Genomic DNA, 288,358 nt, shown 5'->3' with positions numbered 1-288,358 from the left:
AGGAGAAAATTATCAAAGTGATTCAAATAGTCTTGAGTTATTTATCAGAGGTTAATTATATCTTAGATAACCCGTGATAATTATGTTATTCTCAAATCATTAGTTTAACTAATTATCCAAGTAAAATTACATTATTTTTAGGAAAAATGTAAGGGTGAATATAGTAAATGAATCGAAAAACCTTTGATATAAATATTAGAGGTAGAATACACCTTGAGGAACCCATGATAGATACTCCAACCTCAGATAAATAGTTTAGGTATGTATCTTCAATAAAAATAAATGATTTTATATATAAAATAGACAAGGGAAATTAGTAAATGAATTTATCTAATTACAAAATAAATACTTGCGGTCCAAAATCACTATTAAAGGTTGGGAAAATCACCTCAGCATCAATGGTTAGTATAACAAATTACTATCAGAAAAAGTTTACCTAAATTAAACCATAGGTATAGGAGGGAAAGGTTATAAATCAAATTTATGAAATTCCTAAAGATAGAACATATTCAATTACAATTTAGAGTGAGTAATCCATTAGCCGATAGAAATTTATAATTACTAAGGCTAAAATGGAATATAGACCAAGGATAAACCTAGTTAAAGGGATTCCTAAATTCAATGGTAATTATGGAAAATTACTTATAGTATAAAGAAGTTACCGGAGGAATATCTTGTCAAATTAACTATCAAGGAGACCTACTTACTCCAAAAATCCTGTTTTTTGGGTAAAAAAGGAAAAAAAAAAGAAGATTATTCAAATAAACTTCTAATCGATGAAGTCTTTTTATAAGGCTACCGACATGGCTCCAAAGAGAACCAGGGGAGATCCTCTTACCGAGGAAGAAGATGTTAGAAACAAAAGAAATAAATCCACTAATGACCATGAGGCTGGGCCTAGCCATAGGCCGACGGAGAAAAGGCTACGGGCTCCCGCCCAACAGCACATGGACGAGCAGTCCCAGATGGAATTTTCTTTTGTTCACTTAAAATATTTTAAAGTTCATTTTGAAGTTAACATTGCATATGTAAGGTTAGGAAAGGAATAATTGACAAAAAACGGAAGGTAACTTCCAACGTGCATTTGTTTATAATGTAGGAAAGAATTGTTTGGGTTAAAACTTGTTGAATTAGGAAAGATATGTTTGATCATCCTTAAGATAGCTTGTATCAAGACACCTCCCACTCCTTAGTATAAATTGATGATAATGATTGCCTTTCTAGCCACGGATAAGTCGGTTAACCCCATGAACGTTGAGTTTCTACTCCGTTTCATGTCTTGATGTTTCTACATAAGTTAGGATACCGTTTTTATCCTAAGTGAGCCACCTGGTTGTATGGGCAACTGGTTTGGTGTATGAGCACCCGGAACCTTGGGTGGGGGTTTATCCACTCCGGATTATGAATAAGGAATGGGTGCCGTTTTTTTCCACCCTTAGGTGGTCTTGAGACAAGACAAGTATTGGTCATGGTTATTATGGACAATGTTTTGATTGACAGTACCCTGTCTTAAGTTTAAAGATGTCTGTTTGCTAAAAGAATGTTTTCAATACTGTTTTCAAGTGTTGTTTTAATAAAATTCTGTTATGGAGGATAAAAGGGATCATTATTTTAATTGTGACAAGAACGTGGTAGTAATTAAATAATAAAAGAATCATGTGTGAGTGCAGGGTGGTAAGTGGGATTGACTAAGGTTGTCAATCATGGATGGGTGGACCTGATTAGTCAGGTAACTATCCATCCCTGCGTACTATAATGTTTAGAAAAATTCTTCACTTGGAAGAGGAGTCCACCAACGGCTGTGTCCTCACATATGTTAGGGAAAAAAAGTGTTGGTTGAGGATACCTTAGCCCAATTTGTGAAAGATATAGGGCCGAAATATTTTTTTGGACTTTTTATACGTTGTCCCGTTTCGGTTGCGAGACAGGACTAGGTATGCTTCTAAGGCTATAGACCAGAGCCATTGTCAATGGTAAAGGTCTATTCCTTGGATTTTTCTTTTTTAGAGACTCTGATATTTATCAGACCTAGAGACGTGTCAAGGATCCCATCCCGATCTTGGTATTGACGGGTTGGGGATCTTACAAGTACTCCTTAGGAAGGAAAAAATTCGAATCTTAGAAATGAAGTAGTTATCAAGAAAGCAACTCACATTTTTGTGCACACGATAACCTCCCTGGGAATATGACCTAAATATGAAAGTATTAAGGTACGAGACTAATAGGAAGCTGAAAAGAACTCTTGGTATGATACTTCTTAGAACCCTTTTACATATTGTTGGTTAACCAGGTTAGAGTACAGAGTGGGTACCTCTGGTGCAATGGTGGGAGCTTGTGCCGAACGCAGATTGCTCAGAATGGCAAGAACACGCTGAGCGCATTCAGATTGGCAAAGTTGAAATACATGATATTTGTTGAACGCTGATTTCTCTGATTAGTCAGTTAGACCAACCGCGTTCATGTTGATAAGGTGGATATATGGAAACTTTATGGAATTGATTTAACCTGGTTTTTGAGATGATACAAATGGTTTGTAAAGGCTTTTAAGATGGGCTCAACACTAAGAGTTTCTTGAGGAAAAATTGGCTAGCAAGTAACTCCAACCAGAAACTAGAAAGAACTCTTAGAGTAATCAGTAACATTTGGTAAAGTGGAAAGGTTATCCCTTGGAAGATGCCACTTCGGAGGATGAATTTCTCTTCTCAAAGATTTTCCCAATTTCGGTTGAGATGAGAGCATCTCAAATTCTTAAGTTGGGTGATTGTAAGGTTTCCAGCTTCTGAAACCTTAAAGATTGTATAAAGCTTAATTAAACTGATATGATTATTGAAAAAGCAATGTAGAATTGTCTGACCATGGAAAATATTGGTATTTTTGGAATCTTAAGCACAACAAATCCCGGGCTACAAATTTTCAGAATAGAATTCCGATAAAATCTGGAAAAGTTATGGGCCCTGAAAGGTTACACTAGGAATTCAATTAGTTAAGAAAAATTGGATGGTTTCAGTAATTATTATTAACGAAGACTTTCTTATCCTAAGGTTCTAGAAATTACTGATATTTCCAATTTTCATCATAAAAAATAAGTGAAAATAGTAAAAATCGATTCTGGAAGCTGAGGGGGGCTATGTGGGGTAATGATGAACTCTCCCAGACTAGATTTAGCAGTAGGGGGTGTTTTTTGACCTATAGGGCTGCTTGGGATGCAAGTTAGTGCCATTTTCTAGCCTGTGAGTACCCAAAAACTTATAAATATGACCCTTGCTTCACAATTTCGGACAGACTCGGATCCTTGACACACTCTCTCTCATCTAGAGAGAACACTACACAAAAATCACTAGAGATTAAGCTCTAGTTGATTAACCTAAACGGTAATTAGCCTAATACTTCTTAATTAGCAAAGCTAGATTAATCAATTTTCTTAATAAATTAAAGATTAGGCCTATATATTCTCATAAATCCTCTCTTAATTAAATATTCTCTATTGATTATTGTAATTAAGCTTGGAAATATGAAGCTAATTAATTATCTTGTCATATTAGGACTGAAATTATCCAAATTAACAATAAATTAATGAGAAATATATAAATTAAGCTAAGATTACATTGAGAGAATTATGAGCTGCATTAGATAGTCATTAATCTAGGAAAATTATCTTATAGTTTTTTGAGTAATTTTTGTAATTAATTAGGCAGGATTACACTATTTTTTAGAGAAAATTAAAGGAGAAAATAATTAAATTGATTCAAATTGTCTTGAGTTATTTATGAGAGGTTCAGTAAATGTTCAAGAACCCGTGATAGTTATGTCAAGCTCAGATGATTATTTTACCTAATTACTTTAGTAGAAATACTCTGTTTTTAGGACACATTAAATAGGAGAAATTAGTAAATTGATTCGAAATGCTTTGATTTATTTTTCAATGGTTAATTAGATCTTAAGGAATCCATGATAATTATCTCAAGCCTAAAGTATTAATTAACCTAATTACTTTAGCAAAAATACTTTGTTTTTTAGAAAAATTAAATAAGAGAAATTAGCAAATAGATTTAAAATGATTTGGTTTATTTATCAGATGTTAATTAGATGTTAGGGAACCCATGATAATTAGGTCAAGCTTAAATAATTAATTTATCTAATTGCTTTAGGAGAAATACTCTGGTTTTAGGAAAAATTAAATAAGGGAAATTAGAAAATGGATTCAAATTGAATTGATTTATTTATCAGAGGTTAACTACATATTAGGGAACTTGTGATAATTATGTCAAGCTCAGAAAATTAATTTACCTAACTATTTTAGCAGAATTACTCTGTCTTTATGATAAATTGAAAGGGAAAAATTAGTAAATTGATTCAAATTGATATGAGTTATTTATCAGAGGTTAGTTATATGTTAAGAAAACCATGATAATTATTTCAATCTCAGATAATTAATTTGCTTAATTACTTTAGAAAAATTACTCTATTTTTAGGTCAAATTAAAAGGAGAAAATTATCAAAGTGATTCAAATAGTCTTGAGTTATTTATCAGAGGTTAATTATACCTTAGAGAACCCGTGATAATTATGTTACCCTCAGATAATTAGTTTAACTAATTAGCGGAGTAAAATTACATTATGTTTAGGAGAAAATATAAGGGGGAATATAGTAAATGAATTGAAAAACCTTTTATATAAATATTAGAGGTAGAACACACCTTGAGGAATCCATGATAAATACCTCAACCTCAGATAAATAGTTTAGATATGTATCTTCAATAAAAATAACCGATTTTACGTATAAAATAGACAAGGAAAATTAGTAAATGAATTTATCTAATTACAAAATAAATAATTGCGGTCCAAAATCACTATTGAAGGTTGAGAAAATCACCTCAGCATCAATGGTTAGTATAACAAATTACTATCAGAAAAAGTTTACCTAAATTAGACCATAGGTATAGGAGGGAAAGGTTATAAATCAAATTTATGAAATTCCTAAAGATAGAACATATTCAATTACAATTTAGGGTGAGTAATCCATTAGCCGATAGAAATTTATAATTACTAAGGCTAAAATAGAATATAGACCAAGGATAAACCTAGTTAAAGGGCTTCCCAAATTAAATGCTAATTATGGAAAATTACTTATAGTATAAAGAAGTTACAGGAGGAATATCTCGTCAAATTAACTATCAAGGATACCTACTTACTCCAAAAATCCTGATTTTTGGGTAAAAACGGAAAAAAAGAGGATTATTCAATTAAACTTCTAATCTATTAAGTCTTTTTATAAGGATGCCGATATGGCTCCAAAGAGAACAAGGGGAGATCCTCTTATCGAGGAAGAGGATGTTAGCAACAAAAGAAATAAAGCCACTAATGACCATGAGGCTGGGCCTAGCCATAGGCCGACGGAGGAAAATCTACGGACTCCCGCCAAAAACACATGGACGAGCAGTCCCACGTGGATTTTTATTTTGTTCACTTAAAATATTTTAAAGTTCATTTTGAAGTTAACATTGCATATGTAAGGTTAGGAAAGGAATAATTGACCAAAAACGGAAGGTAACTTCCAACGTGCATTTGTTTATAATGTAGAAAAGAATTGTTTGGGTTAAAACTGGTTGAATTAGGAAAGGTATGCTTGATCATCCTTAAGACAGCTTGTCTCAAGACACCTCCGACTCCTTAGTATAAATTGATGTTAATGATTGGCTTTCTAGCCACGGATAAGTCGGTTAATCCCATGAACGTTGAGTTTCTACTCCGTGTCATGTCTTGATGTTTCTACATAAGTTTTTTATCCTAGGAGAGCCGCTCGGTTGTATGGGCAACTGGTTTGGTGTATGGGCACCCGGAACCTTGGGTGGGGGTTTATCAACTCCGGATAATGAATAAGGAATGGGTGCCGTTTTTTTCCACCCTTATGTGGTCTTGAGACAAGACGAGTACTGGTCATGGTTATTATGGACAATGTTTTGATTGACAGTACCCTGTCTTAAGTTTAAAGATGTCTATTTGCTAGAAGAAAGTTTTCAATACTATTTTCAAGGGTTGTTTTAATAAAATTCTGTTATGAAGGATAAAAGGGATGATTATTTTAATTGTGATAAGAACATCGTAGTAATTAAATAATAAAAGAATCATGTGTGAGTGCGGGGTGGTAAGTGAGGATTGACTAAGGTTGTCAATCATGGACGGGTGGACCTAATTAGTCAAGTAACTATCCATCCCTGCGCACTATAACATTTAGAAAAATTCTTCACTTGGAAGATGAGTCCACCAGCGGTTGTGCCCTCACATATGTTAGGGGAGAAAAATCGTTGTTTGAGGATACCTTAGCCCAATTTGTGAAAGATATAGGCCCGAAATAGTTTTTTGGACTTTTGATACATTGTCCCGTTTTCGCTGCGAGACAAGACTAGGTCTGCTTCTAAGGCTATAGACCCAAGCCATTGTCAATGGTAAAGGTCTATTCCTTGGATTTTTCTTGTTTAGAGACTGATATTTATCAGACCTAGAGACCTGTCAAGGATCCCATCCTGATCTTGGTATTGATGGGTTGGGGATCTTACATCTGAGCATTGATCTTAAGACTTGTCTTGTCTACCAATCATTCTCAAAATCCTAATCTATTTTTACAATACTACAATCCTAAAGGCACTCAGCAAGTATGACTACTTCCAAGCTACCTCTACACAGCAAAAGACAACAATCGTAAGCTATGCGTTTCTAAAAGAAGGTTTTGAACTCTAGGCAAACCTAGAGGAAGTTAAAGGATAACTTTCACAAGATGCTCGTGTTTTTCCCTAGTTTAGGTCTCTTCGATCCCCGACAACGGTGTCAAATGTGGGACGCATGCTATCTTATTTGCAGTATTAGCGAGACCCACGATTAATTTGTCAATCCATGGGATGAAGAGGGTGTCAATCTCTCGAATAACAACTAACAACTCGCATCTAACTCAAGCGACCGAAATCACCAAAAGCCAATCGCTCATCAGCAAATAAATCACATCCGTTACAGTATCAAATGACATCCAAACGTAACAAAACTTATAGGACATGTTTATAAGACCTAAAAGCACATGCTTATGGTCTGAAATCCCAATTTAGGTCAAGTTTCAAAATTGAGATTATTAACAGCAGTGGATTTTTGACCAAGTCATTTTCGACCCAGAATGCATCTAAATGCTTAGCAATGATGCCCCAATACCATGCCTATGCTTAGTTTTTTATTTAAAAGTGTAAATTCCTAGTTATGATGAAATTAGGCCCAGGGTTGGCGATGCCAAAAGCTACCAAATTACAGTGAACTGCTTATGTCAATGCGTAGAGCTCTTACCTGCGGTTGTAATGCAACAAACACTATTGTAATGTGACAACCGGGGAGGGAGTAGGAAGCGCGAGAAGGACAAGATTGAGCGTCGTTAGCTCACGCTGTGTATTTCTTATCCAACACTTATAAAAAACTTACAAAAATTGGCTTTTATACCTTAGCCAAGGTTTTTGGGTGGTCAAAACTAACAATCTGGAGTTCTACCAAAGTTGGGTAATGACTGGATGATACAATCTCGAATCTTGTAGCCCCAGTTCATTAATTACAGAGTTTATTCGAGAAAATAGAAGTTACAATATTCTCGATTTATCAAAATAATAAGTGTTTTACAAAGAGAACTCCAAAAAATGGTGTTCGTGTTAGCTTACTGCTAACAAGAGTTTAGGCCATGAGCCCGGACCGCATCGAGAGGCACCTGGCAACTTGTGCTACCTCTGAATGGGTGTTATGAATGAAATCATACTCAAGAAAACTTTAACACTGTGGACGGTGAATATATGTGTACATCGCATTACGGAGAGAGAGAGAGAGAGAGAGAGAGAGAGAGAGAGAGAGAGAGAGAGAGAGAGAGAGAGAGAGAGAGAGAGAGAGAGAGTATAGTGGAGGATCAAATAGAGTGCACAGAGACGTGAGAGAATGACAATAGAGAATCTGTAAATGCCCCATCTAAATGAAATAGGCAGCCATGTATTAATACAATGAAAAAATCTTGGTATACCATGACATCAAAAAGTTCATGACAAAATTTGGGTATACTATAACATCAAAAAGTTTTGTCAAAATAACTAGCAGAGCACTAGACCCTATGTAGGGATCGACCGGTCCACCCATCCACTTTCACTCTACTACGGACAGAGAGAATTTCACTTTGCCAAGAGAGAACCAGAATACCTCCAACCTACCTGAGCCAGATATAAGTTGAGGCTGCTTCACTCCCCTCCATGAACATGAGCTTTGAAAGGATCCCAAGTACCAGTAGTAGGTTCTAGGGTATCAACACCAACCATACAATTTTAGATGCCAACCTCTTTGATGCCCAGCACCGGGTTTTTAGGCAAATCCAAGAAAAATACTAGATGCGTTAGCCGTGTAGGTCATTGAACCCCCGATGCACTAACCTTGTAAATGAGCCTAACAAAAATAAGAAGGCCTAGGGAATAGCCCCGATTGAGCAAAGCCCCAATCAACGACCCTTTTGTCTAAGTCTAAGCAATGTAGGTGATCCTAGTCTTGTAGCGATGCTCCGATTAGAAACATAACACATGAGTCCAATCACAATAGCACTTTCCATATGCACAAATAATCTTTTCCAAGCAGTTAGACTGTATAGGGTCTCTACCCTTACATGCCTACCATAAACCATCCAGATCACTTCATGATCTAATCCCAAAATCATAACCACTTTAGAACATAACATGGCAGCAAAAATTTCAGCAGCATAAACATATCCAGAAAAAAAAAACCAAGAGCCACACTGGCTTCCACCATAAAATCACAACCATAATCCATGAGGGAATCTCGGCTCTTAGCCACAAATCATATTCACAATGAGCCAACTACCAAACTTGAAGTTTGAAATATCCCCTGCAGTCAATCGGAGTCCACACACATATGACCCTTAAGACATGAGTTTTTTCATGCATAGAAGGAGTCCGACGAGCAACTACACATGATATAAAATTCCAATTTTGACAACATCTAACCATGCAAAGTTGATGCATCACATCTATACTTCACCTCTCTAGCACATAGGGCTAGTTTTGACCTAGAAAGGTGGGAAGCAATCATAACAATGCACACGAGGCATCAACATTAATCCATAAGGTTCCTTACATCATATGATAACATTCCATCACCATAAACATGATCCAAAACAGCTCCGACCTTTAGGTCAACCATAAACCATAACTTCACACATATGCAAAAAACAACTTTTTGACATTTTCAGGAGCATGCATAACATGAAAATGAAAGTATTTGACCTCAAACCATCACTCTATCACATCGCTTTCCCCATATGATACTCATAAATCAAACGGTAACCCCAAAAGAAAGCCACTTTAATCATATACGCCTATGTTGTTTGGGTTGTCTAACCATACACCCTCACATAAGTTTATGGACATCTAATGACTGAAATCAACTCACAAAAACAACCATAAATCATACATAATCAGCTTGGTTAACTCACGACGTCAGATGGTACTCCCCCTTGGTAGCACCCCTACACACAAAGGTAAAATCAGTTATGGAATGATTAATAACTCGAATACCCGAGGTGATAATAGAGACCTAATTACATTTATCGTCAAGTTTTATCAAGCTTTTCAATTGGTTAAGTGGATTTGCCCATCCGGTAAATCTATATAGTGGTTCTTTAAGGAGCCTAGCGTCAAAAAATGTGACGTAGTGCAGTGGGCAGCAAGCTGTTTTTTGACCATATCTCTTAGCTCGTGCGTGATTTTCACATGACACCAAAGAGAGAATATGTTCTAAATGATGTGCTTTATCTCTGGTATAAAGGGTTTGGGCTGATTCATAACGGTTTGTGAGTTATGACCAAGAAAGTTTTTCTACCGCCTGTATGACATGAAAAGAAAAACGCTTTTTATGCACGCATGTGATCATAAACACATCGTGGACATAGATCAGCGTGTTAAACATGATGAAATAATTGTGGGAAAACTTCATATGTACTTGATGAATCCATACATGCACTTGTATACAAAAGAAAATTATCGAGAGGGTGACTACTCAAAAAAATGACGTAGAGAGAGAGAGTTGATGATAGCTATGGAGTTTAGAGCTTCTCACCATGCTTTAGAATCAAATAAGGGATGTTGAAAGGCTTCTTTCCGTGAAACGAGAGAGGAGATAGTAAGCAAGTAGAGAGAGAATATCTTCTTCTTCTTCTTCTTCCCGTATACGAGAGAGAAGATCTTATGGAGATGGCGATGAAGAGATTGCACCACTCCGTATAATAGATACGTATAGCCTTGCGGTAGTAGACGCAACAGACGACACTGAAAACTGAGGCTTGAAAGTGATTTTATAGGCTCTGCAAAAAGCAAGAGTGAGCCCCAAGCTAGCTACTAGTGCCCCCTTTTGAGCTAGGAATAGCTCCATGCTTTTTGGAACTTTTCTAAAAATATGCCTTTGCTTTTAGTAGTCAACTCTCCGACTTACCATTCGATTTTTATAGTAAAATTGATCAATTGAACAGTATCCGGCCAACTAATGGAACCTTAGCTAGACTATGCTAGACTATGATGTCTCGACATAATTATGGCTTTTTCGTACTGCCCCGACATATTTATGGTACTGCTTATTATTAAAATAATTCTCGTAAAAATCCCAATTGGTCCCATTTTTTCTCCAGGTGATCATTTTTAAATCTGACGGAGACTAAAATTAATATTTTTATGCTTAGGTCATCATAAAAATCACATTACTTTTAAAAAACACCGAAAAACACAAAAAGCTGAAAATAGTATATAAAGATATTTTTTCTCTTGTCCACTGAAATAAGAAAGCGGATTCGCTTTCCACTACAAAGCACTAAAAATCTTGAAAAGCTAAAAATAGTATGAAAAGCACTCGCAAAGCAGATTTTTACAAAGTTGAACCATAACTTCCTTGGAACACGTAGATTAAGGATCTGACCTTGCTTTTTGAAAAAATCACCTAAAGCATAAAAAGCATGAAAAAGCTAAAAATAGTGATTTTTAAAAAATTGAACCAAACGTCTGTCTAACCTACTAGAACATGGAAACGGCCTTTCTTTTTACTTTAGAACCTTACAATACTGACAATCAAGCATCTTAAATTAAACTTTGACAAAATAGATATTGAAAGCTATTTTTCTTATTTTTAAAAGAGACCCAAAAATTGGGGATCTTACACATGTGCTCATGGTGATTCTTGCCGCATGCGAGGAATCAAATTGCTAGGTTGGAGAAATATGCTAGCTTCTACATGTGATCGCCCATCGATAGGATGCTTTCAGGAGAGAAATGCAACAAAGGTTTCCTTGCTTCCGATCATCTGTGTGGCTGGTGGTGCTTGCCGAATGAGGGACCAAAATGCTATGTTAGAGAAAAATGCTAGCATGCTACTATCCTCCCCATTCATTGGGTGACCCTAGGGCAGCCCCTATCTACACCCAAGGGCCCTGTACAGCAAACTCTCTCCCTCTAGTACCCCTGCCCACTAATAAGTATCCCCAATCCTCTAAGTCGGCCAACCTCATGACTGCAAAATAGGAAAAATAAGTATGAATGGCTTAATATGGCTAGGAAGAAAATCTGGCAAGGCTAGGAAAAGTACTCACAACTTGCAAGAGACTGATAGTCATGGAACAAAGACAAAATATGGAGCTAAGAATGGCTAGACACATTGTAACATGAGAAAACAACCTCAGACTGGCCCTGGCAGAAATAGGGACCTATTGGATGAATCCAAATATCCTAACATGTACAACCACTAAACCCAATTCCCAATTCTCCTTCATGTTCATGATTAGACATGTCAAGACTAGTTGCCCCCACTTTTTGGTGTCTTTATCTTTGACCTTTTTTGATTCTCAACCCTCAGCTTGCTTGCTCTTAAATCAAACATGTTGATGTGAGCTTATTGCCAGCACTAGAGAGCAAATCACTATCTTATTTTCATTGGAGGAAAATTTCCTCAAAGTAGAACAAGAATAGGGTTCCATAAAAGATGACATAAGAGGGCACTCCCATTGACCCTCTAAAGGTGGTTTTAGAAGGCCCTCTAAAAAAATGAATAATCCATAGGCCCTCTAAAAAACTGGAGATTTGTAAAGGCCCTCCAGTAAAATTTCCTCCCAAGAAATGTAGGGGGTGCCTCAACTACCCCCTACATCATACAAACTCCTTTGCAACTTGGTATATGATATCAATAGGTGACAAATAGGGTGTGTAATTTTAACTCAAATGTGGAGGAGAATTGGGGATTGGGTTTAATGGTTGTACATGTTAGGAAATGGAATCTTACTGGATTCATCCAGTAGATCACTATTTCTCTCGGGCTAGTTTGAGGTTGTTTTCTCATGTCATGATGTGTCTAGACATTCTTAGCTCCACGTTTTGGCTTTGTTCCATGAGTATTAGTCTCTTGTAATCTGGGAGTACTTTTCCTAGCCTTGCCAGATTTTATCCCTAGCCATATTGAGCCCTTGGTACTTATTTTCCACTTTTTTTTCCATTTTGTATTTGTGAGGGTTGGTGGATGACTTGGAGTCTTGGGGCTACTTATCAATGCTCAGGGGTACCAAAGGGAGAGAGTTTGTTGTGCAGTGACCTTGGGTGCAGCTAGAGGCTAGGCCTAGTGTCGTCAATGGGTGGGGAGGACAATAACATACTAGAATTTTTCTCGAGCCTAACATTTTGGTCCCACAGTTAGTAGGATAAACCATTGGCAAGTGATGGGCAGCAACGATACCTTCGTTGGATTTTTCTCCTCAAAGCATCCTATCCATGGGTGATCACATGCAAAGGCTATCATTTTTCTCCAGCCTAGCATTTTGGTCCCTCACATGCAGTAAGCATCACCAATAGTAGATGGGCAGTTGATACACCTTGGTTTCATTTTTCTCCTCAAGGCATGGGCGATCAAATGTAGGCCTTAAAGAGTAGAGGGTTCCCTTTTGTCTTGTTTCCTCTGTCTCTAGATACATTCTTGTTTCCTGAAGGAGATGAAATTATGTATTTCCCATGTTGAGGATGGGTTCAATGGTTTCAAATGCAAGAGTAGGTGGAAGTAGAGAGAGAGAGAGAGAGAGAGAGAGAGAGAGAGAGAGAGAGAGAGAGAGAGAGAGAATTAGGGGTGGTGAGGGACATATAAAGATAAAAAGATAGAGACACACACACATGCACACATACATACATACATACATACATATATATATATATATATATATATATATATATATATATATATATATATATATATATATATATATATATATATATATATATATGTGTGTGTGTGTGTGTGTGTATACTTACACACACACACACACATTCACACCTCGGTATCTACACACACATATATACATACTTACATGAATACATAGATACATAGATACATAGAGACATTTGAAAGTGGGATTAGAGAAATGATCGAGACATAATGTGAGTGTTTGCATGTGTGTTCATGAGTGAATTTGAGAGACTATATAGGATTGACCATTCAAAAATATTTTTAATAGAGAGCGAGACATGCCAGGGGAGCTGTTTCTTTGTAAACTGTTGATAATGATTTATTACCTAGTAGAGAGGGAATGAGTCGCCCGCACCGCAAAGGCAATGTCTACAAGAAGTGAAAATTAATCAAGTATGATTAGTTTAATGTGTTTTCTCCTTAGAGGAGGGTTCATGGTTCTATCTAATACACGTGTAAATCAATATTTTTCTTTACATAGCACCCAAGGGATTCACCATGGAAAACTTACCGCACCATGTAAGTGCAGGGGAGGGGTTTTTTTTACAAGTTACGTATAAGTTAGGGGACAGGCCCCTAATAATTTATCTCCCAAGGTTAAAAATAAGGGAAGGGGTTATCATATTTAGGGAGGGGGGTAATGAGAGTAAGTTTTGTGTTTCAAAATCATGGCTTCCCAAAAGATTCTTCCCTCAAACTTGTGAGTTAATAACTACAAATATACATGCAAGAACTAACTAGCACTGCTTTGTATCAATCGCTTATTTTGTGATTATAGTTCATTTGTTGAGGGATGAAAGCTATAAAGAGATTGTATAGATGCAAATTTACATGGAGAACCTAACACAACTTTATAACCATGTTTTTTGAGTAATTTAGATGGGTCCAAATTGGACGAGCAGCTAGAGTGTAGGCTGAACGGGCACATAGTTTGAAATTCAAACTAGGACACATTGAGGGTACATCTAGTTATCAATAGAATTGGTTCCTTTGTACGTTTCCAATCACTATGCTACACGCTCTTTGACTAGTTTTAGACAGTTAGATCATGTGAGACCTATGTTTTATATGTAAAATAGGGGTATGGTAGTTTTCTACATTGATTATCCTATAAGCGTAGAAAGGAGGGTCATATTCTCTAATATGAGTCGTATATAGGGGTTTTATCAAAGTTGTCCTCTTGCACGTGGCGTCCCATTTTGTATATAGAGGGAATCCCCCTGGACATAGCACTACAATCATTTTCCTTTGCATGCCATTCCCCAAGGCGATGTCGTTGTACTAGTAACTCTAGACATAAAATCCCTTTCTTAAAAGTCTGGTCTAGGCCGAACAAAGAATATACTAATTGTTCATTAAAACCTAGTTTCCCCCACTTTTTGATCTCCTTATCTTTGCCATTTTTTGAGTCTCAAACCTTGCATTGCTTGCTCTCAAATCAAACATGTTGATCTCAGCTTCTTGCCAAAACTAGAGAGCAAATCACTATCTTCTTTTCATTGGAGAAAATTTCCTCAAAGCAGAACAAGAATAGGGTTTCATAAAACATGACATAAGAGGGCACTCCCATAGACCCTCTAAAGGTGGTTTTAGGAGGTCCTCTAAAAAAACAAGAATCCATAGGACCTCTAAAAAACTGGAGATTTGTAAAGGCCCTCCAATAAAATTTCCTCTCAAGAAATGTAGGGGGTGCCTCAACTACCCCCTACATCATCCAACCTTCTTTTCAACTTCTTATTGGAAATCAAAAGGTGAAAAATATTCTACTCTTTGTTTGGGGCTAGACCTGACTTGAGAAAAGTGATTGTATGTCTGATGTTACTAGTACAATGGTATCACCTTTAGCAATGGCAGACAAAGGAAGTGCTTGCATTGCTATGTAAAATAAAAAACTACTTAAGACATGGTTTAGATAGAACCATGAACCCTCCTCTATGGAGACAACACATGGACCTGCTCATACTTGACTAGTTTTCACTTCTCATAGACATTGCTTTTGCGATGCGGGTAGCTCATCCCCCATCAGCTAGGTAATGATCATTATCAATAGTTTACATAGCAACAGGTTTTTTGGTGGGTCTTGCTCGCTCTTTCCAATGACTTTGGATGGCCAATCCTATATAGTTTCTCAAACTCGCTCATGAACACACATACAAACACTCACATTATATCTCTCTCATTTCTATATTCTCACTTTTGAATGTCTCTATGTATCTATGTATGCGTGTGTTCATGTATGTACCTACTTAGGTGTTATATATATATATATATATAATATGTGTGTGTGTATGTATATATGTGTTCATGTTTGTGTGTGTGTGTGTGTGTCCATCTTTATACATCTCCCCATGACCCAAACATATTCTCTCTATCTTCTCTTGTTGTCATCCCTCACCACCCCCACCTGTCTTTCTCTCTATCTTGCCCTAATGTTCTCTCTCTCTCTCTCTCTCTCTCTCTCTCTCTCTCTCTCTCTCTCTCTCTCTCTCTCTCTCTCTCTCTCTCTCTCTCTCTCTCTCTCTCCCCTGGCCCCGGGCCCTCTACCATCTACTCTTGCATAGAAAAACATTGAGCCCAACTTTAACATGGGCAATACATAATTTCATTTTTGTTCAATAACAAGATGGATTTGGAGAGAGAGAGGAAACAAGATAGAAGGATGTCGTCATATGGCTGCCCTCTAAAGGAAAGATAATCCTCTACTCTCTAAGGCCTACATAAGAGATGCTTTGCCTCTTCATGTGATCACCCATTTGCAGGATGGATTGAAGAGGAAAATTCAATGAAGGTGCCTTGACTGTCCATTTGCTGGTGGTGACACATGGTGCATGTAAGGGATCAAAATGCTAGGCTAGAGAAAAACACTAGCCTGTGCATGTGATCAACCATTGATAGGATGCTTTGAGGAGAAAAGTGCAACAAAAATTTCCTTGATGCTCATACATCTGTGGGTAGTGGTGCTTGCCAAATGAGGGACCAAAACACTAGGTTGGACAAAAATTCAGCATGCGACTATCCTCCCCGTCCATCAAGTGACCCTAGGGCTAGCCCCTAGCTACACCCAAGGGCACTTTGCACATTCAATCTCCCTTTGATACCCTTACCCACTGATAAGTAGCCCCAATAATCCATGTCAACCACCAACCCTCATGACTACAAACTAGGTAAAAAGTGGAAAATAAGCACTAGGGGCCTAGTATGGGTAGGGACAAAATCTAGCTAGGCTAGGAAAAATACTCCCAGCTTGCAAGAGACCGATAGTCATGGAAGAAAGACAAAAACCTAGAACTAAGAATGGATAGACACATCCTAAAATGAGAAAGAACCTCAGATTGGCCCTGGGAGAAGCTAGTACAATGTATGGTGTTACTAGTACAATGACATCGCCTTCAATGATGGCATGCAAAGGAAAATGCTTGTAGTGCTATGTAAAAGCAAGATATTTCTCTACACATGTATTAGACACAGCCATGAACCCTCCTCAAAGAAAAAAACACATGAACCTACTCATACGTGATTATTTTTCACTTCTCATAGACATTGCCTTTGTGGTGCATGTAGCTCATCCCCTGTCAGCTAAGTAATAATCATTATCAATAGTTCACAAGTAGTAGGTCCTATGGTAGGTCTCGCTTTCTTTTACCAAAGGTTTTGGATGGCCAATCCTATGTAGTTTCTCAAACTCACTTATGAACACACATACAAGCACTCACATTATATCTCTCTCATTTCTCTGTGATAGTGTGTATCGTTGACAAGGGGATAGACTCAAGCATGTAATGGTGAGTATGGTTTCCTCTTTCAAGGAGGAACATGGGTTTATAGTCCGAGTTAATATGGGTGGTGTAATGTATGAAGCATGACCCACCGGATTCCTCCAAAGTCATAATACATTCGCATTGTAGAAAAGCTTCATTCACTTGGGAGTCAATTGAGGAATCATGTAGCAGGTGTTATACATCCCATCTCCCAAACCAATTCTTTATGTCTTGCATCCATCTTGTGCTCAATATTTTCTTTTGTGCATCTTTTGAACTTTTTTGCTTGCTTCCCAGTCAATGTGAGGAGTTTTGACACATCTTTATCACATGTACTCCACAACACTTTTTATGCCCATAACATCAATTGGAAGAGATCCTGACTGAAGAAGTCGGAGCATATATGGTGTTTGTGCCTTAACTTAGACTTTGAGATGCTCTTGTCCTACACTCAACTCCAAAAAGAAGAACCGGTGTCAGCGATGTGTCAAGAAGATACTTCTTGAGAACCCAATACTTGATGTTTATCTCATTACACATGTTCTCAAATGCATAGTATGCTCTCTTTTGAGATTCCAAATGATGCATAATACATTCATGCCACTTGTGATCGGCCGAAACCTCAAGGCCAAGGCACTTGAAGATCTCAACAACTTCAAGTGTCTCATTGTTGTACAGAATGCATGGCTTCTCCTTATGGTTTCTTTTCACAAGCATAACTTTTGTTTTGGATTCATTCATAATTATCCCGCTATGCAAGAAAAATTTCTCAAGGAAAAATATAAGCTTTTGTGCATCCTCTAAAGTGTGTGCTATAAGCACTACATCGTCCATATACAACAAAATCATAATTACCACATTGCTTTAGTACCATTTGTTCCAATTGATCAATGCATAGACCAAAGAGAGTTGGTGACATTGGAAATCCTTGTTCAACCCCAATAGGTCTTACAATTTTTTTTAAAATTTCTCTTCCTATGCGCAATTGACACATCACTTTCTCATAGATTCGAGAAACCAAAATCATAAACTCACTTGACATTTGAAGTTCTTTCATCCTTTTCCAAAAATTGTTATGTGGAATCATGCCAAAGAATTTCTTAAAATACAAAAATAAACAATACAATTGCTTACCTTTCAATTGATTTTCCTCCATGAGAACACAAAGAGTGAAAGATGATCAATGGTGCTATGGTGTCGATAAAAACCCGCTCATTCTTTTTCTCGCTTGTCATTCTCTTCAGCCAAATCACTCAATTTTATCTCCATTATGCAACTCCATTTTATCTCCAAAGGGGGGGCCATCTGCAAAAGAGCCATGTGCAACAATGGGCTAAAAAGACCCTAAGGTTCAGCCCATTAAGAATTCCAAAATGTTAAGGTTCCAAAATTCAAAGGTTGTGTCCAAAGGGTTAAATCTTAGGGTGAATTGGATGCTTTGTGTGCTCTCCAAAGTCAATGCACATCCCTACATGGGAGGGGGCGTGCCCTTCTTCTAGGGGATGAGAGAGAAAGCCACACACACACACACACACAATCCCCTTTACACAAAGGGAATTAGGGACACATGTCAGCTCCCTAGCCCAGATGCCCACAAGGTGTGCCCAATTCCTATTGGATGACCCTTGAAGTGGACCAATGAGAGAGAAATTAAGCTAATGACAACAGTTGAGGACCGGATTTGCATGGAGCCGGTCCCCCCACCAAAAGGCTTTGTATTATGGTTTCTCCCATCAAGAGAGACATTGTACAATACAATTCTTTGTGTTCCTTCAAGACTAGCTAGTGCAATGAAGATGAAAGCTTCATGCACTAAGCAAAACACTTAACAAACACAACTTTAACTATCCCCGTTCTCAGACCCAAGACCTCACACACCTTCGAAGATGGTGAGAGCTAGCAGGGTATGAGAGTAGATTGAGAGGAAGAAGGAGTATCTTACGAGAAAGATGTACATCTCCTCAAATAATCACTCATATTAACATAGCTTAGATTAGTGATTAGCTTGGTAGAGGAGATGAGCATGCATTGAAGCTTGGCTCTTGGTTGGATTTGCATCCACATGCCAAGAGAGTGTTGATGTAGGCTTCTATCTCACAAGCTTGGAGTAGGTGATGAGATCTCCATTAAAGCTTGGGAAGAGATAGTCTTCTTTGCTTCACACATGAGATTGTGTGAATGTGTAAGCATTGACAAGGTTTAGGTTATCCTTTAATTGTATGCCTTGCATCCATCTAGCATCTTCAAAAGGATAATTCTTAAACTTAATAAGATATCGTCGGATAGTCTTACCGCCTCTTAATACCTTGTCTTCATGTCAGAGAATGGACTCGGGCTGCAGCACCTCCTCTTGGTCCTCGATCTCCGGTGGGTCTTCAATAGTTGGTTCTTGAGGTGGCTCTCCTTTGTAAGGCTTTAATAGGCTCACATGGAAAACATTGTGTATGATCCAATGATTGGGCAACTTGAGTTGATAGGCCATCTCGTTGATTGGCCTAAGAATCTGGAAGGGACCATAGTACCTTTTTGCTAGTTTGGCATAGTACTTTTGGTGGCCCGTAGGATTCTTGCATGTCGTGTGCCTTAATCGAGCCTTGGGAAACTTTAACAAGACCCAATCGTTTTATTTAAAGGCTTGGGCTCTTCTGTGCTTGTCAGCAGCAGCCTTTTGCCTTTGGTGTGAGATAGAGATAGCATCCTTAATTTTTTGAAAAGATTCTTGTAGGTCTCGGCTATACTCATCTGCAACGAAGATCTTCCCATGTACCTTAAGTAGCAATGGAATTTTTAATCTTCCCTCAATTACCTCGAAAGGTGCTTTTCCCGTGGAAGTATGTACAGTGTTAGTGAAAGCATACTCCACTAAGGGTAAGTACTTCTCCCATTGGGATCTTTGATCTACTTCCGTTACATAGGCTTTTAGTAGATCGAGAATGGTTAGGTTAGCTATTTCACTTTGGCCATCCGTTTGTGGATGATAGGCCGAAGAGAAGTTTAGCCTTGTCCCTAAATTCTCAAAGAGACCCTTCCAAAAATTACTCGTCATTCTAGGATCTCTATCCGACACTATGGACATTGGCAAGCCATGGTACTTGAAGATTTGTGAAATGAAGAGGGTTGCCATTTGATGGGCTTTGATAGTCTTTTTGACAGGTATAAAATGAGCTTGTTTACTGAGCGTATCTGCTATCGTCCATATTCCCGTATTCCCATGGATAGACTTAGGCAATCCAAAGATAAAGTCCATGGATATGCTCTCCCATGGTGAATTAGGGATTGGCAAGGGTTGAAGCAATCCAAGTTGCTTCCCTCTATCAAATTTTGTCTTTTGGCATACCACACATTTAGAAACATACTCTTGTATGTTCACTTTCATGGTAGGCAAATAGAAATATGTTTCAATTCCCTTTAAGGTAGACTGAATCCCTCTATGCCCCGCGTAAGGTGGAGCATGAGATTCATACATTACTTTCTCACGTAGTGAGTTAGTAACGCATAGTCTATTGCCATAGAGAAGATAACCATCTTGTAAAGTAAATGGTTCTTCTTTCTTCCCTAATGCAAGGGCTGAAATCACATCTTTAAAATAGGTATCAATAGCATACTCATCTATCATTGAAGATAGATCATTGTCAGTTGCTATGGAAACCTCATTCACTCTCGGTTGTCTTGAGAGTGCATCAACTACTTGATTATGCTTGCCAGCAATGTGAGCAATATGAAAATGAAATTGCGAAAGGAAATTTGCCCACCTCATTTGTTTGTCAGAGAGCTTGGTCTGCGTCATGAAGTACTTAAGACTTTGGTGATCCGTTCGAAGAATGAAAGGAGTCCCCAATAAATAGTGCTTCCATGAGTCTAAGGCATGTAGAACTGCAAGGAGTTCCTTTTCGTATATGCCTAGATCTTGCTCAACAGGGTCGAGCCTTCTACTCTCATAGCCTATGGCGTGCCCTTCTTGAAGCAAAACAGCTCCAAGGCAATCACCACAAGCATCACATTGGACCTCAAATGGTTTTGAGAGATCCGGTAGTGTAAGCACAGGTTGAGAGATAAGATTTTCTTTAAGCTTTTCGAAAGCATTGTTCTCCTTAGCAGACCATGTATACCTAACTCTTTTCTTTGTTAGGTCATGTAATGGTCCCGCAATTTGTGAGAACTTTTCTATGAAGCGTCTATAGTATGCACACATACCTATAAAGCTTCTTAGTTCATGAAGATTCCTTGGTTTAGGCCATCCTTTTATTACCTCTAACTTTGATGGATCCATTTGAATGCCATCTTGAGAGATAATATGACCTAAATACTGAATCTCTTGCAAGAAAAATTCACTTTTCTTTCGATTAACATAAAGTTTATTCTCTCTCAAAACTTGAAATATTACCTGGAGGTGTTGCTTGTGTTCCTCCAATGAATTAGAGTAGATGATAATATCATCAAAGAACACTCCAGTGAAGGTTCGATGAGGCCTGAACAGATTCTCCATCAAGCGATTGAATGTGGCTGGTGCATTGGTCAAGCCAAAAGGCATGACAATGTATTCGTAAAGACCAAATGTGGTGCGAAATGCGGTCTTTACAATGTCTTGATCAACTATCCTTATTTGATGATAGCCACTTTTTAGGTCAATCCTACTGAAGTAGGGCGATCCTTGTAGCTTATCAAATAGGTCTTCTACCCGTGGAACGGGAAACCTATTTTTGATAGTGATCCTATTTAGTGCTCTATAGTCGACACACATACGATATGTGCCGTCTTTCTTTTGCACTAGTAGCACAGGTGAGCAAAATGGAGATGAGCTTGTCCTAACCATACCCTTCTCAACTAACTCATGCACTTGCCGCATAATCTCCTCTTGTTGAGCTTGAGAGACTCTATAAGGAGGTTTGTTAGGCGGTGAACTTCCTGGAAGAAGTTGAATTGCATGGTCATCATTGCCTCGTTTAGGAGGTAGTTCACAAGGGATGTCGTCAATAAAAACATCTTGAAATCCCTTCTTTGAGAAAATTGGATAACTCTAATTCCTTGTGATTGTTTATATTTTCTTTTGCTAAAGCATTAGGTTCATTTTGAGAATCTTTAAAAAAAATCATGTACACGGAAATAGGGCTCTTTATTGACTTGTTGAAAGCTGGTGTATGTACAATGGGAATAATGTTACCCATTTCCTTAGCATCTATATACATGTCTTTTTCCCTGAACTTAAAGGAGATTCTCCTTTCAGGAAATTTAACATGAGCAGCAAGGCGGTCAAACCATGGTGCCCCTAGGATTACATCCTCATGCTTGAGAGGAGAGATAAAGAAGTCCTCTTTGTCCACATAGACTTGGACATGAAGCCTCAATTTCTCGATTAAGGGAGTGACTGAAGCTTCTTGCCCCTTGAAGGCAATGTCTGCGGGTAGGATATCTCCCATCTCGTAGGATTGTATGCCTAGCTTGGTGGCCAACTCTATAGATATAAAATTGTGAGTAGAACCAGGGTCAAAGAGAATAAAATCATCATGTTCTCTTACCTTTCCCCAAGCATGGCATAGAGGAGATCCTTTGTGAGTTGTTTGGTGAGTCTCCTCCTCTTGGATTTCAACCAAGGAAGCTCTAGGAGGATCTTGGCGGTTGTTCTTTTGGGGACAAGCGCGGTGCGCATGCCCTTGTTCGCTACACTCGAAACACGGGTTATCCTTGCGATAACGCTCAAGCTCTTCAGGAGAGAGTTTATTCTTACCTTTGTAAACTCCCTTCTCTTTAGCTTTGTTGGAGTTGCCCTTAGGAGACTTTTGGACATTGTCCTTCCCCTTAGGCTCATTGGAACCCTTGTTTTCTGGGGGCTTATTATTTCTTTTAGCCCCCGTTTGGAAATTGATTCAAGAGGCCACCATAGTGTGGTGTATTACCACCGATATGGTACGTGGCCTTTGGGAGTTGACATACTCCGCCATTTCTTCGGTTAAGCCCGAACAAAATTGTTGCTTTTGCTCTCCAAAATACAACTTTTTGAAGAAAGTGGCTTTGAGTTGTAAGTCCCAAAACTTGTCTACATATTTGTGGATGGATTCATTGGGAGAGAGCTTTAAGCTTCGCCATTCGGTGAGCTCTTTGTCTTTGGCATCGGTGGCCAAAAACTGCTTCATAATGGAAGCTCTTAAAGCTTTCCATGTTCAAGGAGCTTCACCCGTTGGCTCTAACAGGAGCAAAGTGAACCCCGAACCCCGACGGCCTCTAAAACACCGGGGACCGAATGGCGCGCCTTGAGCCTGTCATGGTAAAGAAAACAGGGGGCACTACCTAGCTTTAGTGGCTAGGACGCAAACAACACACCACCATAACAAAGTTTTCATCCAAGAGAGATGGATGCTTGGGAGTAGTGATGAAGTGGAAAGGGAATGAGATCAAGTGAGTGAGAGAGAGAGAGAGAGAGAGAGAGTGAGGGAGGGGGTATAGCGGCTTAGTACTTAGGCACCACAAAAGGATGGCGAATCCGCACAACCTTCACACATACACAAGCTCACTCCGAACACAAAACTAGGTGGCGATTCCGCACACCTAACATGGGAAAAACATTGCAAGACAACATACTCACAAAACCTCAAGCTTTATTTAGAGAATAAGGTGATGAAATTGGGAGCATAGGGTAGGGGAATGAGAAGGGAGAGAGTGGTAGAGCACATGGCGGATAGGTGGGAGTTGATGGCGAAGACTCGCACGAGAGTTATGGCCATAATCCTTCATTTAGTTACCCTTCATCTTCCATAGCCCAAGGGTGTAGAGGTCATGCTCAAGACGAGCATGGTGATTGCGGTGATGGTGAGGGTGTGGGTGTGGGTGTGTGCACTAGGCACACACAGTGCATAGTGTGTTCTTTGGTGATGTTGTGTGTGTTTAGTGTGATGGTGACCCCTCTTTATATAGGGGAGGAGAGGGGAGAAATTCTAGAATTTAGAAATGAAGAAATCATTATCTACATAGGCCATGTGACTGTGGGCCCCACTTGTCTGGCTGTGTGTATATGTGCCAGAACAGCAGTCTCATGAGAGAGAGACTAAGAGAGAGAGAGAGATGGGTGAATGGAAAATGAGAGGTGACATGGAGAATAAAGTAATTACAAGAGGGGAGAGAGGGGAGTGTGTTCAGGGGTGAATCTGTGTGCAGATGTGTGTGAACACAAGAAAAATCAGGTAACCACTGGGTGGGGATGGGTCTGTGGGCACCTTTTTCAGTTAAACTGAGTGTGTGTGAGTGTGGGGGAGGTTATTTAGCTACAAGACAAGAGACATGAAGCCCTTTAGAGAGAGGGGGGGGTATTTGGGTCATGGGATATGATAGGAGAGAGAAAGGGGGGGTGGAGTATACTATTTTGGAAGATAGCATAAGTTGCATGTGAGTTAGGGTGCATTATTGGTGAGTTAGAATGCATTATTGGTGAGAGGTGGGGTAGCGTGAGGGGAGAGAGAAAAGAAAAAGGACAAGGGGAAGAGAGAGAGGGTTGACCTTTTGAGTGGAGGAGAGGAAAAGGGACACATGGTGGGGCAACAATGAAGAGAAAGGAGGCAAGGTGGGGATGTGCTGCCCCGCAGGCATGAGGTGGCCTATTTTACCTTTCTCATATATTTACATAATCATAATTTTTTTTTCTTACTTTTTCCAATGCCTTTAATCACTCCCTCCCTAAGAGGGGGTTTTCATGGGGTGGGGACGAGAGAAGAGGGGTATGGGAGCTTGGCTTGTGAAAAGCCCCCATTGTGTAGAGATCCTTCCATTTTGTTGTTGATTCTCTATTGTGTAGAGATCCTTCCATTTTGTTGTTGTGGGTTGGTTGTAGGTTGCGGACATGGTTTCGACCTTCTACTTCTTCTTCTTGGCACTTGGCCTATGTATATCCACTAGGTTTGGAGTGCTGGTTGACTCTCCCTCTTCAAATCGATTACCGTTACGCCTGGCACTCGAGCTTCAATGGAGATGCGGAATTCGTGTAGTTGTGCTTGGAGCTCTTCTTCTTCTGTCATCCAATTAGCAAATCCTGCTAGCCATTCATCCATTCACAATATTTTAGGGGTTTCCATCTTGTAAACTGAAGGGTTTCACGAAAAGATTCCTCCGTGGGGGCACCAAATGATGGGAGCAAAGCGAACCCCGAACCCCGACGGCCTCTAAAACACCGGGGACTGAATGGCGCGCCTTGAGCCTGTCAAGGTAAAGCAAACAGGGGGCACCACCTAGCTTCAACGGCTAGGATGCAAAGAACACACCACCATAACAAAGTTTTCATCCAAGAGAGATGGATGCTTGGGAGTAGTGATGAAGTGGAAAGGGAATGAGATCAAGTGAGAGAGAGAGAGAGAGAGAGAGAGAGAGGGAGGGAGGGGGTATAGCGGCTTAGTACTTAGGCACCACAAAAGGATGGCGAATCCGCACACCCTTCACACATACACAAGCTCACTCCAAACACAAGACTAGGTGGCGATTCCGCACACCTGACATGGGCAAAACATTGCAAGACAACATACTCACAAAACCTCAAGCTTTATTTAGAGAATAAGGTGATGAAATTGGGAGCATAGGGTAGGGGAATGAGAAGGGAGAGAGTGGTAGAGCACATGGTGGATAGGTGGGAGTTGACGGCGAAGACTCGCACGAGGGTTATGGCCATAATCCTTCATTTAGTTGCCCTTCATCTTCCATAGCCCAAGGGTGTAGAGGCCATGCTCAAGACGAGCATAGTGATTGCGCTGATCGTGATGGTGATGGTGTGGGTGTGGGTGTGTGCACTAGGCACACACAGTGCATAGTGTGTTCTTTGGTGATGTTGTGTGTGTTTAGTGTGATGGTGACCCCTCTTTATATAGGGGAGGAGAGGGGAGAAATTCTAGAATTTAGAAATGAAGAAATCATTATCTACATAGGCCATGTGACTGTGGGCCCCACTTGTCTGGCTGTGTGTATATGTGCCAGAACAGCAGTCTCATGAGAGAGAGACTAAGAGAGAGAGAGAGAGAGATGGGTGAATGGAAAATGAGAGGTGACATGGAGAATAAAGTAATTACAAGAGGGGAGAGAGGGGAGTGTGTTCAGGGGTGAATCTGTGTGCAGATGTGTGTGAACACAAGAAAAATCAGGTAACCACTGGGTGGGGATGGGTCTGTGGGCACCTTTTTCAGTTAAACTGAGTGTGTGTGAGTGTGGGGGAGGTTATTTAGCTACAAGACAAGAGACATGAAGCCCTTTAGAGAGAGGGGGGTGTATTTGGGTCATGGGATATGATAGGAGAGAGAAAGGGGGGGTGGAGTATACTATTTTGGAAGATAGCATAAGTTGCATGTGAGTTAGGGTGCATTATTGGTGAGTTAGAATGCATTATTGGTGAGAGGTGGGGTAGCGTGAGGGGAGAGAGAAAGGAAAAAGGACAAGGGGAAGAGAGAGAGGGTTGACCTTTTGAGTGGAGGAGAGGAAAAGGGACACATGGTGGGGCAACAATGAAGAGAAAGGAGGCAGGGTGGGGATGTGCTGCCCCGCAGGCATGAGGTGGCCTATTTTACCTTTCTCATATGTTTACATAATCATAATTTTTTTTTCTTACTTTTTCCAATGCCTTTTATCACTCCCTCCCTAAGAGGGGGTTTTCATGGGGTGGGGACGAGAGAAGAGGGGTATGGGAGCTTGGCTTGTGAAAAGCCCCCATTGTGTAGAGATCCTTTCATTTTGTTGTTGATTCTCTATTGTGTAGAGATCCTTCCATTTTGTTGTTGTGGGTTGGTTGTAGGTTGCGGACATGGTTTCGACCTTCTACTTCTTCTTCTTGGCACTTGGCCTATGTATATCCACTAGGTTTGGAGTGCTGGTTGACTCTCCCTCTTCAAATCGATTACCGTTACGCCTGGCACTCGAGCTTCAATGGAGATGCGGAATTCATGTAGTTGTGCTTGGAGCTCTTCTTCTTCTGTCATCCAATTAGCAAATCCTGCTAGCCATTCATCCATTCACAATATTTTAGGGGTTTCCGTCTTGTAAACTGAAGGGTTTCACGAAAAGATTCCTCCGTGGGGGCACCAAATGATGGGAGCAAAGCGAACCCCGAACCCCGACGGCCTCTAAAACACCGGGGACTGAATGGCACGCCTTGAGCCTGTCAAGGTAAAGCAAACAGGGGGCACCACCTAGCTTCAACGGCTAGGATGCAAACAACACACCACCATAACAAAGTTTTCATCCAAGAGAGATGGATGCTTGGGAGTAGTGATGAAGTGGAAAGGGAATGAGATCAAGTGAGAGAGAGAGAGAGAGAGAGAGAGAGAGAGGGAGGGAGGGGGTATAGCGGCTTAGTACTTAGGCACCACAAAAGGATGGCGAATCCGCACACCCTTCACACATACACAAGCTCACTCCAAACACAAGACTAGGTGGCGATTCCGCACACCTGACATGGGCAAAACATTGCAAGACAACATACTCACAAAACCTCAAGCTTTATTTAGAGAATAAGGTGATGAAATTGGGAGCATAGGGTAGGGGAATGAGAAGGGAGAGAGTGGTAGAGCACATGGTGGATAGGTGGGAGTTGACGGCGAAGACTCGCACGAGGGTTATGGCCATAATCCTTCATTTAGTTGCCCTTCATCTTCCATAGCCCAAGGGTGTAGAGGTCATGCTCAAGACGAGCATAGTGATTGCGTTGATCGTGATGGTGATGGTGTGGGTGTGGGTGTGTGCACTAGGCACACACAGTGCATAGTGTGTTCTTTGGTGATGTTGTGTGTGTTTAGTGTGATGGTGACCCCTCTTTATATAGGGGAGGAGAGGGGAGAAATTATAGAATTTAGAAATGAAGAAATCATTATCTACATAGGCCATGTGACTGTGGGCCCCACTTGTCTGGCTGTGTGTATATGTGCCAGAACAGCAGTCTCATGAGAGAGAGACTAAGAGAGAGAGAGAGAGAGATGGGTGAATGGAAAATGAGAGGTGACATGGAGAATAAAGTAATTACAAGAGGGGAGAGAGGGGAGTGTGTTCAGGGGTGAATCTGTGTGCAGATGTGTGTGAACACAAGAAAAATCAGGTAACCACTGGGTGGGGATGGGTCTGTGGGCACCTTTTTCAGTTAAACTGAGTGTGTGTGAGTGTGGGGGAGGTTATTTAGCTACAAGACAAGAGACATGAAGCCCTTTAGAGAGAGGGGGGGGTATTTGGGTCATGGGATATGATAGGAGAGAGAAAGGGGGGGTGGAGTATACTATTTTGGAAGATAGCATAAGTTGCATGTGAGTTAGGGTGCATTATTGGTGAGTTAGAATGCATTATTGGTGAGAGGTGGGGTAGCGTGAGGGGAGAGAGAAAGGAAAAAGGACAAGGGGAAGAGAGAGAGGGTTGACCTTTTGAGTGGAGGAGAGGAAAAGGGACACATGGTGGGGCAACAATGAAGAAAAAGGAGGCAAGGTGGGGATGGGCTGCCCCGTAGGCATGAGGTGGCCTATTTTACCTTTCTTATATATTTACATAATCATACTTTATTTTTTTCTTACTTTTTCCAATGCCTTTTATCACTCCCTCCCTAAGAGGGGGTTTTCATAGGGTGGGGACGAGAGAAGAGGGGTATGGGAGCTTGGCTTGCAAAAAGCCCCCATCAACTCGTAGGCTAGACCACCATTGTCTGGCGGACTTTTGAAAGTGCATAGCTACATGGCGTAGCGTAGAGGACTCCGTGAAGCCCTCATCTCCAAACGCCGCATCGAATTGTTGGATAAAGGCCAAGACTTTGTCCGTAGCACCAAAGGAACCATCATAGGTAAGGAAACAGATGCTCTTCCCTCCCTCTTTGAATTTCTTCAACTTGGACAACCTCTTCCATGCGGCATAGGATTTCCTTTGGCCTCTTCTTTTTGATGGTTCAAAGGTTGCACCATCACTTTCTTCAGAAGGTGAATAATTTGAAGAAGGTGGAGAAGAGGGTGACCTCTTTCTCGCCTTTTTCTTGTCTTGATCTTTGTCGTCTTCACCATATCTTTCATAAGAGGAAGAGGATGAAGAAGATGGAGAAGAGGGTGTTCTCTTTCTCGCCTTTTTCTTCTCTTGCTTTTTATCATCCCTCTTTGAATTATGGCATGGAGAAGAGTGTGATGTTCTTCTCCGCTTTGGTGGTGATGGAGAGCGTTTAGCCCGCCGTCTTCGTGGAGCCATCTCCGCCGAGGTGGCGGGAAACTCGCTTCTTTCTCATTCCTTTGGTGGAGGCTCTTGAGTTCTCCTTTGGGAAGGAGATGCATCATCAAGAAGTAAATTCTTGAGCCCTTCATATGGATTCTCTTCTTCTTCCCGAATCGGAGAGAGACCTCTTTTGGTAGTCTCACAAGGAGGCTTCCTAGGTGTTCTCTCGTCATGGTGATGAGCTTGGAGAATCCCGTGAGCACGGAGCTGCCGTTGCACTTCACTTTGGAGAGATGGATTTCCCATGGCTTGTTGAAGCCTAGAAACAAGATAGTTAACAAGCATTGAAGCATCATTAGTACCTTGCTCATGAGCAAAATCAAAGTTATCAACATTAATTTCACTCTCTTTACTTGTGTCAGCCATTCTAACAACTTTTAGGTGTACTTTGGCACTTCAAGCCCTAGTTGCTACTCCTCTTTACCCCTTGAGAAAAAGTACTCAAGCTACTAAACCCGCGGCTCGAATACCATTAATTGCAAGGAATAGAAGAGAGGGTCTTTCGACACCAAAACAACACAGGCTCCTGTCAAGCTTCTAATAGCTCAATAGTGGTTAAGCCGTAGTCAAGCCTCGTAGGACTCCACTATTAAGACCATAGCTCTCGACGGTGATGCCCCGTTAACTGTACGAAGGCAGGCGCACTGCAAGGCTGAAAAATCCCTATTCTACTTACTCACAGGCAATTAATAATACCAACCATTTGTAGCTAGCTTGAGGACCTCCCTTCTTGAGTAAGAAAAGAGAAACCTTGAGCTCTGATACCAATGTAACATTTAATGGCCTAATAACTTATGTGTAGCGGAAATTAGCATGAACATAGTGGGCGTTTCATTAGAATAGATTCCTAATGAGAATTACAAGAGTGCTTGGGTGGAGAGATCAACAAAAAGCATAACACCTAGTTAGATAGCATCGACAATACTTTCAAAAGAGAGAGAAATTAAGCTAATGACAACAGTTGAGGATCGGATTTGCATGGAGCCGGTCCCCCCTCCAAAAGGCTTTGTATTATGGTTTCTCCCATCAAGAGAGACATTGTACAATACAATTCTTTGTGTTCCTTCAAGACTAGCTAGTGCAATGAAGATGAAAGCTTCATGCACTAAGCAAACACTTAACAAACACAAATTTAACTATACCCGTTCTCAGACCCAAGACCTCACACACCTTCGAAGATGGTGAGAGCTAGCAGGGTATGAGAGTAGATTGAGAGGAAGAAGGAGTATCTTACGAGAAAGATGTACATCTCCTCACATAATCACTCATATTAGCATAGCTTAGCTTAGTAATTAGCTTGGTAGAGGAGATGAGCATGCATTGAAGCTTGGCTCTTGGTTGGATTTGCATCCACATGCTAAGAGAGTGTTGATGTAGGCTTCTATATCACAAGCTTGGAGTAGGTGATGAGCTCTCCATTAAAGCTTGGGAAGAGATAGTCTTCTCTTTCTTCACACATGAGATTGTGTGTGTGTGTGTGTGTGATAATGCCAAGCAAAAATCAGCCCCCTCTCTCTCTTGAACGAGCCCCCTTGCTATTTGCTCTTCCTGCAGCCTCATTGGCCCTCCCCAAGTCAAGCCAATTACAATTAAGCAGCATAAGTGATAGCCTTCTTACATGTGTCCCCCTTTCCCCTTTTGTGAGAGCTTGAGGTAATTAAATAATTAAACTAAACTCTCATTGGACCCCTTTGCCTCCTGGCCAATAGGAATCAGGCAAGCCATGGGGCTCCTGAATGCTCATTGGACCCTTTGGGAGATTTCCCAATAGTCTTCTAGGAGACTTAATTCTTATTGGTTTATTTTATTAAATGTTTTTAAATTAATTAAACTAGATTTACTCCAGCTTAATTCTCATTGGTCCACTTCAAGGGTCATCCAATAGGAATTGGGCACACCTTGTGGGCATCTGGGCTAGGGAGCTGACATGTGTCCCTAATTCCCTTTGTGTAAAGGGGCTTGTGTGTCTGTGTGTGGATTTCTCTGTCATCCCCTAGAAGAAGGGCTCACCCCCTCCCATGTAGGGATGTGCATTGACTTTGGAGAGCACACAAAGCATCCAATTCCCCCTAAGCTTTAACCCTTTGGACACAACCTTTGAATTTTGGAACCTTAGCATTTTGGAAGTCTTAATGGGCTGAACCTTAGGGTCCTTTTAGCCCATTGTTGCACATGGATCTTTTGCAGATGGCCCCCCCTTTGGATCCCTACTGTGGCCGGTCTGCTAGCTTAACCAATATTCTATCTTTTTCTCCCCTGGCACTTTCCCACATTAAATGATCAGTTTAATATGAGAAAATCATTTAGGAGAATTAGATATTGATTATTATGACATAAACTATGTTGTGAGCGTTAAGGGATAGAGTGGGTTGCAATCTACCAGGGTTAGTGATTGATGCATCATAAAAGTGCGTGTGTAGATTGGTCTCAGCCTGACAAGCTAACGAGATTGCCTACGTGCACCTACGGGTTAGTCGTGTCATCGAATGATAAGTATGTTGTTTGTGTCGTGCTCGTGAGTATGAACAGCGGAGTAGTTTTTCCCTAAAACATTGCCGCCACTACCGGGGACCGAATACCTTAAGTAGGGAGATCTACGTCACTCGTGTGATGGTTAGCTTACTTTAGTTTTTACTAGAGAGAGCTTAAACTTTTAGAACAAGATCCAGGATAGAGTATCCTGAGGTCTAGTGGATAGCCAGGAAGCCTGTGTCTTGACGAGGGTCTGCGACTAGTTAGATTTAGTTAGGTAGGATAATGTGGAGCTATGGTTTTTGGTTTTTAGTGCTTGTTATACTTGTGAAGAAATAGAGTAGAAAAACGCTGTAAAACCACAAAAAACAAACAAAAAGAAGAAACAATAAGGCTGTTTGCTTGCCTTGAAGGCAAAACCCACCCCATATACCCTTGAAAGGGGTGAAAAGAGTTGACATTGAAAACATAAAAACTGCGACCAAAACCAACAAAAGAAAAAAAGAAATAGGTGATTGTCATAAGGAAACACTAAGTGAACCTAAAGGGGCCAAGATGAGATATAACCATTAGCCAAGGGTAAACTGACTATGTCATGGGGTATGACTGATGTGCACAAGTTTAAGATGCAGTGTCATCAAATTTGCATCACTTCAAGTGCAATGGAGTTGTGAATTGTCAGAGAAAAGTGAAATTTGTGAAGTGCTTGAGTTTGAGGTCAAAATAAGTCCAAACTTCATAAAACTTGGGGGATAGACTTATATGGACTCAGGGAACAAGATTATGCAAAAACAAACAAAAAATTAAGTCCCCATTGCTCACTGCCTGGTCTATCGCGATAGACTGGTGAAGGTGGTGTTTGTCTAGCAACAAGAAAAAAACCCTTATACCACAAGCTTAACACATCAATACAAGGGTACTCACAAGAATTGAGTGAAATTGAACACCAATTTTGACCCCAAAACTTCAAAACTGGTATTTGGAGTCTGAATTCAGAGACAAGGGCAGGAAGTCTTTGACCAAATGTCCAAACAATGCCAAAATTGGTCAATGCACTACTCAAGGGGAGGCTAAACCAATTGTGGAGAAAACTTTGGAAACAAGCTGAAAATGGAGAAAGTGCTTAGTCTATCGTGATAGACCAAGGAACTTTCTGCAGGGGAACTTTTCTTTCAAATTTTCCCTAGGGAGAGCTTTATCAAGGTCTATATAGCAGACACACCAAAATTCAAGGCTTTTAGATCACTGAAGGTCAAGATGAGGGTCAGATAGAGAATCAAGCTCCAACTGAAATACTAAAATGGGACCAAAACCCAACCCAAGTGTCCAAACTTCACAAAACTTGGGGGATAGGCTATAGAGGGTAACTGGAACTCAAGGGTAAAGTCAAAATTTTGAATTGACTTGTGCTGAGCAAACTATCAGTCTATCGCGATAGACTAAGGAAGTAGTGAATCAAACACTTTTTGCAATTTGTGACTATACTGCTAGAACATACTCTCTATATAGATCCTAGCCATCATTTCATAATTGAAATTGGACCACCAGAAGACTGACTAAGTGGTTGCTGTATATACTTGAAAGAATTTTTTGGTAATTCAGGGAAAAGCACTTGTGAACAGACTAACCATCCTTGTGTAGATCCCAGAAGGAGGTCATCACAAAGCTATACAGGAAGAAGAAGTCCAGGTAAGCTTTCAGTTTGCAACAAAAATTTCATTCTTATGTATTTAAGGTCAGGAGCCTTTGTTAAGTCGGGAGCTAAAAGTGTCAAAAGTCAAATTAGCACCACATCCACAGAAGAGAGTGTAACTCAGACAAGACTAGACCCATTGGCACCAATCATTGAAGAGGGTAGTGATACTGACACTTCGTCGGAAAAGTCCTTCTTCATGATGGGGAGTCAACAGCCAGGAGGTTTCATCAATGAAGGACCAATGCCAGGAGGGAGCACCTCCCTACATCCTTTAAACAAAACCCAGTTCACTATAATCTTCTTGGAAGGAACTAACTCGAGGGGAGCCCTAGTCTATTCTGACTATCGGGGACGCAAGTGTATTTGTATTGAAGAAAGACCGGCTCAGAGACTAGAGATAATTCAAGTCTACGATGATGGAGACAGATTTAGAGACGAAAAGGGAAACCACTATCTGATAGTGAGTAACCCTGAGGATTACAACAGATATGGGGATAACGTGGCATAAGGGAAAATGATTTCAGAAACCCAAGAACCGCCTCCTAACATTGATCGACCTGGAGCGCTTTTTATGTATGATAGGAAAACAACCAGGGTCCCAACCTGTAATGAGAATGTAGGTATTTACAAGCATAAAAGCGAGGGAATATTCTCTTACTTCTGATGCAAGGAACCCTACCCAAATGAATTAAGCAAAGAAAAGGTTCTTTACTTATTTTCTTATGAAACTGCTATGGGGAAGGATATTGTTTTTGTTGACAGATACGGGCGAGAATACAAATGTATTCTCCCAGAAGAGGTTGAAAAGGCAACAGTTCTGGGAGCATCGACCTATGGCCCCAACGAGGTACCAAGATCCACCTACACCCCTAGCAAGTCGACTAATCCCTTTTCAGAAGAGTATGACGCTACCTCACATTCTACCCGACCACCGACGTCCAACTACCAAGACCAACCAGCTCCTCAGCCATCAGTGCAGGCATGGCTTCGACAGAGTGCTACATTAGAACAAGACCGAACCCGAGAGGGTTATCAAACCGCACGAGGGTTAAGGGATTTACAATAACCACCACTTTATGCACAGTTTCAAGGAGAGAGTAAGCCAAAGACTCAGGGGTCAACTGAGCTTGAAAGAACACCCTGAGAACGAGTTCGGAGAGATGAATCATCTCTCACGAGAACTGTTAGAAATTATGGATTAGGAGCACCATTGGGAGAGGAACCTGGCCACTACAGAAGACCAGAGGAGGTATATCGACTAGGACGAGGAGATCCCATGATGAGATTTGGAGACCATCGTAGAATTAGACCTTCTCAAGTGCAAAAATAGGTAAACAAGAAATATACGGGAAGCAAGGATCCAATAGATCATGTAGCAGCCTTTGTGCGTGTAATTAGAGCTGAAGAGGTGCTAGAATTTCCTACCCAATTTGCAGGATTCGGTTTAACCTTAGAGGATGATGTGGCTACATGGTTTGACTCGGTGGAGCGAAGAGACTTTGAGTCTATGGAGGAAGTGTTTGACTAGTTTATCGAGGAATTCTCACAAAGGGGGATAGCTCATAATACAGTCTCGCAAATCCATAAATTCAAACAAAAATATGGAGAGTCCGTGCGAAAGGCCACCCTCCGATTAAAAAGATATGTTAAGTTCTGTCCCGTGGAAGAAATGCCAACTCAGTCCAAACTTATGCTTATATTTATCCAAGGACTAAAGAATTCAGATCTTCAAAAGGACTTACATATGAAAAGGAGCACTACGTTGAATGATTTAACCAAGGAAGCTCTATACCTTGTGGGAAATTGTGCGGTCTACAAAGAGGGTGAGTTCAAGGATCTTGACGATGATTCTTCCTCACAACAAAGCGGAGGCAAGTCGGCTAAGACAACACAGAAGGGGGAAGTAGTGGTAAGCCAAGAGCAGCTTGTAGAGGAAGTGCTTAAAAAGATTAACTTGTATTCCAAACCACAAGCTAAACAACCAAAATGGTGTGCGATTGAACAAAAATCGACAAACCATGGAACGGAGGAGTGTTATTATAACAAGGGATATGTGAGAGAACGACCATATGCTCCGCAAGCTCAGACGACATCTCCTCAAGTCCCACCGATGCCGAGATATCAAACAGGCAACCTACCAAGACCTGTAGGCGTAGAAAGACCACAACCAGTCTTGGGGCAACAACCACCCCTACCAGGATTACAACCAGTCGGCATACGATACACACCCACAGTAACTGAGTCGGACGAGAAGGCTTTGGTACCTATGCATGCATACTACGACGAGCCCAATGGATATGCGGCAAACTCTGTCTATTATCCATAGGACGAACCCTCTACACCAGAACCATGGAGCATGATAGGAAATATAGGACCACCAACTGCGGCACAGGCAGCGAGAGAAGGACGATATAGCCTGGATGAAAGAACATTGTTGTTCATAGACAATGGAGGCATGAGCGGGCAAAGAATTTCACACCAACAAAGAGGAGCTCCAGGAGCACCTCAATAGCCTAAAGGACCATGCTACAAGTGTGGAGGAGACCATTGGCTGAGGGACTGCCCTCATGACGAAATCATTAGGGTCAACGCATATTGCACGGAGTGTGGAATTACTCACTTGATCCCTGATTGACCTAAAAACCCGAGCAAAGGTGCAAAAACTACCTTGAAAATGCTGGGAGCGCTACCGTCCAGTGGAGGGTCAGAAAACGAAACTCCGATTCTTGTTAAGGTCTTGACGAGAGCCTAAGCAAGGAAAAATGACAATCGGCCCACGAGTAACGATGAAAATCAAGAAGAAATCAAGACTGACAAGTCTAGCGTCAGTCGTGATAATCCTTGGAAAGAATGAAGAGCGAAAATGAAAGCTAGACGTGAGAAAAAACAAAAAGATGTAGAAGCTGAGCTAACGATAGCTCGAGAGCAACTTAAATAGCAAAGAGAGTCCGACTCTCTAAAATCAACGGAAGGACCAAAGAGTGCAAGCTCAGGAGGGTCGGTATTGGTAGATAAGATCAATGATCCCTTAGATGCAATCTTGCAAGCATATGAAGCAAGATTAAAGAACAGACAGACCCTAGAGCAAAGGTGGATGACATATCCATATCTAGAGATAGAAAAATAGAGACTAGAGATGTGCAAACAGCTGATTGAAACTGCAGAAGCTTTACTTGAGCCTCCACCTATGGAAGCAGGAGATAGAGTAATCAAACCAGCACACAATGAAACACCTCACAAAACCGAACAAAGGATACCCGACAAGATAGAAAACATTAAATCCTTACCGGATGTAGAGGATGCAAAAGATGTACCTAATAGCACTGAAAGATTTTCCACCGTATTCCCCTATTGTGGAAGAAAAATGGCCTGAAGAGATATGGGAAACGGTGCGAAAAGCTCAAGAAAAACATGAGACAAAAACAGTCGAGTCAGCGCCTTTCTCGGAGCTGAACCTGAATAAGACTCCATGGGATCTGGACGTTAAATCATTTCAAGGGGATAATGGTTCAGTTGTATCCGAAGATAGCAGACCACAATCTCTCAAAACTTTGCCTTCATATATGGGGGACTATGAGACAAGGTCAAAAATTCGAAGAGTACCTTCTCAGAGAATAGGCGGTTCAAATCAATTGGACACTAAAATCCTGACAGACTTGTTGACCACTCCGGTCAAGTGTACAATCACATTGGCAGAATTGTTAAAAATTAGGCCAAGCATGTGGATGGAGGTGGGCAAATGTCTTGAAAAATTTGGCATATGGATGCCTCTTAAGTTCTTCGAAACCGAGCTTAATGACACAGAACTGAAGAAAGTCAACACTAGACCAGTGCCACTCAACAAGGTAGGAGAGTATTGTGAGGGTGAAGACGGCAACACGACCCTACCAGTTGAGTATAATGGCATAGAGACTAAGGCAATACTTGATAGTGGAGCTGGCATTGCCATTGCAACCAAATTTCTATGGGAAAAATGGGGAAAACCAGTAATACGAACAACTAGAATGAAATTGCAACTGCCGAATGGGCACATAGAAAGGCCTATAGGATTGCTTGAGGCAATTGTGGTATCTTTCTGTGGCATAGAGTATGAACATACCTTTGCCATAGTAGATTTCGACAAGAATAACAACTATGAAATTATCCTTGGTAGGCCGTTTATGAGGCAACTCAAAATGGTACAGGACTGGGGGTATGATTATTTGTATCTAAGACATGCTGAAACTACTACACGCGTAAACATGAAATATCATAGCTACCATGATGTCAGGAGAACCCCTGTGGAAGAATTTGACTCAGCCACCATTAGTGGATCAGAAGTCCCAGCGTGGCTTTGTAAGAAAAAAGAGATATGGATGTGTGGAGCATCTCAATGTATTGAATTTGACCACGATGAAAGGACACTAGAGAGGGTCTTGGAAGACGAAGCCTATATACGAGAACCTTTTCCTGAAGAGAAGCTCGAACCCCTAGAATGGTCTCAAATTTTGGCTACATTGGATGTATGCGTCAATGAAGTCACTCCCACCAAATTTTGTGATGAGAATGGCTATGATATCGTACCATACTACATGTTGAGAAAAATTGTGGAGGAAGATGAGGACGAGGTAGATACTGAGAATACGAGGATCCATAAAACAAAAACGAAACTTGAGATTAAGATAGTGGTCTATGTGGACATCCCCACTAAAGAAATCAAGCAGGAAGGATAAAAATTTTATGATTCTTCTGATCAAAGTGAAAACAGGGATAACGCAGATGAAGAGAAGTCAGAAAATACAAAGGGAGACGACAATCAAGATCAAGACAATGACGTCTTCTACAATTTCCCAAACCAAAGGGAGAGACGCCAAAAAAGATACAAGAGTAAACGACACCACATCAGTACACCAACCAGGTTGAGACCAATGCTGGAGTTTGAGGGTAAGACACATTTCCTTATGAACATTCATGCTGTTGATTGTGCTAAGGATAAGGTGTCAGGAAGATTTCTTAAGGTGGCTGAAGACACAGAATTTAAGTCCAGACTGTTGAAACCTAAAAAAACCAGCAAACCAAAAAAAGGAAAGCTGAATGTCTGTGGTAGTCCAATTATGACGAAAATTGAACGCTAGTGATGGGAGTAAAAAGATAGATGTACCTCCTCACTATTGTAAGTACACCATTCAGGAAAGAAGATTGGTGGTTCAGCAACCAATGAGGGAGCCTAAATCAAACGAGTCCTACGACGGGCCAGAGAACGCCAAGAAAATAGACTTAGCAGAGCCAGGAGAAAATCCTCGACCTGCTTACATTGCCACAGACCTAGGTCAAGAAGAAGAGGAATTACTGATCAAAACACTTAAGGAATTTCGAGATGTATTTGCATGGTTGTACAAAGATTTGAAGGGAGTGGATCCTAACATTTGTGAACATTCAATCCCTTTGAAGTCTGATGCAAAGCCAAGCAAACAACGTCCATACACGTATAATGAGACATTCGCCAAAAAGATAAAAGAGGAGATAGACAAACTTATGGAGGCTGAATTTATTTATGAGATAGAACACACGTACTGGGTGTCCCCGATAGTGGTGGTACCTAAGAAAAATGAGAAATTACGAGTGTGTGTAAATCTCAAGAAGGTAAACGCGGCAACAATAAGAGACAACTACCCTCTTCCTATCACTGAACACGTCATGGAACGAGTGGCGGGCAAGCAAACCTATAGCTTTATGGATGGATTCTCTGGTTATAACCAATTGGGGGTCAAACTAGAAGATCAATACAAAACAGCATTTGCAACAGAATGGGGCATATATGCGTTTAGGGTAATGCCATTTGGCCTGACCAATGCTCCAGCCACATTCCAGAGATTAATGACACACGCTTTTAAAGAATACTTGCGAAAATTCTTGGATATTTACATGGATGACTTGTGTGTCTATTCTCTATTGAGATAAGACCATATAGATCATCTGAGAAAGGTATTCGAAAAATGCAGAACGTATAGGATTTGCCTCAACCCAGAAAAATGTGTATTCATGGTACGACAAGGTAAAATCTTAGGCCACATAGTGTCGGCTAATGGAATTACCACTGATGAAGACAAGGTGAAGGTGATCATAGAATTGCCAAGACCAAACACTATATGAGAGGTACAATCATTTATGGGACATTGTGGATACTACCGACGTTTTATCTACATGTACGCTCTAATAGCAAAACCCTTGTATAGTCTAATCACGCTCTTCATTTGGACAAATGATGTGAGGAGTCATTCCAGAAATTAAAAGATGCATTGGTATTTGCACCAATTCTAAAAGCACCAGATTGGTCAAAGATCTTCCATGTATATGTAGATGCTTCGACATTTGCAACAGGCTGTATATTGGCACAACTAGATGAGGGAAAGACGGATTTTCCAATCAATTATGCTAGTAGACAACTCAACAGTGCTGAAAAGAATTATACTACCACTGAAAGAGAAGGATTGGGTATGATATATGCTGTAAAGAAATTTCGGCATTACTTACTCGCGAACAAATTCACATTCTTTGTGGATCATCAGGCACTCTTGTACTTAGTAAACAAACCTTGCAACACGGGACGAATTGTAAGATGGTTCATTGTGTTGCTGGAGTTTGATTTTACGGTAGTAGTTAAGAAAGGGAAAACTCATCAAAGAGCAGACCACCTTTCTCAATTACTACATGGCAAAACAGCTACCGGAGTAGATGATGATCTCCCATACGCATACCTGTTTAATATAGAGATGGTACCGAAATGGTCAGAGAAAATTATTCTGTTGCTGACATATGGAATGAATCTTGACGACAAACACACGTTGAAAGACATTAGACAAGCACGAAATTACACAATGCTTGCTGGAAGAATGTACCATCATGGAAACGATGGGATTCTAAAATTGTGTATAGGCCGAGAGGAGTACGAAGCGTATCTAGAGGAGGCCCACACACAAATAGGGGGATTCCATAGAAGAAATCAAATGATGTATGCACAATTAAGAAGACTTGGAGTGTATTGGCCAGGAATGGCAGGCGATGTAGCAAATTACATCAAGAAATGCGACTTTTGCACATTCAATACCACTGTGGATTATGCCACATGATACCAAGTGACAGTAGCACCCGCATGGAGTCATGCTATTGTGGAATATTTGACTAATAAGGAGTTTCCAGGAGATTGGTCTAAAGCTAGACAAAAGGCTTTACAAATCGAAGCGAATAGGTATACCCTCATTAGTGACCAATTGTACAAAAGAGGAACTGATGACCAGCTGAGGTTAGTTCCTCGTGAAAATGACTACTTTCCATTATTGGAACAGGCTCATGCAGGCATAGCAGGTGGTCATTTTTCAGCAGAGAGAACTGTAAAAATCATTATGGTTGCAGGTATATGGTGGCCGACCATGATTCAAGATGCAGCAGAATTCGTGAAAAGGTGTGATGAATGTCAACGAACTAAGGTACCAGTTAAAAGAGACAAAATGCCTTTAAGACCAATGATGAGTGCTCGAGCATTCGCTAAATGGGGATTGGACTTCGTTGGTCCTATCACTCCACCAGCGTATTGTTCAGAAGCACAATATATCATAGTGGCCATGGACTACATGACCAAATGGGTAGAAGCAAAAGCCACAACGAAAGCAGACGCTAGAACCACGACACAATTCTTATATGAATATGTGTTTACACGTTATGGCCTTCCAATCGAGCTGGTGAGTGATAGAGGGACACACTTTGTAAATGAAGTTATCCAACATCTCTTAAATGAGTTTATGGTAAGTCATCGCAAATATGCACCCTATCATCCACAAGCCAATGGCCAAGCGGAAGCGACCAACAAAATATTGTGCACAGTTCTTACGAAACTGGTTAGTAAAACAAGAACATATTGGGATCAGATGCTCTATTCGATATTGTGGGCTTATCGAGTTGCATATAAAACAACACTCAATGCTACACCATTTAATATGGTATATGGGTTGAATGCAATATTGCCTATTGACTTTTTGATCCCCACACTAAGAGTAGCCAAACAATTGGACTGGACGGGGCATGAACTTTCAGAACGGTTAGAGGACCTTGAAAAATTAGATGAGTTACGACTCAATGCTGTAGCGGCCATCTATGCAAGAAAAAGACAACAGAAAGAGTTTTTTGACAAACATGTCAAGAACAAGGACTTTAAAACGGGCGACTATGTCTTAGTATACACCCTTAAACAACATGACAAAAAGCTAAAGAAAAGGGGCATGGGGCCTTATTTGATCCAAGAAATATCGTCCAGCGGAGCAGTAAAACTGTCGACACTAGATGGAAAAGAAATGCCGAACTGGATTAGTGGGTGTCGTTTAAAAAAATATCATCTACCTTTAACACCGGAAATGTTGTTTCAACTGCATTATGGAAAAACCTATAGACAGGAACAACAAAGAATTCAAGACCAGGCACAACAAGAAGCAAAGGAACGGATTGCTAAACGAAAGCAGTTTCTTAGGACAACAAACATGGTCACCCCAATGATGACTGATGAATATCCTCTTTCAACATCACAAACAATCGAAGCGGATATACAAAGCGACGAAGTAGAAAAAGACCATGATAGACCTTAGGGCTCAGAACGAAAGCATCATCGACGACTTGGAAGATACATGGTGTAGTCCTTACATAAAATCTTATGCACGCACAAAACAAGTTGAAATCTATGCATTACTTGACACTGGAGCAAGAATGTGTGTCATCAGCTTTGAGATCTTTCAGAAACTTGGACCAGTGAAGATGAACCCAGAGACACACAGGTTGAAAGTAGCATCGGGTGATGAGGTGACCACGTTGTGGTCTATTACAATACCAATCACAGTGCAGGCACACTCGTACACTACAAAATTCCATGTACTGCCACCAAGTAAATCAGCCATGCCGTGTATCTTAGCAGTGTCATGGATGAAAGCTAACAGGGTATTCATTGATTTGGATACGAATGAGGCACTGTTCAGAAAGGAAAAATTTTCAGAACCCTTCTTATCATATAACCAATTCATGTCAAGGAGGAAACAAATCTCACTACAATCGCAAAAATCTGCCCAACAACAAACAAAGTTTACAAGTCCAGCAACGTCTTATCAAGAATCAGCAACCATGCAGGGAACCAGGCAAGTTTGGGTACGACGTACAGAGCTGACCGAGGCACAATTACATCAAAAGCGGAAATACAAAGTGTGGATAAAGCGCGACAGCCTAATTCCTATAAAACAGGAGTCTGAAGAAAAGACAAAACACCGAAAGCCAGCAAAACTTCAAAGAAACATAGTCAATCTGTCAAATACGCAACGGACTATATTGGTATGGAGGCAAAAATTGCCAATTCAAAACGAGCCAACAACACAAGAAGGGCAGACAAAGATGACAATCGTGCCGCTATCTACAATGTCAAGCTCAAGCAACATAATGCAAACAGCACGAGGAAACAAACAGAATCAACAACAAAAACTACCAGGATGTATCAGACACAAGTCATCAAGGTAGAAAGAAAGAATGTTTCACCAGATACGACATTATCGACTTCAAAGAAATCACAAACGCCAATTCAAAACCAGTGGAAAACAATCAAACAACGAGAGGCAGAGTTACAACTACTACTTGCAAAGAAAATCTGCCAGCCAATTCAAGATACCACAAGAAACCTCAACAACAAATGCCAATAAGCGCATCACTTATACCTTCCTCCTACACCGCATAAATTCTTTCTACATGCATTGACCGTACATGCATATAGGGCTATATTACAAGGCCTGCATTAGCACGAGTTCAAACCCATGCACAACACATACCCTTGACGATACCCTGTCGTCCAGGAGGACTCCAATTAGGAGGGGGGGAGGCATTCCGAATGCGGACTCATCATGTCATATATTAGAGGGCAATGTTTGTGAGCAATTCTTCAACCATTTTTGCGTTTTATTGTGTGATTTTGGGAAAGAGAATATGCCCTCGTAATTAATCAGAATTGGGGACCAAATCATCATTCATGAGCCCCTAGGGATGTGTATAGACTATAAAGAGAGTCAAATATGGCCAAAAACTGTCTAAAAACAGCAAAAAATAGGCCAAGGTTGACGATAATGAGCGAGATATACATAGATGAGAGAAAAGTGGGCTACAAAGTGTTTTGATTTTCATTGGTATTTTTCTAGGTTAGAATTGCTATTTTCGAGTTATTTTGGGATTTATTTGCTTTATTTTAGCTATTTTCTAGCAAAAATTATAGAAAAAAATCCGTAATCCAGATGGAAACACAAAAGAAGAGACGACTGATCAAAGCAAGGTAAAGAAGACACAGAAAAAATAAGGACTGCAAAGGCAAAATGACCACCGTCATGATGGGACCTCCAACAGGAGAAATCTACAAAACTGGTAAAACTGGAGCAACCGAAGTTCAAATCAGGAAATTTGCGAGCCTAAACCGCATCTCGCAAAAAGTTATAGCCACAGGTAAAAGATGGGAAAATTTGGTGTCGGAGTCTCGATTACATATAGAGAGGCTAGGCTAGAAATCCCTCATTTGAGTCATTTTCCATAGTGAGAGAGAGAGAGCTCCCTACAGCAGTTGAGACTTCCAGGAGCTCATCCATCGCGCACGGTCGCCAGATCGACATCAGATATGAGAGGTATGCTCGTCAACACTGACTCTAAGTGTTGTTTACTTCAGTTAGTCGCAAAACCTCGCCAGCATCACAATCACAACCTGTGCACACATACGGTAGAATGGTTGTTAGGGAGACCTAGAGGCCACCGAATGGAACCAAAATTGAAAGGCACAATGTCTATAGCTTAGGGATCAAGCCTATGACCTCGGAAAGCGTGAAGGAAGCCGCTAAGAAAACCCTAATTTAGCATGACCTGCAAAAGGGCGACAAAACCAAGGTGATCGGAAATGAGCCAAAATTCATAGACAGCAAGCCAATGACATCGACAAACCGACTGAAGGGTTAGATTATGAAAAAATTTCGTCAAAACGGAGCCTAAAGTCCCTATCTGACGATAACCGCACAAAGCGTCACGATACTCTAACGGGCTGACCAAGTGACAAAATTACACCAAATTCAACAAGGAACATCCAAAGGAGGTCAACTACAGGATGGAATGTGTCCACTTAGGAAAAAAGCTCTTCCACTAGGGCAAATGCCGGAAACAAGCTAGAAAGACGTCCAAATGGTCGTTCTTGGTGTTTCAAACACCAAAACAACAACTGACTGCTTGGATGGAAGGTTAAAAGGAAGTAAAAGACAGCCAGAATCATACAAAGACCAAAAGGAACCGCGACCATCACCTAAGTGATCTACTTCAACTTCAGGACCAGCTAAGTGCTGCAAACAAGAAGTACATTCTGCTAAATTGATTAAAACTTGATGTGTGTGTCTAGGAGGGCCTATTAACACCATGAATGTCAACTAACATCAATAAACTGGTAAAAATGACAAAGTGCCAGTCTATCGCGATAGACTTGAACTTACACTTAGACAAAGGAAACTTTGACTTTGGCTTCATAAGGGGTGCTAACAAGGAAGGTTAACCACCAATATCAAGTCAAAGTGCAAGAAAAATCTATTTTGGCCAAAAAGCTCGGCCTATCGCGATAGACTTGCTACAACAATTGTTGGGGGGAAAGACTTTTCAAATTTTTACAAGTTAGACTTGGGGAAGAAAATGAAGGCAGTACACCAAATTTGGTGCCAAGATGGACTCATATGGCAAGCTGAGAAAGACATGCAAAGAATTCAGAGTCAGAACAAGACATCTCAAGGGCAGATAGGTAAAATTTACATGTGAGGGGTCAAGAAACCTTGCATCAACTAGGAGAAGGCAGACAGATAGTCACAAAGTCAAAAAATGACAAACTGGCACTAAGTCCCAGTCTATCGTGATAGACCAAGCAGAAGGAGACTGGACCATCTTATAAAAAAATTGAATTAGCAGTTGTCTTCAACATGATGCAAGATGACCACCCATTAAGTTTGAGCCCAAAACAACACAAAATGAAGGAGATAGACCAACATCTCTCTGAAGGGAATCTGGAAAATTGGGAGTTGATCCAAAAAGGGGTCACTTGACATTCATTTGAGGTAGAAATGGGGTAAGATCATGTGCAAGGTATGGGAAAACAATTGGTGGAGTCACAACTGCAAAAAAGGACCCAGATCAAAAAAATGCCAGTCTATCGCGATAGACTGAGAAAAAGTAGCAAATGGACAGATTTTGAGCTTTGGCTTATGGAGTGACCTTACATGCCATGAGAGCATACACCACACAAAATTTCAAGGCATTTGGACTTGTTCTCCTTCACCAACAACATCAATTTTAAGCCGCCAAAGTCGCACAATGGAAAAGCTTGTCTATCTGCTAACATTTTACCTTAACTAATCTTGGGATTAAGAAGGCTCATCTAGATGCATGATTAAGTGGTAATCAATTTAGGAGAGTAGTACTATGTTTGTGCATTAACTGATAATTGTGATGACAGAATCTATGGAGGCTTCTCCGGGAAAAAGAAAAGACAAGAACCTGGCAACAGAAGGTGCAGTACCCTATGCACTTCTACCCAATTCTTTAAAGCCAGCGGCCACATGGATACCTGCATATGTGCAACATGTAGCGGCCTTTCAGATATATCAAGATTCATATGTGGATGACAAAAGAAACTTAGTGGATACAGTGATGATTCCCAAGGAGGCAGAGAATTACTTGAAAAGATCACCGCAAAGGTCATGGCTCAAAAAAGCCGGCTTGTGGAACTTCGTATCACTACCACTAGTAGGGATAGATTTCAAGAGGGTACAACATCTAATAGAGACTATCCAAGAAGATGGAACTTGCAGAGTGGCAGGCATGGATAACGAAGTGATGGAGATCTAGATCACGAAAGAGATCATCAAAGAGGCATTGAAATTGTCACATCAAGGAGCAAACATGAGAGAAAGAAGGAAAAACCTCACAGTTTACTTGCAAAAGTCCAACCTACCTTCTTTCGAACTCATAGCAAACCCGGAAGTAAGAGAACTGACACAGATCTACAGGCAGTGTTTGTTGAGCTACAGCAAAAGGCCGCCAAGATACACTACACCGCACGGGAGCATCTCAACCACATTGACATGGGCTATGGGAATGACCCGTGAGTTCTACATAGATCACGCATCATATCTGTTTGAAGAAATGACAAAGCTAAGGCAGGACAGACCCAATTACATAGCAGGAGGAGAAGTCCTAACCAGAGTAATATACCATGCCATAGGCGCGGCAGATCAGTTGCCACCTGCCCCTCATCAGAACGACTGGCTAGTATTAAGGGAAAATAGCAAAGACAGATCACAAATGAAAGTACCGGCATCTATTAATACCATTGGAGGACGCAAGCTGGAAAGAGTGACAAGAAGTACACAAGAAAAGATGGAAGAAGAAAAAAGAACTGAAGAGGAAGAAGAAGGAACAGATAGACACCCAAACACTGGAGCCATATCACAAAGTGACAAAGGCAAGCAAAAGGAGGTGGATCAGACTAAAGATAAAGATTCTTTCTCTCAATAAATTGAGCTGGAAGCTACGATAGATGAAGATCTGCAGTCAATGGCGACAATACTAAACCGAATAGGATTGCATAGTCAATGGTTAGCTGATCAGAACCGGTCCAACAAAATGAAGCTACAAAAAACTGATGAGGAAGTTCTGAGACTGCAAGAGCAAAGGGAGGACACTTTAAAGCTGATCAGCATCAGAGATGCTGAAATATTGGGACTCCAAGGCACAATAAATCTTCTCAAGGACAATTTACAGGAATCGGAAGACTTCAATGCCATATGTGAAGATACAATAAACGTGTTCCTTGAAGATGTCAGTGACAGAGAGGAACACATCCAAAAGTTGGAAAAGGAAAAGCAAGATGCGTTGGAGACCATCAAAAGTTTGCAAGTCATAATCGATGACTTACAATTTGAAGTCAAATATTTTAGAGCAATAACAGATATCCAAGCAGGAGAAATTGAACGCGCTAAGAAGCAAAAGACATCGCTACCAACAACACCAATAGTCCACCCAGAAGAAGAAGTGGCTGCATTGAAGAGGGAGCCGGAGTTGGAAAGAAACATCATTTAATGATTGCTGAAAGTGCGCTTAGAGCAGAAGGTGAACTACAAAGACAAATTTCAGACTTGCAAAGTGAACAACAACAAGGACCAGCTCCTGACAGTGAAATGGAAAGCATTGTTTCCAAATCACTCAGGGAAGGAAATGAAAACTTTCACATGAGGATAAAACAATTAGAGGAGTCGGCCGCTAAAAAAGACATGGAATTTCAAGCTCTACAAATCAATAGCAGAACAATGGCCGCACAAATCGCAAGTCTACAAAGTGCAGGGCAGCACCAAGGACAGGTACGAGTGCACATAGAGCCAGTAACAACAAATTTGGCTGGACTCGCCGAAGTTTATGGGGGTCAAGATGAGTACAAAGAAGATTCAAATGAACAAGAGGCACATACGCAGACTGATCAAACCGGCTCTAAAGACCAAGAGACAAAAGAAGATTCAGTCACAAAATTGGAAGAGCAGAGGCTGGCCGAGCAGATGAAAAAAAAAACAGAAATGATATGGTACAAGGCTATGAAACTCGAAAAGGAGTTGCTACAAGGGCTTTCCAGATCGGGAAAAACAGCAGCAGAGCCACGGCAGGAATGGAATGCACCTATGTTACCCTATGCTCTACTGAAGTATGAGACTCTAACACATCAACGGCAGCTCGAAAAAGAAGAACAAGTGCCAGTATTTGAAGGAGAAGTACAAGATAGGGAACATCAAAACAGAATAGTGGACAGCCAGCCAAAGTGGAGGCGTCAATGGCTATTGGATCATCCTAATAATCTGATCCACTTAGTCAACGCACCGCCTGAGCTGAGGAATGACAGGACGTTTTTCCCAACTCCCCGAACATACACCTACAGCCAACATAAAGCGCTACAGAGCAGAAATCTGACATGGCTGAATTATCCAGTAATGCCAGGGCCAGCAGAGGGAGAGAGAATATCCGGTTCTTACATGGTGAAAACCCTGCAAGGCGCCATAGCAGAATTCAGACGCTCTCCTGACCTCTCCTGCAAGATGACATGTAAGATAGCTCAAACATTTTGGGCCTGTCTCACAGTCTTCTCAGAAAGCTGGACATCAGAGTATATGAATACTGAAAGAAGCATCTCAGATTTGTCCTACGATCTAAGTGGGCCACCGACAGAGCCAGTATTGTATGCCTATTTCAAACGGCTGATGTTTCTGCCAAGCTACCATCTCCAAATCTTTAAAGAAGCATTTTACACGGGCTTCTTCATGCACAAGTCAAAAAAATTTGGCCCATTAATGGCAAGTAAGTCTATGCGCTATGATGCCTTTCTACATCAAATCAACAAAGAAAGACGACAACGACAATGAAGACAAAGACGATCATGTCGTGGTAGACATGAATTAGGAGGGGGGGAGTGTTGGAGCCCATTGGTCCAACTGTTGTAATGAGCCCATCTTGTAAAGCATATCAAATTCCATTTTTTATGTCAAAGACGTCTTATCATTTTGATCCATTCGTCTGGATTATGTAAATATTAGTCAGTTAGTCAAAACTCAGATTTATTCCCACTTTGTAATCAAGAGCAAGAGAACCCCATGTACATTTTAAAGCTAAGGTGACTAAAGTATAAAAGTCACCTTAGAACCATTTTTGAATAACATTTGAATTAATCCTGTGTCGTACGAGTCTGAGAGAGAGAGAGAGTGAGTGAGTGTGTCTTATTCTCTTCGCTACGCGCTTCTCCCTCACCGGATTCACGATGCGACCACACCATCGTGGTAGTATCTCCGAGAGCTACGCACCCATGCCACGCATTCGCCGTTTCGAGTTGATCGCGATCAATTCTTCCTCGAGCTTGTTTTGCTTGTAAGTAGCACAAACGGTGTCTTTTTTCAATAATCAAGTGCTTCATGGAATGAGAAAGAGATTAGCTACACATAGATACTGATAAACTTAAGTCTCACCCACTTTTGGATTATGACTTGTTGGTCTATCGCGACAGCATTCGAGATAGCTAGGGTTCAAATCTGGTGAGATTAGACTTATAGGTAAGTATGTCCTAGTGAGGAGATGTTCCCTAGTAAGTCTCATGCGATTCCGAGTTAATTGGACGTGTAAACTGTGTTGTGAGCATTAAGGGATAGAGTGGGTTGCAATCTACCAGGGTTAGTGATTGATGCATCATAAAAGTGTGTATGTGTAGATTGGTCTCAGCCTGACAAGCTAACAAGATTGCCTACGTGCACCTACGGGTTAGTCGTGTCATCGGATGATAAGTATGTTGTCTGTGTCGTGCTCGTGAGTATGAACAGGGGAGTAGTTTTGCCCTAAAACACAGAGAAAATGGGAGACTAGGATGAGCAAGTACCAAATTATGAAGATTTTTGGAAATAGGTTTGTGCAAAATTAGCAGCAAAGCAAGATGCTTTGGGATATGTTGCACAGATTGAAGAGTCAAAACTTGAAATCAGTTTAGGTTTTTGAGAATTACCTAAAGCTAATGGCTGTGTCATTAGCAACCTAGATGAAGCTAATAATGAAGATGCCAGTTGTTTTGATTTCAACTCACAAAGGGACATTCTACATGTGGATTATACATAGGTATGTGAAAAATCTTTGAATCTAAAAGACAATGCTTGCTATGATGTGGAAACTACACAAGATACCATGGATGTGTCATTTGATACATTTGAGCAAGAGCAAGAGTCTAAATTTATTATGGAGGAAGTGCATACATGTGGTGATGATGTGGATGAAGATGGCATAATTGATGCTTTCCTGTGTGACTTGCATGCATGTGGTTCAGTATGTGGTTATACCCCTTATGAGGGGAATGCCAATTCAGAGGGGGTGTAGGTTTTACAACAAGAGGATGGGCTTACAATAGATACTGATCTTTTTGAAGAAGAGCAAGTAGAAGACTTATGCATAGACAAGACGATGTTGAGAGTGATGCTCCAAAAATTACAGATGTAGAGAATATTAGAGACCTTCCGTGTGATGAAGTGGATGATGAGGGAATGGGGTACCAGTAGGTGCATCAAGATTTTAAAGCTAGAAGAGATGAAGATGGTATACCGGATCATCTACCAAGGTGGTAAGACAACCAAAATTTTCAAAAGATGTTTACTAGGTTTATCAGAGGATATCCACGGTATGGATTTTTTATTTTATTCCCCTTACTAGTCATCATGTCAGGGATCTTATGGTTGCCAATAGAGGGGAGTAGTTGCTCATGTGTGCATGCCAAAGGACAAATTCGGTTCCCAATTACCGACAGGGTTTGGGTGCTTCCACTTGATAATGGACATGTTTCCCTGTTTTGCAAAGAATACAGGTGCTATGTTCTCAACATGAAGTTCAAAACAAGAGAATCCGGCAAATTTTGGAAGCAAATTCAACATGTTTGCATGCTATTGGGACCAAGCTATGGTGTTATGTTATGTGACACCTTCAGAGTATGCATACAATATGGGTTTTTGAATCTACATATTTTGGAAGGATTTTATGAAGCTTTAGTGTTTGGACAATTTCTTCTTATTCCATTTGATACAGGAGGGCTAGCCGATGGCTATGTGTCTTAACACAGGGATTCATGTGCCAACTGAAATAATGCTTGAAGATTCATGCAGTTGGCACATACCGGAGGATGTGTAGGTTCAGAGGGGGTGGATGTCATGTTGCTTTGCGAGCATGGTGAGAAAAATAAATATTGAGATACATTTGGAAGTTTTTACCAAATTATGATTTATGCTAGGGTTTCATTATGTCATCAGATGATTGACATGTATGCTAACTGTGGTTTTCAAAGGACATAAAGGCTCTTGAAGGACCGAAACAAGGTGATGGCTATCAATTCCCAAAGTGCTAATTTTATGAGCGAGATGATGGTTCTTAAGATGCTATCCATGTTGGTCTAGACGGATGACAAATGGAGCTACATAGAGAAAGATATACAAGTGTGAGGTTGGAATGCTTTGCAAATCCTCGACGGATTGGACAGGTACAAGTGATGATCAAAGCTGATGTTTGTGGACAAATTTGAAGTGCTCATGTTGTGGATCCTATCTAGAGAAGAAGAAGAGAGAGGTGGCATGCAGGTGGGTAAGAAAAGGAAAGTGTGTGTGCATGGGGAAAGGAGGTAGGAACGGGTACTTGGAGAGGGAGAACGGGGAGACAAAGACGGGCAAGTGGAAGGGTGGAAAGGAACCGCCATCAAAGGAGTTGGGGGAGGAGGGAATGCATGTGAGGTAGAGAAAGGGGAGGTATCACCACCTCTGGGAGGACAAGCCGAAAAGAAAGGAGGGGGGGCAATGCTACTATGGAAAAAAGGGGTTGCCAAGGGCGGCCTAAGGAGGTCTTCAGCTACAGTGAAAAGGGAAGGCCGAGAGCTACATGTTAAACAAGACCATGGGAAGAGAGAGGGATGCTACCTAGTAGTGCTACAAAGAATAAAATAAGGGTGTGTCAAGGAAGAAGAGGGATGCCATGAGGGGAGTGGGATGCAATGCATGAGAGAAAAGGCAACTGTGGTGAGTGTTGCAAAATAATAGGAGGGAGGAGGAGCCGTGAGCCAAGCATAAGGAGTTTTGACCACAACAGCTGAGGTAGCTTGGGGAGAATCCAGCTGATATACATAGCAAAGAGTGGCAAGAGGAGGTCGTGAATTGCAGAGAAGAAGGTTGGTGCAGTCAAGGTTGAGAGCATAAAGGGAGGAGTGAGATGATTTGAGAGCATAAGGAGGATGGCTAGTAATGTTGGCAAGCCATCGGTTTGCATAGCGTGCGTCTTAGCAAGTGACAGAGCGGGGCGTCCACATTCAAGAGAAGTACGGGGATCAAAAGGGGTTGAGATTTTGCTGTCAACAGGGTGGGGTTCTTCAGCTGGGGGTTTTTTGATCAGGGGTTTCAGGTTGAGGTGCATACCAACATTGGCATATGCGTGCAAATGGTAACAAAGCATTATGTGAAATTTGGACTCACAAAGGGGCCCTTCAAAGAGTTTGACTTTACCTCTCTCTACCATAACGGATGCATGGATAAATTTTTGTAAACAAACTCCAAATTTAGCAGAGGTTTGACAGTTAGAATGTCCTCTTCAAGATCTATCTACTGATATATAGCACGCCATGAGATTCCTCATATTTTAAAAGATTATGTTTTTGATTCACTTAGATTGCGACAGGGTTGTCACATCATAAGTGAATCAAAAAAAGAATCTTCTAAAATATGAGGAGTCTGATGGCGTGCTATATATCAGTAGATAGAGCTTGAAGAGGACATTCTAACTATCAAACCTCTGCCAACTTTGGAGTTTGTTTGCAAAAATTTATCCATGTGCCCATTTTGGTAGAGAGAGGTAAAGTCAAACTCCTTAACACTAGGTTGGTAATGGGACACTTTTATGTCCTAGGACACTTTTATGTCCTGTTAAGTGACCATTTTCCTTGAATTATGTCAAGAGTTTTAAAATGGATTTTGAGGTGTTATCTATCTAGAAATTTGTCTCATGAGTTGAAAACAACTCGACATTTTTTTGGAATATCAGTTCCATCTTTAACATTGTCCTTGCACAACATTTCACAACCTAAACTGTGTGAAAAAACGGGTCCAGTTTTTGGCTTTTTTTAACTTTTTGCAACTATACCACTCTACAATTCATGTTTGTGAGGTCTATAATGCTAGAGAACTATCTTTAGTAGTCCTCAACATGTCCTGATGCTTCTAGGGAGAAATAAATATTAAAGTTGTAAGTTATGACCAAATTACAAAAATTGTCAAATCCTATTTTTTAGCCAATTTTAGCTCTTCTATGATTTTTTTGGTGGATTTCATGATATCCAAATGCATTTTTGATTTTGTATGTCTCATATTGTAACATAAAGCTAACATTCCTTGAGTTTTGGGGCACCTAATACCCTATTTTGCATAGTACACAACGATGGTTGATTTTTTCAATTATAGAAGAAAACGAAACATTCTAGTATATTAAGTATAGCTTTTTAAATATTGTTAGTTTCTTGTGACAACTACATGCATTTTGTAGGTAGTAACCATATCTAGTCATAAGGATCAAATTTGGCTAGATATTGAATAGTTTCTATGGGATTCTACAACTCATAATGTTGAACCCAGTTTTTTCATGTTTGCTGTATTTAACACTTCATCTTTGTCCCCAAGATTCCCCTTGGTAAGAGATGTATTATTCTTTTGACATGCTCCATGGCTCCTTATGAACATAAAGGAAAATAGGGAACTAAGAAAACATGCATATATTATTTGTATTGAGCGTGGCTATAGAAACTTTGATGATATGTTTGCAGAATGGTAAAAATCCAACTTTTTTGTACCTATTTATTTTGGCAAAACAAAAAATAGTGAGTGAGAAGCAATCATATGTTCTGATCACCAACCCATTGAAGCTAACTAGGGAATTTATCTCAAGTCTTACAAAAATCCCTAATCTTATTTTTATGCAACAAAACGTAAGAAATGACTGTTTTGATGAAAATGCACTGGTCCATCAACTTTGGAGGCTTGGTGTGACTAAAAGATGAGAAATTTAACAAGTTGCTTATTTTTTCCATGTGTAGTAGGCCTTGAACTATAACCTCATGAAAGGATTTTACAAAATGAGTGGATCTACTATGGTTTTGGAGGTTTTTTTCAAAACCCTGAAAGGACACTTTTATGTCCTGTTAGGTTACCAACCTAGTGTTAAAGGGCCCGTTGTGAGTCCAAATTTCACATAATGTTGTTAGAGATCATGAATATGAAGAATTTTGTTGTTTGCGACATCAAATTATGTGTCATTTTCTTGCTCTCTCTTCCTATTAACCGTTAATTATATTCTAATCCTCAATTATCTCTCGCATTTAATCTCTAATCATCGATATTAGCCATTGCTATCGCTTAACACACCACTAACAACGCTCCGTTCACTCGGTGGGATCCTACACCGACTTGATCTCTAATAGTCAGAAGCCCTGCGCTTTCCGCATCACCCATGGAGATCTGCACACGCTGACAACGTGTCCTTCCTCTTTTGTCCAATTACAATCAACTGAGTGCTTGCAACTTCTTCAACATTGCTAGTCAACATTGCTAGTCTCTGGGATGGTCTCCTGACTCCAAGCCATCCGTACTTGATAATGAACATCTCGAGAAGTTGCCCAGTAAAGAAACTGCCAGACATACCAAGCCATGCAAACATTTTGGGACTTCAACTTAGCATTCTGCTTGAGCGTATTATGAGATAAGATCTAACATAAGTTGATTTTGGCTGTAGCATCCAATTTCTTTGCAAGAAGCATGGCAAACAAATTTTCTGACACATACGTGGGGCTGTTTTTCAGACTACATTTTCAACCACAAAGCGGTAAGCAGCGGGGACGTCCAATCTTGCTACTGGAACCCCTTTGTGCGCTAGCCTTGCGTTTTTTCTTGGCTGCTTCATCTTCCTTAAGAGTTGCACTTATCTGTTCTGTAGTTTCTATGGTCTTAGGATCATTAAGCATTTTGAGAGCATATGCAATATCATCAGGAGTTGTTGTCACTTTCATACCATTGACTACAGCACTGCCATCCTCGACATTGAAGGAATCCAGAACCTTCTTGATGATAGCCATTTCAAAACCTATTCTTGTGGCTTGGACCACTACATGCTTATCATACAATCAGAGCAACACTTCGGCTTGATTAGTGAACACATACCGTTGTATCTTGCTATGGGGAACGAGTGGTAGAGAAGCTTTAGCAGCGACAATAAGTGTCAAGGTTTCCTCTATGGTTTCTTGCATCTTCTCCAACATTTTCTTCCTACCCATGCACTGTGAGGCCGATGAGCCTGTAGAGGAAGAAGACTTACTTGGATATTCAAAGCCATATCCAGGTGTGTCTGATAAAGATAGGTAGTGTTCGACAGAATTTTCTGATGAGGAAGTTTGTGGTTGTATTAAAGAATCCTCAGAGCCCGACGATGGTGAATGTGTAATAGTAGGGAGACATTGCACAGGAGGTTTATGAGGAAAAAGGCCAACCTGTCTTACTGTTATATGCGTCCGCGCCATAAAAGCTCCACTACATACCGTTCCTAGAATTCTATGCACCACCAGTGATGTGTCAAACATGCATTGGCTAAGTCTACCCCTACTTCGTTTAATGATGACCACATGCATTCCCACTGGCCCTTGTGCCCATAAGAACCGGTACTGGCCTGTACACTTTATTGACGCAGCTACTACTGGCACTGATTTATAACACTAAGAATTTCCTGATGACACTGGTTTTGGTACTGGTCGTACATGGAAAAGTTTCATAAAAGCTGGCTCTAAAAATTCATAGTCCTCAGTAGCCTAAAAAACCATTATCCTTTTCTTTGGAATTCTCTTTTTTGTTAGAATAGTATAGCTTGATTTTGGTCCCATTATAAACACCAGGAAATAGTAATCAAGATAAATCCTTCAACCTTACTATGCCATTAGAAAATACCAAGTCAACTTCATATGGACCAGCCCAAGCTATCTTTAAGTTCGGCTTTTTGGGACCCAATTTGGATTGATAAAGTAGCACTAGATCTCCCTTGTGGAACTCCCTGACTTTGATTCTTCTATCATGCTAGTGAGTTCTTCTTTACTGTGAACAATTTCCTGTTCCAGCATAGCCCTCTGTCTTAGTTCATCCAACTATGTTAAGTCCTCCAGTCTTCGCATAAGATTATGATTAAAATGCAATCCATATTCCACTACCATCGTGAGACTGGGAATTACAAATTCCATGGGCACTAGAGCTTCAGCCCCATACACCATTCTGAAAGGTGTCATTCCCGTAGTGACTTTGTAAGCTATCCTATAGGCCCATAAAGCTGTTTGAGGCTTCAAATCCCACTGATATGGTTCCTTCTGAACTATCTTAGTAGGAATATTCTTGATGGTTTTGTTGCTGCTCTCTACTTGAACATCATTGTGGATAATAAGGAGTTGATCTCATGTGCCTCACTGAGAGCATCTCCATTAGTATCTCCATAGTATTATTAATAAAGTGTGTTCCTTCATCAGACACAATTTCCGCAAGACATCTATAGCGATAGATAATATTTTCAAATAAGAAGATAGCAGTGGACTTTGTGGTGTTATCTGGAAGAGCCTTGGCCTTGACCATTTGGTGACATAACACGTGGCCATAAATATTTATCGGTTCTTCCCAGAAGTAATCTTCTTGAATGGACCCATGAGATCCAAACCCCATTTCATAAACACACCTAGTGGTTGAACTAGAGTAAGTGGAGTCATATCTGTTGATGTTGGTTTTCCCATCCTTTGACATATATCACAAGTTTTACAACAACTTCTAACATCGTTTATCAAAGTTTTCCACCACAATCCAGCCTGCAAAATCTTCTTGTAGGTAATATCAGTGGAGAAATGTCATCCAGAATCCCCTTCGTGTGCTTCAGAAATAACTTGAATCCTCCCTTCCATTGGCACACACCTTCAAAGAACCCCATCTACTCCCAACCTATAGAGCAACCCTCTGATGATGGTGAACTTCAGACTCTTAATAATCAGAGCCTTCTTCTGATTTTGAGTCTAGTTGTTTGGGAATCCTCCTTTGAAAAGGAGCTAATATACATATGACCATTTTAGATCTATGTTTTCCTCAACGATTACTTGGAACAATTATGCGTCCACTGGCTCATCTCTCAAGGATACTTCTAAAAACCCATCAATGCTTCTAGACAAGAAACTAGCTCCATAGTGGGATATACCAGGCTTATGGAATATGCGAAATTAAAATTCCATGAGGAACATCCTCCATCTAATTAATCAGCCTTGAATAATGACTTTGTTGATAAAAAACAACAATGCTTGATGATCCACATAAAAATGAAACAACTTGCCCAACAAATAATGTCAAAATTTAGTGGCACTAAGAATCATCCCTAAAGCTTCTATATCCGTAGTAGTGTATCCTTGTTCATCCTGATTGAATCTCCGAATAGCAAAATATAATGGATAGTCAGTCCTACCTTTTGGTTGAGCTAGGATTGCTCCCATTTCTATTCTTGATGCATCGACATGTTTCCCAATCTGGTAGCCGAAGAACTGGCTTACTGATTATGGCATTCTTCAAATTTTGGAAACTCTCCTCACATTCAGTTGTCCTATTGAACTTGCTGGTGTTCTTTGTAAGCTCAGACAAGGGTAATGCCTTGGAAACAAACATATGAATAAATCTTCTATAAAAACTGATATATCCCAAAAATGAACTTAACTTTGATGTTGTGTGAGGTGCCTTGGCCTGCTGGACACTCTGGATATTATCATTGGCCATCTCAATGCCATTCTTGAACGCTATATGTCCTAGTTGCTATCCCTTCCAGACCACAAAAACAGATTTGAATGGGTTCAAACAAATCCTCTTTTCCTTACATCTTTGAAATACTATTTCCAAAAATAATAAATGCTTCTCTTCTATTGAAAACACAGTGAAATCATCCATAAATATGGCAAGAAATCACTGTAGGAATTCACTGAATATTTCCATCATACACCATTGGAAAGTTGCTAGAGCATTGCAAAGACTGAATGGCATCACCAGATACATGAATGCACCCCATTTAGTGATAAAAGTGGTTTTACTCCGATCTTCAGGAGCAATCTTTAGGTGATTGTAACCACTATAGCCATCCATGAAGCTGTACATCTCATGACCTGCAATCTCATCAAGAAGCATGTTTGTAAAAGGTAATGGAAAACAAACCTTAATTTTTTGAGCATTTCTTTCAATAATCTACACACACCCTATAATTTCTATTCTTCTTGGGCACAATCACAATTAGAAACAACCAGTCATCACTACTGGCTACCTCTGTGATGAATCCAGCCTTCAGAAGGTTGTCGGTTTCTTCAATGACCTTCTTGGTGTAATTTGGATTCATTCTGTACAATCGCAAATGCAGTGGTCTGGCATCTGACTTCAAAGGTATTCTATGTTGACAGACATATGGATCTACACCTTTTAGATCGGTATGTTCCCATGCGAGTACATCTTCGTACTTTTGGAACATGTGTCGAGCTTTTTCTTTCATTTATGGATTCAGATGCTTGTTTACTTTGATCAATCGAGGATTTTCTTCAGAACTCAGATTCCATTCTTCGATTTCTTGAAGGAACTAGCTAGGCCGACCTCCCTTCCTTTTGGTTGACTCCTCAGCATAATTCCAAGATGGTCCTTGTAGTTCTGAACTGTCATTCTGAACTTTAGAAAAAACTCCAGAGTGCATTTTTTCAGGAGTCTCTTGTGTATCTTCTTTGGAGTCAACTGGGTTTTCTGGCCGTCCAGTTGGCTGGATTGGTCTTTCTCTAGGATTCAGTTCAGTGAACTGATCTAGAAATTTCTTCCTTTGAACTAGATGCAATGTGGGTCTCTATGGGTTGACCCTTGGTGGTCGCTAATTCAAGAGCACTCGATTGCTTGCCTCGCATGGATGTTGACATAGGGGATTTCCCTTTTAACTCTCTTCGTTGACCTACCCTATGTAAGCTCTCAATATCCTTTTTCCTATCCACAATGATATACCGCGCAATCTCTTGCACTTTGGCAAGGATTCTACCATGAGGTAATATAACCTCAAAGGGGAATAACTCTAAAGAGTGAGGGGGTGCAGCAAATGGAGTATTCACGTGCACATTCTCCAAGTGCATGGGGTCTACATTGGTTATGAATGGAGAATTTACTTCCCCACCCCCCTTATTTACATCGTTAGCTCCATGTTCGGAGTGAGTGGCTCTACTAAATATTTTCTTCAAGTAGCTAAGCATGCTTAGTCCGGACCATGCGTCCATGGCATGCATGTCTTGGCTTGAGATATTGGGATTAGGCATTGGGTAACCCTACATGATGTCGTAGTCAGAGGAAGAGTCACTAGACATAGTATGTTGGTTTTGAGTGGTATTGTCTTGGGTTTTTGCTGAGGACCTAGAGCCTAAGGTAGAGGAATAATGAGTGCCCGCGTAAATGGAGACACTCTCTATGTGCTCATTGTCTAGCACACGACCAGAGCGTAGGTGCATGTGACCTCAACACTCTAGAGGTGTTGGTGAGTGCCTGTGAAGGCCTCTTACCTAGATTTTAAGGTGTTTAACCTAAATTTTTGTTATTTTTGGTCCCTTTTTTTAACCAAGCCACGGAATATGGCATGTGATAGCACAACACAAGCGTCTTGGTTAGGGAGATGTTCCGTGCTTTACAACCCACAATTCGGTTACATACAACCCTTGAAATCCTAAAAATAGTCTTTTCGTAGGTGGGGAGAGGGCTAGATTTAGTAAGTCCAAAGGGTGAGTGTGAAGGGGATGGTGGAGGACTTGAGAAACTTGTCCCACATGCCCTCCCTTCACTTGAGGTCCTAACCTTTATATTTGAAAGTAGTGTGTATAGTATATCATAAAACTGAGGATTGAGGCCTGGGCTTGGGCTTGGGGAAAGATCCCGATCCTGATCCCTTCCTTTTAAAATATTATTTTTTTATTTTCTTCTTGTTTTGGGTTTTGGTCTCAATTATTTTGAGTGTTTTTTTTTAAAAAAATTCAAAAAATCTTTTTCTGAGGATAATGTGGTTGTGTGGACACCGAGCTCCCACGCGCACACAACAACTCCTAGGAGTTATGTCTAACCTCCTCGCTGCTGATGAACATCTAATTAACACTAAATACCTCTGCTAACACACTATCTAACTTAGTACATTTCACATTCACAGATAGTCCTCTACTGCTCACCGTCTACTCTACTTCTCACTGTCTTCACTCACTAATAGATCTACTAAAACCTGTACATTTCAGATCTTGCAAAACTAATAAAAACAATACAATGCATCACTAGTAGAACTTACAGCCACTTAATAGAAGCTGACTAAAACCTGCTAATCTGCCCTTTATAGTCACTTAATAGTAGCCAACAAAAACTTGCTAAAATGCCCATTGCAACCGCTTAACAGTTCTCACACAACACAAAAAAAAACACAGATGGAAGAAAGGCTCCCAGAGGTAGCAATGAGTGCTCCTCAAGCTTAATGCAAGGCATTCCTCAGCAGTGGTGCCGAAAATGTACGCTTTGTTGTACATGTCGAAGCTGGAAATTTGCATGTGCGCTGTGTGCGAGCCTTGAAAGGCTGCAAACACACAACTAGGATATCCTATCAAGCTCAAAGAGGATCTGTGTAGCTTGATTCTCAAATAGATAATAGATGAGTTTAACTCGTGAGAAACCATTCCTTTAAAACCAACATTTTCTTCCTTGTCGCCCTCTATAGCTCGGCTATGTCGAGCATGCACTATGCCACCCTCTCTGCAATTGGTACGCAACCACCATCCACCACCGGAAACCACGATCAACATTGGATGCAGTATTGTTTTCAACTTATTGTCCTCCACACACTTATGAGAGGTTAACTATCACATGATTATCATTGCTACACAACCTGTGGCACCATCCTAGTGTCGTAAGCGACTGTAGTCAACCTATTGTAACCCCTGTCGGTGAGCCATCTACCTAACCTCACCCCATTAGAATGACGCAACACAACCTTAGGATTTGCACGCAGCTCTCGACCAAACGTTACTACTTTTATCACCCAATTCCATGCACCAAATCTGCAACATTCTGTCGCCCTCTCTCTACTCTTTCCCAGTGGCACCAACTTCTTCTCTTCTGGCACGTGACCAAAACTACCAACGACTCAGCTCGTCTCGCTCTCACCCCCTACTTTCTAACCATCGCCATGCAGAATTCAACCGCTAGCAATCAAGACAGCATGAGGGATCACTTCCCATTTTGCGGCCATAGCGGCATGGCCTGCAATCATCCTCTCTCTACCACCTCTTTGTAGCTGCCAACCACAACAGTTTCAATCTCTCTCTCTAGCCAAATGGCGGCACACCCACACACAGACAGTTCTCTCGACTCTTGCTGCCAACCACCATTAATATATATATATATATATATATATATATATATATATATATATATATATATATATATCACTCTCTTTTTCCCTATCATCTACTGTCGACTGGCAGCAGCTACACAACCACCCGCCACCCTCGATCTCTCTCTATCTCTCCTTTGCAGACGCCAGTCCCACTGTATGTCTCTCTCTTACTCGGGCCACCAACCACTCCGTGTGTTCTCCATGCAAGCTGGTCGAGACCACTTCCAGGTTCACCGGGCTTCACCCACTCCTCGCCATGCTTTCTCTGCACCCGAGTAGTTACCTCTCTCTTTCAATGGCGCCCACCTTGCAGCTATCAACCACCTACAGTTTTCTTTTGTGGCCACCACTCCACCAAAACCCTCTGGCTTCAACTCCTAGCTACACACATGCACGTTCAGTTGCATGTAGTTTCTATCTCTGGTCTACTGGCGGCCACAAACACAGTGCCTGTTTTACTCTCTCTCTCTCTCTCTCTCTCTCTCTCTCTCTCTCTCTCTCTCTCTCTCTCTCTCTCTCTCTCTCTCTCTCTCTCTCTCTCTCTCTCTCTCTCTCTCTCTCTCATGCTCATGCGGACCACACTTTCACTGTCGCTCTCTGATTGTATTCAACCACCCTTCTCATCGAGTGGATGATCAAAAAATCCTCCCATATCTCGCTCTCATCCAACCACTTCACTGCAAGCAATACCAACCATTGGATATCTATCTGTTTCTCTCTCTCTCTATCTTCATCTCATGCATCCTTCACCACCCATTAATTCCCTCGTCCATGCAGACTCAAAGGAGCCGCTTGCAGACTCAACAGCAAACCAATGAAGCACACACACACTGCTCTCCTAATCCGGACAAGCCCTTTCTCTCTCTGTCTTTTGGTGGTGTTGGCTGCTTGAAAGAGCCATGCAGGATAACTATCGCACACCATAAGCGACCACTAGTCTAGCCGCCACTGCAAGCACGTTCGGTCACCACTCCAGGCCTAGCTAAGTACTTTTTTTTTATACAAATCATGTACACCCTAAGCCCACTCTCGTACATCCTTAACCCACTTTTAGTTGATTATCTCTTTCTGCAGATTACCGTAAGCCCACACTAGACAAAATACGTGCACACACTCAGCCCCTCTTGTCTCTGTCAACTCATCCATTGCACACGCAGTAGCAGTAACCCTTGACATAGACTCCATCGTCAATCTTCCCTAGCAATAGCCATCACGTTTGCAACTCCCAGAAGCAGTGGCAATACCGTTTGTAACCGCCTTCATCTGGTCAATCCGCAGCTTGCAGGCAGAGGTTGGTGTCCGCATTGTCCTTCATAAATTCTGACACCGGAACGAGCCTTGTGGCTTAGTACTTCTACAGAAACCCCTCTGAGCAAGAATGGTTGGTCCTTCTCAACTCTGGATCAGAGAACGACCGCAAATACAAAGTCGACCTGTAGAGCGTGTCACGTTAAGTGGCTCACGGAAACTGGAGATGTGGCAGTCATGGAAACGGCGATAGTGATCATTCCGGTGGTGTGGCAGTTGATCAGGAGAAATAAGATGATGCGAGGCGAGCTGCCTCCCAGGGTCATACTTGGCCGTTTTATTTTTATTCATTTTCTGTCCTTGATGATAGGGTTCATTCCCACGCTCATGGCTTCCCACATTATTTTCGCCATAACTAATTGCTTAAGCGGCCCAAAACGCAGTCTTTTGCAAATCGAGTGTTCTCAGAGGTTACGCACTGCGCCAATTTTTGGCAATCGTCAAATTTTTGTATACTATACTAGTGGCAACATGTCCCCACAACAACTCACTGATTGTTTCAACTTCCACTAATCAAATAGCTTTCTTTATTTTATTTTATTTTTATTTTTTTGGTTACCTACAAGCACCATCATCCCCTGCACAAAAGTAAATGCATAGGTGTTCCTCATTAGCGTGTATATTACAATCATCTATTCCAACTGATAATGCGAACTTTTGATCACCCACATTGCCATCTGCAAAGGTCCACCTTGGATGTATTGATGACGATTAACATGATGATGGGAAATAGTAGACATGAATTGGCATTTACACCCGTCTAGTTAGCATTATCATCTTACAATTTTTTTTTATTTTTTATTTTTAAAGCTCTTGATTTGTCTGATAAAGAGGATAACGATGGTGAACATGTGGCGTTATAGAACAATAATTTCACTTTTCATGGGTCGTGTTGTCTCTTAGTTTATTTTGATACTTTCATGCCCTACATTGTCAACACCGTGAATAATCATAACGTGCTAGGGTCAACTTTTCACCCTCAAGATACATCATGTCTTAATATTCTAGCAATGATGAGTCAAATTGATTGTTACCTAGATAATTAAGCAATTATCAAGCATAAACACAAAAATCCCTCTCTCATCATTATTTGCAGGAGCCATTAATTCCATAATGTAAGTTTATCCCCATTAGTATTGATGTCATGTAATTCAATTTTCGCTTTACTTGCTCTTCAAATTGTCTTAAATGTTCCCTCATACGTCAGTCAATTTGTTGTTGCATATTACTCCATATTGTTCCAGTTATTTGATTTTGTACCACATCACTCCCAATGTTTCCAATACTCCTTCTCAGAGGACTACCCTTTACTAACAAATAATTACCTCTATGCCCGATTTGCAGCCAACTACTTTAGGAAACCTACTTTTGACCTATCCTAACATTCATACATTGAGTGTGGCCTCACTTTCTCTGACGACCGATATCCACTAGTCATCCCAATCTTGCACACCACCCTATCAAATTATTTAACATCTCTCTTATCCGCTCATTTGTACTTCAAGTTATCTACTTTCATTCTCTTTTCTTGGCAAACAAATTTGCATCAAGTTTTTCCTTCATGACGTTTCAAATGTTAATGCATTTGATTGCAATTATCAACATCTTATTCAATTTAAGAAGAAAAAAAATTTAGTGCTTTGTTTTTTAGAACAGTTTTGCAGATAAATCTAAATACAATGTTCTCATATAAAAATCCAGGTATGACACTCCTTAATGCATTATGGTAATACCCCTCTTGAAACATCATTACAATTCTCCCTGATAAGTAAAATCTCGCTACGTATCTTTAGACCTAAAAGTAAAATTATCTAATTCTCTACAAGTGCTTATTCCATCTCTTCTCTTATCTTGGCCCCTCCACATTCCCCCACCCTTCACCACATCTCCTTATGAAGGAATCATCTAGTTTAATAGTGGTTTGATAAATTAATATTTATTATATTTGATTTCTTTTAATTGAGTCATTTTGTAGATATTCTCACACCCCTACAGATACCCAGCACCTTTGCAGCATGCAAGAATTTTTCAGATTCTCCCTTACTTGTTTACATTATGTTGCAAAATCCATTGTTTCTAATGTTATGCGTTGGGTTCTACTTTCCTTGAATTGAACTCTTACTGAGATGACTTGTCATACCACTACTTACATGCGCTTCGTTGGTATGCGATGATCGCTAACACATTCCAGTCTATTCAAATTTTATAGCAAATAGGTCATTTATTCTTCACTTTTTATGCCATGTCTAGTCCATTGGTCACAGGCACATCGATTTGCCGATTTAGGCAATGTCTCAATGCTCATCTAGTGCAGATTCACCGATTTAGGGAGCACAACAACAAACTATAGATTCACGCTTTTTGAACTTATATCCAATGCAGATTCGCCGATTTAGGCAGCACGTCTTATTGGTGTAGATTCGTCGATTTAGGCAATACCAATCACAAAATCATGCTGCAATGGCTGGACACCAATGTCACTGTGTGATTTTGTTACCCGGGTATAGAAAATTAAAGATATTTTGGATTTGGAATTGATACATGATGATTTTCTATCGCGACAGTCTCTATGGAAGTGAACTTGAGATTGATGAGAATTGATTAATACAATGATGAGTGTGACCAATGATATCCTGATTCATCAGGGTATGACATATAATGCTTATTCTACTGGTATGGGACACTAGAATAGGTAGTATGTGGATGACGACAGGCATAACCAATGTGTCTAATTTTATGGATTTTTCTTTTATTATTTGATACAGATTTCTAATCATTGTTTTTGACAAGTATTGTTTGCAGATTTTTTTCTTCGCAACTGAGGACAGTTGCTTTTCAACGGAGAGGTATGTTATAGAATTGACATTTTATTATTCAAGTTCTCTTTTATGAGTTTGGCCATTTATGACCGGCCGGCCAGTTTGTACTCACTTTGACCATTCAAGAATCTATAAATTAAATACATGCAAGAGGGAAATGTTCACTCTTGCACGGGGGGAGATTCCACCCAGTGTTTGTGTCTTTCTTCTCCCTTCTCCTCTCCTCTCTCATGCCGTGCCAGCGTAGCACTCCGCTCTAGGAGGTGCGCTTGCACGTTATCCCTCGCTCTATTCTGTTCTCTATCTCTCTATGTTCGTGTTGAGATCGATCATGTGTGTGTGCGACGATTCAGGTATGTTGATTTATCATTTTTATGGTCTGTATTGTGCTATTATGAGTACTTTGTAGGGCAGCCACGCAGCCGTCTGTAGCAGCATTTGGCTTGCATGCCATGTCCTGCTCCACAATAGAAAATCAATACATTATTGATTGCACGAACTTTAATTCATTTCCCTAATCTATGTATAAGTTTAGTACATAATGGACTTCATCATTAAATGTAAAGAAAACTTTGGTACTATGCTGCAGATGCGCATCATGTCACAAGCAAGTAAAAAATAACTCTTCTGTCAAATATTTTCTTGGAGTGAGAGATGGAAATTTTGGGAAGTTCTCTGCCAATGGAAAATTTATTCAAAGTACTTTTACCTCTTATCATGTGTGTGTCGATGGAGAATGAAAGAGTAGGTTAGGTATGTCCTTTGTTCTAGAATTGAGTGATAGTAGATTCAAGAAAATAAAAAAATAATGACAAAAACACTTTTCCCTCACTCTAGCTGGCCCTTATAGAATTTTTGTGAGTACCACTTTTTGGGGTCATCAATCTATTTGGAGCCACTACAAGTTGGTGTAGTGTGCTCCCGCTTCCACTCCTTCATTATTTTATACAAAAGATGTCCATGGGCAAGCGAAGCACGTCACCTTCTAGTTGATAGAGGTGTAGATCTTGCATGGAATATAAAAGTTTTTGTGCCTCTCTCATTTGTCTTGTTTTTGAACTTGAGAGAGATTCAGACGTTGTTTTGATGTACTTCTAGGGTTGTCTATCTTCTCCAGGATTAGTTGTTCCTTGATCAAAAGAGAGAGACTCTTCTTGGGTGAGAGTAAACCCTAGAGTAGGGATTATTTAACTTGAGCTTGCTTGTTGGTGATCAGACTCTATATTTTGTTAAGATATTCATCTTCTTTCACTTGTATTTCCCATTTAATGGCCAATCCTTCTAGTTCTAGGTTTTCCTAGATGACCCTTCACTGCTATGAATCAACCCTCTTCATATTTTGATCACTCCCTTCATATTGTGGATTTCCCTCACTTTGTGTACATTTTTTTGTTGAATTCTTTCCTCCTCAACTTTTTGACTCATTGCATGAAAAATCCTCAAATTGAATTGGTATGTGTCCATGAGAAGGGCCACATTTTTGGCCCATTTGCACATGGCTTCACATGTGAGAGCACAATTATAATAGTTTTCTATTGCATGTGCCAAGATTCTATGGCCACTAGTGAAAACTATCCCCCCTACCCCCCCCACTCGGTGGCATCCAACTACATGGATCCTTGCTAGAGGAGATGCCACGACTACAACTTGCCTTAAGCCACATCTTCTTTCCTTCATATCTGATTGAATAGCTACAAAGCTACAAAGTACATGCATGGGAGTATGAATACATCTTCAAGATCTTTGACCTTGATCATATTTGGCATTGGGAAAACACCTCTTTCATCAAGCACAAAGGCTATAGATCCTTGACAAATAAGTCGTGCACCATCACATGGCATATCTCCATGTCACAAGCTTCGATCGAGTTCTAAAGTGAGGCACGTAGAGTGCATTCAAGGCTATTAAGTTTCTCATTTGAGAGATAAAAGTGTCATTCTTGGCACGTGTTAATTGAATAGAATGTTTATAGCTCCACTCTTTTGTAATTTATTGATTCTTGAGCGAATCCTTAAGTGTTTACGTAATTATGAGAGAAATTGTGTGGGAATAAATGAATGTATGCTTTTATTGAGCACAATATATTCTCCTTTTTCTTCTCAAGCTTGTAACTCGCTTGCAAATGGTATGTTTGGAGCACAGTTTGTTCCATTGCGTTTGCAGGTGAAATCTCTATGCAAAAATGTAAGTTTATTATAAATTTTATATTTTTTGTGACTAACCCCTTCTTAATTTACTTATAGATTAATTTTTACACATCTAAACTGCATTTTATGCATAGGAGGGGTATTTGGACACAATTGCTAAGCTATAGAGTGCATTCGAGCCAAAAGTAGTTCGGTCAAATCTACCCTACAGATAATAAATGTGATTTTGACAAGTGATCAAAAGGGTGATTTGAGGCCATAGAAATGTGTCTCTAGTGATTTACTATCCCTCCTATAAGTTTGGTCATGTTTGGAAGTTGTATGCTTGGTGAATCGATGAGATTTTCTTGTGGATGTTTTTGTTAGTTTTTGTTGCTTGACATGCAGTTGAGTGTAGCTTTGGGTAGATCAACATTGAGTGTGTTTTCTATGAGCCTGAAAACCGCTTGTATATAGCCTCCATGTACTAGTCAAATTGACTCCGTCCCATGGTATGACATTTATGTACATGATTCTCACTATCCATACTATAAGATAGTGAGTCTTGGCAACAAGCCATCTTACATTTTGGCACCATTGTTGGGGACAAGGTGACTTAAACTAAGGGAAACCTGATTACATAGGTCTAATTGTCCAAAAATTCCTCTAGGTTCACTTAGAGTCAAAAACCATCTTTTAGAAACCACACAGTTGAAGTGTGTCTACTTCAATTGTGTAGAGATGTCTTGGGAGTAGTCACACTTGTTGAGGTCTACAAACTGATACTTTAGAGTTTTAGAGTCATAAAATAAGTTTGAGAGACCATTAAATAGCATTTTAACACTAGAATGGTAACATGACACTTTTATGTCCTTGGACACTTTTGTGTCCTGTTAAGTGACCATTTTGCTTGAATTATTTGAAGAGTATGAAAATGAATTTCTAGGTGCTATATATCCACAAAGTTTCCTTATGAGCTGAAAAAAACTTAGTATTTTTTTTGGAGTATCGATCTCACCATTAACCTTACTCTTGCACAACATTTTTGAACCTAAACTGTGTGAAAAAACGGGTCTTGTTTTTGGCTTTTTGTCAATTTTTGGCAACTATACCACTCTAAACTTTATGTTTGTGAGGTTTAGATGGCTAGAGTTTAGGCCTTCATAGTTCTCAACATGTTTGGATGCTTGTAGGGAGAGCTAAGTGTTAAAATTGAAAGTTATGACCAACTTACAAAAATTGCATAATCCTGATTTTTGGCCAAAATTAACACTTTTATGATTTTTTTGGTGGCTTTCTTGATATCCAAATTCAATTTTGATTGTGTAAGTGTAATGTATAACATAAATTTAATCTTCCTTGAGTTTTGGGGGACCTAATATGCTATATAGCATAGTATATGATGATGGTTGAGTTTTTGATTGCTGAAGAATACGATACATTTTAGAGTAGCAAGTATAACTTTCTCAATATTGCTAGTTACTTAGGCCAATTGTGTGTATTTTGTAGGTAGTAACCATATCTAATCATATACTACAAACTTGGCTAGATATTGAGTAGTTTCTATGGGTTTCTAGAGGTCTTAATGCTAAACCCAGTTTTTTCATGTTTGCTGTAGTTAGCACTTTATCATTGCCCCCAAGGTTCGAATTCTAAGAGATCCATTATCCTTTTGACATGCTCCATGGCTCCTTTTGAATCCAAAGGCCCAAAGGGAACCAAGAAAACATGTATATAGTATCTGTATTGAGCGTGACTATAGAAACTTTGATGATAGGTCCGCAGAATGGCAAAAATGCAACTTTTTTGTACCTATTTTTTTGCTGAAAAAAAAATTAGTGAGGTAAAAGCAACCATATGTTTTGGTCACCAACCCATTGAAGTTAACGGGGCATTTTATCTCATGTCCTACAAAAATCCCCACTCTTATTTATATGCAATCAACAGTAAGAAATTGCTGTTTTGGGCAAAATGCACTGGTCCATCAACTTTGGAGGCTTGTAGTGACCAAGTGATGAGAAAAATTACAAGTTTCTCATTTTCTCCATATGTAGTAGTTATTGAACTATAAGCTCATGAAAGAATTTTTCAAAATGAGTGGATCTACTATGGTTTTGGAAATTTTTCCCAAAACGCTGAAAGGACACTTTTATGTCCTGTTAGGTTACCATTCTAGTGTTAAGTAAATTTCATCTTGAAATGCTGTGGAAAGTTACCAATAAGTTAAAACTAGCTTTTGAGAAAAAATTCAAGGTTTGGAAAAACAAGAGATTATTACCTTTTCAATGATTTATGCACGCAATTTTTTTTTTTTTTTGCCAAAAATACTTGTAATATGCTATATAAAACCTAAATGGCATCAGAATTGCTAGAAACTGCATTTTCAAACATGTAGATATTGAGAATTGTTTTCTCATAAACTTCAAATTGAACCTTTTAGCTCAAGTACATCTTGTCTAGGTGAAGTGTAAGCACTTGTGTAAAGGCTCTAAGCGTTTGGAAGCTGTGTGAGTGCAACATTTGAGGAAGTGAAACAACTTCCATCTTTGACCAATAGGTAATTAAAGATAAATAAACTTAGAATTGAACAAACTTTGATGACTCCTCTTGACAGGTCTCAAAATACCTTGTTTAACTGGATGAGTTGAAAAAGTTGAAAAACGTTGCAAATCAAGACACCTAGACAATAAGTGTTATGCAAATCTTTAACATTTGACAACACAATAGGCTAGAACATATCATATTAAGACCCTAATTCAAGTTTGAAGTCATTGAAGTGTTAGCGATAAGGCTTAGATTTTACTGAAGTCCAGTTGTTGCAGACACAAAATTTGGCATAGAAAATTGAAAACTAAACCAAACCTTATAAAACTTGACAAGTCACGTGTTTATAGTGTGAAAATCCTAGTACAAGTCAAAAAAATGGGAAAAAACCTTCATTTTGACCTGAGAGATAATGTACATACCTATTATCTCTTGCCATAAAAATTAAACTCTTTGAAACTTTTTAAAGGGGATTGGATCTAGGGTAGTAAAAGAGTGCTTTTGTGAAGTTTCAAGTGATTTGGAAAAGTTTTGATTTGAATGGCCACTTGAATTGCATTAAAAAATGCCACAAATAGAAATTTTTAAATAAATTGAGCTAAACTTACCCAAAAAATATAAAACCATCGTCGGATATTATTAAATATACACTTGATCAACATGAATCAACAAAGTGAAAAATAATTCTTTTTTGACCTAGTAGATAATAGGAGTGATCATTATTTCTTGCAATATAGAGAGCTCATTTTTGACATTTTTTGGATGTCAAGCTTAGAAGATATATCATACAGGTGGAAAGAAAAACTTTGCATCATTTAGACATTGTCTGCCATTAGAAAGTGGGTTTTTAAGTATTGAATTTTGGTCCTTTGTCTACTTTTACAAAAGTGACACTAAATTTTTTGACCAAGACTCCTTGTATATGCTTGATGAATAATAGAAAAGCGTGTATACAATTGATTGTAAAGAGTGATCGAGATCAAGATTGAGTGATAGTTAGTTTGGAGTTACCACGACTCAAACAAGTTGGTATTGGTTATAAAGGGTAGGTATTTACTTTCATTGAGCATTTAATTTGGGGTCTTTGTGTACCTTAGATCAAGGCCATGTTAAAGAAAATCAAGGCCATTTTAATAGAGAAATCAAGAGCAAGGTATCTATGGAAGAGAGCTAAATCAAGAGGGACTATTAGAGGCCATAATTGAAGTAGTGTCAGACACTTACTCTGACTTTAGTTCAAAAATTTCTTCCTTTTCTACTCACTTGAAAACTATAACCTCACTCAAGTTCAAACATATATTGACCTTCTATAAGAACAACAAGCATGGGGCTTAGACTTATATGGCTCCTAGTGAGGAGTATGTGATAAGTGTCGATGACCACAAATTTGGATTTAAAGAGGAGGCTATATCCAACAAGTAAGAAACCCTCTACATGGATCAAGAAGGAGTTTAGTATCTTAAAATTGTGGATCCTGACACTGTGGAAAAATGGGGTTTAAAAGTTTACATCTTGATTTTGAACATGACCAGTAAAGAGGGACCTCCAATGCTAGAGTTATAAGGGTATGAACAAGTTGATATCAAACCTCTCAAGCACATACCAAATGATAACCCAATACTCCATGTTTATTGTTGGGACAACAATAATGTAACAAATGTTTTGTGGTCAGCTCATGTAGAACCAGGGAAATTCATATCCTTGAAATTCATATACACCTTCAAGATAAGGGATAAAGATGCAACAAACCTTTTTGTACACAAATCTAGAGATTGCTACAACAATAAATTGTAATAATGACCCTGAAAGAGGTTGAACAAACCAGATATCATGGTTACTTGAATAAAGATATAATCATGGGTATTGAGCCTAACATGAAAAAAAAATAGACCTACAAAAAGATCAATGGGGAAATGAAACAGCATGAATCCACTACAAATGCAACCCAAGGAATCCACTTCAATATGAAAATTGGGTGAGAGGTGTGGAAACCACCACAAATAGAGAAAGATCGGGTACACTAGACCTTAAAGAGGTCCAAATGAGTCATCATTAGTGAACAACTACTTTGAAGGCTTATATGGAGGACCACTAGCTAGAAGGGTAGGTGTCAAGCATAATCATAGAGGCAAACCAGCTAATTTTCAAAAATGGGTCAAAAAGTATAGTGGATCTAGGGATCCATACAACCACATAGAAATATTCAAGTAAGTTCTAAGAGTAGAAAGAATATTAGACTTTGATAGTTTGAAGCATTTGAAATGCCATGGAATGTAAGGCTTTGACATGGTTTCAAACCATACCTCCTAGATCTATTACAGATCTACCAACATTGGCTAAAAGATATTTTGTTTCTTGTTTGAAGATGGGAATCAAGCACAATATAGCACTACAAGAGGCTCTTCACATTAGCGACGCTCACACAGCGACGCTCCAAAAAAAAATTCCCGACGTCGCTATGAGCGTCGCTATAAGCGTCGCAAATTTCTTTGTAAATTTGCGACGCTCATAGCGACGCTCATAGCGACGCCAGCTGGGGTAAAAAAAATAACCGAGCGCGCCCAAAAACTCAGATCTCAGATCTGAGTTTTTCGGCGCCCTCAAGCAAAGAGCAGGTAACGCTCTCCCTCACTCTCTCTCTCTCTCTCTCTCTTTTTCTTTTACACACACACACACACACACACACACACACGCACGAGGAGAGGAAGGAGAGACAGGTATGCTCCTTCCCTCTCCTCATTCTCATGTTCCCTTCCTTTCTTTCTCTCTCCCTCGCTCTCTCTCTCACACACACACACATACACACACACATATAGTGTTTTTGAGAGAGAGAGAGAGAGAGAGAGAGAGAGAGAGAGAGAGAGAGTGCAAAAACGCACACACATACATAAACAAAGAATGCACACACACATTGAGAGAGAAAAAGAGAGAGAGAGCATGCATAAACAAAAAACGCACGCATTGAGAGAGGAAAAGAGAGAGAGAACATGCATAAACAAAAAACGCACACATTGAGAGAGGAAAAGAGAAAGAAAACATGCATACGATCCAAAAAAACGCACACACATTGAAAGAGAAAGAAAGAGAAACTAAGGGAGCGTCGTAGGAAACTAATTAAAATTAAAAGACCTAAAGATCTAGCCGACGAGGAGTTGAACTGAAGACCTATTATTCAAGAGAGAAATGGCATAATCAATCTATCATACTTGGCATGGGTGATAGAAAGGTTATACCATTTATCTCTTTTTATTGGCACACACATCCACACACGCGCACACACACAGGAAGAAGAGAGTTATAACGTCGTAGGAAACTATTTTAAAAGACGTTAAAGATTAGGTTATATGTAGACTTACATTAAATTAGATTTAGGTTTATTTTTAACTAGATTTACATTTATTTAAGCTAGATTTAGATTTATGTTATATTAGATTAGATGCGGGTCTCCATAGACTGCGATGCCTGCATGAAGCGGGTGAAGAAAGCCCTCAATGGAATATAGGGTATTGCTGCCTTCTCTCATAGTGGGCTCCGTCGATCCAAAAGTACTGGTGAAATGTCTTCAGAAGATAGGGAAGAAGGTGGATCTTCAGGGCGCCAAGAGTCACTACATCCCCGACACAATGACCATCTAGACAACCTCTAGTCATTAGACTTACGTTAAATTAGATTTAGCTTTATTTTTAGTTAGATTTACGTTTATTTAGATTTACGCTTATTTACGTTAGATCGAGTCCACGCAAGAATTACTTACGGTTTAGGGTTTAGAGTTAGACGAACAGTGAAAAGATCTACTGTGAAAAGATGTTAAGATGAAGTGAAGTGCTACAGCTAGAGAAGAGGCAAAGGGATTTTGTCCACTACATGCAGTATCATGTAGACGTGGGTGTCTAGATTTCTTGTACCCACAAATATAGGTATTGACCAATAAAGACGAGATTATAACCCGGTGGTTCTGATCTCCGTGCACCTCTAGACCGAGGTGTGCGGGGATTGGACATGACTAGAGAATGTGAGGTAAAGAGAGAGAGAGAGAGAGAGAGAGAGAGAGAGAGAGAGAGAGAGAGAGAGAGAGAGAGAGAGAGAGAGAGAGAGATAAGACGAAGAATGCCAATAGAATATTAAATTTGTTGTCTAGGTTATAAGTTTTTTATCCTCATTATGAGTAGCGACGAGGATGTGGGACCGTCCAACCGAAACACCTATCTCTCAACGAGGGTCTTATGTCCTTGTAATCAATGCAAGCATGCTGTGCGACGGACAAGACGTGTTTCTTTGCAGCACGTTCGTGAATTTGGCGAGTTCGATCCATCTATTATAGATCGAGTTGTTGCCAATTATAACTCGTCGGACTCTGACGCTGGCCAACAAGCAGCAATCTTGCAACCCAATAGACGTATTCGCAGGCGCTTTGGTCAAGCAGCATATGTGAGGCCACAAGATGTAGCCTCTGACAGCTCGGGGGATGATCATGCAGAGCACATTCCCAACGAGGCAATGTTTGAGCCCGAGATTGATGAAATGATCGAGACGATCATGGATTCAGAAAGGCTTATCTATGATGATATGAAAAGTGAAGCCGATACATCATTGTATAATGGAGCACGTATGTCTAGATTGAAAGCACTCCTGGTTCTTCTCAACATGCAGGCAAAGTTTGGATGGAGTGACACTAGCGTCACAGCGCTTTTCAGGTGATCTATTACAATTAGTTTACTTTAATAGAACTCATGGTGTATAATGATCTGATAGATTTTTACACGACTGTATCATATTTTTATGTTGTGTAGATTGCTGAAAGAGCACATTCTACCAGCTGACAATGTGATGCCAGATTCCCGAGATGAAGCAAGAAAGATTTTGCGAAACTTGGGGATGGATTACAATTCTATCCACGCTTGTCCTAATGACTGCATTCTTTTCAGAGGGGAATACACAGACATGGAGAAGTGTCCGAAATGTGATTCCGAAAGATATCGAGTAGATCTCCACGGGACAAAAATTCCACAAAAGGTTTTGCGACATTTTCCTTTGCTTCCTCGCATCAAGCATTTCTTCGAATGTAAGTCCATGGCCGCCCTAGCATCATGGCATGAGGAGAATAAATCTTCGGATGGTGTGCTACGAATTCCTGCAGATTGCGCAGCCTGGAAACATATAGATGGAACATGGTCGGATTTTGCCAGGGAAGCTCGAAATTTGCGCTTAGGCCTGGCTATGGATGGCGTAAATCCATTTGGTCAAAGATCAACATCTTACAGTGTATGGCCCGTTGTCATCGTCAACTACAACATTCCCCCGTGGTTGACTACGAAGAAGGGGCACCTATGGCTAAGCTTGATTGTGCCAGGGCGATATAAAGTGGGGAATATGGATGTGTATCTTCGTCCACTATTGGAAGAGCTACAACAATTGTGGATTGGCATAGAGGTGGTGGATATGAGCCGACACACAGGACGACGGAATGCTTTGATCAGAGGTATTCTAATGTGGACCATGCATGACTATCCCGGGCTAACAGAATGCTCAGGTGATCTATTGACACTCCTCTCTCAGACACTGTAAATCTGGTTTTTCCCATAGTTGATCTATTATCATGTGTATACATGCAGGGCTTCAAACAAGCGGATACAGAGCATGTGTCACATGTGGACCTAGACTGAATGCACGTAGGGCACCCTCACTGAAGAAGCAAATCTACGAAGGTCATCAAGCGTATCTTCCGGAGAATCATGTGTTACGCGACGGCTTTTTGGGAAGAGAGCCACCAAGGATGTCTGCACAAGCATGGTTAGAGCAGAAGGAGATGTGCGATGACGGATTGCCTCCAGGGATGAAGAGACTATCTCTATGGTACGAGTTACCATACTGGCCTCGACTCGTGATCAATCACTTGCTCGATCCAATGCACATATTCAAGAATGTGGGTAATCTACTATGGGACCATTTGACCGGCAAGAAAGATACTTTGGGAGCCAGAGTTGACCTTAGAAATGTGGATCGTATGGAGCAATATTGGCCGCAAACAGCGTCTGATGGATCGATAAAACTTCCTAAAGCACCATGGATTTTCACAGGAGCCCAAGAACGCAAAGTAAAAGAGGCCATTCGATCTTTGCGGACCCCCACTGGCGTAATGCACTCGCTCCGAACGTGTTTTACTAAAGAAGGAAAGCTTACCGGTTTGAAGTCACACGATTGGCATAAAATGTGTCAGGTACGTTCATAGTGGACTTTAATATCATTGCATAAAATGTGGACTTTAATATCATTGCTGCACATACTTTACAGTTTATTTTACCGGTTGCCATTGAGGGATGTTTGTCTCTCGACATCCGTAACACAATCTACAAACTTGCAAAGCTGGTGCAATGGATCTCACAAAAGGAGATCGACGTAGACTCCATACCATTCGCCAAACTAAATGCTGCGGAGCTTGTGTGCATGTTTGAGAAACATTTTCCTACTACAATGCTAACCATTCAGGTGCATCTTCTTATTCACATAGTTGATGAGGTGGAAATAGCTGGCACAGTTCATTCCAGATGGATGTTCTTCTTAGAGCGTTTCATGAAAACGCTTAAGGGATATGTGCGTCAAAAGGCACGTCCGGAGGGTAGCATGGCAGAAGGTTGGTTGGTATCAGAGTCCCTAGTGTACATTGGAGAGTGGCTAGACGGATTTGATAAATCCCGGGACACGCTATGGCGAACCATAGATGATGAGCGCATATCTGGGATTGTCATGTGCAATCTCGGTGTTGAGAAGAAGATGACGGAAGATCTAGAGGCTAAAATCAACCGATTTTGCATGCTTCACAATCCAGTGATGCAAAAGTGGATTTCACAATATGAGGATGCAAAGCAAGAGCGACAAAGGGCACGAATCGAGTGGAGACGGGGAAGACGACCACCGATGCACTATCCAGCGGTTCTGGAGAGCCTACCAACCTTCATGAGCTTAAGATGGTTGCACAACCAATTGAAAAGCGCACAACAATGCGGTGACGAAGTGACTGAAGAAGAGTGGGAGTACTCTCGGGGTTGCGCGACCAAGGTAAGTTTGCAATGTACGACTAGCAAGTGACTTTATTTATAAACGTTTGAACGGCCACTCATAATCTTTGTTCGTTGTAGTATAAGTCATACACAGCAGCATGGTGTAAAGGTCGACATTTTAGGGTGGAACGAATCGACAAAAAGCGTTTTACTCAAGATTGTGGAATCATGGCAAAATTTGAACAGTCTAGTCGACGACGTTCCTCTGATGCAGATCCCGTGGTGGCGGAACTCACTTACTTCGGCACGCTGCAAGAGATTTTGAGGATCGATTACAGAGGATTTTTTGTCGACTTGTTCGACGTGCAATGGTTCAAGATAATCATGGAGGGTCGAAACGCTACTGTGCGTAGAGGAGAGTCTGGTTTTCTTGAGGTGGATTCTACTAAGAAATGGACTGACCTAAGAGACACTTTCGTACTACCCGAGCATTGTGAACAAGTAAGTATATATATAAATAGTTAACATCCCCCTTTTACAAGTTATGTGCTTGAAAGCTCTCATGTAAGTTATGTGGCTTGGCAGGTAGTATTTCATCCTACAAAGTCTACATCAAACTGGTGGTACGTCATAGAGTTAGCCCCTCGTAGTGCAAGGACGTATGAAGGCTACCATGTGCCAATCACAACGACATCAATGGAGGAGATCAGAGAAGATGCTCAATCAGAAGCCGCTGCGGTGGTGCCAGACGAGCATCAAGATGCTACTGCTCTATATGGGGTGCATGCAGAGGAGCTACAAAATGAAACAGAGGATATGTGTTTAAACGGAGAGCTCTATATAGATATAGGAAGTTATGCTGAGTTATGCGAGGATGAGAGAGAGATCTCTTAAAGCCACAAATATTGTATTTGAACAATTTTGCTCCGTGCTGTAAAAGCTCTAGCTCTCTAAGTAGCTTCCATGGTGTGTAACGCTCTTTTCTACTCGCGCTCACATCTTTTGATTGAAAATTCTGAGTTTTCGACTTGCCTCTTCTACCACTCGATTCATTGCGTCATTGTATTTATATGCGTCATTACGTCATTGTATTTAATGGTCTTTGCGTCATTGTCTACTCTATTCATTCAATATTAAGTTTAAATATTCGTGTGTTTAATGCAGGTATGGATGATGAGGAGTTTCTTTCTTCTTTGTCACCGCAGCAGAGACAGTGGTACGTGGAGCGTCATCGCTCTGGCGCATCATCGCGCGTTCCTACACCATCCGCATCTCCCTCTCTTTCGGAGCATTCGGCGCGCTCCGAAGCTTCGGCGTCGACGAGACGAGCGTCACACTCTTCTAGACACCGGCGCTCTAGTGGTGGCGGTGGCGGTTGTTGTGGGGATTCCGCCACCGATGCCTCCACACCGCCTCGTGTTCGACGAGGCTCTTTACCCTCCCCTTCTTTGCCCGCCCCCACACCAGCCACAGCATCGCCGTCTACGCCAGGTTTTGCACGGCTGACTGTTCCTAGAAGCTACACACCTCTACCTACTCCGCCAGGAGCCACCCCACTCGACACTCCTCGCTTCGGGGCCCAGACGCTGGTGGAGACACCTGACGTCCGTACCCCCATCGACACACCGCTAGAGACCCCTGCCGGGACACCCAGGTTCACGCGTCACCGGCCAGAGGGCTTGCCTTACTCCGTCGACATCAGCGGCGGCATCATCATGGATGATGACGGCAAGAAGGTGATCTCGCGCATGCGTGGTCTTTGCTCTCAGCTGTTTAGACACTATATACTAAACAAATGGAGTGAAGTACCAAGTGATTTAAAAAACAGAGTCATCAGCATACTTCATGATGAGTTTCCCGTTCCAACACGGGATCAGCGCTTCAATGAAGACCTGATGAAGATTCGAATGCGCGAATACTGCAAACACAAGCGTTCCGAAGTGCAAAAAGCAATCAAGAATGGGTGGAATAGGCCAGATTGGCTGGCCAAAGAAGATTGGAAGAATGCGAAGAAAGCAGCGCGCGAGAATCCCGACAAGTGGAAGCAACAAAAGGATGCAGCCAGAGCGCGAGTAGAGGCAGGGAGCTCGCACCACTTGGGGAGCGGTGGATGGGCATCATTTGAGGCCGATTTTGTAAGTCTTTTCACATTGCTCTTTATGCATGTTCGATAGTTTAGGGTTAATTTATGAGTTTTTTAGTTCTAACATAATGAAATCTTTGTATGTTTTGACAGTGGTCGATGACAGGACGTGATCCCACACCGTACGAGCGCGAGTACGCAGGCAGGAAGGGCTTAAACGCCCTGATGGACATTCTCAGTTCTCGCAGCGGCATGGTTAGTATTAGGGTTTACTCTTTTTTATTTTTTGTATTGTTTTATAAATGTCGTTATATGTTTATACTTACTGAAAACTGTCTTATTGTCTTTTTTTGCAGAATCCGACAGATACGCCGCTTGGACGCGATGAGACGTCTGATTAGACGACGTCAGTTTAGCCGTATCTAGATAGCATTAGTTTAGGGTTTCTCATAGCTTATGTATCATGAGATGGATTTTATACGTCTTTTTGAACCATGTATATTATTACATTTGTCACCGCAATTCCTTTTGCCAATCAATTCTTTATGCCTATGATGTTGTACAATTGTCATTATTACATTTGCCAATCAATTCAGTTTGTCTATGATGTGTACAATTGTCAATTTTGCAAACAATGCGTCTTGTGGGTGACTATTTTGGGTCTATTATTTACCTTTGCACTTTTTTTAAAAAGTGAATCAAGTACAATATGGTTGATGGGTGGCAGGCATTCAATGTCCTGCCACCAAAAAAATATTCTCTCAAGCGTCGCTATATGCGTCGCTATTTATGGCTCTGTAGCGTCGCTATATGCGTCGCTATACTCTTCTGTGAGAGCGTCGCTATAAGCGTCGCTATAGGCGTCGCTATGAGCGTCGCTATATAGCGACGTCTATAGCGACGCCTATAGCGACGCATATAGCGACGCTCTTGTAGCGACGCCGGGGGTTATAAAAACCCAGTGTATTTCCGTCGCTAAGAGCGTCACAAGAGCACATAACCTCTTGTAGTGTAGTACCACAAATCTATAGCTTCAAACAAAAACAAGGAAACTCTATAAGGGACTGCATGAGTGTAATGAGATAGTACTTTGATAGATTCCTATAGTCAAAAATTCCAACCAAAGAGAGACTTGTCTCATTGTTCCTAGAAGGATTATTCACCAAGGGGTTGCATGCTATATTATATAGCAAGAAACACACTACACTAGAAGCATGAATCTTGGATGCTATAAACATGGAAAATAAAGAGTTGAGGTTTAACGGAGCTTTTTGAGTGAGCATCAGAGAGAATGTTTTTTGGAAATTTTCTTCACTTGACAAAAAATGGAAGAAAGATAGCACATTGAAACAATTGGAAGCAATTATCTGAGAATTGCTCTTCATTGATTACAAAACAAGGTAATGCCACCCAAAGGTAGTTAGAAAAATTCAAAGAGTCAAATATGGGTTGGCTCAAGTACAACATGTTCATTCTTCTCAGCAAGCTCCTAGTGAATTGATCACTTGCATCGCTCTTGGATACCTCTCAAGTGTATGGCATGTTTCTCCAAGATCTTATAAAGGTTGTTGGCATATTATTCATTATCTTAAAAAATGGTAACCTATCATCCCATTTTTCTCTCAAGCAATGCCATTGTGCCACAATCTCTATCATGTTCCACCACCACCTCATGCTCTCTTGTGTAATGAGCAAGCACTTGCCATAGTTCCAAGAATCCTTAGAAGAATGTTCCCTTTGTTAGGATAAACAATATATCGACACATAATTGTACTTGCACAAATAATGCCTCAAGTTACCTTGCAGCGCTTGGCTATCCTCTTGTTTTGTCCAGTCTCCCTACTCAAGAAGATCAAACCAAGTGTCCTCCTTTATGGTTGTTAATGAAAAATGTAGCTCCTTCATCACAAAGGTGAGCAATGAACGGAAAAGTATATTGTTCTCTTTGCAAATAGGTGTCTTGCAGATGTTAACTTTTGAGTTTATTCTTATTATTATTATCTGTATTGAGTTATGGGCCGGACTTGTCGATTTCACATGTGTAGTCATTGGGAAATCGCCGATGATAGGTGCACAACAGATTTAGGGGGGAGAGAGAGAGAGATAGAGAGAGAGAGAGATAGAGAGAGAGAGAGAGATAACATGTTGGAATCTCATCGAAGTGTGGGTGCCCATATGTGGATGGGATGACCCACACATAAGTGGTATGTAACCTAATTTTTTCTCATTCTCGAATGCATGGTTTTTGTCTTGATCTCCTCGTCTAGGCCCTTGTTATCTCTTGTTGTGTGAGTGTGTGTGTGTGTGTGTGTGTGTGTGTGTGTGTGTGTGTGTGTGAGAGAGAGAGAGAGAGAGAGAGAGAGAGAGAGAGAGAGAGAGAGAATCTTTGCCACTTGCATCTAGCATAAGTATCAACCTGTAAGATTCAAAATAGTTATGCTTAGAATTAGTAAATAAATATAGTTATTTATTGTACAAACCAATCCCATGAACTTTTCTCTTGCACATGCTTGAACCTAATTTGCAAATGAAGTCAATTTATCTTTCACATACTCATTAAAGAACTTGTAGTCCTTAGAATCAAGGTGGTATTTCTTAGTCTCCAAATCATACGCCAAGTTTGCAAGTGAAATTATAGACTCCAAGGATACACATTGATTGTCCACAAGATTGTATATATAGCTCCATGCACCCTTAGCTTTTTGACACCATGCAAGATGTATCTCTGCATTTCAGGCCAGTCAAGAAGATTAATATGACCCCTGGTCTCTTTCATAGCATCTCTCACTTTTCTTCTCATACACACAACTCTTCCAAGATACCATGTACCTTTATCTTCACCTTCGATAGTGCTACACATCTTTCCTTTCTTCTTGCACCTTGTGTCATCTTTGGAAGACAAATCCTCAAATAAAACATCACAAATTAAGCCTACTACAAGAGAAGTTCTTGTTTGAAACCTGATCTTTTTATACATTCAAGAATAGATCCCACTTTTCACCCTTGTTAGTATGTCCTTAGATAGAGTTGGATATCCACTTATCTGACTCACAAGAGTACTCTTACACATTTTCTTGACATCTATCTCTACAAAAGAACAAACCTGGCTCTGAACTTTCTCCTCTTCATCAACTATCTCATCAAACACATGACGTATTTCACATTCTGCGACTATCACATCATCTTTTTCACATGTGCTCAACTCATTTTCACCTTTGTCTATCTCAAGAGTAACGTCATCAACAACTCCATAATCCAAAATTTGGTCATCTGCATTGGCAACCATTATATCTTCAAGATATCTCTCTTGCCATGTGTCATGGCACCAAGAGATATCGTGAATGCCTAGTATTTTTCACACATCCTTCACTTCACAAAAGACCTCTCTTAAAGCTTGCACTGTGTCCTCATCATGAGATACCGACATGTAGTCACCAATATTCGCAAGTGGAATGCCAAGTGCATGATTCATTACAGTCCATATGCTTTCTTGCTTTGCGTGTGCTGCTGGAAAAACAAGCATGGAGCTTGATTGAATCTTGGCAATCCTGTTTAGTACACCAGCACTGCTTAACAAATCAACCCCATTGTTGGACGGATATGCCACGATGGACGTCAGCACAACGAAAACTCACCTAACATATAATGTCAGCTAAGGACGAAGCTTGACCCGCAGGCGCGTGGAAGCAAGCATAAGGTCTAAGTCACAGCCTTCAAGAGTGCATAAGAGGAAACTTCCTACAACGCTTTCTAGGGGCGAACACCCATCAAACAATCTCAAAACACCATAGAACTTGAAGGAGACCCTCCTAATACCAATAGGTTGCTCTCCCTAAGGTCTTTGAACCAAATCCCCAACCCAAAACACACGGTGCAAAATCATGTAAGATATCTGGCCGAAATTTGCAGGTCTTCGTTTCCAAAATCTAAAGTGCCTCATGGGTAGTTCTACTCAATGTGAACACGTGGATATGCTGCAATGCAAAATCGGACAACGTATCCTTACCCAATCACCAGATGAAGCTAGTAGAAGGAGCTTGTAAAACCGGACCGTATGCGCGCAATGTAGGTATCGGCACGTGGCTCTTGTCGAGGGCAACACGCTGCACTTCGCCACACTCGATTCCGACCACCAGTGCACACGTAGCGTCAAGATGAAGCTCACACACTCTCTCGTACACAGTACGCTCACTCACGGACTTCAAAACTTGTTTTAAAAATGACAAAAGGGTTTTCATTAAGGTCAAAAAGTGGTATATATACCTTACAATTCTTAATCCCTAAAGTTCCAAAATCAACCAACTACTCCATCTATCTATCAAAACTGGGATACAATCTGGAAACTTCTGTAAGTCCTAATATTTACAAGGTGAAAAATCAGGTTTCCTCAATAAATGAATAATTACAAAAAATGATAATCCTCTGAGTAGTTAGTCTCTGTGGGGTGAGTCCAGCTTCTAACACTCCCCCCCTCCTTGCTCATGTCGTCCCCGACATGGCCGCTGATCCGATTCTTCATTGTATGGTTTCACGCATCGTGATCAGTGATTTGTATCTTGCATGCAGGTTCATCATTGTTGGGCCGAAAATATCTGTGTTTATGGTGAAGAAGCCTGTGTAGAACGCTTCTTCAAAGGCCTGGAGTTGATAGGATGGTAGAAACATTATCGTTTGATACAGCGCATGTATCACCTCCTTGGAAGGCTGACGAGACAGATCATAAGCGCATCTGTAAGTATCTTGGAAGAAAAAGATACTCATTGTCACCTGGCCTGGCTTGAAAGTCTCAAATACTGCTAAGAGGGTTTTGCAGATTTTCTTCATCATGATGCACGTAAGGTCAAGTGAGCTAGTGAAAAATTTGATGGCGCCCATTAGGGTTTTCACCATGTATTGGACACTTATTCTCTCACCTGCCTTCCAGCCTGGAAGGTTAGGGTAATGCAGCCAAGTGGGTTGGCTTGTTTGCAAGATCTCCTGGGCTTTCCACCTCCTGATCCTTGGTAGAGGACAAAAGGTGAGGTTGTCTCTGATGTTTTTTGGTGCCTCTACCAAATGGATTAGGTATTGTGGGTACTTTGTGAGCCAAGAGTTCCTTCATTTGGGATGAGAGTCAACTATTAGCTTGACCCCTTCTTGTTGGGAGGTATCTGCGTTGTAAAGTGGTATGGTCGGCTCTTCTCTTATCCTCTTATTGATGGTGGCTGCTTCATATTTCAGCAATGGATATGGGAGAGAGGGTTGAAGCCATTCGCACCTGAGGTTGCTGGTGTCAATCTTCTGAATGGTCATGGACTTGAAAACCCTCTGCTCCCACTCCAAGGCTTCCTTTGTTGTCTCTCTGATCTCCACCTCTATTGCTTTACACAACTTTTCTTCCTCTTCGTGTGTTAGATCCTGTGGCTCTTGAGAGGATCCTTCTAGGATTTCCTCTTGCATAGGAGTGTCCACCGGATCTGCCACATTTTCTAAATCAATGCCTTCATTGCCCACTGGCCCTGTGCCCTCTTGTTCTCTTGCTTGCTGTCCTCTCAGCTCCTCAATCTACTTTAGAAGTTTCTGTTTTTCTGATTCAGCTTCTTCGCCCATATTCACTAGGAGGTCATGTAATTCGGCGTTTATCCGCTCCGCCTCCTCAATATTTCTTTTTATACTTTCTACTTCCTCTTGCAGGGCTTTTTGGTCTTCTTCCAATCTTGTTTGCATGACGATAGACCCTTCTGCCATCGTCAATCTTTGCTTTGTCTCGAAAGTCAGCTCCTTCTAAAGTTCTTGCATCTGTTCTTCATAAAGTTGACTCTCCGTAGTGATGTGAATCGAGCTAGTAGCTCTGACTCTAGCAGGGGATGCCGCAGCCTCTGGATGGTCTGATCTTTCACTTTGAGCTGGTCCTTGAGCTCAAGGACCTCATCCTGGCTGTCTTCTTCATCTATCTCCGCCTTTTCTTTGGCGTTTCTCATGGCTTCAACTTCTTTAGATTCCTCCGCCAGCCGTAGGGTCAGGTTTTCTCTTTCCCTCTCGGCATCTATCAGTGATTTGCTGAGCTGCTGACATTCCTCTTCAAGTCCTTGTATTCTTTGTGCTGCTGCCTGATTTTCTTCCTCCATTGCCTGGCATCTTTGCAATGCCCTTGCTAGGATGGCCTGTAGCTCAGCTTCTCTCTCTTTCTGCCTTTGGCTTTGTACTTGTAGAGAATCTACCTCCATCTTTATCTTTATTTACGTGGCCTTGAGACTTGCCATCTCACTTTCTGAAGCCATGGACTACGCTCTTAACCCGGTTAGCTTCGTCATCACCACATCCCAGTCATTGGAGGGTGGGTGTAGATCCACTGTATCTGTGGTAATTTCTTTTAGTTCCACTAGCCTGATGCCTTGCATTTGTTCTTTAGGCCCTGTGCTTGCCAAGTGAAATGCAACTGTGGCAGCTTCTTCCTTTGTGTATCCTGCAGCTAGCAGGTCCAAAAATGTGTGATATGAATCATCTGACTCTTGTTGCTCACTTCGAGGCTTAGCCTCTTCCTTTGGCTCCTGGCTCCTGGCTCCTGGCTCCGCTCTTGCTTGGCCTCTTCCCGTTCTTCTAGTTTGTCTTCAGCCTCTTTATCTTCTTCTGGAGGGCTGCTAGGAGGTGGTGAGGGCGGTGGGCTGCTTTTATGACTGGCCGATAGAGATGTAGACTTTCCCTTAAAATCTATATCTGCTTTAGTTTTTCTTTCTCTCTCTTGGCTCTCTTGCTCATCTAGCAGATTCTACCGTATTTGCTCCAGTTCCTCCTCTGTGAAAGGTACATGCGGTATATTCTTTGATGCGGCATCAAGAATCTAAAAATTCTTAGTATAATCCTCCAATCTGTCCGTTTGCACTCTTCGGGATGATCCCGACATAGATTCGAGAGAAGGCTTCCAGAGTTCACTTAAATCACCTTTCAGGGCTCTCTGTGCTCTGAAGCTCTCCATCAGCCTCTCTAATCTTGCCACTTTTTGTGACTTTGTTTCTTTCACCTGCACTTGGTCAAACTCTTTCTTTCCTTTCTTTTGCTCTGGCTGCTCCTCTTGAACAGGCTCTAGCCGTCTCTTCAATCTTGTAGAAACCTTTGGTGCTCTTTGTGGCTCGTCTTCCTTGTCTTCTTTTAGCCTCAGCCAGTCATTCTGAGATGGAGGTCAAGCCATCTTCCTTTTGCATGCAGTGCCCCATAAATCACCTTAGTGATTAGTTCTCCTGGCACAATATATGTTGGCTTCTTGTTACCCATGTTTACTAGGTTGTCATGTATATACGCTGCATAATTGATTATCTTTGGGGTGCCTTTCGTCATTGCCCAAGTGAATGTCGTGGCTATTGCACCTGGAGGCATTCTGTACTTTTGTGGCCTCTTCGTACACATGTGGAAGTATTGCTTGTACAACTGACTCATGACTTCCACTCTTGGGTTTGCAATATCTTCAAAGGTGTAGTTTCCTTTCTTCTCATTGTACACCTTGACCTCATCCCTTATTTTAGTTACACTATCCCCCTTGTTAGAGAGTTCTAGTGCATCTGCTACAACCTGCTCAGTGATGATTATTTTTGTTTCTAGCCTGCCTTGTAAATCTGTTACTTTGGCCACTCCATCTTCTTTGATGGTTGTCACAAACTCCCAGACCCTCTTTATGTCCTCCCTTGCCGGTACTGCTTCAAAGTAGTTGTGGAGATCAATCTTCTCCAAGTACCCGGCCATCTTTCTTCTTACGAACTCATTGAGTTCTCGTGGCAGCATTGGTAGCTCGATCACATTCCCTTCAGTGTCATTGAACACTCCCTGGAAGATCTTTAGGTCGTTGGACTCTAACAGATCTTCTTGGATCCATGTGCTGGTGGGCTTTAGTGTTCCTTCTGGTATGACGAAGGGTTCCACTTCTTCTAGGTAATCCTTGATGGTCATTCTTTTCTTCTTTGCCGGTGACTTCGTGGCTGCCATAGATCCTGTTGCACTCAGTAGTCCGAAGTTAGAGTTTTTTTCATATTAGCTGAGAAACTGAGTTTTAACTATTCGAATGACTTGAAAATTGAAAATAAAGCTTAAAAGGAACTTGTGAAGCTGTGCATGTGCTCACAGTGAAATTATGGCCAAAATTCTCCGTTTAGACATCCTACGCGTAGGATGTCTTTTTCATCAGAATTGGTTCATACTTGACATGCTAGTATTGCATGGCTCATGGAACATGGCTATGTGCTTGGATTTGGATTTGGATATCAAAAAGTGGATTTCTTGGGTTGATTCAGGCTTTAGGTCACAAATTGGGTAGAAAGTCCATAACAGGTAGCAATTGATGTCCAAATGGGTTGAAAATTGGTATATGGGCTCTTTGCACCATGGTATTGGCTCCCATGATGTCACTCTTTGCACAGAAGGCCTAAATTATGGTGGAGACAAATGACATGAGATTTGTTATGTGGGTAGTCCTTGGCCTATGGAACATGGTATGCTCTTGGATTTGGATTTGGATTTGGACAAGGTATTGATGCTTGTAAGAGCCTATGTTGTGTTTTTGGGCTCCAAAAGTGTATCTTGAAGGTGTTGGGGGTCAAAAATGATTGGAATGGCTTCAAAACTAATATATGAGCTCTTGATGATGATGGGATTGGATCTGGAATGGACAAACTTGCTCTTCAGGCCTAAAATGTCAAATAGACATCCTACGCATAGGATGTCTACTTCACCATTTTTTGCTTCTGACCACACAGATTGGTTGGTGAGGTGCTTGTGAATGTGTTGTGCAAGTTTCATGTGATTTGGTCAAGATTTCGTAGCTCTATGGCCCATTATTGCCTCTATGCCCTAACTTTGCGTTTTTTCATGCATATGAGGTCAATTTTGGTCCAAATGTGATGAGACTTGGTGGATAGCATGTAAAGGTCATTAAAAAAATGTGTATGATGAAAAATGTTGGGATCTGTGCTCAAAAATGCCCTTGAGACATCCTACGCGTAGGATGTCTCCTGATGATTTTTTCATGGATTGTGCCCCTAGTGCCTGCCCTTGGTCCCCCTGAGTCCCTTTTAAGCATAATTTCAACAAAAAAATCAAATGGATAGAGAATAATTCCCTGTGTGGACTTCAAAGCCTCCGAGCCATTTTTTGACTTTTGGAGTGCTTTAAATTTCTTGATGTTGGTCTCCATAGCTTCTCGATCCCCTGGGGATCCTTACTGTCTGGGTTTTGTCGACTTTGGCTTCACTGGAGCTTCATTTGGCAATTTGTCGCTCTAGAAGCACCCGTGGTTGTGTTTTCATAACTTTGATGATTTGTGGTGGTCTACCACCATAGGACTTGGTTGTTGATGGTCTAGAAAGCCGCTCGTGAAGTTTGGTGGCAATCGGGCATGCGGTTTGGCCGCGAGAGCAATTTGACGCTTTGTGTTTCTGATGCCGTTTCTGAAGTTTAGTGCCGCTTCGGGTCACTTTTTTGGTCATGCGGGTCACATAGACATGTTGAGCATGTCGAGATGCTCCTACCCATGAATTTTGGTAGCATTTGGTCGCCTTTTCGCCGATTTCCCATTTGGTGGCCTCTTGCGGGATTCTAGGAATTAGGGTTTTTTGCGATGGTTTTCTACTGCCTTTGGACATCCAAGATTGGTCTCCTATGCTAGGGTAAGCTGCCAATGAAGTCTTGTTGCTTTTGGGTTAGCCATCAGGTCGCCGTCTCTACTTGTATGTCTCTACCGCCCGCTTTGTGTGTGATCCCTACGCTAGTTTTCGCGACATAATGACAAACATGCGTGAAAAGCTCAAGGTGGTGAGGCTACCTCTCATGTCTGAAGCTCGTGGGGTAGTCTTGCGCGTCATAGAAGCTGTTGGAAGGTCCGTCTGCTCTAGGTGGCAGAAGCTCTCTCCACAAAGTGAATAGTGAAAATGAGCTAAAAATGAGGTGAAAATTTCTTATAATGGAGGTCCCTGAACCACTTTTCATGAAATTTGACATGTGCTCCTATCTTCTTGCAAGATGCGGTTTAGGCTCAAAAATTTCTTGATTTGGACTCCATTTGCTCTGTTTACCAGAAATTTGGCATTTCGGTCAAAACCTGGCCAAAACACGCTTTTCGCTTGAGTCTCATAATTGCAACCCCACTGTACCATAGGTTGTCCTATTTTCACTGATCATGCCGATATTTTTTGTTTTTCATTATGACCGTTTTTCACCTGCTTTTTGTATTTTTGAAGTTTTTCTACTGAAAATTAGCAAAATTAAAAGGAAAATAGCAAATCAAACCCAAAAAATCCCCCAAAAATCATAATAGATCACAAACATCACCGCAAAACATTATATACACTCACATGCAATTTTTTATGGCCGGATTTCTCCGTTTTACCAAGTTTTGCCCGAAAAATGGCTATTTCTACTTATATACACACACCTAGGGGCTTGATTTGGCGTTTGGCCCCATATGCCTATAGATACATGCTGTATAAGGGCATATGTACTTGGGTTAGTCCAAAAAATTTCGCAATCAAACAACAACCCTTAAAATAGTCAAAAAACATGCCCTTTTTTTCTTTTTTTACTATCGGTTCCGCATTTGAGAATGCCTTCCCCCCCTCCTAGGCGGAGTCCTCGCCGACGACAAGGTATCGCCTCGGAGTATGTGCCGTGCATAGGTTGAAAATTTTGTGCTAATGCTTGGCCAATTAATGTGGCCCTATTTTATGCATACTGGGTCAATGCATGGAAAAATTAATGCTGTGCAAGAGAAGGGAATAAGCAAGATGCTTATTGGTATTCGCCGTCGAGGTTTCCTGTTTTCTTAGTAACAGTTGTAACTCTACTGCTCTCTGTTTAATTGTCTTTTTTGCCACCAAAAATTGCTTTCTCGCTACTGTTGATATAGCCGTAGCTGTTTCTATGGAGAGGATTGGCTTGGCCGGAATGGCCGTAGACCGTATTTCCTTTGCTTTCCATTGGTATTTTGTTTTTTCCAGTTTTTGTAGATGTTTTGCTACTTCCTTTGTTGCCACTATTTTGTTGTTGATTGGCATCCACATAAGTCGGCTGTCCTTTTTCAAATGCAGCTGACTGCCTTCTGTTGTTGCTTGTACTGAAGGGAGCTCCTTTTGCTTTTGTTTTGGTTCCAAATGCGAGTGACATTTGGGTTATGGTTGAGCATGTTCTTTGGGATCCATATCTATTTTATGCCCTTGGTTTTTGGTTGAACTATCTGCTTCGGTTGAATTCTTTTGGTGCATTGTTGTTTGTCTGCCATGTCATTTCTATCCTTCCGTATCCATACTTGTTTCTGTTGTTTTGGTAATCGAGGTCTTTGCACAACGGTCTGCGACTTCGTATGTCTGTACTTAGCATGGTTGTATTTTACCTGTGTGTTGGTCTCGGGTATCATGTTGTTCTTTGGTCGCATTCTTGCTTTTAGCTCTTTTTCCGGTGATTGCATGGCTTGCAGTTGATGATTCCGGTATTGTTGAGCAAAGGCTATCACCTATTGTTCATGTGCATCCTAAATTTTGACTGCATTCGCATTCCAATCTATTTGCACATTGTACTCTTTTTGCCAAGGTTGTCCCAACATCATTTGGTGTTGTATGCTTTCATCCTCCACCACAAAGAATTTGTGTGGGTAAATATATTGATGTATTTGAACATGCAATATAGTCCATCGCGCTATTTGCAACGGGTGTGACGTACTACTTTCAAGCACTTGAGGAGTAGGATGAAGTTGACCTGTGGATTTCAGCTATTGGTATAATCCGTAAGAGATCAAATTTGCTTGAGCTCCCGAATCAAGCAATGCTGGTGATTCAACTTGATTGCTACCCACTTTGACTGCAATTATTGGCTCCACTGTGTCGTCATCCAACTTGGTCAGTCGAATGGCATTGACTCGCAATGGTGCTCCACTTTGTTTTTGTTGTCGCAGAAGTCTTCGTTTTTCAATGCGTTCCTTTGCTTCTGCTTGAGCTTCCTCTCGTACTCTCTGTTTTTCCTTCATTCGTTGTTTTCCTTGATGAATTTGTTGGAGCATCTCCTGTGTGAGTGGTAGATGATATTTCTTCAGTCGACATCCACTAATCCAGTTCGGCATTTCTTCGCCTGCTAATGTAGCAATCTTGACAGCTCCGCTTTGTGATAGATCACTAATCACAAAGGGTCCCATCCCTTGCTTTTTAATTTTCTTGGCATATTGCTTAAAAGTATAAACAAGTACATAATCAACTGTTTTGAACTCTTTAGTGGGCACATGCTTGTCAAAAAATTCTTTTTGTCTTCTCTTTTTAGCATAGATTGAAGCTACATCTCTCAAGTGGAGTTCATCTAGCTTTTCAAGATCATCTATTCTTGAAGAGAGCTCGTGCCCTGTCCATTCTAAGTGTTTTGCTACTCATAGAGTTGGAATTAAAAACTCTATGGGTAGTATAGCATTTAGGCCAGACACCATGTTGTACGGTGTTGTTCTTATTGATGTTTTGTAACCTACCCTGTATGCCCATAGTGTTGAGTGTAGCTGCTGATCCCAATCTGTTCTTGACTCTGACACTATTTTAGTGAGAAGCGTGCATAGTGTTTTATTTGTGGCCTCAGCTTGTCTATTGGCCTGTGGATGGTATGGAGCAGACTTCCTATGTTTGTTGGTGTTTTTTGTAGTTGAGTGACCATCTTGGGTGGTACTATTGATGGTTTTATTGGGGGTTTAGCAAGCTTGGACAATTGAACCAGGTTTGCTTCTATTCTTTGGGTGGAATTCTGGTATTGTTGTTATGCTATGATCCTTGCCTTCTGAATGTCTCCATGTTCTACCCTTTGAACTTGAGACTCAATATTGCTGTGTATTTCCATGGGGACTGAAGCTAGTAGTGCAACTTTGGGCTCTAGCACGCTAGTGCATGATTTATCTCATTGATTCTCTTCTTGAGTGCATCATTCTTCTTCCGCTCAACATAGAGTAATCTTTCTTCAAGTGCTTGCTTGAGGTTGACTTACCACTCCTATGTATGAAGCATAATTTCCAAAATATTGTAGGAACCAAGTTTTGAAGAGTTTCTCCACGGGACAATAGATAGTGCTTGGACAAGAAATGAGCCATGGCGAACAATCACTAGACTATGCACTCCTCCACAAAAAGAGCATTTGTTATAGAATTGACATTTTATTATTATTGCAGCTAATAGGTGGAAAAGATTGGACCAAGCTTGGCCTATGCGAATGGATTTGTATATCATGTACATTTCATTATTCAAGTGCTCTTTTATGCGTTTGGCCAAGTGTCCTCCTTGATGGTTGTTAATGAAAAATGTAGCTCCTTCATCACAAAGGTGAGAAATGAACGGAAAAGTCTATTGTTCTCTTTGCAAATAGGTGTCTTGCACATGTTAACTTTTGAGTTTATTCTTATTATTATTATCTGTATTGAGTTATGGGCCGGACTTGTCGATTTCACATGTGAAGTGATTGGGCAATCGCCGATGATAGGTGCACACCAGATTTAGGGGCGAGAGAGAGAGAGAGAGAGAGAGAGAGAGAGAGAGAGAGAGCGAGAGAGAGAGAGAGAGAGAGAGAGAGAGAGAGAGAGAGAGAGAGAGAGAGAGAGAGAGAGAGAGAGAGAGAGATAACATGTTGGAATCTCATCGAAGTGTGGGTGCGCATATGTGGATGGGATGACCCACACATAAGTGGTATGTAACCTAATTTTTTCTCATTCTCGAATGCATGGTTTTTCTCTTGCTCTCCTCGTCTCCCGTGTTATCTCTTGTTGTGTGTGATTGTGTGTGTGTGTGTGTGTGTGTGAGAGAGAGAGAGAGAGAGAGAGAGAGAGAGAGAGAGAGAGAGAGAGAGAGAGAGAGGGAGAGAGAGAGAGAGAGAGAGAGAGAGAGAGAGAATCTTTGCCACTTGCATCTAGCATAAGTATCAACCTGTAAGATTCAAAATAGTTATGCTTGGAATTAGCAAATAAATATAGTTCTTTATTGTACAAACCAATCCCATGAACTTTTCTCTTGCACATGCTTGAACCTAATTTGAAAATGATGTCAATTTACCTTTCACATACTCATTGAAGACCTTGTAGTCCTTAGCATCAAGCTGGTATTTCTTAGTCTCCAAATCATACGTCAAGTTTGCAAGTGAAATTATAGACTCCAAGGATACACATTGACTGTCCACAAGATTGTATATATAGCTCCTTGCACCCTTAGCTTTTTGACACCATGCAAGATTTATCTCTGCATTTCAGGGCAGTCAAGAAGATCAATATGACCCCTGGTCTCTTTCATAGCATCTCCCACTTTTCTTCTCATACACACAACTCTTCCAAGATACCATGTACATTTATCTGCACCTTCGCTAGTGCTACACATCTTTCCTTTCCTCTTGCACCTTGTGTCATCTTTGGAAGACAAATCCTCAAATAAAACATCACAAATTAAGCCTACTACAACAGAAGTTCTTGTTTGAAACCTGATCTTTTTATACATTCAAGAATAGATCCCACTTTTCACCCTTGTTAGTATGTCCTTAGATAGAGTTGGATATCCACTTATCTGACTCACAAGAGTACTCTTACACATTTTCTTGACATCTATCTCTACAAAAGAACAAACCTGGCTCTGAACTTTCTCCTCTTCATCAACTATCTCATCAAACACATGACGTATTTCACATTCTGCGACTATCACATCATCTTTTTCACATGTGCTCAACTCATTTTCACCTTTGTCTATCTCAAGAGGAATGTCAGGAACGTCGTCAATAACTCCATAATCCAAAATTTGGTCATCTGCATTAACAACCATTCTATCTTCAAGATCTCTCTCTTCCCATGTGTCATGGCACCAAGAGATATCGTGAATGCCTAGTATTTTTCACACATCCTTCACTTCACAAAAGACCTCTCTTAAAGCTTGCACTGTGTCCTCATCACGAGATACCGACATGTAGTCACCAATATTCGCAAATGGAATGCCAAGTGCATGATTCATTATAGTCCATATGCTTTCTTGCTTTGCGTGTGCTGCTGGAAAAACAAGCATGGAGCTTGATAGAATCTTGGCAATCCTGTTTAGTACACCAGCACTGCTTAACAAATCAACTCCATTGTTGGACGGATATGCCACGATGGACGTCAGCACAACGAGAACTCACCTAACATATAATGTCAGCTAAGGACGAAGCTTGACCCAAAGGCACGTGGAAGCAAGCATAAGGTGTCAACATAAACTCAACCGACTCTTAACTAATTCCTACAGAGGTCTCTACCAATTGTCTAACTCACAGCCTTCAAGAGTGCATAAGAGGAAACATCCTACAACGCTTTCTAGAGGCGAACACCCATCAAACAATCTCGAAACACCATAGAACTTGAAGGAGACCCTACTAATACCAATAGGTTTCTCTCCCTAAGGTCTTTGAACCAAAACCCCAACCCAAAACACACGGTGCAAAATCACGTAAGATGTCTGGCCGAAATTTGCAGGTCTTCGTTTCCAAAATCTAAAGTGCCTAATGTGTAGTTCTACTCAATGTGAACAAGTGGATATGCTGCAATAAAATCAGACAACGTATGCTCACCGAATCACCAGATGAAGCTAGTAGAAGGAGCTCGCAAAACCGGGCCGTACGCGCGCAATGTACGTATCGGCACGTGGCTCTCGTCAAGGGCAACACGCTGCACTTCTCCACACTCGATTCCGACCACCGATGCACACGTAGCATCAAGATGAAGCTCACACTCTCTCTCGTACACAGTACGCTCACTCACAAACTTCAAAACTTGTTTTAAAACTGACAAAAGGTTTTTCATTAAGGTCAAAAAGTGGTATATATACCTGACAATTCTCAATCCCTAAAGTTCCAAAATCAACCAACTACTCCATCTATCTATCAAAACTGGGATACAATCTGGAAACTTCTGTAAGTCCCAATATTTACAAGGGGAAAAATCAGGTTTCCTCAATAAATGAATAATTACAAAAAATGATAATCCTCCGATTAGTTAGTCTCCGTGGGGTGAGTCGAGCTTCTAACACTCCCCCCCTCCTTGCTCATGTCGTCCCCGAAATGGCCGCTGATCCGCTTCTTCATCGTATAGTTTCACGCATCTTGATCAATGATTTGTATCTTGCATGCAGGTTCATCATTGTTGGGCCAAAAATATCTGTGTTTATGGTGAAGAAGCCTGTGTAGAACGCTTCTTCAAAGGCCTGGAGGTGATAGGATGGTAGAAACATTATCCTTTGATACAGCGCATATATCACCTCTTTGGAAGGTTGAACAGACAGATCATAAGCGCATCTGTAAGTATCTTGGAAGAAAAGATACTGTCTGTCACCTGGCCTGGCTTGAAAGTCTCAAATACTGCTAAGAGGGTTTTGCAGATTTTCTTCATCATGATGCACGTAAGGTCAGGTGAGCTAGTGAATAATTTGATGGCGCCCGTTAGGGTTTTCACCATGTATTGGACACTTATTCTCTCACCTGCCTTCAAGCCCGGAAGCTTAGGGTAATTCAGCCAAGTGGGTTGGCTCCTTTGCAAGATCTCCTGGGCTTTCCACGTCTTGATTCTTGGTAGAGGACAAAAGCTGAGGTTGTCTCTGATGTTTTTTGGTGCCTCTACCAAATGGATTAGGTATTGTGGGTACTTTGTGAGCCAAGCCTTCCTTCATTTAGGCTGAGAGTCAACTATTAGCTTGACCCCTTCTGGTTGGGAGGTATTTGGGTTGTAAAGTGGTACGCTCGGCTCTTCTCTTATCCTCTTATTGTTGGTGGCTGCTTCATATTTCAGCAATGGATATGGGAGAGAGGGTTGAAGCCATTCGCACCTGAGGTTGCTGGCATCAATCTTCTGAATGGTCATGGACTTGAAAACCCTCTACTCCCACTCCAAGGCTTCCTTTATTGTCTCTCTGATCTCCACCTCTATTGCTTTATGCAACTTTTCTTCCTCTTCCTGTGGCTCTTGAGAGGATCCTTCTAGGATTTCCTCTTGCATAGGAGTGTCCACCGGATTTGCCACATTTTCTAAATCAATGCCTTCATTGGCCGCTGGCCCTATGCCCTATTGCTCTTCGGCTTGCTGTCCTCTCAGCTCCTCAATCTGCTTTAGAAGTTTCTGTTTTTCTGATTGAGCTTCTTCGCCCATATTCACGAGGAGGTCATTTGATTCGGCATTTATCCTCTTCGCCTCCTCAAGCTTTCTTTTTATACTTTCTACTTCCTCTTGCAGGGCTTTTTGGTCTTCTTCCATTCTTGTTTGCATGATGATAGACCCTTCTGCCATCATCAATCTTTGCTTTGTCTCTAAAGTCAGTTCCTTCTAAAGTTCTTGCATCTGTTCTTCATAAAGTTGACTCTCTGTAGTGATGTGAATTGAGCTAGTAGCTATGACTCTAGCAAGGGATGCCTGCATCCTCTGGATGGTCTGATCTTTCACTTTGAGCTGGTCCTTGAGCTCAAGGACCTCATCCTGGCTGTCTTCTTCATCTATCTCCACCTTTTCTTTCGTGTTTCTCATGGCTTCAACTTCTTTCCTCCACCAGCTGTAGGGTCAGGTTATCTCTTTCCCTCTCGGAATCTATCAGTGATTTGCTAAGCTACTTATAGTCCTCTTCAAGTCCTTGTAATCTTTGTGCTGCTGCCTGATTTTCTTCCTCCATTGCCTGGCATCTTTGCAATGCCCTGGCTAGGCTGTCCTGTAGCTTAGTTTCTCTCTCTTTCTACCTTTGGCTTTGTCCTTGTAGAGAATCTACCTCCATCTTTATCTTTATTTACGTGACCTTGAGAGCTACCATCTCACTTTCTGAAGCCATGGACTGCGCTCTTAACCCGGTTAGCTTCGTCATCACCACATCCAAGTCATTGGAGGGTGGGTACAGATCCACTGTATCTGTGGCAATTTCTTTTAGTTTCACTAGCCTGATGTCTTGCATTTGTTCTTTAGGCCCTGTGCTTGCCAAGTGAAATGCAACTGTGGCAGCTTCTTCCTTTTTGTATCCTGCAGCTAGCAGGTCCAAAAATGTGTGATATGAATCATCTGACTCTTGTTGCTCACTTCGAGGCTTAGCCTCTTCCTTTGGCTCCGGCTCTTGGCTCTGCTCTTGCTTGGCCTCTTCCCGTTCTTCTAGTTTGTCTTTAGCCTCTTTATCTTCTTGTGGAGGGCTGCTAGGAGGTGGTGAGGGCGGTGGGCTAGGTTTAGGACTGGCCGGTAGAGCTGTAGGCTTTCCCTTTAAATCTCTGTGTGCTTTAGTTTTTCTTTCTCTCTCTTGGCTCTCTTGCTCATCTAGGAAATTCTGCCGTATTTGCTCCAGTTCCTCCTCTGTGAAAGGTACATGTGGCATATTCTCTGATGCGGCATCAAGAATCTGAAAATTCTTGATATAATCCTCGAATCTGTCCCTTTGCACTCTTCTGGATGATCCTGACATAGCTTCTAGAGAAGGCTTCCAGAGTTCACTTAAATCACCTTTGAGGGCTCTCTCTACTCTGAAGCTATCCATCAGCCTCTCTAATCTTGCCTATTTTTGTGACTTTGTTTCTTTCACCAGCACTTGGTCAAACTCTTTCTTTCCTTTCTTTTGCTCTGGCTGCTCCTCTTGAACAGGCTCTATCCGTCTCTGCAATCTTGTAGCAACCTTTGGTGCTCTTTGTGGCTTGTCTTCCTTGTCTTCTTGTAGCCTCAGCCAGTCATTGTGAGACGGTGGGGTCAGGCCATCTTCCTTTTGCGTGCAGTGCCGCATAAATCACCTTAGTGATTAGTTCTCTTGGCACAATATATGTTGGCTTCTTGTTACCCATGTTTACTAGGTTGTCATGTATATACGCTGCATAACTGATTATCTTTGGGATGCCTTCCATCATTGCCCAAGTGAATGTCGCGGCTATTGCACCTGGAGGCATTCTGTACTATTGTGGCCTCTTCATACACATGTGGAAGTATTGCTTGTACAACTAACTCATGACTTCCACTCTTGGGTTTGCAATATCTCCAAAGGTGTAGTTTCCTTTCTTCTCATTGTACACCTTGACCTCATCCCTTATTTTAGTTACACTATCCCCCTTGTTAGAGAGGTCTAGTGCATCTGCTACAACCTGCTCAGTGATGATTATTTTTGTTTTTGGCCTGCCTTGTAGATCTGTTACTTTGGCCACTCCATCTTCTTTGATGGTTGTCACAAACTCCCAGACTCTCTTTATGTTCACGCCTGCTGGTACTGCTTCAAAGTAGTTGTGGAGATCAATCTTCTCCAAGTACCCGGCCATCTTTCTTCTTACGAACTCACTGAGTTCTCGTGGTAGCATTGGTAGCTCGATCACATTCCCTTCAGTGTCTTTGAACACTCCTTGGTAGATCTTTAGGTCGTTGGACTCTAACAGATCTTCTTGGATCCATGTGCTGGTGGGCTTTAGTGTTCCTTCTGGTATGACAAAGGGTTCCACTTCTTCTAGGTAATCCTTGATGGTCATTCTTTTCTTCTTTGCCGGTGACTTCGTGGCTGCCATAGATCCTGTTGCACTCAGTAGTCCAAAGTTAGCGTTTTTTCCATATTAGCTGAGAAACTGAGTTTTAACTATCCAAATGACTTGAAATATGAAAACAAAGCTTAAAAAGAACTTGTGAAGCTGTGCATGTGCTCACAGTGAAATTCTGGCCAAAATTCTCCGTTTAGACATCCTACGCGTAGGATGTCTTTTTCATCAGAATTGATTCATACTTGACATGCTAGTAGTGCATGGCTCATGAAAGTGGATTTTGTGGGCTGATTCAGGCTTTAGGTCACAAATTGGGTACAAAGTCCATAACAGGTAGCAATTGATGTCCAAAAGGGTTGAAAATTGGTATATGGGCTCTTTGCACCATGGTATTGGCTCCCATGATGTCACTCTTTCCACAGAAGGCCTAAATTATGCTGGAGACAAATGACATGAGATTTGTTCTATGGGTAGTCCTTGGCCTATGGAACATGGCTATGCTCTTGGATTTGGATTTGGACAAGGTATTGATGCTTGTAACAGCTTGTGTGGCGTTTTTGGGCTCCAAAAGTGTATCTTGAAGGTGTTGGGGCTCAAAAATGATTGGAATGGCTTCAAAATTAATATATGTGCTCTTGATGATGATGGGATTGGATCTGGAATGGACAAACTTCCTCTGCAGGCCTAAAATGTCAACTAGACATCCTACGCATAGGATGTCTACTTCACCAATTTTTGCTGCTGACCACACAAATTGGTTGGTGAGGTGCTTGTGAATGTGTTGTGCAAGTTTCATGTGATTTGGACAAGATTTGGTAGCTCTATGGCCCATTATTGCCTCTATGCCCTAACTTTGCATTTTTTCATGCATATGAGGTCAATTTTGGTCCAAATGTGATGAGACTTGGTGGATAGCATGTAAAGGTCATTAAAAAAATGTGTATGATGAAAAATATTGGGATCTGTGCTCAAAAATTCCCTTGAGACATCCTACCCGTAGGATGTCTCCTGATGATTTTTTCATGGATTGTGCCCATAGTGCCTGCCCTTGGTCCCACTGAGTCCCTTTTAAGCCTAATTTCAACAAAAAAATCAAATGGATAGAGAATAATTCCCTGTGTGGACTTCAAAGCCTCCGAGCGATTTTCTGACTTTTGGAGTGCTTTAAATTTCTTGATGTTGGTCTCCATAGCTTCCCGATCCCCTGGGGATCCTTGCCGTCTGGGTTTTGTCGACTTTGGCTTCACTGGAGCTTCATTTGGCAATTTTTTGCTCTAGAAGCACCCGTGGTTGTTTTTACATACCTTCAATGATTTGTGGTGGTCTACCACCATAGGACTTGGTTGTTGATGGTCTAGAAAGCCGCTCGTGAAGTTTGGTGGCAAACGGGCATGCGGTTTGGTTGCGAGAGCAATTTTACGCTTTGTGTGTCTGATGCCGTTTCTGAAGTTTAGTGCCGCTTCGGGTCAATTTTTTGGTCATGCGTGTCACATAGACTTGTTGAGCATGTCGAGATGCTCCTACCCATGAATTTTGGTAGCATTTGGTCGCCTTTTAGCCGATTTCCCATTTGGTGGCCTCTTGCGGGATTCTAGGAATTAGGGTTTTTCCCGATGGTTTTCTACTGCCTTTGGACATCCAGGACTAGTCTCCTATGCTAGGGTAAGCTGCCGATGAAGTCTTGTTTCTTTTGGGTTAGCCATCAGGTCGCCGTCTCTACTTGTATGTCTCTACCACCCGCTTTGTGTGTGATCCCTACGCTAGTTTTCGATACATAATGACAAACATGCGTGAAAAGCTCAAGGTGGTGAGGCTACCTCTCATGTTTGAAGCTCGTGGGGTAGTCGTGCGCATCGTAGAAGCTGCTGGAAGGTCCATCCGCTCTAGGTGGCAGAAGCTCTCTCCACAAAGTCAATAGTGAAAATGAGCTAAAAATGAGGTGAAAATTTTGTTATAATGGAGGTCCCTGAACCACTTTTCATGAAATTTGACAGGTGCTCCTATCTTCTTGCGAGATGCGGTTTAGGCTCAACAATTTCTTGATTTGGACTCCATTTGCTCTGTTTACCAGAAATTTGGCATTTCGGTCAAAACTTGGCCAAAACACGCTTTTCGCTCCAGTCTCATAATTGCACCCCCACTGTACAATAGGTTGTCCTATTTTCACTGATCATCCCGATCTTTTTTGTTTTTCATTACGACCGTTTATCACCTCCTTTTTGTATTTTTGAAGTTTTTCTGCTGAAAATTAGCAAAATTAAAAGGAAAATAGCAAATCAAAGCCAAAACATCCCCCAAAAATCATAGAAGATCACAAACATCACCGCAAAACATTATATACACTCACATGCAAATTTTTATGGCCGGATTTCTCTGTTTTACCAATTTTTTCCTGAAAAATGGCTATTTCTACTTATATACACACACCTAGGGTTTTCATTTGGCGTTTGGCCCCATATACCTATAGAGACATGCTGTATAAGGGCATATATACTTGGGTTAGTCCAGAAAATTTCTCAATTAAACAACAACCCTTAAAATAGTCCAAAAACATGCCCTTTTCTTCTTTTTTTTCTATTGGTTCCGCATTTGAGAATGCCTTCCCCCCCTCCTAGCCAGAGTCCTCCCGGACGACAAGGTATCGCCTCGGAGTATGTGCCGTGCAGAGGTTGAAAATTTTGTGCTAATGCTTGGCCCATTAATGTGGCCCTATTTTATGCATACTCGGTCAATGCATGGAAATATTAATGTTGTACAAGAGAAGGGAATAAGCAAGATGCTTATTGGCATTCGCCGTCGAGGTTTCCTGTTTTCTTTGCAAGTAACAGTTGTAACTCTACTGCTCTCTGTTTAATTGTCTTTTTTGCCACCGGCAATTGCTTTGCCGCTACTGTTGATATAGCCATATCTGTTTCTATGGAGAGGATTGGCTTGGCCGGAATGGCCGTGGACCGTATTTCCTTTGCTTTCCATTGGTATTTTGTTTTTGCCGGTTTTTGTAGATGTTTTGCTACTTCCTTTGTTGCCACTTTTTTGTTGCTAATTGGCATCCACATAAGTCGGCTGTCCTTTTTCAAATGGAGTTGTCTGCCTTCTGTTGTTGCTTGTACCGAAGGGAGTTCCTTTTGCTTTTTTTTTGGTATCCAAATGCGAGTGAAATTTGGGTTATGGTTGAGCGTGTTCTTTGGGATCCATATCTGTTTTATGCCCTTGGTTTTTGGTTGAACTATCTGCTTCGGTTGAATTCTTTCGGTGCATTGTTATTTGTCTGCCATGTCATTTCTATCCTTCCGTATCCATACTTGTTTCTGTTGTTTTGGTAATCGAGGTCTTTGCACTGCAGTCTGCAACTTCGTATGTCTGTAATTAGCATAGTTGGCTTTTACCTGTGTGTTGGTCTCGGGTATCATGTTGTTCTTTGGTGGCATTCTTGCTTTTAGCTCTTTTTCCGGTGATTGCATGGCTTGCAGCTGATGATTCCGGTATTGCTGAGCAAAGGCTATCACCTGTTGTTCATGTGCATGCTGAATTTTGACTGCATTCGCATTCCAATCTATTTGCACATTGTACTCTTTTTTCCAAGGTTGTCCCAACATCATTTGGTGTTGTATGCTTTCATCCTCCACCACAAAGAATTTGTGTGGGTAAATATATTGATGTATTTGAACATGCAATATAGTCCATCGCACAATTTGCAACGGGTGTGATGTACTACTTTCCAGCACTTGAGGAGTAGGATGAAGTTGACATGTGGATTTGAGCTATTGGTATATTCCGTAAGAGGTCAAATTTGCTTGATCTCCCGAATCAAGCAATGCTGTTAATTCAACTTGATTGCTACCCACTTTGACTGCAATTACTGGCTCCACTGTGGCGTCATCCAACTTGGTCAATTGAATGGCATTGATTCGCAATGGTGCTCCACTTTGTTGTTGTTGTCGCAAAAGTCTTCGTTTTGCAATGCGTTCCTTTGCTTCTGCTTGAGCTTCCTCTCGTACTCTCTGTTTTTCCTTTATTCGTTGTTTTCCTTGATGAATTTGTTGGAGCATCTCCTGTGTGAGTGGTAGATGATATTTCTTTAGTCGACATCCACTAATCTAGTTCGGCATTTCTTCGCCTGCTAATGTAGCAAGCTTGACAGCTCCGCTTTGTGATAGATCACTAATCACAAAGGGTCCCATCCCTAGCTTTTTAATTTTCTTGGCATGTTGCTTCAAAGTATAAACAAGTACATAATCACCTGTTTTGAACTCTTTAGTGGGCATGTGCTTGTCAAAAAAATATTTTTGTCTTCTCTTTTTAGCATAGATTGAAGCTACAACTCTCAAGCGGAGTTCATCTAGCTTTTCAAGATCATCTATTCTTGAAGAGAGCTCGTGCCCTGTCCATTCTAAGTGTTTTGCTGTTATAGAATTGACATTTTATTATTTATTGCAGCTGACAGGTGGAAAAGACTAGACCCAGCTTGGCCTATGAAAATGTATTTGTATATCATGTACATTTTATTACTCAAGTGATCTTTTATGAGCTTTGGCCATTTATGACCGGCCGGCCAGTTTGTAACCAATTTGACCATTCAAGAAATCTATATAACAAATACGTGCAAGAGGGAAATGGTCACTCTTGCACGGGGGGAGATTGCACCCACTGTATGCGTTCTTCTTCTCACCTCTCCTCTCTTCTCTCTCGCGTGCCGGCGTAGCACTCCATTCTAGGAGGTGCGTCTGCACGCGCCCTATTGCTTCTCTCTCGCACTCTGTTCCCTTCTGTTCGTGTATCTCACGATTATGCGTCTATGTGGTTTCCACGTATGTCAATTAGTCTGTTTTATTGTTTGTAGTATGCTATTTTGGGTTTTTCGCAGGCAGCTACGCTCCCGTTTGTAGCAGTGGTATCAGAGCTGCGGCTACGCTCCGACCAATTCCACAATGGGAAGACTACCTATGCGAAGATAAGTGCAATTTGCTCGTTGATTTGATTGTGATTAGTGTAATTAATTGTTTAATTTTTCATTAATTTAACAAGGTTACGTGCTTAACGAGCACTTGATTGTGATTATAACAACGAGAGTCGTGAACGTTGTGATCGACACGAAGACAAGAGTCCGTGTTGTGCATGACGGGAAGGAGGCGCACGCACATGAAGAACAGACACAGAGACACAACGGGAGATTGCATGTCTTATGCATGCAGCACAAGATGCGGCATGCATCAGGCAAGGGACAAAAACATCATGCAAGCGAGGGAAGACCAGTTACAACACGAGAGTTTGCGAATTCAGCAGATCCAATGGGATTCGAACCCATACCTCCTTGTGCAAGACAAGGGCACTTCCGTTTGTGCTATGGAGCTTTAGTAGACGAGAAAGAAGATACATGCACATGCAAAAAAAAACATGATGCATGACGCAAGTAGCCAACGACGGAGCGGTGACTTGGAAGAGGCATGGCATGGAACGAGAAACATTCAGTGCATGGCATGTGAAGAAAATCAATTACAATTTGTTCTTATCTATCGTGACACCTCTTCACAATTGCTCGCTTGCTATTTGCAAGGGTAACCATCTTTGACAAGATGTAACCATGGAGCGCAAGAAGAAAGGGAGGGAGCACAAACAAGGTGGGCAGTCCAAGAAAGCATATGCAACCGGGATTGGGCATCATGCAGAGGAAGGAAGGAGTCAACCTCTCCGAGTAGCAAGAGCATCTCAAAAATGTGCCCGTATGCATGGGAATTCGCCCTTGAAAGGGGTGAAAATTACGGCTCAAGGGCATCAAAATGTGAAAATAAGAAGAACTTGGGGGCAACGATGGCGTGGACCAGCATGGAGGGGTGAAAGATTCACTCGCGCAGGGCAGTATGGGGCCTCACGCACGGTGCAGTAGTAGAGGAAAATTGACGAGGGGCCTAGGGCGCCTCTGTTCAGTGCCAGCGGATTTGGCGCCGCCCCTGCTCCCTCCTTTCTCGGCCTAGAGGGCCTGCCCATGCCGGGCTTTGTGGCCTAATTTTAGCACTAAGTGCTTTTGCCACCCAAGCGGGTCTTCATGCGGCTTTAAAAGTTCGCGTTTCTTTTTCTTTCCCGCCACTCCTATTATGCAATAGCTAGCTGCTTTTGCCATGATAAAATAAAAAATTAAAAAAAATTGCCCTCTGAGCCCCTTGCCGGTTCAACTTTGTATTCTAAGGCTTTGTGTAGTAAGTGATCTGGCACCGTCCTGGGCTACCAATCGAAATCGACACGAAGCACCACAATTGCATGGAGGGTGGCTAGAACCCATGCTCAGAAGAAGTTATCCCTCTCCCCTCGTCGGTCATATCAACTTTACTATAAGTCTCCTTGTTGCAGCTGTGCTTCCGGGATTGCAAGCACAACGCCACCCAACACAAAAAGTAAGACAATGCTTAACACACGCCATCCACCAATGGAACTTGCTCTCATCTCCTCTTTGCCAAGGAATGTTCTCACCTCTCACTTGTGGACAACAACTCGGAATGCAACAACTCTAGTCTACAATTCTAGCAACGAGCTAACACATGGCGGCAGTCATGGTTTGTCACAAAGTGCTCATTGCTCCTCAATCTATGGACGAACATACAGAGATAAGTTTTCACTCTTCAACTCTCTTTTATTTCCTATGTTATATACTTTCTCATTTGCAAACGGTTTCTCCTCCTTTTATGTTCTATCACGCTATTTCTTGTCAGGATTTGGCCAATAGCATATACGTAGCATCTCCCAAAATACATTAGTTTTTGGCCTCCCAGGGCACTACTCCCAAACTACCCGGGCCCTTGACCCCCCCCCTAGGTAACCGTACAAGAAGAATCAATGCCCTGTATAAGAAGAAAACTAGCTTTAACTTCTTGCATTGAGTAAATTTTAGAATGTAGTTTAGAAATTAAAGCTCACAAGAAACATAGGGATTGCACTTCTATTCTTTGCTCATGACCACAAGACGCACATACACGCACTCACCACATAACACCACTTACGTCAACACATTCTTTTTCACCTCTTGCATGGAAATTAGAGTGTCTGTTATGCAAATTTAAAGACACACCACTTGTTGCATTTGTTGTTGATCACCTATTTTTAATGGAAGATGACGAAGCGATTTTGGTGTCTGAAGGTATGCTTACGACTATTCTCATTGGTAAGTTGCCATTGCAAGTTCCTGATCAATTATTCACCCCATGATAAAACATTTTGGATCTATTGGTATACTTTGGTGGTCTTTATATCCAAATATAGTTTACCCTGCGGGTATGTCTAACATGAATACTCAGAAACTGCTACTAAGGTCATCACTTCTAATTATATTTTTGAGCTGATTTATCATTAAGCTATGCTGCTGCTTATATGAGTTAAGGTGCTCTCGAATAGTGAACAAAAATTTGTAAGTACTCTTCTACTCAACTATACTCCAATGTGGAGTCACACAGGTAGTCAATGTTTTGTTTTTATGTCTTGTCTAGTCCATTGGTCACATGCACACAGATCCGCCGATTTAGGCAGTGTGTAAATGCTCATCTGGGTGTAGATTCGCCGATTTAGGAAACACCAATTATCTGTGCAGATCCGCCGATTTAGGCAGCACATTGACAAACTGCAGATCTATTCACAATGGTAAATACAAATCCGCCGATATATTCAGCATTAGTGCAGATTCGCTGATCTAGGCAGCACGTCTTATCAGTGCAGATTCGCCGATCTAGCCAGCATGTCTTATTGGTGTAGATTCGTCAATTGAGGCAACACCGATCACGAAATCATGCTGCAGTGGCTAGCCACCACTGTAATTGGTATGATTTTGTTACCCGGGTACATAATGAAAGTGATTTGGATTTGGACTTATATTGTGGAATTGGAATTGGATTGGGATTTGGTATTTGATGATTATGTTATCACGGCAGTGTTTATGTGATGAGACTTGACATTATGAGATTAATGATGAGTGTGACCAATGATATCCTGATTCATCAGGGTATGAAATATACTACTTATACTAGTGGTATGGGACACTAGAATAGGTAGTATGTGGATGATGACAGGCATAAGCGATGTTGTCTAGTTTTATGGATTTTTTTACTATTTGATACAAATTTTCTAATCATTTTTTTTGACAAGTAATGTTTGCAGATTTTTATCTTCGCAACTGAGGAAAGTTGCTTTGCAACGGAGAGGTATGTTATAGAATTGACATTCTATTATTTATTGCAGCTGACAGGTCGAAAAGACTAGACCCAGCTTGGCCTATGCAAATGTATTTGTATACCATGTACATTTTATTACTCAAGTGCTCTTTTATGAGCTTTGGCCATTTATGACCGGACGGCCAGTTTGTAACCAATTTGACCATTCAAGAAATCTATATAACAAATACGTGCAAGAGGGAAATGGTCACTCTTGCACGGGGGGAGATTGCACCCATTGTCTGCGTTCTTCTTCTCACCTCTCCTCTCTTCTCTCTCGCGTGCCAGCGTAGCACTCCATTCTAGGAGGTGCGTCTGCACGTGCTCTATTGCTTCTCTCTCTCACTCTGTCCCCTTCTGTTCGTGTATCTCACGATTATGCGTCTATGTGGTTGCCAGGTATGTCAATTAGTCTGTTTTATTGTTTGTAGTATGCTATTTCGGGTTTTTCGCAGGCAGCCACGCTCCTATTTGTAGCATTCGCTACTCGTAGAGTTGGAATTAAAAACTCTATGGATAGTATAGCATTTAGGCTAGACACCATGTTGTACGGTGTTGTTCCTATTGATGTTTTGTAAGCTACCCTGTATGCCCATAGTGTTGAGTGTAGCTACTGATCCCAATATGTTCTTGACTCTGACGCTATTTTAGTGAGAAGCGTGCATAGTGTTTTATTTGTGGCCTTAGCTTGTCCATTGGCCTGTAGATGGTATGGAGCAGACTTCCTATGTATGACCATGAATTCCTCTAGCAGATATTCAATGACTTCATTAAGAAAATGTGTCCCACGATCACTGACAATTTCTATTGGTAACCCGTATCGTACAAGAACATTCTCATACAAAAATTGTGCAGTGGTGCGTGCATCTGCTTTTTGTGTTGCCTTGGCTTCCACCTATTTTGTGAGATAGTCCGGAGCCACAATGATATATTGGGTATGGGTGCAATATGCAGGTGGTGAGATAGGTCCCACAAAATCAATGTCCCATTTTTCAAATGCTCTTGCTCCCATCATTGATTGTAGTGGCATCTCATCTCTCTTTATCAGTACCTTGGTGCGTTGACATATGTCACAACGCCTTACAAACTCTTCAGCATCCATATGCAATGTAGGCCACCATATTCCTGCGGTTAAGACAATTTTTGCCATCTTATCGCCTGAAAAATGGCCTCCACTTATTCCGCTATGTGCATGTTCTAGAATCAGCAGGTATTCGCTTTCACTTGCACAGATTCTAAGTTGATTGTCCTTTCCTCGCTTATAGAGTTGGTTCCCAATTAACTGAAAGTCATGGGCCTCCAGCTCTATAACTTTTTTCCGTGCTCTTGTGATGTTCTCAGGAAGTCCTAGTGGTTAAGAAATCAATGATATATTGACTCCATGCAAGTGTACTGTTTACCTGAAACAATGTCGCATGATCCACTGGTTGTTTGGCACTACATATAGTACAATTGGTAACATAAGATTGTGTGTCCGCATACATAGTTGGCCAATAAACCCCTAACTGTTTCAGTCTCTCGTGTGTTTTCACTGTTGAACAATGAAATGCACAATCCTATACATGTGCTTCTTCAAGGTAGCGCTCGAATTCTTCTGGATTTATACATAATCGTAGGATTTGGTCCGATCCTAGATGATACAGCCGTCCTGCTATCAACTGGAAGTTTTTTGTTTGTCGTATTGTTTGTTGTTTGGATCTGTATTCCATATTCTCAAACCACTTCCAAAGGAAAGAATGCTAACAATTTCTTGGGACATTTGGGTACCATTTCAACATTCAAACGATAAGCATCTGGTATGTCATCATCTACTCCTTCAGGAAATTCCCCGTTATGTATCCTTGAAAGATGATCCGCTCGTAGATGGGTTTTACCCTTTTTCACCACCACTGTGAAGTCAAACTCTTGAAATATAATAAACCAATGTACAATTCTCACTGTATTGCATGGTTTACTTACCAAATACAAAAGAGCTTGATGATCTGTGAATAACACAAATTTGTTTGCGAGCAAATAATGCCCAAATTTCTTTACAGCATAAATCATTCCTAACCCTTCTCGTTTGGTGGTTGTGTAGTTCTTTTCCGCATTGTTTAACTGTCTACTTGCATAACATACTGGAAAATCCATTGTTTCGTCTCCAAGTTGAGCCAGAATACTCCCAATTGCATCTGAAAAAGCATCAATGTGAACATGGAATATCTTTTCCCAATCTAGTGCCTTCAGTACAGGTGTTGATATAAGGTTTTCCTTTAGCTTTTGGAATGAAGTTTCACACTCCTTGGTCCAATCGAAATTGACTAGCAAACGATACAGAGGTTGTGCAATGACTGCATACATGTATATGAATCTTCGATAATATCCGCAGTGTCCCATGAAGGATTGCACTTGTTTCACATTAGTAGGTCTGGTAGGTCCACAATGACTTTGAATTTGTCTAGGTCAGTGGTTATGCCATTTCTTGAGACAATGTGTCCTCAGATACGGCCTTGCTTAACCATGAATATACACTTTTCCGTGTTAAGACAGATTCGATATGTCCTACATTTTTCAAAGACCTTTTGCAAATGGTCAATATGTTCCCCTTGTAGAAGAGAGTGTACACAAAGATCGTCCATGTAAATTTCTAAGAATATTCTTAGGTATTTTTTGAACGCGTGCGCCATTAACCTTTGGAATGTAGCTGGGGCATTAGTTAAGCCAAATGGCACAACTCGATACGCATAAATTCCCCATTCTGTGGCAAATGTTGTTTTGTGTTGATCCTCCCTTGCTATTGCCAGTTGGTTGTATCCTGAAAACCCATCCACAAAGGAATAAGCCCGTTTCCCGGCTACCCGCTCAAGTACATGTTCTGTGATTGGCAAGGGATAATTATCCCTTATGGTGGCTGCATTTACCTTTTTGAGGTTCACACACACTCGCAATTTTCCATTCTTTTTGGGAACTACCACAATGGGTGACACCCAATCTGTATGTTCGATTTCATAGATGAATTCAGCTTCTATCAATTTATCAATCTCTTCTTTGATTCGTTTAGCAAATGTGTCATTATATGTATAAGGACGTTGTTTGCTAGGTTTTGCATCTGATTTTAAAGGAATTGTATGTTGGCATATCGATGGATCAACTCCTTTAAGGCCTTCATAGGACCATGCAAACACATCTTTATACTTCTTGAGAAGTTGGGTTAGTCGTTCTTCTTCTTCAGGCTCTAAATTGTTTGCTATATAGACCGGTTGAGGCTTTTCACCTGGTTCCACAAGGTCTATCCTTTTTGCAGTTTCTGGCCCATCGTAAGATTCTTGGTTGGTTCTTTCCCTGACTAGTGGTGTCGTGTTGATTTTTCTGTCCTGGATGGTAAATTTTTGATAGTGTGATGGTACATTCATGTTTCCCTTTTCGGACTCCCCTTTACCATCACTATCTTCTTCAGTAGTCCATATCTCACGTAAAGACCGTTTCAGTTCTTGGTATTTCTGTTTACGCTCCAATTTGGTCCACTCTTGGTCTTTTGTTGTTTCTTTTTTTTATTTTGAGATTTTTGTGATTTTGTTTTTGTTTCAGCTTTTCGTTCCTGTTTTATTTCCTCTTGAGTTGTTTCCTTGCGATCTTTTGAGAATCTTCCTGATATGTGATCTTTTACACAATCCTCTGCTTTTACAAGCATCAAATAGTGAGTTTTACCTTTTATCCTGGGCATCAGGAACTCTCTCACTTTGTTTCCTGCTCGTTTCCTCCTATAGAGTTCCTGGCGTCTAGGGTGCTGATTAGCAAAATCATAAAACTTGATATTCTCGGGTTCCCTTCCACGCTCACTTGAGGTGTCTGAACACTCATTATCTGCATCATCATTTTCTTTTTGAGATGTTCAGAGGAGTTATAAAACTTTTTTTGTCGTGGTGGTTCTATCGTCTCATCTTCTCCTGGTATAATGTTTACCATGTAGTAGGGTAGCATATCATAGCCATCCTTATCGCAAAATTTTATTGTTGGACTATCTGTAATGGTACAGACATCCAATGTTGCTAGTAAATGTTCCCATTCTAGAGGTTCCAAGGCATCTTCAGGGAAAGGTTCCGAAATATACTCCTTGTCCTCTATCGCTCTTTCTAAGACGCATTCCTCTCTTCTTAAGCTTCCACAATGTGAAGCTCCGCACATCCATAGCTCTTTTTGTTGCCCTAACCATGCTGGGAGTTCCGATCTTGCTATCGTAGCTGAATCAAACTCTTCCACAGGTGTTTGATTCACGTCTTTGTAACTATGGTCTTTCAGGTGTATTTTAGTCGTTGTCTCGCCATGTCTGAGGTATATGTGGTCATTGCCCCAATCTTGGACCATCTTCAATTGTTGCATGAATGGTCGTCCCAATATAATCTCATGATTGTTCTTTTTGTCGAAATCGACTATTGCAAATGTATGCTCATACTCGATCCCGCACGAAGTGACAGTCACTTTTTCTAAGAGTCTTAGAGGCTTCTCCATGAACCCATCTGCCAATTGCAATTTCATTCTAGTAGCCGTTAAAGCTGGTTTTCCCCATTTTTTCCAGATTTCCTTAGTGGCAATGGAAACTCCCGCTCCACTGTCAAGAATAGCTTTAGAAACTACTCCTTGGAATTCTACTGGTAGAGTGATGTTTCCATCTTCTCCCTAACAATACTCTCCAGCCTTCTTTAATGGTACTGGCCTAGTGTTCTCAGTGAGTCTGTTTGGCTATGCCCCAAACTAATTGATCCTTGGTGTCCCCTCTGTGAATGTATTTCAAAGTTCATTTGTGATCTTGCCTCGAATTCTTCAATAGGAGGTAAGGTTACATTCTTTTCTTTTCTCGTGCTATTCATGTGGTTACATATCCCATTAGCATCGTTGGCCTCACGGATTTGCTTCCACAGATCGTCTAGACCGTTACAGTCCTTACCCATTTCTGTCAATATTTTATGTTGGAACCCGTCACCTGCCTCATCTGTGGTATTTGGCACTATGATGGGCTCTCCTGTGGACTCATAGGCATTAGTGAGTCTTTCCTTTGTTTCTACATGTTTCTCTATAGTTGGTTGGATAGGAGTTGGAGCTGGTGCCTCATGCCAATTTGCAGGTTTACCCAGTGGGTCTTCCATCAATGATTGAGCTGTTTCAATCATCCTTTTACACATTTCCAACCTTTGTTTTTCTATTTCTGCATATGGATAAGTCATCCACCTTTGCTCCTGGGTTTGGTTCTTTTTGAGTCTAGCTTCATAAGCTTTTAGAAGCGCATCCAACTGCTCATTTACCTTGTCTACCATTACAGATCCTCCTAATCCTGCACTTTTGGGCTCTGCTATTTTCTTGGGTTCTATGGTTGCCGTGGTGTGTGAGCTTAGGCTAGCTAGATCCTCTAACCTCACTAATCTATCTTTTGTATGTTTCAACTCCTCGGATAGAGCTGTTTGCTCTCGTTCCTTCCTGGCTTTCATACGCGCCTTTCTAGCTTTCCAAGTGCTTCTCTGATTTTTCATTTTTGAACTTTGGACATGGGTTTTGGCTCTTCAACTATGGGTTGGTTCGTCATTCTTTGAGCTTGGGCTCGTGTTACTGCCTGAATAGGTATGATTGTTTCATTTTCCGACCCTCCATTGGAAGGTACTGTTTCTAGCATGTTCAAGGTGGTTTTTGCTCCTTTACTCGGGTTTTTAGGGCAATCGAAATCAAATGAGTAACTCCACACTCAGTGCAATACGCGTTGACTCTAATGATCTCATCATGAGGACATTCTCTCAGCCAATGGTCTCCACCACACTTGTAGCAGGGTCCCTTGGGTTGTTGAGATGCTCCTTGAGCTCCCCTTTGTTGGTATGCATGTCTCTGTCCACCCATGCCTCCGTTGGCTATGAACAACAATGTTCGTTCATCTAAACTATATCTTTCTTCTCCTGCTGCCTGTGCAGTTGTTGGTGGTCCTGTACTTCCTATCATGCTCCATGGTTCTGGTGTTGAGAGGTCTTCCGGTGGATAATAGACAGTGTTTGCCGCATATCCATTGGGATCTTCATAATATGCATGCATAGGCACCAAAGCCTTATCCTCTAATTCGATTAAGGTTGGTGTATATCTTATACCGACTGGTCGTAATCCTGGTAGGGGTGGTTATTGCCCCAATACTGATTGTGGTCTTTCTACACCTATAGGTCCTGGTAGGTTGCCTGCTTGATACCTAGGCATCAGTGGAACTTGAGGAAAAGCTACCGGAGCTTGGGGAGCGTAAGGTCTCTCCCTCACATATCCCTTGTTATAATAACATTCCTCGATCCCATGGTTTGTCCATTTTTGTTCAATAGCACACCACTTGTGCTGTTTAACCTGGGGTTTGGCGTACAAGTTAATCTTTTTTAGCACTTCATCTACAAGCTGCTCTTGGTTTATAGCTACATCTCCTTTTGGTGTTGTCTTAGAAGACTTGCTTCCACTTTGTTGTGAAGATGAATCGTCGTCAAGGTCCTTGAACTCCCCCTCTTTGTAGACCGCACAATTGTCCACAAGGTAAAGAGCCTCCTTGATCAACTCATTCAACGTCGTTCTCCTCTTCATATGTAAGTCTTTCTAGAGATCCGCATTCCTTAGTCCTTGGATGAATATAAGCATAAGTCTGGACTGAGTTGGTAGTTCTTCAACAGGACATAACTTAACATATCTTTTTAGTCTTAGGACTGCCTTTCGTACACATTCTCCATCTTTCTGTTTGAATTTATGGATTTGTGAGATGATATTATGAACTATCCCCCTTTGTGAGAATTCCTTGATAAACTTGTCAAACACTTCCTCCATAGACTCAAAGTCTCTACGCTCTAAAGAGTCAAACCAAGTGGGAGCATCATCCTCTAGGGTCAATCCAAACCCTGCAAATTGGGTAAGAAAGTCTAACACCTCTTTGGCTCTAATTACACGCACAAAGGCTGCTACATGATCTCTTGGGTCTCTGTTTCCTGTGTATTTCTTGTTTACCCATTTTTGCACTTGAGAAGGTCTAATTCTCCGATGGTCTACAAACCTCATCATTGGATCTCCACATCCTCCTCAGGTCTTCTATAATAGGCTGGTTCCTCTCCCACTGGTGCTCCTAGGCCATAATTTCTAACAGTTCTCGCCAGAGATGGTTCATCTCTTCGAACTCGTTCTATGGGTGGCCCTCCAAGATCTGTTGACCCTTGAGTCTTTGGATTAATTTCTCCTTGATACCTTGAATAGAGTGGTGGTTCTTGCAAATCCCTTAGCCCTCGTGCGGCTTGATAACCATCTCGGCTTTGGTCTTGTTCCAATGTTGCACTCTGTCGAATCCATGCCTGCAATGATGTCTAGTTTGCTGGTTGGTTTTGGTTGTTGAATGCTTGCGGTCAGGTGGAATGTGAGGTAGCGTCATACTCATCAGAAAAGGGATTTGTCGACTTACTTGGGGTGTAGGTGGCTCTTGGCACTTCTTCAGGGGCATATGCTAATGCTCTTGGACTTGTTGCCCTTTCTACCTCCTCTGGGAGAATACGTTGGTATTCTTGTCCGTATCTATGCATAGTGCAGTGGATAGAGAGGGCAAGTGGCCAAGCTCACACAAAAATTCAGTGGAGACGGAGATGTTAGGAATCATATTAAGGTATTTGAACACATATTTGATTCCTAAGAAGAGGAAAATGAACTACATAAGTGCAACGCTTTAAGCTTGGCTCTAAGTGCGAAGGCAGGGGATTGGTATATAACCCTAAGGAATGAAAAGCGCACCCACTATTCTACTCTTAAGATATTATTCTTGAAAGAGTACATATAAGAGGGAGCGCTTTGGGGCATAGAATATCAACTCCAAAAAGCCAAACAAGAGGAGGTGAGTTAGTGAAATACTTTATGTTTGAGGGATGCTTTACAGATTTGTCACATCTCACAAAGAGACATTCATGAACGCACAACGCAACATGGACCCCGACGGCCTCAATGCCAGGACCGTGCACATCGAGCTGGTCACGGTGAATGAATAGGCGGCACCACCTAGCTTTGAGCGGCAAGGATGCGGATAATGGTGATTTAAAATAGCACAAACACTTCATATTGAGAGAGCGAGCAAGCGAGAGAGAGAGAGAGAGAGAGAGAGAGAGAGAGAGAGAGAGAGAGAGAGAGAGAGAGAGAGAGCAAGGAAGCGGATAATGGTGATTTAAAATAGCACAAACACTTCATATTGAGAGAGCGAGCGAGCGAGTGTGTGTGTGTGTGTGTGAGAGAGAGAGAGAGAGAGAGAGAGAGAGAGAGAGATAGGGAGAGAGAGAGAGAGAGAGAGAGAGAGAGAGAGACATAGGTGATAAAAACCCCTCGCGATGTGAGGGAAACTTGATTCAATGTAATATTTAAAAAAACTTTAGCTTTGGTGAGATGGCGACTATGGTGATAAAGAGAGATAGAGAGAGATAGTGAGTCTATAGTGCATTCTCTAGAGGTGATTTCATAAGCACGGGTATTTTAATTTGGTGTGTGTGTGGCGACCCTTGGAGTCATGGTGTAGACATGGATTCCTTTTCATAATGCTAACTTCCCAAAATCCTACCCTAAAACCCCCTCTCTTTTGATGCAAGTGTTGCCAGTCCCCCCGATAGTGACCTCTCAGTGCCCTTTTATAGGTGCAAGCTACATTAGGTTAGGACAATATGATTAGGTTAGGGCTCTAATAAGGAGATACATAGCAAGGAGTTGGGTCCTAGATGGTTGACCCTTGCTTTGTCTTAGGAGAATTTTTAAAATGATATCTCCTAGGTGGGCCTTTGTGACCATCATCTAGAGAGAGGTGGCAATTTACAATGGGGTTTTACACAAGATTTTTGGCTTGAAACCAAAAAATAATAATACCCTGCAGATGTTACTGCAAAGATGTGTCGTGGATGAGATGGTGGTGCATGTTGGGCCTCGTTGGTGCATCGGTGTAGTGCGCTCACCAGTTTCAGGGCCGACCGGGGCATGCCTTCGGCGTCACTTCTTGATTTGGTGTTTCTATTGACCGTCCTTCTTCATCAATGTCAGTATTATTCTTGCTTTTTCCTTTCTTGTGTGTGCGTATGGCGTGTGCATGTTCCGTTGAATGTGTGCATTCGCAAATGCTCGTGAGTGCATTTATGCGTGTGTGGATGTATGTATTGTGTGAATGATGAGATGCTTGTGTGTGTGTGTGTGTGTGTGTATGTGTCGGCAAGAGGTGTGTGGGAACGAGAGAAAGAGAGATATATTATTAAATTATATATATATATTCTAAATTTTACGTGCCTGGCTAACTGCACAGAGAGCGTGAGTGAGGAGAGAGAGGATGATGGTGAGAGGCTGAGGGGGTGAGTGTGTAGGTGTGTGTGGGTGCGTCTCTGTGTGTGTAGGTGTGTTTATAGAGAGCAAGAGAGAGAGAGAGCTTTCTGCACCTTTTGGGTTGAACCGACACGAGAGCGAGAGAGAGAGAGAGTAGCGGGCCAAGGAGGGGATGAGGGGGTGTGTGGGTGAGAGGGAGAGAGAGAGATACTTCATCTGCTGCGCATTTGGGCTGAATCGACACGAGAGGGAGAGGGGGAGAGAGAGTCGACGGGGGTGGGGAGAGGGAGAGGTGTAGTGAGCCAGGGGGAGGGCGTGAGGCTGAGGGGTGAAGGTGTGTGTGTGTGTGGGGCGTCTGTAGGTAACAGGAGAGAGAGAAAGAGAGAGCTACTTCTCATCCCATGCATGGCGGCTTACACATACACACACACACACACACACATAGAGAGAGAGAGAGAGAGAGAGAGAGAGAGATAGATAGATAGATAGATAGATTTTATTATCGTCCTCGGAGGTCAAATATGACCTATGGGACCAAAGTTACATGTGATGTAGTATATGTATGGCTGATGAGTGACTCTCGATGCTCCAAAATTGTAGTGATGAGAGTCGCAATGGAGAGCCCACACTTTGGCTGGGAGAGGAAAGTGTGTAGGTCTAAGTTATGGCTGAAAATGTGAGAGAAGCAAGTTCGGATGTGATCAAAAGCTGAGCACTCTAGTAGTGTGTGGTACTCAGACTCTCGAACTTGCAGTGAGCATAATGTGCACAATCGATTTGACTCTTCTCCATTCCCCCAACGCCCTATCTCGCATCGAAGGAAATGGGAGCTAAGCCGAATTGCTGCGATAGTGCGTATCGCGGACAAGGGAATAGGCTCAAGCATGTAAGTGTGAGTACGGTTTCCTCTCTCAGCGAAGAACATGGTTTTGTAGTTGGGGGCAATATAGGTGGTGTAATGTATGAAGCGTGACCCACCGGATTTCTCCCAAGCCGTAATACATTGGCGTTGTAGAAAAGCTTCATTCACTTGAGAGTCAATTGAAGCATCATGTAGCAAGTGTAATGCATCCCATCTCCCAAACCACTTCTTTATGTCTTGCATCCATCCCGTGCTCAAGATCTTTCTTTTATGCGTCTTTTGAACTTTTTTACTTGCTTCCCATGCAATTGTAGGAAGTCGATGTGAGGGGTTTTGACGCATCTTTATCATGTACTCCACAACCCTTTCCATGCCCATAACCTCAATTGGAAGAGATCCCGACTCAAGAAGTAAGAGCATATATGGTGTTTGTGTCTTAACTTGGAGAAAGTTTGTAAGAAAATGCTTTTGGACATTCTCAAACTCTTTCCAAGTAGACTTTGAGATGCTCCGCCCCACACTTCAACTCCATACAGAAGAACCGGTGTCACCAATGCATCAAAAAGATACTTCTTGAGAACCCAACACTTGATGTTTCCCGCATTACACATGTTCTCAAATGCATAATATGCTCTCTTTCCCGCTTCCAAACGACGCATAGCACATTCATGCCACTTGTGATTGGATGGAACCTCAAGGCCAAGGTACTTAAAGCTCTCAACAACTTCAAGTGTCTCGTTGTTGTACACAATGCATGGCTTCTCCTTATGGTTGGTTTTCACAAGCATAACCTTTGTTTTGGATTCATTTACAATCAGCCCACTATGCAAGCAAAAGTTCTCAAGGACAACCATAAGCTTTTGTGCATCTTCTAAAGTGTGTGCTAGAAGCACTACATCATCCGCATACAACAAAAGCATGATTACCGCATTGCAAATAGTGACCTCTTCAATGCCTTCTTCTTGCATAAAGTCAAGTACCATTTGTTCCAATTGATTGATGCATAGACCAAAGAGAGTTGGTGACAATGGACATCCTTGTTTAACCCCAATAGTGTTTACAAAAATTTCTGAAATTTCTCTTCCCATGCGCAATTGACAAATCACCTTCTCATAGATTCGAGAAACCGCAAGCATAAACTCACTTGGCACTTGGAGTTCTTCCATCCTTCTCCACAAATTGTTACGTGGAATCATATCAAAGGCTTTCTTAAAGTCCACAAAACAACAATACAATCGCTTGCCTTTCAACCGACTTTCCTCCATGAGAACACGAAGAGTGACAAGATGATCAATGGTGCTATGGCATCGACGAAAACCCGCTTGTCCCTTTGCACGCTTGTCATTCTCTTCAGCCCAATCACTCAATTTCATCTCCATTATGCACCCAAACAACTTTGCCATAAGAGACCCAATCATTATAGTCCGGTAGTTGCTTACATTCTTTACATCCCCTCCTTTATGCAAAGGCTTAACCCAATTAGTACTCCAATCATAAGGCATACCATGTTGAAGTGCAAGGTTGAACATATCACACATCTACTCATGGGTAAAATCTCCCGTCCATTTGATCATCTCCGGCTTGATACCTTGAAGATCTCCCGCTTTGCGAGTGGCCAACTTTTCAAGTCCACCGCATACATCCTCAATAGTAAAAAAAGACAGCATACATGGGAGTGAACCATAAAATGGCATTTTTTCAGTATTTTCTTGCTCATATAATTGCCTACAATTTCAATGTACATTGGTGCCCATTTGAAATCCATACATAGTGATAACTTCTCTTTCCTTTGGCTGAGATTATCATGCTTAGTTTCTTCTCCACATGAAAGGTCAATACATAAGGTGCGATGGTCGGATTCCGGGTTCCATTGACCAAACATAAAACTCTTTATGCGATACATGATGGCTTCAGAGAGTAGCATATAGTCAATCACACTATCCCCATTATGTCTTCTACATGTAAATCCATTGGTTCCACTCCACAAAGATATACCATTGGCAATGAGCATACCCGTGCTATTACACATGTGTAAAAGTAACTTTCCATAGTGATCCGGCTCTTTCTCATCCATTGAAGTACGATCATACAAGTGAACTTCCTCCAACTCCCTTGAAATGTATGGCATATCAAATTGTTGAGTATCATGTTGCAATGTTTTTGTGCGAGCATTCATATCCCCAAATACAATAACATCACCTTCACCTTTGAAATAAGCAATGTCCTCTTCCAAATCAGAAAATGGTTGATCTCTATCCATGCAAGCATAAAAGGGAGAATCATGATGAGGAATGTAGCAACCGGCTACAAAAATGGGTGCTCTTTTTGGTGTCATAATTTTCAGCCATACATAACGTTTGTACTTGTCATCTTTCACAATTGATACAAAATCTTCCAATCCTTTCTTAACCATACATGCTAACCCTCCTTGTCCTCTTCGTTGCTTGAGATTCTTTGACCACATCAATGAATGTACATTGTAATCCTCCAAGCCGTTAATCCTTTGTGTATCATGCTCCCAAGTTTCAACAAGAAGTACAACATCGTCTTTGCTTGTTAGCTCATCAATGCCAACCCCCGCATTCCATGGGTATCCATTACAATTCCAAAAGCATATTTTCAATTGTAACTCGGTCTCATAGGTCACGCATCCCTATTTGCTTGAGAGACTTGCCTCCTCCTTGGGCACATTTTCTTCATGAGAGATCTCCTTGTTTTTATTATTCTTTTCCTCATATGCCTTGCGACTCATATTTTGTTGCTTAATAGTGCGATCTTCACATACAAAACATTTTGTATCCCTCAAATAGATCCAACTATTATCAAGGATAATCTTTCGCTTGGTCTCATCCGGCATGGTGCATACAATTGGCCGTTCTCCCGAGCGAGGAGCTCCTTGCTTCCCCACTCTATGTGCTCCATATACCATAACTCCGGACATGCCAAAGTGGGTTTTGAAGAAATCTTCAATAACAATGGCAAGAGAAGGAGGTGTCTCTAACTTCTCTTCGGGAATTCCACGAATAACAATGTTCTTGGAACGTCGCTCCCGTTCCTTCAACTCCTCCACATCCACATTCTCAACATTCTTTGTTTGAACCATAGCTTGCATGAGTGAGGAATTAGAAACCACATTGCTACCACATACATCAGCCCAAGACTTGTTTGTGCATACATTTTTCATGCCGCATACATCCCGGCTCATAGTGTCAAATTTCTCCTCTTTCAATACATGGTCATGCTCTACTTTGCTCATCCGCTCCTTCAAAGCATTCAAGTCCACAAGAGTGCGTTTACATTCCTTGACTTCCTCTTCAAGTTGCATCAAACGTGTTGTTTGCATCTCAAGTGTCCTCTTGAGATTCTCATTCTCAACCACAAGTACCCTTAGTGTGCCATTCTCCATTGCAAGTGCTCGTAAGTCTTCGCCTTGTTTGTTTACGGTCTCTTGCAATGATACCAAGTACGCCATGATCATGGTTTTCGATGTCGTTGGTTGGGTGGTTGTGTTGCTATCTCCATACTTAGGAGATTTTGGATCATTTTCCACAATGGTTGTGGACCTTGTTGAAGAAGAAGAACCCTTGCGAGTGCCGGAAGACATTGTATGTAAAATAGGAGATGAGAATCAATTTTGCTGAACCTGTTCACTTCGGAAATGCTGCTACAGAAACGCCTTCCATAACTCTGAAAATTTTTGTCTTTATATCAATGCGTAGAGGACTTCGTGCTCTTCGATTGAGGCTATAGATCACCCAAATCGGAGTTCGGATGAAGAAGTTATGATCAAAAGAGTGGACTGCTGTCTACTAGGTCAAAAAACGGCTGCACTGAGAGAGAGAGAGAGAGAGAGAGAGAGAGAGAGAGAGAGAGAGAGAGAGAGAGAGAGTATATGTTGAGAACGAGGGAGGCAGAATGTGGGGCTGGGAGAGAGGGAGAGATAGGGTGAGGGATGGGGTATGTGTGTGTGTGTGTGTGTGCTAAGAGAGAGAGAGAGAGAGAGAGAGAGAGAGAGAGAGAGAGAGAGAGAGAGAGAGAGAGAGAGAGAGAGAGAGAGAGAGAGAGTCTATGTTGAGAACGAGGGAGGCAGAATGTGGGGCTGGGAGAGAGGGAGAGATAGGGTGAGGGATGGGGTATGTGTGTGTGTGTGTGTGTGCTAAGAGAGAGAGAGAGAGAGAGAGAGAGAGAGAGAGAGAGAGAGTCTATGTTGAGAACGAGGGAGGCAGAATGTGGGGCTGGGAGAGAGGGAGAGATAGGTTGAGGGATGGGGTATGTGTGTGTGTGCGCGCGCACTGAGAGAGAGAGAGAGAGAGAGAGAGAGAGAGAGAGAGAGAGAGAGAGAGAGAGAGAGAGAGAGAGAGACCTTGTTGCACCTGCATGGGCTTGTCCGAGGGGAAGAGAGAGAGTGAGAGGGGAGAGAGAGAGAGAGAGAGAGAGAGAGAGAGAGAGAGAGAGAGAGAGAGAGAGAGACGTGAGTGAGGATGATGGGGTGAGAGGGGGGGAAGTGGATGAGGGAGAGAGAGAGTAGGGGAGCTCGCCTTGGTTGAGAAACAAGAGGGGGAGAGAGAGTAGCTTGGTAAGGATGAGAGAGTGTGGATGAGAGGGGGGAGACAAAGAGAAGAGAGAGAGTGATAGTGGGTTGGCGGAGCCAAGCAGGAGAGAGAGAGAGCTCATCCTCTTGTTATTATGGAGGAGTGTGGTCAATTTGAGAGGCAGCCCACCACATGGAAGCATGGAAGGGGTGGTGATGCATGTAAAAACGTTTCTTTTGTCGTTTTTCCTTGTATTATGCTCCCTCCCCGATTTGGGATTGGTTCTTGCGACCGCGGTTTTGAAAACCAACCATCATTAGCCCTCCCTTCTGGCTAGAGGCATTCATGCTTCTAGCTCTGCTTCAGATTCTCTAGCAGCGGAGTTGGAGGGTTCTCCTTCTTCTGGAATATCTAGCATGAACTTTGGATCAAATCTTATGAAGTACCTTTTGATCCTCCATTCATCGACTCTGGTCTTGTGAATCCGACCATCTGCTTCCATCGGTTTGTAGCTGCCATTGGTGCAGCGGTTTTTGACAATGAATGGCCCTTCCCATCTAGGTTGAAATTTCTTATCTTTCCTAGTGTCAAATCTGTTGTCGTATCTCAACACTAACATGCCTTTTTCCAGACCCTTTCCCTTAAGCCCTTGATTGAATGTGAGTTGGTGTCACTCTACTTGTGCTGCATAGTGATTGATCATGTCTTCTCTATCTAGCTAAAGCCTCTCTAGATCCAGGATGTGGTTGTGGAGATGGGAAATTTGGCGCTGTAATTGGCTAGCCATGACTTGCAACCTGGTTATCTGCACCTCAATGGGTAGAATGGCCTCCTTCCCATATAACAGATGGAAAGGGGTGAAATGTAATGATGTTCATAATGTCGTGCCGTACTGCCAAAGAGAGGCCATGAGATGCTTATCCCAATCACTTGTGTGGTTATTCTTCTGCTTTGTGATGACCTTATAGATCATGCCGTTTACCTTTTCCACTAGACCATTGCACTGTGGATAGTATGGGGTGGAATGTTGATGCGTAATGCCTAACTTTTTCATTAGTTCTCCCACCACATTGCCTCTAAAACCTGGCCCTCTATCAAATATTATCTCCAGAGGTGTGCCAAAACGGCAACAAATGTGCTCAGATATGAACTTTGCCACTTCTTTGGCTGTAATGCATGTGGTGGCTGCTGCTTCCGTCGATCGGGTCATGTAGTCTACACCAACTAGAATGTATAGTCTACCTAATTGGGCCCTTGGTAAAGGACCAATTGCATCTATTCCCCACTTCTGAAAGAGGCCATATGAGATGATAGGAGTCTGTGTCTCATAGGTTAATGTACGATCCCTGGACACTTGACAAGCCTTGCATGTTTTAAACCAATGATGCACATCCCTGTTCACACTAGGCCACAAGAATCCTGCCTGTACAATCTTCCTACTGGTAATATCTAGAGGAAAATGGCCGCCGCAAACACCATCATGGCAACTTGAGATTACCTCCGCGATCTCACTAGAGGTTGGCACTCGCCTGAGAATCTGGTCTTTGCCCTTGCAATACAAGTTGCTATTTACAAGGCGGTATCTTGTTGCCTTTCTGACAAGCCATTGTTTCTGGCCCTTGGTGTACCCTTCAGGACACTCTCCTATATCTAAGAAGCTAATGATATGAGGCATAACATCTCTGCCTTGAAAGAGGGGTGGTTTTAGTTTGATTGCTCCTATGGGAACATCTTGTATTCTCTCCTTGGCTAGAGCATCTGCCTCTTGATTTTTTACCCTAGGGACATGAAATAATTTCAATAATTCAAACTTTCTTAAAAGATCCTTAACTTGGCGTAATTGGCCAAGTAAAACCTGATTTTTACAAATCCAAGTGCCATTTATCTGCTTTATCAAAAGCATGGCATCACCAAACACATTCAGGCATTGAATCCCTTGCAAAATACATTGTTCTAATCCAAGAATTAAAGCCACGTACTTTGCTTCATTGTTGGAGTAGGAGTGTAGCAGCTGCCCAATAGAGAATTACCTTTTCCTTTTCCTCATTGAAAATGATGACGCCAGCTACAGACTGGTCCACTGTTCTTTTGTATGCCCCATCAAAGAAGAGAGAATGAGCTCTTTCTAGCTTCAAAATTTCTATCATTGGTGTAACTTCTTTACCTTCTATGTTGATCTTTAGCTTCTTCTTATAATGACAATGAGTAAGAATACCTGCTAGACAAGCCCTTGTGGAGTTTTCTACCTGCATGGTGTAATCAAATTCTTGTAATCTAACAAGCCACTTAGAGATTCTAGATGGGACATCCATGTGCTGTACCACATACGGAAAGACCTCTTCCATTTTTAGAATTATGAAGGATCTAGGCAATAGATAAGAGTGGAACTTTTTAGTGGAAAACATAAATGCAAGCACCATCTGCTCTACCGCAATGAATCCTTTTTCTGATGGGGTCATGACACGACTAGAGAAGTAGATAGGATGCATGAAAGAGGTTTGGGGGTCCTTTTGCATTAGTAAGGATCCAAGTGTATCACTTCCTACACTAGGGTTCACATAAAATGGCTTGTCCCATCTAGGGGGTGCAAAGGTGGAAAGTGTAGCCAGGATCTCTTTCACCTCAGTAAACTGTTTCTCATTTTCTTCACTCCATAGAAATACATCTTTATGGGTGATTTGTTGTAGAGGGAGAACCACCTAAGAGAGCAAGTGAATGAACCTGCTCAAATAACTTACCTTCTGAAGGAAAGAGACCAATTGCTTAGCTGTGGTGGGTGATGACAAAGATACCAAAGCTTGAATCTTGCTAGGGTCAGCTTCATCCCGTTTGCTAAAATTACATGGCCAAGAAGAGTGACCTTGCTTTCTCCAATGTGACACTTATCTACATTAAATTGGACACCCAAGGCTTGTAGCCTAGGCAGGCCATCATAGACCTTGCTCAAATAGAGGGAGCGAGAACTGTAGATGCAAAAATCATCTATGAAAACTAGTATTGACTTACCAAAGTATGGCTCGAAGACAAAAGTTACATAGAGATGGAATGTGGCCGGAGCATTGGTGAGGCCAAAAGGCATCACCCTGTAAGCAAAACATCCCCATGGCATTATGAAAGTTGTAATTTTTTTGTCTTCTTTTGTAATGCTGATCTGAAAGTAGCCTGTGTAGCCATCACATACTATGTAGTCCTCATGACCTTCTACCTCATTGAGAATTTGATCTTGGAATGGGAGGGGAAAATGATCCCTCTTTGTGGTTGCATTGACAGGTTTGTAGTCTACACAAACTCTCCACTTACCATTCTTCTTTGGTGTGACTACCACTGGAGAGACCCACTCTGAGTCTTTGAGGGGGAAAATGAAACCTACTTGTAGAATATTCCTCACCTCTTTGAGTAATGCTTCTTGTTGAATTACCCCAAGCCTTTTGAGCTTTTGCACTACATGCTTACTTCCTTTCTTGAGCCTTATGTGGTGTTGTACCACTATGATGCCTGTGATCTTGTCATAACCTTCGATGAACAATGTGGTGAATTTACCTAGCATGGAGACATATTCTCTCCTCTCTTCACCAGTTAACTTACTGGAGAGCATCCGATGTAACTTACTTGTATCCACCAAGGGTTGCGTACCTGATGGTCCCTGTTGGCTCTCTAGTGATGTTTCAGATTGTTTCAATCTTTTTGGGTCTTTAAGTATGACCCCCATTACTTTGATGCTACCGTCGCTCTCTTCGGTTGTTGTCATCGTCCCTGGTGAACTCATCTTACAATGTCTCCAATATCATGTTGTGTTGCTTCCCAATCTTCATGTCGTAGAATATGGACTCCCCTTTATCATCCTTCATTTGGATCATTCCGATACTCCAGTCTTTCTTAGCTTCCACAGCCATGAACCATGGTCTTCCAAGAATGATAGGGTAGCCCTCTCCTTTGTGTGGCATGACAAAAATGTCCACCTCCACTTTTGTGTTGAATGCCTTTACTTTGAAACACACTTCACTCTGACGTTATTTGCCATTTTAGCTCGATAGGGTGCTGGCCTACTTACCTCTAGGCCTAGATGGTGCATCATTTTATCACTCATGACGCATATATGTGCACCACCATCTATGTAGACGTTTGAGATACGTTGCCCCTTGATGTGGGCATCCATGATTGGTAGGATGTCATCTAGATTCCTCCCAGAGATAGCCCCAGCTATCCTTGGTCTTGATTTTCTTGTACTTACCATCTTCGTCCATTGTCTCCTCATCCTTGGTGCAAGATGAAGTAATTGGGGGAAAGTTATCTTTGGACCCTGCATCAATACATCCTGAATGAGTTCATATGGTTTAGAATATTCACCAAGTGAAAAATCCACAATGTCGATCTTCCGCCGAGGCTTAGATGACTACTTGATGGACTCGCCTTTTCCTTTAATATTATCCTCTCTTTGAGAGGCTTCTTTGTGCCTGGCACACTTCACTCCCATGGCATCCACTTCTTCTACCTTCCATTTTCCTTTGTTCTTCTCTCGGACCAGTTCTTCTACCTTTTCCTTCCCTTTAGCTTCTAGGCTAATGACACTCACTGCTTGGTTTCCAATAGGTGGTGGAGGTAGCAGTGGAATGAGAGGTTGTGGTGGTGTGGTGGTTGTACATGTGTTCAAAGGATTTGGACCGATGGAATGGGCCCTAGTTGCCTGGTCAGTGGCGGTCTTGCTCTTGGTGGGGAGATCCGATTCTTTCTTCCTCCTCTATTGAAGTTCTGCCTTATTGGATGTGGCTAGTAATACATGCCATGGACGTCCTCCACGCAATTGTAGCAGTGGTACTCTTGGTTTATTTGGTGCCCTTGCTGCACCAGATGCACAGATAAATTTTCAAGCTGAGTAGTGATGCAACTCAACAGGTCTTGCTGCTCTTTTGATGTCTCTTGTGGTTGGGTTCTATGAGCGGCTATTGTAGTTATTGTAGGATTTGGCATGAACAATACTTTTGCAAGAGAGAGAATTTAGAGAACAGGACAACACTTGAGGACCGGATTTATGTGGAGCCGGTCCCCCCTCTAATAGGCATTTGTATTATGATTTCTCCCATTAAGAGAGACTTGTTACAATACAGTCTTTGTGTTCCTTGTGACCTAGGTGATGCAATGAAGATGGAAAGCTTCATGCATCACAAACATAACATAAACTTGAAGAAAGCTTTAACTATCCCAATCCTCAGTCCCAAGACCTCAAACACCTTTAAAGGAGGAGAGAGCTAGCAGGGAATGAGCGTAGGGAAGAGGAAGAAGAAACATTTCATAGGAGAAAGAATTAGTTCCTCGCTTATCATAACTCTTGTTGCTAGCATACATATTAGCATAGTAATGAAGAAGAAGGAGATGGAAATCTTAAGCATTTAAGCATGGCTCTTGGTTGGATTTGCACTCCATAGCCAAGAGTGTTGGTGTAGGCTCTCAACCTCTACTTGCTTGGAGAAGGAGAGGGAGCTCTTGCACTTTGCATAGCACACAATGAGAGTGTTTGTGAGTGTGTGTGGGTGAGTATACCCCCTAAGCAAACCCCTAGCTTTCCTGGGTCGACCCCCCCTTGTAGCTCATGCTTAAAGCTCATTGGACCCCTCCAGGCCTAGCCAATCATAAGCAAGAGGCATTACAAGCAGTAGGGGTAGCCTTGAGACAAGTTTCCCCCTTTCCCCTTTGAGAGAGAGGGCTAGATAAATGCTAAATCAATTAATTAAATCTTCTAAATTACTATTGGAACCCTTGGGTGGCCAACCAATAGGCTTCAGGCATCTCATGAAGGTAACATAGGTAGGGGCCTGACATGTGTCCCTGCTGCCTCTTCATGCTTGGGCCTTCCTTGTGTGTGTGAGTGTGTGTTCTCTCTCTATCCCCTAGGAAAAGGGCTCGCCCCCCTCTTGTAGGGATACTTTTGACTTTTGGTGCTCAAGCACCTTAGTCATCAAGCATGACAATGCACTTGAACTAGGGGTGTTCCCACAAGCATCTCAGGCAAGCATGTCAAAGCACCTCTAGCACCTTAATCAAGTAGCAAGTCAAGCACCTCAAGCATGTAGCAGGTCAAGCACCTCAAGCACCTTAATCAAGCACCTCAAGCATGACAAGCATCTCAAGCACGACAAGCACCTCAAGCACGACAAGCACCTCGAGCTTTGGCCGGGTTCCCGCCTCAAGCTCAGCCCTAGCTTTACCTTAGGTCAAAGGACTTTTACACACATTATTGGAGGTCTTCAATGAATCTAACCCTAAGGTCTTATGCTCCATTGGTTAGCGTTGCTCTTTGATAGACCATCTCTCATTTGGGCCCCTTTACCATTGGCCCCGTGCTGAGATAGATCTATAAGAACATATCTATATCTTAACACTTGTTCCCGTTTATTCTCCCACATTAAGTGATCAATTTAATATGAGAAAATCATTTGTGTTGGTTAGATATTAGATTTTATGACATTACCTCTCTCTTGAAATCATAGTAGTCCTCGACTATGAGGTAGAAGAGATAAAGTCTTAGTCATTAGTCAATCTTACTTAGCGGGTAGAGGATCCCTTTTTACCCTACGACATCGTTCCAAGATGGATGATGAATCCATTTGGTGCTTGGGAGACATAGCTGCCACAAGCATGTCTACTCTTTAGTCCATTTCATTCTCCCAAAGGAGAGTGGAAAATTCTACTTGGTGTTTGAGAGACGTCGTCATCACAAACATGATTTTAAGCATGCATACTAGTTAAATTTGTGCACAATTAAAAAGAGGACTAGTCTTATAAGACAAAAACATGAGTCATTTAAAAGAAATTTGTACATTTGGTTACTCTAATGTAGCATTGTAAGCATTGACAAGGTTCATACTATCCTTAAGCTGTACTCCTTGCATCCATCTAGCATCTTCAAAAGGATAATTTTTGAGCGGATAATCTTACCATGTCGCAGTACCTTGTCTTCATGCCGAAGGACAGCTTCGGGTTGTAGCACCTCTTCTTGGTCTTCAACTTCAGGAGGGTCTTCAATAATTGGTTCGGTTGGTGGCTCTCCTTTGTAGGGCTTAAGTAGGCTTACATGAAAGGCATTGTGTATGAGCCAATGGTTGGGCAACTTGAGTTGATAAGCCGTCTCATTGATGGGCTTCAAGATTTGGAAAGGACCATAGTATCGTTTTGCTAGTTTAGCATAATACTTTTGATGGCCCGTAGGATTTTTGCCCGTCGTTTTCCTTAATCGAGCCTTACGAAACTTGAGTAAGACCTAATCATTTTCTTTGAACATTAAGGCTCTTTTGTGCTTATCAGCAACAGCTTTTTGCCTTTGTTGAGAGATGGATATAGCCTCCCTAATATTTTGAAAAGATTCTTGTAGGTCACGACTATACTCATCGGTAGCGAAGATCTTCCCATGTACTTTGATCAGCAAGGGACTTTTAGGTCTTTCCTCAATGATCTCAAAAGGTGTTTTTCCCGTAGAAGTATGTACAGTATTATTGTATTCATACTCTACAAGAGGTAAGTAATGTTCCCATTGTGAGCGTTGATCTACTTCGGTAACATAAGTCTTGAGTAGATCGAGTATCGTAAGATTGGCTATCTCACTTTGGCCATCCGTTTGTGGGTGATAGGCCGAAGAGAAATTCAATCTTGTTCCTAGATTTTCAAAGAGATCTTTCCAGAAATTACTGGTCATTCTAGGATCTCTATTTGACACAATGGATGTGGGTAATCCATGGTGCTTGAAAATCTGAGATATGAAGAGAGTTGCCATTTGATGTGCCTTAATAGTCTTTTTGACAGGAATAAAATGTGCTTGCTTGCTAAAACTGTCGACTATTGTCCATATTCCTGTATTCCCATGGATAGACTTGGGTAATCCAAAGATGAAATCCATGGATATACTCTCCCATGGTGAATTTGGAATAGGCAATGGCTAGAGTAATCCAGGTTGCTTCCCTCTATCATACTTGGTTTTTTGGCATACTACACATTTTGATACATACTCTTGGATGTCCACTTTCATGGTAGGCCAATAGAAGTACGTCTCTACTCCTCGGAGAGTAGGTTGAATACCTCTATGCCCCGCACCCCATGGGATCCATACATAACTTTCTCACGAAGAGAATGGGTAACACATAGCCTATTGCCGTGGAGAAGATAACCATCCTGCAAGGTGAATGGTTCCTCTTTCTTCCCCAAAGCAAGGGCTGACATTATGTCTCTAAAGTCAGGGTCAGTAGCATACTCATCTATCATAGAGGATAGATCATTGTGAGTAGCTATAGACACAACATTAACTTTTGGTCATCGTGAAAGTGCATCGGCAACTTGATTGTGCTTACCAGCTATGTGAGCAATATGGAAATTAAATTGCGAAAGAAAATTTGCCCACCTCATTTGTTTGTCGGAAAACTTGGTTTGCTTCATGAAATACTTGAGACTTTGGTGGTCGGTTCATAGGATAAATGGAGTCCCCAATAGGTAGTGCTTCCATGTGTCTAGGGCATGTAGAACAGCTAAAAGCTCTTTCTCATAAATGCCTAGGACTCGTTCATTAATATTGAGCCTTCGGCTCTCATATGCTATGGCATTCCCTTCTTGAAGCAAAACTGCTCCAAGGCAATCACCACAAGCATCACATTGGACCTCAAATGGCTTTGAGAGATCCGGAAGCACGAGGACTGCTTGGGAAGTAAGTTTCGCTTTGAGCTTTTCAAAAGAATTTTGCTCCTTAGCAGTCCATACAAACTTAACGTTCTTCTTAGTTAAGTCGTGTAGTGGTCCTACTACTTGAGAGAAGTTTGCTATGAAGCGTCTATAGTATGCGCACATACCAACAAAGCTTCTTAGCTCATGTAGATTTCTTGGGTTAGGCCATGCTTTTATTACCTCTAACTTTGATGGATCCATTTGGATACCATCTTTAGAGATAATATGACCTAGGTATTGAATCTCTTGAAGGAAGAATTATCTTTTCTTTTGGTTGAGATAAAGCTTGTTCTCCCTCAATGCTTGAAAAATCACTTGGAGATGTTGCTTATGTTCCTCCAAAGACTTGGAGTAGACGATGATATCATCAAAGAACACTCCAGTGAATTTATGATATGGTCTAAAAATTTTCTCCATCAAATGATTGAACGTAGCTGGTGCATTAGTCAAGCCAAAAGGCATGACTAGATATTCATAAAGACCAAACGTTGTGCGAAACGCGGTCTTTAAGATATCTTCATCCACTATCCTTATTTGATGATAGCCACTCTTAAGGTCAATCCTAATTAAGTAGGTAGAGCCTTGTAGCTTATCAAACAGATCTTCTACCCGAGGTACGGGAAATCTGTTTTTGATAGTGATATGGTTTAGTGCTCGATAGTCCACACACATACGGTATGTACTATCTTTCTTTTTCACTAAAAGGATTGGATAACAAAAGGGAGAGGAACTAGGCCTCACCATCCCTTTGTCTACTAGTTCTTGTACTTGCCTCATGATCTCCTCTTGTTGAGCTTGTGAGACTCGATAAGGAGGCTTGTTAGGTGGTGAGCTTCCAGGAAGGAGCTCAATGCGATGGTCATCATCCCCTCGTTTTGGAGGTAAGTCCATAGAGATATCATCGATGAACACATCTTGGAATCCTTTTAGAAAATTAGACAAGTCTAACTCTTCTTGATTCCCATTATTTACATATGATAAAACATTAGTATCTTTTAGAGACTCTTTGACAAAAATCATGTACGCAGAAACTGAGCTCTTCATTGACTTATCAAAAGCAAGAGGATTTACAAGTGGAATAGTGCGACCACGCTCACTAGCATCTATATACATGTTCTTTCCCTTGTAGGTGAAGTAGATTTTCCTTTCAGGGAACGTCATGTTGGCAGCCATGCGATCAAACCATGGTGCCCCTAGGATAACATCCTCATGTTGGAGAGGAGAGATGAAGAAGTCTTCTTTTTCGACATAGATTTGGACATGAAGCCTCAACTTCCCAATCAAGGGAGTAACGGAGGCTTGTTGTCCCTTGAAAGCTGCATCAGCCACTACTATATCTCCCATCTCAAAAGATTGAATGCCTAACTTGGTGGCCAACTCTATTGATATGAAGTTGAGAGTAGAGCCAAGGTCAAACAAGATAAAGGTATCATGCTCTCTTACCTTTCCCCAAGAATAGGAAAGTGATGATCCTTTGCAATGAGCATCCTCTTTTGGAGCTTCGATGGTGGAAGCCCTAGGAGTCTCATTGCGAGTATTCTTCTTGGGGCAAGAACGATAGCCATGACCTTGCTCCCCACACTTGAAACACTTATGGTCCTTGCGAAAAGCTTCAAGCTCTTCAGGAGAGAGTTTATATTTACCTTTGTAAACTCCCTTCTCCTTGGACCGATTTTTGTTGTTGTTGTTGTTGGAATTGACTTGGGAAGTATTTTGAACATTGGTTTTTCCCTTTGCATCATTTTTGTCTTTGTTTTCCATGGGCTTGACATTACGTCTAGCCCCTTGATGGAAATTGATGCGTGAAGCAACCATGGTGTGATGGATTACTTCGGTAATAGTAGCAGGCCGTTGAGAGTTGATGTATTCGGCCATCTCTTTAGGTAATCCCGTACAGAATTGCTGCCTTTGCTCGGCAAAGTCTATCTTTTGAAAGACAGTAGCCTTGAGATGTAAATCCCAAAACTTGTCTACATATTTGTGGATAGACTCATGGGAGAGAATCTTCAAGCTGCGCCATTCGGTAAGAACTTTATCCTTTGTGTCGCTTGAAAGGAATTGCTTCATGATGGAAACTCGTAGAGTTTTCTATGTCTTTGAGGCTTCACCATTTCCACGAAGGCTAGCCCACCATTGACGAGCTGATTTTTGGAAGTGCATAGCTACATGGCGTAGCTTGGAGGACTCTGTGAAGCCCTCATCTCCAAAGGCCAAATCAAATTGCTGGATGAAGGCCAACACTTTGTCGGTAGCACCGAAGGTGCCATCATAGGTGAGAAAAGAGATACTCTTTCCTCCCTCCTTGAACTTCTTTAGCTTTTGTGACCTTCACCATGCAGGAAATGATTTGCGATGTCCTCCCCTCTTGTATTCTCTAGGAGAATAGCCATAACTTTCATCGGAAGAGGAGGAAGGTGAAGAAGAAGGAGAAGAGGGTGACCTCTTCCTAGCCCTTTTCTTCCTTTGTTTCCTCTCTTGCCTTTCAGAGTGATGAGGAGAAGGACTATGTGTTGATCTTTTCCTCTTGGGAGGAGTAGGCGATCGTCTAGACCGCCGTCTTTGTGGAGCCACATCTTCAGAGGAACTTAAACTTTCCTTGCTTTCTTGCTCTTTGGATTCCTCCTCTCGAATGGGAGAGAGTCTTCTTTTGTGGGTCTCTTCAAGAGGCCTCCTAAGCTCTCTCTCCTCTTGGAGAGGAAGGGAAATTCCATAAGCACAAAGTTGTTGAGTAACTTTGGATTGCAAAGAAGGGTTTCCCATAGCTTGCTGCAACCTAGTGACGAGATAATTCACAAACATGGGAGCATCATCATTAGCACCTTCATGTGCAAAATCAAAGCTATCAATGTTCATTCTACTCTCTTGATTATTGTCAGCCATGTTAAAAAAATTTATGTATGTACTTAGTGTATGCTTTGGCAATTCAAAACCTTAGTTGCCACTCCTCTTAGCCTTTGAAAATCGGCTCTTAAGTATCTACACCCACGGCTCGAACTGGTTAATTATAGAGAGTAGAGGAGTAGGTCTATCATAGCAAAGTTGCCAAGGGCTAGCTCCTTTCGGACTTCTGATAGCTCAATAATGGTAAATCTGTAGGCAAGTCTAAAAAGACTCCATTATTAAGTCCAACGCTCCCGAGGTGTGCACCATCCCCCACATAGTGGGCTCAACAAAACCAATAATAGATCCCAGTTCCACTTACCCTAATATAATTAACAACATCAACCATTTATAGGATACTTAAGAACCTCTCTTCTTAAGCAAGAAAAGAGAAACCAAATGCTCTGATACCAATGTAATGTTATTGGCCTATTTAACTTAAAAGTAGCGGAAATCAATGAGAGTACTTTTGAGGAATAACTTTGTGAGCATAACGGGTGAACATAATTGAAGATAGCAACATAATCATAGCAATTAGTTAACTTGGCATGAAAAATACTTTTGCAAGAGAGAGAATTTAGAGAACATGACAACAGTTGAGGACCGGATTTATGTGGAGTCGGTCCCCCCTCCAATAGGCATTTGTATTATGATTTCTCCCATTAAGAGAGACTTGTTACAATACAGTCTTTGTGTTCCTTGTGACCTAGGTGATGCAATGAAGATGGAAAGCTTCATGCATCACAAACAGAACATAAAATTGAAGAAATCTTTAACTATCCCAAGCCTCAGTCCCAAGATCTCAAACACCTTCCAAGGTGGAGAGAGCTAGAAGGGAATGAGGGTAGGGAAGAGGAAGAAGAAACATTTCATAGGAGAAAGAATTAGTTCCTCACATATCATAATTCTTGTTGCTAGCATACATAATAGCATAGTAATGAAGAAGAAGGAGATGGCAATCTTAAGCATTTAAGCATGGCTCTTGGTTGGATTTGCATTCCATAGCCAAGAGTGTTGGTGTAGGCTCTCAACCTCTACTTGCTTGCAGAAGGAGAGGGAGCTCTTGCACTTTGCATAGCACACAATGAGAGTGTTTGTGAGTGTGTGTGGGTGAGTATACCCCCTAAGAAACCCCCTAGATTGGTTGGGTCGACCCCCCCTTGTAGCTCATGCTTGAAGCTCATTGGACCCCTCCAGGCCTAGCCAATCATAAGCAAGAGGCATTACAAGCAGTAGGGGTAGCCTTGAGACAAGTGTCCCCCTTTCCCCTTCGAGAGAGAGGGCTAGATAAATGCTAAATCAATTAATTAAATCTTCTAAATTACTATTGGACCCCTTGGGTGGCCAACCAATAGGCTTCAAGCATCTCATGAAGGTAACATAGGTAGGGGCCTGACATGTGTCCCTGCTGCCTCTTCAAGCTTGGGCCTTCCTTGTGTGTGTAAGTGTGTGCTCTCTCTATCCCCTATGAAAAGGGCTCGGCCCCCCTCTTGTAGGGATACTTTTGACTTTTGGTGCTCAAGCACATTAGTCATCAAGCGTGACAATGCACTTGAACTAGCGGTGTTCCCACAAGCATCTCATGCAAGCATGTCAAAGCACCTCGAGCACCTTAATCAAGTAGCAAGTCAAGCACCTCAATCATGTAGCAAGTCAAGCAGCTCAAGCACCTTAATCAAGCATGACAAGCATCTCAAGCACGACAAGCACCTCAAGCACGACAAGCACCTCGAGCAGGACAGCACCTTGAGCTTGGGCCGGGTTCCTGCCTCAAGCTCAGCCCTAGCTTACCTAAGTTCAAAGGACTTTTACACACATTATTGGAGGTCTTCAATGAAGATAACCCTGAGGTCTTATGCTCCATTGGTTAGCCTTGCTCTTTGATAGACCATCTCTCATTTGGGCCCCTTTACCATTGGCCCCGTGCTGAGATAGATCTATAAGCACATATCTATATCTTAACACTTGTTCCCGTTTATTCTCCCACATTAAGTGATCAATTTAATATGAGAAAATCATTTGGGTTGGTTAGATATTAGATTTTATGAAATATATATTCAGATGCATGTGTCGTGGAAATCTAAATGGGAAGGCGGTTGGTCCGTTATCCATGATGCACAGAGTGTAGAGCACTTACTTACACCCTTTCCATGCCGGTGTTGACAAGTCGGCACATCCACAAGAGGTCATCACCCTTCATAGGCTCCACTTTCCCTTTGTCGCTCAGCACGTACGGAGTGATGGTGACACGTTTGACTACTCCTAGCCTTTTAACTAGCAACAGTTGCAAGTAATTATCATAGTCGACTTGTTGCATGAACTCCACTCCATTCAGTTGTTACTCATCTCCAACCCACTAGGTCTCACCGGTGGTGGACAGTTTCTTCAAGATGAGCTATACGGGGAGAGGAGGAAGACCCTCTACCTGGCCCCCAAAGTAGCGAGGACAATAGCCAAACCACTCCTCCCTAGGGCATGGGAACCTTCTTACCACTTCTACTTTGGGGTTTTCAAAGTGGACTGGCAGCACTCGCATGCGCCATGCGAATCGATAGGCGACCTTCTATTGCTTTGCCTTGGATGATCTTCTTTTTGGAAAACTAGGCAGGATTCTTCATCCCGAACTTGAAGCACTCGTGTGGATAGGTGCTTCTTCCTTTCCTTTGGCTCCAGTAGCCCCTTTTGGCCACTTAGGAGTAGAGGCTATATCTTTACTTGAAGATTCCTTAGGAAAAAGAGGCCTTACCCATCTTTTTCCTCCTTGGATATGGATGACCTCCTCACAGTGGATGTCGATGTAGATGATTTATGCCTCTTTGCTACCTTCGTTGTTGCTAGCATTCATTGATCATTGTCGGAATGTGTGTGGTCTAGCTAGGAAGGTGCAAAATTTCTGGCTGTGAGAGTTCGTGATGAGAGTCACAAACACTTTGTGAAAAAGCGTTTTTGGAGAATCACCAACCCTCTTTCTAAGGGTGACAGAAATTCTAAGAGCGTTCGTGACAGCAAAGTCACAAACCCTCTTTCCTATCGTGCTTGGAGTCTGCTTGTTTTCGTAGTCTAGATTATGATGATATGATCACCAAATCACATTCAATTTCACTTTACAAGACCATTTAAAAACACTAAAGTTTCATCCATGAAACCTCAATGCTCATACAAGCACAATTCTCAATCAAAACCCAAACCTCTTTCATGGTATCATGTAACGTCGCCCCCAATTACATAGTCGTAACATCAAACAATTGAAAGGAATGCACGAGCTTCCACCTTCACCACGACAATTTTTTTATTTTGCATATATTTAAGATCTTTTAAAGTGAAGCCCACACACCATTTTGATAAGGGGAAACCGTAATTCACTCCCCCACTAGCTCAGATACAAGATTTCGAAGAGGCGGGACTGCCCTACACATAGATTGAGCAACCATGGAAGCCATTACACAGTAGTGATAAATTTCAGATTTTTTCTGTAAAAATCCCCCTTCTCTCTCTTCCCCCACGGCATTATGATCTGATGTGTCAATGTTTGGGCCATGTTGCCACTTTGGACCAAAACTAGGCCATATTCAGCTCATTTTTGACCCAAAAATGTCATTTTTTATGCGAAAAATCCCAAACGGAGTCAAGCAAATCCCTAAATTTGTGAATATCACTCGCATAAGCATAAAAAGAATAGATAAGCATCATTTTTCATCAATATACCATTTTGGGTCACTTTCCATGCAATCCTGCAACGACGACTGTTAACTGCTATTTTTGGCAGTTTTTGCTCGCATCAGTCTTTGTAGGCGAGATGAGTGTGCCACCATGAAACACTTGGACTATGTACATTTTCAAACGAAATTATGCATATTATCAAGTGAAACAGCACGCAAATGAGCCACATCCAGGGCCACGACTCCCCGGATAGGTATGTACATGATAGCGACCGCAGTAGCCGCTTTAGCATATATCTTGATATGTACATTATTGTTTTTCTTTTCATGTATCAAGAAGTGTCAAAAGTGATGTGAATGTTTTTATTTCACACTATGTACGTGCCATGACACGACATCCACCCCCTCTGAACCTGCACATCCTTCGACATGTGCCAACATTTTCCCATTGTAGGTTTAAGCTTCATTAAGATTTACAAATATTTGGATGTCATTTTCATCTTCTACAAAGTCTGGAAAATCATACTCTACTTCTTCATCCTCATATGTAGCAATTTCATTAGGTTCTTCATCATCATCTTGTTGTGAATCAAAAGTATCATTATCATATCTCCTCTTGAACATCTTGATTCTTTTGCCCGCTATGGGAATTTTAAACTCTGCTCTATCGAGCTCCCTCAAAGTATATGTAGCATTTCCATGCACATGTTTGACAACGTAGGGACCAAACCACCTTTTCGCAAGTTTTCTTTGTGTGGTGTGTTGGTTGTCAAGGCTATGTCGTACATTAGGACCCAATCACCCTCTTCAATAGGCTTTGGTCGAAGCCTATGTCTTTTATCAAACCTATGTTTATTCTTTAGTCTTGCATCCTTCAATCGAGCTTTAGCAATGTCTATGTATCCCTGTCTTCTTTCCAATTGCCTTATGCGTACATCAAGTAGATCTCCCTACTTACACCATCTTCCCAAGGAAACATGTTCCAAGTAGGAACTATATCCTCAATTGGCATGACTGGCTTCTGACCATACATCAATTCAGTAGGCATGTAACCAGTCACTGAGCTATGAGTTGTACGATCATCCCACAAAGCATATGGTAGCAACCTTGGCCACTCACGCATTCTACCTTTGCATGGCTTAGCCAAAGCTTTTACAATAGGAGGATGTCCTCTTTCACTTTTCCCATTTCCCTCTGGATTATAAGTACAAGTCAGGGCTAGCTTGATACCAATTCTTGTCAAGAAATCCCTTGCTTCATCTGCATCTAACTCACCTCTATCAGCAACTATCTTTCCCACATAGCCATAGCGGAAATTTACATCTTCAAGCAAAAATTTACAAACAACTTCTGTAGTTTTTGTCCTCAATGCATGCCCTTCCACTTGGTTTGTCAAGTCTCGTGAAAGTACCAAGTATCTCATTTGTCAAAGTCCTAAAGGCATTGTGACTAGATCAACAACCCATTTATAGTTCATGGCTTATGGGTATGTAGGATGCAATCCATCACGATGACGTACATTGGAATACATTTGGCAGGTAACACAAGACTCCACAAAATCCGCTACATCCTTATACATGCCTTTCCACCAATATCTCTCTTTCACTTTGAAAAAAAGTAGCCCATACACCTCGATGTCCAGCATATAGGCTTTCATGAAGCTCTTTGATAACTTTGAGCTGAGTAGGCTTATCATATACTACTCATAATGGAGTCCCATCTCTTCTTTTAGCATGTTTCCATAAGTAACCATCCCTCAAGAAGAATCCATATGCTTTCTTTATGATCCTTTTGAATTCTGACTCACTCCAATCATCTTGCTTTTGTAAAGTACTCAGGTAGCGGCCTATGAGCAACCATCCATAATCATAGAACTCCTCTGAAAAGGATACAAGTGAAGATACAATGCATATATCATCACACTTTGCATGAGAAATTGTGTAGAATTTTGTGCCCACATCTTCTTCCTCATCAATCATATCATCCTCGTCTTCATACCTTGCCCTTGAAAGCATATCTTCCATTGCATTGTCTTTTCTTGCAATGTGATTCAATTCTGGGTTCAAGGACTTTATATAAGCAATCTACCTAAGCATAGCAATATCAGGAGTAGAGAAGCTTGCAATTATCCCTAGAAGTGGTAAGCAATCAGTCTCCACAACCACAGATGCTCCAATGAAGTACTCTTTGTCACACTTCAATGCTGTAACCACCCCCCATAACTCCCTTTTTACTTGTGGATATGCTCTTTGGCGAGATCTTAGAACCTTGGCCACAAACCTCACCATATATCTGTGTTTCTCTTCATCGTCTTGTCCTACTGCCCATCCAATTCTGTTGGACTAGTATCCACTGCCACAATCACCGATCTTCCACACTCATAGTCAATATTCCTCAAAGTTGGTGAAGACAGAAACAGTTGCTTCAACTTCCTCATAGCTTTTACATGTACATCATTCCATTGAAACCTTTGATTCTTTCTTAGCAATTGATAAAGAGGATCTGCAACATGTGCATAATGTGGAATCCATATGAGATAGAAGACACATGCACCTAGAAACCTTCTCACCTCCGTGATATTTACGCATACTTCCTTCATCTCTGTATTGCATCCACTTTAGTTGGACAAGGTCGGCGGCCATGAGGATTACAAAGATGTCCCACTATCAATATTCTTCAACCCCAAACATTGACTTTTGCCCAGATAATGTAAGGTTCACTTCTTCTAGCCTTGTTAAAATTCTATCACAATCATTGATGTGGTTTGCTACTTATTTACGGCACCCCCTCGAATCCACAGCCTCATCTTTTTTAGCTAAGTCGCATCCTTTGATTGGAAAGTCATCAAGAAAAGGCATTGTAATTTGAGGTATGAAGTCACAAAAGACTTTGCTCATACCGTTCATCATGTGCGCAACCGAGTTGGTTGCTCCTCGCGGTAAGGTGCATATCCTTACCAAACCCAAGGGTGTTCTCATGATTGTCAAGTCCTTGCTTTCCATTGCTAGTTGGAACTGATCATACCCTAAGTACAAATCCCCCATAGAATATATTTCTCTTCCTGCAAATGCTTCTACAATTGGCCCTGTACCCATATTCTTGATTGTGACTTTTTTGATAGGTTGCATGTCTTGAATGAAGCGTAGAGATCCATTTTTCTTTGGTACTGTGAACCATCTGCTTGAGTAGGGGGCACATGAAGGTTCCAAAATCCCCATCTTTATCTTTTCATTGAGTAGATCTATAAGCTTTGGCAAGAGTGCTTTTGGCACTGGAATTGGTCGTAGATTCCAAGGCACATGAGATACAATGAATATTACCATTGGTTCGACTATAGATGGATCCACACACCCTATCTCATGTGGCTCAAATTCAAAAGATTTTCCATGTTTGAAGAGTGTCTGTTCAAAGCATTTTCTTTCAATCTCTATCAAGGAGTCATTGCCTCAAACTTTTAACATCTTCAATGACTCTTGTGTAAACTTGTGCCCAATTCTTTTTGGATCTCGGAGACTAGGTTGCAAAGAAGCCTGATCGATCATTTCCTTGCAATATGTAGGCAAAGGCAATGCCACTGGTTTCACCTTCTTTGCTATAGTTTTTTACTTCGTCTCCACTCGCACTTCTAGATCTTTTTGCACATTGAAGAACTCCTCATCATTGAAAGACTCAATGGTTCTATACATGTCCATAGAAGCTACTTTTATGAGGTCATTTCCTTGCTGGAAACTAGAACTTGTTATAGCATTGAGATCACCCATAGTATCTACAAAACAAACCTCCTCAAAAACACCTGAAATGTACTCGTCTTCATCTAGAAAATTATGGTTTTTATATTTTCTCTATACACTATTTACATATTGTTTTTGTCCTTTCTATTAATCTTGAAGCTTTGTGAAAGATACTGATCCACCCTTTGATACTAAGGCACCTATAGAAAAAGTTTCATCTCCCTTTGGATCAGGCAAGAACCTTTTTCTTTCGGTACCATTGCACTCCCGCTTTACAATGGTACTCGGCCAAAACCCATCATCTCCCTTTGATCTCAAAACTCCTTGCTTGGTTTTGGTAGAGAATGGTCCCTTAAGCTGTCACGATTTTGCTCATGGTCAACGCAAACTGTCAAGAATTGAACAGCTCGTTTTCCATCTTTTCTTTTGACCCTAGCATAGGCAGCAGATCCATCATCCAACACTTTTGTCTCCATTCGCACTGCGGTGATGTATGGTTGTCCAAGGATTAGAGGATAGCTTGACATCTCTTGAAAAAAGAAAGTTTGCTCACCTTTCACATCCCCTATGGTTACATTAACATTTGGACAAGCACCATGGAGATCCCCGGATGAGTTGTTTACGGCCCTAATCATCCACCCATGGTCATTATCAACTGGCCACTTTCCCTTCATATAGAGACTCTTGGACATGAGGTTAATCTCCGAACCATGGTCTATCAAGGCCACATAAGGCTCCTCAAGATCTCCCACCTTAACTAAGGTTTTTGTTGTAGCCCTTGCCCAATGGTTTCTAGAATAGTGTCTCTTATCAGTGGCTTCGTCTTCATCTTCATTTTCAAATTTAACATGCCTATTTCTGCCGCTCGAAGATTGGTAGCAGCTTACAAAATTCTCATCTTCATCTGTTTGTTGTACTTCTATCACATGTGTCTTTGAAGCACTCTCTTCAGCCTCTGATTGGATAGACTCCGTTAAAGCTTGTTGCTTCCTTCTTATGATATGAATGATTTCCTCGTGGAACTCTCTTTTTGCAATGCCAAGGACTTCTCCCAATGTAAACTCCACCTTGCTATTTAAGACCCTTTCCTCTAAAACTTTCTTTAAATCTGTGGCAGCTTCAATATTTGATTGTAGCTTGTATGATGGGCTTTTTCCCTTGCTCTTTTCCTTATCTTGCTTCTCCTTTGGTGCAGTATCTCTCATTGGTACTTCTTGTGATGGAGGCTCCCTTGCCATGGGCTCTTGAGAGGGACTCGGATCCTTTCTGCCTCCACCTCTAGTAGCCCTCTTTGATGGGCCTTCATCCTCATTTTCTCTCTTGCATTTTTCTTCAAGAAGTGCCTTGTTTCCTCGACACTTTGCAATGTAGGCATCCACTGACAAGGCATCTACAAGTTCATTCCGCCGACTCTCAAGATGGATACAATCTCCTGCTTCATGTAAGACTTCTTTAGTCATATTTTCCTTCATAGCTAACTCCATCGCAGATGGCCAGACATCTTCACCATCCTCACTCACGTCTTCAATAGATTTTGACCCTTTGAGCATGACTTGACCAGCCTTTAAGCCAAATTCTGCTGCTTTAACCATTGAGATAGCATGACTGGTTTCCATGTCCTCAACTAGATTTTTCATCCCTCCTTTGCCAAAGTTGGTCACCAAGGGCTTCCTTGTTTCACTAAGATGTATCTTCCCTTCTTTGAACAAGAAAAGATCATTACCCAAGGAATATTTGAAGCTTTCACAGTCCCTTCTTTGATGGTCTGGGCCATCACGCTAGATGCACCTATTTACAAATACCTCTCTATTCTGAGGTCTTTGACTTGATGACTGTTCAGATGTTTGCCCCTTTTCTTCAAGCCTTGCTAGCTTTAATTTCAGCTCGCGTATGCTCTTCACAAGTTCTTCAAGCATAGACCCATCATCCTTAGAAGATACAATAGCAGGTTTTGGCTGCTTCTCAGTAATAACAGGAACTGGAGCACCATTGTTCACCACCATCTTGTCTCTTCTGTGTTGTCTTTTTGCCAACAGGGAGACTGCATTTGGTACATCATTCCACCTTGTCTTCAAACCTTGCTTTGTATCTTTGTCTTCCGAGAGAAGTTCTAAACTTTCTTCATTTTCTTTGCCTGCTGCTGGTAGGAAAAGTTCTACCTTCTCCCTATCCAAGGAAGCTTGTTCAGTTTATGATAGTTGAGGATAGCGTCGCTCAACCTCTCTAAGAAGCTCTGTAGCAGAAATCCCTTCTTTAGGCTTTGCAACCCAATCTAAGAAATTTCTTTTGGTCACCCTCTCAGAGTCCTCCATAAAGTATTCTTATTTTAGAGAAAGCTTAAATTCCTCCCAATTTCTTTAATGAGCATTTTGAATTTCCCTAATATGGTCTCTGATCTCTGGGACACAAACTAGCTCAAAACTTCGAACCATGTGTTCCTCACACACTTGGTTCAACTCCATTTCCTTCATATAATCTCGTAGATACTTTGTGATGTCCTTTCCATCAAACTGGTCAATTCTCTTCACAATGGATTGTAGTGCTTTTGTGGTTGAAATATGGCTTCTTTCCGCTGCTTGTTGTTGCTGCATGTACATGGAAAATTCTTGAAACATCTGCATGACTACAGGATCAAACTGCATCCCACGTGTCTCTTGATTTTTTTCCATGTCTAACAAAGTATCTAGATCAATTCACAAACTCCCACTCCAGCAACACCGTGTCGGGTTCACCACAAATGTCGGAATGTGTGCGGTCTAGCTGGGAAGGTCAAAAACCTCTAGCTGTGAGAGTTCGTGATGAGAGTCACAAAAACTTTGCGAAAAAGCATTTGTGAAAAATCACCAAACCTCTTTGTAAGGGTGACAAAAAGTCTAAAAGCGTTCGTGAGAGCAAAGTCACAAACCCTCTTTCCTATCATGCTTGGAGTTTGCTCGTTTTTGTACTCGAGATTATGATGAGAGGATCACCAAATCACATTCAATTTCACTTTACAAGACCATTTAAAAACACTAAAGTTTCATCCATGAAACCACAACTCTCATACAAGCACAATTCTCAATCAAAACCCAAACCTCTTTCATGGTTTCATGTAGCCTCGCCCCCAATTACATAGTCGTAACATCAAACAGTTGAAAGGAATGCTCGAGCTTCCACCTTCACGACGACAATTTTCTGATTTTGAAGAGATTTGAGAGCTTCTAAAGTGAAGCCCACACACCATTTGATAAGGTAAAACCCTAATTCACTCCCTCATTAGCTCAGATACAAGATTTCGAAGAGGCGGGACTGCCCTACACATAGATTGAGCAACCATGGAAGCCATTACACAGTAGTGATAAATTGCAGGTTTTTTCTATAAAAAAGACCCCTTCTCTCTCTCTCTCCCACGGCATTATGAGCTGATGTGTCAATTTTTGGGCCATTTTGCCACTTTGGACCAAACTAGGCCATTTTCAGCTCATTTTTTACCCAAAAAATGTCATTTTTTACCCAAAAAATGTCATTTTTTATGCGAAAAATCCCAAACGGAGTCAGGAAATTCCCTAAATTTGTGGGATCACTTGCATAAGCATAAAAATAATAGATAAGCATCATTTTTCATCAATATATGATTTTGGGTCACTTTCCATGCAATTCTGCAACCACGTCTATTAGCTACTATTTTTGGCAGTTTTTGTCCGCATTAGTCTTTGTAGGCGAGATGAGCATGCCACCATGAAACACTTGGACTATGTACATTTTCAAACCAAATTAGGCATATTATCAAGTGAAAAAGCACGCAAATGAGCCACATCCAGGGCCACAACTCCCCGGATAGGTATGTACATGATAGCGATCGCAGTAGCCGCTTTAGCATATATCTCGATATGTACATTATTTTTTTCATTTCCATGCATCGAGAAGTGTCAAAAGTGAGTTGAATGTTTTAATTTCACACTATGTTGTATGTGCCACGGCATGACATCGTGTACTTTGGTCGCCAACAGTGATGGAATTTTGTAGCCCTCCCATTTGATGCTCTTGATTTGTGGTTAGCACAAGCAATGCGTGATGGGGAGCTTACCTCTTGGATATTGACGATGCTACAGACTGGCAAAAGTATTTCAATGAAGGCGGTCAGTGTTTCTTCAATCTCCTCCTCCTTCGTTCTCCAATTGGAGAATTCTTACAGCCGTTCATCCATGGTCGACGATGTGTGTTGCTTTCAGCATTGTAAACTGGAGGTTTTTGAGAATCCCTCCTCAGTGGGGGAACCAATTGATGAACGCAAAGCGCGACACGGACCCCAATGGCCTCAACACCAGGACCGTGCATGCCAAGCTGGTCATAGTGAATGAACAAGGGGCACCACCTAGCTTTGAGCAATTAGGACACGGATAACAGTGATTTAAAAAAGCACAAACACTTCATACCGAGAGAGAGAGAGAGAGAGAGAGAGACGTAGGTGATAAAAACCCCTCCGAATGTGAGGGAAACTTGATTCAATGCAATATTTAAAAATACTTTAGCTTCGGTGAGATGGCGACTATAGTGATAGAGAGAGATAGAGAGATCAAGAGAGATATTGAGCCTATAGTGCATTCTCTAAAGGTGATTTCATAAGCACGAGGATTCTACTCTTGTGTGTGTATGGCGACCCTTGGAGTCAAGGTGTAGACATGGCTTCCTTTTCATAGTGATAACTTCCCAAAATGCTGCCCTAAAACCCGCCTCTCTTTTGATGGAAGTGTTGCCATTCCCCCTGATAGTGACCTCTCAGTGCCCTTTTATAGGTGCAGGCTGCATTAGGTTAGGACAATCTGATTATGTTAGGGCCCTAATAAGGAGAGATAAGCAAGGAGTTGGGTCCTAGATGGTTGACACTTGCTTTATCTTAGGAGAATTTCTAAAATGATATCTCCTAGGTGGGCCTTTGTGACAATCACCTAGAGAGAGGTGGCAATTTACAATGGATTTTTATACCAGATTTTTGGCTTGAAACTAGAAAACAATGACACCCTACGGATGTTACTATGGAGATGTGTCATGGACGAGATGCTAGTGAATGTGCGGCCTCGTTGGTGCATTTACCAATTTCAAGGCCGGCCAGGGCATGCCTTCGGCGTCACTTCTTGATTTGGTGTTGCCATCGCGTGATTCGGCCATCCTTCATCGATGTTGAGCTTCTTCTTGCTTTTTCCTTTCTTCTGTTTGCGTATGGCGTGTGCGTGTTCCGCTGAATGTGTGCTTGCACAAATGCTCGTGAGTGCATAAATGCGTGTGTGGATGTATGTAATTGTGTGAATGACGAGATGCTTGTGAGTGTGTGTGCATATGTATATGGGGTTGTGTGTGGGTGTGTAAGTGTGTGTGTATGTGTCGGCAAGAGGGTGTGACGAGAGAAAGAGACAGATATTATTATATTTTATATATATTTTTTACGTGCGTGTCTAACTGCAAAGAGAGCATGAGTGAGAGAGAGCGTGAGTGAGGAGGGACATGATGATGGTGAGAGGCTGAGGGGGTGTCGATGCATCTGTGTGTGTGTGTAGGTGTGTGTATATAGAGCAAGAGAGAGAGAGAGAGAGAGAGAGAGAGAGAGAGAGAGATCTTTTTGCACCTTTCTGTTGAACCAACATGGGAGCAAGAGAGAGAGAGAGAGAGAGAGAGAGAGAGAGAGAGAGAGAGAGAGAGAGCTAATGGCATGCAAGGTTGAGGGAGAGAGAGAGAGTAGCGGGCTAGGGAGGGGATGAGGGTGTGTGTGGGTGAGAGCGAGAGAGAGAGAGATACTTCATCTGATGTGCCTTTGGTCTGAACCGACACGAGAGCGAGAGGGGGATAGAGAGTCAATGGGGGTGGGGGAGAGGGAGAGGTGTAGCGGGCCAGGGGGGCCGTGAGGTTGAGGGGTGTGTGTGTGTGTGTGGATCGTGTGTAGATAACAAGAGAGAGAGAGAGAGAGAGAGAGAGAGAGAGAGAGAGTCTATGCTGAGAACAAGGAAGGGAGAATGTGGGTCTAGGGGAGAGGGAGAGATACGGTGAGGAATGGGGGATGGGGTATGTGTGTATGCTGAGAGAGAGAGAGAGAGAGAGAGAGAGAGAGAGAGAGACAGAGAGAGAGAGAGAGAGAGAGAGAGAGAGAGAGAGAGAGAGAGACGTGATTGAGGAGAGTGAGAGTGACGATGATGGGGAGAGAGGGGGGGAGTGGATGAGGGAGAGAGAGAGTAGGGGAATGGCCCACCTTGGTTGGCAAACAAGAGGGAGAGAGAGAGAGTAGCTTGGTGAGGACGAGAGGGGGGAGAGAGAGAGAGAGAGAGAGAGAGAGAGAGAGCGAGAGAGAGAGAGAGAGGAGAATGTGAGAGTGTGAGTGTGTGTAAATAATGAAAGAGAGAGATGGATTGGCCCGCCTTGGTTGAGAAACAAGAGGGAGAGAGAGTAGCTTGGTGGACGAGAGGGAAGAGAGACAGAGAGGAGAATGTGAGAGTATGAGTGTGTGCGAATAATGAAAGAGAGAGAGGGAGACTCGTCCCTTTGTATGGTGGTCCTTGAGAGAAAGAAGACTCGTTTTATGCGCCCATTAGGCTTGGTGACATAGGAACAAGGGAGAGAGAGTGATAGTGGGTTGGCGGAGCCAAGCAGGAGAGAGAGAGAGAGCTCCTCCTTTGGTGATAATGGAGGAGTGTGGTCAAAGCTGAGAGGCGGCCTACCGCATGCAAGCATGGAAGCTGTGGTGGTGCATGTAGAAACAAATTTTTTATCGTTTTTCCTTGTATTATTCTCCCTCCCCAATTTGGATTGGTTCTTGCGTCCGGAATTTCAAAAATTGGCCGTCAAAATCCAAGGGAGCAAGTGACTCAACTAGGGCATGGAGGCATGCCAAGAGGTTGTCAATCTCTTGTTCTAATACAATACACTCTGTGGAAACAATATGTGAACTCTCTAACTGCAAAAACGTGATTTCTACCTCTTCAATGCAATCACACATCCACATGCACAACCAGTAGCAAATCAACTCCGATCAACACCAAACTTGGTTGGCATATTCCATATTAGGTCAGAAACACTTCTAGACCAGCAAACCTCAAATCTACACACTATCAAAAATCACGATTTTCTCTTGTAGCAAAATTATAGGTCATGGAACATGATGTCAGACACACCTACTAGATGCTCCTAAGTGTTGGGAAACATATGCACCCGACAGAATCTCAAAACGACGCTCCAATAGTGAAATATGTCACCTAGAAGGTCACCTGGAAGGCCGTAGGAGTCGATGCTTGGATTCTCGTAAAATGCCTGCAATGTAGATATCGATGTGTACATCTCCTCAATGCTAACACGCTGATGCTCCTGGCTTGTCGATTTGGTTATCGTGTAGTGTAATGCAAAGAGATGAAATCTTGACAGAAAGAGGGAGTTCAAAACGTACAAAGAAACCTTATCTATTTTTTTTAGCGATAATAAAACCGGTTTTTCAAAACCCTACAAAGTTGCCTTTTATACACATGCTAATGGTTTTAGATGTACAAGGGATAAGCTAATTCAAAATGAAGTAACATGTCTGAGACGCTTGTCTAATTTATGTTATAGTTTGGAAGCTCATATCCTCGGATTTCAGATAAATGAAAAGTGAACAAAGATCTAGTGGTTTTTTAATGGGAAAATTACATCACTTTCTGTTACAAGGGCTTAAAAAACCTCCCGAGCATCTCCTTCTCTTGAAAAATCATATGTTGTTGGAATCTTTCAACACTCCCCCCTCCTACTTCATGTCGTCCCTGACGTGAGTCAAATTATGATAGTAAAGAATTTGTGGTCAAGCTCTCTTTGTCTCCGTGAGGATAGTGAAGGTTGGTTTAGTATTTTCTTGTGGCTCCACTTCTTGGGTATTCTTTGCATGTTGATATGAATAGCTCTTTATTCCAATGTCAAGTGGATGACCTTTAGCAATTTTGGTGCTTTTAATGTTCAAGAGCCTCTTTTCTTGCAAGTTTCAGGTGAGACTCCTTCATGAAATTTGGTAGCGTTAATTCCCTTAATCTGCAAGTTGAGTTTGGTCCTCATACGGTCGAGTTATGCTCTTTTGAATCTTGACCAAATGACCTCCCTTCCAATTAGACTTTTGGAAGTTCTTGTCACTTCATGGAGTCTTTGTACTTGTATCTTGCTTTTCTCGCATTTTTCTTGCTTTTTGTTATTATTATAGAAAATTAAAAAACACAAAAGAAAATAGAGAAAAACAAAACAAATTAAAAATTTACTAAAATAGCTACATAAATACTCACACCTAAGGGCTCATATCTGACGTTTGTCCTTTACTCTTGATATAGCATATCTTTTCAAGGCATAAAATCGGAAACTTTTGATCAAACGCAAATTATAATACCAAAATCAATAAAACAATGCCCTTATTCTCATTTCATCAATAGTACACATTCAGAATGCCTCCCCCATCCTTAAGTGATTCATATTTATTGTGTTGTTGTCCTTGAAGAGAAGAATTTCTCTTGAGAAGCATGTGATGTTGCTATGATTCCTTGACAATTGATATGGGTAGTAATCTCTTTATTTGCACTTAGATGAACAAAAACAAGAGAAGATATTGATGAGTATTGCTAGATTAGGGTCTAAATCTTGGATGACAAAAGGGAAAAAACCAAGTGTGAAAAAAATGCCTTTGGTATACACTCTTATTTTCTGTTGGATAGGGGGAAGGGGATACGCACCCAGAACACAAGTTTTTTCCTCTCTATAGCTCAAAGTAAATGCAACACCCCAATCCACTAGGATTCAACTTCAAAAATCCTCTTTTCTGCTAGTAGAACCCGCCTACACACTTCTTGACTCAACCATATTGTATCAGATCAAGATCCACCACACATACACCCCATGAAACATTTCATAGCTTCCCACACACACCAAGAGCCTCTTTCTTGCTCTTGCTACAAGACACCCCTATTTCAACGGGAGCACACTTGCCTACATACACCCGACATTACGAACACAAGCACAAGAGCAGAAACCAAAGTGCAGGCATCCTCGCTTTCCTTTGCTCGGAACAACCTACTACGAACAAGCTCGTCGGAACAACCTTGACGGGCACAAAATGCTGATCATGGAAACCCTTGTTGGTTCTGTCGTCGGAAATTGGACTTTCCTCCTCTTGCCTTCGTTTTCCAAGCATGCACGCATGCACATGAGCTCCTTCTTCTCGAGCTCTTGTCACCCGAAAGTGTTTCCTCCAAGAGCACCTCCTCGGGCTCGCTTCAACCTCGACCCAACAAGCAAAGAAGAAGATCCACACCCAAAAAAAAACCCTTCTTGCTTCTCTGTTTTTTCAAAAGCCAAAAAACCTCTACTTTTTTTCACTCCCAAGGGGCAATGACGGTGCCGTCGTTGCTCCTTACTTCTCCTTTTCTTTTTTTCCCAAAAAAAGGACCTCTGCAAGTGCCCTTGGGGCCTCCCTCCCACTTCTCTTTTTTTCCCCTTTTCCTCTTAACTCCAAACCCTTGTCCTTATTGTTTTTTTCCTCCAAAGTGCAACCACCATTTCTTTTTTCGCTCTCATAAAATAGGGACTTGGGCATACCAATCCCATGTCGTTACTGATCCCCCATACCGAATTTGGCAAACACCTACCTCATCTCAACGGATTGGAACTCCGTCTTGCCGGCTCAGAGCCATAAGAGATTTTTCCACAGTCCAACTTTTATGAGCCCGTCAATCGAAACCGCCAAAAGATGAAAAAAATATTTGTGACCGCCTCACATTCCTCTTGTCGTATCTAGTCGCCCATGATTTTGATTTGCAAGCCGTCGATTTCAAGTGACTCCGCGCAATGCATTCTACCTTGCCAAACCTGGTTGATATAAAAAAAACACTTGGCAGCACGTTGGAGAGGGGGAATGGGGAACACACCCAAAACACACGCAACTGTCCCTATATAGCTCAGGGTATTCATAGCATCTTTGTCCTCTCGTAAACACCTTCAAAAAAAATGATTCAGACTAACACGGCCTCGCCTGCACTTCGCCCAACGTACACACACTTTGTACAATCCTCAGACAGCTACCACATCGATCTTGCCCGCTTCCAGCTCTTCCACATCTCAACACCTCTCTTTTTTCTCTCTCACACACATAGGGGACCCGGGGAGACGCACATGCTCACACACACCGGAACCACATAACCTGGAGACGAGCAAAGAAGAAAGGGGGAAAGGGGGGAGAGACGATGCTAAAATTGGCAATGACAGCTTCTCATTCAAACAAAAAAGTCATGTACAAGATCCGTACAGTCTGCTCTAGGCGACATCATGGCCATCACTGTTTCACACAGAGGGGCACACATATCCCTTGCCACTCGAATTTGTTGGCACACACCTCGACAAAAACTCCATTTTTGGCTTCACTTCGCCAGAAGCCTCTTCTCTTGGCAGCCCTCGCTGGCTTCTTCTCTTGCAAGGCACATGCCCTTCCGAGCTGCTTCACAAATGATGCTTCATCATTGGGTGTCGACTTTGATCACACAATTGCGTGAATTTCTTCCTTCTTTCCCAATCCCAAAGGAAACCAAAGGAATCCACCTCCTCCCTCGAAACCGTTGTCCCTTTCTTGTTTCTTCAACCTCCTCCTTTACAAGGAAAAAAAGCCCCCTTTTCTTAGCAATAGCGCCGACGTCACTGCCTTTGAGCCTTCTTTTTTTTTAAGTCTTTACTCACCTCCCCTCTATTTTTTCCTTTTAGCCTTGAGGGTTACCTTTTCACGTTTGAACTTACAACAAAGGACCTCAACTTCCAAGCCTCCCTTTCGCATGCTGGCGATGAGCAAAACCACACACATTTCGGCCCTGCCATACTGAATTTTTTCTTGTCAAAGCCATATCCTAAGAACCTTACCACCTTTCAGTCATCTCACATCCTCGAACAGAGATTCATAATGCTGGAAAAATCCCGATCCGCCTTTGTCTCGATCGTCCATGAGCGTGGCACTCGGACATATCCCAATGCTTGCAACTTTGATCAACGATCTGTAAACTCCATTTGACTTTCCATATTGCATGCCACTTTCTAGAACTCTAGCGAGCTCAAAAAACTCCTGTCGGTGCGCCTACCAATGAGCACATACCCGATCCCCAACAAATATTCCTCAGACCATAACTTGCTCGTCTGAGCTCCGAATGGCAATCTGAAAAGAGCGGCATGCTCCACAGCTCGAGCTTGATATGTGTATCCACTGATCTTAGTTTTCACCACCTGTCTATACCTGCCGTGCCCGTCAAGGATCTGCAAAGCATTCCATCTTTAGACAATCGTAACTTTCACACCACGACTCCGTTTGAGGAACCGTCTGGACCAACTTGCAGAGCATTTCAAAGACCATATTCTAGAGCATCAAATCAGTATCTCAGGCACCTTCACCTGTCACCCCCACTGGACCATTTTGGGATCTTTTTGATCAAAAAAACTACATTACACATACACTTCCACTATCATTTGCCTACCCAAGTCCTCCACATTGGCCTTGGTCCTTTGTCCCGTACGTGCCAGTACCCATGGCTTGGCATAGAGCGTTGTTGCACCCAGTTTTGGTCGGCCCAGGTGGAGCTCAAAAGACGGTACATGGAGGTTTGCCAGCAGATGACACAAGGCTTGAGCACTTGTTTGATGCAGGGTTCAATAGGTCCTAAGTTGGAGTGTATGTCACATGTGGCATCTATCATGACAAGGAGTGGCGGCTTGAGTTAATTGATGCTAGTGCAGTTGTGCTAATCTTGATCACAAGGCCATCAACAAACAACCTGTCATAATAATCAATATCTAATTCTCCTAAATGATTTTCTCATATTAAACTGATCATTTAATGTGGGGAAGGCCAGGGGAGAAAAAATCTAGAATATTGGTTAAGCTAGCAGACCGGCCACAGTAGGGATCCAAAGGAGGGAAAATAGGGATCCAAAGGGGAAGCCATCTGCAAAAGAGCCATGTGCAACAATGGGCTAAAAAGACCCTAAGGTTCAGCCCATTAAGACTTCCAAAATGCTAAGGTTCCAAAATTCAAAGGTTGTGTCCAAAGGTCAACCCTAGGGAAAATTGGATACTTTGTATGTGCCCTAAAAGTCTTTGCACATCCCTACATGGGAGGGGGCGAGCCCTAAAGGTAGGGGATGAGAGAGAAAGCCACACACACACACACAGGCTCCCTTTACACAAAGGGAATGAGGGACACATGTCAGCTCCTTAGGCCAGATGCCCACAAGGTGTGCCCAATTTCTATCGGATGACCCTTGAAGTGGACCAATGAGAATTAAGCTAGAGTAAATCTAGTTTAATTAATTTAAAAACATTTAATAAAAGAAACCAATGAGAATTAAGTCTCCTAGAAGACTATTGGGTAGTCTCCCAAGGGGTCCAATGAGCATTCAGGAGCCCCATGGCTTGCCTGATTTCTATTGGCCAGGAGGCAAAGGGGTCCAATGAGAGTTTAGTTTAATTATTTAATTACCTAAAGCTCTCACAAAAGGGGAAAGGGGGACACATGTCAGAAGGCTATCACTTATGCTGCTTAATTGTAATTGGCTTGACTTGGGGAGGGCCAATGAGGCTTCAGCAAGAGCAATTAGCAAGAGGGCTCGCCCAAGAGAGAGAGGGGGCTGATTTTTGCAAGGCATTATCACACAGACACTCACACAAGCTCATGTGTGAAGAAAGAGAAGACTATCTCTTCCCAAGCTTTAATGGAGAACTCATCACCTACTCCAAGCTTTAATGGAGAACTCATCACCTACTCCAAGCTTGTGAGATAGAAGCCTACATCAACACTATCTTGGCATGTGGATGCAAATCCAACCAAGAGCCAAGCTTCAATGCATGCTCATCTCCTCTACCAAGATAATTACTAAGCTAAGCTATGCTACATATGAGTGATTATGTGAGGAGATGTACATCTTTCTCGTAAGATACTCCTTCTTCGTCTCAATCTACTCTCATACCCTTCTAGCTCTCACCATCTTCGAAGGTGTGTGAGGCCTTGGGTCTGAGAACGGGGATAATTCAAGTTGTGTTTGTTAAGTGTTTTGCTTAGTGCATTAAGTTTCCATCTTCATTGCACTAGCTAGTCTTGAAGGAACACAAAGAATTGTATTGTACAATGTCTCTCTTGATGGGAGAAACCATAATACAAAGCCTTTTGGAGGGGGGACTTGCTCCATGAAAATCCGGTCCTCAACTGTTGTCAATAGCTTAATTTCTCTCTCTTTTGAAAGTATTGTCGATGCTATCTAACTAGGTGTTGTGCTTTTTGTTGCTCTCTCCACCCAAGCACTCTTGTAATTCTCATTAGGAATCTATCCTAATGAAATGCCCACTATGTTCATGCTAATTTCCGCTACATTGGTATCAGAGCTCAAGGTTTCTCTTTTCTTGCTCAAGAAGGGAGGTCCTCAAGCTAGCTACAAATGGTTGGTATTATTAATTGCCTGTGAGTAAGTAGAACAGGGATTTTTCAGCCTTGCAGTGCGCCTGCCTTCGTGCAGTTAACGGGGCATCACCGTCGAGAGCTATGGTATTAATAGTGGAGTCCTATGGGGCTTGCCTATGGCTTAACCACTATTGAGAGAAGAGGGAGTGGTTCAAGCTTTCCCGCTCCTGGTTCATGGTAAAGCAAAGCTATGGTATGAGAGCAGCTTGCAGGCTGAAGAAAAGCTTGATTGGAGCACATTGGAAGTGGCATTCCTAAGCTGATATGTGGCCAACCCGCAGTGGAGTGAAGTGAAGCAGATAATGGACCACCTAAAGCAAAGCCTTGACGGTGATTTTTGAGCATTCGTGTGGGAGTTCGAGGCCATATGGAGCAAGTTGGTTAAGGTAACTGCTGTAGAGAATGCAATTTTTTTGAACATGACCAAGTTTGTGGACTGCTTGCATGTCAAAGTGCGCGATAAAGTCGAGATGGATGGGCCGTGCACATACAAGGAGGCAGTAGCCTATGCACAGAGTAGGACGAAGAAGATTTTAAAGAAGCAACAAGCAAAGCAAGTTCTGACAAGTCCATTTGTGCCAAGGCCAATTGCTAGGGAAGAGCCTCAGGTAATCCTACCTTTTGTTGATGCACGTGTGATAGTAGCGGATAGGTGTGATGACAGAGTAAAGATGATACCGTGTGGGCCTATGAGGCCTCAACAGGTGCTAGGGGGGGCCTATCACGTACCATCTTATGTGCTTGACCAAGTGACTTTCGAAAAACAAGCAGTGGAGAAGAGAGCTGAAGTGCGAAAGTTGGTGAGTTTTGTGGAGAAAGCCGAGCTGTGTTCGAGCTATAGCAGTGCCTTGGATACGGACAGCACATGGGAAACGGAATCTGCTTTCTCAAGGTATGAGACCTATGATGTTATGTATGTTAATAATTGGGTCAAAGAACGGCAGGTTGCAGGTGAAGAGCCAATGTGCAAAGACCAGGGGGTTGGACAACCCTCTCTCATGCCTTGTGATGGTCAAACCATGCTGATTGAAGAGGAATGTCTTGATGAAGATGGTTGGGGATTCGATGAGCCGGTGGTCGATGTAGATGAGGAGTCGCAGGTTTTGGTTGCTAAAGCTATGGCAAGGATACAGGATATGCGAGGTTGTGTGCCTGCTCCATTACCGCTTGAAGACTCTACAGGTGAAGATATGCCAGTGTCTGCTTTGGATGATCAATTGCCACAGGTTGGAGTTGCCACAGGTTGGTGCCATGCTGCTGATGGATTTGTTGATAAAGGTTTCTATGCAAGCAACACTATACCGCTTGCTACGCGTTGTGTTTTTCAAAGACAATGATGTTGTGGAGAGCTCTCTAGCCATTGGCGGGGAGACATGTGATGCAAAGTCTTTCCAGGATGTGCAAGTTTGTTTTGGGTGTGGAAATGGTCCATGTATACAACTTTTTGAAGGGTGGTGCTATGAAGGTCTACAAGACTGGTTGGCTGACAAAGTTATAGGTGCAAAGCAGGGAATACTTGCCTATGTGCTACTGACGGACGACGATGATCAAAGCCATATTTATGATCCAGGTGGAGTTTCCACTATGCTTGGGAGAGCCTATGGCTTTCCATTTGACCCGGCGGGCTCTACAGCAGATGAATATCTCTCTCTATCTATCTCATGCTTATGTAAATAATATCTATCAATTTTTTTCTTATGCACTTATATATTACCTAAATAACGTTATGGTTGAGCATAAATGCTCAACGAGGGGGTGGGCAATGATGGTGCACCCAGTTTTGGTCGGCCCAGGGAAAGCTCGTACATGGAGGTTTGCCAGCAGATGACACGAGGCTTGAGCACTTGTTTGATGCAGGGTTCAACAGGTCCTAAGTTGAAGTGTGTCACATGTGGCATCTATCATGACAAGGAGTGGCGGCTTGAGTTAATTGATGCTCGTGGTAGTTGTGCTAATCTTGATCACGAGGCCATCCCCCAACAACCATGGCCATTCGTTCAAGTCAAAAGGCAAAGGGAGGTCTATTGGCATGAAGTGCCAGGGCCGCGTTTTATTGGGCATCAGACATTGGAGCATGCGGGCGTGTGCAAGGGGGCCAAGCCCAAGAGATTTTTTAAGCTATTCAAAAGAAAAAGCGGGTTGCAGTGGTCGACGAACAGTAGAAGGAAGGATGGCGCACTGCAGTCGGAAGAGGAAAGGGCCGCCACCTGGAGCTTGCATGAAGAAGGAACTGGCAACCTCAAGGCCATCTGGAGGTACCGGGCCGCCAGGTGGAGGGACAGGGCCAGTAACGGCTGCATGAGGACGGCCAGAGGTGCATGAGGAGGGGCAAGGGGATTTGTTTTGTGCAGACCTCGCTTGTGAGAAGCGGTGACGGCAAGGAGATCAAGGGGGGGCCCAAGGACAGAACACAGGGCCGCCATGGGCTGCTGTAGGGCAGCGCTACAGTAAAGGAGAGGCCGCCAAGATCGAGGGTAAGTTGAAGGTGCTGGGGAGCGTTATTGGGTTGGAGGAAAGGGCCATCAGGTGGTGAGGCAGGGGTAGCAGAAGGGTTGGGTGGCCAGCTACAGGTACGCGGGGGCTGCAGACCTAGGGAGACGAAGGGGCTGGTCATACAAGGCTATGGAGGAGAGCTTGAGGAGGTGCAGCCGAGGGGGTCCGCCTTGCAGAGATGTGGAGGAGCTGCAATAAGGGCTGCTATAGGGCAATGCTACAGTAAGGGTGATGATCATGAGGGCGAACCCAGGGGACCGTAGGGGTGGTGAGCAGGAAAGACCGCCATCTGTGAAGGAAAGAGAAAGGGCTGCTATAGGGCAGAGTAACAGTAAGGGGAGGCTGCAGGGCCGCCATGTGAGAAGAAGATCCGATAGAAGGCATGCAAGAGGAGGTGATGCAAGATAACAGAGGGGAGTCAACTGTAGTGGGCGAGGAAAGCCACAAAGGGCTGCCAAGTCGGAGCAGGACTGCAGGGTGGTGTAACCATGAAGGGGAGATGTAGCGGCCACTTGCAGAGGTGGGGGGCTGGCGAGTAGCGAGAAAGAATTCTCTAAGCCAAGGGGAGCTCGATCCAACCAGGGTTTACATGTTGATGCAAAGGTTTTCTATTGGTTTTTTTAATGGCTCGATTGTGACCATCTACTCCGTCTCGTCTTGTGCGTCTCATCCGCGGAAGCAGTGGCTCCGGACTGACTGTGTGTGTGCAAAGAGAGGAGGAGAGAGATTGAGTGAGCCATGTGAATGAGGGATTGCCGATTGGTTTGTATATGCATCAGCCAATGTGAGTGTGTATGGTCGGAAATGCTAGTAGGCGAGCCTCTACATTGGAAGTTTACAAAAAGTGTGCATGTGTACGTGATTCTGTGTGGCTTGGGGTGCTGGATGTCCGCTAGGCTATAGAGAGGCAGTTAACTTGTGTATCGGGTGTGTTCCCATTTCCCCCATCCCAGCGTGTTCCTACACATACCAACTTTGGGTGCACCATCATTGCCCACCCCCTGTTGAACAAAAGTAGCCTTATTGAACTGGAAACCCGTAACACTTTGCAAACAACCAAGCACGTTGGCATGGAAACCACACCACCATATGTACAATATGTATAATATTTACAAAACTGCATGTCTGTTACTCTTGAGTCCATTCAAGTGGATTGCCCAACCCCCCTCGTCACAATCTAACTTACATCGGGTACCAGTCCCCTGTCAAAGTATAGCTTGCGTCGCACACCATTTACCGTGTGCCTGAGCAGCTCACCATTAACCCTCACCAACTGATAGGTCCCATTCGAAAAGGCCTTTTGTACTTTGTACGGACCCGTTCATTTCTTTTTGAACTTCTTTTGGAAGGTGAAGTCCAAGTAGCTCTCATACTTCATTACTAGGTTCCCTTCTTGTATCTTTTTTTCTGGCAGACTCTCATTGACTTTGGCCATTCTCCTTTCCCGTTGCTTCACGTAGTAGTCTGTTGCTGCCTCTCTATCCATCTGCAATGCCTCAAGGCCGACAATCCTATCTTGTAAGACAGCTTGTGGAGTGGCATTGATGTGCCACATACCTTTCAAAGCACCCAACTGTGCATGCACTGGCATCACTACCTCCTTACCGTAAACTAGTTCAAATGGAGTAAAGTTGGTTGCCACTTTGTAGGATGTCTTGTAGGCCCATAGACTCTTCTCTAGATTGATCTCCCGTTTAGTCTCTTGTTTACATACATACTTCGTCAGCATCTTGATGATTTGTACATTGGCACTCTCTACAAGACCATTGCATTGGGGGTGATAAGGCGAGGAAAATCGATGCTAAATCTTTAGTTTTTTCACCAATGCCTGCATAAGCTTGCTTCTGAACCCTTGCCCTCTATCAGAAATGAGTAGCATAAGCTTGCTTATGAACCCTTGCCCTCTATCAGAAATGAGTATCCACGGCACTCCAAAATGGTAACAAATGTTAGCAAAAACAAAGTGGGCCACAACCTGTGCATTTACCTCCTTCACAGCTTTGGCCTCAACCCACCTGGTGAGGTAGTCGATGGCTACCACAACATACTTCTTACCACTTGTAGACTTAGGGTATGGACCGATGGCATCCAAAGCCCACTTTTCAAAAGCATTCTGAGCAATAATGGCTCCCTATGAGCAATAATGGCTCCCTATGACTCAGCTACCAAACGCCTCTCTCCTATAGTCTGGCATTCATGTCCGGTCTTGCACCAATAGTGCACATCCTTCACTACTGAAGGCCACCAAAAACCCACTCAACACTCAAAACAATACTTGACCTTTCCCCTGGTGTCCGTTCTCCTCATGACATTGCTCCAGCACCAAGTTAATCTCTTCTTTATAGAGCACTCTCCTCAACACCCCGTCTCTGTTGTAGGTCATTAGGTCTTCACCTACTAATGTAAATTTGCGAGCTTTCTGAACTATCCTCCTCCTCTGCAATTTAGAAAAACCTTGAGGACATTGCCCGGTACTCAGAAAATCTTCCACCTCCTTCAATGACTCCCTACCTGGGTATGTGGCCAGGGCCACATATATACCTGCGACATGTACCTGCACCTTACTGCTTGCTAGCTAGTCTGCCTCTTGGTTGTACTCTCTCTTCACATGCTTGAACTGTATTTCCCTAAATAACTTCAACAGTTTTTTGATGGCAAAGAACCAATGTTTTAAGGAATCTCATTTTACCTGCCATTGGCCTACCAGTTGCTTATGACCAATAATGCATCCCTTTTGACCACCAACCTGGAAATGCCAAACTCTGCGCATTGTTTCAAACCTAGATGGAGGGCGAGATATTCTGCTTCATTGTTGGTATGGACATCCTCCAAATCATAGGATTTTGAGAAGATTACCTTGCCATGTGGATCGTGTATCACCACACCTCCACCAACTTTCTTTATTACCCTTCTATATGCACCATCAAACCACATGGTAAAAGCTTCGACCAGGTTTGGCTTCTCTCTGGCTTCATCTCGTACTACTCTTGGATAAATTGGCAAATCCACGACTTTGCTGACCAAAATATCCGCCAAATGGGACCGACTTAAACTTCTGCAATTCTATCACCCACTTTATGATCCTCTTCCCTGGCTTAATTAAGTGTAACACCACTTCAGGCAATAGATTGTTAGTCGTCAACACATAGAACTTACGTACAATGAGGTGCACTTTGAACTTTCTGCAAGCAAAAACCAATGCCATGACACACTTCTCTGCTTCAGTGTAAGTCACCTCTCCAAGACTTATTACCCTGCTTTCAAAGTAGATAGGTTTATAGCTCCTTCCTACCTTCTGCAGTAACGCCGCCCCAATAGCCACGGTACCTACCGTCATGGACACATAGAAATCAGCATCTTGGCTTGGAGGGCACACAGCTGGCAGTTGACACAAAATTTCTTTCACTCTGTCAAAAGATTCATGAGAATCTTCATCCCATCCAAAGCCATGCACCTGCTGAGCCCTCTTTTGGAGAGGATACACATACTGTGACAGCATCCAAAAGAAAAGTGACAAGTACTTTAGCTATGTACAAAGGACTCCAAGCCTTGCACACTAGAGGGAGGCTCCATCAAGACTAGGGCCTTGACCTTTTCTGGATCTGCCTCAATTCCATTTTGTGACACCACATGACCTAGCAACTGTACTTGAGGTTGTGCTAGCTTGCACTTCTTAGGATTTAACTGACCTCCTCCTTCGTCCAGCCTTTGAAAACATAGGCGGAGCTTTGACAAATGATCAGCCCTTGAGCTATAACATCCAATGTCATCCATGGATATCCTAATGAAGCTGCCCAAATAGGGACCAAATACCCTATTTATCCAGTCTTGGAAGGTGGCATAGGCATTCACTAAACCGAACGGCATCCTACGATAAGGAAAGCACCCCCATGGAGAGATAAATGTCTTCTTTAGCTGGTCTTCAAGAGAAATCCCTGTATGAAAGTACCCTGAAAATCCATCCATAATAGAGCTGCCACCTGATTTAAGATTTCATCTTGGAACGGCAGCGGGTAGTGGTTTCTCTTGGTTGCTGCATTCAATGGCTTGTAATCGACGCACACCCACCATTTTCCATTCTTCTTAGGGGTGATAACCACCGGAGAAACCCACTTCAACTCCTTCACATGATATATGATACCTGCATCTAGCAATTGGTTAATCTCCTGCCAAAGAGCCTCCTTATGAATCTCCCCTAACCTCCTTAGCTTCTGTGCCTTTGGTTTGCACCCTTCTTTAAGAACTATCTTGTGCTCTGCACCCTTTGCTCCTCGTAGATCCTCGTATTTCTTTGCAAATAAATTCAGAAAAGAGGCACACAGCTCAACATAGCCTTCTCTCTCTTTCTTGGTCAAATCTTCGCTTAGCATAGCAATTACCTCCTCCACACCTATGCCATGAACCCGTGGTTGCACCTCTCCTTTTACATGGAAGCCTTCAACAATGACCCCAAACAAGCTGGCATCCATCTTTAGCATACCATCCTTGCGTCTTCCTCAATATCTATGTAGCCCTCATCATAGGCTGTCTCTGTCTTGTATTCATAGCTTGTAGTATCACGTTTGTCTTTTTTTGCCATAGGGTGAAACCGGCTCTCTTTGGTCTTCAAATCAAGCACCACCTGTCTCCCTCTCTCCTTGTCAGGCAAGGTGAATACCCTGCTCCCCCAATCCTGCTTAGCCTCTATTGCAAGTAGCCATGGCCTACCCAAGATGATTGAATAAGCATTGTCACCTGCTTTCATCACAAAGAAATCGATTAGGCACTCAATGCTCATCACTTTCACTCTTACGTCTTGAGCCACGCCCAAACACTTAGCTTTGGTATGGTTAGCCATCCTCATGCGTACATTTGATTTAGCTATTGCTTTGACCCCTGTTTCCTTCATAGCAGCCTCCGTCATGACGCAAACCTATGCTCCACTGTCTATATAGGCATGAACATTCATCCTCTTTTCAATGACCGCGTCCACTAGAGGAAGGATATCCGTCGGGCTACCCACTCTCAATGTCATGTTTTGTATTGCATGCACACTTCCCTTAGCCTTTGGTAGCCTCGTGCTGACACTTGTAGACCACTCTCTTCATAGCTTGGGATTTAAAGCCAACAACTGACCAAAGGTAATGTTAGCCTTTTGATTTTGAACATCGCTTACCAGGTCGTATTCGGGGTAGCCTCGCCCTAGCTGAACGTCTGCTTGCTTGATTTTGCAACGTCTCCTCTTCTTGCTAGTTTTCGGGTTCTCCTTGCCTTTATACACTTTCTCTTTACCTTTATGGGCCCTCGTTTCCCGCTCGGTTTCTGTCTCCCTTTCCATCCTTGCTCTTTTGTTGGCCAAAACTTCAACATCCTGCTTATCCACTCCGATGATATTCACCCTAGGGACTTCAGCACCATCCAGAGGAGCTGGCTACACCTGATTCTCGACTACCTGCTCCCTCGGGCCATTGAGTTGTGCTTAGCCTCTACCTCTACCAAACAGTCGATAAATATCACCTCTCTCTCTTAGTGGATGAGGGAAATCCGGTGCATAGTGTCCTTCTCCACCACAATTGTAACATCTACCAACAGGCGACGGCCTTGCCCTACCCCTTGCTCCTGTTGGTTGACCTCTATCCATCACGCTTAGCCACAATTCCTGCATTTGCTCAGACAAATTATGCATGGTTTTGTGGCACAGCGGCTACACCTCGGTTTGCATGGTTCTCATCATGAACAACATCCCTCAGACCCTGAGGTTGGACCACCGCTTCATAACCCGACACACCTTGTTCAATCTTCTTTTTTATTTTCTTGCTTTTTTTCTTTGCGATGGCCACTGCACCATTATAGTTTTCTGGGCTCTCAAAATCCACTTTCTCCCTCACTTTAGGATGCAGGCATGCCATGAATTTATCAAGATTGAAGCAGTCGCCATTAGCCAGTTGCATGGCACCCGCTAACTCTGCCCAGCACACTTGAAAACTATCCAAAAACAAACTGAACTCTTCACTTACATCCTGTTTGAGTGCGTTCAGTTTGGCATCCATCTCGACTGGGGATGCCTCTTTGCGGAAATCATGTAGGAAACACGTCCACAGAGCCGTCCAAGCATGCCTCGGCTCACCTTCCAAAGCTTCGTACCATACCTTTGCCTTCCCACGCATCACCAAAGGAAATGTGTGCATCTTGCTGTCCTCGTTCGGCATACGCAACGACAACATATACATCTCAAAGTCTGTAACCCACTCATCAAGATTTTCTTCACCTGTAAAAGTTGGCCCATAGCTTCGAGACGCCATGACGACCAACACCAAAAATTGCTTCTCTTTACTTAACTGGGAGCAATAAGTGTGCTCCTTCGTGGGGGCACCAGAAGATGGAGAGGGGGAATGGGGAACACACCCAATACACACGTAACTGCCCCTATATAGCTCAGGGTATTCATAGCAAACATGTACTCTCGAAAACACCTTCAGAAAAAACGATTCACACTAACAAGGCCTCGCCTACAGTTTGCCTAACGCACACACGCTTTGCACAATCCTTAGACAGCTACCACATCGATCTTGCCTGCTTCCAGCTCTTCCACATATCAACACCTCTCTTTTTTCCTCTCTCACACAAACAGGGGGCCCGAGAAGACGCACATGCTCACACACAACGGCACCACATAACCTGGAGACGAGCAAAGAAGAAAGGGGGGAAGGGGGGAGAGACGACGCCAAAATCGGCAATGATAGCTTCTCCTTCAAACAAAAAAGCAATGTACAAGATCCATACAGTTTGCTCTATGCCACACCATAGCCATCAGTGTTTCACACAGAGGGGCACACACATCCCTTGCCACTCACATTTGTTGGCACACACCTCAACAAAAACTCCACTATTGGCTGCACTTCGACAGAAGCCTCTTCTCTTTGCAGCCCTCGCTAGCTTCTTCTCTTGCAAGGCACATGCCCTTCCGAGCTACTTCACAGATGATGCTTCATCATTGGATGTCGACTTTGATCACACCAATCACGTGAAGTTCTTCCTTCTTCCCCAAGCCCAAAGGAAACCAAAGGAATCCACCTCCTCCCTCGAAACCGCTGTCCCTTTCTTTATTCTTCAACCTCCTCCTTTACAAGGAAAACAAGCCCCCTTTTCTTAGCAATAGCGCCGACGTCACTGCCTTTGAGCCTTCTTTTCTTTAGTCTTTACTCCCCTCCCCTCCATCTTTTCCTTTTAGCCTTGAGGGTTACCTTTTCACTTTTGAACTTACAACGACGGACCTCAACTTCCAAGCCTCCCTTTCGCATGCTGACGATGACCGAAACCATACACATTTTGGCCCTGTCATACTGAATTTTTTCTTGTCAAAGCCATATCTTAAGAACCTTACCACCTTTCAGTCGTCTCACATCTTCGAACGGAAATTCATAACGTTGAAAAAAACCCGATCCGCCTTTGTCTTGGTCATCCTTGACTTTGGCACTCGGACGTATCCCACCACTCGCAAGTTTGATCAACGAGCAGTAAACTCCGGTTGACTTTCCATATTCCATGCCACTTTCTAGAACTCTAGCGAGCTCAAAAAAACTCATGTCGGCACGCCTACCGATGAGCACATACCCGACCCCTAGCAAATATTCCTCAGCCCATAACTTGCTCATCAGCTCCAAATGGCAATCTAAAAAGATCGGCATGCTCCAAAGCTCGAGCTTGACATGCATATCCACTGATCCCAGTTTTCGCCACTTGTCTATACCTGCCCTGCCCGTTGAGGATCTGCAAAGCATTACATCTTCGAACAATCATAACTTTCACACCGGAACTCCATTTGAGGAACCGTATGGACCAACTTGCAGAGCATCTCAAAGACCATATTCTATAGCATCAAATCAGCATCTCAGGCACCTTCACCTGTCACCCCTACTGGACCATTTTGGGATCTTTTTGACCAAAAAAACTACATTAGACAGACACTTCCACTATCATTTGCCTACCCAGGTCCTCCACGTTGGCCTTGGTCCTTTTTCCTGTACCTGCCTGTAGCCATAGCTTGGCATAGAGCGTGTTCCTGCACATACCAACTTTGGCTGCACCAACGCCTATTAATACAGACAATTTGGTACACACCCGGTCCTCAACAAACTTTCAACTGGCCATAACTTTCCCATCTGGACTCTGATCGAATATCCAAAAAGACCCGCATACTCTACAAATTGAACTTTACACACCTTCTTGTGCATGCCACTTTGGTCCACTTGTCCCCATCTGCCCTGCTCATCGAGGATCTGCAATACCTTCCAAATTTGAACTAGCTTATCTTTCACACTGAAGCTCCATTTGACGAGCCGTCTGGACGGGCTCTTAGAGAATCTTGGAGACCACATTCTAGAGCACCTACTTGGCATCTCAGGCACTTTGATTTCCATCCCAATGAGCCCACTTTGGAGGCCTTCCTAGCCTAAAAACCCACTTTAGGCATATGTTTTTGCTGCCACCCACCTGCACTAGGTCTTCATATCTCCTCGCATCCCAATTTGCACCTCCCCTACAACTTTAGCACTGTATAATACTCTTCCCAGCACGGACCAAATTTGGTTAGACCATCATTGCCCACCTCCTAGTTGAACATTTATGTTCAACCACAGACATGCTTATTGCACCTAAAAAAACTGCAACACCAAAATGGTACCCCAAAACACTCCAAAACCACAACCATATGTACAAAAGCCATTTTTGTCACCCGTCGTACGTGTTCAAGCGGGTTGCCCAACCCCCTGCTTTACCTACCATCATCCACCTGGGTCAAACAGTGGCAACCGCCACATCTTGATGCATATAATTACAAGGTAACTTTACCTTTACTAGCATCGGATCTTTGGATTCTGTCTCCTAGATTGTATCCCTATCCTCCTCACTCATTTCCTAGAAACTGGAGCTTTTAGCCTCATCATCTTCACCATAGGCCGATTCGATTTCAGCACCCTCTAGATGCTCCACAAAATATGGACCATCATCATGCCCACTTTCCTCACACAACCCCAAACTCTTGGCACCTGCAACTTGGCCACAATTTGCTACCTTTTTGTACAAGCACTCCACAAGAGCATGCTCCACCTCTTCAAGCTTCACTGGACACTTGGCATCTGCTAACTCCTCTACACACAGGCCCATCTTCATTGATGAGATCCTCCACGATTGGCATAGACGCCTCACCAATAGGTAATTCCCAAGGAACATAGCCGATCATAGGCCTTAACCTAACTGGCTCCACACTTTGCATCACTGGCACCATCCTTGACGGACCCATAAAACACATTACTACCTCAAGAGGCGCACAATCTACAAGCTTAAGCGAGCCCAATTACACTTTTTTCTCGCTTTCCTGCTCTTCACCTTGGCAACTCTAACTGCTTTGGCATAAGTCTTTGGCTCTTCATCATCTACCTTATCTCCAACTCGAGGACACAGGCAAGCTAGGAATTTTTCCAGCTTGAAACCATCTGCATTGACCACTCTGGTGGCAACAACTAGATCACTCCAACAAGCTTCAAACTTATCGACAAAAGCATCAAAATATCCACTTACTACTTGTCGCAACTCTTTAATCACCGCATCTGCTTCAGTAGCCAACACCACCTTGCAAAAGTTGCACAAAAACTTCTCTAAAAAACAAACCCAATCCTGCTTATTTGCAGCTTCTAGACCATCGAACCAAGCCTTTCCTTTACCTCGCAGCACCAACCACACTGTCTCCAACTTTTCTTCATCATTCCACATGTGCAATGATAGCATAAACAATTTAAAATCTATGAGCCACTTGTTTGCATCTTCATCACCATTGAAATTCGAGCCAGCACTCTGCCGCATTTTTGCTTATAAATGTATCACCAAGGAGCAATCGGTGTGCTCCTCCATTGGGGCACCACAAGATGGATAGGGGGAAGGGGATATGCACCCAAAACACAAAAAATTTGCCTCTCTATAGCTCAGGGTAAGCACAACATCCAAATCAACTAGGATTAACTTTCAAAAATCCTCTTTCTTGCTAGTAGACCACCGCTTGCAGACTTCTTGACTCAACCATATTGTATCAGATCAAGATTCACCACACATACACCGCATGACACATTTCATAGCTTCCCACACACAACAAGAGCCTCTTTTCTGCTCTTTGCTGCAAGATACCCCTACACACACACCCGACACCGCGGACACAAGCACAAGAGCATAAGAATAGAGGGGTGGGGAAGGGAAAATGACACCAAAGTGCGGGCAATCCTTGCTTTTCTTTGCTCGGAACAACCTACTACAAACAACCTCGTCGGCACAGCCTTCACAAGCACAAAAATATGATCATGGCAACCCTCATTGGTGCCGTCCCGTACGTAAATCAGACTTTCCTCCTCTCGCCTTTGTTGTCCAAGCACGCACACATGTATGTGAGCTCCTTCCTCTTGAGCCCTCGTCACCTGAAAGCGTTCCCTCCAAGAGCCCCTCCGCGAGCTCTCTTCAGCACTCGAAAAAACCCTTCTTGCTCCTTTTTTCAAAAGCCGAAAAACCTCTTCTTTTTTTTCACTCCCAAGGGGGCAACGACGTGCCGTGTTGCTCCCTTGCTTCTCCTTTTCTTTTTTCCCAACTTCAAAAACAAGGTAAATACTTTACAATGGCCTCAAGAAGGCATCATTTTTTGTTGTAATAAATGAACACATTTGACATGTTACTAGTCTGTGTTCGAGAAAAATGTGTCTCAACTTAATATCTTGTCGTTCATGGCTAGAAAAATACATTTTTGCTAAAGAGTCAAAATAAGAGGAAACTTGAAATTCTCTCGGTTTATAGGTCAAAATTTGAATCTTTTGCCGACAATTACACTAAAACTTGTGTAAATTTGTCGTTTTTTTGAAAGGCAAGCTTAAAATCTAGTCAAGATTTTTCAATTTTAACCGGTTAAAATACACTAGTTTTTGGTTTTTTTCTAACACTGATGCCGTTTTCAATTTCAAAAATGTCAATTGAGAGCAAGGGGAAAAGGAGAAGTTCCACCCTGAAATAGAGAAAAATAATGTAATAAATCTAATCTTTAACATTTCTCTAGGCATTTTCAAGAAAAGAAATTTTGTATGTCTGTAAAAATGTTTTTTCTGAACCCTTTAACGGAGAGAGATTAGAAAGAGAGAGAGATCCACGAGCGCACACACACACACACTCATTCTCATAATGAAAATATTCAAATGAATTTACTAAGACTTGAAATGACTTGAAATGTCACCTATAAAAATTAATGTAAGGGTGACCACTTGATGGTGAGAGAATTGCGCGTTTGTCTCTACCACCACTTCCATATGGCCTTCTTGGGCAAAAAAAGGACCTCAGCAAGCACCCTTTGGGGCCTCCCTCCCACTTCTCTTTTTTTCCCCTTTTCCTCTTCTCCAAAGCTCATCCTTGTCCTTTTTGTTTTTTTCCTCCAAAGTGCAGCCACCATTTTTGTTTTTTCTCTCATAAAATAGGGACTTGGACATACCATTCCCATGTCATCGATGCTCCCCCACGCCAAATTTGGCAAACATTCGCCTCATCAACGGATTGGAACTCCGTCTTGTCGACTCAAAGCCATAAGAGATTTTTCCACACTCCAACTTTTTTGAACCCGTCAATCGAAACCGTGAAAAGACGAAAAAAAATGTTTATGACCGCCTCACATTCCCCTTGGCATATCCAGTCGCCTATGATTTCGATTTGCAAGCTGTTGATTTCAACTAACTCCGTGCAACATTCTGCCCTGCCAAACCTGGTCGAGATAAAAAAAACACCTGGCAGCACCCCTATTAATGCAGAAAACTTCGTACACACCTGGCCCTTGACAAATTTTCAATTGGCCATAACTTTCCCATCCGAACTCTCATCGGCAATCCAAGAAGACTGGCATGCTCCACAACTTGAACTTCACACACCTGCTTGTGCATGCAAATTTGGTCCACCTGTCCCCATCTGCCGTGCTCTTCAGGGATCTGCAATACCTTCCAACTTTAAACTAGCTTATCTTTCACACAGAAGCTCCGTTTGATGAGCTGATTGGGACGGGCTCCTAGAGAATCTTGGAGACCACATTCTAGAGCACCTACTTGGCATCTTGGGCACTTTAACTACCATCCCAATAAGCCCACTTTGGTGGCCTTCTTGGCCTAAAATATTTCTTTAAGCATATGATTCTGATGCCACGTGCCTGCATAGGGCCTTCATATTTGCTCTAGCATCCCAACTTGCACCTGCCTACAACTTTAGCACTATATAGAACACTTCCTAGCACGGACCAAATTTTCTTACACTACCGTTCATGCAAGATAAGTTCTTGCGAGAAACAAAGGAAGAGGGCCTAATGCAAACTGTCCATTATGGGACACTCTATATGCATATGAAAAATTTATCAAATAAAAATATGCAGTGTGAAAGATGGAGTTGATGGGTGCTTCACTGAACAAATATAGCACATGTGAAATCAAAGGACATGTCAATAGCTTTCACATTTCCAAGAAGGGTTTTTGAAGTAGAAGCTTCTCCACTAATACAACATTGTGCTCAGTGCGTGAGTGCGTTTTGGACCTCCCTCTTTACTTCACCAGCTTAAAATACATAGACTTTGACTCTTATACTCACATGCATAGCATGAGTGACACAACATAAGTATGCTCAACTCTTTCAGCTTGAACAATACTTAGTATATCCTTAAGACGATTAGAACACAATCAATATTACTTGACGCTTTGGGACTAATATCTCACTCATTTAGTGGCTTAGCTGCTCGACTATGACTCTTATGCCATGTATTTTTAATGGTGACTTGGACATACATGTTCATGGCTAGAAACCCAATTCCATAGGTTATTTAGATTTTATTGTGTTGGTCTTTTGATGCCACCATTTTGTCTAGTAGGTTGGCATACTTGTGCTTCTCTTGATTTTTTTGCCAAATGTTGATCTTGCTTTGTGAAACAAGATGTATGGTTGTAGTAGGGATTGATGAAACCTTTTCTTTATCTCCCACGAGAAGCGGTTGTAGATGTGTGTGGGTTCTCAATGATGGAGATCCCAATAGCAATTTTGGAATCCACCTTGCCTTTGTTCCCTATGTGATCTTCTTTTGCATTTTTCCCTCTGCTCTGACTTGATGGACACTACACTTGGGTATCCATATCTGGTCATTACCATTGCAAAAACCTTTTCTTTGTAGTAGATGATGAGGTATCTATCTAGAGGTTGTAGCACCTTTGGTTGTGACCAGCTTCTATTGGCTCATGGTTGTGATTGCTTCCCTTTGGGTGGAGCCTTGTGCTACCTTATTGATCTTTCTTGCTCCAAGTTGAGCTACTACATTTGGTATCTAGATTTGAGTGTTACCTTCATAAAACCCTTGTGCTTTGAATAGCTTGATTGGAATCATCTACTGCTTCACCTATCTCTGTTGGGTAGCTTGGTATAAGTCTGACTTTGGTACCCATACTTGTGCATTTCTTGCTACTTTGAAGGTCTTTTCTTGTGACTTTTGTTGTTGTTATTTCCCCTGGTTGAAGTGTTTGTATTTTGTTGATAGCTTGGCTTTCTCTTTGTAGAATTGTTCTCTTGAGGTGAATAGGTCCAAGCTATAACTTTAGGCTTTTGGCCCAAACACTCATTTTTCCTAGAAAGTAGCCTTGAGTAGTGATTGACTCATGTGATGCTACCTACCCTATTACCTCTGGTTGTTGAGATTGACTTTGGGACTTGTGTATCCAAATTGGATCTTTGACTTGGATGTGCTCTTTGGATACTAACACTTGGTTGATTCTCTTTGGATTCTTTTGGAGGCTTCTGTTTTATAGAGACTTTGGTTGATAAAATTTTTGCTAAGGTTTCCATTGCACTGTTGATGGTTTGTATTTTGATGTAGAGGTTGCGTAGGAATTTAGTTGAAAATTTGACTGACTTGCAAGGTTGATCTGCTTCAATTTTTTCTTCAGCTTTTCCTTTCTCCATGATGGTTGACTTTTTCTTTTTTTCATGTACTTGAGGTGCTTCTAGGGATTTTGGTGTTGTTGCTCAAGCTTTTGGTTATTTTTGAAACAAGATGTCCATCTAGATTTTTGTTAGGACTATACTCTCTTTGATGTGATGGGAGTTGATTATGTAGAAAGTGTCTTTGAACTCCCTAGTACTCAATTTGAGCACTGCTTTTGCCACTCCAAAGCTAGCAATCAATATTTTGGAATTGGTGTACACTAATTCTTCTAGCTCTTTAATTGGCATCTTTCCCATGATTATCCTTAAACAATAAGATGTTAGATTATTTGATGCTAAGGATCTTTCGCAGTTGAACATGTGGCTTTGAGTTCTCTTTCTATAAATATGTTGAATTTGATCATATACCTATTTGTCTTGCATGTTCTGTTTTCACACTTACAACTTTCATTAGTTTTATTTAACATATTTATCATAAAACATGGAGTTATGTCAAAGCCTTCCTCATCACAAAAATTTGTAGGGGTGATCTCATTAACACACACATCTAAGGTGGCCAAAATTTGAGTCCACTCTAAGGGTTTTATTATTTCCTCTAGGAAGAATCTTCAAATGAACTATGTCCTTTACACTTCTCTTTTGCAAGGTTGTTGCATTAAGAATCTCCACACATCCATAGGTGAGCTTTAGAGTTTAACCATGTAGGTACTTCAGACTTTGTAGCAATAGTCAAATCATAATATTCTCACGGGTGTTCTCCGTACATCTCTATAGTTGTGGTCTCTTAAATTGATATGAGTGGAGATTTTCATGTGTTGAAAGTAGATATAATCGTATTCCTAGTCTTGAAGCATTTTCAACTGGCGCATGAATGGTCTTCTTAGAATAGCATCATAGTTATTCTTAGTACCAAATTTACTATTGCAAATGTGTGATCATATTCAATTCCACAAGAAGTTATCACCACCTGCTCTAGTATACCAAAAGGCTTTGCAATGTATCCATCAACTAAATGCAATTTCATCCGTGTTTGTCTAAGGTCAGGTACGTTCTCCCCATTTCTTCCAAATTACTTTAGTGGCAATGGCAACTCCACCACTATCTAGAATAGCAATGGTTTTTATTCCTTGATGCTCTATGTGCAATGTGGTATTCCCCTCTTCACCTTAACAATAATCACCAACTTTGTTTATGGGAACTGGCTTCGCATCCTTATCCTCTATTTCTTGACCCATTGTCTAAAGAGGAATCTCAAACCTCGAGCAAGATCTTCTGAGCAATCCCTAAAAGCAAGCAAGATAGGAGAAGGCACACTTAAAAAATCCAAAAGCAAGTATGATTTTATAGGCTATCAAGCACAAAAACAAGAAATGAAAACAATATTCTACCTATTTTCAATGGTAAATCCACCATAGATTTTTCTTAGGTTTTTGTGCAAAGAAAACTCCTTGAACATAGACTTGGTAGAATGCTTCCCTTGATGGGCTAAAAAACTTGGAACCATTTGATCACATGATGGTATTGCTCTCCTTGGACCTGGTTACCCTTAGATATTGCTACCAACATTGATGATTATTGGTAATAGTGGCACCATGATTCCAATGGATATCAATCTCCTATTCCTACTTCCTTTGCATTTATGTCCCAATTCCATTGCTTCCATTAAGTGTGGCAAGTGAAAAATAATTTCACAATTTTAGCCCCCTGCTGCCGAGGGTTAAACCGTAAGGAACTAAGGCTCTTGCCACTTGTACAAATCTTAACCCCCCACCCAAGGGTGAGACCGCAAGCATTTGGTTGAAAAGTAAGGCTCTTGCCACTTGTGCACATCTCAAGAGAAAGGAGAGGGGAGCTTGTGCTTCTCTTCACTCTTCTTGTTTCTCTCTCTCTCTCTCTCTCTCTCTCTCTCTCTCTCTCTCTCTCTCTCAGGTTATTGTAGGTTGATGTACAATACATGTGTAGAGTTTGAAGTTACTATACAGACAATGGTGGAAACTTGAGAAGGATTCTATGTCAATTAGGCCATTCTTTTAAGAAAATCCACATTATGGTATATATTGAAGTTTTCATCAATCCATCATGCATAGCCCACCATCGTGGGGATGGGGAAGTTGGCGGTGTCGTCAAAGGTGACTGTGTGACAAGGGAGGAGGTGGTGATGCGCGGGGCGGGGCCGGGGGGGGGGGGGGGCAGCACAACATTACCTGACAGGGCTTTTTCATACAAGAGGCGCCAAGGTTCATGAAGCTATGAGTGTTGTAGCAAAAACAACTTTGTGCTCCCTCGTGTCCATAACGTCATTCCATGTACAAATTTTGAGATTTATTTTCAAAATTTTAAAACATACAAGGTACGAAAGCATACAAACTTTAGAGAAATTTAGTATAAAGACCTAAGTATAAATCCTTTGTGTTTATTTAAAGCACTGCTCGGAGTGCCCAATCAGCCAACCAAATCGTTATGGCTCAGCATCATTTTATGGCATAACCATACTACATCATTTTATGGCTCTCAGAAAACATACTACATCATTTTATGGCATAACCTCGAGCATGGCTTTCATCCTAACATTATGTTGCCTACAACGAGACACTAAGCTCATCGTCATCTTCAATCAAACGCAACCAAAAGAGTGCGTGCCATGTCCTTGTATGGCACAACTTCCAGGCTTGCTAATTTTAGCTTATGCGCCTTGTATCATCACCCACCTCCTGACCTTCCGATTTCCAAGGAGTGTATGGTGCAGATGCAGGCTAACGTATGCACATAGTTGCACTTGTGCTTATACGACAAGGACGAGAGCGGTGATGGCCATGCAGAGCTATGTAGAGCAGATAGTGCGGATTTGGAAGGGGGTATGCATACGCAGTTTTCTCATCCCAGGAGCAGCTACGTCAGGATGAGAACTGCAGGGAACCTGACCCCAACATGCCATTTCTACGTTGCGAGCACCGTCGCTACCCATCTCACCCTCTCTCTCTGCACACAACTCCGAGTCGAGCTTCTCCTTCTACATGAGCCAAGTGATGCCTACATATATGCGTCTTCTCATCAAAAGCATAAGAAGAGATATTGTCGAATTTCCCTGAGTGCTTCTTTGTTGCAGCCTTGAGCTTGTAAATACTCTCTCTAGCGATCTGCACCAGCGCAGATGGGTAGAGAGAGAGAGTGAGAGAGAAAGAAGAAGAAGAAGATAATTTTGAACACGTTGAGGTCTCGTGGGATAGTTTCTCACAAAAGATCTATCCGACAAGAGTGATTGGGTCTCCATATGTTTTCGCTCGGGACATCAGTCCGGATCCGGTCTCTCTCTAGCCATCCGCGCGGGGGCAGATGGCTATAGAGAGAGAGAGACATAGAGAGGGAGAGAGATTGGCTCTCAATTCCTCTATGTAAATCATTGGAATACAAAATTTGAATTTGTAAAACCAGAGAGATTGCCTTTCAAAACATAGAATATATAGAATATAAAACTAAAACCATTAGACTCTCAGATCTCTCTCTAGCCATCCGTGTCGAAGAGAGAGAGAGAGAGAGAGAGAGAGAGAGAGAGAGAGATCAGAGAGTCTAATAACCATTAGACTCTTTGATCTCTCTCTAGCCATCCGTGTCGAAGAGAGAGAGAGAGAGAGTTTCATGGTACATATATTCTTGGGGTACGTGTGCATAGAGGCCATTGCCATAGCCATACATTGGGTTTGGTGGAGAATTTATAGAGGAACTTGAAGATGGATGCAAATAAGATGGGTTGATAGTGCTAGCTGAGCTGGGGCCGAATGCCGATATTGTGTGTAAAAAATTGTGGAGTTTGTGCTCGCAATGCTATTGTAACTACGTATTGTCGAACAAAACGAGGCCATTAGAGGCAGTTGCAGCTCTCTCTAGCAAGCAAGTCATTTTGCAGTCTAACACGCCATTGCTTTCTACGTTCAAATCATCAACCATTGGAGAAGAAAGTGCCAAGTCGCCGATACCCTACAACAACATTAATGAAAACAACAACAACAACAAGCATATTGGCCTAAGTGCATTCAACTGTACTCTTTTGGGAACAAGACAGATGACTTGCCCATCCCAAGCAATTAAGTGTAACACACATGCTTTCGAATTGAGAGAGAGAGAGAGAGAGAGAGAGAGAGAGAGAGAGAGAGAGAGAGAGATTAGGTTTCACTATGGTCCCATGCTATCATTCTTACGCCGGGTTCAAACAACCCAATGAAAAAAAACTCCAAAGATACGTGAGTCTTGCATGGCGGCCTTCCATTGAGACATACCCATTTCTAGACCCATAAAAAAAAGAACGAGCCTTCCCGTCTCAGTAATCTACCTTTGTCGCCCACTTTTCACCAAAAAATGTATTGCGTGAAGATTGAATGTAGACAACTCATTAAATGCATTGACTCCTTGCCACTACACTGCCTTGCACTAGCTACTGTAGATCGTGAAAATAAGGTTCTATATTACCTCTGCCTCTTGTGATCAAGGGGATTGGAGGCAGTTGAATAGAGAAATCTCTGTCGACGGTCTACTTTGAACTATCCTTAATCTTTCCCGTTTGAATAGGAGACCTTGAGTTCACGATTCATTGAGAGAAGTTTAAGGTCATGATCTCTCTCTCTGATCTCTCTCTGTCTCTCTCTTTCTGTGCTAGAGATATATGCTCATTCTCTTGGTTTCTCTCATACATTCTTTGCTCCTCAAGACATACCATTTTACAAAAAATTATGCTCAACTACAAGGCATTGAAAGGGAATTGTAACTGAAAAAATGCCCAATGTCTAACCTTGAGAGTGAAAGGAATTAACACCACAATCCAGGATATGAAACTAGGTCCTCTCTCTCTCTATATATATGTGTGTGTGTGTGTGTGTGTGTGTGTATGTTTTGTGCTTGAAATGTTTTTATACATCCATATATACACTCACACCCCCCTAGGGTTTGAGGTTGTCACATTCTATATGGTAGAAAGATATTTCATTTTTATTTTTTTTTAGAGAGCTTTGCCAGTTATGGTGAGTGTTTATGAGATTTTAAGCATAAAATTCTCATACTTTTTCTTTATAAATTGGTTAGAAAGGACTTATATTAGTCATCTTCTCTAATATGTTTATAGGTGCATACTGTTTTTTACTCGGGTTTGTCTTTGCTCGAAAAAACTCGCTCTGTGTATGGTAAGACTCTTGTCTCAATAGGATTTTTTATTTCCATTTTCTCAAGATGTCTTTCGACATCTCTCCAAATCTGAGGTATAACTTTTAGCAGCTCAACTATTGTCAATGTGCATGTCATTGGCGTTGATATAAATTCTTGCAATCTTTGAGGATCTATTACGGTTTTATGAGTTCTTGTCTGAGATAGAAAAAACATAGCATCAAATCTTTCCTGATATGGTCCTTTAGTAGGAAGGAAACTAGTTAAGGGTTTCCTCTCTACTATCTTTTAATCTCTTCATTCCTTGGTCACCATACATGGAATGCAACTCAAAGTTCATCATGCCTTTGTTGAGATTGACTTCCACAATAGGTGCCAATTCTAGTTGATGACACCATCTTTACCCTTCCTAACTATGTCCCAAAAGTTCTTCAGACCAATCACCTTTGACTTTTGGCACTGTAGGAGATATACGATAAAACAAACTCATCTATCGTGTTTGCTACCATTTTGTTCAACTTCTCTTTCTCCACAAGACATCGCGTTCCCAATCCCTTGAGGATGTAGGATCCCTGTTTTGTCATCTTTCTCACCTTGTTCATTGGAGCTCTTTTTGTGAACCCAATCATTAGCTAAAACCTTAGTTTCCTTCATCGGTTCTTGTTTAGTCGCATCATTTAAGCTCTATTCCATTCTCTTCTTTGTTTCATTAAATCAATATGTGGTTGAGATATTATCCTAGCATGAATTGGAATGTCTGGTGGAGGATCCATAAGCGCTTGAGCACGTCTCCAACCTCAGCTTTTCTATCTTTGCATTAAGAGAATTCATCCACCAATGCTCCATGGTTTTGGTGGTTGTCTCTAGTCTCATTTCATAAGCCTTCAAAATTTCTGCTCCAACCTCAGCTTTTTGCATTAAGAGAATTCATCCACCAATGCTCCATGGTTTTGGTGGTTGTCTCTAGTCTCACTTCATAAGCCTACAAAATTTCTACTAATGGATCAAATTTCTTATCGACTACAAATGAACCTCGTTAACTAACATCCTTTGGCTCCATTTTCTCGGCTTTTGTACTACTTTAGGTACCTCTTTTAGTATCATACTAGATGAAGATTTTGTTGATTGTTGTAATTGATCTTGAGCTTGTGACAACTTAGCCTTTATCTTCTTATGATATTGGGCTCTAACTTTATCTCTCTCAGCTTTCTTTTTTGATTTCACACTCACAGGCTTGTTAGAGTCATCACTACTTTTCTCGCTTGCTGCTTTCTGCTTTGCTTGCACTCTTGTTACCACCTTCAATGGAACCTTTGCATCTGAATCAGAACCACTTGAAGATGGCATGACCTCTACAATGTTCACTGTCACTTTTGACTTCTTATCTGGGTTCTAAGTACAATCCTCGTACAAATGTTTAATTCCACATTCATCACAATAACCATGTGAAGCACTACCTGCTTCTTGCAAAAAATCAGCAATTGCATTATGAATGTTTTTGCACCTTCAATTTGGTCAATTAGGGCCAAATGGTCTCCTTGACATTTGAAAATAGGTTCTGAGGTCATGAAAATGGTATCTAGTGATACACATTTTGTTTAGCCTCTCCTTGATTGGCTATGAACATTAGTGTTCCTTGGCTCAATGTAAGCCCTTTGCTTGGGGACATAATTTCTATTATTGAGAGAGGATTACTAGAGGATGAAGGGATATTTTCAGGGTCGTATGACTCCATAATCATTGGTGGGTTAGGATCATATACATGGTGGTACCCATAGATTTCCTGTTTGTAATATTTGTGTTTTAGCACCAAGGCAATATTTTTTGGGTATTGGTGTGGATACACATAGCTCATAACTACCCGGTGTTCACCTAATAGTGACTGTTGATGACTCAACATTGGTCTCAGTCCATCAACTCCTAGCTGATAATTCAATAGTGGGTTAGGATGGTACGTACTATAGGTTAGGCTAATAAGGCCTTTCCCTAACTCGACCTCTATTGTAGTAGCAGTCCTTAGTGGATTGGTTCGTCCACTTATACTCAATGGCACACAACTTCTATCTAGGATATGATTGTGGCAACATAGGACACTGATGTGTCATTGGATGATCTCCTCCACATGTCAAGCAATGTCTTAATTATGGTACTCTCTCATTTTAGAATCTCAAGGTCTAATTCATTCTCTTCATAAGTTCATTAGCAAGATGATCCAAATTCACTTGTTGGTGTATCGGTGTTTTTCTCATTGTATTTGCATCACTATCTATAGCTTTCAAGGTAGTATCAACATCGTGTGATACCTCTTTGTAGATTGTGCAATTGTCTACTACATAGAAAGCTTCTCCTATGACCCCATCTAATGTCATGTCACACACTTTTTCAAGTGAAAATCCTTCTTGAGGTGCTTGTTCTTGATCCCATCAATGAACAAAACTACCTATCGGGCCTCCTAGGGTTGCTCTTGTGGTGGACATCTCTCAATGTATTGCTTGAATTGCAACGGAGTCTCTCGTACTCTTTCATTGTCTTTCTGCTTAAAAGAATGGATTTGTGACACTAAATTGTGCTGAATCGCTTTTAAAAAACTCCTCCAGGAAGTCTTGCAATAGTGCTTCTATGTTTCCATAGTCTTCCTTTTTCAAAGGCTGGAACCATGTAAGGGTAGTACCCTCCAAAATCAATCCAAAACCTTCAAGCTAGATGTGAAATTCTTTTAATAGACAACAATTTTCTTTACAAAGTTAACCATACATATTTCCATGCAAACAATTGTATAGATGACCATAGAGACAACATTGTAGATGCACTTGTAGAGGACCATATAAACACCATATAGAAACTATATAGACAAACATGTCCTTATCTATTATTAAAGGATACCAACATAGATGAACATATAAAGACCCATATAAAGGTCTACATATATGGCAATAAAGCTAAAGGTCCACATATATGGCCATAAATATGATCATATATATGAAAATATACACAACCATACAAAGGCCCATGCACATGGCCAAAGAACCAACAATACCAGATGATCATATCCTAATCCATGATAGAAGAGCTAAAATGGTCTATATGAGCCATATGTCCCATTTAGCATAAAGTATGGCCTTTGACCGCCCAAATGGTATGTCCCATTTTAGTGCATAGCATGGGCCTTGATTACCCATACCATATTGGATGGCTATGCAAATTTTTAGGGATGGGTAAGTGGTTTCCACCCCACCTGTGAGAATTCTAATAGCCATCCAATATGGTTTGGGCAAATCTGAACCATACTATGCGCTAAAATGGGTTGTATGGCTCATACAACACAATTTAGCACCATATTATGGGCTTTGACAGTCCATACCATATTGGATGGATGTACAACTTTTCAAGGGTGAAGTAAAAGTGATCCCCCCCCCGCCCCGCCCCCCTCCGCCTTGCGAAAAGTCTTCTAGCCATCTGATATGGTTTGGGTGGTCCCTAACCATACTATGTGCTCAAATGGACATACAACCTATTTTAGCACATAGTGTGGGCCTTTACCACCCATACCAATTTTAATTTCCATGCAAATTTTTAGGGGTGAGAGTGAGTACCATTGTCCCACATGTGAAAAGTTTCACATCCATCCAATATGGTATGGAGGATCAAGACCGATATACTATGCGCTAAAATGGGTCATATGAGCCAAACGGCCCATTTTAGTTCATGTTATGGATCGGGACCGTCCAAACCATATTGGATGGCTCTGAGAATTTTCATGTGTGGGGATGAGTACCATTCTCCTTTTGGTGTAAAGTTGCACAATTATCCAAACTGATATGGGAAGTCAAGGCCCATACTATGTGCTAAAATGGGCCATATGGCTCATACAACCCATTTTAGTCCATAGTATGGGTAGGGACCACCCAAACCATATTGGATGGCTGTGAAAATTTGTACGTATGGAAGTGAGAACCATTGTTCCACCCGTGCAAAGTTGCACATCCATCTAATATGGTATGGGGGGTCAAGAACCATACTATGTGCTAAACTGGATCAGAGACATACGATCCATTTTAGTGTATAGTATGGATCGAGATTGGCCAAACCATATCAGATGGGTGTGAAACTTCTCATGGATGGGGTTGATCATCAATCCCCACCCATGCACCCATTTTAGCGCATAGTATGGGTCGCGATTGCCCACCAAACCATATCAGATGGATGTGAAGCTTTCCATGGGTGGGGTTTAGCACCAATCGCTATCCATGAAAATTTGCACAGTCATCCACATAGACATCCAATATGGCATGGGTGATCAAGGCCCATACTATGCGCTAAAATGGATAGTATGAGCCATACGGCCCATTTTAGCGCGTAGTATGGGTAAGGACCACCCAGACCATATCGGATGACCATGAGACTTTACACGGATAGAGGTGAGAATTAATCTCCAGCCCTTTAAAATTTTCACAACCACCCTAAGTGGTTTGGGTGAACAAGGCCCATACTATGTGTTAAAATGGGTCGTATGAGCCATATGGCCCATTTTAGCACATAGTGTAGGTTGGGATCACCAAACCATATTGGATGATCCTGAGACTTTACATGGGGGGGTTGAGCACTATTCCCCCATATATGCAACATATCACAACCATCCAAACCGGTATGGGTAGTCAAGGTCCATAGTAAGCACTAAAATAGGTCGTATGGCTCGTATGGACCATTTTAGCGCATAATATGGGCCTTGATAGTCCATACTAGTTTGGATGGATGTACAAATTTTCACAAGGGGGAGAATATTACTCACCCCACTCTCAAAAGGTCTCATGGCCATTTGATATGGTTTGGGCAACGTCGACCCATAATATGCGCTAAAATGGATTGTATGAGTCATATGTCCCATTTTAGCATATAGTATGGTCCTTGACTGCCCAAACCATACCGGATGGCTATTTAAATTTTCAAGAGTGGGTGAATGCTTCTCATCACCACTTATGAAAAGTCTCATAGCCATCTGATATGGTTTGGGTAGTCTGGACCCTTACTATGCGCTAAAATGGATCGTATGAGCCATATGTCCCATTTTAGCACATATTATTGGCTTTAATCACCCATACCATATTGGATGACTCTGCAACTTTGCAGGGGTGGGAGAATGGTTCTCACTCCCACCCTTGCAAAGTCTTGTGGCCATCCAATATGGGTTGGGCGGTCCCGAACCATACTATGCGCTAAAATGGGTGGTATGGTTCATACAACCCATTTTAGCGTATCATATGGGCCTTGACCTCCCAACCCATATTGGATGGCCACAAGACATTATAGTACTCACACCAACTCGTAAAAATATGAGTAGCCATCTGATATAGCTTGGGCAGTCTCAACCCATACTAAGCACTAAAATGTGTTGTATGAGCCATATATCCCATTTTAGCACATAGTATGGGCCTTGACTACCCATACCAAATCGGATGGCTTTGTAACTTTGTAACGGTAGGGGAATGGTTCTCACCCCCACTTGTGTATATTCTTATGGCCATCCAATATGGTTTGGGTGGCCGCAACCCATACTATGTGTTAAAATGGGTCGTATGGCTCATACGGTCCATTTTAGCACATATTATGGGCATGGATATCGATCGCTTATACCATATTGGATGGGTGAGCAGATTTTTAGAGGTGGGAAAATGGTGCTCAATGCCACTTGTGAATGTTTTTTGGCCATCCAATATGGTTGGGGTGGTCTCGAACCATACTCTACACTATAATGGGTTGTATAGCTCATACGACCCATTTTAGTACAAAGTATGGGCCTTGACCGCCCCAACCATATCGGATGGTTGTGAGACATTGCACAGGTGGGGTGAGTACCATTCCCTCCTCTGTTTAAAGTTTCACAACCATACAAATTGGTATGGGTTGGTCAAGGCTCATTCTATGCGCTAAAATCGATCGTATGAGCCATATGGATAATTTTTGTGCATAGTATAGATTGGGACTGTCCAAACCATATAAGGTGGCCATGAGAATTTTCATGGGTAGGGGAGAGCACCATTATTCCATGTGTGCAAAGTTACACACCCATCCAAACTGGTATGGGTGGTCAAGACCCATACTGTGCACTAAAATGGGACGTATGAGCCATCAACCCAGTTTAGAGCATAGTAAGGGTCAAGACTACCCAAACCATATTGGATGGCTATGAAACATTGCATGGGTAGTGGTGAGCACTATTTTTCCACCCATGATAAGTTACACATCCATCGGATATGATATGGGTGGTCAAGGCCCATACTAAGCACTAAAATGTGTGATATGAGCCATACAATCCATTTTAGTGTATAGTATGGGTCCAAACCATCCAAACCATATCGGATGTCTGTGTAAATTTTCATGGCTGGGGGTGAGTATCATTTCTCCACCCGTGCAAATTTGGACACTCATCCAAGTTTAGGGTTTATGGGTTAGGGTTTAGGGTTCATTATTTAGGGTTTAGAGTATAGGGTAGCCATACGACCCATTTAGCACATAGTATGGTTGGGGACTGTCCAAACCATATTAGATGGGTGTGAAGCCCCATTTCCCCACTTGACCAAAGTTGCATGGCCATCCAAGTTTAGGATTTATGGGTTAGGGTTTAGGGTTTTGGGATTTAGGGTATAGGGTACAGGGTTTACGGCTTAGGGTTAAGTGCACAATTTAGGGTTTATGATTCAAAATTTAAGGTTTATGGATTAGGGTCTAGGGTTTGTGGGTTAGGATTTGTGGTTCAAGGTTTAAGGTTTATTGTTTATGGTTTAGGCTTTAGGGTTTAGGGTCTAGGGTTAGGGTTTAGGTTTAGAGTTCAAGGTTTAAGGTTTTGGGTTTATGGTTTAGGGATTACGATTGAGGATTCAGGATTTAGGGTTTATAATGTGTAGTGTAGATTGAGAGCGCCAAAACAATATCGGACGGCAAGAAGACTTTGCACAGGTGGGGGTGAGCACCATTTCCCCACTCGTGCAAAGTTGCATAGTCATTTGATATGGTTTGAGTTGTGAAGGTCCATACTATACGCTAAAATGGATCATATTGCTCATACAACTCATTTTAACGCATAGTATGGTTTCAGACCCGTACAAACCATATCAGGTGAACAAAAGAGTTTATACGTGTGGAGGTGAGGGTTATTCCTCCACCCATGCAAATTTTCATAGCCATTCGATATGGTATGGACGGTCAAGGCCCATACTATGCATTAAAATGGGTCATATGAGATATAGGGCCCATTTTAGCGCATAGTATGGGTCGTGAATGCCCAAACCACTTGAAAATTTGCATGGGTGATATTGAGAATAAATCCCCCATTTGTGCAAAGTTGCACATCCATCCAATATGTATTGGTGTTCAAGGCCCAAAATCTGCAATAAAATGGGTCATATGGCTCATACGACCTCTTTTAGGGCATAGTATGAGTCGAAACCACCCAAATCATATCGGATGGCCATGGGACTTTGAACAAGTGGGGTTGAGAACCATTTTCCCATCCCTACAAAGTTTTGCAGGAATTAAATATGGTTTCGATGATCAAAGCCCATACTATGTGTGTTAACCCTTACGGACACCCTATCACCTTCGACATACACATTATCATTATTTGATTGAGTCATGGACCAGGCTTGTCAGTCCAATAAGTGTGTAGGTGATTGCCGATGATAGGCACACCACTTATCTTATTTTTATAGTGTTTTTGCAATGACCGGCCATTGTGGGCACTCATGTGTGAATGGGTCAAACTCTTATAAAAGGTCCATTTTGACCTAAATCCCTCATTCTTTGAGGTGCATGCTAAAAAGTGATCTTACTCTACCTCTATCTCCTTCTCCTTTGTGTGCTCATGGGTGTGTGTGTGTGTGTGTGTGTGTGTGTGTGTGTGTGTGTGTGTGTGTGTGTGTGTGTGTGTGTGCGCACGCGCGCTTGAGAGAGAGAGAGAGAGAGAGAGAGAGAGAGAGAGAGAGAGAGAGAGAGAGAGAGAGCATTGTGGCGGCATCGGTTGTGGCGAGGTGGTTGAGCGCAGCAGTTGCGGAGAATTCTGCACGACAGAAGCATTGAGTGGTGAGTGACACACCATTGCCCCTTTGAGCTTGCTAGGACTGTCTAGTTGTGTGCTTGCAGCCATTTGTGGCCCACACATGGTGTTTTGGCATGTTCCAAGCCTTCTCCAACACGTGCTGCAAAGCGCACATTTTTGGCGCTGTTGTCGGGAATTGCCTTGCACTAAGCTTGAGGAGCACTCATGCTGCCTCTCAAAGCCTTTCTTTCATTTTTTTTCAGCTTTTGTCTGAATTTGTGTTACATCTATTAAGTGTCTATAATGTGCAGGTTTAGCAAGATTTGTTAGAATCTATTACTGTTAAAATATGCAAATTTTTGTCAGATATGCTAAGTGTGCAAATGTGCAGGTGTTAGCAAATCAGTTACGTGTGAAGTGGACAATGAGAAGGTTGACCGTTGTGTGAGTGTGCAATGTGTTGTGCTAGACAGTATGTGTGCAATGTTAATTAGTGTTGTTAGCTGTAGAAAGCTTAGACAGAGCTGCTAGAGGTGCAACAGTGTGTGCGCTTGAGACAGGCTTTGTGCGTGAGCTCGGCGCCACGCAATTGGACATTATCCATTTTTTTGAAAAAGTTAAAAATAAAAAAAAATAATAAATAATTGTTTTTAAAAAATATAAAAAATGCTCAAAAAATATGAGACCAAAAGAAAATTAAGAAACAAAATTTTAAAAAAGCTTATTTTAAAAGAAAGGATCGGGATCATCCCCTGAGCCTTAGCCCGAGCCTAGGCCTCAGTTTTATGATATAGTATAGACACTACTATATATATAAAGACTAGAACCTCAAGTGAGAGGAGGGCATGTGGGACAAGTTCCTGCAGTCTTCCACCATTCCCTTCACACTTACCCTTTTTGGACTTACTCGACTAGGAAAATACTATTTTTAGGATTTTGAGGGCTTTAAGTAACCTAATCAGAGGCTCTAAAGCACGACACATCCCACTAACCAAGACGTTTGTTTTGAGCTATCACACACCATATTCCGTGGCTTGGTTAGAAAAAAAGACCTAAAAAAAAAATTTTGACAGTAAATTTGGGTTACAAATGCCCAAAAAACTAGGTGAGCAGCCTTCACCGGCACTCACCAACACTTCTAGAGTGTTGAGGTCACATGCACCTACACTCTAGTCATGTGCTAGAGGATGATCATATAGAGAGTGTCTCCATTTACACGGGTACTCATTATTCCTCCACATTAGGCTCTAGGCCCTCAGCAAGGAGCCCAAGGTAGTATCACTAAGGACCCACATATTGCATCTAGTGACTCTTCCTCTGACTACGACATCATAGAAGGTTACCCGATGCCCAATCTCGATAGTTCAAGACAAGACATGCATGCCATGGACCCATGGTCCCTGGGCCGAGCGTGCTTAGCTGCTTGAAGAAGACATTTAGTAGAGCCACTCGCTCCGAACATGGAGCTAGTGATGTAAATGAAGGGGATGGGGAAGTAAATTCACCATTCATGACGAACCTAGACCCCATGCTCCTAGAGAGTGTGCATGTGAATACTCCATTCACTATACTCCTTGACTCTTCAGAGCTACTCCCTTCCGAGGTTATATTTCTTGATGGTAGAAGCCTTGCCGAAGTGCAAGAGGTTGAGAGATACACTATTATAGCTAGTGATAGCCGTTTTTCGGCTCTCTGTGATTGCCATAGTGAGTTAGCCCCCCCTATCAAATCACTCAAACACTGTGGTTATCCCTACCATTTCACTGTACATAGGCGTGTGTGAGTCACGGGACTTTTCCCATATCTCCTTACTGAAAAAAAAAACCCTCAATTACCTAGGCATTGGGCTAGTTGAGCCAAAAAAAAAATAAAAAAATAAGTATATTATGGCCCATGCGTATGTAAATATTTCTTTGTATATAGGGCCTAAATAAAAGATTTTTTCATAATTATTTTGGTATTTATTTAAATATTTCTACTTAGGTGTGTGTTATTTATGCTATGTACATTGTCTCACCATTACCACGATTTTTCTTACCATTCTTCATACTCTTTATTCCATATAGAAATTTTTTCATGTAAGCTTCTCTTATGTTTGGTGTAACTCCACCCCAACAAAAATCCGAAAAAACTAGTTTTATTTATGTGTATATTTTTTCACTATTGTGATTTTTCCCTTCCTACATCTATTTTGTTTTTTTTCTAAAAAATTAGAACACCAAAAATATTTATCTTTCTATGGTAGCCTCATAATGAGAGAGATTTCTTTTGACCCCTTTATATTTTTTCCACTTATATTATTTATATTTGACATGTACATATTTTTTAGACCCCTCAATATTTGATTTTCTTAGTTGTACTATTCACTTATATCATAATCTCAACAATATCTTCAATTATAGACCTACCAAATAAGGTCAAGGGTAGGTGGCATGCATACATGCACTATGGAGGGCTCACTCTTGGAGGTATTCAAAAGAATCATCCAAAGAAGGACCCCACATAGACCTTGTGCAGTGGAAAAAAACGGTCGGTTTTGCTGAATTTTTAAAGTTCACTTGCTCTCCGAATTTGAAAAGGCGATACAAACAAAAGTTGTAGCTCGTGGGCTGAACTTTTGCCTCAAATTTTTTCATATATTTTTGAGCTATGAACTGTGAGCTATGATTTTATTAGTGGACCCCAATTTTCCCATGCTATGCAGCCACACTCTCTCTTCCACTTTATCACTTTCCTCTTTCACACACACTTCTCCACTCATCATCCCCACCTCTCTCACCACTCCTCTCTGCACCCTACTCACCTTCTCCTCAACCTTGAAGAATAAGAGAAACCATGGTGAACTCATACCTCCCACACACAATTCCATTCCAAAATTGACCACCTAGTCTCATTTTTCCTCCTCCAATTTACCCATATCTATCAAAAAAACCACAAAATTCAGCCTCTTCTCTTAAAAGACAGCATCATGGTGGTTGATTACTCAGCTTCAATTACCTTGTCTCTCAAAGAAGGTCAAGAGTGGAGAAAAAATGTACCGTCAAAGCTAGCGGACCGTCAACAAGCGTCAAAAGTGGCCCTACTCAAGACACTTGGAGCATCAACCTTGTAAGAAATCCACCTTTTCTTACCTCTTAAGAGTTTTTCTTTCTTATTTGTATCCTACATGGATACTCCCATTGTAAATATCCAATTCCATTTGTAAATTAATACTAAATCTACTAACACTAACCCACTATGAAAAGTCCTATCACCTCCATTTCTCTCCTCTCTCTTTCCCCACCAACTTCTTGATAATTCCAAGCAAAAGAAACTAGATAAAATGCTGAAAATCTAACCCAACCATGGTTAGAGGAGTAACCCTAGCCTTCAAAATTGCTATAAAAGGAGGGTGTAGCTAGCACAAAAGGGGGGAGCCATAAGCAAGAGCACTATGCTATAGCTTGAGAAGCCAAGCTCAACCTCTCTAGAAGGAGCTCTTGAGTGGAAGCTCATTGTCTTATGCATGTGCATGTGTTGTAATAGGGGATTAGCAAGGGAACTCTATGCCATTGTAAGAGAGAGAGTGATCATTCAATTGAGAGTAGGAAATCTATCATTTCTCCTACTAGTGTAAGCCCAACATTTGCTGAATCAAGGAGGGTGGATTTGGACTAAGCTTGGATACTTTGTCTCCCTTCCAACGTGAAGTAATGGACAACAATGGTGCGTAAGTGTCTTGGTGTTTTTTGTTAAGTTCTTGATAGCTTGTCTCTGGTGTTGTCATCAATCTAGCCATAAGTCCCACATACTGTAAGAGGGCGACAGGGTGGAGAGGACTCCCCTGGCCTTAAGACAGTGATTGGGGTGGCTTTTCTTGTGATGTGTTGTGGTGAAATTTACGCAAGCTATGTTGAACAAATACTAATCTCACTTTGATTTGTCATGACAGATTTGTAAGAAGGTATTAATGCAACAAGCACCCCCTCCCCCATTCTCTCTCTTTCTTAAATATATAGTTGTGTTTGCTTGATCATTTCCGATACGTTTCAAAGCAGCCCGAGCACTATCGCTCTCTCTCTCCCTCTCTCTCTCTCTCTCTCTCTCTCTCTCTCTCTCTCTCTCTCTCTCTCTCTCTCTCTCTCTCTCTCTCTCGTGTTTTAGTGTGTGAGAGTGTTCCATTGGTGTTAGGGTTAGTGTAAATTCCTTGCTTATTGTGAGTTGCTCTAACGATTCTCCTCTTTTGCGTCCTAGTTCGCTCTTAAACTAGGTGGTGCCCCTTGTGTAGTTGGGATTTGGTTGTGGGTTTGTTGTTTTGGTTTGTGTTGTGTTGTGCCCCAGCTCCATTGAGCAGCACGGGAGCCTTGAAGGGTGTCTAGAGGCCACTCTTCTTGTTGCCCGCCCCGGACCGCCTCAAATTAGTGCCCCCACTGAGGAACGGCTTGTGTATTTTTGTGTAGAATCAACCTTTAGCATAGTCAAGTAGTTTGCATGAATCACGAAAATTTGTATGATCCCTTCATTCCCATTGCAAGGCAAAAGGTACACATAATTGTTAGTACTAAGTTGCAATTTCAACGTGTCATTCGTAGAATTTTAGGTCCTCTTAGGTTGGCCGAGATAAACGCTTCAGTAAATCCTTTTATTTTGCCTCTCATTAGGTACGACCTTAGTTTGGACGTCTATATTTTTGTTTTGTTTTAAACATTATGTCATGCATAGACCATGGATAATGGCCGAGGAATACAGGTTTTTCCCTTTCATTTCACTCCACACATTAGAGTAAACATTGCAATTACTAGAAAAATCCATTTTCAACAACGTATGGTATTCATGTTTGGTGCCCAAAGAGCAGGAGAAATTCTCGCGTCACCAAACCCTGTCATTCTACCTCTTATTGATTATCATAGGTCATTTGATGTGAATATTTTTATTTTGTTGTAGAATAGATTGCAATTTAGAAAATATTATTGTGTAAATCTTTTAAAGCAAGAAAAAACAAAAACGCGTCACTTTGAAATCAATTCAATGGAGAGCCAACGCCAAATGTCTGGATATCCTCTTTTCTTTGGAGAGCCTGGAGAGGATGCAGAATTATTTTTAGCAAATTTCAAGATGTCTTGCCGTATCAAGAGGATAGTAACCGATCAAGAACGTGTAGAAATGTTTGAGGTGGTCCTTAGGAAAGATGCTAGTACTTGGTTTGACTCTTTGCCTGAGGAAGTTAAGGGGAATTACACAGAAGTTTTGAATCGTTTTAAGAGATACTTCTTTGATCCCCAAAACACTCAAAAACTATGGCAAGACATTGTTTCTCATAAGCAAAAAGACTTAGATGACTACTACTTGTACAAGCAAGAGTTTCTACGTCTTTGGGCTCTATGGATACGAAATGTTGCTAACCCTAGTGATGGTGCAGAATTTTTAAAGAAGGAGAGGTTCATAGCCGGACTCTTTCCTGACCTTAAGGTAAAAGTTTAGGCGGGTGCACCTACTACTTTTGATGCAGCTGAAACTAGGGCTGCTGAGAAGTATAGGAAACTCAAGTGCTTAAGGGGAGAGGTTCCAATAGAAGGTCTTAGACCCAAAGGTAAGTCACAAGCATCAACATCTAGGGAGCTTCCTGAGGTAACGGCTGAAGTGATTGAGAAGTTAAATGAATCTTTAAGCAGCCTGTCAATTCACCTTGCACAAGCTGTAGGTCCAAAGGGACAAGCAAAGAAGTCAGAAGAGAGAGAGCCACGAACTAGGAGAGACTTGCAATGTTGGAATTGTGGAGAGTCTGGACATGGGATGTATAATTGTCCTTGGCCCCGTGGAGAGCCAGGGAGACCTAACTTGAATTACCCAGTGATGAATGCAGGAGAAGGAGCTGGTCAACAACCAAGGCTTCTACAAAGTCCAAATGGACCAAGACCACCTCCACAAGGGGTAGAAGGAGTTCCACCTTTGCCAGATCCAAATGTGCATGTGGTAGAGGTGACAAATTCAAATGAGGTTGACATGGAAGCCAATGGCATTAAGCGTGTCCGAGGAAAAGGTAAAGAGAAAGAAGGAGTCACATCACAGAGTGACCATGGACAGGGCAAGAAGGCAAAGGAAACCAAGGAAACCAAGAGGACTCGACGTCGTATCAACCTCCAAGACTTCCCTCTTGGACATGGTATGGCTCCGTACAACTTGTTGGAAGACATGAGAGGTAAGGGTCCTGATATTTCATGGCCTCAATTTCTTGCATTATGTCCACAAGTTAAGAGGGATTTAACAAGGGCAGTTAGCACTAGGAGAAAGGTAAAAGAGAGTGTGCCTGTTGTAAAAATTGCACAAGTTGAAATGAATGAGGACATTACACAGGTGCTAGACTGTTACATCAAAGGAAGATTGGTTAGGAAAGGTCTAGTGGATGGGGGTGCACAAATTTGCATCATGACAGAGGGACTCATGCAAAGACTAGGCATGCACATCCATGAGACACCTGAAATCAAAGTCAAGATGGCAAACAATAGCAAGGCTAGGTGTGTAGGCATTTGTAAAAATGTCTTTGTAGAGGCCTTTGGCATTAAGAAAGCGGTGGATTTTTATGTTATGTCGACCAAGGGAAGTGGTTATCCATTTATCCTAGGAAGACCATGGCTAATGAAAATGCGAGCTTTGCAGGATTGGGAGAGTGGGAAATTAATTTGCAGGAATGACAATCATAAGAAGGTTGTCTTTGACATGAAGGAGCAACGCCAAGAGGAGCTCCATGAAGAATCATCTCAAAGTGAGACGGAAGAAGGTTGGACTGATAGCACTTCAGAAGAAGAAAGTAGCGGCAGCATTACTGAAGAGGAGTCCTCCATTGAAGTCATGGAGGTAAGGTTTAAGCCAAACAACCATGAGACCTCTTCTCGAGGTTTGGAAGAGGTAGGTTCCCAAGAGAACCAAAAGGTGGAAGATGAAAGAATGCTAGAAGGTATGCTATCTACAACACTTACAAAGGATGAAAGAGAGGAGTTCAAATGTGTGCTAAGGAAATTTCCTAGGATTTTTGCTAAAGACTACACCGATGTGCGTGGAGTAGATGCTGTTCAACACAAGATTGAGTTGAAGCCAGAGGCCACACCTAAGGCTCAAAAGCTACGAAGGCTAGGAGTCATTAAGGAGCAGGCTCTACTCAAGGAGGTAAGAAAGCTTCTAGCAGTAGGTTTCATTTATCCAGTGGAGAATTCAGAGTGGGTCTCTCCCGTTGTTGTCACTCCTAAGAAAAACGGAAAGTGGAGGGTGTGTGTGGATTACCGTCCACTCAATGAGGCAACAAAAAGAGATCACTTTCCCCTCCCATTTCAGGATGAGATACTAAATGAGGTAGCTGGTCATGAGAAGTACACTGTGTGTGATGGATACTCAGGTTACTTTCAAATAGGGATTGCATTGGAGGATCAATTGAAAACAACCTTTATCACTCCTTGGGGTTGTTATGCTTTTAGAGTCATGCCATTTGGTCTGACAAATGCTCCTGCAACATTCCAACGTTTCATGAACATGGTGTTTCAAGCATTCTTTGGAAAGTCAATTAGGGTGTTCATTGATGATTTCTGTATTTATAGCTCAAAATCATTGCATCTACAAAGGGTAGAAGAAGGTTTAAAGAAGCTCTACAATATGGGAGGTCAACTCAACCCCGACAAGTGCCACATCGGTGAGGATGAAGTGATCTTGCTCGGTCACAAGGTTTCCTATAAAGGCATTGAGGTGGATCCTTCAAAGGCAAAGTCTCTTATTGAGCTCCCATCACCGAAGAGTCTTAAGGAGGTCATCTCTTTCATTCAGAAGGTGAAGTATATGTCACGCTTCATTCACTTAGCCTCGGAGTTGCTTCATCCTTTGCAAAAGTTGACACAACAAGTAGAATTTGCATGGTCTGATGAGCTTGAAGAGTATTTTTGTAACATTAAAGTCATTTTGTCAGAGCTACCAACACTCATGCCTCCTTGTTGGGAGTACACATTCTTTGTTAGCTCTAGTGTTGGAAGGGAAACAATTGGTGCTGTGTTGCTACAACAAGATCCCCACAGTACAAGGATGCGACCCATCTACTTTGCTAGTAGGGTCATGAATGCTTTGGAGAGAGACTACACAGAAGCAGAACTCATGATGCTTTCTCTCATGTTTGCGATGAGAAAGTTTAGATCCTACCTGCTACCAAAACCTTTTGTAATTCTCACTGCAGAAAATTTGTTCCCTTGGGTGTCATCTCAAATGAATCTTAGTACTAGGATCTCAAAGTGGATTATGGAGTTGCAAGAGTTTCAATACTCTTTCAAGGTAGAAGATAGTGTGCGTGCACAATTGGCAGGGATTCTCACTTATAGGGTACATGAGAAGGAAATTAAGGTGCCTCAAGTAAAGACCCTACCATTGCCACAACCAAAAAGTATTCCCAATGCTTTTACCTTGTTCTTTGATGGAGCTTTTCGACGAGCCACAGGGAAAGCAGGGGGAGGGCTAGTGTTGCTCAACCCAAGTGGAGAGGTGGTCATGAAAGAGAAGTTCAATCTACCAAGTTCAGCTAGCAACAATGAAGCAGAATATGAAACACTACTTCATGGTTTAAAAATATGCATTGTCCATGGTATACAACGCCTCATGGTAAAGGGAGATGCACTTCTCATTGTTAAACAGATTTTAGGTATTTGGGCATGCAAGAATGAAAGCTTACGGACAAAAGTTCATGCCATTCATAGATTGTTTAATCAATTTGAGGAGGTGCAATTATATCATATTCCTAGGAAACAAAATGAAGATGCTGATTTACTTGCACAACAAGCCGTTGCATGTGTAAAGAAAGAAGTGCAGGTCATCATGGTGGCGGCTGCTGTGAAGCAACCGAGGTACCAGGGATTGGAGTCATTGGCTCCCATCATTGGCTACATTTTGGAGGGTGAGTTTCCACCAGACTTCACAAAAGCTCAAAAGAGGAGACTCATGAAGAAGGCAAGCGCATATCTCTTCCTAGAAGGCTCCCTCTATCAAAGAGGGAAGGATCAAGTGTGCAGAAGAGTACCAACTATCGAGGAAATTCCAGCCATTCTAAAAGGTTTGCATGAAGAGGCATGTGGTGGTCATTTTGCCCAAGAATCAACTGTGAAGAAGATTTTGCTTGCGGGGTATGTTTGGCCAAGCTTGCATGTGGATGTTCAACATTGGTGTAAAAGCTGTCACAATTGTCAGATAAATGGAAATAGAAGATTGGTGCATGGCCCGAGGCAAATAGTGCTTGCAAATGGACCCTTTGAAAAGTGGGGCATTGATGCTATGGGTCCTCTGCCTAGGACAAAAAATGGTAAACTCTACATTCTGGTGGCTGTAGACTATATGACTAGGTGGGTGGAAGCACAGAGTGTGGCAAAGGTAAATGAGAAGACAGTGAGCAAATTCATCTACACTCACATTTGTTGTAGATTTGGCACACCTTTGGAGATTTTTTCTGATAATGGTCCAGGGTTTAGAAAGGGATTGCTCACAGAAGTCTGTGAAGAACTTCACATTCTACATCGTCACAGTACACCCTACTATCCCCAATCAAATGGTTTGGTAGAAAAAGCTAATGGTGTCATTGCAGGCATCATTAGAAAGATGGTGAAAAACAAGACAAAGTTGTGGGATGACTTCTTGGATGGTGCCTTGTGGGCATATCGAACCACATATAGGGAAGCCACGGAGTTCACACCATTTCACTTGGTCTATGGTCAAGAGGCTTTGCAGCCTATCGAGCTCAACATTCCAACAATGCGACTTCATGGCAAATCAGCACAAGATGATCAAGAAGCATGGATGGATCGACTTCTTACCTTAGCCGAGCTTGAGTGGAAAAGAGAAGCAGCATACGAGTGCTATAAGAGGAAAGCCACACAGACAAAGGAGAAGCTTGACAAGAAACTGAAGGACAAAGGCATCAATGAAGGAGATCTTGTGCTAAGGTATGACAATCGACTCGATAATCGTTTTGATGCCAAATTTGAAACAAGATGGCAAGGGCCATACATAGTCAAGAAGGCTTTCAATTCAAGTTACTATCAGCTTATGGACTTGAATGGTAAAGAGCACTCCAGGAAAGTAAACGGGTATCGCTTGAAGCCCTATTTGAGTCGCCTTCTACCAAAGGACCTACCAAAGATCTGTCAAAAGGCCACTGTCTCATGTAAGTATTGTTACATGAAGCATGAGTGTAACTCTAGCCAAAATTCTGAAGGGCCAAACAATAAAGATCTCGTCAAGGACTCTGAAGCACTCTCTTTGGAAAAGATGCTCTATGATGGTACATGAATATACCATCATCCAGGGGGAGGGCTAATGATAGCCATTTTTCGGCTCTCTGTGATTGCCATAGTGAGTTACCCCCCCCCTATCAAATCACTCAAACACTGTGGTTATCCCTACCATTTCACTGTACATAGGCGTGTGTGAGTCACTGGACTTTTCCCATATCTCCTTACTGAAAAAAAAAACCCTCAAATAGCTAGGCATTGGGCTAGTTGAGCCAAAAAAAATAAAAAATATAAGTATATTATGGCCCATGCGTATGTAAATATTTCTTTGTATATAGGGCCTAAATAAAAGATTTTTTCATAATTATTTTGGTATTTATTTAAACATTTCTACCTAGGTGTGTGTTATTTATGCTATGTACATTGTCTCACCATTACCACAATTTTTCTTACCATTCTTCATACTCTTTATTCCATATAGAAATTTTTTCATGTAAGCTTCTCTTATGTTTGGTGTAACTCCACCCCAACAAAAATCCAAAAAAACTAGTTTTATTTATGTGTATATTTTTTCACTATTGTGATTTTTCCCTTCCTACATCTATTTTGTTTTTTTTCTAAAAAATTAGAACACCAAAAATATTTATCTTTCTATGGTAGCCTCACAATGAGAGAGATTTCTTTTGACCCCTTTATATTTTTTCCACTTATATTATTTATATTTGACATGTACATATTTTTTAGACCCCTCAATATTTGATTTTCTTAGTTGTACTATTCACTTATATCATAATGTCAACAATATCTTCAATTATAGACCTACCAAATAAGGTCAAGGGTAGGTGGCATGCATACATGCACTATGGAGGGCTCACTCTTGGAGGTATTCAAAAGAATCATCCAAAGAAGGACCCCACAAGGACCTTGTGCAGTGGAAAAAAACGGTCGGTTTTGCTGAATTTTTAAAGTTCACTTGCTCTCTGAATTTGAAAAGGCGATACAAACAAAAGTTGTAGCTCGTGAGCTGAACTTTTGCCTCAAATTTTTTCATATTTCTTTGAGCTATGAGCTGTGAGCTATGATTTTATTAGTGGACCCCAGTTTTCCCATGCTATGCAGCCACACTCTCTCTTCCACTTTATCACTTTCCTCTTTCACACACACTTCTCCACTCATCATCCCCACCTCTCTCACCACTTCTCTCTGCACCCTACTCACCTTCTCCTCAACCTTGAAGAATAAGAGAAACCATGGTGAACTCATACCTCCCACACACAATTCCATTCCAAAATTGACCACCTAGTCTCATTTTTCCTCCTCCAATTTACCCATATCTATCAAAAAAACCACAAAATTCAGCCTCTTCTCTTAAAAGACAGCATCATGGTGGTTGATTACTCAGCTTCAATTACCTTGTCTCTCAAAGAAGGTCAAGAGTGGAGAAAAAATGTACCGTCAAAGCTAGCGGACCGTCAACAAGCGTCAAAAGTGGCCCTACTCAAGACACTTGGAGCATCAACCTTGTAAGAAATCCACCTTTTCTTACCTCCTAAGAGTTTTCTTTCTTATTTGTATCCTACATGGATACTCCCATTGTAAATATCCAATTCCATTTGTAAATTAATACTAACTCTACTAACACTAACCCACTATGAAAAGTCTTATCACCTCCATTTCTCTCCTCTCTCTTTCCCCACCAACTTCTTGATAATTCCAAGCAAAAAAAATTAGATAAAATGCTGAAAATCTAACCTAACCATGGTTAGAGGAGTAACCCTAGCCTTCAAAATTGCTATAAAAGGAGGGTGTAGCTAGAACAAAAGGGGGGAGCCATAAGCAAGAGCACTATGCTATAGCTTGAGAAGCCAAGCTCAACCTCTCTAGAAGGAGCTCTTGAGTGGAAGCTCATTGTCTTATGCATGTGCATGTGTTGTAATAGGTGATTAGCAAGGGAACTCTATGCCATTGTAAGAGAGAGAGAGTGATCATTCAATTGAGAGTAGGAAATCTATCATTTCTCCTACTAGTGTAAGCCCAACATTTGCTGAATCAAGGAGGGTGGATTTGGACTAAGCTTGGATACTTTGTCTCCCTTCCAACGTGAAGTAATGGACAACAATGATGCGTAAGTGTCTTGGTGTTTTTTGTTAAGTTCTTGATAGCTTGTCTCTGGTGTTGTCATCAATCTAGCCATAAGTCCCACATACTGTAAGAGGGCGACAGGGTGGAGAGGACTCCCCTGGCCTTAAGACAGTGATTGGGGTGGCTTTTCTTGTGATGTGTTGTGGTGAAATTTACGCAAGCTATGTTGAACAAATACTAATCTCACTTTGATTTGTCATGACAGATTTGTAAGAAGGTATTAATGCAACAAGCACCCCCTCCCCCATTCTCTCTCTTTCTTAAATATATAGTTGTGTTTGCTTGATCATTTCCGATACGTTTCAAAGCAGCCTGTGCGCTCCTTGCCGCACTGTCGAAGCAAGGGACTTGCCAATACACCGTATGCGAGCCACAAACGGCTCCAAGCACACAACAAGCCTAAACTAGCAAGCTCAAGAAAACAAAGGGTGTGTCACTCACCGCTCTACGCTCGCCTTCGTGGTGGATTCCTCGCCGCGATGAAGAAGAAGCTGCAGTCGTGCCGCGCTCAACCGCTTCGCCGCCGTCGTGCCTTCGTAATGCTCGATCGCACACACACTCTCCCTCTCTCTCTCTCTCACACACACACACAAGGAGGTGAAGAAGAAGAAGATGGAGGTGGAGCAAGAGCACTCTTCAATTGCACAAATGAGAGAATGAGTAAAAATTAGGTTTAGTTGGCTTTTATAGGAGCTCACCCCATTCACACTTGGGCGCCCATGCTTAACCAACTAATCCCTTGAATGTCCAAGTTAAAGTGCGCCTCTCATCGGCGATCACTCTACCTTTCCCTATTGGTCCGACAAGCCCGGTACCTGACTCTACCAAATACATAATACGCGTCCATCGTAGGTGATCATGTGTCCGTGTGCCGTGAGGGTTAACATGCCCCCCTTCCTGATGTAGATTCCGTCCTCGGAAGCTATTGAGTTGAAGCTGGTTCGTCGAGGTGGAAGAGCATTTGAGATGAATGTCCTTAGCCTTCTTTAGTCACTGCAAAATCAAACAACATTGGCACAGTAATTGCAGTCTCTTAAAAAGCATATGCAGTTTTAGGTAGACAAATTGATTGGTAAAAGAATTTCAAACAATTTGTTAGCAATGAACATTAAATTGTAATGTAATCAAATGCATAAACAGATGTAAAGGCAAAAATTAAACAAGTCTGGGGTCGCTAATTTGACGGTCGAAAAGCACTAGAGATCAAGTATTAATACCATGGGTAAGCTTCTTAATTTTCTGTGGTCAATTAAGTTGTTTAATCGCGAGAGCCAAGTATTCATGTTCAAGGGCTGACTAGAGGCTATATCTAGAAAACTTTGTAGTTAAGCTACCATAAAAGGAATTTCTCATGAAATCATCGCCTGGCTGATTACTTTTTCTTTGACCCCCCAAAGTCTTTTCACATTGATTCAATTATGATGTGTGTGCTTATTTTGTATGCCTTGGGTTTTTTGCTTTTCAAGGAAAAGCGCCCACACTGGGAACCTCTAGGGCTCTAGTACCATAGGCGATACATGTGAGTGAAGTACCAAATCAAGCTGAGATTTCTCTTCCAGCTTAAAATTTTACATTGTGGCACTTTGATTTTTTGTTTGTTCATTTTCATCATTTAAATTTTGTAACTTTGGGGGGTCATATAACACTGTTACACTCCCCAGGCTCATCACATTAGTAAACTCCCTTTATAATACTTAAGCTAAAGGTCACTAGGGTCAAGCCCACTAGAAAGCCCTAGTACATTTCATACAATGCTGCCTAAATCGGATTAAGAACCTAAGTAACCATTGCTTATTAGGAAGGCATTCCCCATGGTATTAAGAGAAGATTTCTAATACCTAGCTTGGTCAAACTAGCTTAGTCGGACTGCTTGATTTTTACACCTTAACAAGTGACCATGACAAAAGATTGCATTGAATTAAATGTTGGATACTAAGCCAATGCGCTGAATAGTATGCTACCAATCACAATCAAAGCAGACAAACATGGATGCAAAAAAGATAAGGGCAATGCTAATGGACAAGAAACACCTGTTTGTGTTGATGGTCGCGCTTGATTTGAAGGTTCCATGAAGATCCAATTCCTATCAATAGCAACACGCTCCTGTACACACTATGAAACAAAAGGAATACCTCCAGGAGGCACATCAGTGGGAAAAGAGAACTTTTCTAATCACTCAACTCTAAAACAGAAACACTCCTATCGTACTAATCTTACCTACCCTCCATCACTCAAGTGATGAGGATCAAAGGTGATTTATGGCATAGGTTTCTGTTTCACTGTACCAGATGTGACATGTGTAGGTTTGAGTCAATGTTTTGACTTTTATTGTGCATACTCGTTTGCTAATTGCTCTTGCTCTTTTTTTTTTTTTTTTTTTTTGTGAGTATAAAGATTTATATGTACATTCCCTAAGATTGGAATTGAGAGGTCAGGGAAAAAGGTTGAGAGGGAAACAAGTGAATGATGACTGTCAGCAAACGCTCCCCCCTTCCTTGGGTAGATCATACCGTTTGAAATGAGCTTGTCACCCTTTGAAACCAATTGTTCCAGTTGGTAATAGGTGAGGATTTTTGCCAGTAGTTTGCTATTACCCTAGGTGCCTCGTCAAGTTGCAAGGGTGGTAAGGTACTCTCCCAGGATTGAACTTGAAGTGGTTCATTAGGTGATTCTTGAACACTGGGAGGTGTGGATTCTTTTGTAGCTTCATAGAGGTCCACTACTATAGATGGAGGTTGTGTAGAAGCTTTTACCTCTATGGATGTATTACATGATGAGGTAGAATCTTCCTGGGACTCCCCCCTTCCTGAGCTAGGTGGAACAAATCGTTCTTTCTTTGGTACCCAAACTAGCTCGGGAGCGGGTGTGTAGCATTCTATGATTTTTTCCTTTCCACGATTATTGATTCGTTTTGGAGCTACGGGATTGGGCTCACTTGGGTCAAGTGATAGGTAAGAGCACAATCTACGTTTTGGCACCCAGATTTGATCATTTCCTTCATAGTATCCTTGGGCTTCCAATAGTCGTTTAGGGATCCATCGCAACATTTTCTTACTTTTCTTGGAGCGAGTGGTACGTTTCTTACAAGGCTTCTGTTTTTTAGCACTAGCTATGGTCGCTACAGAGGTTTTAGGGACCCACTTGTATGTTTTCTTTGTTACCTTAGGATGAGTCTTGTCGGAAGCGATATGCATTGCTTGTAGCATATTTAAGGGTATAGGCATTTCATCCCCCTCAGGTGTTACCCAGGTCGTCCCCCTATTTCCCCAAGTGTCTATGGTTGATGCTAGGTGGACCCAATCTACATTGTCTGATTCCGTCATACCCGGTAACACATCCATGTAAGGAGAATCTTGGCCAATGTCTGTATCCTTCTTACAAGTGTAACAATATTGTAGTGGGGCCGAGTGAACTGTGGTGTCAGAGCGATGATCAATAATGGTTTTACTCCCTATGGGGTGTACCTTACCAGTCACCAAATCCACTCTAAGGACAGAGTCTTGGAATTGCAAATAGACATGATTTTTAGACCAATCGTGAACCATTTGTGCTTCCCTCATGAATGGTCGTCCTAAAATCATTTCATATGACATAAGGTGTTTAGAGAAATCCATTACAATGAACGTATGTCGCACCTTGTATCCTAGAACTTTGATCTTAAGATCCTTGAGCATCCCCATAGGTTTGGCTATGGTACCATTTGCCATCTTTACCACAATGTTAGTAACACTGAGGCGGGGTTTTCCCATGGATTCCCAACAATCTTTTGTAACGATGCTAACTCCCGCACCACCATCAAGAATTCCCTTTATAGTTAATCCCTTGGTAGTGATGGGTAGGGTCGCATTAGACTCGTCGCCTTCAAAATACTGCCCTAATTCGTTAATGGGTACCTCGATCACAGACTCGTGTCCATCTAAGTCAAGTGATTGCACATGATTTTCCTCATCAATCATAATCGAGTCAGGCCTATTTGGTTGCGCAAACTGCGGTAATCCCGTTCGTAGCTCTCCGTTAAGGAATGCTCGAAGTGCAAGGAATAACTCAGGATCTCCATACAGCTTTGCTATGATCGTGGTTCGGACCTCAGAAGACATGAAGTCCACTAGTTTGGCAACATTCATTGGCGTTTTGCAGGGTGTAGGTCCTTGACTAGGAACTGGTGAGGATGGAATCTCATATTCCTCAATGGGATCAGGTATTCCTTCGTTAAACATCCTTTCCAACAAAAAGGGTGTATGCTCACTTTCTGATGTCCCGTCCTCACTCCCTTCTTGGATGATACTAGATATGGCTAACGGTCTATGGTTCATGTGGGGTGGATGAACTTGCGTGGGAAACACTGTGTCATGAATTTTGATATGCATGGGTTCTGGTTCTAGTTTCCTTTGAGTCTCCTCCACTAAACCTCTTAGATGTTTCACCTGCTTAATCTCGTCTACTGGGTTTGGGTACGTCCCAATCTTCTTTTTACGATTCTTCCCTTTTTGCCCCTGCGGTTTATCTTGGGGGTCTTGGATTGGATTTGGAAACACTTGTGGTGTTTTCAGAGGCTCTTTATGGTTTTCTCTCATTCGGTTTTCATTTGGTTCCATGTTACGGTTTTCTTTGTCGGTCTTTCCCTTTGTGGTATTGGTTCTAGTCTCCATTGTCTCGACTGAATCTGAATCATCCTCGAGGTCATTCATATACACGGGGTCATCTCCTGTTCCTATGTTTGTTTTGGAACTTGGCTTTGAATTTTCCGTATTCTGCGACTTCTTCCTTCGTGTCTTCTTTTTCTTTGCTTGGATAATTGACGCGGTATCTCTCTCTTCGAGGATATGTCCTGGCCCTTGAAGCATGGACCGTGTAATCGCATAAGCGGGTGCGACGGGTGGTATTGGTGATGTCACACTAGCAATTTCGACCAAATTCAGGGGTGTGATTTTAGGCGCATTTGGGTTATAGGGGCATTGGGCAATCAAGTGATCTATGCCACAACGATTACATGTGAGTATTGGCATTGCAGACGTGCTCCCTTGATTCACTTGCATCTGTGCAGCATTCTTTTGCAGCCTAATAGGGCACTCCGCTACTCGATGTGGTCCACCACACTCGTAGCATTGAAGAGGTGGCCTCCTAGCCTGGGTGTTGATATTTTGACCTCTGGATGCGAGAGCAGCAGCTTGATAAACCGGCTTGACTTGTCCCCAACAATCTTCCATGTAGTATATAGGACACTCTTCCAATGTATCAAGTCCGTAGGCAATACTAGTGTCTATTTCCTCCTCACAACCATCTGCATAAGCGTTTGATGGCTCGCAACCCACTTGGTTCATAGGGGCGACTCTTGGATGCGGGGGCTGCGGTCCTAGCACAGGAGGTGGTAACGGTGTAGCTTGTACAACATTTTGAGATCTAGGGACCATGTGTTGCGGTAGTTGCTCAACAGGTGGAGCAGACATCAATACAGGAGCTCGAGGCGCATCCGTGTAGGCTACAGGTGGTCTATTTGCCATCATACGTTTGATCATTAAACAATCCTTAGCTTGGTGACCATACCTACCACATGCGTTGCAAGTTCCATTAAATTTTACTCTAAACGTAGGGCACTCACTAGTGCTATGTGGACCTAAGCAAATGGAACACCATTGTTGCTCCCTTCTTGGATACATGTGACTATTTTGAGGGGGTCGATTATCCTTAAGAGACTCTTGGATTGCCTTGGTGAGGTCTGTCAAGAATGTCTCAAATACCTTTGGCTCATTGGCAATGGGCTTTGCAGTCATGGGTTCATACTCAATGGCTTGTGAGCTAGTGGATCTCGTGTCAGTAGACACCCTCATGCCTGCTATCATCAAGTTGTCCTCTAATTGGATTGCATTGGCAGTGACATCTTCCCAGGTTGTGATACCTCTAATCACTAGTCCATTATAGATTCCTTCATTCCTCAACCCTCGAATGAATCGATCCAGCAGTTGGTTATTGTTGAAGCGCTCATTTACAGGGCAGCGAGAGTTTAAGTGCTTTAGACGACTAATGAAGTCCCTTACTGACTCTCCTTCCTTACGTTCGGCCTTCTGTAGCTGAGATGCTACACCCCAAAGCACACCTTCTCGTATGTACTCTTTTAGAAACAACCTTCGAAGGGTAGGGTAGATTGTTTTCTCGTCCACCCTTAGGGTCCTATACCAATCTCCAGCCTTCCCACTTAATGTCAAGCTTAAGGCATTGCACTTATGTAGTTCGTTGCGTTCCCCTAAGGAATCACATACTTGTTCAAACACTTCAATGTGTTTCCTAGCATCTTCGTCCCCATTGAATTTTTGCGTGAGTTTGGCAATTTGTACTGCCTTACTTCTAGGCTCTCTATCAGAAGCATGACGCATATTTTCCGCGATAGATCGACCTATGGTTTGAGCAAACGCTGCCAAGTCACCTATGTGAGGAGGCAGGGCCGGTGGAGGTACTCTTGGAATCATATGTAGGAGAGGAACGGGTACCGGTCTTGGCATATGTGTAGATGATGCAGGATATGGAACATAACCGGGCATAGGTCCACTCGGATAAGAGCTAGGGAGCGGCACTCGAGGAGCATAAGCAAGTGGTACAATTGGAGGTGTGGGGGCCATGTGTGCATAAGGGGCTAGAGGCACATATGGTCGAGGCCCCATATTAGGTACTACAACACTAGGTAGTGGCACTGCGCTAACCGTAGATGTCATCGGTACATTCTCTGTTAGGCTTATCCCTGGAGTGAGCACTGTGTTTTCCTTAATAGAGGGTTGAGCCAAGTTAGGGAAGCTAAAGTTGTCGCTCTGAGGCTCAGATTGCATAGAGACCCCAGGTTAAATGATGTAAGATGGGTCCATGGGGCTCATTAGAGGAGTCTCCATTTGAGATAGAGTAGGCTGTTGAGCCTTGCTCGTATCCAGAAATCTCATGGGGCCAGTTGAGAGTATATTTACCCCTCGGTTTTGCCTTTCTGATTGAATAATGCCATGAATAACATTACAGATCATTTTCTGTTGATCTTCGATGCTCGTGGCACTAGAGGTGGATTGTACAATCTCTATCCATCCTACATGGTAGGCGTGGCCAGAGTGTAGATCCGTCAACACCTCAGTGTGGAGGTCGTATGTCCAATGATCATTAATGAACAATCCTTCTAGAGTCGACGTGTTAACGGTTTCTTGTGAGGTAGAAGCAATGTTGCTTCCCGTGGTTTTACTTGTCACCAACGGTACTCTAGAGGGAACTTCTGAAGGAGGCAGCTCAACAGGGCCTTCTTGGTAAGAAGTTGGTAGGATATCCACATGGACACTCTTTGGGGGTGTGGGGTCCACGTGCGATGTGAAAGGAGATTCCACTTCCCCACCCCCTTCGTGTGCTTCATTTGCATCAGGTTCCGAGCGAGTAGCTCTACCTAATGTTTCCATGAAACGGCTAAACATACTAGTACTAGGCTGTGGAGCTTCGGGAGGTGCATGGCCTTCTCTCTCAGTGTTTTGGTTAGGGTATGCTTCCATGATTTCTGAGTCGGAGGAGGAATCACTAGTGGCTATTTTAGGGTCTTGGGTGGTGCTACCTTGTGTCCCCGCTGAGGGTCTAGAGCTTATCGTGGATGGGTAATGGGTATCCGTATGAACAGAGGCACCCTCAATATGCTCGTGTTCTAGCACCCGCCCAGAGCGTAAGTGCATGTGCTTTTGATACCCTAAGGTGTCAAAAAGCTGCTCTAGGAGGCCTTGTGACTAGTTTTTAGCGTGTCTTTTGTTTGTTTTTTTTTTTGCTAGATTTTTTTTTGAGCGTGTCGTGGAATGGGCCGTGTGATAGCTCAAAACGAGCGTATCGGTCAGAGGGTCGTGCCGTGCTTTACAGCCCTCCGTTTGGTCACTCTATGCCCTCGGAATCCCTAAAACTGTCAATTTCCAGTAGGGAACTAGGCCCAAACTAGAAAGTCTAAGGGTGCAAGTGGGAAGAGAAAGGAGGAGAGTGGAGGACTTGTCCCACATGCTCTCATTCTCTCTTGAGGGAGTAGGGTATATATATAAGAGTGAGTCTAGTATATATCATAAGACTGAGGACTGAGGCCTGGGCCTGGGCTTGGGCTTGGGAAAATGATCCCGATCTATCTTTTATACAAACCAACCCGTACGTTTTAAGAGTCGTGTTTTTTATTTTCGAAAAATTTCGCCACCCACTCGCTCGCGTTTTTAATTTACGATTTTTTTATTTTTTTTTTTTCGAAATTTTTTTTTTTTCTTTTTTTTCTCAAAAAACTTTTTTCCCCAAAAAATTAAAATTTTTTTTTTTTATTTTTTTTTTTTTTGATGCAGAAAAACGCAGCAATTAAAAAAATGCAGAAAAACGCAAAAAACCAGAAATTGACAGAAAAACGCAGAAATTGCAGAAAATTGACAGAAATTGCAGAAAAACGCAGAAAATGCAGAAAAACGCAGAAATTGACAGAAAAACGCAGAAATTGCAGAACTTGACAGAAATTGAAAACGCCGAACTTGAAATTGCAGAAATTGAAAAACGCAAACAATAGCAGAAATTGAAATTTGACAGCAAATGCAGAAAACGCAAAAAACAGAAATCTCCACACACTCCTTCCCTGCCTTTCCTATGATAGAAATTGCACCACAAGGAAGCGTAAAGTGCTAACCGAGCTTAGTGTAGGGCATATCCCCGGCAGCGGCGCCAAAAATGTGCGCTCCTTGCCGCACTGTCGAAGCAAGGGACTTGCCAATACACCGTATGCGAGCCACAAACGGCTCCAAGCACACAACAAGCCTAAACTAGCAAGCTCAAGAAAACAAAGGGTGTGTCACTCACCGCTCTACGCTCGCCTTCGTGGTGGATTCCTCGCCGCGATGAAGAAGAAGCTGCAGTCGTGCCGCGCTCAACCGCTTCGCCGCCGTCGTGCCTTCGTAATGCTCGATCGCACACACACTCTCCCTCTCTCTCTCTCTCTCACACACACACACAAGGAGGTGAAGAAGAAGAAGATGGAGGTGGAGCAAGAGCACTCTTCAATTGCACAAATGAGAGAATGAGTAAAAATTAGGTTTAGTTGGCTTTTATAGGAGCTCACCCCATTCACACTTGGGCGCCCATGCTTAACCAACTAATCCCTTGAATGTCCAAGTTAAAGTGCGCCTCTCATCGGCGATCACTCTACCTTTCCCTATTGGTCCGACAAGCCCGGTACCTGACTCTACCAAATACATAATACGCGTCCATCGTAGGTGATCATGTGTCCGTGTGCCGTGAGGGTTAACACAGCCCGAGCACTATCTCTCTCTCTCTCTCTCTCTCTCTCTCTCTCTCTCGTGTTTTAGTGTGTGAGAGTGTTCCATTGGTGTTAGGGTTAGTGTAAATTCCTTGCTTATTGTGAGTTGCTCTAACGATTCTCCTCTTTTGCGTCCTAGTTCGCTCTTAAACTAGGTGGTGCCCCTTGTGTTGTTGGGATTTGGCTGTGGGTTTGTTGTTTTGGTTTGTGTTGTGTTGTGCCCCAGCCCCATTGAGCAGCACGGGAGCCTTGAAGGGTGTCTAGAGGCCACTCTTCTTGTTGCCCGCCCCGGACCGCCTCACTAGGGAAAAGGAAATCAAGAGCCTATGCAAGGTAGAGCAAATGAGAGACTTAAAAGAAAAGGCCCCTATGTCAACATCCATGCTAGTTGAGCAATCGAGTGCTTTTGAATTAGCAACCACTACGGATCAACCCATAGAGTGACACATTGCATCTAGTTCAAAGAACACCCCTAGCACCTCAATCCTAGATGAAGCATTTCTAAATGAAAACTGAGAGTATAAACTACAAACGGGGACTTTAACCAACCTATACACGGGTCACACCTATCACGTGGATTGGTTAGATATCTTACAATCCTCATCCGGTGCTACTAGCATAGAGGAGCAACAACAAAGAGTTTGTGATGTCATCCATAGAATTATTGAGCTAGAGAGGTAGAACAAAGGGATTCACATGCCTTCAATGGGTCTCATGAGATTCTTGGATACAGGAAGGGATAAGCAACCAACTCTATCACAAATGGAGACTCCCTCGGTAAGCTCGATGAATCCTCCATATGTTGTTTTGCCAGGGATCTAAGTACAATTTGAGACCATAACTAATAGCTTTACCTTTCCAAGTTTAGTTCATCATTCTTGTGATGACACCACCGCTACCATGGAGTTAGGTCTTCGAGCGAGCTTTGGAGCGACTCCTTCCTCCTCCTTCGTCCTCTTACTGCCCATGTGCCTCCTCCCCTCCACTTGCTTCTCCTCCTCAGCCTCCTCCTCCAACATTCCTCCCCTCCACCTTCTTCCTCCATCTCCTCCTCCAGCCGCCATCCTCCTCCTCCTTACTCATCCCTCTCCTCTACCTCATTCTTCCCTCTCTCTTCTCTCTCTCTCTCTCTCTCTCTCTCTCTCTCTCCTCTTTCTATCTCTCCCTCCCTCCGTCTCCCTCTCCTCTACCCGATTCCTCCCTTTCTCTCTCTCTCTCTCTCTCTCTCTCTCTCTCTCTCTCTCTCTCTCTCTCTCATATGAGGAAAGAACCAAGAAGGTCAAGGTGTCATCTCAAGAAGAAAAGTCACTTGAGGAGGATGCAAGTCCACCTAACAAATAGGGACACATGATCTATGAGACCAACTCACGCTTGCGATAAGCTTTTGGAATTGTAATAGCTATCCATGGAATGTAGGAACTGGCATTGATGAGCTTACAATGACGAAACATGGGAGCATGATGCGCAACGAATTCTTGGATTTGAACAAATATGATGTGCATTCTTTGACGTGGACCAAAAATGCAAAGCAACGTAGAGACCAACGAGTCATAGCATGTATGATCAAAAAGGGTTTGAAAGATGTTTCCATTGTCAAAGAAGATAAGTATAGAGGCTACTTATGGCTAATAATCAGTCCACCCAATGGTCAAGTCGTGTTTGTGGTTGGTTGCTACATTCCTCACTATGACTCCAACTTTTATGCTCGCTTGGATATGGATAGAGATCAGCCCTTTGTTGAACTAGAGGAAGACATTGCTCATTACAAGGACCAAAGTGAAGTCATTGTCTTTGGAGATATGAATGCTCGCACAAATACGTTACAACACGACACACAACAAGTCGACATGCCACATGTCTCAAGAAGAATGGATGACTCATACATGTATAATCAAAATTATAATGATGCAAAAGAATTGGATCACTATGAAAAGTCACTTCTACATATGTGCAATAGTATCGGAATGCTCATTGCAAATGGTGTATCTTTATGGCAAGGGACCAATGACTTTACATGTAGAAAGCACAATGGTGATAGTGTGATTGACTATATGTTGTTTTCGGAAGCCACTCTAGAATGCATACAAATCTTTACACTTGGTGAATGGAATCTGGAATCGGATCATAGGATGCTATGTATTGACCTCAAGTGTGGTAAAAGACCCGAGGATGTAGCCTCCAACAAGGATTTCATTAACGTGATCACAAATAGTGATCACGTTAAAAACGTTGAGTGATCACATTTCAAAATACGTGATCACATTAAATATTCATGTGGATTCCTTTTAACCTATAAAAATCGTCCAATTTAGTACACCCACTAAAGTTTTTTAATTTTCTGGTGGCCTCAGTTTAGCATTCTTACTGTTTCCCAGTGGGCCCGACGAGAAAAACTCATACCTTGACGAGATTTTGGTGGGTTGCCACGTCATTATTTATCTGCTTTTTTGTGATCACGTTAATTGTGATTGTGTGAATGTGATTGTAAAAATTGTGATCACAAGAAATTTCATGTGATCATGTAAATATTAAATCCCTGGCCTCCAATCATGATGTGAATCACTCGTACCTACGTCTAGACTTCAAACGAGAACTTATATATGCTGATATGGTGGAACAAATGTTAACCATGATAGAGCATCAAGAGAGCCCAACATTAGAATGTAAGTGGAAAGTTTTCAAAGAAGTAATTTTCTCTTGTGCGAAGGAATGCTTTTTGATGAAACACATGTCTTGCAAAAGATCTAAGAAGGGTAGCACCGAGAAGAAATGGTTCGACATGGAATGTAGTCAAGCCCGAAAATACTTGCTAAGGTTGGATGCAAGCAAAGACAAGGAAGGTTACTTGGAATGTTCACACACATACAAAGCACTTGTTCAAAAAAACAGGAGAAGGTGGGAAGTCAAAAAACAACTTCTTTTAGTGCAAGAGAAAGCATATGCATGTGGCACGTTTTGGCAAATCTAAAAGGAAAACATGTTGAGAGCTTTGGTAACGTGAATCTTGAGGATATGTATATGGATCACAAGAACCTATATGGGCAACCCAATGTTGATAAGATGGAGTATTGTAGCTCCCTTCCATTTATGCCTCCCTTCTTTACCATTGAAGATGTATGTTGTGCGCTTGAGAAACTTGCTCCTCGCAAGGCAGGGGACCTTCAAGGTGTCAAGGCTGAAATGATTAAATGGACAAGCAAGAAAACACAATATTGGACATGCGATATGTTTAACCTTGCACTTCAACATGGCACGCCTCATGATTGGAGTGAAAATGGGATCAAACCTTTGCACAAGGAGATGTAAACAATGTGAACAACTATCGCACTATAATGGTTGGTTCTTTGATGGCAAATTTATTTGGATGTATCATGGAGACGAAGATAAGTGAATGGGCTGAAAAGAACGGCAAACGTGTACTAGGCCAAGAGGTTTTTCAAAAGCTTCATAGCACTATTGATCACCTTGTCACTCTTTGAGTTCTTAAGGAAGTGTCTCGATTGAAAGGAAAAAAGTTGTATTGTTGCTATGTGGATTTCAAGAAAGCTTTTGACATGGTACCACAAGGAAATATTTGGAGACGTATGCAAAGCCTTCAAGTGTGAAGAGAATTTATGCATGCAGTATTTCGCATCTACCAAAAAGTTATATGTCGACTACGTATGGGAGATGGAATTTCATAATTTTTTGCAAGCACCATTGTTGTCAAACAAGGATGCCCACTTTCCCCAACCCTCTTTGGGCTACTCATTGATGAATTGAAATGCATGGTTCTTGATTTTATGCAACAAGAAGGCATAGAAGAGGTTAAGATCAGAAATGCGGTGATCATGCTTTTGCTTTATGCCGATGATGTAGTGCTCTTGACACATACCTTAGAAGATGCACAAAATCTTATGAGTGTCTTGGAACGCTTTTGCCTACATAGCGAGCTGATTGTGAATGGATCCAAAACCAAGGTTATGCTTGTAAAGATCCTCAATGATGAAAATCCATGCATTGTATACAACAATGAGCAACTTGAAGTGGTAGATAGCTTCAAGTACCTTGGCCTTGAGGTTCCATCCAATCATAGATGGAAGGATTGCGCAATGTGTCGCTTGGAAGCCGGAAAGACGGCTTATTATGCATTTGAGAACATGTGCAATGCTGGAGAGATCAAGTGTTGGGCTCTCAAAAAGTACCTCTTTGACACATTGGTGAAACCGGTGGTTCTTTATGGAGTGGAGGTGTGGGGTGGTAGCATCCGGAAGTCTACTTGGAAAGAGTTTGAGAATGTCCAAAAGCGTTTTCTCACCAACTTTTTCCAAGTCAAGACACAAACACCCTACATGCTCTTACTTCTTGAGTGCGGATCGCTTCCCATTGAGGTCTTGGGCATGCAAAGGGTTGTGGAGTACATGCTTAAGACACAATGTAGCCCTTTGTATTGACTTCCTAGAATCGCATATGAAGCAAGTCAAAAGGTCCAAAAGACATACAAGAGCAAAATACTAAGCTCAGGGTGGATTCTTGACAACAAGAAATGGTTTGGAAGATGGGATACATGTCACTTGGTCAAGGATGCTCAACCAACTCCCAAGTTAATGAGGCCTTCTTACAACAACAATGTATCACGGCTTGGGAGAAATTCAGAGGTTCTCGCTTCAACCATTACACCACACACATTGCCCCAAACTACAAATCTCTCTTCTTCTTCAAACACGGAAACCAAACCCATCCCTACATCCATGACCCCATCCCATTGAGCTTGATCCGCACCATTGCCTCCATTCGTCTTAGCTATCATTTTCTACGCTGTGAGACAGGACGTTGGGGCACTGGGGAGGAGTCTCATCGACTTTGCACCCTATGCCCTCGTCAAGTGCGAGAGAGTGAGTACCACACACTACTTGAGTGATCAACTTTTGACCACATTAGGTTCTCTTTTCCCCATATATTCAGCCATGAGCTCTCCCTACATACCTTCCTCTCCTAACCACAATGTGGGCTCTCTATTGCGACGCTCATTTCAGCCATTTTTGAGCATCGAGAGTCACTTATGACTTCCACTCACACCATGTGGCATGTTCATTTGGTCACATAGGTCATATTTGACCTCCGAGGAGGATAATAGAACTATCTATCAATCTATCTCTATCTCTCTCTCTCTCTCTCTCTCTCTCTCCTCTCTCTCTCTCTCTCTCTCTCTCTACTCCTTTTTAGACCTTCTTTCTTCTGCTTTACCACACTAATCCCCATACCGCCGCCCACATTGCAATATGGTTTTCTAACCCCTACACCCCCCCTTCTCTCTCTCCTCTACCTCATTCCTCACTCTCTCTTCTCTCTCTCTCTCTCTCTCTCTCTCTCTCTCTCTCTCTCTCTCTCTCTATCTATCTATCTATCTATCTCTCTCTCTCTCTGTGCTCCTCCTCAGACCCTCTCTCTTCTCCTTTATCACACTAATCCCCATACTGCCCCCCACATTGCAATACGGTTTTATAACCCCTACACCCCCCCCCCCCCCCCCCCCCCCCTCTCTCTCTCTCTCTCTCTCTCTCTCTCTCTCTCCATCCCTCCATCTTCTCCTCTCTCTCTCTCTCTGTCACACACACACACACACACACACTCTCTTCTGCACATATCTAAAACCAAATATATTAAAACAAAGATAGAGAGTGGATAGTAATAAATGACCCAAATCACTGTATTTATTTGATGATGTTAAGATCTAAACTTTGATGTGTACACAATTATCTTGGTCCCTCATCACATATACATATCTAAATCCAAATAGATTAAACCAAAGATTGAGAGTGGAGACTAATAAATGACCCAAATATTTTTATTTATTTGATGACGTTGAGTTACAATATAGCAGCTAAACATTGTTGTGTATGCAATTATCTTGGTTCCCTCATCACATTTTAGGATGTGCCATGACCGCATCTCCTCCAAGACCATGTGTCGCCTCGTTGTGTGCTCAACTTTCCCACCATGTGCTGCAGAAACTATAATCCAATTATGGTTAGGGACAATGCTCTTAACAAAAACTACATTAATACTGAAAGTTTACTAAGAAGTCGTAGAAGACAGTATTTGAAACCAATCACCTATTAAATGAATCCTATGACACACATTGCGTACCATGTTTGAAAGGCGTGTTCTTGATATAATCTGATGCTAATCCAGGATATGCATGAAGACCTTCTAGATATGGGAGTAAATTCATGAGGAGCACATTGTCGTTGATCGCACCATCATAACTCCTTGTTGTGACAAGCGTATGTGGTGGGTTTTCAATTGCCTTCTCAGGATTTTCATCTACTAGAATGGTGTCCAGAGGGTCCTTGATGTATGAGGCTACCAATTCAGATCTAAAGTTTTTCACAAACACCAAATTGAATTTTTGATGCTTGTCTTTGCAGTGCCTCTCTTCACAGTGTCCTTCATGCAGTCAAAACTTGAAAAATGTCTCACCATACCCAGCCTCTTTGTATTTACTCTTAATTAAATCGATAATGGGGGTGATATTTTGCTCTTGCATGGAGCTCCAAACCCCTACATCGAATAGCTCAATCATCACCCTCAGCAATAGCAATATCCGTGGTCGCAATGACACACCAATTTGCCCCACATTAAGAATATTTGCAATGTGGGAAGGAGCACTTTCCCACCGCCACCGTTTCAGCAGGACACCGTTAACATCGAACACTATGAGTTTCCTTTTGGCATGGCAAGAAGGAAGTGTGCCTGTGCCTTCACGACGATTAATTACCAAATGGATCTTACTTAGCATCATATTAGGAGGGATACATAATTCTGTCTTTCACACTACTTGAGGAAGAAAGACACTTACCATTACATAGATGTTGCAATTCTTCCATTGACTCTTGTCGATCTAGCAATAGTACATGTCTACCCATTCGCAGCCCCGAATGTGCAAGAAGACCGCAACTAGCATACATTTGTAACACTACATTACCATCCTCTGTATAGAAAGAGAGTAGCTTCTCGTGTAAAGTTGGACTTCTCTCCATGCCCCTTGAAGAGAGATCATCATTCTAAATGCATGTTTGGAAATTTAGATAAGCAAATACAATGGAGGTGGACTTGTTGAAAACTCACGGCATACCTCGCCAAGGACAGCCATCTGTTTTGAGTGACCAATGACTAGCATTGTAGTAATCACAGATAACATCCAAATCAGGCTTTCGATTCAATCTGTAGGCACCAATTTTGCGGAGTACAATGATTTCCAAGCATCACATCTGTGGGACTTGAGACTCATAATGAGGACACACTCTATCACACACTAATTTTCCAAAGCAAGCAAGTAGTTTTACCTACTGCAACACCACCATTAAGGTTGAATGGAGTAGCACATAGGACAATAATTGTATGGCCAAGATAGTACCCATTTTGATTTTCTAAGCTCGCTAATGCCCATGCATGTTTTCGACGACATATCAACACTAGATTTTCCTTCTCATCAAGATACTCCCTGGCAATACCAAAAACCTTCTGGATTTGATTGAGTTTGAAATGGTTCCATTTGGGGATACTGGGTAATGTTATCCCGACGACGCTTGTGTTGGTTGGTAGATGACAAAATATTGCATTGCAATTACCTGCATTTGTTGTCCCGCCTCACACCCGAAAGCTTCATCTAGCTACTATAGCAGTATTTATCAGTAGGGAACCTACATCTCCCTTTCCCGTCTTGTCAGCTGCTCCCATAGGATCAATAGCTAAAACCGTAGAATGTGATTTTAAAGAAATGAATATCCAGTTAGTAAGGTGAGACAATAATACTAGGAGTACCTCAGGTTGTTAGCATACCAGAGCTATGTGCCATTGAATTCTGCACTTCATCGTGAGGTGGAGTGTTGCATTGCACCATGACATCTCGATATAACAAACAGGTAAGTGACTGTATTTTAAATACTTAAAGATATCTTCTCTTTGTTGCTATACACTTGCTCACCTCCAACAAGAAGATGTAACTAGTGTTTGCACTTTGGGCAATGCTTTCATTGACATGCCCTAAAATCTAATCTAGTATAATCTAATCTTAAATCGAACATAAATCTAGATCTAATCTACTCTTAAACTCAACATAAACCTAAATCTAATCGATCTAATCTTAAATCTAACCTAAACCTAAATGTAATCTAACTTAAATCTAAATCTAATCTAATCTTAAACCTTGCCTTGATCTTAAATCTAAATCTAATCTAATCTTAAACTCAACATAAACCTAAATCTAATCTAATCTTAAATCCTAATCCTAAATGTAATCTGACTTAAATCTAACCTAGCTAATCTTAAATCTTGCCCTAATTTTAAATATAACCTTATTTTAAACTCAATATAAAAATAAATCTAAATGTAATCTAACCTAATTTTAAATCTTAACATAATCTTAAGTCTAACCTAATTTTAAATTTAGCATAAATTTTAAATATAATATAAATGTAATCTAACTTCATCTTAGATCTTAATCTAAACTTATTTTAATTAAATGTAATTTTAAATTTAACCTTATCCTAAATCTTAATATAAAATTACATTTCATCTCTTTCTCTTTGTTTTCTCCCCTTACCTCTCTCTGCCTCTCTTTCTCTTTGCTTTATATATATATCTCTCTCTCTCATTATCTCTCTTTACTTTATCTCTCTCTCTCTCTCTCTCTCTCTCTCTCTCTCTCTCTCTCTCTCTTTTCCTCTCTCAATGTGTGTATGTATGAAATTTTTGTTTATGCATGTGTGTGTATGTGTTTTTTGTTTATGCATGTGTGTACTCTCTCTCTGTCTCTCTCTCTCAAAGACATAATGTACATGTGTGTGTGTGTGTGTGAGAGAGAGAGAGAGAGAGGGAGAGGGAGAGAAAGAGGGAAAGGGAACATGAGAGAGAGGAGAGGGAAGGAGCATACCTGGATCTCCTTCCTCTCCTTGTGTGTGTGTGTGTGTGGAAGAAATAGAGAGAGAGAGAGAGAGGGAGAGCGCGTTTACCTCTTTCACTTGAGTGCCAAAACTCAAATCTGGGATCTGAGTTTTTGGTGCTCTCAGTTTAGTTTTTACCCCTTTTGGCGTCACTATGACCGTCGTTATAAGCTTCGCTATATAGGCATCATTATGCAACAAAAAACGTAGCGACGCATATAGCCACGCTCATAGCGACACTGATAGCGATGCCGTGGATTTTCACTTTTGAGCGTTGCACTCCGAGCGTCACTAATGTGAGGTACCTCTTGTAGTGTTCCATTCTTTGATTTCTTGATCATTTGGAAGTAGCCAGTTAGGCCCACCGCCTTTCCTTTTGGTTGACTCCTTAGCATAATCCCAGGATGGACCTTTGAGTTTTGAATTGTCATTTTGAACCTCAATAACTTCTTCAGGGTGTACTTATTTAGAGGCTGCTGGTGTACTGAAATTTGAGAATTTGCCTTTGGAGTAAACTGGTTTCTTTGGCCGTCCAGTTAGCTGAACTAGTCGTTCTCCAAAATTCATTTTAATGAATTGATTTGGAAATTGCTTCCTTTGCTTTTCAGCCTGATCTTTGTCCGTTAATACTGCATTTAGGTCTATCTCGGCAAAGCTCATCTAGTCACAGTGCCTTTCTCCAGCTTCTAGTGTTGTTTGTAAGGATCTTAATTCTTCTACTAATGCCTTGTATTGTCAGAGTCTTATTGGCATAATCGTGAACAACCTGTGACGTATGCAACCATGGGCGTCCAAGTAGAATCCCTCCACCCTTATCTGCATACTCTCTATCATCCGAGTTGCTTGCACAACTCTGTGATCGGCCATGCGAACTTTAAAAGGTGTTGGTTTCAAGTTTGTGATACCCATTCTTTGTTGAAGGTGTGCCCCCAGGATGTCTACCCTTGGCCCTCCATCCAATATGACACCTGATAGTGGCTCCCATTTTTTCCTAACTTTGTAGTCAACCTAGATCATCAGCACTTCATCATCTCTAACAGCTACCAGTTCAACTGCTCTGGCATCCGCTTCAGCCTTTCTTCATCGTATGATGAATTTTTCTACTTTAGGCAATTTTTTTTTGATGTATTCCAATTCAAATGTCAATTTCTAAATTCTTTCACAGATCTTAACATGAAGTTCTTCTATCTCTTGATCAGAGTTATTGTCAAAACTGGAGGAATAGGGTCTTTCACAGTGCCACTCCACTGTTCTGGTGCCTGCTGTGCCTCCTTCATTATTTCCCATTGTAGTGAGATTTGATTTATCGTTTCCTAGATCTTTCACCAGTCCTTGGACTACAATTAGCATAGTCTCAAAAATTCTAGATCCGGACTGATCTGGTTGTCTTTTCTGAGAAGACTGGGCTAGTATCTTATGAATGGCCCGAGCATCAAAACTTTCTGGTTGCTCTTGTAGCTTCTTGTCTAGATCTTAGCCACCAGTTCTCTCTGCTCCTGTCATTCATCGACTACCTTATCTTTTCCCTTTGCCTTCCATACCCCTCTCTCTTCTAAGATCATTTGCTAGTCTCAAGACTGACTAGTTTTGTCGGCTCATCTAGGAGTTCCTCAATGACTACCCCTTTACTGCATGAAACTGCTTGTACTGGAACTGTCTATGGGGCTTTTCTCTCAGTAGCCGTAGTGTTAGGTGCTTCTGGGCACTAAGCTGCAAAGGGCCCATACTTGCAACAAGTATAACAGGTAAGGCTTTGATTTTGAAAATTACCATGACCCCGGCCTCGGCCAGTACCTCCCTAGTATCTGTCGTGCCCAGTACCAGTGCCACTAGTACTTGATTTCTCTTCTTGGGGTACACTGGTTGTCTCTACTCTAGCTGGTTTAGCATTGGTAAGTGCTACTACAAACAAATCCTTTCTCTTGTTGAAGTGATGAATGTGAATACCACAATTATTTCATAAATAACCATATGCTTTGCAATAGGTACATTGTGGACATTCATTGGAAACGTGATCTTTAGATTTGCACATTGAGCAACAAGTTTCCATTATACTAATTGGTTGTCTAGTCTAGATGATTTCATCAATCTGTTGGGCCATTTCATCAATCTTTCTGGACCAAGAGCCCTTCCCGGCCTTGTCCTTGCTCTTTTCACTCTGAGCTGTTGTCAGAGCTGCTGGAGGTCTCACTAGAATTAGAATTCTCGGTGGAAGAACTGCTACTATTGGACCTCCTCTTCTTGTGACTTCTCTCCTTCTTAGCTTGTTGTTCAAGCTTCATAAATCTTTGCATCAAATCATTAAATTTCTTTGTTGTTGTAGGTACCTCTTGTTCTTTGAGCTTCTTACTGTAGAACCCATTTAGAAACCATGTGTGTAGCCTCTTTTTTTATGGTGGCTCCTGTGCTGCTACTGTTGGACCTCCTCTTCTTGTGACTTCTCTGCTTCTTAGCTTTTTTTTCAAGCTTCAGAAATCTTTGCACCAAATCATTAAATCTCTTTGTTGTTGCAAGTACCTCTTGTTCTCTGAGCTTATTACTGTGGAAACCATTTAGAAACCATGTGTGTAGCCTCTTTTCTGATGGTGGCTCTTGCAACTGCCTGGTTAACTCCTTGATCTTCTCTACATAACTTCTTACTGACAACTTCCCTTGTCTAATCTTATCTAGCGCGTAGGATGGCCTCATCACCCTTGTTGTTTGAATACTCCAATCTGAAATCCTTGAGCAATTTGTTGTATTATTTGAGTTGGAAAGCCGGGTAATGGTAATAACATTTCCTTGCTGCATCTTTTAGTGTCTTAGGAAACATTTCTCCTCGGTCATCTTCATCAATATTCTTCAATTCAGCATATTGTTCAAAAGATTGATATGAACATCTGGATCATGTTTCTTTCTCCTTTGAACACTGGGAAATAGATTTTCAGTGAAGAAGTATAATCATGTCGATCGGCATCGTCTCTGCTTCTTCTGACCTTGGGAGTGTGACTTTGTCTTGAAGATTTCTTGTAGTGATCAGTATCAGCATCCCAGTCAACTTCTTCAGTTTCAGTCTCTATCTCTTCTCTCTGTCTCTTCTCTGACTTTCTAGCTAGAACTGTGATGACTTCCCTTGCTGCCCTTGGCCTCAACTGCCTTGTGTGTGGACCAAGAACTCTTGGTTTTGCGTTCTTCATGCTCAGCCCTTCTCCTCCTAGAATGGCTGGAGTGCTGAGAGTCCCTGGCCTCATTAGCATGATTTTGCTCCTACTGAGCCTCAGTCTCACTCTCAAGGTACTTCTTAGGATCAAAATCTCTTTCTGATTCCTCAAGATTAGGGTCGACGTGGTTGGAATCAATGCCTAATGGGGTTGACAGTTTGCGCACAATGATTGGCTTTGGGTGCCATCGGTACAACTGAAAAATTCTAACTCAGAGATAAGAGTTTTTTGGTCGAAGATCAAAGAGCTCTACCCATCGTGATTGCCAAAATGGAATTGGAGCTGGTCTCTTTAGAGAGATGATTCTAGTATTAGAATTTAGAGATATTCGCTGTGTCTTCAGTTCAATTAGTGAAAGTGGAACAGAGTACTGAATTGAAATATGGAACTGAACTGGAACATTATACTGAAAGGAGAGACATGACTGGAAGACTGGAAAGAGTATTTGCAGATTCAGATTAATAGCTCAAGGATAACCAGTACAGTGTATAATGGCTTTAAGCTCAAATGGTTACAAAAGCAATGATTATAGGGTGAAGCTAGAGGCGAAGGGCTTGTAAACCCAGAAATATTTAAAAAGATAAAGCCAAAAGTCAAGCAGCTAAGAAGCCAAGAAGCTAAGAAGCCAAGAAGCTAAGAAGCGTGTCCTATTTATAGCTCCTAGGAGTTATTGTAGTAACTGCCTGCGATAATTACTGCTAGTGTGACTGATCTCGCTGTTCGGCCTTCTAACGGATAGTTCCCGCCTGCTGGGACTATCCTCACCTTCTACATTCTCTCTCTTCTCTCTGAATTGTAGCAGCTGCCACTTACATATCTCCCTCTCTTTATATTTTGGTTGCATGGAAGGCTATGATGGCATACATCTCTCTCTCTCTCTCTCTCTCTCTCTCTCTCTCTCTCTCTCTCACACACACACACACACACACACACACACACACACACACACACACACACACGCGCGCGTGCAAACACACACACACACACACACACATGTGCAATCCAACCATAGAATCCTTTCTGGCTACTTTTGCATGTGCAAGATGTTAACATGTAGAAGTTAAAGAAGAGGGAGCCGTGAGTGAGAGAAAGTTGCTTGATTTGTTTTACGAGTTGGATACCTTCAAAATGTGGTAATTGTAGGACATGTCCAACATGCTTTTTCATGTGTTGGGGTGGGGGGGGGGGGGGGGGGGGAGACAATTGACATTGAGATCCATTTTTGAGTGCTTAGCATGTAATTTGTCACAAATACATCACAAAAAAGGTAATTATGTATAAAAATAATGAAGCAATTCATCTCCAAAGCCTACATAACCAACTAAAATTGTAGTTTTAGCATCTTGTATGATAGACAATCATAGGGATTGGAAAACTTTGAAGAAATCCAGGTTGCTTCCCTTATCAAACTTCGTCTTTTGGCATACCACACATTTTGAAACATACTCTTGTATGTTTGCTTTCATGGCAAACCAATAGAAGTATGTTTCTATCCCTTTTAGGGTAGACTGAATCCGTCTATGCCCCGCATAAGGAGGCTCATGAGATTCATACATTACTTTCTCACGTAGTGAGTTAGTAACGCATAGTCTATTGCCATAGAGAAGAGATAACCATCTTGTAGGGTAAATGGTTCTTCCTTCTTCCTTAGTGCAAGGGATGAAATCATATCTCTAAAATCGGGATCGATAGCGTACTCACCTATCATAGAAGATAGATCATTGTGAGTTGCTATGGATACCACATTCACTCTCGGCCATCTTGAGAGTGCATCGGCCACTTAATTATGCTTTCCAGCAACGTGAGCAATATGAAAATGAAATTGCAAAAGGAAATTCTCCCACCTCATTTGTTTCTTGGAGAGCTTGGTATGTGTCATGAATTACTTAAGAGTTTGGTGATCCGTTCATAGAATGAAAGGATCACCATAAATAGTGCATCCACGAGTCTAGAGCATGTATAAGTGCTAAGAGTTCCTTCTCATATATACCTAGAGCTTGCTCAATGGGTCGATCCTTTGACTTTTGTAGGCTATGGCATGCCCTTCTTGGAGCACAACAACTTCAAGGCAATCACCACAAGCATCACATTGGACCTCAAATGGCTTTGAGAGATCCGACAATGTAAGCACAGGTTGAGAGATAAGCTTATTTTTAAGCTTTTCAAAAGCATTGTTCCCCTTGGTGGACCATCTATACCTAACATTTTTCTTTGTTAGGTCATACAATGGTCCCGTAATTTGTGAGAACTTTTCTATGAAGCATCTATAGTATGCACACATACCTATAAAGATTCTTATTTCATGCATATCCCATGGATTAGGCCATCCTTTTATTACCTCTAACTTTGATGGATCCATTTGGATGCCATCTAAAAAAATTTTTTGACCTATATATTGAATCTCTTCTAAGAAAAATTCACTTTTCTTTTGATTAATATAAAGTTTATTCTCTCATAAAACTTGAAATATTACCTGGAGGTGTTGCTTGTTCTTGTCTAATGAATTAGAGTAGATGATTATATCCTCCAGTAAAGGTTGGATGAGGCCTGTAAAGCTTCTCCATCAAACGGTCAAATGTACACGTATACACTCTGTTAAAGTCCCTCGACAAGTTTCAACAAGTTTGGACATAATCTGTTCAAGTTTATCAACTATTTTGTGTTCGCAGACTCTGATTTCAAGAATCTGGCTTAAGTCTCCAATCTGGCTTAAGTCTCCCTTTTATGATCCAAATTTTGCCAAAATTGATTTGTGGGGTCTACTTGCTATGCTTGAGCTTGTGGTATGCTCAAATATGCAAGATTGTCAATTTTGGAGCAGATATAAATAATCGCGATTATTTACTCCAGCTATATTTTTGCAAATTTTTATCCCAACCTTGACATAGATCTATTAAGCACCTCAAGTTAAGGTCCCTAGACAAGTTTCAAGTAGTTTGGGCAAGTTTTGGTCAAATGATCATTAGTTTTCTGTCCGCAGACTTACTTTGCAAATTTGGTCACAATTTCCAATCCAATGATTCAAATCTTACCAAATTTGGTTTGTGGGCCTATTACAACATGGTAAAACCAGTGGCATGCCTACTTGGTCAAAAAAGTTGCAAAATGGGACAGATGTAAATAATCGCAATTATTTACAACTGGCCAATTTTTGCAACTTTTTGGTCAATTGAGCATGTACACATGTCTATCACATCAATACAAGCCTATGAATCAAATTTCATCAAATTTGGACTATTTTTTTTCCAATTTACACTCAAATCTTCAAAAGTCAGTATAAACTTTAATTTTTATCCAGTTTTTTACCATGTTGGTGATCCAAATCCAATATGCCTTTACAAAAGTTTTTTGTACACATGCAATGAGTCACTGGTATCAACCTTGGTCAAATCTGTGTTGAAAGTTAATAATCACGATTATTAGCTTCAAGCTTGAAATGAACCAATTTTTGCTTTTTTTTTTAAAGGACAGTCCTTTTATGAGTTATTTTAAGCCTATGAATCAATTCAAAACTTAATTTGGCCTAAAATATCAAGAAAAAGTAAATAGTCTAAGTTTTGGTCAACTCTTAAAATTTTTACCTCAAAGTGTACCCATCGGTTCATACAACTTTTAAGCTTACTCCCCAGTCGGATTGAGTGGTTTGGAGTCTTTTTGTGCTATTTTTAGCCGTAGACTTGAAATTCTACAACTTCAAATAACAACTCACAATGATTCTTTCGGAGAGAGCAATGTTCTGAAATCCACCTCGGATCCTACTTACCCTACTCCTAGGTTCTCATGCAATGGGGTTGTGGAAAGTGTCCACAAACACTCGTTTTCTTGTTTTTATGGTTTTCTGATCTTTGATCTTAGGACTTGTCTCGTCTATCAATCATCCTCAAAATCCTAATCTAGCTCTACAATCCTACAATCCTAAAGGCACTCGGCAAGTACAACTTACCTCCAAGTTACCTCTACACAACAAGGACAACAATCTTAGGCTATGCAGTTTCTAAAAGAAAAATTTTGACTCTAGGAAATCCTAGAGGAAGATAAAGGATAACTTCACAAAACGCTCGTGTTTTTTCTTAGTTTAGGTCTCTTCGATCCCCGGCAGCGGCGCCAAATGTGGGACGCGTGTCTAGCCTCACTATCCTATCTAATTGCAATTTTAGCAAGAACCACAATTAAATTGTCAATCCATGGGACGAAGATTACTCGACTAGTGCATAGAGGCTACAAGAGGTGGTCAACAACAAACAACTTAAATCTAACTCAAGCTCCACTCAAGTGACTGAAATCACCAAAAGTCAATCACTCTTCGGTAAAAAAATCACATCCATTACAGCATCAAATGACATCCAAACATAACAAAAATTCTATGACAAGTTTATAAGACCTAAGTACACATGCTTATGGTCTCAAACCCTACTTTAGGTCAAGTGCCAAAATCACGATTATTAACAGCAGTGGATTTTTGGCCTAATTGTTTTCGACCTAGAATGCACCTAAATGCTTAGCAATGGTGCCCCAGTACCACACATATGCTTGGTTTTTTATTGTGAAGTGTAAATTCTTACTTTTGATGAAATTAGGCCGCAGATCGGCGATTGCCAAAAGCTACAAATTATTGTGATGTGTTTACGTCAATGAGTAGATCTGTTACCTGCGATTGTAATGCAACAAACACGACTGCAATGTGACAACCGAGGAGAGAGTAGGAAGCGCGAGAAGGAGAGAAGTGAGCGTTGTTAGCTCACGCTATGTATTTCATTATCCAAAACTTACAAATAACTTACAAAAATTGGCTTTTATACCTTAACCAACGTTTTTGGTGGTCAAAACTGATAATTTGGGAGTTCTAACTAAAGATAGGTAATAACAGGTTCATACAATCTAAAAGCTTGTAGCCTTGGCTCATCAATTACAAGGTTTATCCGAAAATAGAAGTTACAAGATTCTCGATTTATAAAAAATAATCAGTGTTTTACAATGAGAGCTCCAAAAAATGGTATTTGTGGTATCCGTGTTAGCTTGCCGCTAACAATTTCCTTTTTTTATTTTATTCATTCAAACATGCATTCCATACTCATTGCTGCATTAAGCAGGAATATCCTTTCATATTACACTTACTACCCCATATAAAACCTGAATATGGCTCGTAGCTTAGTTACTAGAGACAGAGTGAACCCACCCGCCTACCAAGCTCAAACGAACATAGGTACACAACATATAACATATAATTTTTCCTCCCCCGGCTCATCATTTTTGTAAAACATTCTATCATACCTCTAATAAGCTAAGGTCAAGGGACAAAACCTAACCATATAGACCTACCCCACTCTTAAAGTTGTTAAATCAAGTAAGAGCATAAATATATTAAGTTAGAACTTAGTTTAGCTATAATACTTATATTAATTTATCATCTCTACTATCCCTTTCAACTACCAATGAACCCAATCAAAAACTCTAAACTAATAAGTCAGACTAAAGAATAATACTTCAACTATATAAACTACTAAGCTAAGAAGTTCAAAATACCACTAAGCTAAGAAGTTCAAAATGTATAAACTACTAAGCTAAGAAGTTCAAAAAACTATTAAAAAGTAGCATGTTAATTCCACTGACTTAATATTTCTTAAACATAATTTCTTTTAACACAAAGCAACATTAGAATTGGAATGGAACCACATGTTTATTTACTTGAAAGCTTTCATTAAGCTGCATCCCTAGGTACAGCTTCAACATTGCTACCCTTTTCACCACTCTAAGTGGCTCTAATTTAATCTGCAAAGTAAAATCCACACACTCTACAAAGTACATGTAGGGACCTACTCCTAATTTTATAGAATTTTATTTGTGTTTGTTTTGTTATTTTTTATTGTTTTTAGTGTTTTGTTTTAAATAGAACAAAAAACCAAGCATAAAAGATAATATTTCTTTTTGAGCTTTGTGATTTTTTTGTTGTTTGGATTTTTGTGGTTTTGTATGTTTGTTTTGTTTTTAAAAATATGTATATGCAAAGCTAATCAAACCTAAAGTCCATCTCCTCCCTTTGCATCATCCTCTAAGCCTCTCACTGCATATTACGAAATAATGGAGGTGCACTGGCTAAGCCAATAGGTGCTACATGCTGAAGACCCCCTCCATAGGGTTGTGCTTGGGCATATTGGACTAGTGCTTGTTGTCTAGGAAACAATATCTGATATAATCCCCTAGGTAAACCTAAGGGTATCCCCTCATCCTCATCGTCAATAATAACAAAATCCAAATCTACTACGGGGTCATTCATAATATCCTCATCTAAGTTAGTAAACATCTCCATAAAGACTACAGGGCCATTCTCATGAAAACACTCAAAACGTACAAACAAGAAGCGTAGATAATCCCAATCGTGTACTTGCAAATCAAGTACCATTACCCATCAATGTAATAGTCATTCCATTTCATGTAGATCATCTATCAAATAGACTACGGTCTCTATGCCCAATCCATGAACAAAAGGTCTTAACACAAAAAACAAGTAGTCTAAAGAGGTGTCCATTACTCACCAAATAAAGATGGACTGGGAAAACAATGAGACGGTAAATGAGGTGATAATTCCTTCCATAAAATAACCAGTGTTAACACCCATTTCAAGAAAAACAAGAAAGAAATAAATAACAAACTGTCACTACAAACTCAAAATTTTACCCTCTTTTCACCTTATTTCCGTTATATTTATTTATTTATATTTTTATGAGTTTCCCTTATGTTGTTGTCTTTTGTTTTTTTTTAACTAAGTGAAATAATGTTTCACTCATAGACCATTGACTCTAAAAGGATCTAAAGTTTTGTCAATGTCGTGAACTAACAGGGATCCATTAGTGAAGGCCCAAAGTACTTTAAAGGACCTAACCACCGAATTCGTAATTTTCCAGGAATTTATAATATCGACTATCATAAATCAAAACCTTATCTTCCCTTCAAAATTTTTGACTCTTGATATGGTGATCATGCCATGCTTTACGTCGTCGTTGCATAGCGGCCTCGAGACTCTGTAAGGCTAATAAGTGCATCTCGTCCATTTTGGCCAGGGTGAACAGCCTATCTTTCAAAGATTCTTCTACACTGATTCTAATGGATAAAGAAACCCTTAAGGTTGGAATATCTTTTTCGATCAAAAATATGGCTTCAGTACCATAAACTAAAGTAAGGGGTGTATTTTGAGTCGTTACCTTAAAGTAGCGCAATAAGTCCATAATGCTTCAGGTAATTCTTTATCCCAATCACAGTGATTATCAACCATCTCTTCATCAAAATGCTACTCAAAATTTTATTGGTAACCTCCACTTGCTCATTTGCACGTGGATAATAAGGTGTAGACTTTGGATGTTTAATTTTTATATAACTCAATCAGTTCCCTAATAGTATCATTAAGGAAATGAGATCCTTGAATGCTAACAAATTCTAGTGGATAACCAAACCTGGTAATGATATCCTCATAGAGAAACTTAGCCACATATAAGGCTCTGTCAGTCTTCAAAGGTTTAGCCTCAACCCACTTGGTAATGTAGCCTGTACAGACCACCATATATCGATTAGAATGATATCAAGATGGAGGATCTATGGGTCCTACAAAATCTATTCCCCATTTCTCAAATGGCTTCAAAGCTAATATTGGTGTTGACGATGTTGCATATTCCATAGTGGGTCAAACTCGCTGACACTTATAACACCTTTTACAATGTGTAAAGGAGTCCTTGTAAACAATCAGCCACCAATATCCTGCCATCAATACTTTCCTTGCAGTTAATTCTCCTGCAAAATGGCCTCCACAGGGCTCATCATACAATTCCTTCAAAACATGATAAATCTCGTCCTCTCTTAAGCATCATCTATAAATTTGTTCACGACTTCATATAAAAATTTGTCCCCATTGTACCCAGAAAGTTGTAAAATCTTCTCTCTTGTAGTTGTGCATGTGTTGCCACTGCTACTAGCTTGCTCTGCCATACTTGAATTCTTGACTCGATTTGAGTCCATGTCGGCTGGTTCTGTAAAAACCGTCTCCTAGCAAATTTTGGTATTGATTAGCCGAATTTCTCCTATTCGTACTAGCCTAATCTGCAATCACATGTAAGTTGTGCTTGTTCGTGGAAGGTCAATTGTAATGCAATTGCTTGCACTTGCCAATTTCTAACGTGCAAAATTTTTGAATTTTGACTAACGCTTAACTACTTTGAGTTGGTGGTTTTGCTTGCTTTTTTCGGGCCTTTTCGTTGTTTGCTCAATTTTTCCTGGCCGTTGTTCTCGATTTGTGCTCGCTTTGTGGTACACTTCTCTGGCTTTTGATTTGCTTTGTTTTTGTGTTGTTTTATTTCCGTGTGATTTTTTTTGTGCTTTTTTAGATTTTTCTAATTTTTTCTGGCTCTTTGTGGTACTTCTGACGACTTTCTTCTTCTTTTTCTTAATTTTTTATGAAATTTTGATTTGTTTTTTTAAAAAAATACTTTTATGATTTCTTATAATTATTTTGAAAAAGTTTTGATTTTTTATAATTTTTTGGTGAATTTGTGAATTTTTTGTGTTTCATTGTTTTTTTTGGTCAGTTTTTGAATTTTCTTTTTTGAATTTCTTGTGTTTTTAATGACTTGTTTTATTTTTTTGGTGATTTTTTGATCACTTTTGGATTTTTTATGATTTTTTAACAATTTTTATGATTCAATTGTGAGTGTTTTTTCTTCTTGAATTTTCTATGATTTTTTTACTGTTTTAAGAAAATGAATTTTTTATTTTTCTATTTTTGTGTGATTTTTTATTCTCTTTTTTTGGATATATATATATTTATTTATTTATTTTCTTGGTTTTTTTTAATTCTTTTAAAGTAAAATTTTAAAATTTTTAAAGCTAACCTAAACTAGTCTATTAAACTAACCTAACTAACCAACCTACTAACCTTACCTTGCGGGCAACCTGGCAAGCTAGAGGCGGCAGCGTTCACTGCGTGATGTCATGACAGCGCATGTACGTAAATTTTTAAATTTTTTAAAACTAACCTAAACTAGTTTGCTAAACTAACCTAACTAACCAACCTACTAACCTTACCTGGCGGGCAACCTGGCAAGCTAGCGGTGGCAGCATTGACTACGTGATGTCGTGACAGCGCATGTACGGGGCAGGGCACCGTTGATTGCAGTAGGCGACTCAGCAAAGCATGCGAGAGAGAGAAGGAGTGGGGCCTGGTGGCGCGAATTCCTGGGTTGGTGAAATGACGCCTGCACGCGCAGGAGAGAGAGGGGAAGAGACAACGACAGGCGGGTGACGTGGCAACGCGTGCAAGCCGGCAGTAAACGCCAACAATGAGAGCACGTGCAGAGAGTACGAGAGAGATGTGAGGAGGGGGCTCGCGCGTGCGGTGGCAGGAGAGAAGAGAGAGAGTTAGTGAGAGAAAGAATAAGGGAGAGAGAGTGTGAGTTAGGGAGAGAGTGAGTGTTAGAGAGAGAGGGAGGGTGGGAGTTAACGTGTATGTGTGTGTGTGTGTGATGGGTGAATAAGACAAAGGTGGAGGGCAAACAATGAGAGTAGAGAGAGAGAGAGAGAGAGAGACGAAGTTAAAGTACGGGAGAGACAGACTAGAGAGACAGGGTTCACGTAGGGCTAGAAAAATACATTTTTCATAACCGAAGAAAATAAGGCCAAGCTTGAAACTCTCCCAATTTTTAGGTCAAAATTTAAAGCTTTTTCCGGTAATTACACTAAAATTGTGAAAACTTCCCGGTTTTCTTTAAGGCAAGCTCAAAATCTACCCGGGATTTTTAGGATTTCAACCGGTTAAAATACATTGGACCTTGGTTTTTCTTTAGTACTAGTGATAGCCGACTTTCGGAAATCAAAGAAAAAAAAAAAGAAAAAAAACACATTTCACCCCCCCCCCCCCCCCCCCACTCTCAGTACCCCCCCATCGTAGCTTAGTTTTCCCCCTCCCCGCCCTATCGGCATCGGATAAAACCCTCTCTCTCTCATTTTCCCTACATACCCCTTCCCTAATATCTCTCTCTCCCAATTCACCCTCCCTGGCCAGGCAGAAGCTCTGAAAAAAAAACTCCCGACCCCTCTCTCGTGCTCCCTCTGTGTGAGCCGCATGAAACCCCCCCCCCCCCCCCCCCCTTCCGCTCTCCGTATTCTTACACTCACCCTTACATTTCCCCTCAAATTACCCCCCCTACCACTCTTCTCCTCCCCCCTTTGGCCCGCTCATATTCCTTGCCCGACCCCTCCTCCCTCTTCCCCACCCGCTTGTCTCACCCTCCATCGGCCTCATTCCCCCCCCCCCCCCCCTTGGCCTGCGGATATATTCCTTCACTCCACCCATTGACTTCTCCCCCCCCTCCTCCTCAAGCTCCCATGCAAGACAATGAACCCCTCCCCCCCCCCCCCCCCCCTCTCCCTCTCACCCACACATCTCCCATACCCCACTCCAAGCCTCACCCCTCCCTCTCCCACACACTCTCCCTCTCTCTCTTATCCCAAAGCCTCACCCCTCCCTCTCCCTCACACACTCTCTCTCTCAAAGCTTAGCGCGCATTCTCTCTCTCTCTCTCTCTCTCTCTCTCTCTCTCTCTCTCTCTCTCTCTCTCTCTCTCTCTCTCACCCGGGCGCTCAGGCCACGCAACCAAGGAAGTCCACTCTCTCTCTCCCTCTCACGGGCAGCGTCGCATAGGACCACCCACACACACAACACAATCACCCCCCCCCCCCCCTCCCCTCTCTCCCATCGCGCTATGCCAGCAGTCTGCAATACACACACATACACATAATACACACACACCCTACCTACATGCGCGCGCACACACACGCACACACCCAACACACACTCTCTACCCCTATCCTACCCCCCCCCCCCATCCGCCTTGCGCAGAAGAAGAAAAAATAATTATATATATATATATATATATATTATATATATATTATATATATATATATTATATATATATAGCCCCCCTTCCCACGCACGTTTTCGCACACACATCCCTATACAAAACACACACACCCGCCCTCATGCACGAATACATACACACACACGCATATACGCACCGCACCACAAATACGAAGAAAACGGCTACGACATCAACAAACAAAAGAAGAAGGATCCAAAGCACGCGCCACCAACAACAAAAAAGAGAAAATGCGTTGAAGGCATGCCTTGGCTGACTCCGAAAAGAAGTACGCTCGACGTCGACGCACTAGCAGCACGCCATTCGCCAGCAACACGCAACCACGACGTCATCCAAGTAATTTTTAGGTTATTTTCATCATTATCTTCAGTTTTCACCCGAACCATTGTAAATTTCCATTTTTTGTCAATATCCTCTCTCTAGGTGATGGTCACAAAGGGCCACCTAGAGATTCCCATCTTTTAATAACCTCCCAAAACAAAGCAAGGGTCAACCACACAAGGCCCACCACTTGCTTTGTCTCCCCGATTAAGCTTACCCTAACCACACTGAGATTACCATAATCCAAGCAGCCAACACCTATAAATTGGCACTGAGAGGTCACTATCGGGGGGGGGGGGGAATTCATGAGGAACCAAGCATTTGGTAGACTGTAGAGGGAAGGATTGACACTATCACCATCACGGGGAGGGGGGCTTGTGTGTTGGGTTTGCCTTGGGAATTGCACCATGCGAAGGGAACCACATCCATCTCTCGACTCCAATGGTCGATGCACACACGTATGCACGCTCTTGGTGGTAAGTATTCACAATCATTGAGCCGCCTTAGAGAACGCACCAAGTAGGTTGCACCACCTCCTCCCCCTACCTCTCTACCACCACGGCATGCCACCTTGTACACATTGCAGAAATAATTACCCTCACACCCCCGAGGGTTTTCATCATTTGCAAATGTTCTCTCTCTCTCTCTCTCTCTCTCTCTCTCTCTCTCTCTCTCTCTCTCTCTCTCTTAGACCATAACTTGCTCATCCGAACTCCGATTTAGGTGATCTATAGCCTCAATCGAAGAGCACGAAGCCCTCTACGCATTGATGTAAAGACAGAATTTTTCTGTGTAATGGAAGGCTTTGCTGTAACAGCATCTCAGAACTGAAAAAACTGTCAAAACTTTGCGTTTTTGTTGCCGACTTGAAGGCAATGTCAGACAAAACTCGCAAGGGTGGAAAAGCCACACTCGCCATGGAGAATGATGCAAAATCTCCAAGGAATTTGGATGCTAATCCAACCACATCGTCTACAACAACGGAAGCAATGATCATGGCTTACTTGATCTCGTTACAAGAAACCGTCAACAAGCAAGGTGAAGAGTTGTGCGCACTTGCAATGGAGAATGGTACTTTAAGAGTTCTCGTTGTGGAGAATGAGCACCTCAAGAAGGTTCTTGAAATGCAAACAACGCGCTTGATGCATCTTGAGAATGAAGTTCAAGAATGTAAACGCTCTCTTGTGGACATGAATGTAGTGAAAGAGCGCTTGAGCAAAGTTGAGAGTGATCATGTATTGAAAGAGGAAACGATAGATACAATACGACATGATGTATGTGAGATGAGAAATGCATCCAAATCATGGGCTGATATATGTAAGGATAATGTGGTTTCTACATCTCCTATCACGCAAGCCGTTGTCCAAGCAAAGAATGTAGAGAATGCGGACACTCAAGAATTGCAAGAACGACAAAAACGCTCAAAGAACATCGTCATTCGTGGAATCAAGGAGGAAAGCATGGAAACACCCCAATCTCTTGCGGTTGCTATTGAAGAGTTTTTTGCTACACACTTTGGCATGTCAGGAATCATGGCTTATGGTGCACATCGAGTTGGAAAACAAGGAGTCCCTCGCTCGGGAGAAAGACCTATTGTATGTACCATGGCTGATGAGGTAAAGAGAAAGATCATCCTTGACAATGGTTGGATCTACCTCAAAGGAACGGGTTGTAATGTATATGAGGATCGCACTCTTATGCAACAAAATGTACGTCGCAAAGCATACGAGGAAAGAAGCAAGAAGGTTAAGGTATCATCTGAAGAAGAAAAGGCACTTGAGGAGGATGCAAGTCCACCCAACAAATAGGGACACATGATCTATGAGACCAACTCACGCTTGCGAATAACCTTTTGGAATTGTAACGGGTATCCATGGAATGCGAGAATTGGCATTGATGAGCTTACCAATGACTCCGATGTGATACTTCTTGTCGAAACATGGGAGCATGATGCGCAACGAATTCTTGGATTTGACAAATACGATGTACATTCTTTGATGTGGGCCAAAAATGCAAAGCAGCGAAGAGGCCAAGGAGGCATAGCATGTATGACCAAAAAGGGTTTGAAAGATGTTTCCATTGTCAAATAAGATAAGTATAAACGCTACTTATGGCTGAAAATCAGCCCACCAAATGGTCAAGTCATGTTTGTGGTCGGCTGCTACATTCCTCACTATGACTCCAACTTTTATGCTCGCTTGAATATGGATAGAGATCAGCCCTTTGTTGAACTAGAGGAAGACATTGCTTATTACAAGGATCAAGGTGAAGTCATTGTTTTTGGAGACATGAATGCTCGCACAAATATGTTACAACACGACACACAACAAGTCGACATGCCGCATGTATCAAGAAGAGTGGATGACTCATACATGTATAATCGAAGTTCTAATGATGCAAAAGAAGTGGATCACTATGGAAAGTCACTTCTACATATGTGCAATAGTACCGGAATGCTCATTGCAAATGGTGTATCTCTATGGCAAGGCACCAATGACTTTACATGTAGAAAGCACAATGGTGCTAGCGTGATTGACTATATGTTGTTCTCAGAAGCCACTCTAGAATGCATACAAAGCTTTACACTTGGTGAATGGAATCCGGAATCGGATCATAGGATGTTATGTATTGACCTCAAGTGTGGTAAACGGCCCGAGCATGTAGCCTCCAATCATGATGTGAATCATTTGTACCTACGTCTAGACTTCAAACGAGCACTTATATATGCTGATATGGTGGACCAAATGTTAAGCATGATAGAGCATCAAGGGAGCCCAACATTAGAATGCAAGTGGAAAGTTTTCAAAGAAGTAATTTTCTCTTGTGCGAAGGAATGCTTTTCGGCGAAACACATGTCTTGCAAAAGGTCTAAGAAGGGTAGCACCAAGAAGAAATGGTTTAACATGGAATGTAGTCAAGCCCGAAAACACTTGCTAAGATTGGATGCAACCAAAGACAAGGAAGTTTACTTGGAATGTTCACACACATACAAAGAACTTGTTCAAAAGAAGAGGAGAAGGTGGGAAGTCGAAAAACAACTTCTTTTAGCACAAGAGAAAGCACATGCATGTGGCAAGTTTTGGCAAAATCTAAAAGGCAAGCTCGTTGAGAGCTTTGGTGACTTGACTCTTGAGGATATGTATATGCATTGTAAGAACCTCTATGAGCAACCCAATGTTGATAAGATGGAGGGTTGTAGCTCCCTTCCATTTATGTCTCCCTTCTTTACCATTGAAGATGTATGCCGCGCGCTTGAGAAACTTGCTACTCGCAAGGCAGGTGACCTTCAAGGTGTCAAGGCTGAAATGATTAAATGGACAAGCAAGAAAACACGATATTGGATATGCGATATGTTTAACCTTGCACTTCAGTATGGCATGCCTCATGATTGGAGTGCAAATTGGATCAAACCTTTGCACAAAGGAGGAGATGTAAACAATGTGAACAACTATCGCACTATAATGGTTGGTTCTTTGATGGCAAAGTTATTTGGATGTATCATGGAGATGAAGATAAGTGAATGGGCTGAAAAGAATGGCAAACGTGCGCTTGGCCAAGCAGGTTTTCGAAAGCATCATAGCACTATTGATCACCTTGTCACTCTTCGAGTTCTTATGGAAGCGTCTCGATTGAAAGGAAAAAAGTTGTATTGTTGCTTTGTGGATTTCAAGAAAGCTTTTGACATGGTACCGCGAGGAAATCTTTGGAGACGTATGCAAAGCCTTCAAGTGCCGAGAGAATTTATGCATGCAGTCTTTCGCATCTACCAAAAAGTGATATGTCGATTACGTATGGGAGATGGAATTTCAGAATTTTTTGCAAGCACTATTGGTGTCAAACAAGGATGCCCACTTTCCCCAACCCTCTTTGGGCTACTCATTGATGAATTGGAATACATGGTTCTTGATTGTATGCAGCAAGAAGGCATAGAAGAGGTTAAGATTGGAAATGCGGTGATCATGCTTTTGCTTTATGCCGATGATGTAGTGCTCTTGGCACATACCTTAGAAGATGCACAAAAGCTTATGAGTGTCTTGGAACGCTTTTGCCTACATAGCGGGCTGATCGTGAATGGATCCAAAACCAAGGTTATGCTTGTAAAGACCCTCAATGACGAAAATCCATGCATTGTATACAACAATGAGAAACTTGAAGTGGTAGATCACTTCAAGTACCTTGGCCTTGAGGTTCCATCCAATCATAAATGGAAGGATTGTGCAATGCGTCGCTTGGAAGCCGGAAAGAGGGCTTATTATGCATTTGAGAACATGTGCAATGCAGGAGAGATCAAGTCTTGGGCTCTCAAAAAGTACCTCTTTGACACATTGGTGACACCGGTGCTTCTTTATGGAGTGGAGGTGTGGGGTGGAAGCATCGGGAAGTCTACTTGGAAAGACTTTGAGAATGTCCAAAAGCGTTTTCTCACCAACTTTCTCCACGTCAAGACACAAACACCCTACATGCTCTTACTTCTTGAATCCGGATCGCTTCCCATTGAGGTCTTGGGCATGGAAAGGGTTGTGGAGTACATGCGTAAGACACAACGTAGCCCTTTGCATCGACTTCCTAGAATCGCATATGAAGCAAGTCAAAAGGTTCAAAAGACATGCAAGAGCAAAATACTAAGTTCGGGGTGGATGCTTGATATCAAGAAATGGTTTGGAAGATGGGATGCATGTCACTTGGTCAAGGATGCGTCGATCGACTCCCAAGTTAATGAGGCCTTCTTACAACGCCAATGTATCATGGCTTGGGAGAAATCTGGAGGTTCTCGCTTCAGCCATTACACCACACACGTTGCCCCAAACTACAAATCTCTCTTCTTCTCGGAACGAGGTAACCGAACCCATTCCTACATCCTTGAGCCCATCCCGTTGAGTGCGATCCGCACCATTGCCTCCATTCGTCTTAGCTCCCATTCTCTACGCTGCGAGACAAGACGTTGGGGCACTGGCGAGGAGTGTCATCGACTTTGCACCTTATGCCCTCGTCAAGTGCGAGAGAGTGAGTACCACACACTACTTGAGTGCTCAGCTTTTGACCACATTAGGTCCTCTTTTCCCCATATATTCAGCCATGAGCTCTCCCTACATACCTTCCTCTCCCAACCACGATGTGGACTCTCTATTGCGACGCTCATTTCAGCCATTTTTGAGCATCGAGAGTCACTTATGAACTCCACTCACACCACGTGACATGTTCATTTGGTCCCATAGGTCATATTTGACCTCCCAGGACGATAATAGAACTATCTATCTATCTATCTATCTCTCTCTCTCTCTCTCTCTCTCTCTCTCTCTCTCTCTCTCTCTCTCTCTCTCTCTCTCTCTCTCTCTCTCTCTCTCTCTCTCTCTCTCTCTCTCTCTCTCTCTCTCTCGGTGTGTAGGTTTGCGGTGTTCATGTCATCGTGGTCTTGCGTCCTAGCCGCTAAAAGCTAGGTGGTTCCCCCTGTTCACTTTACCTGGGCAGGCTCGTGGCGTGCCATTCGGCCCCCGGCGTTTTAGAGGCGGTCGGGGTTCGGGGTTTGCTTTGCGTCCGTCATTTGGTGCCCCCACGGAGGAGGGCTTTTCTAAGACCCTTCAGTTTACAATGTTGAAAGTGACGCCCACTATCAATCATGGACGAGTGGTTGAAGGATTTTTCTAACTGGAGGACGGAAGAAGAGGAGACGAAGGAGGCACTAGCCGCCTTCATTGAGGTGCTACTTCTAGGCTGTAGTGTCATCAGCGTTCAAGAGGTAAATTCTCCATCTCGTGTCACTCGTTCTAACTATAAATCAAAAGCATTAGGTGGGAGATTGGTGAAGTGCCATCACTGTTGGCAACCAAGGCACACGGTCGATGAGTGCCAGCAACGAAGGCAGCGGAAGGGCTGAAGTCATCTACATTAACATTCATCGCAAGGAAATCATTCACGTCAAGGAAGGGAAGCAAACAGTGAGGCCTCTTTTCCCTAAAGAAACTGCAGTCAAAGATATCACTCCAAAGTGGCCTAAAGGGGCTGCTCGAGCCAAAGACAAGGAGACGATAGGCTAGCCTGGAAACACATGACCCCGAAGGGAGAGGCATCTGGCCAAGCAAGTGCTTCAAGCTCAGAGATCCGGGTTGTACCCACTTTGTCAAAGAAGAAGTCATCCGAAGCTGAGCGGCAGAAGGTCGCCTATCGATTTGCATGACGCATGCGAGTGCTACCAATCCACTTCGACAATCCAGAAGAAGAAGTGGTAAGAAGATTCCCATGTCCTAGAGAAGACTGGTTCGGCTACTGTTCTCGCTGTTTTGGGAAGCGAGTGGAGGACCTTCCTCCTCTCCCTGTACAACTTATCCTGAAGAAGCTCTCTACCACGAGAGAAACCCAGTGGGCTGGGGACGAGCTGTAGCTGAATGGAGTAGAATTCATGCAACACGCCAATTACGGAAATTACCTACAATTGCTGTTAGCCAAGAGGCTGGGAGTGGTCAGACGCGTCGCCATCACCTCGTACGTGCTGAGCAACGAAGGAAAGGTAGAGCCCATGAAAGGCGACGACCTCTTGTGGATGTGCCAACTCATCAACACTGGAACGCTAAGAGTATAAGTAAGTATTCAACCCTCAGTGCATGATGGAAAACGGACCGACGGCATTCCCGTTCAGATTCCTACATCATATGCATGTGAATATCTATGTAGATAGGAAAGTCTTCTACCAACAGAAGATCGTTTACCTATTCAGTGCGGCGGTACTAGGAGAAATCCTCAATTCCCCAAACCCTATCATTCTCCCCATACTAGATTACCATCATTCCTCTAGTGTCTCTATTTTTATCCTGTTTTAACCTATCCATCCACCCATGTAAAAAGCCGCTATAAGCCGCTGCTGTTGATGTTTTTTTTTTTTTTAAAGAGAAAAAAAAAGGGTTTGTAATTTCCCGAGTCACCATCATGGCAAGTGTTTCTTTCCCCACGTTCAGTGGAAAGAAGGGAGAGGATCTCACCATCGACTTTTTGGATGATTTCGACATTGCTTGTGTCGTCTTTAACAAAGATGACGACGCTTCACGACTTAGAATTTTTCCTCTACTGATGAAAGTAGAGGCCAAGTCCTGGTATAATGCATTGCCCCAGGCTACGAAGAATGCATGGGATGTGTTAAGGGCTGCTTTTGTAAAGAGGTTTGGTGGAGGCACAACCTCGGAGAAGCTATGGCAGCTACTGACCAAATTAAAGCAGGGAGGCCTGCTGGAGTATGCCACCTATGAGTCAAAGTTTGTGGACATTTGGGAGAGATGGGTTGCCACACACGAGGAAGGCGAAGGAGCGCCTAATTTCCTAAAGAAGGACCGTTTCATTGTAGGTCTATGGTCGCCGCTTAGAGAGAAGGTGAAGGGAAGGTTTCCTGCAACATATGAGTTTGCAGTCGAGGTAGCCCGCCATAAAGACAAGTAGCTACGCATGCAAGCAAGAGTAAACGAGTCGGAGGAAACAAGCTAGACCCGACCAACCCCAGTGGCTGCAACAGCCAATCATAGAGTCCAACCACAGGAGGCATCAGAAGAACAACAAGACCTGCTGAGTCGCATCACCACCCAACTAGAGAGTTTATCTGTGCATCTGGTGTAGCAAGGGCATGCATCTGGCAGAAACCCAGAACAAGGAAGGGGACAACGAAGGCAGAACCCAGAGTACCACTGCTACAACTGCGGGGAAGATGGCCATGGAATGTACTACTGCCCACACCCGAGGAGGCAGAATTTCAATAGAGGGGGGAGACAGAATTAGATCCCTCCGCCAAGAGCAAGACCACCACCACCTAGGCAGCGAGGACCAATCCCACCGGTCCAAATCCTACGACCACCTGTACAATAGCAACCACCACCCCAACCTCTCATTCCGCCACTACCCCCACCACCTGCTGTGAACCAAGCGGTGGGTGTTATTAGCTTAGAGGCTAAAGTGAAGGCGAAGGAAGAAGAGTCAGCTCAAGAGAAGCACAAAGGAAAAGCAAAGGTAGAAGAAGTGGATGCTATGGGAGTGAAGCGTGCGAGGCACGAGGAGGCATCTCAAAAAGAAGAGAAGATGAAAGGGAAGGCCGAGTCTAGCAAGCAAGCAGCTAAACCACGGCGGAAGATAGACATCGTAGACTTCTCACTAGGTGAGTATGCACAATCCTATGACTTAGTTCAGGATGTGTTAATGCAGGGCCCGAAGATAACTTGGCCCCAATTACTCCACCTCGCACCCAAAATGAGGAGGCAGTGGAGGAAAATGGTAAGTACCAGGAAATCAAGACCACGAATAGCTGGGGCTATCTCTGGGAGGGATCTCGACGACATCCTACCAACCATGGACGCTCACATCAAAGGGAAGCGGATTTCAAACGTCTACATAGATGGTGGCATGCAAATATGCGTCATGAGTGAAAAGATGATGCACCATCTAGGTCTAGATGTAAGTAGGCCGGCACCCTGCCGAGCCAAGATGGCAAACAATGTAAGAGTAAAATGCGTAGGCATTGTAAATGCGATCAAAGTAAAAGCATTCAATACAAAAGTACAGGTAGAAATCTTCGTCATGCCACACAAAGCGGAGGGCTACCCCACCATTCTTGGAAGGCCTTGGCTTATGGCTATGGAAGCTAAACAAGACTAGAGCACCAGGATGATCCAAATGAAAGATGCTAAAGGGAAGTCCATATTCTACGACATGAGGACTGGAAAGAAGTGCAACATGATCTTGGAGGCTTTAGAAGACGAGTCCACCAGCGACTACTCGTCTACCTTAGGAGAAGACACAACCACCACGGACGGGAGTGACAGTAGCATCGAAGTAATGGGAGTCATTCTTAAAAACCTAGACAGATTAACACAATCTGAAGCAACCTCGGCAAACCAAGAGGGATCATCAGGTATGCAGTCATTGGAGGATGCAGGTAAGCTACAAAAAATGCTCTCAAATGAGTTAACCAATGAAGAAAGGAAGGAGTACGTCTCCATGTTAGGTAACTTCACTACTCTATTCATTGATGGCTATGATAAGATCACAGGAATTATAGTAGTGCAACACCACATAAAGCTCAAGGAAGGCAGTAAACCCGTAGTACAAAATCTCAGAAGACTTGGAGTAATCGAACAAGAGGCATTGCTTAAAGAAGTGAAGTTTGCTACAAGCAGGTTTCATCTACCCTGTCGAAGACTCAGAATGGGTCTCCCCAGTAGTAGTCACACAAAAAAAAAATGGTAAGTGGAGACTCTGTGTGGATTATAAACCTCTCAATGCAGCCACGAAGAGAGACCACTTTCCCCTCCCATTCCAGGATGAAATACTCAATGAAGTGGCAGGTCACGAATGCTACACAGTATGCGATGGCTACTCAGGATACTTCCAGATTAGGATTGCGGAGGAGGATCAGAAGAAGACAACCTTCATCACACCTTGGGGATGTTTTGCCTACAGAGTGATGCCGTTTGGCCTCACTAACGTCCCAGCCACGTTTCAGCGCTATGTGACTTTTGTTTTCCAACCCTACTTTCGAACATCAATACGGGTTTTCATAGATGATTTTTGCATCTATAGCTCACGAGCCCTTCATTTAAGCAAAGTCTATGATGGCTTAACCAAGCTGCAAACCATGGGTGGCCAACTCAACGTGGACAAGTGTCACATTGGTGAGAGCAAAGTCACTCTCCTTGGTCATGTAATTTCAGCAAAAGGAATCGAGGCTGACCCTAGCAAGATTCAGGCTCTGATATCTTTATCATCACCCACCACCGCCAAGCAACTGGTTTCTTTCCTTCAGAAGGTAAGATACTTAAGCAGGTTCATTCACCTGCTATCTCAAGTGGTCCTTCCCCTACAACAACTCACCCAGAGGGATGTTTTCTCATGGAGTGAAGAGAATGAGTAGCAATTTACCGAGGTGAAGCAAGTCCTAGCTAAGCTTCCCACTATTTCACCTCCTAAGTGAGACGAGCCATTTTATGTGAACCCTAGTGTGGGAAATGATACACTGGGAGCAGTGCTAATGCAAAAGGATCCCAAAACTTCTTTCATGTGCCCTATTTACCTCTCTAGTCGAGTCATGACCGCATCAGAAAAAGGATTCACCAAAGTAGAACACATGGTTCTGGCACTAATGTTTGCTACCACAAAGTTCCGCTCCTATCTCTTGCCTAGACCATTTGTAATCATGACAATGTAAGAGGTTTTCCCATATGTAATGCGACACATGGATGTCTCATCTAGGATCTCAAAGTGGTTAATCAGACTACAAGAGTTTGACTACACCATGCAAGTAGAAAACTCCACCAGGGCTAGTTTAGTGGGAATTCTCACTCAGCGCCATTATGAGAAGAAGTTGAAGGTCAACACGGAAGCAAAGGAAGGAACACCAGCAAAAGAAAGTCCTGAGTTAGAGAGAGCTCACTCTCTTTTCTTTGACGGGGCATACAAGAGAACAATGGATCAGTCTGCAGAGCAGGCATGGTCATTTTCAATGAACAACAAGAAAGAGTATTCTCCATGGGGCAGTTATTACACTCCCACTCCAAAAATGAAGCAAAATATGCAGCCCTAATCCTTGGGTTGAAACAATGTAATTCACAAAGAATTCAGCACTTGAATGTGTTCGGCGACGCTTTGCTTTTGATAAGGCAGATAAATGGCACCTGGGAGTGCAAAAATCAGGTTTTACTTGGTCAACTTCGCCAAGTTAAGGACCTTTTGAAGAAGTTTGAAGCAATGAAGCTCTTCCATGTCCCCAGAGAAGAAAATCAAGAGGCAAATGCACTAGCTAAAGAAAGAATACAAGATGTTCCCGTAGAAGCAATCAAATTAAAACTACCCCTCTTCCAAGGTAGTGATGCTATGCCTGATATCATCAGCTTTCTAGATATAGGAGAATGTCCAGCAGGACACACCAAAGGCCAAAAACAATGGCCAGTAAGGAAGGCTACTAGGTACCGCCTTATAGACGACCACTTATATTGTAAGGGCAAAGATCAAATTCTCAGGCGGGTGCCAATCTCCAGTGGAATCACAGAGGTAATTTCAAGTTTCCATGACGACGTCTGCGGCGGTCATTTTGCTCTAGATATCACCAGTAGGAAGATTCTATAGGCAGGATACTTTTGGCCTAGTTTGAAAATAGATGTACACCATTGGTGTAAAACATGTAAGGCTTGTCAAGTGGCCAGTGATCGCACGTTAACCTACGAGCCACAAACCCCTATCATTCCATATGGTCCTTTTAAGAAATGGGAATAGATGCAATCGGTCCCTTACCAAGGGCCCAATCAAGTAAACTGTACATCATAGTGGGTGTAGACTACATGACGCGATGGGCAGAAGCAACGGCCACCACCCGCATTACGTACAACCCGAGGTGGCAAAGTTCATTTTTGAGCATATCGTTTGCCGTTTCGGCACTCCTCTTGAGATAATATCAGATAGAGGACCAGGATTTAGAGGTGATTTAGTGGGAAAACTGATGAAGAAGTTAGGCATCACACGCCGGCATTCCACACCATACTACCCACAATTCAATGGTCTGGTAGAGAAGGTAAATGGAATGATTTGCAAAATCATCACAAAAAAGGTGAACAACCACAGAGGGGACTAGGATAAACATCTCATGGCAGCTCTTTGAGCCTACAGAACAACGTTCCGAACATCACTAGGTTTCACTCCTTTCCATCTAGTTTATGGGAAGGAGGCAATTCTAGCCATAGAGGTACAAATAGCCAGCTTACGAGTCTTGGCTAGCCAGACACACCGTCCAATTGTAAACCTCCGAAACCACATCTTGGATCTAGAGAGACTCCAACTGGATAGGGAAGAATCAATCAATCACTATGCAGCACAGGTAGAACGACGCCGACTCACTTTCAATCAAGGGCTTAAAGAGAAAGGACTGGAAAAAGGCATGTTAGTACTACGATACGACAACAGATTTGACACTAGGAAGGATAAGAAATTTCAACCCAGATGGGAAGGGCCACTCATCATCAAGAAGCGCTATGACAACTGCAGCTATAAGCTGATGGAGGCAGATGAGATAATTCACAAGACTAGGGTCAATGGATGGAGACTGAAAAGGTATTTTCTTACGTTTGACCCAGAATTCGTGCTAGACATTCCAGAAGAGGGAGAACCCTCTAACTCTACGGCTGAAGAAGCAGAAGAAGGTCTAGAAGCATGAATGCCTCTAGCCAAAAGGGAGAGGGCTAATGATAGCCGACTTTAGGAAATCAAAGAAAAAAAAAAGAAAAGAAACTCATTTCACCCGCCTCCCACTCTCAGTACCCCCCCCACCGTAGCTTATTTTTCCCCCTCCCCGCCCTACCGGCATCGGATAAAACCCTCTCTCTCTCTCATTTTCCCTACATACCCCTTCCCTAATATCTCTCTCTCCCAATTTACCCTCCCTAGTCAGGCAGAAGCTCTGAAAAAAAAACTCCCGACCCCTCTCTTATACTCCCTCTGTGTGACCCGCATGAAACCCCCCCCCCCCTCCGCTCTCCGTATTCTTACACTCACCCTTACATTTCCCCTCAAATTACCCCCCCTACCACTCTTCCCCTCCCCCCTTTGGCCCGCTCATATTCCTTGCCCGACCCCTCCTCCCTCTTCCCCACCCGCTTGTCTCACCCTCCATCGGCCTCATTCCCCTCCCCTCGGCCTCATTCCCCCCCCCCCCCCCCTTGGCCTGCGGATATATTCCTTCACTCCACCCATTGACTTCTCCCCCCCCTCCTCCTCAAGCTCCCATGCAAGACAATGAACCCCTCCCCCCCCCCCCCCCCCCCCCCTCTTTCTCACCCACACATCTCCCATACCCCACTCCAAGCCTCACCCCTCCCTCTCCCACACACTCTCCCTCTCTCTCTTATCCCAAAGCCTCACCCCTCCCTCTCCCTCACACTCTCTCTCTCAAAGGTTAGTGCGTATTCTCTCTCTCTCTCTCTCTCTCTCTCTCTCTCTCTCTCTCTCTCTCTCTCTCTCTCTCTCTCTCTCTCTCTCTCTCTCTCTCTCTCTCTCACCCGGGCGCTCAGGCCACGCAACCAAGGAAGTCCACTCTCTCTCTCCCTCTCACGGGCAGCGTCGCATAGGACCACCCACACACACAACACACACACACAATCACCCCCCCCCCCCCCCTCTCCCCTCTCTCCCATCGCACTGTGCCAGCAGTCCGCAATACACACACATACACATAATACACACACACCCTACCTACATGCGCGCACACACACACACACACACACATCCAACACACACTCTCTACCCCTATCCTAACCCCCCCCCCCATCCGGCTTGCGCAGAAAACAGGCCGTCGGCCATCCGCCAGAAGAAGAAAAAAATAATTTAAAAATATATAGATACAAAAATATATATAAAGCCCCCCTTCCCACGCACGTTTTCGCACACACATCCCTATACAAAACACACACACCCGCCCTCATGCACGAATACATACACACACACACATATACGCACCGCACCACAAATATGAAGAAAACGGCTACGACATCAACAAAAAAAAAGAAGAAGGATCCAAAGCACGCGCCGCCAACAACAAAAAGAGAAATTGCGTCGAAAGCATGCCCCAGCCGACGCCGAAAAGAAGTACGCTCGACACTGATGCACCAGCAGCATGCCATTCCCCGGCAACACGCAACCAGGACGCCATCCCAGTAATTTTTAGGTTATTTTCATCATTATCTTCAGTTTTCACCCGAGCCATTGTAAATTTTCATTTTTTGTAAATATCCTCTCTATAGGATCGATGGTCACAAAGGCCCACCTAGAGATTCCCATCTTTTAATAACCTCCCAAAACAAAGCAAGGGTCGACCACACTCGGCCCACCACTTACTTTGTCTCCCCGATTAAGCTTACCCTAACCACACTGGGATTACCATAATCCAAGCAGCCAACACCTATAAATTGGCACTCAGAGGTCACTATCGGGGGGTGGGGGGGGGGCAATTCATGAGGAACCAAGCATTTGGTAGACTGTAGAGGGAAGGATTGACACTATCACCATCACATGGAGGGGGGCTTGTGTGTTGGGTTTGCCTTGGGAATTGCACCATGCGAAGGGAACCACATCCATCTCTCAACTCCAATGGTCGATGCGCACACGTATGCACGCTCTTGGTGGTAAGTATTCACAATCATTGAGCCGCCTTAGAGAACGCACCAAGTAGGTTGCACCACCTCCTCCCCCTACCTCTTTACCACCACGGCATGCCACCTTGTACACATTGCAAAAATAATTACCCTCACACCCCCGAGGGTTTTCATCATTTGCAAATGTTCTCTCTCTCTCTCTCTCTGTGTGTGTGTGTGTGTGTGTGTGTGTGTGTGTGTGTGTGTGTGTGTGTGTGTGTAGGTTTGCGGTGTTCATATCATCGTGGTCTTGCATCCTAGCCGCTAAAATCTAGGTGGTGCCCCATGTTCACTTTACCGTGGCAGGCTCAAGGCGCGCCATTCGGCCCCCAGCGTTTTAGAGGCCGTCGGGGTTCGGGGTCCGCTTTGCGTCCATCACTAGGTTCACGCATTGCGCCGAAAGGCAGAGAGAGAAAGAGAGTAAGCTAGAGAGAGAGAGACTCAGCACGCGCGGGAGAGAGAGAGTAGAGTGAGTGTGAGTGTGAGTGTGATGGGTGGTGTTCACCCGGAGAGAGAAGAAGAAGAAGAGTTGTCGGCCAGTGGGAGAAAGAAGAAGAAGAAGAGTATTCCGTCCTGAAATTTTATGTGCCGTAAGGCACGGACCTCGCAACTCGAACCGGCCTTTCTATTATTTTTAAAATTTTTAAAATTTCAAAAAATGCAAGAATCTGACCGAAAATTAGCCGAAACTCTAAAACGTCGCCAGAAAATTCAAAAAATTCTTGGAAAATTCTAAAACTCTTAGAAAATCATTGTCAAACACAACCCAACATTTTTGATACTCAAAAGCACACCAAAAATAGAAGTTTTTACCGAAAATGCCATTTTCAACAAAAATTATTCACTCGGTCCTCGAAAATAGTAAAATACTCAAAATTTGACCACGGAGGGCACAAATGCGAACAAAATAATGCCGTAAATACGCACACACAAAATTACCAAAAACTTTTCTACAAATTCTCCACACATATGGGTATAGTACAACCAAATAAAATTGCAAAAATCACATCAATTCAATTGCCAAACAATTTCATCAATAAAATCAAGGCTAGGCAATTAAATCGGCAAAATTAATAACAAAATTAGGTCAAAAATTAACGCAATTAGGGTGTGTAAATCACTATTTTGCGCACAAAAAAGAATCATTTAACCATTACACACATCAATTATGCAATCAAAATATGAATCAATCATGCAAATTGAACACTTTTTAGGTACCCACACATACACACAGACACACTAATAATTGGTAATTTTACCAATCTTTAGGTGCGCACACAAAAGGGTTAAACTTGTCAAATTTTCAATGTGACTTCACAAATCATTACTTGGGCATGAGCACAATACAAATCAATCATCACGATTGAAAATTGATTAAGCACACATTGATTTTTTTTTGTGCACAAACATGGGCAAAATAGTGCACACACCTACAATTAGGCATACACATACTCAATTAGAATGCACACACACTTAATTTTAGTGCACACACACTTAATTTTAGTGCACACACACTTGAAATTGACCATCCAAGCATGCAATTAACTCAATTAAACACCCAATTAGCAACCTACAATCATCAATTAGCAATTGAAACTTGTCAAATTCATGCACCACCAAATCTTTAAAAATTCGGCATTACGACAGCATGAAAATGAATAATCGCAAAATTTTCAATCCAACATAGCATCACATTGCATTGCATCAACAGAGCATAGCATTACATTGCACCATCATGGTGGGATCTCCACACAATTCTACACATCTTTAGATTATAGGGAGGTTGAGAATACCACCTTGATTACCTTTCCGTTGAAGATCAATTGAATGGTCGAATGCTCCAATCCTTCATCGAAAATTAGTAAGTTAACAAAAATTAGTGAAAGTAGCAAGGGGTTAGTGTGAAATTAGAGTGTGTAAACACACAATTAGCAAGATACGGTGATAAATTAGGAAATTATGAACACATTGCTTCATGCACACACAGCCAAAATCCACAAAAACATAAACACACAAGTGAAATTAGTGATGGAACACATTTGATTATGCCACAATTACATTAGTGTAAGCCATCGTCCCCGGAAACGGCGCAAAATTTTGGGGGTTCCATCGTTGCAATAGCTCCACAATGACCAACAAAATTGTCAATACGGAGGAATGAGCTACCCGGCTAGGGTATGGAAACACTCACACGGTTAGTGAGCTAATTATGGCAGCACAAATGGTTAACTATACGAGGTGAGCTTCTCGGCCTATGAAGGAGCAAAGCCACAATGAAGATCAATCTCCACGTCCACTTATCTTCACCTCTAATCAGCCCAATCACACACACTATGATTGCAAGACGCACACAACAATAATCCTATCATGAAACACACTAATTGCAAGCACACACACGTAGATCTATCGAGCAACACACTCCAATCAAACCTACATGCAAACAAGCAAAAGAGGGCAATCACACAAGATTAGAGAGATATTCACTACTAATTAGTTAAGATTTAGCTAATCTAAGCATCATAGGGAATCATAAGAAGCATGAGAGAGGCATAGTGAAAGAGAATGAATCATTGATTAGTGTTAATCAAGTCTCATGAGCAAGGACAAGCTCAAGGACTCCATAGCCACACACCTCAAGAGCTCTCACCAAAGAGTGCTCTCAACAAATGAGCTTGAGAACCCTAATTTCCTTTATACATAGCCTTATATACCTAGGGTAAAAATATGCAATGTTCGAGTGCCCAAGGCTGTTAGGGCTCTGCCACTTACTGAATCTGCAGCCTAGGCACAATAACTAACCTTCTTTAACAACTTGGAACTCCCATTGAGCCCGTAACACATTAAAATATTACAATGGCTTAAAATAAATCAGAAATTTACAATACGTGACCATTTTGAAAAAACGTAAAAAATGTGTAACTCCAATCTTTACTGCTTCTTCACTTTGAGCAAGGACAAGCTCAAGGACTCCATTGCCACACACCTCAAGAGCTCTCACCAAAGAGTGCTCTCAACAAATGAGCTTGAGAACCCTAATTTCCTTTATACATAGCCTTATATACCTAGGGTAAAAATATGCAATGTTCGAGCGTCCAAGGCTGTTTGGGCTCTGCCACTTATTGAATCTGCAGCCTAGGCACAATAACTGACCTTCTTTAACAACTTGGAGCTCCCATTGAGCCCGTAACACATTAAAATATTACAATGGCTTAAAATAAATCAAAAATTTACAATACGTGACCATTTTGGAAAAACGTAAAAAATGTGTAACTCCAATCTTTACTGCTTCTTCACTTCGATCTTTGATGTGCATTCATACGTCTTTGGTCTTTAGCAGCTCTTGTATGTTGATCAGTTAACATTGACGTGTGCAGGTGCGGGCGAGTAAGCTCGACGTCATCTGGCATCGACCCGAGTTCAATCTTCGAGCATCATCTATAGCTACTTGGCTACCACTCGCATCCAACAGGCAGGAGATGACACCGACATCAGCGATTTGTTGCTCCGCATCAGTACATCATTTTTTGACACCATTTCTAGTGAATCGGCTTAACATCCTTACACATTGCGGTGGATTTCTCAATTTCGAACCCGACACTGGTTTCACTTGGACGATATTTTTCCGCGATTGAAAGCTATGCTTGCCACACGCATGGGTGAGGTACCTCTACCATAGAGGTGTGACACCTAGGATTGGCACGGAGTGCATCGATTTCTTGGTGCCAATGTTGGGTGTCACTCCTCTATAGTAGAAGTATCTGGTTATTATTGAAGTACTCATTTGGATTAAAACAAGAATTCAAATGCTTCAAGCGACTAATGAAGTCTCTCACAGACACACCTTCCTCTCGTTGGGCTTTCTGGAGCTGAGATGCTACACCCCAAAGTACTCCCTCTTGTATGTATTCTTTCAAGAACAGTCTCCTAAGAGTAGGGTAATTCGTTTTCTCTTCCACTCTTAGGGTTCTATATGAATCCCCATCCTTTCCACTCAAGGTCAGGTTTAAAGCATTACTCTTATACAGGTCTTTGTGTTCTCCTAGAGAATCACATATTTGTTCAGATACTTTGATATGATTTCTCACATCCCCGTCTCCATAAATTTTTGTATGAGCTTGGCTATTTGCATTACCCTACTTCTAGGCTCTCTATCCAACGTGCTACATATATTTTCAGCAATGGATCAATCGATAGCTTGAGCAAATGTTGCCAAGTTGCCCAAGTAATCAGGTATAATGGGGACAGGCGCTCTTGGAAGTGCATGTAAAATGGGGATTGGCATTGAGTTTGGCATATATGCAGCCCTTGGGTTCCAAGTTTTGTACGATGTTGTGCCATGTTGTGACCCAAAGTTCATATGTGTGGCCCTAGGCAAAAGTCGGATGTGACATGCTAATGCTACCTGGTATGGTCCCATTGAAATAAGGGCTTGGATGTTGTGGTTGTGGAACATAAGTTGTTGAAACAATGGGAGGGGTAGGAGCTACATGACCATGAGGACCCCAAAGGTGCATATGATTGATACACACTTGTAGGTACTGTTGTAGGCATTGGGCCAACATGTAGTGGTGCTTTACTAATAAATGAGGTCCATGGTGTGTGTTTTTTTCATTCCCATCACTGGGGTAGGCATGGTAGCTGTGGTGTCATCGAGAGAAAGATGAACTAAACTTGGAAAGGTAAAGCTATTACTTGTGCGCTCAGATTGTATTGAGATCCCTGGAAAAACAACATATGGAGGATCCATCTGGCTTACCGAGGGAGTCTCCAATTGTGATAAAGTTGGTTGCTTAGCCCTTCCTATATCCAAGAATCTCATGAGACCCGTTGAAGGCGTGTGAATCCCTTTGTTCTACCTCTCTAGCCCAATAATCCTATGGATGACATCAGAAACTCTTTGTTTTTGCTCCTCTACGCTAGTAGAACCCGATGAGGATTGTAGGACATTTAACCAACCCATGTGATAGGTGTGACCCATGTGTAGGTCGGTTAAAGTCTTTGTTTGTAGTTCATACTCCAAGTTTTCATTTAGAAATGCTCCATCTATGATTGAGGTGCTAGGGGTGTTCTTTGAACTAGAGGCAATGTGGATCTCTATGGGTTGACCCTTAGTGGTTGCTAATTCAAAAGCACTCGATTGATCAACAAGCATGGATGTTGACATAGGGGCCTTTGCTTTTAAGTCTTTCCGTTGCTTGCTCTGCCTTGCATAGGCTCCTGATTTACTTTTCCCAAGCTACAAAGATATATCACTCAACCTCTTGCACTTTGGCAAGGCTTCTACCATCAAGAAATATAACCTCGGAGGGGAATAGCTCTGAAGAGTTAGGGAGTACAGTGAATGGAGTATTCACATGTACACTCTCGAGGAGAATGGGGTCTACGTTGGTCATGAATGGTGAATTTACTTCCCCACCCCTTTCATTTACATCACTAGCTCCATGTTCGGAGCGAGTGGCTTTACTAAAAGTCTCCTTCAAGTGGCTAAGCATGCTCGGCCCGGACCATGGGTCCATGGCATGCATGTCTTATCTTGAACTATCAAGATTGGGTATCGAGTAGCCTTCCATGATGTCGTAGTCAGAGGAAGAGTCACTAGATGCAATATGCGGGTCATTAGTGATACTACCTTGGGTTCTTGCTGAGGGCCCAGAGCCTAATGTGGAGGAATAATGAGTGCCCGCGTAAACGGAGACACTCTCTATATGATCATCCTTTAGCACATGACTAGAGTGTAGGTGCATGTTACCTCAACACTCTAGTTCAGTGTTGGTGAGTACCGGTGAAGGCCGCTCACCTCGTTGTTTGGGCGTTTGCAACCAAAATTTATCTTTTTTTTTTTTAAGGTCTTTTTTTCTAACCAAGCGATGGAATATGACGTGTGATAGCCTAAACTATCGTTTTGGTTAGAGGGACGCGTCGTGCTTTAGAGCCTCCAATATAGTTACTTAAAGCCATCAAAATCCTAAAAATAGTCTTTTTCTAATCGGGAAGAAGGCTAAAAATAGTAAGTCAAAAGGGTAACTATGAAGGGAATGGTGGAAGAATTGAGGAACTTGTCCTGCATGCCCTCCCCTCACTTGAGGTTCTAGTCTTTAGATATATAGTAATGTCTATACTATATCATAGGATTGAGGCCTGGGCTCGGGCTCGGGCTCGGGCTATAGGAATGATCCCGATCCCGATCCTTTCTTTTAAAATAAGATTTTTTAAAATTTTTCTTTTTAATTTTCTTTTTGGTCTCATATTTTTTGAGAGTTTTTTAATTTTTTTAAAAAATTTATTTATTTATTATTTATTTTTATTTTTAACTTTTTCAAAAAAACTTTTCTATGGATAATGTTCAATTGCGTGGCGCCGAGCTCACGCACAAAGCTTGTCTCAAACGCATGCATTGCTACACCTCTGGCAGCTCTGTCTAAGCTTTCTACAGCTAACAACACTAATTAACATTGCACACGCACTATCTAACACAACACATTGCACACTCACAAAACAATCAACCTTCTCACTGTCTAGTGCTCACTATTCACTGCACATTACAAATCTACACTAGCTAATAGATCTGCTAATCTTCTAACACCTGCACATTGCAACACTTAGAAGATCTGACAAAAAATTTCACATTTGAACACTAACAGATTTTAACAAATCCTGCTAAACCTGCACATTATAGCCACTTAATAGATCTAACTCAAATTCAAACAAAAGCTGAAAACAAATGAAAGAAAGGCTTTCAGAGGTAGCATTGAGTGCTCCTCAAGCTTAGTGTAAGGCAGTTCCTGACAACGGTGCCAAAAATGTGTGCTTTTTTGCACGTGTCGGAGGAGGCTGGGAGCTTGCCAAAACACCGTGTACTAGCCACGAATGGCTACAAGCACACAACTAGACAGTCCTAGCAAGCTCAAAGGGGCAATGGTGTGTCACTCACCACTCAATGCTTCCGTCGTGAATCTTCTACCACGAAGAAGAAGGAGTTGTTGCCACCGCTACGCTCAACTGCCTTAGCTTGCCACAACCGATGCTGCATCAAAGCTCTCTCTCTCTCTCTCTCTCTCTCTCTCTCTCTCTCTCTCTCTCTCTCTCTCTCTCTCTCTCTCTCAAGCACACACACACATATACACACACATGAGCATACAAAGGAGAAGGAGATAGAGGTAGAGCAAGAGCACTTTTTAGCATGCACCTCAAAACAAGAGGATTTTAGGTCAAAATAGACCTTTTATAAGAGTTTGACCCATTCACACATGAGCACCCACAGTGGCCAGTCGTTGCAAAAATAATATAAAAGTAAGATAAGTGGTGCACCTCTCATCGGCAATCACCTACACACCTATTGGACAGACAAGCCCGGTCCATGACTCAATCAAATAATGATAATGCGTCTGTCGAAGGTGATAGGGTGTCCGTAAGTGTTAACACACATAGTATGGGCCTTGATCACCAAAACCATATTTAATTCCTGCAAAACTTTGTAGGGATGGGAAAATGGTTCTTAACCCCACTTGCTCAAAGTCTCATGGCCATCCGATATGATTTGGGTGGTTTAGGGTCATCCGATTTGATACTATCCCCTAAAAGGGGTCGTATGAGCCATACGACCCATTTTATTGCATATTTTGGGCCTTGAACACCAATACCATATTGGATGGATGTGCAACTTTGCATGAATGGAAGATTTATGCTCAATATCACCCATGCAATTTTTCAAAGCCATTTGATATGGTTTGGGCATTCACGACCCATACTATGCTCTAAAATAGACCCTGTATCCCGTAGACCCATTTTAGTGCATAGTATGGGCTTTGACCATCCACACTATATCATATGTGTGTGAAAATTTCATGGGTGGAGGAATAATGCTCACCCCCACCCGCATAAAGTCTTTTGTTCATCTGATATGGTTTGTGTGGTCTCGAACCATACTATGCGCTAAAATGGGTCGTATGAGCAGTTTGATCCGTTTAAGCGTATAGTATGGACCTTCACAACCTAAACCATACCAAATGACTATGCAACTTTGCACAAGTGGGAAAATGGTGCTCACCCCCACCTGTGCAAAGTATTCTTGTTGTCCGATATTGTTTTGGCGCTCGCGATCTATATTGTGTATTATAAACCGTAAATCCTGAACCCTCAACCTTAATCCCTAAACCATAAACCCAAAACCTTAAACCCTGAACTCTAAGATTAAACCTTTAGCCCTAAACCCTAACTCTAGACCCTAAACCCTAAAGCCTACACCATAAACCATAAAGCTTAAACCTTGAACCACAAATCCTAAACCCTAAGCCCTAACCCATAAACCCTAGACCCTAAACTATAAACCTTAAACCTTGAATCATAAACCCTAAATTCTAAATTTTGTCCTAAACCCTAATCTGTAAACCTTGTACCCTATACCCTAAATCCCAAAACCCTAAGCCCTCACCCATAAATCCTAGACTCGGATGGCCATGCAACTTTGGACAGATGGGGGAATGGTGCTTCACACCCATCTAAAATGGTTTGGGCAGTCCCCAACCACACTATGCGCTAAATGGGCCGTATGGCTACCCTATATTCTAAACCCTAAATAATGAACCCTAAATCCTAACCCATAAACCTTAAACTTGGATGACTGTCCAACTTTGCATGGGTGGAGAAATGATACTCACCCCTACCCATACAAATTTATACAGCCATCCGATATGGTTTGGATGGTTTGGACCCATACTATACACTAAAATGGACTGTATGGTTGATATCACACATTTCATTGCTTAGTATGGGCCTTGACCAACCATATCATATCCGATGGCTGTGCAACTTTTCATGGGTGGGAAAATGGTGCTTACCCCTACCCATGCAATGTTTCATAGCCATCCGATATGGTTTGGGTAGTCTTGACCAATACTATGCTCTAAAATGGGTTGATGGCCCATACATCCCATTTTAGCCCATAGTATGGGTCTTGACCACCCATACCAGTTTGGATGGGTGTGTAACTTTGCATGGGTAGAATAATGGTGCTCTCCCTTACCCATCAAAATTCTCATGGCCATCTTATATGGTTTTAACAGTCCCAATTCATACTATGCACAAAAATTATCCATATGGCTCATGCGGTCAATTTTAGCGCATAGTACAAGCCTTGACCACCCATACCAATTTGGATGGTTGTGAAACTTTAAACAGAGGAGGGAATGGTACTCACCCCACTTACTAAAATGGGTCGTATGAGCTATACAACCCATTATAGCATAGAGTATGGCTCAAGACCACCCAAACCATATTGGATGGCCACAAAGAATTGCACAAGTGGGGTTGAGCACCATTTCCCCACCTCTAAAAATCTGCTCAGCCATTTGATATGGTATAAGTGATCGATGTACATGCCCATAATATGTGCTAAAATGGATCGTATGAACCATACGACCCATTTTAGCACATAGTATGGGTTGCGACCACCCAAACCATATTGGATGGCCATAAGACTTTTCACAGGTGGGGTGAGAACCATGCCCCTACCGTTACAAAGTTGCAAAGCCATCGGATCTGGTATGGGTAGTCAAGGCCCATACTATGAGCTAAAATGGGACATATGGCTCATACAACACATTTTAGTGCTTAGTATGGGTTGAGACCTCCCAAGCTATATTAGATGGCTACCCAAATTTTCACGAGTGGGGGTGAGTACTATTAAACCGCCCATATAATTTCTTGTGGCCATCCGATATGGGTTGGGCGGTCAAGGCCCATACGATACGCTAAAATGGGTTATATGAACCATACGACCCATTTTAGTGCATAGTATGGTTTGGGACCGCCCAAACATATTGGATGGCCACAAGACTATGCAAGGGTGGAGTGAGAACCATTCCCCTACCCTTGCAAAGTTGCAGAGTCATCCAATATGGTATGAGTGATTAAATCCCATAATATGTGCTAAAATGGGACATATGGCTCATACAATCCATTTTAGCGCATAGTAAGGCTCCAGACTGCCTAAACCATATTAGATAGCCATGAGACTTTGCATGAGTGGTGGTGCGAACCATTCACCCACTCTTAAAAATTTGAATAGCCATTCGATATGGTTTGGGTGGTCAAGGACCATACTATGTGCTAAAATGGGACATATGACTCATACAATCCATTTGAGCGCATAATATGGGTCAACGTTGCTCAAACCATATCAAATGGCCATGAGACTTTGTGAGAGTTATGCGCTAAAATGGTCCATACGAGTCATACAACTTATTTTAGTGCTTACTATGGGCCTTGTCTGCCCATACCGGTTTGGATGGTTGTGAAATGTTGCACACCCATGTAAAGTCTCACGATCATCCAATGTGGTTTGGCGGTCCCAACCTATACTACGTGCTAAAATGGGCTATATGGCTCATACGACCCATTTTAGCACATAGTATGGGCCTTGACCACCCAAACCACTGAGGATGGTTGTGAAAATTTTCAAGGTTCGAAGATTAGTGCTTACCTCTATCCGTGTAAAGTCTTGTGGTCATCCGATATGGTTTTGGGTGGTCCCTACCCTCACTACGTGCTAAAATGGGTCGTATGGCTCATACAGTCCATTTTAGCGCATAGTATGGGTCTTGATCACCAATGCCATATTGGATGGCTGTGTGGATGGCTGTGCAACTTTGCATGGGTAGGGATTGGTGCTCAGCCCCACCTATGCAAAGTTTCACATCCATCTAATATGGTTTGGTGGGCAGTCCCGACCCATACTATGCTCTAAAATGGGTGCATGGGTGGTGATTGGTTCTCAAACCCATCCATGAAAAGTTGCACAGCCATCTAATATGGTTTGGCGAGTCTCGATCCATACTATCCGCTTAAATGGATCGTTTGTCTCCAATCCAGTTTAGCGCATAGTATGGGTCTTGAACCCCCATACCATATTAGATGGATGTGCAACTTTGCACTGGTGGAAGAATGGTTCTCACTCCCATCTGTACAAATTTTCACAGCCATCCAATATGGTTTGGGTGGTCCCAACCCATACTATGCACTAAAATGGGCAGTATGAGCCATATGGCCCATGTTACCACATAGTATGGGCCTTGACTTCTCATATCAGTTTGGATGATTGTGAAACTTTACACCAAAAGGATAATGGTACTCATCCCCACATGTGAAAAGTCTCAAAGTCATTTGATATGCTTTGGGCGGTCACGATCCATACCATGTACTAAAATGGGTCGTTTGGCTCATACAACCCATTTTAGCGCATAGTATCGGTCTTGATTGCCCATACCATATTGGATGGATGTGAAAATTTTCACATGTGGGACAATGGTTCTCACTCTCACCCCTAAAAATTTTCATGGCCATTAAAACTGGTATGGGTGCTCAAGGCCCACACTATGTGCTAAAATGGGTCGTATGTCCATTTGAGCACATAGTATGATTAGGGAACACCCAAACCATATCAGATGGCTAGAAGACTTTTCACGAGGCAAGGGGGGGGGGGGGGGGGGGGGGCATCACTTTTACTCTACCCTTGCAAAGTTGCACATCCATCCAATATGGTATGGATAGTCAAAGCGCATAATATGTGCTATAATGTATCGTATGAGCCATACGATCCATTTTAGCGCATAGTATGGTTCGGATTTGCCCAAACCGTATTGGATGGCTATTAGAATTTTCATGGGTGGGGGTGATATCCACTTACCCATCCCTACAAAGTTGCATAGCCATCCAATATGGTATGGGTAATCAAAGCCCATACTATGAGCTAAAATGGGACATACCATTTGGGCAGTCAAAGGCCATACTTTGTGCTAAAATGGGACATATGGCTCATATAGCCCATTTTAGCTCTTCTATCATGGATTATGTTATTTTCATTTGGTATTGTTGGTTCTTTGGTGATGTACATGGGTCTTTATATGGTTTTCTATATTTTCATCTATATGATTATATTTATGGCCATATATGTGGACCTTTATATGGTCATCTACATTGGTATCCTTTATATATGTGTACCTTTAGCTTTATGGCCATATATGTAGACCTTTATCTGGTCATCTATGTTGGTATCCTTTAATACTAGATAAGGACATGTTTGTCTATATAGTTTCTATATGGGTGTTTATATGGTCCTCTACAAGTTGTTCTACAATGTTGTCTCTATGGTCATCTATACAATTGTTTGCATGGAAATATACACGGTTAAATTTGTAAAGAAAATTGTTGTCTATTCAAAAACTTTCACATCTAGTTTGAAGGTTTTGGATTGACATTGGAGGGCACTGCCCTTACATGGTTCCAACCTTTGAAAAAGGAAGACTATGGAAACATAGAAGCACTATTGCAAGACTTCTTGGAGGAGTTTTTAGCACAATATAGTGTCACAATCCATTCTTTTTAGCAGAAAAACAATGAGAGAGTACGAGAGACTATGTTTTTCAATTCAAGCAATACATTGAGAGATGTCCACCACAAGAGCAACCCTAGGACGATCCATAGGTAGTTTTGTTCATTGAGGGGATCAAGAACAAGCACCTCAAGAAGGATTTTCACTTGAAAAAGTGTGTGACACGACATTAGATGGGGTCACAAGAGAAGCTTTTTATGTAGTAGACAGTTGCACAATCTACAAAGAGGTATCTACCTTGAAATCTATAGCTAGTGATGCAAATACAATGAGAACAACACCGATACACCAACAAGTGAATATGGATCATCTTGCCTTGAGATTCTAAAATGAGAGTACCATAAATAAGACATTGCTTGACATGTGGAGGAGATCATCCAATGGTGCATCAGTGTCCTATGTTGCCACAAGCATATCCTAGATAGAATTTGTGTGCCATTGATCATAAGTGGACTAACCATGCCACTAAGGATTGTTACTACAATAGAGGTTGAGTTAGGGAAAGGCCTTATTAGCCTAACCTATAGTACCATCCTAACCCACTATTGAATTCTCAGCTAGGAGTTGACGGACCGGGACCAATGTTGAGTCATCAATCGCCACTGCTAGGTGAACACCAGGTAGTTATGAGTTATGTGTATCCAAACCAACACCCAAAAAATATTTCCTTGGTTCTAAAACACAAATATTACAAAGAGGAAATCTATGGGTACCACCATGTACATGATCCTAACCCACCAATGGTTATGGAGTCATACGACCCTAAGAATATCCCTTCATCCTCTAGTAATCCTCTCTCAATAATAGAAAGCCTATCTCCAAGCAAAGGGCTTACATTGAGCTAAGGAACACTAATGTTCATAGCCAATCAAGGAGAGGCTAAACAAAATGTGTATCACTAGATACCATTTTCATGACAATTGAGACAATAAGGAACCCTAGAACCTATTTTCAAATGTCAAGGAGACCATTTGGCCAGGAATTTCTTAATTGACCAAATTGAAGGTGTAGAAAACATTCATAATGCAACTGCTAATTTTTTGCAAGCAGCAGGTAGTGCTTCACATGGTTATTGTGATGAATGTGGAATTAAACCTTTGTACGAGGATTGTACTTAGAACCCAGATAAGAAAGAAAAAGTGATAGTGAACATTGTAGAGGTCATGCCCTCTTCAAGTGGTTCTGATTTAGATGCAAAGATTCCATTGAAGGTGGTAACAAGAGTGCAAGCAAAGCTGAAAAAGAGGCAAACAAGAAAAGTAGTGATGACTCTAACAAGCCTGTGAGTGTGAAATCAAAAAAGAAAGCTGGGAGAGATAAAGTTAGAGCCCAATATCATAGGAAGATAAAGGCTAAGATGTCACAAGCTCAAGATCAATTACAACAATTAAAAAAATCTTCATCTAGTATGATACTAGAAGAGGTACCTAAAGTAGTACCAAAGCCAAGAAAAGTGGAGCCAAAGGATGTTAGTTCAAGAGGTTCATTCGCAGTCGATAAGAAATTTGATCCATTAGCAGAAATTTTGAAGGCTTATGAAGTGAGGCTAGAGACAACCACCAAAACCATGGAGCATTGGTGGATGAGTTCTCCTAATGCAGAGATAGAAAAGCTGAGGTTGGAGACATGCAAAAAGCTGATTGTTGTTGTGAATGCTCAAGTGCTTATGGAACCTCCACCAGACATGCCAATTCATGCTAGGATAGTATCTTAACCACATATTGATTCTAATGAAACAAACAAGAAAACGGAATAGAGCTTAAATGATGCGACTAAACAAGAATCAATGAAGGAAATTAAGGTTTCAGCTAATGATTGGGTTCACAAAAAGAGCTCAAATGAACAAGGTGAGAAAGAGGATAAAACAGGGATCCTACATCCTCAAGGGATTGGGAACGTGGTGTCTTGGGGAAAAAGAGAAGTTGAACAAGTGGTAGAAAACACAATAGAAAAATTTGTTTATATCTCCTACCGTGCCAAAAGTAAAAGGTGATTGGTCTGAAGAAATTTGGGACACAGTTAGGAAGGGCATTCATAAACTAGAATGGGCACCTATTGCGGAATTCGATCTCAACAAAGGCATGATGGACTTTGAGATGCATTCCATGTATGGTGACCAAGGAATCAAGAGATTAAAAGATAGTAGAGAGGAAACCCTTAAGGAGTTTCCTTCCTACTAAGGACCATATGAGGAAAGATCTGATGTTATGTTTTTTCTATCTCAGACAAGAACTCATAAGCCCATCATAGATTCTCAAAGATTGCAAGAATTTATATCAATGCAGTGACATGCACATTGACAATAGTTGAGATGCTAAAAGTTATACCTCAGATTTGGAGAGATGTCGAAAGATGTCTTGAGAAAATGGGAATCAAAAATCCTATTGGGGCAATGGGTCAAGAAATAGGGGATAAGGATGCGAAGCCAATTCCCATAAACAAAGATGGTGATTATTGTTAAGGTGAAGAGGGGAATACCACATTGCACATACAACATCAAGGAATAAAAACCATTGCTATTCTAGATAGTAGTGGAGTTTCCACTACCACTAAAGTAATTTGGAAGAAATGGGGAGAACCGGACCATAGACAAACACGGATGAAATTGCAGTTAGTTGATGGATACATTGAGCCTTTTGGTGTACTGGAGCAGGTGGTGATGACTTCTTGTGGAATTGAGTATGACCACACATTTGCAGTAGTAAATTTGATACCGAGAATAACTATGATGTTATTCTAGGAAGACCATTCATGCGCTAGTTGAAAATGGTTCAAGACTAGGGATATGATTATATCTACTTGCAACACATGAAGATCACCACTCATATCAATTTAAGAGACCACAAGTACAGAGATGTACGTAGAACACCTGTAGAATATTATGATTTGACTACTGCTACAAAGTCTGAAGTACCAGCATGGTTAAACTCTAAAGCTCACCTATGGATGTATGGAGATTCTTAATGCAACAGCCTTGCAAAAGAGAAGTGTAAAGGACAGAGTTCATTTGAAGATTCTTCCTACAGGAAATAATAAAACCCTTAGAGTGGACTCAAATTTTGGCCACCTTAGATGTGTGTTATTATGAGATCACCCCTACAAATTTTTGTGATGAGGAAGGCTTTGACATAACTCCATGTTTTATGATAAATGTGTTAATAAAACTAATGAAAATTGTAAGTGTGAAAGAAAAACGTGCAAGACAAATAGGCATATGATCAGATTCAACATATGTATAGAAAGAGAACTCAGAGCCACATGTTCAACTATGATAGATCCTTATGCATCAAAGAATCTAACATCTTATGGTTCAAGGATAATCATGGGAAGGACACCAATTAAAGAGCTAGAAGAATTAGTGTACACCAATTCCAAAACATCAATTGCTAGCTTTGGAGTGGCAAAAGCCGTGCTCAAATTGAGTACTAGGGAGTTCAAAGACACTTTCTACATAATCAACTCCCATCACATCAAAGAGAGTCTATTCCTAACAAAAATCTGGACGGATATCTTTTTTTCAACAATAACCAAAATCTTGAACAACAACACCAAAATCCCTAGAAGAACCTCAAGTACATGAAAAAACGAAAAAATCAACCATCATGGAGAAAGGTAAAGCTGAAGAAAACTTTGAAGCAGAACAACCTTGCAAGTCAACCAAATCTCCAACTAAATTCCTATGCAACCTCTACATCAAGAGACAAACCATCAGGAGTGCAATGGAAACCTTAGAAAAACGTTTATCAACCAAAGTCTCCATAAAAAAGAAGCCAAAGAGAATCGACCAAGAGTTAGTATCCAAAGAGCACATCCAAGTCAAAGATCCAATTTGGATACATAAGTCCCAAAGTCAATCTCAACAACCATAGGTAATAGGGTGGGTATCATCACATGAATCAAACACTACTCAAGGCTACTTTCGAGGAAAAATGAGTGTTTGGGCCAAAATCCTAAAGTTATAGCTTGGACATACTCACCTCAAGAGAACAATTCTACAAAGAGAAATCCAAGCTATCAACAAAAGACAAACACTTCAACCAAGAGAAAGAACAACAACAAAAGACACAAGAAAAGACCTTCAAAGAAACAAGAAATGCGACAAGTATGGGTACCAAAGTCAGACTTCTACCAAGCTACCCAAAAGAGATAGGTGAAGTAATAGACGATTCCAATCAAGCTACTCAAAGCACAAGGGTTTTATGAAGGTAACACTCAAATATGGATACCAAAAGTAGTAACTCAACTTGGAGCAACAAAGATCAGTAAGGTAACACAAGGCTCCACCCAAAGGGAAGCAATCACAACCAAGAGCCAATAGAAGTTGATCACAACCAAAGGTGTTACAACCTCTAGATGGACACCTCATCATCTACTACAAAACAAAGTTTTTTACAATGGTAATAGCCAGATATGGATACCCAAGTGTAATGTCCATCAAGTCAGAGAAGAACGAAAAATGCAAAAAAAAGATCACATAAGGAACTAAGGCAATGTCGGTTCCAAAATTGCTATTGGAATCTCCATCATAGAGAACCCACACACATCTACAACCACTCCTCATGGGAGATATAGCAAAAGTTTCACCAATCCCTACTACAATCATAAATCTTGTTTCACAAAGCAAGATCAACATTTGGCAAAAAATTCAAGAGGAGCACAAGTATGCCAATGTACTAGACAAAAAATTGTGGTATCAAAAGATCAACATAATAAAATCTCAAGAACCTATGGAATTGGGTTTCTACCCTTGAATATGTGTGTCCAAGTCACCATTAAAAATACATGGCATAAGAGTCAAAGTTGAGCAGCTAAGCCACTAAATGACTGAGGCATTAGTCCCAAAGCTTCAAGCAATATTCATTGTGTTCTAATAATCTTAGCTATTCTAGGTGTTTTTCAAGCTGAAAGAGTTGAGCATATTTATGTTGTGTCACTCGTGCTATATACGTGAGTATAAGGGTCAAAGTCTATGTATTTTAAGTTTGCTAAAGTGAAGAGGGAGGTCCAAAACACACTCACCCACTGAGCACAATGTTGTATGAGTGGAGAAGCTTCTACATCAAAAACCCTTCTTGGAAATGTGAAAGCTATTGACACATCCTTTGATGTCACATGTGATACATTTGTTCCATGAAGCACCCATCAACTCCATCTTTCACATTACATATTTTTGTTTTATACATTTCTCAAGAGTTCCCGATAATGGACAATTGCATTAAGCACTCTTCCGTTGTTTCTCTCAAGCACTTACCTTGCATGAATGGTGGTGCAACCAAATTTGGTCCATGCTAGGAAGTGTGCTATATAGTGCTAAAGTTGTAGGCAGGTGCAAGTTGGGATGCTAGAGCAGATATGAAGGCCCTTTGCAGGCAGATGACAACGAAAACATATACTTAAATAATTTTTTTAGGCTAGGAAGGCCACCAAAGTGGGCTCATTGGGATGGTAGTCAAAGTGCCCAAGATGTTGAGTAGGTGCTCTAGAATGTGATCTCCAAGATTCTCTAGGAGCCCGCCGTCTAGACAACTCGTCAAATGGAGCTCCCGTGTGAAAGATAAGATAGTTCAAAGTTGGAAGGTATTGCAAATCCCCGACGAGCACGAAAAATGGGTACAAGTGGCCCATATTGGCATGTGCAAGCAGGTGTGTGAAGTTCAAGTTGTGGAGCATGCCGGTCTTTTTGGATTGCTAATCAAAGTTTGGATTGGAAAGTTATGGCCAATTGAAAGTTTGTCGAGGACTGGGTGTGTACCAAGTTGTCCGCATTAAAAGGCATGCTGCTAGGTGTTTTTTTATTCTTGACCAGGTTTGGCAAGGTTGTCAGTTGAGATCAACAGATTGCAAATCAAAATTATGGGCGGCTAGATATGCCAAGGGGAAAGTGAGGCGGTCACAAACATTTTTTCCGTCTTTTGGCGGTTTCAATTGACGGGCTCAAAAAAGTTGGAGTGTGGAAAAATCTCTTAGGGCTTCGAGCCGGCAAGACGGAGTTCCAATCCGTTGATGAGGTGGGTGTTGGCCAAATTTGGCATGGGGAGCACCGATGGCATGGGAATGGTATGTCCAAGTCCCTATTTTATGAGAGCAAAAACAGAAATGGTGGCTGCACTTTGGAGGAAAAAAGCAAACAAGACAAGGATAAGCTTTGGAGGAGAGGAAAAGGGGAAAAAGAGAGAAGTGGGAGGGAGGCCCCAAAGGGCGCTTGCAGAGGTCTGTTCTTTTTAGAAGTTGGGAAAAAAGAAAAGGAGAAGCAAGGGAGCAACGATGGATCCATTGTTGCCCCCTTGGGAGTGAAAAAAAGAAGAGGTTTTTTGGATTTGGAAAAAAGGAGGAGCAAGATTCAGGGTTTTTTTTGGGTGTGGATCTTCTTCTTTGCTCGTTGTGTTGAGGTTGAGCGAGCCCGAGAAGGGCTCTTGGAGGGAACGCTTTCGGGCGATGAGGGCTCAAGAGTAAGAAGCTCACATGCATGTGTGCATGCTTGGACAGTAAAGGCAAGAGGAGGAAAGTCTGATTCCTAGGCGCGACGGCAACAACGAGGGTTGCCATGATCAGCTTTTTGTGCCCGTCAATGCTCTGCCGATGAGGTTGTTTGTACTAGGTTGTTCCAACCAAAGGAAAGCAAGGATTTTCCGCAGTTTGGTGTCATTTCCCCTTACCCCCCCCCCCCCTGTTTTGTTGCTCTTGTGCTTGTGTCTGTGGTGTCGGGTGTGTATGTAGGCAAGTGTGCCCCTATCGAACAAGTGGTATCTTGCAGCAAAGAGCAGGAAAGAGGCTCTTGGTGTGTGTGGGAAGCTATGAAATGTGTCATGGGGTGTATGTGTGGTGGATCTTGATCTGATACAATATGGTTGAGTCAAGAAGTGTCCAAGCGGTGGTATACTAGAAGAAAAGAAGATTTTTGGAGGTGAATAGTGGATTGGGGTGTTGTGTTTACCCTGATCTATAGAGATGTAAATTTTTTGTGTTCTGGGTGCATAACCCCTTCTCCTTATCCATCTTCTGGTGCCCCAACGGAGGAGCACACACTGATTGATCCTTGGTGATGTGTAGTAAGCAAAAATGCGGCAGAGTGTTGGCCTGATTTTCAATGGTGATGGAGATGCAAACAAGTGGCTCATAGATTTTGAATTGTTTATGCTATCATTACACATATGGAGTGATGAAGAAAAGTTGGAGACAATGTTGTTGGTGTTGCGAGGTAAAGGAAAGGCCTAGTTTGATGGTCTAGAAGATGTAAATAAGCAGAATTAGGTTGGTTTTCGAGAGAAGTTTCTGTGCAACTTTCGCAAGGTGGTGTTGGCTATTGAAGCAGATGCGGTGATTAAAGAGTTGCAACAAGAAGTAAGTTGAGATTTTGATGCTTTTGTCAATAAGTTCGAAGCTTGTTGGAGTGATGTGGTTGTTGCCACGAGAGTGGTCAATGCAGATGGTTTCAAGCTAGAAAAATTCCTAGCTTGCATGTGTCCTTGAGTTCGAGATAAGGTAAATGATGAAGAGCCAAAGACTTATGCCGAAGCAGTCAGAGTTGCCAAGGTAAAGAGCACGAAAGCGAGAAAAAAAGTGGAATTGGGCTTGCTTAAGCTTGTAGATTGTGCGCCTCTTGAGGTAGCAATGTGTTTTATGGGCCCGTCAAGGATGGTGCTAGTGATGCGAAGTGTGGAGCATGTTAGGGTAAGGCCTATGATCGACTATGTTCCTTGGAATTACCTATTGGTGAGGTGTCTATGCCAATTGTGGAGGAGCTTGTCAACAAAGATGAGTCTTTTGTTGAAGTGTCTAGTGAAGCTTGAAGAGGTGGAGCTTGCTCTTGTGGAGTGCTTGTACAAAAAGGTAGTAGATTGTGGCCAAGTTGTAGGTGCCAAGAGCTTGGGGTTGGGTGACGAAAGTGGGCACAATGATGGTCCATATTTTGTGGAGCATCTAGAGCGTGATGGTGCTGAAATCAAATCGGCCTATGGTGAAGATGATGAGGCTACAAGCGCCAGTTTCTGGGAAACGAGCGAGGAGGATAGGGATACAATCTGGGAGACAGAATCCAAAGATCCGATGCTAGTAAAGGTAAAGTTACCTTGTTATATGCATCAAGATGTGGTGGTTGCCACTATGAATGAAGAGCAAGGAAGAGTGTCGGAGCTTGAGAAATGAAGACATGCGAGTGAAGGTGTTGTGTGGCACCATGCTGATGATGATGCTTGTCAAGGTAGATATGGAAGGTGCTTTGATTGTACAATAGGTACAGGGTTTTCCCAAGAAGGAGAGAGTTGTTGTGGCTTAGGAAGAAGAACAGGTTGAAGAAGATGGCATGCAAGGGGTATTGGATGCTCATCAAAGAGAAGAGCATATGCAGTTACCTATGGATTGCATGAGAGATGCATTTGGTACGGGTTCTTTTGAGAAGGTATGCTTGAATGATGAGGTTGATTGGGGGTTTGGTGACCCGGTGGGTGAAACGGATGAAGAGACACAAGTGCTCACTAGAAAATCTTTAACCAGAATGCAGGTGATACCAGGGTCTGTCCTTCTGTAGGTGGAGGTTTCTTTGGGAGAGAAAAAGTTTATTGCTATGGTGGCGCCGACAGAGGCAGGTATGGAGATGAGTATGAAAGTGATGGTGATTGGGGTGCGTATGTTGAAAGGGTTGCCTACCAAGTGGAGCGTTCCTTTTGAGAATGAAAGAAAATCCAGGGGTGTGGACCTGTTTGAGCTATCAAAGGAGGTTTGTGTGTGGTGGTTAAAGGGTATGTTGATAAGTGCAGCTATATAGTGGGCTGTCAAGCAAGTACATGATTTGCTTGAGGAGGATCTCACTTTATATGGTTGGGAGGGAGGGCATGGGATGTTTCTTGTCAGTGATGGCATGTCTAATGTGAGTGGTAATGCATTTGTTGATGCTTTGTTTGAAGTGGGTAGTTTGCCAATGGATACTCGGAGCAGTGGAAGCATGCCAAGGGCAGCTTATGTGGATATTGGCTAGATGCACGGGTATGGCACTATGGTGAGGTGTTGCAGGTGGATGAAAGTGATCAGAGTCAGGTGTTTGACCAAGGTGGATGATGGCAGGTAAAGCAGGGGGCTGGGCAACCCGCTTGAGCACATACAGTGGGTGACAAAATATGGCTTTTGTACATATGGTTGTGGTTTTGGAGTGTTTTGGGCTGCCAGTTTGGTGTTGCAGTTTTTTCAGGTGCAATAAGCATGTAACTTGTTGAACATAAATGTTCAACTAGGGGGTGGGCAATGATGGTCCAACCAAATTTGGTCCATGCTGGGAAGTGTGCTATATAGTGCTAAAATTGTAGGCAGGTGCAAGTTGGGATGCTAGAGCAGATATGAAGGCCCTGTGCAGGCAGGCAGGTGGTAGCAGAAACGTATGCTTAAAGCGGTTTTTTAGGCTAGGAAGGCCTCAAAAGTGGGCTCATTGGGATGTCAATCAAAGTGCCCGAGATGCCGAGAAGGTGCTCTAGAATATGGTCTCCAAGATTCTCTAGGAGCCTGTCTAGATAGCTCGTCAAACGGAGCTTCAGTGTGAAAGATAAGGTAGTTCAAAGTTGGAAGGTATTGTAGATCCTCGACAAGCACGGAAGATGGGGACAGGTGGCCCAAACTAGCATGCACAAGCAGGTGTGTAAAGTTCAAGTTGTGGAGCATGCTGGTCTTTCTGGATTACCGATCAGAGTCCGGATGGGAAAGTTATGGCCAGTTTAAAGTTTGTCGGGGACCGGGTGTGTACCAAATTGTATGCATTAATAGGCATGCTGCCAGGTGTTTTTTTATCTCGACAAGGTTTGGCAAGGTAGATTGCATTGCGCGGAGTCAGTTGAAATCAACGGCTTGCAAATCAAAATCATGGGCGACAGGATATGCCAAGAGGAATGTGAGGCGGTCACAAACATTTTTTCCATCTTTTGGCGGTTTCGATTTGACAGGCTCGAAAAAGTTGGAGGGCGGAAAAATCTCTTATGGCTTCGAGCTGGCAAGACGGAGTTCCAATCCTTTGATGAGGTGGGTGTTTGCCAAATTTGGTGGGGGGGAGCACTGACAGCATGGGATTGGTATGTCCAAGTCCCTATTTTATGAGAGCAAAAAAAAGAAATGGTGGGTGCACTCTGGAGGAAAAAAACAAAAAGGACAAGGCTGAGCTTTGAAGTTAAGAGGAAAAGGGTAAAAAAGAGAAGTGGGAGGGAGGCTCCAAAGGGCACTTGCAGAGGTCCGTTTTTTTTAGAAGTTGGGGAAAAAGGCACAATATAAGATACAAGTTTCAGGTCTAGCTTGTTTAGAATCCTGCGTTTAGACTGTAACAAGCTCGAAGTTCTGAGGCGGTGATGAAAAAACCTGAAGAAGAAGGCGACATTCAGTCTGCGAGCCCACTGTGAAGGCCATCTTCGTCGCTGCTTGCTGCTTTGGTTGTCACAGGTGGATCTCCTTCATGTTCTCAGCTTAAGCCGATGAGGGGGTGATAAGTGGCACGCTTAGGTCTTTTCTCTGTTGCGCTCGACTCATCTTCTGCGCCCGTATTTTGCTTTCTCCTGTGAAGCCTTGTATTTGCTGCTGTCCCATTGAGGTTAGCATCTATTGCACGCTAGTCTTAATAATCACGATTGTACCAAGCTAATAAGCGTTTTGAGAATCGTTACGTTTGGCTTAGCAAAAAATCCTTTGATGGGCTTAAGTAAATAATCGCCCTTTCGCTTCCCCTTTTACATTGTGCCCCCTCCATACCAAAGCCCCAAAGCCTTTTGTTTGTGTGAGGCCCCATTGAGGAATTGTGTGAGCCATTGTTAGATCTACCTAAGAGTCTTTTGTCCACTTGGCACCAAGTTGGCCTCTGCTACCTGGTAATGGAAATCGACACTATGGTCATAGATGAAGACATTGTCAAATTCTCACACATGATAGTGGTGGAAAAGATGGCCGACAGAGAGGTAGTCATACCGATGGAAGTAAGAGATGGCTCGATCTTGAGACCATTGTATGATGCAAAAATGTCGCGTCTCAATTCGCCAAGAGCTCCAACTACGAAAAATGACAAAACAATTTCGATTGAAAAAGTTTTCTCTGATGAAACAAGAGAAAAAATGGGATCAGATCAAGGATGTATATTCGAGGTAAAAACCCTCAAAGCCGGGGTTCCTCAGGGCCCCATCTATACGAATAGAAGTAAGGCGACAAGCGTATCAGCAGCTCGCAGGCCTGGCATTTCGTTTGCTAGCATACTCAAGCGTCCTGACTCTAAGGACGATGAAAAAGGTACATCAGAAAGGTTGTCGAGTGAAGCAAATAGTGAGAAACTGCAGAATGCAAGAGTTAGACTCGAGCAAGAGCTCAAGGAAGTCAACAAAATGATTGAGTCCAGCCCTAACAACAATAAACGAACTTGCTCCCAAGCAGAAGACAGCGGGCTGGTAGAAGACGGGTTGGCAGATTGGACCTTTGCTGCTTTAAAAAATTCTTTGCCACCACAATAGGTGGAGGTTGTCGAGGCTATTATTGTGGCGATTTCACTAAAACTTATCAACAAACAACTAGCTAGGCAAGCTAAGCTAACGCTTGTATTCGGGTTCAGTGGAAGAATCCCGAACAGGTTGGAGATGATTCAATGGCTTCAGGGCCCGTAAGTTCTTGGTCATGGAGGAGCAATTGAAATTACTTTCTACCTAGCTAAAGGTTTTTGCTCAGTGAGATTCAAAGAGGCTTCCGATGTGGTAACGATCCTTGACAAAGGGCCCCTCGTATTTAATAGGACTACGGTTTGTGTGGTGCCTTGGGAGCCAGTGTTCGACTCAGCTGAATCTCTTCAAGGATTCAATCCTGTCTGGGTTGAGTTTGTGGGTCTGCCTAGCTGGCTTTGGGACAATCTCATGATGCTTGCCAGTCAGCTGGGCACCCCTCTATTTATTCCTAGCAAGAGGAGGTTTGGCAGAACATCAAATAGGGTTTGTATAGACTGGGATGTTTTTAAAACACCACCTAAGAGCATGGTAATCAATGTTGGAGCTGGGCTTGTTACTATTCCGCTAAAATTTGGGACATACTTTGGAGCATGTTTTAAATGCAACAACTTTGGACACTTCTCCAAGGATTGCCCCAAGAAGGCTAATGGTATGGCAGCTCCGGCAACACAGGTCCCCTGTAAAAAGGAAACCCTGATGGAAGGGTTGGAGAAGCAAGGAGGCAGTAATGAAGGGGCAAGTGCAGGGAAGGATAAAGAAGCTATGGTATGTGACAAAATGGATATAAAGATGCAAGAAAAGATTGTGGAGAAATCAATTCCCATGCAATGAACCCCAGAAGGCTCATGCAAGGATAATGTAATCATTACTCCCGTTGCTCCCCTGAAATTTATGACGGTCACAACGGGCACAACTGTTCAAGTGCCTGGTCTGAAAAGAGCCAAAAGGGTGAAGGTAGTGGCAAGAGACTCCAAAGTTCTCGAAGTCGTGAGAACACCTGAGGGGAAAGGATCTGCTCCATCCCCCACCCCCTTGCAAGGAGGGGGGTGCATTATCCCACTTCACAATCCATTTGCAGTATTGCAAGAAAAGAAATCCCCTCACCTGAAACCCCCGGACTCTTCAGAGACCAAGGAGACGGAGTGTACGCACAATTCAGATGCTAAAGAATTCGTTCCTCTATCCCAATGAGCCCTCTTTAATGATTGAGTCTCTTACTATACAATTTTGGAGCATAAAGGGAGTGAGACCTGAAAGAAGAGCACCCTTTTCCTGGGACGAGATAAAAAAGGAAAAGACAGTCAACTGCTAGGCCATCTAGGAACATCACTTGGATGCTCATAGCAAGAGAAAGCAGGCTCTAGGAAATAAACTTGTTTTCTATGAAGAAGGAAGTAACGGTTTCAGTAGTGTCCTTAGTATTGTGGATAGGGAATTGGAGCCGAAGCTGGTTCTGAACCACCCCTCCGGCAGAATCTTGGGAATTAGAATCAGATGGGAAGAGCATCCCTTCACCATTGTGAATGTGTACAACCCTTGCAATGCAAAAGATAGATCTAAACTATGGATGTATCTTAGAGATACTCCTAAAGAAGGAGAGTGGTTGTTAGTTGGCAACTTCAATGTGGTGGAAAAGAGCAAGGACAGAATAGGATCCTTTGGTATGTTGGCTGGATCGAAAAGGACTAAATGGAAAAGTTTGTGCAAAAAGTGGGCAATGACTGACTTATGGCAAGTTGGCCCATGGAACAGCACTCCAAGTTTCACCTACACAAGTCTCCAGTATGCCTGCACTACCTCCAGGCTGGACAGATGTTACTGCTCACACCAAGCTGAGTGGATACCGTCGATGCTAGAGATGAAGGTAGTCCCAACAAAAAGCCTTTTGGATCACATACCCCTGCACATACTTTTCAGGAATTTAACTAAGAAAGCACTGGGTAAGCTCAGAAAAGATGTCGATCTCAACAAACACAATGTGTGGGACCTATTTTCTCAAAGTATTCAGAAAGCAATCAAAACCTTGGGCCCCCGGTTAAAAAATTTTAGGGAGGCGCACCTTCTTCATCTTACAGGTGAGGTACAATGGCTTACCTCCACAAAAGCTAATGGGCTTGCTACTGAGGAAGAGCACAACCAATAGCTTGTAGCCAAAGCTTGTCTGGATAACGAGCAATTGGAAGATATCAAAAAGGAAAGGATTCTCTCCAGGGAAACTTCCTTACAACCAGAAGCCTCTAATCAAGCTCATTTTTTTAGGGCTTTGAAAATCAAGAAGAGTCTAGGCCACGTCCACTTGCTCTATGATGAGAAAGCCTGATAGCAGTTCATAACCAACATGATATGGCCAGTCTGATGTTTAACTATCTTAACCAAATCATTGGACGACCAGAAATCAAGTCCCGAGAAGTAGATGAAGCCAGAAGGACCTTACTTCAGAGTGTAGAGAAGAAGATTCCCCAGTTAAAAGCTAAAATCTTGGAAGGGGCATTTTTCGAAGTCGAATGCTCACTAGCATTGCAAGCCCTTGACAAGGAGAAGTCCCCTGCTTGGGATGGGATGACGAAACAATTCTTTAGAGAATTTTGGGATGATCTGAAGGCCCCAGTCACAAGTTTGGCCAACAAAGCCATTGTCGAAGGGTCGTTGGAGATAAGTGTAAAGAGAGGTCTTATCAAACCCATCCCCAAACAGTTTTGTTGTTCTCAACTAAAACATTGGTGCCCCATAACGATGATGACGGTGGCCTACAAAATTGTTGCCAAGGCAGTAGCTCTCAGACTAACCCCCTTACTTAACAAGATCATATCTCCCCATCAACATGGGCTCATCAAAGGAAGGTCCATATACGATAACATCTTGGAAGCAATGGTAGGTATTGAATACACAACTTTCACAAAGCAAGAGTGCATTTTGGTGCATCTTGACCTGGATAAGGCTTATGATAGAATAACATGGACATATATAGAAGCAATCATGGAAGCTCTCGGCTTTGGGCTTTGCCTATGTTGTCTTATTCATGCACTAGGGGCTGGTAGCGAGTCAGAGCTCCTAGTGGGCTCTTTTGAGGTCAAAAGGTCTATTAAGCAGGGATGCCCTCTAGCCCCCCTACTTTTCGCCATAGGTTCATATCCTTTAATCACGACGCTCGAAGCTAGTGCTGAGCATGGGGAGTTGCAAGGTCTGGCTCTTCCTGGAAACAACCAACTACTTGCAAAAATGTTTGCAGATGATTTTCTCCTCTTCTTGAGGGCGACACCCCAGGTCATAAGAAAATCTCTGGAGATTGTACAAGCGTTCTCTATAGCTTTGGGGTCCAAGTGCAATATAGAGAAGTCAAGGCTGATCTCCCTATCGAAAAATGACTCATTTGACGCTTCCAACTGGTCGGGGGAGATTGTTACAAAAAGGAATATTTTCAAACATTTGGGGGCCCCCTTGGGGGTGGAGGTAACTCACAAACAAAGATGTCATTGGGTCCTAGAAAAAATCATAACAAAAAGGAGTAGGTGGGAGTATGTTCTTCTCCCATTCCCAAGTTGGATAAAAGTGATTAATGCCTTTATGCTCCCGTATATTGCCTTCACTAGCCCGCTTCTCAAGATGGCTAACTGTCACTGGAAAGAGTTCTTAAAACCGGTAAAAAGGTTTTTATGGAAAAATAACACAAAGTCCTTCAAGCCATGGCAATGGACCTGTTGGGAGTCAGTCGCTTGGCAAGTAAATCAAGGAGGCCTCGAAATTCTCAACCCTGTGGCCCATGCAGAAGCTTGCTGTGCCAAATTTTTAGTCTCCTTGGCTAAACAAGACCAGGCTTGGGCTATCATGATCAAAGATATGCTAGAAGCAGCTAAACTTGGCTCGAAAGGAGGAAAGTGGAGAGGAGTAGAGTTTCATGACAAACTTTTAGCCCCGACGTGGGCTACCCTAAGTCTTGGGGGCGGCTCAGGGGAATTGGTAAGGAAATGCAACAGAGTAGCGGGAGTCCTAAAGTGGGGAGAAGAAACCAGATACTTCAAGAACTCCTTTCTACATCGGTCCCCCTGGCTTTCCAAAGTTGTAGATCTACCGCAAAATCCCTATTGGATAGAAGCAGCCAGGAAACTGAATAATAAGGGTCTGAACCGACTGGGGTACTTTTGGGACAGTAACATCAAGAGCTGGAAAACCACTGAACTTCTGGTAACCTAATTCCAACTTCATAGCTTGGAGGTTTTGCTAGTCAACAAAGTGATGAAAGAATTTGACAGTGCAGTGATGCCAATCTGTGACTCAGAGTTTGACTGGAATGCCTGATAATGGCCCGGAAACAGCCTCTTCTGGAAACCCTGTACTAAAGGCATTTACCATACAATGATGCTAAAGAAGAATTGGTATAGTCCTCTTAACAAGATATGGAAAAGACAATGGTTGGAGGAAAGGTGGGAGCAAGTAATGGAGAACATATAGGTGCCAAAGGTTCCGCATCACATGAAGGTGTTTTTATGGAAAGTAATTAGCGGTGCTCTTCCGACGGGGGTGAGGATTCAGGAGAGAGGGATAGGGATAGATCGATGCCTGGGGTGCAAGATGGCTAGTGAAGATCTGACCCACCTTTTTATGGAATGTCCAACCATCAGAGGCCTTACAGGAAAAATTTTCAAGTGGGTTTAAAGGACATGGAAAATTGGTTTTTTCAAGACTAGTTTACTCCTTGGAGGTAAGAGCTTGGGTAGCCTTGCCATCCTCATCTGCATTCAAATTGTCAGGTTTTGCTTTTTACATAATGTATGGAAAACAAGGAACCGTCGTGTGTTCAAAGGAGTTCCTGAGGTGGCAAGCTTCGCAGAAATTATACAAGAAAGAAGAGTGCTAATATGGACGCTCGGACGCAAGCAAAATTCGGATGATTGGTCTAGGGTTACTTGTGCCTTGATGTCAGCGGAATGCTTAGGTAAGGGGAAAAGCATGAAACTAGAAGATTAGTGAAGAACATGATAATTAACCTTGTGTATCGAGGGCATGGTGGCAGGTTGTCAGGGGTGGCTCCCTAGATAGCTGATGTAAGTTTGGTCTCGAGATGGTGTCATGGCTCGGCACAAGCATGGCAAGTTCTTGTATTTCTTTTGAGATGATCAATATAATTCACTCACAATTGTGAGTTTTGCTATAAAAAAAGAAAAAAAATAAGTTGGGAAAAAAGAAAAGGAGAAGCAAGGAAGCAAGATGACACCGTTGTTTCCCCCTTCGGAGTGAAAAAAAGAAGAGGTTTTTTGGCTTTTGAAAAAAGGAAGAGCAAGAAGGTTTGTTTTTGGGTGTGGATCTTCTTCTTTGCTTGTTGGGTTAAGATTGAAGCGAGCCCAAAGAGGGTCTCTTGGAGGAAACACTTTCAGGTGACGAGAGCTCGAGAGGAAGGAGCTCACGTGAGTGTGTGCGTGCTTGGACAACGAAGGCAAGAGGAGGAAAGCCTGATTCCCAGCGACAGAACCAACGAGGGTTGCCATGATCAGCTTTTTGTGCCCGTTGTCGGGGGATAATTGTGCGAAAGGTGAGCTGGGAAGGCACCGGGTCCCTAGCTGTGAGAGCTGCGGAAAACAAGGTGTAGCAGATACAATTTACCGACAGCAGTATTTAAAACAGGCAGTCCATTTAATTACCAGTTAATTGACAAAATCCATGATTAATCGATCACTAATGGAGCTTAAATGCTCTTTACAAGAAGAAATCCTGGCTAAAACCAGGTGCTAAACAAGAGAATTGATGGAATCCTGCTTACTCTGCCTTCTGCTTCCCGATTCGAATGGACACTGTTAACAGTTTGAGATTAGGCTTTATTCCGGCTATGGAGACTCGGACATGGAGATTAAGAAAATCTCGATTATGAATGGCTTAAGGCTATGGAGATTAAGAAAATGGAGCTTCCGTTATCCAGAGCTTAAGAGTATAGAGCTTCAGAGAATATTAGGCGGCTAGAAGAGCATAAGATTATGAGGAGGATTAGATTAAGGGCATCGAGCTTATCGGGCTTAATTCGGCTTAAGAAATTAGGACTAGAGGATTATGACCCGCTTATGAGGAGCTTCCGAGCTTAAGGAGTTGCAAGATAAGTAGCGGAGCTTAGGAGGATTAGCTTCAGAGCATAGAGCTTTATGGGGATTCGCTTAAGAGCTTATTAGGCGGCTATTAGAGCTTCCCCGAAGATGGAGCTTAACAGGGTACCTTAAGATTTTGAGGAGGAGCTCAAGAAGATAGATTAAGAGCTTAACTAACCTTTTCTTCCGAGAGTTTTGATCGCAAGAGAGGATGATCCCCTCCTCAGGGTCGTTTTTTTTGCTTTTATATTAGCCTCCCCTTTGTTGCATGGGCATGCTTTTTCTAAAAATGGCAAGGCACCCATTAGCGATGTCGCTAATGGGTCCGGCCTCTTGCTGACGTGGCAGGTGGCGGCGGCAAGTGCGCAAAATTCAGCGGGATCGACACCGCAAATGTGCGCGCCGGCTCTGCGATCAAATCCCGTTTATGTGGCGAGGTCGCCCCAGCACGGTAGCGCGCGCTCTGAGCGCTTCTTGTTCCCCTGCGCTGTGCTGTTCGACGCCCTAGCCCGCCATGCCTTGCTTTTTCTACACATGCCCCTTTGCTTCCCTTTAGGTTTAAAAAAAACCCTCCTTTATTAACTTAATGGGCGGCCATTGAGAAGGCCTTTGGGCGGCCGGCATTGGTAAAGGGATTCACATTTGGCATACAAATCGGCCATGCAAAGCTTCGGATTCTTTCCGATACACATGTCGGCCAAGCCTTTGCCAGGCTTCTTCACTGGCGGCCTTAGTCATCGTAAGGGAATCACATCGGCATAAATCTCGGCAAAGACATTGTCAAGCACAACATTTCTTCCCCCCCGGCCAAAGCAGTGCCTATCACGACAATATCATCATGAATTTTATTGCTCAGTTTAGTGTTGAAGACCTTGCCGCAAGCCATTAAGATGCAGATAGCACTTTGACCGAGCCGACCAGGGCGGTTCGACCCCGGCCCCCGGTGATACTTAAATTGGCCATATCTTGCCAACTGAAATCCCTATTGACGAGCTGAAAATACCGACATGCTCCAAAAATTGAGCACTTCAACCTGATGCATTCATTCCAGTTTTGTCCCCTCACTTGCAGTTGCCCAATCTAGTATAGATCTGCTACTGACTCAACTTCGAACTGCCATAACTTCTTCACCGTAGCTCTAATCGACGAGCTGTAAAGACAGGTCGGTAGAGTACATCAAGCATTGCAGTTCTATGGCACAATACCCTATCCATGTTCACTTCTAGAATAACACTTTTTAGGATCATTAAAGCATGTTTTGGCTCTTTCAGCCGCATTTAACATACATTCTGCATTGAACTCGGCCTGCAACCAGCCCTTAATCACTGTTCATTCAACATATAATCTTCAAACAAAATTAATGTGCATTTTCCTGGCATCTTTCTTTGCATGGGATCAGAGCTGCACGACATTCATCCCCTCTGAACCTGCACAGCCTCTGGTCTGTGCCAATTGCACTTAATCAGCTTCATTAAAATCATCATCAAACATATCATCTGACGCATACATAACATGATCCTCTGGAGGTGGATCTGAATGAGAATCTTCAAGAACAATCTCACCTTCTCGCTTCTTGAACTTGATTCTTTTTCCTGCAATAGGCACTTTAAGCATAGTACCATCTAGTTAGAATGCTTATAGCTACACTCTTTTGTAATTTATTGATTTGTGAGCTAATCCTTAAGTAATTATGTAATTATGAGAGAAATTGTGTGGGGCTGTATGAACATTTATTGAGCACAATATATTATCCTCTTTCTTCTCAAGCTTGTGCCTCTCTTGCAAATGGTCTGTTTGGAGCACAGTTTGTTCCATTGCATTTGTAGGTGGAATATCTATGCAAAACTGTAAGTTTATCAAGATAATTTTTTATTTTTTATTGTGACTAATCCCCTTCTTAATTTACTTATAACTCAAGTTTTACACGTCTAAATTGCATTTTATGCATAGGAGGGGTATTTGGACACAATCTCTATAAGCTATAGAGTGCATTCGAGCCAAAAGTAGTTTGGTCAAATCTACCATGCAGATAATAAGTGTGATTTTGACAAGTGATCAAAAGGGCGATTTGAGGCCATAGACATGTGTCTCTTGTGATTTTCTATCCCTCCTATAAGTTTGGTCATGTTTGGACGTTGTATGCTTGGTGAATTGATGAGATTTTCTTGTGGATGTTCTGGTTACTTTTTGTTGCTTGACATGCAGTTGAGTGTAGCTTTGAGTAGATCAACATTGATTGTGTTTTGTATGAGCCTAAAAACCGCTTGTAGACTCCATGTACTAGTCAAATCGACTCCGCCCCATGGTATGACATTTATGTACATGATTCTCACTATCCATACTATAAGGTAACAAGTCTTGGCAACAAGCCATCTTACATTTTGGCACTGTTGTTGGGGACGAGGTGACTTAAACTAGTGGAAATCTGATTACTTAGGTATAATTGTCCAAAAATCCCTCTAGGTTTACTTAGAGTCAAAAACCATCTTTTAGAAACCACACAATTGAAGTGTGTCTACTTCAATTGTGTAGAGGTGTCTTTGGAGTAGTCACACTTGTTGAGGACCTTTTAGGCTTAGATTAGGTTTTTTCAAAGTGTTTGATGACTTTGGCTATGTCAAAGTCTACGCTCTGCCACTTTAGAGTTTTAGAGTCATAACATAAGTTTGAGAGACCATTAAATAGCATTTTAGGTAAATTTGGTCTTTAAATGCTGTGGAAAGTTAGCAATAAGTTAAAACTAGCTTTTGAGAAAAAACTCAAGTTCTGGCAAAAAAAGAGATTATTATCTTTTGAATGATTTATGCATGCAAATTTGAATTTTTTTGACCAAAAATACTTGTATATATACTATATAAGACCTAAATGGCATTAGAATTGCTAGAAACTGCATTTTCAAACATGTAGATATTGAGCGTTGTTTTCTCATATGCTTCAAATTGAACCTTTTGGCTCAAGTACATCTTGTCTAGGTGAAGTGTAAGCACTTGTGTAAAGGCTCTAAAAGTTTTGAAGTTGTTTGAGTGCAACATTCGATGAGGTGAAACAACTTTCATCTTTGAGCAATAGGTAATTAAAGTTAAATATACTTAGAATTGAACAAAACTTGATGACTCCCCTTGACAGGTCTCAAAATACCTTGTTTTAACTGGGTGAGTTGAAAAAGTTGAAAAACATTGCAAATCAAGACACCTAAACAATAAGTGTTATGCAAATCTTCAACATTTAACAAGACCATAGGCTAGAACATATCATATTAAGACCCTAATTCAAGTTTGAAGTCATTGAAGTGTTAGCTATAAGGGTTAGATTTTACTGAAGTCCAATTACGGACACAAAATTTGACATACAAACTTGAAAATTAAACCAAACCTTATAAAACTTGACAATTGACTTGTTTATAGTGTGAAAATCCAAGTATAAGTAAGAAAAATGGAAAAAAACCTTCATTGTTGTGACCTGAGAGATAATGTACGTACCTATTATCTCTTGCCCTAAAATTCAACTCTTGAAAATTTTTAAAGGGGATTGGATCTCGGGTAGTAAAAGAGTGCTTGTGTGAAGTTCCACACAGAGAAATTGTTAAAAAATTGAGCTAAACTTACCCAAAAAATATAAAACCTCCTTCGGATCTTATTAAACATACACTTGACCAACATGAATCAACAAAGTGAAAAATAATTCTTTTTTGACCTAGTAGATAATAAGAGTGATTATTATCTTGCAATCTAGAGAGCTCCTTTTGACATTTTTTGGTTGTAAAGGTTAGAAGATCTATCATACACGTGGAAAAAAAAACTTTGCATCATTTGTACATTGTCTTCCATTAAAAATTGGGTTCTTAAGTATTGAAGTTTGGTCCTTTATCTACTTTTACAAAAGTGACACTAAAATTTTTAACCAATAGTCCTTGTATATGCTTGATGAATAATAGAAAAGCGTGTATACTACTGAATGTAAAGAGTGATCAAGATCAAGCTTGAGTGATAGTTAGTTTGGAGTTACAACGACTCGAACAAGTTGGTATTGGTTATAAAGGCTAGGTATTTACTTTCATTGAGCATTTTGGGTCTTTATGTACCTTAGATCAAGGCCATGCTAGAGAAAATCAAGGTTTTAATAGAGAAATCAAGAGCAGGGTATCTATGGAAGAGATCTAAGTCAAGGGGGACTGTTAGAGACCATAATTGAAGCAGTGTCAAACACTTACTCTGACTCTAGTTCAAAAATGTCTTCCTTTTCTACTCAATTGAGAACTATAACCTGACTCAAGTTCAAACATATATTGACCTTCTATAGAACAACAAGCATGGGGCTTAGACTTATATGGCTCTTAATGAGGAGTATGTGGTAAGAGTAGATGACAACACATTTGAATTTAAAGAGGAGGCTATAGCCAACAAGTAAGAAACCTTCTACATGGATCAAGAAAGAGTTTAGTATCTAAAACTTGTGGATCATGAAATTGTGTTAAAATGGGGTTTAAAAGTTTACATCTTGATTTTGAACATGACCAATAAAGAGGGACCACCAATGCTAGAGTTATAAGGGTATGACCACTAAAGAGGGACTACCAGTGTTATAGTTATAAGGGTATGACCAAGTTGATGTCAAACCTCTCAAGCACATACTGAATGATAACCCAATACATTGAGTTTATTGTTGGGACAACAATAATGTAACAAATGTTTTGTGGTTAGCTCATGTAGAACCAAGGAAATTCATATCCTTGAAAATCATATACATCTTCAAGATAAGTGATAAAGATGCAACAGACCTTTCTGTACACAAATCTAGAGATTTCTATAGCAATAAATTTGTAATAATGACCCTGAAAGAGGTTGAACAAACCAGATATCATGGTTACTTGATTAAAGATATAATCATGGGTAATGAGCCTAACATGGACAAAAAATTTGGACCAACAAAAAGATCAATGGGGCAGTGAAACCGCAGGAATCCACTTCAGTGCATTCCAAGGAATCCACTTCAATGATGAAAATTGGGTGAGGGGTGTGGAAACCACCACAAATAGAGAAAGATCGTGTCCACTGGGACTTGAAGAGGCCCAAATGAGTCACCATTAGTGAACAACTACTTTGAAGGCTTATATGGAGGACCACCAGCTAGAAGGGTAGGTGTCAAGCATAATCATAGAGTCAAACCAGCTAATTTTCAAAACATTAGGAAGAGTATGGGGTCTAAGAGGGCCTCTTTATTTTCCATGAGATTATGGAGGTGATTAACATTTGGACGAATAGATACATGCCATGTGTGCAAGAATGGTGGGTGTGTAAGAGAGGTGTAACAATGGTCAAAGGATGCACTTTTCCTCCCAAAAAAGTGGGAGGACAAATTTATGATTTTTGGCCTTCCATAACTCCTGCATACAATCTCCAATTTGAGCGGAGATTATAGATCTAGAATCTACACGCAGAGCTCTTTCCATAGACATGTTACATGATATACTTTTGTACTAGATTTTAAATTTCATTTTGGGGGGAAAATTTGAATTCAAATAAACTAACCGTTTTACCTGTTTGAATTCAAAAGTTGTCCTTTGATTGCTTTCTTAATACTAAAGGTTTGACTCCCTTAAGATGCCAAATAAAGAGGCCCTCCTAGACTCTACTCTCTTCCTAATGATGGGTCAAAAAGTATAGTGGATCTAGGGATCCATCAACCACCTAGAAAGCTTCAAGCAAGTGCTAAGAGTAGAAATAATATTAGACTTTGATAGTTTGAAGCATTTGAAATGTCCATGGAATGTAAGGCTTTGACATGGTTTCAAACCATACCTCCTAGATCTATTACAGATCTACCAACATTGGCTAAAAGATATTTTGTTGCTTGTTTGAAGATGGGAATCAAGAACAATATAGTACCACAAATCTATAGCTTCAAACAAAAACAAGGGAACTCTATAAGGGACTGCATGAGTGTAATGAGATAGTACTTTGATAGATGCCTAGAGTCAAAATTCCAACCAAAGAGGGACTTGTCTCATTGTTCCCAAAAGGATTATTCATCAAGGGGTTGCATGCTATATTGTATAGCAAGAAACACACCACCCTAGAAGCATACATCTTGGATGCTATAAACATGGAAAATAAAGAGTTGAGGTTTAAGGGAGCTTTTTGAGCGAGCATCAAAGAGAGTTTTTTTTTGGAAATTTTCTTCACTTGACAAAAAATGGAAGAAAGCTAGAACATTGAAACAATTGTAAGAAATTATCTGAGAATTGCTCTTCATTGATTACAAAACAAGGTGATGCCACCCAAAGGTAGTTAAAAATTTTCAAAGAGTCAAATATGGGTTGTCTCGAGTACAAAATGTTCATTCTTCTCATCAAGCTGGTGAATTGATCACTTGCATCGCTCTTGGATACCTCTCAAGTGTATGGCTTGTTTATCCAAGATCTTATAAAGGTTGTTGATATATTTTTCATTATCTTGAAAAAATGGTAACGTGTCATCCCATTTTGCTCCCAAGCAATGCCAGTGTGCCACAATCTCTCTCTACTAATGCATAATTTGTGTGTATTGTGTGTGTGAGAGAGAGAGAGAGAACATGTTGGAATCTCATCCAAGTGTGGGTGCCCATATGTGGACGGGATGACCCACACATAAGTGGTATGTAACCTAATTTTTTCTCATTCTCAAATGCATGGTTTTGCTCTTGCTCTCCTCATCTCCCGTGTTATCTCTTATTGTCTGAGAGAGAGAGAGAGAGAGAGAGAGAGAGAGAGAGAGAGAGAGAGAGAGAGAGAGAGAGAGAGAGAGAGAGAGAGAGAGAGAGAGAGAGAGCAAGCAAGAGTGATGATACAACAACAGTGAGGTGGTTCAACAATGGCGGTGAGCTCCCTCTTCATAGTGGCCCGTGTTTCTTGCATTGAGAGCCATAGAGAGGTGAGTGACACATCCGTCTACATCGTGAGATTTGCTAATTTGCAATCTTAGTGGCACACACATGACACACAACAAGTCCCCTATGATCTGACATTTTTGATGCCAATATTGAATAAGCGATGTGCATTAAGCTCTGAACGCTGCTGTGCTACTATTTTTTGCATTTTTTTTTTGGTACTTTCGGAAAGCAAGCTAGGAATGGTGTGCATTTTTGGTATTCGTTTGCATAGATTTGTGGGAAACATGTCAAATCTATTAATTTTGGCTGTTGCTTTTTCTAGATCCCTTGTTGCATTAGTAGAGATTTGGTATTTTGCTTGAGAGTAGTTGTTTTTTTGGTGCAATTTTTTTTATTTTTTGCATTTTTTTGTAATTCCTCCAATTTTTTTTGTAGAAAATATGCAAGAAAGATATTAAAAAAAAAACTAAAAAGAAAAAACATCCCCATGTAAGTTTGTGCTATAAAGAATGAGTTTGCAAAAGGAAAGGATTAAAATTTGAGTGTGCAAAAGGGTAGGAGTCAGCCCCGGCCTCAATTTTGGTTTTGATATATATATATAGGAAATAGGACTCTCCATAGCTTCCTTTTAAGCGAAGGACTAGTGTATCCCGTCTTATATATATACCCCACTTCTCAAGGGAAAAAGGAAGCATGTGGGATAAAGGATCCTTCCTTTTCCCTTCACAAGACTCCTTTAGACTTCCCCCCTAAAAGCCTACACGCCCAAGTATAAAATGACTATTCTGGGGATTATGAGAGCTTTGGGTAGCCAAATTGTGTGTTGTAAAGCATGCCACTTTCTCTAAACAATACATTTATTTTGAGCTATCACATGACCAATTCCACATTACGTACCTCAAAACGCTAGGGAACTAAGAAAAAATCAAGTGAAAATGACCAAAATAGTTAGTGGCGAGGCCTCTTGGGATACTTGTCAATGCTTTTAGGGTACGCACGTCACATGTATCTATGCTCCAGTTGAGTCCTAAAGTCTCACAGTCTTGAGAGTGCTTCAAATTACACGGACACTCACCCGGGGGATTCACTATTAATAATGGAAGGATGTCACCTACGTGCATCAAAATTAGAGAAACCCCCCTATGTACAGTATCTTACATGCGAAGCCACCTGTCTACATGTGAAAAGATATGGACGTTCTTGCAATGAGCCATCCCCCGTCATACGGATTTTGTACGAAATGTCACGGACCACTACTTCATTTGAGATAACAAACCACCATGAAAAGCAACAAATATAATGAATATTGAACTAAAATAAACCAATTGATTCAATTTAATTTGTCAAAAAATGAATAGCATTTGCCTTGTAAACTGATACAAATCTCAATCTCAAAACATATGATACTAGCCATCTACTTAGTAGGCTTCCCACATGGGATTTAAGGCACACATAGAAAATGGATTGTTCTCTAAATAACAAATAATGCATACTCTTAAACAACCATGAAAAATTCACTTATCAAATCAAAACAAATGCATTACAAAACAACCCATTAAAAGATTAATCTTTTTGAACAAAAACAATAATATGTGATATGAATGCACGTCTATGCTTAAGCAAAATGCAATTTTTAAAAAAGCACCATCTGTATTTAATTTTGAGCTTGTACATAAAATATAAATCTTAAAAATTTCACCAGAGTCTCCTTTGTGCGGAGACCTCTTTCTCACAAAAAATTAGTACACCCTTTTCTTGGGCTCTTACATGGGATTTTCATCACATAATTTCTTTTTCCAAAAAAACTGTCCACCTCATCTTGGGACTTAGGGATTATCTTACACATTTAAATCCAGCACATTTTCAATAGCGTCAAAGTAATCAAACTTCAAAGTGGTGGTATGACCTGCATATCATAAAACCTCCAATCACATAGTCTAATCACATGATTACCAAAAAGGCCATGTCCACATCATGTGGTGATCATGTACAAAACATACACAAAATTAAAACATAAAAGTACCCTACCATGTCAACTTAAGAACCCTCAAAACCAAACTACATTCCAAGTGCTAGTATGTCATGCTTCTCATAGTACACAATCAACAAAATGGCATGTCCATGTCATATGATTGCCGTGTACATAAAATACATAAATCAAAACATCAAAATGAAATTTCTGAAGAGAGTTTCCTAAACCAAGTGTGCACCCCGTAATCAACATTTCATTGGTCCATATGCCACGTCGGACAAACATCTTTCATAGAGCATATCGTATTTGTATGCAAGTACTCTTATCTAGGTACTGAGTACAATTCTAAGTCAATATTTTCAAAGCGTAGTCATCCCTCATCTTTTCCACTTGCATCTAGCATAAGTATCAACCTGTAAGATTCAAAATAGTTACTCTTAGAATTAGCAAATAAATATAGCTCTTTATTGTACAAACCAATCCATGAACTTTTCTCTTGCACATGCTTGAACCTAATTTGCAAATGAAGTCAATTTACCTTTCACATACTCATTGAAGACCATGTAGTGCTTAGCATCAAGCTGGTATTTCTTAGTCTCCAAATCATACGTCAAGTTTGCAAGTGAAATTATAGACTCCAAGGATACACATTGATTGTCCACAAGATTATATGTATAGCTCCTTGCACCCTTATATTTTTTGACACCATGCAAGATATATCTCTACATTTGCAGGCCAGTCAAGAAGATCAATAGAACCCCTGGTCTCTTTCATAGTAGCTCCCACTTTTCTTCCCATACACACAACTCTTCCAAGATACCATGTACCTTTATCTGCACCTTCGCTAGTGCTACACATATTTCCTTTCCTCTTGCACCTTGTGTCATCTTTGGAAGACCAATCCTCAAATAAGACATCACAACCTAAGCCTACTACAAGAGAAGTTCCTATTTGATGATGAGTGCGTGGATGCGTGCGTGCAGAAGTGCACGTGCGCGGTAGCATGCAAGAGAAGGGAAGAAGAGAAATGGGGAAGGGGGAGATGCACAAGAAGACACTGTGTGGGTTAGTGGAGTGAAGATAGTGAATACTCTACACCCGTTATTCTATATATGAACAAAGAATAAGGGTCAGTGGTCAGTGGGCGGCCGGGCATTGGGCGCCCCACCCGGGGTGAGGCACACCGCCTTTACCCCAACAATCTCCCACTTAAAGGCGACTGGGCCGATAAGGGGATCGTACTGCTATCTACTAGTATATACAAGATGGTAGGGGAGAGACTCTCTCAGCCTACGCCCACTGGCTCACTCGGTCGATCTACATGCAGTCGCATCATCTCTAGTGGTAGGTGAGTGTGCGTACCCACGCTAGAGCCTGCATGTAAATCCCACAGACAACTCTATATGGTCTACAAAGCTCCACAAAGCATCATGCTAGTGTCAACCACTGTACGAATGACAATCCTTGCTGCAAATGCTCCCCTTGAAGTAGCTGCAAGGTCGGGCCTCGACAGTAACAATTCAAACATGAGACGTTCGAACGCTGATGAAATCTGTGCAAGACTGGTTGTACTCGCCTCCCCTGTGCTATCTGCAATCACTGCATCCTTAGGACTACCCATCATGTACGGATGTGTCAACACCGACACTGGGGAAACTACCTCCCTCTCACCCATAGGCAAAACTGTGCATCCTGGCACCAACTCATCAGCCTCCAGCATGAGCATGTCAAAGAACTCCATATCTATGTCTCTAGGGAGCATACCTACTCTTCCTCTGCCTGCACAAAGTCTGACAACACCTGCTGTGTCTCACTAGAGCATTGTCGCTCTATCTCTGTCTCTACAGAGTCTACTAGCATGTCCTGCACAGCTAAATGCTCTGTCTCCTGAGCATGATGGAGATCACTCACGAAAAAGACACGTCTCATCTCTCGCTCAAAGAATGCTGGCAACCAAATCGAGACTACACCATCTCAAACCTCAGACACATGCGTAGGATATACCAGGCAGCTGCGGGCTCCTCTGGGAATCACTAGTGAACCGCAATGCATCTGGAAAGACTGCTCTCTAAGTAGTACCTTCCAACCAAAAGTTGCCAACTGTCTCACTGAGATCAAGATTTGTCTCAGCTGAGGAGCACAATGCACATGTCATAGCATGTATGACGTACCATTGGGCAATGACAAACAAACATCTCCTGCACCCTCTATGTCAAACACCGAACCATCGACCAAGTGCACACAACCAAGTCTCTCACTAGAAAATGTGCTAAACCACTCACGACATGGTGTGAAGTGGAAAATTGCATCGCTATCTAGTAACCACTAGGGAGAAAGTGTGGTGACCATAGACAAATCTGCAAGAGTTACACTGGAGGCAAGCGTGACATCACCGTCACTGGCATAGACTGCCACTGGAACTGCCTCTCTAACATCTGTCAAATCCGTATCTGCACTATGCATACATCTCCGCTGTTGTCTCATACGTCTAAAACAACGGCATCTTATGTGCCTTGTGTGATCGCAATGCTAACAATGCATGTATCAGCAAGAACGAGACCTCCGTCTCTCATGAGCCGTCACTATAGACTCAATAGTGTCACACATGTCTACTGCCATAAGTGAAAGCCAAAATGGAAACAAAGTGGGTGATCACTCGACCATATGCTAATCAAGCATAAACCAACTAGTAGCTCAATAATGTAAACTTGTAACCTGCATGCTGTAGTCTCACGCTCGGAATATGCGTCGATGGGAGAACATGAGGCAGAATCAAAGGAAACCTATAACCACTATGAGCATACCATAAATGTATGGCTAAGAGCCAAAGTATGGTGAGAAATCTGGGAGAAATCTGACAGAATCTCCCCTATAAACTGAGAAAAACCTCAAGTACAATCTCAACCATAAACCATGCCAAACTGGCAACAAAGTGGGAGGTAACTTGACCACTACACAATGCTCAAAAGCATGATCAATCGCATCAAAACTGACGCTCACATATGACCAAAAGCAACTCAACAATCTGCAAACTCTGCAAGCATAACTGGGACAAACTGCTCAGCTGAGCATAAAGCGCATAACCATGTACGCAAGTAGAAAGCAAACTAGCTCAAAACGCATCCCACAAGAGAAACTGCCTACAAAATATCTGCAAAAAAACCTGTGAAACCTGTGACTGTCTATCTGTAGCCACATAAGTATATGTCAATCCTCACTCCTGCGAGAGGGGGTACAAGAACACCAAAATGTGTTCAAACTGACAAAACATGTCAATGTGAGAGTCCAACTCGATCACAAAATGTCTCAAAAACTATGGCAAAAATCTTGGAGAAAAACCGACAGAGTCTCCCCTGTAAAAATGACTAAAAAGTCAAACCAAAACTGCCATAATCCGGCACCACAAGTAGTAATCCAACTCAAGTGAAGCCATGCAAGGCTATGCGCATAATCAAACTCAAATTCTAGCACTCCCAAGTGTCCAATATCAAGTCAACACGACCAAAACGTTCTCTATACGACTATAGAGGCAAGACAACCTCTAGAGTGTCACAAAAGCACAAAACTTGTCAAGCAAGTCCACAATAGGCATACATACACCAAAACCCTAGCAAACTGCTCACTCCTGAACAAGTATACCTGTGAGCATGTATCCTGAGCTGTCGTAAGCTCACCTGCACAAAAATTGTGCTAGAATCCTCTGCTAAACCACAGAGTCAACATACATATCACAGCTCGAAAACCGTCAGCTGGAACTGAAAGAAAACCAACACACCACCTGTGAATGTCGATGCAGATACTACGCCTCTAAGTGTCAAAAACTCAAGAACAGTCTCTCAAGAGACCTTGTGACAGTCAGACAAACTCCCACTAAAATCGCACTCGCTCTCAATGCCGAGAGTACCTGTGCAAATATAATACCTGCTCAGTAGTCGGCCTGGTGACGCTGTCGTCAAGAGAAAATCACTGAGAAGTGGCTCTGGAAAAATCCATCAAAGCCTGGATTGTGTCGATCGTTGAGAGATCGCTCCGCAAAAGTGTGTCCAAAACTGACAAGAACCTGCACAAATCATGTGCTAACATCTCTTTGAGAAACCACGCAGATCATACATAGGCATATAACTTCTGCAACCAAGTGTCGCCATAACCATAAGATGGCTGCAAATACCTACAATTTTCAACCTCAAACAAGCTGAAAAATTCTTGCAAACAATGCCTATCAAACCTACTCAAATGTGCCTGCTACCTGCAGTGTGCACGGGTAAGTTGTCTGTAGCAAAGAAAACTACATAGCCCAAAACTGTCCTGGAAAACAGTCTCTGTGTTTTTATTTCAGATCCACCTACGCTCCAAATCAAAAAATGATTTGTTCTACAAAGTCGTAGAGATTGAAGCCAGCTCCCTTTTTAACAAAAAAGTTTTGGAATCGGAGCTTTGTAGCTCAAGTTATGAGCAAAATAGTAGACTGTTGTCAAACTGCCAAAAACTGAACGACTTTCTTATGTGCTTCTTTGAGCTCATAGAAAGGCTCAAACTCACTTCTCACCTCGATGCGTTAGCTGAATGCATCAATCTCACAATGCTTCCATATCCATGGAAGCTCCAAGCTCCAATCTGTCGCTGATGTAGCCGTTGCGAAGCTTACAGAGAAGAGGGAAAATGTTGTACATAGTGGGCTGATTTGTATAGGAACTGTGGGCTGATCTGTGAGCACTATGAAGCTCTTGGGAACTCTCTTGCAAGCCTCCGTATCGCTGCCTACAAGCCTCCCTCTATGTCTCTGCTCAGATCTGTGACCTCTCCGCCATAGCCGACGAGTTCATCGCGAAGCCGTCCTTCTTCTCTCTCATCTGTCGCTCTGATACCAGTTGATGAGTGCGCGAATGCATGCATGCGGAAGTGTGTGTGCACGGTAGCATGCAAGAGAAGGGAAGAAGAGAAATGGGGAAGGGGGAGATGCACAGGCAGCCACTGTGTGGGTTAGTGGAGTGAAGAGAGTGAATACTCTACACCCCTTATTCTATATATGAACAAAGAATAAGGGTCAGTGGTCAGTGGGCGGCCGGGCATTGGGCGCTTGGCCCGGGGTGAGCCACACCGCCTTCACCCCAACATTTGAAACCTGATCTTTTTATCCATTGAAGAATAAATCGCACTTTTCACCCTTGTTAGTATGTCCTTAGACAGAGTTAGATTTTTATTTAGCTGACTCACAAGAGTACTCTTACACATTTTCTTGCCATCTATCTCTACAAAAGAACAAACCTGGCTCTGAGCTTTCTCCTCTTCATCAACTATCTCATCAAACACATGGCGTATTTCACATTTGGCAACTATCACATCATCTTTCTCACATGTGCTCAACTCATTTTCACCTTTGTCTATCTCAAGAGGAACGTCATCAACAACTCCATAATCCTAAATTTGGTCATCTGCATTGGCAACCATTATATCTTCAAGATCTCTCTCTTGCCATGTGTCATGGCACCAAGATATCGTGAATGCCTAGTATTTTACATGCATCGTTCGCTTCACAAAATCCCTGTCTTAAAGCTCGTATTGTGTCCTCATCACAAGATATCGACATGTAGTCACCAAGATTGGAAAATGGAATGCGAGGTGCATGATTCATTACAGTCCATATGCTTTCTTGCTTAGAGTGTGCTGCTGGAAAAACAAGTATGGAGCTTGATTGAATCTTGGCGATTCTGTTTTGTACACCAACACTGCTTAGTAAATCAACTCCATCATAACTCCTCTCATTTCTAACCATACTGCCAACTTTGTTAAAGAAATTTTCACAAGTGTCTGACCTCGTTGCAGACAAAGGAACTTCTAGGTGTGTATACTTTTCTCTGAATAGCTTGATTAGAAGAATTACAAAGTGGAAAGAGTGCTGAATATCAAGGAAAGTTTCTTTGCTTATGAAATTCTCCTTGAGAGTGTACATCGCTTGTTTCATGTGTTGGAATTAGGGTTGCAGAGAAACGCACACAGCTTGCAGAAGACAAAGGAAGCTCAAGGCACACAATAGAGAGTGTGTTACTTAGTATGCAATGGAAAGATAGATAGCCCTAGAGTGATGGGCGTATATACAATGCACGGGGGAAAAAAACTCCTAAAGAGGAAAAAAATGCCCGGCGGTCCTAGTGTGTTCACACACATCACTACCACATGTATATGGTCAAATCCCCCCTAGAGTGATGCGGTGAACAAGAGCTGGCACATGAGTAAAGGGAAGTGCCATGTCCTGAGGACATGATTAGTCCACACACGAGAGTAAGCCCAAATCTTTGAGCTTCTCACGAGACAATGCCTTTGTGAAAAGATCTGCAAGATTGTCCTGTGTTGGCACATAAGCCAAGCTGATCTCTCCTCCTAAGAGCCTCTCTCTGACATAGTGGTAATGCACCTCAATGTCCTTTGTGCAAGCATGAAAAACTGGGTTCCTTGCAACTACCAATGCGCTTTGACTGTTAGTGTAGATAGTGTTGGCAGTGTCCTGTCCAACACCCAAATCAGCCATAAGGTGTCTGGGCCATACACACTCAACCGTAGCTACGAAGACCACCTTCTACTCAGCCTCACAACTCGAAGTGGAAACATTAGGCTGCTTCTTGCTCAACCATGATATACATGAACTACAAAGCATGA

At 41.9% G+C, this 288,358-nt stretch overlaps 1 protein-coding gene across 1 annotated transcript; it reads left to right on the top strand.

Moving 5' to 3' along the window:
• Positions 1-155,061: 155,061 nt before the first annotated feature.
• Positions 155,062-156,906, top strand: LOC147425702 (uncharacterized). The gene is made up of 3 exons (XM_086500102.1): positions 155,062-155,392; positions 155,481-155,720; positions 156,668-156,906. The coding sequence occupies exons 1-3, from the start codon at positions 155,062-155,064 to the stop codon at positions 156,904-156,906; spliced, it is 810 nt and encodes a 269-aa protein (XP_086356228.1).
• The last annotated feature ends 131,452 nt before the right edge of the window (positions 156,907-288,358 follow it).

This window comes from Adiantum capillus-veneris, chromosome 25, assembly GCF_014529385.1.
Source record: "Adiantum capillus-veneris isolate H3 chromosome 25, ASM1452938v2, whole genome shotgun sequence".
In the NCBI taxonomy this organism is placed as follows: Eukaryota; Viridiplantae; Streptophyta; class Polypodiopsida; order Polypodiales; family Pteridaceae; genus Adiantum; species Adiantum capillus-veneris.
Note: the sequence above shows the minus strand (reverse complement) of the source record. Positions and strands in the feature narration are given on the sequence as shown.

What these genes read in the sequence shown, in the direction of transcription:
- LOC147425702 (XM_086500102.1), top strand. Translation starts at nt 155,062, where the DNA reads ATGTATGTTAATAATTGGGTCAAAGAACGGCAGGTTGCAGGTGAAGAG. An exon ending in ACAGGTTGGAGTTGCCACAG is followed by an intron (nt 155,393 to 155,480) that starts GTTGGTGCCATG and finishes TGTTTTTCAAAG; the next exon opens with ACAATGATGTTGTGGAGAGC. An exon ending in AAGCCATATTTATGATCCAG is followed by an intron (nt 155,721 to 156,667) that starts GTGGAGTTTCCA and finishes GTTGGAGGAAAG; the next exon opens with GGCCATCAGGTGGTGAGGCA.